This window comes from Erythrolamprus reginae, chromosome 1, assembly GCF_031021105.1.
Source record: "Erythrolamprus reginae isolate rEryReg1 chromosome 1, rEryReg1.hap1, whole genome shotgun sequence".
NCBI lineage: Eukaryota > Metazoa > Chordata > Lepidosauria > Squamata > Dipsadidae > Erythrolamprus > Erythrolamprus reginae.
Window position 1 is genome coordinate 191,127,419 of NC_091950.1, and position 288,358 is coordinate 191,415,776.

The 288,358-nt window shown below is 40.0% G+C and overlaps 3 protein-coding genes across 4 annotated transcripts; all 3 read left to right on the forward strand.

Annotated features, from left to right (window-relative positions):
* Positions 1 to 992: 992 nt before the first annotated feature.
* Positions 993 to 96,579, forward strand: RAPGEF4 (Rap guanine nucleotide exchange factor 4). The gene is made up of 26 exons (XM_070731767.1): positions 993 to 1,042; positions 2,004 to 2,068; positions 21,853 to 21,959; positions 27,239 to 27,360; positions 28,796 to 28,982; positions 34,248 to 34,332; positions 36,555 to 36,615; positions 38,598 to 38,674; positions 40,680 to 40,826; positions 42,495 to 42,613; positions 45,953 to 46,041; positions 49,304 to 49,382; positions 56,313 to 56,463; positions 57,864 to 57,952; positions 60,052 to 60,082; positions 60,627 to 60,705; positions 62,916 to 63,062; positions 67,240 to 67,337; positions 76,816 to 76,941; positions 78,217 to 78,395; positions 82,850 to 82,940; positions 86,731 to 86,781; positions 87,446 to 87,533; positions 88,160 to 88,224; positions 94,456 to 94,510; positions 95,307 to 96,579. Exons 2-26 carry the CDS (start codon positions 2,024 to 2,026, stop codon positions 95,432 to 95,434), a joined length of 2,496 nt encoding a protein of 831 aa, XP_070587868.1. The 5' UTR covers positions 993 to 1,042; positions 2,004 to 2,023; the 3' UTR covers positions 95,435 to 96,579.
* A 16,335-nt stretch (positions 96,580 to 112,914) lies between these two features.
* MAP3K20 (mitogen-activated protein kinase kinase kinase 20) lies at positions 112,915 to 241,743 on the forward strand. 2 transcript variants are annotated; one of them, XM_070731768.1, is made up of 20 exons: positions 112,938 to 113,208; positions 125,120 to 125,309; positions 148,660 to 148,747; positions 153,493 to 153,594; positions 156,258 to 156,323; positions 157,613 to 157,641; positions 157,735 to 157,872; positions 162,818 to 162,904; positions 168,566 to 168,640; positions 175,185 to 175,291; positions 180,610 to 180,745; positions 195,318 to 195,362; positions 197,768 to 197,798; positions 198,678 to 198,817; positions 200,575 to 200,637; positions 206,769 to 206,861; positions 222,211 to 222,327; positions 228,165 to 228,239; positions 235,887 to 236,037; positions 240,171 to 241,743. In XM_070731768.1, the coding sequence occupies exons 2-20, from the start codon at positions 125,151 to 125,153 to the stop codon at positions 240,857 to 240,859; spliced, it is 2,391 nt and encodes a 796-aa protein (XP_070587869.1). In that variant the 5' UTR covers positions 112,938 to 113,208; positions 125,120 to 125,150; the 3' UTR covers positions 240,860 to 241,743. The 2 variants fall into 2 exon arrangements, with proteins under 2 accessions (XP_070587870.1, XP_070587869.1); XM_070731769.1 differs by lacking the exons at positions 195,318 to 195,362; positions 197,768 to 197,798; positions 198,678 to 198,817; ... (4 more) ...; positions 235,887 to 236,037; positions 240,171 to 241,743 and adding an exon at positions 188,168 to 192,494 and having other exon boundaries at positions 112,915 to 113,208.
* Positions 241,744 to 254,534: 12,791 nt separating this feature from the next.
* CDCA7 (cell division cycle associated 7) lies at positions 254,535 to 272,801 on the forward strand. Its single transcript, XM_070731770.1, has 10 exons — positions 254,535 to 254,998; positions 259,460 to 259,582; positions 260,002 to 260,112; positions 262,251 to 262,493; positions 263,014 to 263,091; positions 263,896 to 264,084; positions 264,560 to 264,703; positions 268,512 to 268,661; positions 270,585 to 270,721; positions 270,890 to 272,801. The coding sequence occupies exons 1-10, from the start codon at positions 254,978 to 254,980 to the stop codon at positions 270,918 to 270,920; spliced, it is 1,227 nt and encodes a 408-aa protein (XP_070587871.1). The 5' UTR covers positions 254,535 to 254,977; the 3' UTR covers positions 270,921 to 272,801.
* Positions 272,802 to 288,358: the final 15,557 nt, after the last annotated feature.

The window sequence follows — 288,358 nt, forward strand, 5'->3', positions numbered from 1 at the left end:
AAAAATGTTTTTTTCTGGTCCCACTTACTTCCATTTTTTTTTAAAAAAAATTCTGAAGTCTATATCAATCTTATTCCATTGTTTTTTAAAAGGCTACCATCAGATATCAATCACTGTGCTCCTCAGCCAGTTGTTCACTGACCATGGGGATTTTCGGAGTATTCGGAGAGGGGCGGCATACAAGTCTAATAAATAATAATAATAATAAATAATAATTTTCAATGATTTAATAAAGCTTATTTGAAACATATCCTGCTTTTTAAGGTTTAAGGATATGCCATTTTTCAACCACTGGAGCAGATGGACAGGATCCTTAGCCTCAGTAAACAACCGGTGTCAGTGATGGCGAACCTATGGCCCATGTACCACAGGTGGCATGCGGAGCCACATCTGAGGGCACGCGATATGCTTACTCTCTGTAAACTGGTTAGAGGGCTATAAAGCACTGCGAAGCGGTATATACTGTAAGTCTAAATGCTAAAATGCTATGTCAACTCCAATGTGCATACACCTGCTGTCCAGCTGATTTTCAACCTTCTTTTTGGCTGTTTACGCTCTCCCCAAGCTTCAGGATAACCTCCTGAAGCCTGGGAACAGCCAAAAATGGCCCAACCAGAAGTTCACTTGTGTGCTCATCCCCAGCCTCTTTTTCACTGTCAGAGGTCTTCAGGAACATTTTCAGCTTTGGACAGTTGCAGCCAAACAGTGAAGGGCTACCAAAATGTTTACTACCACACTGTGGGCGTGGCTTATGCAGGACGCCCTGCATTTTCTAGCAACATCTTTCAGAGCAAAATGGCTGCTCTGAGGTGGAGCTCCATTTTCACTACCCCTTACGTTTCCTCCCCCCCATCCGGGCAGTAGCCCACCCCTGCAGCCAAGCCTCCCACATTTCAGCCTGTTTCTTCTGCAGCCTGCAAGGCTTTCCTGATAACAGAGCTCCAGATCGATCCAGAGCTCTGTTATCAGCTACAGAGGCCTTCAGGAAAGCTGCAGAAGAAATGGGCCGAGGTGTGGGAGGCCCGGATACAACTATCTGAAGGTAAGTAGTAGAAGCCAGCTCCACTGAAAGTAAGTAGTAGGGCAGTTCCACAGCTTCAGTGAGACCTGTGCACATGCAGAGGGGAGGGGGGCAGCACAGGGGTTGCTGCATGTGGGGCGAGGGCATTGCATTATGGGTGTGGGAACCCATGTACACACTATCATGCATGTGCATGCACCCTTTTTTCACCCGAGCCACAAAAGGTTCTCCATCACTGACCTATGCTATGAGGACATTGTTATGCTTAATTAAGGTTCATGGTATTAGTGAAAAGATATACTCAACAAAAGTAGGAATTGTTAATCCATAAGAAAGAAAGAAAGGCCTGGGAGAAATGGTTCAGATGGCTATCCAATTTTAAGGACAATAAAACAAAAACTAATTAAAATATCTTAATATAAATCAAAATAAAGATATACACAATAGAAATTCGGACCAAAGTCAATACAACCCCTGTCTGAGTTCAATCCATTTGATAATTATCAGAAATTTACTACTAATATCGCAACCTACAACTACTTCTCACTAACAAAAATAACAAATATAATCAAACTAAGTTGTCACAATCCAAATGCCAGCTAGTTTGCAGGTACCACCTCTTCTCTCTCTTTTTCCTTTCTTCTCCCTTCTTCTTTTCTTTCCATCCTCTTTCCTTTTCTATCCCACCTCCAATCACCACTTCTTTCCACGTTATTCTTGGACTATTAAATACTACAGCTATAAGATTATTCAAATAAGAATATTGAATACAAAATATTTACATATAGACAAATATTTGTAATGTATATACAATAATATATATAAGTCGCTGTATAAAAATACTGTTTACCCCCTCCCCCTCCCACTTTTCTTTTTTGTATTCCCATCCCCCTTTTCCCTGTTTTCCTTTTTTTATATATAATCTAATAAAGTATATTTTAAAAAATTAAAATAAAATTTAATATGTTTCCTATTTTCACAGGGTTGCCTGACAAGGAGAATATGTCTAACAGTAGCCTCTGTTCAATCTCTAAGAACAGCAGTAAGGTAAATAATTTTGTTCATTTGTCTGGGGGGAGAGGAGAAGAAACACTAGAGATTGATGTCCATCTAACTAAATTTATTTCTTGAAAAAGCAATACGGGTAACCCACAATTTACAACAGACCATTTGAAGTTACAGTGTCACTGAAAAAGAGTGATTTATGATTATTTTCCACTACTAGTGTCACATTGCAGCATTTTCATGGGCATGTGATCAAAACTCAGCTGCTTGGCAACTGACTCAGCATTGTGACTATTGCAGTGTCTCGTGATCATGTGATTACCTTTTGGCGACCTTCTGGCAAGCAAAGTCAATGGGGAAGCCAGATTCACTGACCAACCGTGTTACAGAATTAAGAACTGAAGTGATTCACTTAACAAATAAGGTTGTAAAATGGGTCAAAATTCACTTAACAAATATCTCACTTAGCAACAAAAATGTTGGGCTCAATTGTTGCCGTAAGCCGGGACTGCCTCTAATCAAAGCATAGAAATGCCTCAGTTGACATTTGTACAGATGTGTATATTTTAATAAGGCAAAGGCCTGCACATTTTCACCCCTGGCAGAACAAATACGTACAGTATACATCAAAACACAGGAACTACTAGTGCCACTATGGTTAATGTGGAGAATAAAAATAGACTTAACAGGAAAATACTCATTCCTGAGACCGAACTTGCAGAAGCATTCTCTTTATATACAATTGACTGGAAAAATACAACTAAGCTAGAGATAATTAATTTTGACAGCATAAGCAACTTCCTTACTCTTTGGTAATAAGATATTTGCAGATAGAAAATATAAATTGATTCATGTTTAGTTCAGAAGGTTCAGAAACTGATAAGCATACATTCCGCATGTCTAAATACCTAATCCCTCTTGTATTAAAAACAACAGCGACAGCGCATTTATTTAGAGATTCATCCAGCCCTATTATTAGATAGAGATCCAGCCCCATTATTAAATCCTTAGAGATGATGACCACAGGACAACCATCCATCCTGTTGCACTGTATGGCAGTGAATGCTGGGCAGCAAAAGCTATCTCCATGCCATGGAAAGGCGAATGCTCCAATGGATATCGGGCATCTCCCTTCTTGACCACATCACAAATGGCAGTGATCCAAAAAGCAAACCTTGCACTTGCAGGAATATGCTAGGAAGAAGAAGAAAGAAGAAGAAGAGGAGATGATGACCACATCAGACAGCAGAATTGATGGCAAGGACATAAAATTGATACTGGGAGAAAATTGTCCTGCTCCATTAAACTGGCCTTTTCCCTCAAGTATGGTTGTGGATACTTTTTAAAAAAACCAATATTAAAAGTAAAACTCAATTGATAGCATAGCACTCGTGTCAGAAGCAACCAGGCACTATCAAGTTGACAGGATTAGCCTGTGACATCACCATTGCCAGGCACATCCTTTCATGCCCCCTGTGAGAACAAAGTACGGGAGCTCAACCCTGCCCCACTGCAGCACTCAGGTTTGAAACACGGGCTTGCTAATTTCCTACCCAGCATCCTAGCCACATGAGCCACCATGCATCTTTACTCAATTGATATCCAATTGGCTTGTAGAACAGGGCAAAGAGCCCAATATGCCCTTCAGGTCAGGTAATGGAATATTTCCAATTATGTTTAAACTTTAACATTCAATTTATATTATTTGGACTAATTCACCTAATGAGACTTGTTCCGTATTGCTCCACTGATAATGTATCCACATTGTTCAGAATCTTTCTGGCCTTATATCTCCGACAAATGTTCAAACAAACAGAATGCCATGTATAAACACAGTGGGTACTGCAACTGCATGGATAAATATTGTAAATGTTGGTGGAAGCAGAGCAGAGCTGGGAGTTTGAAACTTGTTGCAATTGTGGAAACTTTAGTTTCAAAAAATCCTGGAAACTCTGATCGTCTGGCCAAGCTCTAGTGATAGAAAAACACAGATTCTCATGGAATCCTAGAGTTCCATTGAACACCATTTGAAAAACCCTGATGTAAGGATGATAATAAACTGCTAGGTCATTCCAGAAAATATCTAAATGGGATTTAAAGAGGGAAACACCACAAACATATAACCAAACATATGGAAAAAAAATTCTGGAGTAATTTCACTTTTTAAAAAACAAGCAAACATGGAGTTCTAAATTAATAACGGCTATTGAAGTATAGTATCGAGGGGTAGGTTCCCAGTGGTGTGGTCTATATTCCGGTAGTGACCTGCTGAGGATGTAATTTTGGCATGATGGCTCCGGTACAGTATGTGCCAGTTCGTGTGCACCATCATATTATTTTAGTAATTTTTGGTGATTTTTCAGGTTTGGATGGCTTCTCCGCATCCTGTGTTTTATAACAATTTTTTTTTTCAAATATAAATATAAAAAATATTTTAAAATACAGTATAATATTTCATCCCTTGGGAATATTACTTGATTATTAGACCTGCTCCTTTCCATAGAAAGACATGGGCTTTTATTAAAACTGAAATTAGAAAACAGTCCAATAAAACTAGGTTTATTTTTATTTATACCTAATGATACTGTATTGTAGCAGGGTTTTTTTAGTGTATCTATTTTTATTTCCTAAGATTAAAGAATTAACAGGTCTCAAGAAGTTTAGGTACAAGATAATCAAGAGACAATAACTGTTCCATTCAATATAAATAAACACACACAAAAAAACTTTTTTCTTCATATTCAAATCCACCGTTTCCTGTCTCTTCTGTTTCCTTAAACCGACTGATCGTTTTAAAACATCTTTTAAATCTTTAATATCTTTGCTAAAATTGTTGCACCTCCTTGCTTTTCCTTCTGTCTTAGAATGTACTTCCCGCCTTACTCTCATCCTGCATGAAAGTAAACACTTTGGGTGGAATGAACATCTGACACTTTGATAGAGATTTCCATTGTTATAACAGAGGAAAAAAGATCAGGGCCCCAAATATTTCTTTAAATCCAGGAAGGGAGGTTCCTTAGGAAAATTATAGCATCCTAAACTTATTAGGGGGAAAGTAAAGTAAATTTACTTTAGAATAAATTCTACTGGAATTGTTTCCTAAGCTTATATGCGTAAAATTGCATTGTAAGTATATTTTTATTACATCCTTTGAGAAAAGGACATCAGCGAACTGCATCAATTACTATTCAATATGAAAAGAAACAGGGAAGTTTGTGAAATATTATTAAATAATTCTAATAAAAAATTCAATAGAATAGGAAACATAAGATAATAGCAATAAGAAATTTAAACAAACTGACCTAGATGGGGCTGTTGAAAAAATGAAAGGTGATGAAGCTAGGAATGCATTGGAAGCAGAAATTTGAGCAATGGTGCCATATAAAACAAACAAACAAACAAACATGATGGTTTTAAGATGCAGAATGCACGGTAGAGAAAGCTTTGCTGTGCTGACGGAATGGAATTGGGGTACATCCCCGGCCATATTCCATGTCAAGGTTAACATTGGAGGTATTTAGCTATCACTGATTGTGCTTCACTGCTGGTTAGAGTTGCAATGATATGTTAAAAGGACAAAATAATTTTCTTTTCAGTTTTTAGATTCTTGGTATTCTGCGATAGCATTGCAAATAGTTAGAATTTGGGGCTATGTTTCTAGTAAAGCAGATAAAATATACTTAGTATATTCTCTGGTTTATGGCTCACAAAGTGTAGGTACGGTGCATAGGTTCTCTTTTCAAGCTGGACCAAGTTGGTAGAACAAACTATTCTTTCTACTCAGGATGAAGATTAACTGTAAGGTGTGAAACATAGGGATCTAATTGTATCCAAAGCAGGTTTCCCTTCCCACTCTTAACCAGGTTTTAGGTATTTATATGATATGATGGATCTAAGTTCAAAGTTAACTCAATGAAACAGTATTTCAGTGAATTCTGTTGAGGTATTTTAAATGGGACTAAACATAGAACTAACCATGATGGGTTTTTAGAAAAATGTTTGCCCTCTTCTCATTCTCCACCATTCAGTCTGAACTGAGGAAGCTTCTTAAATGAGAAGTGAAATGTCTTCAAGGGGAAAAAAAACAAAGAAAGGACAGTTACCTTTTTAAAAAGTACCTTTGGGAATTAGATACTTCATTGAATTTTGCAGCGCTTCGTTTTGGGATTGCTTTAAAAAGTTGTTCTTCTTTTCTCCCTAGTCATTTTCACCTTATTGTTTTTTAGCCCATTCTACCCTGATCCAGCAGGGTAATTGTGTGTTTGTGTATGTATTTTTGTGTACACTGTGTATGTGTGTATATTGAGGGGATTACAACTTCTATCAACTACAGCTAACAAAGCTAGATGGAAATGATCAAAATTGTGATATACCAGATCTGGAATTGTGAAATCTGGAACTACTTAATTTATAATATACAGCATAACCATAGTAGTAAGAAAGGGATTTGATGCTAGCACTTTACTAGCCCCGAGTCGCATGGGATTGGGTGGCATAGAAGTCGAATCAAATAAATAAAATAGTAAATACTAGTATAAATATCTATTTATTATTTATTTATTTATTTATTTATTTGTCATACAAATATAGTATTGTATTGTATGTTTAACATAATATTAGTATAAAGTAGAGATAGAAAAGATAAAAAAAGACATTAGGACAGGAACGGTAGGCACAAATGTGCACTTATGCACACCCCTTACAGACCTCTTAGAAAAGGGGAGAGATCTATTGTAGATAATGTAAGGTTGAAGATTTTGGGATTGGGGGAAGAAACAACAGAGTCCGGTAGTGAATTCCAGGCATTGACCATTCTATTGCTGAAATCATATTTTCTGCAGTCTAATTTGAAGTGATTTACATTTAATTTGTATCTATTGCATGCTCTTGTGTTGTTGTTGTTAAAGGTGAAGTAGACGCTAACAGGGAGCACATTGATGTATGATTTTATGAACAATCTATATTAGAGTTTAGTTTAGTTTAGTTCCATTCCGTTCCGTTCTGTTTCGTTTCATTGCAACCTCATACAATGAAATTAAAGAGAATAGTAGGAAAAAAACAATGTAAAATTTGGCTATAGCTGGTGGAGACAAAATTTTGGGTTTGGTGATATAGAATGTTTCTTTCTAAATAAACATCAAAAAGCATTTCATAATTTTTCAAAATTGATGTTTTTGGCAGCCTATCTTATCATTTTGTATCAGGATGCACTTGCAGATAAGTATTTAAAAAATACCGTAAGTGGAAAAAAGATCCAGCATACTGACTCTCAGGAATGCAGGAAACAGAATGTTACAAATATTTTTAGATTAGACTGCATCACTTTTTTGACCAAGCAATTTTTCTTGTATATCAGAAGAAGCTATTTTTGGATTTCTTTTCCTTAATTCCAGTGTTTTCAGAGGAAAGGATGTGATAGTGTTTTTTTTCCAAAGCCCACAATGGGTTACTGATCTTTACTCTAATTATTGGTAGGCCACTAAATAGGAAGATCTGGCCAAATTTGAGTTCTGAATTTTTCCAATGACTCAAGAAATCTTCCAACTGAATGTAAGGAAACTAACAATACTCAACATCCTGATACCATTCAGTTTCATGCATAGGTAATGTTGTTAATAGATATTCTTTGTCAGCTTTTCAAGGAAGAGAAATGGAAAGAGATGAGTAATTCTCAGATTGTATCACTTTATAAATGCATTTTCATGGAAGAGGACTCTGCTATTGTGCATTTTTCTTTGGCTTCTATTTAGCTCTTCCATTTGGCTAGACAAATCACAAATTGTATAAAGAATCTTCCAAATCCTGAACCTTGATTTGTTCCTTTCCAACAAACCAAATTTTGGAAACCAGTGGTTGATCTTGGGTTACAGCAATTGACTTGCTCAAGAGTTTAACAGCCAAATGGCAGGATTCACAAATTACTGAAAACACACCTATGCCGCCAGGCTTGGGGGACATAACTGACCCTTAGCTGTTTCATGTTAGGTATGGTGTAATTGGATGGTATGGCTGTTTTATAATGGGTTTTTATAATTGTTTTTAATATCAGATTTGTGCTTGTTGTGAGCCGCTCCGCGTCTTTGGAGAGGGGCGGCATACAAGTTCAATTAATGATGATGATGATGATGATGATGATGATTATTATTATTATTATTATTATTATTATTATTATTATTATTAAGATGGTGTGATTAGCAAATGAGTTCTGCTTTGCTTAGTCAAAGAAGTCAAGCAAGAGAGAAAAGATTGTGTGCTACAGTGAGCCAAGGTTCACCAGATCCTAATTTTCTGTTTCAAGGGAGTATTATTTGGTTCTAAGGCAGCGGTGGGTTTCTCACTGTTCAGACCAGATCTCCTGAACAGGTAGTGACCCACTGGTGATGTCATGGATCTGATTTAGTTGGTGCTGGTCTGTGGGCACCACCACCTTTCTCTTTTGCACATTTTTCTGAATTTTTCCCTGTTTGGATGGCTTCAGCTCTTTCACTGCTTGGAAAAGGGGCCTCCCAGGTTAATATTGACCTTTATTTCTTCGCCCGAAGCACAGCTTCAGGTCGATTCCTGCTACTGAGCATGCGTGGAAGCGAAATTGTATGGGGGGGCGTGCAAATGAGTGGAGGAGGTGCCTCGAGGCTGTTGGGGCCTGGATGGGGGTCAACAAACTCAAACTCAACCCAGGCAAGATGGAGTGGCTGTGGGTCTTACCTCCCAAAGACAATTCCATCTGTCCGTCCATTACCCTGGTGGGGGCACTACTGACCCCCTCAGAGAGGGTTCGCAACTTGGGCGTCCTCCTCGATCCACAGCTGACATTGGAACATCATCTTTCAGCTGTGGCGAGGAGGGCGTTTGCCCAGGTTCGACTGGTGCACCAGTTGCGGCCCTATTTGGACAGGGAGTCATTGCTCACAGTCACTCATGCCCTCATCACCTCGAGGTTCGATTACTGCAATGCTCTCTACATGGGGCTACCTTTGAAAAGTGTTCAGAAACTTCAGATCGTGCAGAACGCAGCCGCAAGAGCCGTCGTGGGGCTTCCAAACTTCGCCTATGTTTCTTCAACACTCCGTGGCTTGCATTGGCTGCCGATCAGTTTCCGGTCACAATTCAAAGTGTTGGTCATGATCTTTAAAGCCCTACATGGCATTGGACCAGATTACCTCCAGAACCGCCTGCTACCGCACGAATCCCAGCGACCGATAAGGTCCCACAGAGTTGGCCTTCTCCGGGTCCCGTCAACTAAACAATGTTGTTTGGCGGCCCCGGCCCTCTGGAACTAACTCCCCCCGGAGATTAGAACTGCCCCCACCCTCCCTGTCTTTCGTAAACTACTCAAGACTCACTTATGCCACCAGGCATGGGGAGTTAAGATATTCCTTCCCCCTAGGCCATTACAAGTTATGCATGGTATGTTTGTGTGTATATTTGGTTTTATAATAAGGGTTTTTAGTTATTTTATTAACTGGATTGTTACATGCTGTTGTTTCTTTTTATCATTGTTGTTAGCCGCCCCGAGTCTACGGAGAGGGGCGGCATACAAATTCAATAAATAATAAAATAATAATGCACACATGTGAGGGGAGTGTGCATGCACATGCAAAATGTCATGATGCGAACTGGTGATGAAGGTAAGTGGAACCCACCCCTACCCTAAGGGTCTGAAGGAGTTGTACCATGTGCTTTGATGATCTTTTTTTGCTGCATATTGCTGAGCGTTGGCAGTCACAAGAAGCTACTGCAAGTTCCACCCTTTCTGTAGGTGGGTGTGATATCATGACACAAGTACAGAAAAGGTGGGCCTTGTGTTGCAATGGCCCAATATTGTTTCTTTCACTCTGTTGTGGTTGGCTCTGGCCCAGCTCCTGCCCCAAGGAATGTGGAGGTGGATGCAGGGGAAACATCAACATGCCATAGGCCTGTTTTATTGCCGACAGAGTCAGGTGGTGCAGTTTCCTTGGATGAAGAAGAAGGTGGGGGTGCCTTGGAAGAGGGGGGCTTGGCACACAGCCCAGGAAGCCAATCTCCATTATCTTCGGTCGATTCAGATGAGGAAGTGTTAGACCCACGCATGTGCAGAATTATGCATCAAAGAGACCAATTGAAGAAATATTACAGGAGAGGCCACCTGTGTTTGGGTGGGGCTCCAGTAATTAGAGCTACTGATATAAATAGCAGCGTGCTGGCTTGACCGTTGTGGAAGATTATCTGATCGTTGTTCTTCAGGATCATGCCTTGCTGTTTCCGGACTTTGTTTGTTGATTTTTCACGACTTTGAAACCAAAGCAGAGCAAAGTGTGTGTGTCTCACTTTGTGGAAGAAGGAGGGCTGTGATGTTTCTTCACAGCTGCTAGCTAAGTACTTAAGGACTGATTAAGGGGATTGTACAGACTACCAGGTTGTTTTGGGACGAGTGCTCTTTGCAATACAAAAAGGGTGCTTTGTTTCTTTTGAATTTTTGTGATAAAGAACATTGTTTTTGAACTTTCAAGTGTGTATGTGTCTGAAATTTGTACCCTTGAATTTTCGGGAGACTCATACCATAGAGCCCGACAGAACACACTCTGTCCTTTGTTTCCCATGGAGGTCATTGAATTGGGCATTGAATTGGGAATGAACAGGAATTGAGTCCTGTTTTTTTCTCTCTGCCTATCATATCAAATAGATGTTTTGCATCCCTCCTTATGAAGAGACTTTTGATGTTTTCCAATTTTATTTTTGTATGATTTTCTACATTTAATTTATGTATCTACTGATTACATATATTTCATGTATAACTTGGTTTGGCCTTGTTTAAAATTCTTGGGATTTGATTTCTTTTTGTGTGTGTCTTTTGCTGCCACCAGAGTGAATATGTATAGGTGGCAAACACTGAACAATCATTTGTTTGGTGACTGCTCAAAATCACAGTGGCATTGAAAAAGTGACTTATAATTTGCCCTTGTGCTTAAGACTGTCCCAGCCTCCTGATGGGCACATAATCAAAATTAGGACACTTGGCAACTGACATGTATTTATGATGGTTTTATGTCTTGTGGTCATGTGATCACCATTTGGGACTTTCCTAACCAGCTCCTACAAGGAAGTCAAAGGAGGAAGCCAAATTCACTTAATAACCACTTGATTATCACTGAACAACTATGGTGATATGCTTAACAACCGTAACAAAAAGATTGTAAAATTGGATGCAAATCACTTAACAACTTACTTAACAACAGAAATTCCGGTCCTAATTGTGATTGCAAGTCAAAGGCTACGTATTATCACAAAAATGTGTCTGCCTTAAAATATTAGAAATATCTTGATTGGGACTGAATCATATTATATAAGGAAGAATAAAAGAGCATGTCACCCTGAGGAGCAGTGAGTGGAAGAGTATGTGCCATACAGCTTTGTGATCACTTTATCTTGACATTATGTTCAGATCATCAGTTCATCAGTTCACTTATATAAGTTGAAGTGCTGAAACATGTTGGTTGTGTACAAGCTGTTATACAACCTGAGTTTGTGAGATGCATCGCATTGCCATTTGTATCATTCCTTCATTAACATATCCAATATAGTTTTTTATTTTTATTATCATACAGATGTTTTCACATATGTATCATCTCATTTCTCATTTCATTCTTTTGCAAAATCTTTGTACATATATTCTATATTATTGTTAATTCAGGGTGGCTTTTTTTTTACCATCCTCCCTTCCCATCTCATACAGCCCTTCCTTCTTTCTTCTTCCCTTTGTCTTTCTCTTTCTAAACTTACTTTCCCTCCCTTTCTCCTTCTCTTCTTCCCTACTTCCCTCCCTGCCCTCCCTACTCACTCTCTTCTCCCCTTTTCTGTTCTTTTCTCCTCTTTTTTCTTTCTTCCTTTTTCTTACTCCTCTCTTCCCTTCCTTCTTCCTTTGCTGTACATATCCAGTATGTCCAAATTTATCATTTAATATGGAGGTTCGATATAAGGGCACATTGATGCAAAGCAACTTAATTTGTTTAGGCATATATTAATTGAGATCTTGAGCAGATTCAAGTTGATATTCTTATTTTCTCCAGCAATGCACATATAAAAATACTGTACTGAAATTACTTTCATCCGAAAGCCAAAATAACACACAGAATCCAATTAGGCTATAGTATTTAAATAACTTCTGACTTCTGCTTGCATTAGAAATATGATTGCTGATCTTTTGGAGTGCTACATTTGTCACTGAATGGGTTTTTCCCCCTATAATACTTTTTTTCCTTCAGAATATTTAACTAATCACACACACACAGCCAAATGGATGGAGAACAACACGGTTTGATTCAACATTAGTAAGACTTGGTGATGCCTACCTGTCCTATGAGATCAAGTAGGAAGTGCTTCATGGCCCATCAACGAAAGAATGCCAACTAGAGAGGAGTATATTTTCTACTGTTGTCCCTTCCCCTTGGAACATTCCTCCCTCTCCCCCAAAGGGAATCAGACTTGGGCCAACCTGCTGACCTTTCACAAAATATTAAAATTTCACTTTGGAATCAAGCATGGAGCCTTGATAGTGTGAGTCAGTCCATTTCATTTGGTTATATTGACCGTGATGTGTTCTGTTATACTTGGTTACTATTTTATGCTATATAATGTTTATGTTTTTAATAATTGGTTGTGCTTTTATTCAGATTTTATTTTGTTTGTATTGCGAGCTATCCAGAATTATGGATAACAGATGGACAGCCGTATAAATGTATTAAGTAACTAATAAAAAATGGTACCCTATGATTTAGGGACAACGATAGTTCTCAGTATCTTCATTTGAGAATTACGATTAGTTTAACAAGAAAAATCACAATCTGACCCGATTCTGGGGTTTAGATGGATTTTGATGGATGGATCCCTGTTCCACCTGTCAATTATGCAGTAGCAGTAGTACCCAATACAGAATTGTTGTAATATATTGGAGAAAAATGCTTAACACCAGAAAACAATTGACCTGAAGCTAGTGGTTGCTCCAAAATTCTGGATGCTGTATTTCCCCTTAAATATTGTACATAGTATGGATGTTTTCGCCATTTTAAGTTTTGAAACAAGTTTTGTAGCATTCCAAAAACCTACCAAACATATTTGACCAGAGACCTCATCTGGGCAATTAAATATCTTAGATACTAAAAAATGAAATTGTTCACAAAGCATTTCCAGATCTTTCAGAAATAATGTTCTGTCTCAGGACACTTTTTTGGGGGAATTACTACTGTCTGATTAGAGAAGTTGTAGGCTTGATTGCTGTCTTAAACATTGGAAGATATGAGTTTATACTGCTCCATGGGATGGTATGTTTTCTATATATGGTCCTTTGAGCCTGGAATGATTTTATCCGCAGATTGCTGAACCAAAATGTAGGTGTCTAGACAGCATTGTAATAATTACAAACCCAGGGTTTTTTTGCTTCTACTTGTGAATGTTCCCTGTGTTTCTTTGGCTCTTCAGCTATTAATCTGGCATGGTGGGAAAAGCTTTACCTGCTGTTGAATATGGGAGCCTTACTTGTGAATTTGATTGAAAGGAGACAACTGAGCATTTGTACAGCATCTGAGGAATTTCTTCAATTTTTACTTAGGGATGTTAAAGACAAGAGGAAAGTTGAACGTGCTAGTAAATGATGATTTGTTTTTTAGCTTTTGCACAGCAATATACAGTATATACAGTACAGTGATACCTCGTTTTACAAACTTAATTCGTTCCGTGACCAGATTCGTAAGATGAAAAGTTCGTAAGACGTAGCTATTTTCCCCATAGGAATCAATGTAAAAGCAAATAATGCGTGCAACCACATCCCAAAAGTCACCCCTTTTGCCTTGCGCCACTGGGAATCCCCGCCTTCAGACTTCCGTTGCCAGCCGAAGTGCTGGGATCCCCCTGAGGCTCCCCTCAGGATTCCCTTCATTTTTGCCAGCACTGCTTTGAATCCCAGCGAGCGGAGCCTCAGGGGAATCCCCACGCTTTGGCTGACAACGGAAGTCCGGAGGCGGGGCATCCTGGCGCTGGCGGCTCGGGTTCATAAAGTGAAAATAGTTTGGAAGAAGAGGCAAAAAAATCTTAAGCACCGGGTTCGTATCACGAAAAGTTTGAATGAAGAGGGGTTCGTAAGACAAGGTATCACTGTATATATATTGTCATAGATTTATCTATTTATAGGGTGGCGTACAACAATATAAAATAATACAATAATAGAAAAAGTAATCATAATAATAATAATAATAATAATAATAATAATAGATTCTCAACAAGCCAGATTCTCTGCTCTAACCTCTAGAAAATTGGCAAGGGTTTGTTTATTCTAGGAAAAGCTAAAGAAATAGAGAAAGCTGATGTAAATTCAGGGATTCATTTGTTCTAAAAATTTGTATCCTTCTATAAGTCTCAATATTAATTAGCATCTGATTTGCATTTTTCTTCTGCTTAAAATCTTTAATCCCGTCTATTGTCCAGTTTCTAAAATCATCATTTATCTTTTGTTTTGATTTACAATTATAAGGATGACCAAATTAACCTGCTTCCTACAAAGTTGTTTTTATAGTTAATTCCAAAATCTTATAATAAAAGTCAATACAGTATTCCAAATTTATCTGGACTCTTAATCTATTTATATCCTTCTTAGACAAAAACTTACTTAGTTTTTTGCTGCTTATTTCAAATTCTATAAGTTCTGAAGTTTGTAATTATTTCTTTAAAATTCAAGTTGAACATAAATTGAAGAGTTTTCAAATCTGTCTTAAGGTTTCTAACAGATTTAGAATAATCAATGTCCCAAAGTGATTAGAAAGTGAGTTTTGCAAACTATTCATTATCTCCTACATCTCAAATCCATGAGAAAATGTTACCTGTAGTCTCCTCACGAGGAGCAGCCATCCAAAGCACAAGTGAGAGACTTTCTATCCAATCCCTACCAAAGAGATTCCAAGGAACTGGTCTACTCCTGTTCCTTAGTCTTTGTCATAGTCATCAATTTGCCATACTTGCGCCGGAAGGCTTTATTACTCATTATTGGAATACATGGCATAGGACCAGACTATCTCCGAGACCGCCTTCTGCTGCACGAATCCCAGTGACCGGTGAGGTCCCACAGAGTTGGTCTCCTTAGGGTCCAATCGACCAAACGATGTCAACTGGTGGGACCTAGAGGGGCCGGCCCTCTGGAATCAGCTCCCCCTGGAGATTTGCACTGCCCCCACCCTCCTTGCCTTCCGAAAGAGTCTAAAAACACATATTTGCCGTCAGGCCTGGGAACATTAGACCTTACCGTGTCTAACAAAATGTTGTTAGCATGATTATTGCGTGAATGCGAATGAATGTTTTAAAATTAGAATTTTAAGAATTCTTTTTTTAGCATATTAATTGGATAAACTATTGTTATGTATTTTGGTATATGTTGTGAGCCGCCCCGAGTCCACGGAGAGGGGCGTCATACAAGTCCAATTAAATAAATAAATAAATAAATAAATAAAATTTAAGTGTGACATACTAGTTTTAAAGAAATCTGATTTGCAGAACAAGAGATATCAAAATGGGAATGGCAATTGTATGTATGGTGGGGGGTTTTTGAGATCACCAGAATGGTTATTGTGCAGCGCAGTGGTGAAATCCAAAAATGTTTACTACCAGTTCTGGGGGCGTGGCTTGGTGGGCATGGCTTGGTGGGCATGGTGTGGATTGGTGGGCATGTCAGTGAAAGGATACTACAAAATCTCCATTCCCACCCCACTCCAGGGTTCTCCAAGCTACTCAAAATTTCCGCTACTGGTTCTCCAGAACTTGTTAAATTTCACCCTGTTGCAGCAATTTCTACTAATAAACAAGAGACAGAATACAAAACCCACAAAAAAAGATCCCATAAGATGGGTTAAGCAGGGGTGGTAAACTCAAGGCTTGCAGGTAAGATCTGGCCCAGGGGTGCTTAGATCTGGCCTATAAACAGTGAAGGACTGGCCCAGGGTGCCTCTGCCTGCGAAAACCGAGCTTGGGAGGTCCATGTGCAGCCCTCTCAGACTCCAATTTTGGCCGCAACAACCTCCTGCAGCCCTCTGCCAGTGAAAACAAAATTGGGTGGGGGGGGGGACAAAAACTAAAAACAAAACTGTAATGACCATAGCAACAACAGGGGGCGCCATTTGGCAGGAAGAATATAATGTTCTCATTGGTTGTCATTAAAGTATAAATAACCTGTCACTTTTGTTGTTAACCAGTTCTGAAGTACTGTAAGCATTAAAGTTGTGTTGTACCTGCCGTTCTGGTATTGTGAGTTACTACAAAAACAAAAGGAGAAATATTTCCCCTTTTGCTTTTGAGCATCAAGAAGGGACAGGAAAGGAGAAAGGGAAAAAAGAAAGACAAAGAAAAAGAAGGAAAGATGGGAAGAGAGCAAGGAAGGAAAAAGAAGGAAGGAGGGGAAGGAAGAAGAAAGGACAATGGAAGAGGGAGGGAAGGAAGGAAGGAACCAAGGAAGGAAGGAAGGAAGGAAGATTATAATGAGAGGGAGGGAGGGTCTGGGGGAAGTCCTGCTTTAGCATTTAGCCACCACAATAGCCCCCGACACAAGTGTTGTTGAGCTCGCCATGCCCCCTAGCCCCCCCCCCCCGAGGTCAAACACAACCCTGATGCAGCCCTTAATGAAACCAAGTTTGATACCTCTGGGTTACGGGATCACATTAAGTATAATAAAGAAATGATCCTGTTCTCTTGTTCTCATATAATTTGTTCTTTGTAATTATGTGGGTTCGTGTTCTCTTCGTTTTTAAAATTGGATGTTTTCAGGATAGGAAAATAATAACAGTAAAATGTAATATTGCTTTTTTCAATAAACAGCACTTCATGCAATCAATGCATTTGGCATCTGTATTTGAATCATGCTTCTGAATCTTACAATGATTCAGTTTTGAAAGACTTTTGTTAAATGTAAATTTGTATTAAATGAATTGTGACTACCTGTCTTTCAAGCAATTCTAATCATTAGTGCCATAATATGAAAACATAACATGAAGCTAATGGAATAATCAGTAAAAGGATAGAACAGCTCCGGAAGCCCTTTTTTTATGTAGAAAAGACAACGATGGTGCCAGTGCTATTAGAATTTAAAGAGAAAGGAATCAATATAGATAAAATGATTTACTGTCCACCTGGTAATCTATTTGGAACAGACGTTTGATATTGTTGTAATTTAGTTTACTCATTTTCCACTTTGGAAAGATTTTCCAGTCAAGAACAATTTAGAATTGGTATTCCTGAACTGTAAAAATTACATTTCCAAGCCTCCTGTAGAGAATGATCCCATTAATTGTAGTATAAAAATACTGAACAATTTTATAAAAACGCATAGCTTATTGTTTTTTAAAAATCAGAAGCAAGTTCCATGGAGTTCAGGAAAATGTACTCCAGTACACATTAAGTTCTTAATGTCTGTTTGGATCTAAAGTCCATGGGTTTAGGACTGGAGGTTCAATTTTCTTTTACACTTCTGGATTGAGTGAGTCAGATTGCTCATTATTTTATCAGGTTACTAATTTAAACATAAAGAAAGTCTATATAACCTTCTTAGGACAAGGTGTTTGCCACTTGTTCTATTTATCCATGCAAAGATTTACAACTTAACAATTTTGGTGGAAAGCCACCTGAGACTTTAGCTTATTTAGATATTCTCTGAAATTCTCCCAAATATCCCTTTAACTATTTTTAACTGGCTCTGTTGCATGATGGTCTCTTGGGGAATAAATTAAAAAAGACCTACCATGCTTTCTTTCTCTCCTATAAAATTCAATAGAGTGGCAACTTGCCAATCAAATGCACCTTCCAAATACTGGTACAGTGTTCCCTCGATTTTCGCGGGTCCAAACTTCGCGAAAAGTCTATACCACAGTTTTTCAAAAATATTAATTAAAAAATACTTCACGGATTTTTCCCCTATACCACGGTTTTTCCCGTCCGATGACATCATATGTCATCGCCAAACTTTCATACACCTTTAATAAATATTTTTAATAAACTTTAATAAATAAACATGGTGAATAATAATCTAAATGGTTGCTAAGGGAATGGGAAATTGTAATTTAGGGGTTTAAATTGTTAAGGGAAGGCTTGTGATACTGTTCATAGCCAAAAATAGTGTATTTACTTCCGCATCTCTACTTCGTGGAAATTCAATTTTCACGGGCAGTCTCGGAACGTATCCCCCGCAAAAATTGAGGGAACAGTGTACCTTTATTTCTGAGAGCGAGGGAGGGTGAGAGAGAGAAAGAGAAAGAGAGAGAGACTGCTGAGTCATCTTAGGAAATCTGTTGCACAAGATGAGCAAATAGCACTCTGAGCCAAGCTGATTTTCTTACATCAAAATTATTTAAATAGGGATGTTTTATTCCAGCTAAAGAGGTTGCCAATTTACCTCTCCTCCTTAGATTAAAACATTTATGGCAAGCAATTTCTTTCTTACAACCAAGAATGACCATGGCAATGGCAGGCTTAGATTGAACTACACACACAGCTAGTTTTGCCTTTTGAAGCAATTTATTCAATTCATGCAAAGCAGTTAAAGCACCTGTTCGTGGTAGTTGAAAGAGCACAAAAATGACAAGAAAATGAGGCCTCATTAGTTGCGTTCTGGTTGTTCAGCGTGTGTTTGTGTACAGACCCTTTTCTGGTTCACATTCCTATTCTTTTTCTTGGCAAAGAATTACTACTGACATTGGCAGTAATGTGTCATTTTCGTAATGGCTTGGTCATTTTGCGGCAAGGCGATGTGTATGTTTCTGGAAAGATGCTTGCAGTTTAAAGCAGCCCACTGCAAAATGCTAAATATTGTAAATCTGATGTTCTACTACATTGGCTTTAACTATTTCACTATATAAAATGTTAACAATGCATTTTTTTCAATAGCAACCTGAATTAAAATAGAAATTTGTTTAATCTGTTGTTCTTAAATGAACGCAGTGTGCTATTTTTTGCCTGAGTTCCTAAAGAATTTAATTTAATTTATTTCTAAGTGACCCAATTCCTAGTGGACTCTGGGTGGCATACAGTCATAGGCAATATAAAACAATAAAATGTATAACATTAAATAACACAAGAAATATAAACCAGTAAAAAAAAAAAAACACTCCTCTTTCTGGGGCCAGGTAGTTGTTCTATGGCCCCCAAGCCTGTTGGCAGAGCCATGTTTTCACAGCCTTTCGGATTCCTGAGTATTGCATTAAATTGTCATCAATGTTTGTTCTACATCCTGTTATTTTGCTAAGCATCATATGACATACAGAGAATAGAACAGAACAGAATAGAATTCTTTATTGGCCAATTGTGATTGGACACACAAGGAATTTGTCTTTGGTGCATATGCTCTCAGTGTACATAAAAGAAAATATACATATGCCAAGAATCATATGTATGATTGTCATAGGGGTCAAACAAGCAAACAGGAAATAATCAATATTAATAAAAATCTTAAGGATACAAGCAATATGTTACAGTCATGCAGTCATAAGTAGGAGGAGATGGGTGATAGGAACAATGAGAAAACATATCAATGCAGCCGTTGAATAGTTTGATAGTCGTGAGGAAACTTTTTTTTAGCAGAATGATGGCATTTGGGGAAAAATGTTCTTTTGTCTAGTTGTCTTGGTGTGCAGTTCTCTATAAATAAAATTATTAAATGTGCTTGCATAGGAAGTTTTTATAATTCAAATGCCCCAATCTCCTTCATGATGTCATAGCTGTTTTATTAAACTTATATTATCAACTATCAGAGTGTTTTGATGGCTTGTAAAAAACAATTATGAACTCTGGCCAGTTCTCTGTGTATAACTCCCCATGTTTTCTATTCTGTTGTCAATACCTCATTTTTTTTTTACCTCAATAAAATTTCCATTAAGAAAAAAACCCCTGGAATTACTGCAATGGATTTTAGGCAGTTAGCATTAGGTGACCTCTAGCGCTAAACATTCAAATTATAATTAGGACATAAAATCCTATTTTAAAAATCCCTTACAAATTCAACAGATTTAATATTAGGCACCAAGTCAATCAATGCTGAAAGGTTGTCTGAATAAAAATATATTTGCCTTCAAAGGAAGGGCATCCAAGATGGAGTCCCCAAAACATGGGAAAAGCTTGCTAAATGTGACTCATTACAGAAAAGACACCCCCACTCCACCCCTTTGTGCATCTTAAATATGGTATTTTAAATACGGTAGAGTGAGACCATATTGTACAAGACTGCAAAAGGGAAGCCAATAACCAAGGAAGTTGCTGGAATAAGGTAGCCTTGTTTTTTTCTGCATTAGTTGAAGCCAATTGATTACAGCATTATACTATCTTAAATTTCCCAATGTTTCTGAAAGTGAGAGCTCTATAGTGCACATTGTATTAAATTAAATGGAACGAAGGTAACACATATATCCCCATGACCAGTTTCATATCTCCTGGCAAAGGGATGGTACAGAGAGCTGAGTAAATAATCTTTACATTAAGCAGGATGTTCAGTCAATATTTATCGATACAGGCATTCCACATTCTTTGGCAATGATTGATAACAACCTACAAGCCAGGTTAAATTTCTAATATGAAGGAGAAGCTTCAAACTGTGTTTAAAACAGACATTCCAAATATTATGTCATTCAGCATGTGTTTGAGTAGAGTTTATTTATTTATTTATTTATTTATTTATTACTTAGATTTGTATGCCGCCCCTCTCCGAAGACTCGGGGCGGCATACAAATGTTGTTGTTGTTGTTGTTATTATTATTATTATTACTATTATTATTATTATTATGTCAATACAACACAGCAAACGAGATCATTATGCTGGATTTCGTATTTCATCACCAGTTGGGCACTTCCCAAGCACCTAGGACTGTGTGATGTAGTGGCGAATTATGTTTGCCAATCCCAGTAAAGCAGCCTTTTGCAATTGACAGATGGAGATTTTGTCAATTCCCATGGTTTTCAAATGTCCGCTGAGATCCTTTGGCACTGCGCCCAGCGTGCCAAGTACCACTGGGACCACTTTCACTAGCTTATGCCAGAGTTGTCGCAGCTCGATGATGATGATGATGATGATGATGATTAATTGGACTTATATGCCGCCCCTCTCCGTGGACTCGGGGCTGCTCAAGTTACCTCTGAACTTTCTGTAAAGCGACATTGTTGGTGAAAGTGGGGGGAAAGGTCACTGTTTCAGCATTTTGTTCCAGAATTGCCATCCAGAATGGCTTCATTAACTTGAATATTTATGCTCTTGATGGAAACTGGGAAGTGTAATTATTTTATGGAAATGCCAGCCTGCAGACAAATATCTAGAACAGTACAGGACCATGCACCCTGGTTTCAAGCAAATTTCTAGGTGTGGATTTATTTGTGCTCCATATTAAAACTTACACTTTTATGATAATGAAGCTTACATTTCTTACGTTTCTTGGTTTTGTTACATATTTATTTATTTATTTATTTATTTTTATTTATTGGATTTGTATGCCGCCCCTCTCCGGAGACTCGGGGAGGCTAACAGCAATAATAAGACAGCGTACAATAATAATCCAATACTAAAAACGATTAAAAACCCATTAATATAAAAACCAAATATACATACAGACATACCATGCATAAAATTGTAGAGGCCTAGGGGGAAAGAGTATCTCAATTCCCCCATGCCTGGCGGCAGAGGTGGGTTTTAAGTAGCTTACGAAAGGCAAGGAGGGTGGGGGCAATTCTAATTTCGGGGGGGAGTTGGTTTCTCCTGTATAAGAATGAAAGGGCTGTTAATGTTTTTCACAGATATGCAAAATAGTTTTACTGACTTCTCTCTTCTTCATTTTTTTCAGGTACCATCAGAAAAAATCCTCCGAGCTGGAAAGGTATTACGGAATACAATCCTGTCCCGTGCTCCTCACATGATAAGAGACCGGAAGTACCACCTGAAGACCTATAGGTATCATGAGGGAAATATGATATTCATTTTTTACTTGAGTAAAAATCTTGTGATTTTTAATAATAATTTTGGGTTCTTTCATGTTTCCCAAGTATTGGATTATTGGCAATATTGTAGATCATAAGCATGCTTTAGCCATTTTAACCTGTGGCCTTCAGCACATTGAATTTGGGGCTGTTTGAAGAATTTAATGCTACAAACATCATTCAGGCATCTTGAGTCAAAGAAGACTGACTCTGAAGTGCCACCTTAAACCAAGTAGACTATCTTTAAATTGGGCCTTTCTCTTCAGACTTAGCCTCAAATGACAATCCTAATTACCAAGGCAGGATGTTCAGCCAGGATTGCTAATGGCTGGAGATAACGGGAACCAGTATCTAACAATATCTGGAAGGACACCTGTTCTGGTACAAATCAACTTTTCCCAGTCAGATAACTCAGCACAATAAGGTATCACAGATCATTTTATTACAGGCATTCTCACAATAACTCACAGTTATGATGCGATTCTTCTGTAGTATAATCTTTCCCATTGTGCAGGTAAAAAGAGGTTGAATTGACCCAGGCTCTAGGTGTAGCATATACATGCTGGCTGGCTTAGTGAGAGAAGACAAAGACCCTCTGGAATGTTCTCTCCAATTACCCCTCATCCCGAGTCAGAGCCAATAGGAATACACAAATGTGGTCACATGTAGAACTACATTACCCAGAGTGCAATTTCACTACATTTCCCCTAATGCAATATCTTAAAGAGACATGCCTAAATACAGTCCAACTATCTCTGTCTCTGGGGACAGCACACCAGTTCTCGAGTTGTTATTGGGAGAGTCATTTTAACTTGGTGAGCTTACTTTTGAAAAGACACAATGTAGAGTTGCATTGTCAGTATTCTGTGCATGGTTCCTTATAGATTGCTATGTAAGATGCGTGCATTGTACATAATTAGACATGCAACAGGCAATATTTTGTTGTGCATTTGAGCAACTATGCATATGTAACATTATTATTTTATGGATCCTGCTGGTGGCAGCAGTGCCTTGCTAAAACAAGTTTATTTTTGGCAAAATAAGAATTAAATACAGATTTCTATCCTTTCTCCTACTAAGACTAGTGATTTCTAGCTTTCTCAGAGCATTGAAGAACTGAATTAAATATTATTGGGTTCCTTTTTCTACTTTGGAGAGTAAATATATTTTAGGAGTTATTCATTGTCAGGGTTTTTTAAAAAAAATTAGAATCAAGGGACACAATCTGGATTTTGTTTAATCAACCTAATGGAACATGTGAACCATTCTCAGAATAGCAGACTGGAAATGACTGGTCATCAAGCATTGTGTGTTGTATTCTCTATGCCTGCATTTTTTAAAAAAATAAGCTCATGAAATATATTATCAGTCATATTCTTTCTCTAAAATATTTTCCAAATTTAAAAGTAAGTATTAGTATTTTTCAGAGTATAAGACGCATCTTAGTTTTGGAGTAGGAAAATAGGGGGGCAAATCTGCCTATCAGGTATTCATCTGGCTAGCATTCTTAGTCTGGTCAGCTTTAGCACATTATTTTATTCCCTGCTTAGGGCTTTAAAAAACCTTATTCGACATGAGTAGCAATGAAAAAAAAAGTCTGCAAAGACTTAGGGCTGGAAAAAGTATTTTCAGCGGAATGGAAAAAAAAAACCCCTGCAAGCTGGTAAGAGCCGGGAAGATCGTTAGTGCCTCTTTAAGGCTGAAATTTTTTTTTTAAAAAAGCTACATTCAGAGTATAAGATGCACCCAAATTTTCAGCCTCTTTTTGGGGGGGAGGGTCTTATACTCCAAAAAATACGGTAACCATCACCTTTTTTTGCTAATTAATGACTGCAACAAAGCTGCTGAACAAATATCTTTCAATATCCATCCAGAGGGTTACAGATAATCCTTGATTTACAATAATCCTTTTTTAATTTATTGGCTGTTCAAAGTTACAATGTGGCACTGGGGAAAAAAAGAGACTGGTTATCATACTTACAAGCATCACAGTGTCCCTGCAGTCATGTGATCAAGATTTGCAACCTTCCCAGGAGGCTTTCAACAAAGTCAGTGGCAGAAGCTAGATTTGCTAAACAGCCACGGCAAGAATGATGATAAAATCGGGCAAGATTGTGTGATTATTCACTTAACAATTGCATTGCTTAGTAACGAAAGTTTCAGTTCCAATGTGGTCAGAAGTTCAGGTTTACCTTTTATTGAAGCTTGCAGAAAGCATTCAGTCTTATTTTAATTCTAGGGTACGTTTTCATAAATTGAAATACAGGCTTCGGTTGCCATGTCATTTCAACAATGTCAACATATTCCTATTTTCTTTGTCTCTCTCACTGAAATGGTAGATTACATGTGATGAGGCTATTGTCTAAGAAACAAGATGATTATATTTGCATTGTTAAATAAGCTTGCTTTCCCTATACATAGCAATGAATCATGATCATTTTGAAACAGTGTCAGGTTTGGATTAAGTAAACAAAACCTCTAGTTTCCTGGGACAAAGCGTGTTTATAAATAGAAAAGTTGTTATTCCTTAGAAGTTATATGAACCATATTTTTGTGTTTTTCTGAGAACACTTTTTTTTCCTGAAAAGAGCCTAGAACAGGAGTAGGCAAAGTTGGCTCTTCTCTGACTTGTGGACTTCAATTCCCAGAATTCCTGAGCCAATCATGCTAGCTCAGGAATTCTGGGAGTTGAAGTTGAAGTTCATGTTTGTTTGTTTGTTTGTTTGTTTGCTTGCTTGCTTGCTTGCCTGCCTGCCTGCCTGCCTGCCTGCCTGCCTGCCTGCCTGCCTGCCTGCCTGCCTTTCTTTCTTTCTTTCTATCTATCTATCTATCTATCTATCTATCTATCTATCTATCTATCTATCTATCTATTATCTATCTATCTATCTATCTATCTATCTATCTATCTATCTATCTATCTATCTATTTATTAGATTTGTATGCCACCCCTCTCCGTCGACTCGGGGCGACTCACAACAATAATAAAACAATTCATGACAAATCTAATAATTTAAAAACATTTTTAAAAACCCGTTATTAAAACAGACATACACACAAACACACCATACATAAATTGTATAGGCCCGGGGGAGATGTCTCAATTCCTCCATGCCTGACAGCAGAGGTGGGTTTTAAGGAGTTTACGAAAGGCAAGGAGGGTGGAGGCAGATCTAATCTCCGGGGGGAGCTGGTTCCAGAGAATCGGGGCCGCCACAGAGAAGGCTCTTCCCTGGTACCCGCCAAATGACATTGTTTAGTCGAAGGGACTCAGAGAAGGCCTAATTGGTTGCTGGGATTCGTGCGGCAGAAGGCGGTCCTGGAGATATTCTGGTCCGATGCCATGAAGGGCTTTATAGGTCATAAACAACACTTTGAATTGTTACCGGAAATTGATCGGCAACCAATGCAGACTGCGGAGTGTTGGTGTAACATGGGCATACCGAGGGAAGCCCATGATTGCTCTCGCAGCTGCATTCTGCATGATCTGAAGTTTCCGAACACTTTTCAAAAGTAGCCCCATGTAGAGAGCAGAGAACATGTCATAGAAGAGCCAACTTTGCCAACCCCAGGCCTAGAATATTAACAAGACATTTTAATGTATGATGGTGAACTTATGGCACGCGTGCCATGTTGGAGGGCACATGAGACGTTGCCCTAGGTCAGCTCCTGTAAACATGTGCATGCTAGCCAGCCATTTTGCCCTGGGAAGCTTCCCTGAAGCCCCAGAGTGCAAAAAACAGCACAGCGAGTAAAGTGGAAGTCCATTTTTATGAACTTCCGGTTTGCCCGTTTGGCCATTTTTTTCACCTTCCCAGATTTCAGTGAGGCCTGTGCACATACGTGCAAATGGAATAATTGGAATCAGCTCCCCTCAGAGATCCGCACTGCCTCCACCTTCTTCACCTTTCGCAAGAGTCTAAAGACTCATTTATGAGGCCAATAGACTCTAGCCCCCTGGCTGACGAAATGTAATGTATGTTTGTTGTGTGAATGGGAATGATTGATTTTTAATGCTATGGGGGGGGGGAAGTTAGATTAATTAGTTTAAATTAATTGGATTAGAATGTTTACATTGTTCTTTTATACGTTGTAAGCCGCCACAAGTCTCCGGAGAGGGGCGGAATATAAATCTAATAAATAAATAAATAAACAAAATTTCCCCTAAAAGTTTACTTTTGGTTTTTGACAAAAACACCCCCTTAGCGAACAATGAGTTTACTTTGTGATCATTGCGTTCACTCAAAATAACGCTGCAAAAAAGTCATAAATGTTCGTTACCTGACAGCCTGTTTTATAACCATCACAATATATGATTTATGATTGTGACTCCATTATAGTTCTCAATAGAGACTTTATATATATGAATTATTATTATTATTATTATTATTATTATTATTATTATTATTAATTAGATTTGTATGCTGCCCTTCTCCAAAGACTCGGGGTGGCTCACAGAATAGATACAAAACAAGCATATAACACAAATCTAATATATTAAAAAGTATGACTAAAAATCCTATGTAATACACAATCATACAATCCAATCACACCATGCATCAAATTTATTGGTCAGAGGGGCAAGGTCTAATTGCCCCAAGCCTGGCGACAGAGGTGAGTCTTGAGGCTCTTGCGGAAGGCAAGGAGGGTGGGGGCATACGAATCTCTGGGGGGACCTGATTCCAGCGGGCCAGCATCCCCACAGAGAAGTCTCTTCCCCTAGGCCCATTGTCTGGTTGACGGGACCTGGAGAAGGCCAACTCTGTGGGACCTAACCGGCCACAGGGATTTATGCAGCAGAAGGCGGTCCCATAAGTAATCTGGTCCGATGCCATGTAGGGTTTTGTAGATCATCACCAACACTTTGAATTGTGCCCAGCAACCAGTGCAGTCTGCGGAGTCTTGGAGAAACATGGGCGTGTCTGGGGAGACCCATGACCACTTGCGCAGCTGCATTCTGCACGATTTGAAGTTTCCGAACACTCTTCAAAGGTAGCCTCTTAAATGTGGGCTGGTTGCTTAGCGTCCCAAATGCAGTCATATCACCGGGAGGGGGACAGCTGTCAGAAGTTTGGGGGGGTCTGTGATAGCTTTTGAACATTCATTGAGTTGGGGACTACCGTTAGTAGGCTTCATCCATTTATGAATGGAAATAGCTGTATGGTACTTTTGAAAAAAGGTTGATCTATAAATCTATCAACAACAGCAGTAACAACAAAGTTAACTAAATATTTTATGATTGAAACTATCTTTCAGACAATGCTGTGTAGGAACAGAACTGGTAGACTGGATAATGCAGCAGAGTTCCTGCGTTCATTTACGGACACAAGCTGTGGGCATGTGGCAGGTATTGCTGGAGGAAGGTGTTCTCAATCATGGTAAGAGGAACTTAGAATTGGGAAATCCAGACCATAGGCTCCCTGGTACAGTAATTCTAACAGGAGGCAATGGAAATCTATTGAGGTTCATAAGCTATACAGTGTTCCCTCGATTTTCGCGGCTTCGAACGGTTTTTCAAAAAATATTAATTAAAAAATACTTCGCGTTGTTTTTCCTATACCACAGTTTTTCCCACCCAATGACATCATACGTCATCGCCAAACTAATAATTTTTGCAAATAAATAACAAAAAAAAATTTATTGTTAATAAATAATAAATATCAGGGTCACTAAGTGTCTTATTCCATGGTGAGTACCAGTAATAATGGTGAGTAAATGGTTGTAAAGGGAATGGGAAATGGTAATTTAGGGGTTTAAAGTGTTAAGGGAAGGCATGTGATACTGTCCATAGCCAAAAATGGTGTATTTACTTCCGCATCTCTACTTCACGGAAATTCGACTTTCGCGGGCGGTCTCGGAACGCATCCCCAGTGGAAAATGAGGGAACACTGTACTTTAAATTATGATGCTTGAGATAATTATTCCAGTGTCCAGAAATACAGTCTGTCCCTAGGAGAATCACTATCAATAGAGGTAAGCATGTTGAAGAGGGACCAGTAGTCAGATTTAAGATGTTTTCTCCTCTAAATGGACAATTTGGAACGTCTTTTTACTCCCTCTAGCAGGGCCTCCTTTTCATTTGGTGGTTCCACCACAGAGCCACTTCTACATCAGGTCATATTCTTAGAGAGCCTTCAGATACCCAAACTGGATTTTTAAAAAATACTGAACGGGGCTAGATCCAGTCAGAGCTGAAGAAGCTTCTTGGATGAGAAGTGAAATGACTTCAAATAAAAACAAGAAAGTCCAGTTAGTTGCCCCTTGAAAAAGCACTTTTGGGTGAACAGAGTGCTAGATTGCAAAAATGGCTCTTACTAAGCCACACACTTGTTTGTAAATCCTACTTGAAATGTGAAAACGTTTTATAAAAATTTGGTTGGTGTGGATACTGAATTTTAAATTTGGATTAAACTAAAAACGGATCTTTCATGCAAATTAGCATGTCAGTAATCTAGTCATTCCTGAAAAATCTTGCAGCAGAAGAGAGATACTTAAAAGCTCACATAGTGGAGATGTGGTGGAGTCAGATACAAGGAATAGTCATAGATATTTCATGATTGACATCCAACACGAAATAATGAGCATGTTGTCTGTTAATGTATTAAATCACCAACACTGACATTCTCTTCCGGCGCGGGCGAGCCATTGTTGGCATAGATCTATGAGAAGTCCAGCAGTCTTCTGGCAACTGGCTCGACTTCCATAAAAAGCCCTGCCTTGCTTGCTGAGAACTGCAGGTCTGTATCATTTAATGGTGCTGAAGATAATAAAGCCTTCTACCATCAATCTTTTATATCCTATTGCTGCTTTCAGTGGACCAAGAGCAGTACTTCCAGGACAAGTATTTATTTTATCGATTTTTGGACGATGAGCATGAAGATGCCCCTGTGGTGCCCACTGAGGAAGAAAAGAAGGAATGTGATGAAGAGCTACAAGACACCATCCTCCTGCTTGCTCAGATTGGACCCGATGCTCATATGAGGATGATTCTTAGGAAGCCGTAAGATGGTTAATAGATTATTGTTTTTGAGACCCTGATTTAAATATTTCACCTGTATGTATATATGCTTGGCAGGGCATGTTCAGTTTTGATATTTACCTATAAGAACCAGGGCACAAAAACCTGATTGAAATGATAACTCAGATATGTTTTCTTTGATAGAATAAAGCAAAAGGCCTAAACTAAATCGGGTATTTTCATGGGCTTGGTTTCCAAGAATTTATAATTACACTGTACCTTTTAACATGCCCTACTATAATGTGATGGAAATTTCTGCTGTACAAAGTATTCTCTGGGTGAAATTTTATTTTTTAGGCTTAAAGGGTAGGTTAATTGTCATTGAATATTAACTTTCCAGATGCAAAAAGTTTTTCACCAAGTTAGCAGTGATTTTCAGTCTGTGGAGTAGTCCAGATACATATTTATTATCCCACTTATCATGATCCTATTATTAAAGTTCACAGGAAGTGTGGGATATTGGCTCTCGGCTGATTTGAAAAATATCATCTGCTTTTAAATTACCACAGCTGCTGCCTTTGACTTGCAATTCTTCAAGAGGTTGCAAAATTCATATAATTACCAAGAAAGAAATAATGTTTTCTTTATTTTTTTAAAAAAATGCTGAATAGATTACTTTGAGCATTTGATTGTATAATGGCACTGCTGCTTTAAAAGGTGCTTTCTATTGTTTTGAATTTGAAACTCACTTGCAAAATGTGTCACTTGTTTTGACAGGGAACTTTAAAAATTCTTTATTTATTACACTGCAACATTTTAACTGTCAAATGATGAAAGAATGTCTGCAGTGTTAAAAAAAATAGAATAAAACGGCAAGGAGAAAATTGGCAGACTCTGGGTTGCTATTGGTAGGGGTGCCCCCCCCCTTTTATTAAAAAAAGCATACATTGCTCTAAATATAAAATTAGCTTTTAAAAAAATGTACTACAAACAAAGCTGCCTGGTTCTAATGATGTATGTATTAAGAAATACAAATCTGTTACATGCACTGAAAAATTGTTTGGAAGATGTGACTTCTATTTTAAAAATTACGGTGCGATTCAGAAGTGACAACCAAAATGGATATATTTTATTTTTTAATATGTATTCGATTTAGATGTTTAGCAAAAATGTTGGCTCACTGGAACCTGTTAGACGTATACATCAAATAAAGCATTTAATTTGAAAGTGTTATTGAAACAGGCAGTTGTATGATGATGGCTTCTACCTCCCTTGCTACCCGTTTGATTTTCTAAGAGCCAAGCTAGAATGTCACGGTATCTGTAGTGGCTTGTTTGTTCTTAAATTACGAATAGTCATTCTGAGCATTGGCATTCATGCCAAAACACAGTACGCCAGAATAACAACACACACGTGATAATGTCATCACACATATGTTGCCATTTTGTACTAACATCTCAGCCGCCTGATGCAAACGCATAACTCATGGCCTTTGCATGATGATATCTTGACAGCATGTCTTCATCTCCCCTTCCTATTGACACACACTGATGTGGGAGTCATGGATTGTTTTAGATTATTTGGGGGACAGAATGTCCATTGTATGGCTAGCAAAATGGCTACCCCAAGAGAAATGTGTGGAGGGATAGATGCACATGCAACAAACAACTCCTGGATTTTAGAAAGAAGCCCTACTTTCTCCAAACATTATCATCTGTGATTTTCAAATAAATAAATCTCTGGCAAGCAGCGTATGAAAGAAGGAACTTTTTAAATTCTGTGTCCAGGAAAAGCTGCTTGGCTCAGAGAACCCTGTTGTGAAAAAACAGTATCACCATATTTATAAGCTTTGTCTGATGTGAAGCCTGATTGTGTATGGGCATGTTACATCCTTTGAGTCAACCCTGATTCCTAGTGACTGCATACACAGCTCTGTGCTGTTTTGCGCCGGAAGCGGAGTGAAAACACAGACACAGAGCTGGATTTAAAATTGGGTCACTTTTATTAAATAAATATAACTTTATTTAATTAAACAACAAATTGGGACCTGCAGAGGTCAACTAAGAACTTTGGGGCGGAAATGATGTCATCTACTTCCTGGGCAACTATTTGCATAGCTCCTTGCTGATCCAGGTGAAGGGGACCTCGCCCTCACCTGGATCCAAGCCATGCCATGCATGTGGGAGGTCTCGCCGTCCAATCCCAAACAGGCAATTGGGTGGGGCGAGACCCAGAGGCAACCTCTCCCCAATCACCCAGGCCGGTTTATGACACCATGAGCTCTTGGAGAGAGTCTGCCACTCATCTCCAAAGGTGCCCAAAGGAGAACACAAGTTGCTAACCACCTCCCAATTTCCGCCCCTAACCTGCCAACCCAGTGACCAAAAGTAAGCCAGTTAACCAAATCAAAAACTATATCCGAAGCACCCCCTAACCATCCATCCCACAACGCAATGTGGAATAGGTGAAAAACTGTCAGAACTAAGACGTCGTGCCCGCCAAAAATTCCTATTTGGCCCCCTAAGGGTGACCCCAAAGGCACACCGTAAGATAGGGAGGGCGGGCGGGTGTTCGCTCATCGGCTGCCATGGCGAAAAGGAGGGCCCCAGGCAGGCACAGACCCTTATAAAGGGCTGGCCTGGCTTGCCCCGGCAGCATCATAGGCCGGCGACGCTGCCAGGCCCATCCGAGATCTCACGAGAACTCGTGAGATCTCAGCAGAATCCAAGATGCCAGCTGCGCCAAGGGCTGTGTTTCCTGGCCCCAGAGCAAAACTGGCTGGCAGGTGAGTCCGCCAGCATGGCATTCTTAGCAACATTTTTCAGAAATGGTTTGGCCGTGGCCTTCTTCCTAAGATTGTCAAGGCAAGCAACCAGATCCACATGTGTATAGTCCAAGCTAACTACTTTAGTGTATATTCTGTCTATAATATAGGAATTTCCCTAGGACTGCTAACCTTTTCTTGGGAAAGATATGTAAGGTTCCAGGGGCTGGGGTGTCAGTCCTGGATCTCTTGTAGCTGCACAACAATTCAAGGCTCATTCCCTACTTGATTCTTCCTTTCTGCCTGGCTGGACGTTTCCCAGCAAAGACTGAAATGAGTAGGCCAAAATTATTGAAATGGCTTCATGTCTAAGGGATTATTTCTCCCTTGAATGTCACATCATCAAGTGAGATATGCCTCACATGTATATTGTGTATATATTGTGTATAATTAACTTTTTTTTAGCCCGGAACTTACAGTAAGTTAGAATTGGTAGTTTGGAAGGCAAATCTATTTTCACAAATTTATTTTGTGATTGCACAAAAGACAGTGTTGCTTATTACTGGATTGAATTGGAATTTAATTTAGCAGATGAACATTTTTAGTCTCCTGGAAGAGGTTTGTCCCTGTTTTTTTTAAATTTCCAGTTTAGCATACAGTCTTGGCATTCCTTGGAGATATTTTTCTGTCTTAGCAGGTTGCTGGGCCTGGAAGATCTTATTTGGATATGGATGTGAAGCAAGATTTGGTCTGGTTCATATTAGGCTGAAGATTTTTTCTAGATTTTTTCTCTCTCTAGAAAAGACCTTCTTTTCCTATGTCCATGGGATGAATGCACTCCTGCATCTCTTTCAAAATTGGAAGATGTAAGACTATTTTATGAGTGAAGACTGTCAGAATAGCTTAGAGAACTATAGTAATAGTGAGAAGTATTTTTCTTGGCTAACTCAAGTCTGATAGATGTTCAGTCTGCTACTATAGGGTCATGAAAATAATGCTTTACTTATTGTTAAGGTTGCTACCTTGTCAGATGAAGTATTATTGATCAGTTCCATACACTGAAATAAATTAATGAATTTCAAATAAATTCAATTTAATTAAAAACAGTTATTCACAACAGATGTCATAAAATGTCTATAGAAAAGGGGGGAAATGGCAGCAAAACACATTAACTTGTTATTTTACTGTATTCTGAGGTTAAATGTACAAATAGGGAAATGTTAAGTGGAATCCATTTAGTTTTCCTGCAGCTGGAATTGCTTCCATTAACTCCTGGAATTTACTTTGAAAAGTTAGGGTTCTCTCAGATCCAGTTAAAAGGATAGGAAACTTCAGGGAAGAACAAAGGAGGGAAACCACATGTTCTATCTTCATTGTTTGTGCCTGTTTCTACTGTTCACCATATGACTGTGCTGCATCTGTCCTAATAGTAAATGAAGCATATACAGTGATACCTCGTCTTACGAACTTATTTGGTTCCAGGACAAGGTTTGTAAGGTGAAAGGTTTTTAAGACAAAACAATGTTTCCCATAGGAATCAATGGAAAAGCAATTAATGCATGCAAGGCCAAAACTCACCCCTTTTGCCAGCCGAAGCCCCCGTTTTTGCACTGCTGGGATTCCACTGAGGCTCCCCTCCATGGGAAACCCCACCTCTGGACTTCCATGTTTTTGTGATGCTGCGATTTTGCTGAGGCTCCCCTCGCTGGGAAACCCCACCTCCGGACTTCCGTTGCCAGTGAAGTGCCTGTTTTTGCGCTGTTGGGATTGCTCTGCAGCATCGCAAAAACACGGAAGTCCGTAGGTGGGGTTTCCCATGGAGGGGAGCCTCAGGGGAATCCCAGCAGCGCAAAAACAGGGGTTTCGCTGGCAACAGAAGTCCGGAGGCAAGGCATACCAGTGGCGGCGGCTTGGGTTTGTAAGGTGAAAATAGTTTGGAAGAAGAGGCAAAAAAATCTTAAACCCCAGGTTTGTATCTCGAAACGTTTGTATGACGATGGTTTTGTAAGACGAGGTATCACTGTACGTGCAGGAGGCAAGTATAGAAATCAGGTGTGCCGTGAAACCCTGAATAATCACACTTGCAGACTTTAGGTATTTATTTATGAAATTCCTAGGCAGCCCAGCTCCAAAAGGACTCTGTGCAGCTTCATAAAATTAAAAGGAATAGTTGTCTGAGGGAACAACATTCAACATACTTGGGACCAATGAAAAGGGGTTAATCAGAAACATCCTGTCCCAAGGCCTGGGGGAAAAAAGGTTTTTCGAAATTGTTTGAAGCTGGGCATGTGGGGGGCCTACAGCACTGGGAGGGGGAAGGTGGAGGATTTTCTAAAGGGATTGGACAGTGACAGAGACCTCCTGGGTCTCTGTTAATTGACAAGACCTAAAGCCCCCTTTTAGTACTACAGTAGATTGCAGGATATTGTCTATGGTAGCACTTTGAGATGAGATCATTTATATAATTTCTTGAACCAACAAGATGATTGAAAATCAAACCATTTGTAATGTAATGATGGGTGTGTATGTATCTTTTATAACAGACCTGGCCAGAGAACTGTGGACGATCTCGAAATTATTTATGAAGAACTTTTGCACATTAAAGCTTTATCTCATCTTTCAACAACAGTGAGTTTTTAAAATATTTTATTAACTTAAGATAGGCAGGCAGGCAGGCAGCCTAAGGCTGATTAGTGCTAACTATTTATAAATACGGGCTGCATATAGTAACATCCCAATCTTTCCTCTGCCTTCTACCTCTTTAAGATGGCTATAGAAGTGTAAACACCATACAGATGCATAGAGATGAAGATTTGGAATGGGTTATTGTTTATTATATTGAAATCTCTGGGGGGAAATGCTAACCATTAAAGCTGCAGGCTTGCTCCTTCTCTGGTCCAGTTCCAGGCTGTTGAAGGCTCTTCTTTCAGATGGATTTAATTGTTAGGATTGCTGCTTAGAGTCAGCAGTTCTGCTTATAGAAAACCTCCTCCCACTCCCTCCCTCTCTCCTCCTCCTCATACTCATACACACAGAGCAAATGTGAGGAAGAGGCAAGAAGCAGCCAGGTTGAATGCTAGAAGACTTGGCTAAACTTTTCTGTTGGTTCTGTGGGTGGGGTGTGGCTTGACCAAGCCACGCACATAGGATAGGTAGGGGGGAAATTTGAATGTCACCCCTGATCAAGATGTTCATCTTGTTCTGCCCAATGTTATTGGCCAATGCATAGAGGTATTCCATGGCTGTTTTGAACCTATCTTATATATTCTCTCCCTTTCATATATCCTCTCCTCTAAGTTCACTTTCACCCTCATTTATATTACCACATGTCTATTTTTCTTCCTATGTATTTGTGTATTGGACAAATGAATAGATAGATAGATAGATAGATAGATAGATAGATAGATAGATAGATAGATAGATAGATAGATAGATAGATGATAGATAGATAGATAGATAGATAGATAGATGGATAAATAATAGGCTCAATTGTCCCTCTGCTTTCTCATGTGGAAGAGAAGACTGTGAGAACACAGACGTTGATAATACTCATTGAATGTGAATATATTTTGTACCCTTATATTATTCATTAACGCAAGTGATCATGTGAATACATGATGGTACCAATCCATTGCCATAGATCAAATAGTCAGTTTGGGATTTTTCTCAAACTCTTGTGCATTCTGTATACTTTTCTTTTTCAGTCCACAATAAAAATGGTGAAGTGTCAGAGCCCTGTTAGTAGCAGGTATACTCCAGTCTGACTTGTGGGAAACACTAGACAGGATAGCAGGAATGCAGAGAATGTAAAACAGAGAATGGCTTGTCTTAGGAGGCAGCATTGTAAAAAAAATATGAATTATTTAAAATATACGGTAACTGGATATAGATTTTGTTCTCTCTCTTGTTCAAAGCTTGTCAACTTGTCAACTATGATATGGCTGCCACAACCTCTAAAGAATAAAGAAAGATTATCTAGCACATAGGTGTCAAACTCAAGGCCCAGAGGCTGAGTCCCTGAAAACAGGGAGGGACTGGCTGGAAGTGTCTTTGCCAGTGAAAATGGAGTTTTCACGGGCTGAGGGTTGCAGGAGGCCATCACAGCCAAAAACGGGGCTTGGGAGCCATTTTTTTTTCTGGCAGAGTGCTTGGGCTGCCACAGGCGCCTCAAAATGAGTGACATCAAGCTGGCCAAGCCCACCCTAGCAACGCCCACTCCGGCCACCCAAGGTCAAACGCAACCCTGATGCGGCCCTCAATGAAATTGAGTTTGACACCCCTGGTCTAGCATGTGAATACAATGACACATATTACAGATTATATGAATGAATGTCCTTGTCATGCAATTCTAGCCTTGTCTGTGAGACATCATGAATTTATGCCTTCAAGACCCTCTTTTGCTGATTTCAGGAAACAAGATTTTTGCCTAACATCTTTTGAAATATTTGTGCTTCTTCCCTCCCTCTCTTTCTTTCTTTCTTTCTTTCTTTCTTTCTTTCTTTCTTTCTTTCTTTCTTTCTTTCTTTCTTCCTTCCTTCTTCTTTCTTTCTTTCTATCTATCCTTCTTTCTTCTTTCTTTCTTTCTTTCTATCTTTCTTCTTTCTTTCTTTCTATCTATCTATCTATCTTCTTTCTTTCTTTCTTTCTCCTTTCTTTCTTCTTTCTTTCTTTCTATCTTTCTTTCTATCTTTCTTTCTTCTTTCTTTCTATCTATCTTTCTTTTTTCTTTCTTTCTATCTATCTTTCTTTCTTTCTTTCTTTCCTCCCTTCCCCTCCCTTCTGCATCTGAGTTTATAGATAGCCATGTAGTTCAAGGATATCAATGTAATGCTTATGTGATTTTCTTCAAGGTAAAACGAGAACTAGCAGGTGTTCTGGTGTTTGAATCACATCCCAAAGCAGGGACGGTTTGTAAGTAAAGCTTTTTTTAAATGGTGGTTTTAGACTTATCTGCAATTGAGCAAATTGTATTTTCTGTGCAATTTGAAATGCACAAAACGTAAATGCACACAGAATGTAAATACACAAAATGTACTGGGCTATTTTTATTAGGAGGAAATTGGAGAAACTGAAACTTGGATTTTAGTTTGGGCAGTGATTAACCTTAAGGGGATTGGAGTGTAATATATAATTTTCATAACTTTATGCATTTTGTAACTCTTACATATTTGGCTGTAAGTTCCAACGATCTCTCAAATAAATTTGACAGATAATTGAGTGAAATAAATTTGTTATAGCAGAATATTGTTGTAGAAGCCAGAGTCAGTTGAATTGATTATGTGAAACCAAACTTGATTACTGTTAATGACAGTGATGATGTCAGAATATGGCAAATGAATATACAGAAATAATTCATTGTGCTGCCTCATAGAACATGTGCTACATACAAAGCCATCAAGGCAAAAATAAACAAAACAAAACCATTTTGGCCAGAGAATGTCAGCGATCCTGAAATAAAAATGAGAAAAGAATCTGACAGATTACCATAGGAAGGCATGATCAAATATATATTTTCATTTATTTCGTCATATTTAAGAACTACCCATCTTCATCCCATATTACATTGGGAGGGATGAAAAAGTACAGATTGTAAAAAAAAAACCTATTAGTAAAAATGTAAAATTGCAGATAAAATTATTGAAAATGACAAAGCAAAACTTTAATGAGATCTGAAATTCTGACAGCACAATGACCACCAGACACACCATTGCAAAGAACTGTGTTTGGTTTATTATTGTATCCATTCCAAGAGATAGTAACATAGAGGATGAGGAATTAGAAAAAATTGCAAAACACGGTGATTTACAAATAGAGATTGAAAAAACATGGAAGAAGTAGTCAAAGGGGTACCATTCATTCATTTGAGCCTTAAATGCCATTTCACAAGGATTGCCTAAATTTTGAACACATTGGTTCAGCTACAAACAACATCACTGCTGGGCACATCATGAACAATTAGACAATCAGATTTCCAAGTCCTTGGGTAAAGCTTGAATCATGAAGAAGAAAACCAGCCCAAATTAGCTCTGACGACTGTTAATGGATAAGAATAATAATTCTTATGAGACAAAAAAAGGCTAGTTGCTATAATGCTACAGTTATAATGTTGCTAACGAAACACTGCTGGTTTTCTTGCAATAAATTTTGCCATGTGTAAAACATTAAAATGTGATTTTACTCATAGTCAAATAGATTTGACTGCCTTCAGTCTCAGAACTCTGCAATCTCATTTTGCTACTTATTAAGTTGAATTTTAGATGGGATTTTTAGTTCTAGCATAATTGTTAAAAACAACAATAGAAGCTTTCCTTCGTATCCTTCACATACAAGATTTTTGATTCTAAATTTTTAAATGAAATGGTTGTCTTTTCCAAGATAGCTGCATTAAAAAGGCCAAAGCCAGGGCATTGCAGAAAGAGATCATTGCTTCAAGCCAGATGATTCTGGAGGTCATGGAGAGGCAAAAAAAAATTGTCATTTATTTGATTTAGTTCCATTGCATGTTTGCTAATGAGAGAAAAAAGGTAGCTGTAGATTTACCACCAATAGCAAAATAGCATGACTGATCTTGGACACCCTATATCATTCCCAGATTTTATTAATCCAATAGATTTTAATGCAGCATTTGCAAGGTCTTGGACAATACATGGTATGTTTGTGTGTATGTTTGCTTTTTAATAATGGCGTTTTTAGTGTTTTTTAAATTATTAGATTTGTTTTTACATTGTCTTTATTATTACTGTGAGCCACCCCGAGTCTACGGAGAGGGGCGGCATACAAATCTAATGAATGAATGAATGAATGAATAAATGAATGAATGAATGAATGAATGAATAAATAAATAAATAAATAAAGAGTAGCTTTGCTCTAACTATTTTTTATTTCTTTTGCAGTATTTAATCAGGGAGAAGAGGGGACATCTTGGTATATTATTCTGAAGGGGTCAGTCAATGTAGTAATTTATGGAAAGGTATTTCTTAATATTATTTGACTTCCTACATGTCTGTATCCCTGTGTTTTTCATAGGAGCTCTTTCCTTTCTATTGTAAATAGAATACCTAGTAAGTCCATTGGTGGCACTAATGAAAAAAACAATTTGGCTTGTACAAAATAAGTCGCAGCTTTTTCACCAATTCCTCCCCCAGTGTCCTATATTGTTCTTGTGGATCCCGCAAGGCTATAGTGAATATGAAGAAGCCAGTGAAAATTGCAACCTAAAATGAACTTCTAGTGTCATGTAGATTCATTACCATTGGGTACAACCTATGGTGTCTTTATAGGTCCTGATTCCAGAAAAAAAGAGAGTTTCTAAATTTTACTGAAAATTGCCATTTAAACTACATACAAAGAAAAGTAGATGAACCAATATATAATTTGCTATGAAAACAAAGCCTGTGTTTGCAGCTGCTCTCTCTTTCACAATACCCATGATTCTTCCATTTTTGCACAAGTAAGACCCTGCTAACTCAGTCTCCCATAGCCTGTCCCATAAATGGCCCCTGGATATAGACATGAGAAGTTTACTTGAATTGATAGAGCACATGCATACATTTGAATCACCTTCTGGCATCCCCAGCTAAAATAATGAGTATCAGATTATGTAACCCCTTTGGAGTAAATGTAAATGACACTTGGGAGCCCATGCCATTCAGAAGAAAGAGCACTGATTTGGGTCAGGGAATGGCAAACAGGTGTATTTTAGATGTATTCAGCTTCAAATCCCATCCCATCTGCATGACCTATTATTTCCTATGTTCGATGGAGATAATATTCTATTTCCATTTACAAAAATAAAATATTTTGTAATTACATCATACAATTGTATACTATTGCCTGTCGGTTATAAACCATTCTGATTGCAAGTCTTTTCAAATGGGCCAGAAGAACTGAAAGCAAAAATATTGATTGATCAATTGGGCTTTGAGTTTCTACTCAAGTCTCAAAATGGGTGAGCAGTGTGGTCGGGCGGTAGGAAAAGCAAGTAGGATGCTTGGCTGCATAGCTAGAGGTATAACAAGCAGGAAGAGTAAGATTGTGGTCCCCTTATATAGAGCGCTGGTGAGACCACATTTGGAATACTGTGTTCAGTTCTGGAGACCTCACCTACAAAAAGATATTGACAAAATTGAACGGGTCCAAAGACGGGCTACAAGAATGGTGGAAGGTCTTTAAGCATAAAACGTATCAGGAAAGACTTAATGAACTCAATCTGTATAGTCTGGAAGACAGAAGGAAAAGGGGGAATGTGATCGAAACATTTAAATATGTTAAAGGGTTAAATAAGGTTCAGGAGGGAAGTGTTTTTAATAGGAAAGTGAACACAAGAAGAAGGGGACACAATCTGAAGTTAGTTGGGGGAAAGATCAAAAGCAACATGAGAAAATATTATTTTACTGAAAGAGTAGTAGATCCTTGGAACAAACTTCCAGCAGACGTGGTTGGTAAATCCACAGTAACTGAATTTAAACATGCCTGGGATAAACATATATTCATTGTAAGATAAAATACAGGAAATAGTATAAGGGCAGACTAGATGGACCATGAGGTCTTTTTCTGCCGTCAGTCTTCTATGTTTCTATGTTTCTAAGCTTGAGGATAACTAGAAGATCTTCAAGGTCCCTTCACCTCTGTTATTCTATTCGATAAGGACAGAGAGTCAAACTTTACAAAAAAAGGCAAAATGCAAACTTGGCTTCATTTTATGGAGCTAGAAGTCTGTCTATTTCTGTACCCAGTCTCAGAGAATAAACTAAACTTTTGCCCTTTTCTTTCCAGTGTTCATAATGACTTAGCTGCCATGCTTTGTTCCCTGCTGGTGTATAGGCTGTTGATTTTATGCCAGATGCATTTTTGTTAAGAGTATTTGGGGTAGAAATCCATTGTATGTATATGAAGTGTCAATAGAACAAGATGAAAATTATGGTAATTTTTCCTTGTGAATGTATTTACGTTGCTATTTCCGTTGCCTTCTTTAGGGTGTGGTGTGTACTCTACATGAAGGTGATGATTTTGGCAAGTTAGCATTAGTGAATGATGCTCCCAGAGCAGCTTCCATCGTTTTACGGGAAGAGAACTGCCACTTCTTGAGAGTAGATAAAGAAGACTTTAATAGGATACTCCGGGTGAGTGTGCAGAAAATAACCTTGAGTCATTTATCCTGAATAAGGGATTGGTTTTGAATGCTAAACATATTAAATATCATTTCTCCCAAGCATGTTGAGGTTTCTTGCATTTATTTATGCATGGCAGAAACTAGAAGATTTTGGTATCATCTTTCTGAGTGAGAAGGTCTACTGAACGTTGCAATGACATCATGTTTATGTTTGATCATGAGTAGTGACGGGCGAACCGAACTTGTGCGCGCAGTGGGGGGGGGTTGGTGCGGAGGCTGGGGGAGTGGGGGGGATTCCACTCAGCCTGCTACCGTACCCCTCCCTTTGACGTCGGAAGGTGGATGGGCGCACGCGGTGTGTGTGGGGAGCATTTCTCCATTGGGAAAATAAGATGGTGGCAGGTTTCTCGGCGGGGACCACCTCGGCGGCGGCTTTAACGCGCCAAGAAACTTGCCACTGTCTTACTTTCCCATGGAATCCAGGAAGTGATCACCTTGGCATCCTTAGCAACCTGCCGGTGATGTCAAAGCTCCACCCCCGGACGCGTCACGCAGGATTCGGGGTTTGGGTTCGGTTCGGGTTCAGCCGAATTTTGCGTAAAGTTCGTCTGAACTTACCGAACCCGAACACCGTTGGGTTCGCCCATCACTAATCATGAGTGAATTGATCATGAGATCAAACTACTTCAGGTAGTCCTTGACATACAACAGCTCATTTAGTGACCATTAAAACTTAACAACAGCATTGAAAAAAGTGACACGATCGTTTTTTCACATTTATGATCTTAGCAGCATCCCCATAGTCACATGATCAAAATTTAGACACTTGACAATTGACTCATATTTATGACGGTCGTATTGTCCCAAAATCATGCGGTCACCTTTTGCGACCTTCTGACATGCAAAGTCAATGGGGAAGCTAGATTCATTTAACAACCGTTTTACTAAGTTAACAATTGCAGTGCTTCGCTTAACAACTGTAGTAGTCCTAAAATGGAGAAAAATTCACTTAGCAGCTGCCTCGCTTAACAACAGAAATTTGGGGCTCAATTGTGATCGTAAGTTGAGGACTCCCTATGCTACAACTAACATAAAACATAAACTTACTCCTAAATTTTATGTGAGCTTCAGCCACCCAGCTTTATTTGGCAATAGATTTCTATTTTCTTCCCCCCAGAATGGTTTTTTAATTTCCCAGTTTAGCTAAGAGTCCTAAATGTAATGACTTACCCCCTGGTTAGCTTCAGAAATCAGCCAGGTCACCTAGAGGCTGTTGAGGTGTTACTTCTTACAAGCCAAGAGAATCTGAATTTTAAAATAGTTATCAGGAATGCTTCAGGCATAGGAATTTTCATCTGTCTATCTTTCCCTTTCTAGGTCTATTCAGGTATGAAAATCTGGGGGTTTTACTGTGGAAAGTGGAGGCAATGTATTCATTGATTCAATTTTATTAGTTTAATGAAGGGACTGCCCAACTCGAAATTGACTGGGCAGCTCACAATAGAATGGTGAAGAGGGAAAAATTGGAATGAGTTGAACGTTACCTCCTTCCTCTTTTCTTCCTATAAAATCACTGCTGGATCTGCCTATAGAGAATTGGTATATTAGGAGCCAAGCTACTCTTTTGGCATTTAGCACCAACCATGTTGAGAATTCAATTTTTATTTTTTTTTTGCAGGATGTTGAAGCAAACACAGTAAGATTGAAGGAACACGACCAAGACGTCCTGGTGTTAGAGAAGGTCCCAGCAGGAAATAGGCCATTTAATCAAGGAAACACACAGCCTCTTCAGCACAAGTATGTTTTCATTCATGATTGTCAACATCACATTACGTTTCATAATTCCAACTCTTATGACGGAATGAGTTCTGTCAGATTTCAAAAGAAATAATCAACTGTTCCCTTGCCAAATAGGAATCATGATTTATCATTGCCCAAGCATGCCAGTTGAGGCCCTTAATTTTCCAAAACTGTTCTATGCAGTTCTTGGTGTGAATATTCATAAAGCAATGCAACTTAAAAAAAAAAAATTACAAACTATAAGGAAAGTTATTAAAAAATTTAGTTGCTGGATTTTTATTTCTAATTTTATTTTATATGTCTTTATTTCTTTCCAAATTGTGATGTCGTTATTATTCTTGTTTGTGCTTACTACTTCTATTAGGGTCACAAATGTATATTAATCCTCCCCCTTGCTCTATGTTCTATATTCTTTTCCTTGTGACTTAGATTATAAGTGTGACACCATTCAGCTACTGCTTTATTTTCCCTGTAGTTCAACTTTTCTCCTGCCCAGTTTCCTGTCAAGTGCAGGAAGTCCAGGTAGTTTAAAATGAATATAAAGGTTTATTGGAAGCTCATGTTCCTACAACAATCTGAACTACTAACAATCAAACCAAATTGGTGGCAGATAAGAGTCAATGGAACTCAAGGTGGGCTAGATTGAGATCTCTCGTAGACATGAAGCGACTCGAGATTAATGCTGCATTTGACCCCTTCCTCAGGTTCACCCTGGTCATCTCCTACATTTTCCTTGCCATGTCAGATAGGGTTCTGAAGATAGGTTATCTTTCAATATTGTATGCCACTCTGAGTCCTCGGAGAGGGACGGCATACAAATCTAATAAATAAATTAAATTAAATAAATAAATATGCTCTTTTTCTCCCCTTCTGGTCTTTTTGATTGGAATTTAACACTTACTTAAAATTCTTTTCTAGGGTAGATCCTGGGACAAAAATATGAAAGTAGGATATGTTCCCATTAGCTCCTGTGCCATTTCTCTATAGAATCAAGAAAACAAATTTATAATACAGTATATGATTTCAATGTTTAATATGAGTTACAGCTTTTTATGCATAATTCATTCACCTATATAATTTCCTCTCTTAAGTATTAATGGCCATTTATATATGTGGTTATCAGTGATTACTGAATTTTCTTTTTATTTGATATCTTAATGTTATAATCTACCATGGTTAAGAGCCGGGATGGCACAGTGGTTAGAGTCCCGCACTGCAGGCTACCTCAGCTAACTGCTAGCTGTAGTTCAGCAGTTCAAATCTTACCACTGGCTCAAAGTTGACTCAATTACTCCTTGAAATCATAAAAGGACATATCTTTAATCCTTGGTGAAATGAATGAAGTTTCCCCCACATATCAATAAAACTATTTTATCAAAAGAAATATCATGAATTCTCCCCACAAATCTCAGTCTATTATGTTATTACTGATATTATTTTTTCTCTTCCATGTTTACAGATACATTCTACATAGAGAGTGAAAACTTAGTACTCTTCACTTTATAAAACTCATAGACATGTGCTGGACTTCTGACTCCTTGTTATCCAAGCTTATAGACATGGAAGCCACCGCTTCTAGTTATACAGCTCATAATGCAATAATTGTAAAATTAAATAGAGGAAGTTATTGATCAAAATGGTAGAGATTCAATGAACTTTTATTATTACAAGAGGATATTAAACTGCAATGTTATCAGGAACTGAAAGCTTTTGCCAAATCAATTTAGCCTTTATCTCTTTGTCTGCAAGATTTCTGAGAGGCTTGTTTATCTCTCTGGCATTAAACACAAAGAAAACCTTGCAAAATCAGAAGTTTATATGGTCGATTGATATCAAACAACTAGAATCAAGGCATAAACAGTTTTGGATTTGGGAAACACATAAAATCAATATGAAACTAACTAGATTTAATTGAAATAAGCAAGACTTACAATAAGTTGAATTTTATTAAACATAAAAACTATTTAAAAGGGCAGTAAATCAGGTAAATTACTGGTCTATCAGTAAGGAAGACTGGAGTGGGAATAAACATACAAGGAAACAGATGATTGAACAATTTCTTAAATATTATTCCAGATTATGTGTCTAACAGAATCTCATCTGGAAGAAATGGGAGAATAAAACATTCCTTATAAAATTTACAGATCAACAAAAATAAGTCCTTAACCGTAACTGATGATGACATTTAAGCAGTAATTTTTAAAACCCTAAAACTGAATAAAGCTAAAATCATTTGTAAGAACAATCATAAGGAGCAGGAGGAAGAATTCCAAATGAGACAGTAATCAGACAAAATATATTTGAGTTCAAGGAAGTTCTCAACAGTTCTGGAAAATAATTCTATAATGAAACCATCTGAAAAGTTGAATTTTCACAGAAAAGGGATGTTGTATTCCTTCTTATCCGAAGTAACACTTGAATCTGCTCTTTACATCACAATCACTCACACCTTAGCCAGTTCTCTTTTGAACCCATTGCATCACACTCTTTGTGTACCTGCCCTTGAGCATTCAGAAGCTTGAATAAAAGAGTGCTGAATTTAATATGCTTAGAAGAATAAGTGTTTCATATCCCAATTGACCCATGAGTTACATTGCCTAGTGTAGTGTTGTTAATAGAAAACTTCTTTTTAGAAATTTGATGACAGATGCTTATTTGTTGTATCTCATCAATCTTACTTTCCTCAGCACCACTTTGAAATTATGACAGCTCTGTTTTTTCCCCTCCCTTTCACTTTATCTCTTTTGTAACAATCTGGATTCAGTGCCTTTTTGTCTCTGAATGTATTTGTGCTGTATCTGAAAAAGAGCTAATAAAATTAAACAATGCAGTAGTGCAAGAAATGGCTCCTGGGGAAAATGTGTTCTTGGTAGAGTTATTCCCCCTTCGTCATCTATGGAATATCACCTGTCGGAGTTGACCAGGCTGAGCCCGAGGAAGGGGTCAAACGCTTCATAAATCATGTCCCTGCATGCCCACAAGAGATATAAATGCAGCCCACCTTGAATGCCTTTCTTATCTCCCACTCATTTCTATTGACCGCTAGTTGGTCTGATTCTTGTAGGGAGATTAGGTTTGCAATAGATCTTTATGCTCATTTGAACCATCTGAATCTCCGAATTTCCCCAGTACTTGACATCACCTATCTAGTGAGTTCACTCTACATGTGAAAATATCAGGCTAAGTCCTTTTCCATCATGTGATTTTTAAATTGCTTTAGTTCTGACTTTTTAACATTATTGTATTGCAGTGATTATGTTAATGACTACATTTATAAAGAGTTCCAAGGGCATTTTGTGCAGAGACAAAATTGTTTCTTTTTTTTTTCTTGCTCAGATATATTGTAATGTCCGGAACTCCAGAAAAAATTTTAGAGCACTTTCTAGAAACGATGCGACTAGAATCAATGCTAAATGAAGGAATGGGTAGGCTCGTTTAATAAAACTCTATTTGTACCTTTAATTTGTCTCAGAAATAAAACCTGTAGTCCTGCATGCCTAAATTTCTAAATTAAGTTCTTACATTTATTTCTTAAATTCCACTTTATTCAAGTAGAATTCACTTTATTCAGGTTCTGTATAGACCTTTGACTAACATTGACATCTATACTGTATATAATTGTTGTATTTATACTTGTGCTATAAAAGCTGGGCAAAGGGAGTGCTTGGAATTATTTGATAGAAAGTCTCAAATATCTTTTTGATATATTTGGAGTTTATTTTACATTTTAAACAACTTTCCAATGGATTACTTTTGAAATTGTTTGGAATAGTCGCTCCCCCCACCCCCAAGTCAGAGTGATATTTCATTTATGATAAAATTATTTGAAATTTCAATCATAAGTTTTCTTTCTTGTGTAAGGACATAAGAAAGTTAAAACAATTCCTCTTTTTGTAATAATGTAACTTTAAAAAAAGAAAGGAAAGCAATCTAAAAGAATGCATTACAATAAAGGAACAGTGCTTTGTCTAAGAATTTAGCATACATTCTATAAAATACGGGTAGTCCTTGACTTACGACCACAACTGAGCCCATTTCTAATTTATATTGTTATGTGAGACATTTATTAAGTGAGTTTTGCCCCATTTAACTATCTTTGTTGCCTCAGTTGTTAGGCTATTGACTTTGTCAGAAGGTCACAAAAGATGATCACATGACCTTGGAACACAGCAATGGTGATATATTATTTTCTTGATCAGGAGAGCTAGAATTTATCATCTCAGTATCTGTGTGTGTTTTGGTAGGGCCAAATTCCAAATCTTTTGTTTAAGTTTCATTAAGTTTTATCTGGACCAGATGGCAATTTTACCAAGAGTGTACAATGTGCCACATCAATTCTTAGGGATGAGAAAAACCTGTCCAGTATGGTGAAGTGAATTAGAGACTCCCCCCTCCAGTAGATTTGCTACAACCAAAATGTAAGGTAGAAAAATCTCAGATGGGACCCCTGAAAAATCTCACTCCATTATTCCAGTGTTAGGAGAGTTATCTCCTGATATATGTTTGCTGTCCTGGAACACCACAGAATGAGGCTCTAACATGAAAATTTCTATGTTCTGTGTTCACCACTAACTTTTCAGTCTAATGACCCAGTCTCCAAAATTAACAATGATTTTTAAAAGCAATAGAAGTACTCAGTTTTATAATGATTTTCCCTTTCACTTATTTAAAACAGGAGTACAAAAAGCTTTTGAGGGGGAAAAGCAAAGTTAATCACTAGTGAATTGGCAAAGCTCTAACAAGCGGCAAGGTAAAAGGTCTTCCCTGTCCAATGGAAGCCCCAGATAAAGATAAGATCTTGCCCAAATTATTAAAAATGCTTCATGGCTGATGGGACCCTTGTGTTCACTGCCATTAATAACTTCATTGGCCTGACAAGTGTGACTTACCTCTACCACTCTCTCAATATAAAAGACAATAGGTAAAATCCTGCAAATTCCATGCCCAATTGTATCTTAAACTTTTAGATTGGAAGTATTGAGAGAATATTCTGGCTTCCGAACAAACAGGTTTTTAGATCAGAATGTTCCACCTTGGATCGATGTGCAATTTTATTCCATTTAGCTGAGCAATATTCTAGCCTTACCAAAGATGTCCTTTATGTTGCCTTTATTGATTGAAAGGGAACCTTCAGCTCAATTATCTGTAACAGCCTATGGAGGAAATTAGCTGCAACATCCATTCATTGTTGTGATCTCAAGATGATAATGTTGTGGCATCAGAACACCATGTTCACCGAAAATAAGACCCTGTCTTATATTTTTTTGAACCCTAAAATAAGCGCTTTGCCTAAATACCATGCATTCAAAAGCGTGATTGGTCTTATTATCAGGAGACATCTTATTTGGGGGGAAACAGAGTACTACAATGCTGGTTAAAGGCAATTTTAATAGGGTTCTAACCACTCATCCCTCTGCTCAAATGAGTCAAACCGGGCTGCATTCTTGCCTTTTAAATATTCGGTGGTTGTGGCCCTTTCAAACCACAAATTTTGCTCCCTAACTCTTGTCCTTCCTCTTGTATGCAGATTTACACATACACAGCCCCTTTATCTGTATTCAAGTGGACCTTTGCAATGGCTTAGCTGCTTTTCTATAAATTCTGGGGAATTTCTTAACATTAATTATTCAAAAACCAAGGCTTTAGTTTTCTCTAGAAAGCATTTTAATCCCCTATTTAATGGGAAATAGCTTGTACATTTAAGAAAGTGAGTTTCTTTCACAGTAACCCAGTTGTACCTTGCATGTTGTAATCTGTGTAAATTATGCTAATTAAATACCCTTTCATGGCTTAAATTTTCATAACTTGTCCCTTTTGCTGCTACACAAGTCGGCAAATAAAGATTTTGCAGGACTTTGGGTTCCAACCTGCCACAATCAGACTTGTTATTCCGGCACTGCCCACACATTTACAATCCTATCACATTTGCAAATTCTGAATCATCAAAAGGATTAGAAAATTGTTCTGAAAACATAAAAAGAAGGCTGAGATCCTCAAGGAAGTGATACTGTGAGCAATGGCACACTTCAAATTTTGGTCTTGCTATGGAAATTAATTTCCATTCCAGTGCATGGAATGAAGCCTCGTTGTGTTCAGAGTAATGCATTCCTTAACCACAGATAAACAAGATTTCAGTGGGGGGGGGGGGTGTTAAATCACTTAAAGTAACTTAGATACATTTATAACTTTTAATGTGAAGGGCACACAGTGCTTTCAGGTAATGTCAATAGAAATTGATAATTAAAATCTACTGCTTCAGTTAGCCAGACCTTGCATGTACAACCTGTATGATAAAATTTTACAAAGTGCAATTAAAACACTTCCATTTCACGACTTACATTTTCATAATTTGTCCCTTTTGCCGCTACGCAAGTCAGTAAATAAAATTTTTGCAGGACGTTGGGTTCCAACCTGCGACAATCAGACTTGTCTGAAAACCTGGGTTTCCCCTAGTTCTCCTTCCGTCTTTTCAGCTTTGATGACTATTCCTGTGCTGGCTTGATTACCAGCAGAGGCATTCTGACACAGGGACACTAGGGTGTCCAGGCAAAGTTAAAGGCCCCAGGTCCTATCTTTATAGTGTCAAATTTTGATATTATATGATAATATCCAATTATCGAAAAATATGACTGTTGTTTTGTGCTGTTTTAATTTGTTTTGCTTCTGCTCCTGATTTTATTTTCACAGATGCAGGTGTGAATGATTTTGTTACAATGCATTGTGTATTCATGCCAAATAATCAACTTTGTCCAGCTTTGATGGCTCAATATCCTTTTTTAAAGTCATATACACCACAGTCACTGTTCTGATCCAAACTTAGTGCTTAGTGCTTTTCTCAGTTAGAAAAACTCCACACATGTTTTACTCTGGGTAAAAAATTTATTGTCTGGTTTCTCCAAATCGTAGTTACTAAGATATAAAATTGCTCAGGTCTTATGTCCATAATCTGTCCCATTACAGGTAGGTAAAAAGATATTCATTTCTCTTATCTGCAGGCTGTTGCACGGTCCTTTGTAAGACTTTAAAATGGCTGTTGGAGAGCACGGCAGAATTACCTGGCTGCCTAGGTATAGCTCAATGGCCAATAAGAACACACAGATGAGGTCACATATCATGAACTACATTGCCCAGAGTGCAGTCTGCTACTACATCCCCTAATGCAATCTTAAAGAAACAGCTCTTAAACTGAGCTAAATATCCCTTTGGACCAGTAATCATCAACCTTTCTAATGCCACGACCCCTTAATACAGTTCCTCGTGTTGTGGTGACCCCCAACCATAAATCTGGCACCAATTCTTCCAACAGTGCTTTATGCTGATTGGCAGAAAGGTCAGAGGGACACCCCCACTGTAAATGCCTGATTGCACAAATATGTTTTGTTCCACCAGAATAGAAGCTTTAGTTCCTAGCACCATAGAAAATTTGTCTTTCTCCATGGTCTTAGGTGACTCCTGTGAAACGTCCGTTCAACCCCCAAAGGAGTCCCGACCCCCAGGGTCGGAAAATTTCTTTAGACTATCAGCACAGATACACTAAGTCATTTTTTTCAGCACCATCCTACCTTTGAATGGGATCCAGTCTGGGTCAGCCACTAGGACTAGAGGTTTAGTCTTCTGAGATTTTGGACTCATGATGAAGCCCATCCTCAGGGAACTTCTCTCTCACCTCACCAGAATGTGTGAGGGAGAGAATGTGCCCTCTTACCAGGACACACATTCTAGTGAGAGATAAATTCCCTCAGGGTGGGCTTCATCATGAGTCTGAAAGCTCAGAAGACTAAACCTCTTGTCCTGGTGACCGACTCAGATTGGATCCCACAACATTACCCTGGGACACATTTATTTGCCTTCATCTGTAATTTTGAATGGTTGTTAAACAAATGGCTGTAATCAAGGATTATCTGTAGCTTATAAACCCAAGGATTCTTCAAACCATTTTGCAGTGTCTTGTAATTCTTTGCTTCTTCTCCAACTCTAACTCTACTCCAGTGTATTCATTTTTTTCTACTGGAAAGTCAATTTCTTTATCATTTAAAATAATACAAGTATATTCTTTTCCTACCTGTCATCACATTTTTATTTCAGCGTATATAATCATAAGTGAGCTTGGATTGGGTACTGTTCTGCTACCATAATAAGCAAATAATATATTTTTTTAAATTGATAAATTTTAATAACCAAAATGAGGGATCCTATTTAAGTGCATTCCAACTCACTTTATACAGTAAAGTGTATTCCAGTGTAGACTGAATAAAATCCTTTTTCTGCCAAAACGTAAAGATCTGCTATTTTAACTTCATTTTTATTAGTTTTCCCCAACTGAGTTTACAATTAAAATGATAGGTAATATTGACCCTATTTACAGAGTCATTAATAGGGATCAGAACATCCAGATATCTGTGAAGCTTTGCATACTTTCACATAAGTGCTGAGTATTATTATCAGTGCTGTATTATTAACATTTTTCATGAATCTCTGTGTTTCCCTTCTCCCAAAATGAACAATGAGGTTGGGTTTAAGCATCTGAAAGGAAATAAATCAGTGATTATAAAGGGGGGCAGAACAGACTGCATAGTTAGTAACAGTTCTTAAAGCTCAAAATATGAAATCAGTATTCAGTCACAACATCATTGTTGATTAATACCTTAGAAATTATAGCCTCTCTAGAATATTATTTATACATAACACTATTATTCTGATAGATATGCAGCATGGGATTTAGGAAGGGAGGGCTCCACCTTTTCCTACCATAGAATTTTGCATGGGAGGAATTATTAGCAGAATTACAAATAAGTAGATGAGCAATGGAAAAATGGAAAAGAAATTGCCAGTGCCTGTGGTGAGTCACCTAATCAGCAGGTAAAAGGATATTGAATAATTACAAGGCTTGCTAAGAAGAAGCGGCATGGGAAGGCAGGAGAAACTCAGTAAAATCTTATTTGATTTTGAAAGGCTATCAGGACCAATGCCTGCACTGTCAAACTTCTTCCCTGGTTTCTCTTACTAAAAACAAAACAAAACTTGTTAAGTTCTGATCTTGATTCAGTATTTTTCAGATTACATTAAGTGCTCCAAATCTCAGCTGTCAAACTTCAGTAGCCCTTTCCAATGCTTCATTTTAACTGCAAGGAAATGGTCCAAGGTCCCTTCCAACTGTTATTCTCTTATTCTGCCGTTCCTTCCTTCCTTCCTTCCTTCCTCCCTTCCTTCCTTCTTTCCCCTTCCCATTCTTCCTTCATTTCTTTCGCTTTCCTTTCTTTCCTTTCCTTCCTCCTCTCCTTTCTTTCTCTCTCTCCCTCTGTCTTCCTTCCTTCCCTTCCTGTTTTTCCTTCCTTTCTGGTTACTTCCCTCCCCTCCTTTCTTTCTTTCTCTCCCTCTGTCTTCCTTCCTTCCATCCTTCATTCATTTTAACTGCAAGGAAATGGTGGCTGAGGATTTAATCAATGTTTTCATAAAACACCCCCTTAATTATTCCGTGTACACAAGGCTGTATCTTGAAGAAGAAAATAATAATAATATTTCCTGGTGAGGAACTTTAAGTTTTTGACTTATATTGGAGACTGTACTATAAAGGCCTTCAGGTTTTGATGTAAAGAAAACAATTTATTTTAAGAATTGCTTTCACCATGTCTTCTTGCTTGACAGAACTGTCATTTGCGGAGGATAATCTAGGCTATTAGTTTCACCTTGTAGTCTTGTTCTGTGAATATCTGTTGCTGTCTAACTGCCTGACTGTCAAATCTAACTATCCTTATGTATCCTAACAAGGTAGGACAGTGTTTTTCAAACTTTTTTCTTCAGAGGAACCCTTTGGTGTCATCAGATTTCTGGCGGAACCCTGGTTGAAAAACACTGCATTAAGCTGTACATCCTGAAGCTGCAATATAATTCTTTATTGGCCAAGTGTGATTGGACACACAAGGAATTTGCCTTTGGTGCATATGCTCTCAGTGTACATAAAAAAAGATACATTTGTCAAGAATCATGAAGTACAACACTTAATGATTGTCATTGGGGTCAAATAAGCAATCAAGAAACAATCAATATGAATCATAAGGATACAAGCAACAAGTTACAGTCATAGTCATAAGTGATCGGTGATAGGAATGATAAGAAGACTAATAGTAATAGTAATGCAGCCTTAGAGGGTGGAGGCAGAATCAGGAAGTGCTGCTACCGCGTGGGGGTCCGTGGCTGTTGAGTAGCTGAGAGAGAGAGCGAGAGAGAGAGAGAGAGACTGTGCCATGTACCCTCGCCGGGAGTGCTGGGACTGAGCAGGGCAATAGGCGGAGGCTGTTCGCTGCATTCCACCCGCTTTCCCTCCCCATTTTTTGGCAGCTGTGGGGGCCGGTGGGAGGGTCAGAGTGAAGGCAAAGTGGAGCAGATGCCTTCTGTTCCGCCTTCCCCTCCTCCTGCCCTCTCAGGCCCCGACCGTGAGGGGAGTAGTAGGACACGCTCTCTTACTGTGCCCTGCGCAGGAAAAAGGGACATAACGAGTTAGCCGCTTGGCCGAGCGCAGCAGCGTATATGCATGCATGGGAAGGAGGTGTGCGGAGGAGCAGGAGATAACCTTCAGCCGCCTGGCGCGCCTTGGCCCTGGACTGGGAAGCTCCGCATCGGAGATGTTGGAGAGGCAACCGCTCCTGCCTCCTCCTCTTCCTCCTCCTCCTCCTGCCACTGCAGCCCGTGCTTTGGCCCCGCTGCTGCAGCGAGGGGCTAGAGGGCGCTGCTGCTGCTGTCGGCACCAACGCTGCCTCCACTGCCACTCCTCCTGCTTGGTGGCTGCTGCTGCTGAGCATGATTGATCTGCCAGAAACGAGATGGAGAAAGAGGCTGCCCCGCTGCAGAAGCAGGAGGGATTGAAGGTGGGACCTGGCCTTATTAAGTCGTGGAACCCCTGGCTGCCCCTTGTGGAATCCTTGGGTTCTGCAGAACCCTGGTTGAAAAACACTGAGGTAGGACTAAGCAGATTTTTAGTATTCAAGCTAATTGAATCCTGGCTTATTACTTAGTCTTCCATTTGATTATGCCTGATGCTTGGTTGATGATTTGATAATGAAACAGAAGTAAAGATTTCATGAAGAGAGGATTGAGGCAGGCATGAGTCTTTGTGTAGAGATGCACTAGCTGGTTTTCTGTAAGGAAGAGAGCTACATAGAACAAAATGGTTCATATTCTGTTAATTGAAAAGAATACTGCTTGCCTGTCTTAGGTAGATTTTCTTCTGTGAGAGGAAGCAGCACAAAATCGAGCAGTATTTAAAGTTCCACTCTACTATCACCAGATCAGGCCTTTGGCTGCTTCGCTCTTCATAATATCTAAGAACAGTTCTGATTTACCTTACCCACAAAAACGTAAGTGCCTTCACATACTGCTATCTTTCATGAGATGGCGGGAAGCAAATCACAAAACTGGTTCGTTGAGACAAACTACACTCTTCACAAAGTTATCGAAGCGTGGAACTCATTACCAGATTCAATTGTGTCAATCCCTAACCCCCAACATTTCTCCCTTAGACTCTCCACAATTGACCTCTCCAGGTTCCTAAGGGGCGTACATAAGTGTACTGGAGTGCCTTTCGTCCCCTGTCCAATTGTCTTTCCTCTCTTTTACCTATCATATATATTCTCCTCCTTTCATATATCCTCTCCTCTAAGTTCACTTTTACCCTTATATATATTACCGCATGTCCTTTTTTCTTCCTATGTATTTGTGTATTGGACAAAATGAATAAAATAAAATAAATAAAAAATCCTTTTATTGTTGTGGAAATACAGAGTGAAACACCAAATAAACTCTCTCAGCAATATACACTGTCTATAATATAGTTTTAAAAACAAATAAATTGAAATTATAAGATGCAAAAGAAAAAAAAAGTAAGCACAATTTAAATAAAGCATTGGTTCAATTTAGGAAGAGAGAGAGAAGAGAAAGAGGATGAAAATGAAATGCTAAAACAAACAATAACTCTTAAAAGAAGTGGGATTAGAGTGATTTGTTGTGGTAAAAGCATATGGAATTGAGTGAATAGATTGGAAATGAATCAATGCACCTAATCTTAGTAGTGCGGTACTTCCTTTGCTAAACTGGCTAATGGATCTAAGAAGGTCCATTGGTCCATTATGGTGACATTTGTGATAGGGAAAAAAAATCTTCCATGGGATTGATCTGCTGGATCAATCTGTTTTCTTTGCTGATTCAGAAACTTTATATTGGGTTGTGCAAATAGTGCAAATCGCAAGCACTACTACTGTTAAAATGGGACTTTAGAAATGTATGGTATAATTATACAGAGCAAAAGAAATAATGTAGTATCTTAACCTGTTTTCTTCTTACGTCTTTATCATTGTTTGTTTGTTTGACTTCTATGCCACCCAATCCTAAAGGACTCAGGGCAGCTTACAACAAAGTATAAAAACTCAATTTTTGCCTTGAGATAAAAGCACAGCTATTATTCCCATCCCCTAGTGTTTCACTTTCTGAGAATTTAACCAAGGCTTAGTGTATGGGAAAACTACATGCTCCATTACTTTTATGGTGCAAAGAAAAATCCACTCTGTTCACATTTAATGCAAGCCATCCTGTTTTATTGGGAAATCATTTGGGTTCACTTGTGCTTTCTTTTCCTGCTATTCATGTCAAATGATCAAGTGTCACGATAATCTTTTAAATTGGAAACTCATGAAATACGATTTTGAACTTTTTTTGGGTATTTTTTTCACTCTCCACATATATACATCAATACATATACCATAACATCTTATCTTTATACAAATATCAAATAAACAAACATAATAACATAATAATCAAAGCAAACAAATACACACACAAATAAATAACATAATATACCTCACAATCAGGAGGCTGTGAGTTTGACCCTAGGTAGAGGCAAATGTAGAGTCTCCTGCTGGGCAGGGAGTTAGACTAGATTTATTTATTTTTATTTTTTTATTTTTAAATTTATTTATTTAGTCAAAAAATTATAGAGTGGTAATTTGTACAAATAAAACATTAGACAAGTAATGATAAAAAGTAACAAAAAAAGACAATAGGACAGGGATGGTAGGCATAGTGGTGCACTTATGTACGCCCCTTACAGACCTCTTAGAAAGGGGGAGAGGTCAATTGTAGATAGTCTAAGGTTAAAGGTTTTGCGGTTAGGAGTAGAAACCACAGAATCAGGTAGTGCATTCCAGGCGTTGATTACTCTGTTGCTGAAGTTGTATTTTTTACAGTCTAGTTTAGAGCGGTTGACATTTAGTTTAAATGCTTGTGTGTTGTTGCAGTTGAAGGTGAAATAGTCGTTAACAGGTAGGACATTTTGGTATATGATTTTATGAACTATAATTAAATCGGAATGGAGACGGCGGAGTTGTAAGTTGTCTAAACCAAGAATTTCAAGTCTGGCAGAGTAAGGTATTTTGTTGTGAGAAGAGGAGTGAAGGACTCTTCTTGTGAAATATTTCTGGACTCTCTCAATTGTGTTGATGTCAGATAACATGTAAGATCCCTTTCCAACTCTATTAATCTGTTTTTTAAAAAATCTGAACCTGAAAGCCTTGCTGGACTGGCCGCTGGACTGCCTAAAAAAGTCAATTTCCAGGAAGTCCACAGTGATGAGGAAGGGATAGGGAATTCAGAGGAGTGATAGTGATGGAGAATGTCGAAATGACTGTTTGCCTTGACATCCCAGCACTTACCATGCCCAGCCTTCTCAAGGCACAGAGCAAGAAAAACTGGATTATGCGCTGAATAATAAAAGGCGTGCTGTCCGTTTAGTTCTACTGTGGGCTGCTTTTTATGGTGATGCTTTGCCGGAAGAGGAAGCAGCAGTGGCGTTTCTGGAGGTAAGGCCCATTATTTACAACAACCGTTGTCTCTCTGAATATTATTATTGTAACATGGCAAAGCCTGTTTTCAGTCTTACGAAAAGGACCCATGGTGATATTTCAGGCTTTCGTGAAAAAAATGTCATCTATGGGTGTCCCCTCCACATAATTTTGGGGGATGGTCCATTAATAATAAAACTTTGTAAAAATAATGGGATTCACTTTTTATAATCCCTGAGTTGGTCGCTGTGCTACTTGGCATGGCTAATCTCAATGTTCCTTTTGAACATCAAATGATGAAAACATTGAAAAGCTATTTTATTACTGTTGGTAATAACATTATTTTTCTTTTGTTTAATAAAACTGAATTGAAACACTGCGTTTCTTTGAAGGAAAAACAAGCAGTTGAGATACTGTATTTTTCGGAGTATAAATGCATCTTAGTTTTTTGGGAGGAAAATAGGGAAAAGAATCTGCTTACCAGATATTCATCTGGCTAGAGACCTTAGTTTGGTCAGTTTAAGTACATTATTTTATTTCGTGGTTAGGGCTTTTAAAAGAAACCTTATTCAGAGAGAGTAACAATGAAAGAGCTTGCAAGCCAGTAAGAGCTAGGAACATCATTAGCACCTGGAAAGAAACATTTGTCGCAAGTAGAGCAATGAAAAAAAAACCTGCAAAGACTTAGGGCTTGGATAACATTCTTTGCAGAGAGTAACAATGAAAGAGCTTGCAAGCCAGTAAGAGCTAGGAACATCATTAGCACCTGGAAAGAAACATTTGTCGCAAGTAGAGCAATGAAAAAAAAACCTGCAAAGACTTAGGGCTTGGAACACATTCTTAGCAGAGAGTAACAATGAAAGAGCTTGCAAGCCGGTGAGAGCTGGGAACATTGTTAGCACCTGGTTAGGGTTGGAAAGAAACTTATTGGGAGCAAATTAAACCAATGGGGGGAAAAACCTGCAAAGACGTAGGGCTTGGAACACATTCTTAGCAGAGAGTAACAAGGAAAGAGCTTGCAAGGTAAGAGCTGAGAAGATCGTTAGCACCTAGTTAGGGCTGAAAAAAAAGCTACATTCAGAGTACAAGGCGCATCCAAATTATCAGCCTCTTTTGGGGGAGAAAGGTGCATCTTATACTCTGAAAAATACGGTTGATAGCAAAAGATGAAAGGAACCTAAAATAAATAAATTAAAATATAATCAGAAACACACCACAATTTTCAGTATGGTAATGAGAGAGAGATATTAATCTTTTAGAGCATCCACATCTAAATATTTGGAGTAAAATATTACAACTAATACTATTTATTATGTATATAAGTATCCTTATTTGAAATCAACATAGCTCCGGTACAGATTTTGACAAATCAGCTAGACTTTTTATGCCATTTGAAGAGTGTTTTTATCATTTAACAGGAATTTTATGTATCCGTAACGGATGATGCAAGGGTAATTACAGTACTCAAAGAGCAACTCCCAGAGCTAGAGAAGACTATGAAACAAATGTAAGTATCAGATGAAGCTCATTGCTCCAAACTGATGTCTGTCAATGTCTAGCATTAGATCTAAACCAGCAGTGAGTTGCTCACGGTTCAGACTGATTCTTAGAACTGGTAGTGCCAGCAACAGAAGGCTCCACCCACCCACCCAGGACACTTCTGTGTATGCACGTGAACTGATACCGGTAGTAAAGAGGTTTAGAACTGATCTAAATCATTATCATTGTTAGACCAGTCTTCAGCAAAAAATTCTGGTAGTATATGTGGCATATGCCACAGTTGAAGTTTTTAGGTTGTTTTCAAGAGCCGCTTCATGTAGAGTGCAGTGCAATAGTCTAACTGTGAGTGGAGGAGGGCAGAGTTCCTGCTGTTGGGGTGAGGGGACACACAAAAATGGATGCATCAGCTAAAGTAAAAGGTACTCCAGCCATGGACTTTAACTGTTTGTGGCATTTGCTTCTTCAGGTGAGCGTGCTTCTCAGTCTTGGAATCAGAATCAAGCAAAAGAGCAAGTTCATTGTGCAAGGATCTAACCTGAGCTTGTTTTGATCCATCCAATCCCTCATAGACTCTAGGCACCGGGTCAACCCATTCTCCAAAACAGCTGAAGGCAGGACAAGAAGCAGTGGATGGAAACTAGTTGAGTTCCCTAGAACTAAGGATAGATTTCTTGACAGTGAGAACAATAAACCACTGGAATGGCTTTCTTCCATCTCTCCATCTCTTGAGGCTCTTTTAAGAAGAGTTTGTACAGCCATTTGTTCAGAATGACATAAGGTCTGCCTGCACAGAGGGGTTAGAGTAGAAGGCCTCCAAGGTCCCTTCCAATTCTGCTATTCTGTTATTCAACAGGCCCAGCCAGGACAGTTATTATTATTATTATTATTATTATTATTATTATTTATTATTATTATTATTTTTTATTTATTTTTTATTCATTCATTCATTCATTCATTCATTCATTTATTTATTTATTTATTTATTTATTTATTTATTTATTTATTTATTAGATTTGTATGCCACCCCTCCCCGTAGACTCGAGGCGGCTCACAGCAATAATAAAAACAATGTACAATAACAAATCTAATAACAAATCTAATACTTAAAAAAATCTAAAAACCTCTTATTTAAAAACAAGACATACACACAAACATACCATACATAAAATATAAAGGCCAGGGGGAGACATCTCAATGTGGGTTTTAAGGAGTTTATGAAAGGCAAGGAGGGTGGGGGCAATCCTAATCTCCGGGGGAAGCTAGTTCCAGAGGGTCGGGGCCACCACAGAGAAGGCTCTTCCCCTGGGTCCCGCCAGATGACATTGTTTAGTCGACGGGACCCGGAGAAGGCCGACTCTGTGGGACCTAATCGGTCGCTGGGATTTGTGCGGCAGAAGGCGGTCCCGGAGATATTCTGGTCCTATGCCATGAAGGGCTTTATAGGTCATAACCAACACTTTGAATTGTGTCCGGAAACTGATCGGCAACCAATGCAGACTGCGGAGTGTTGGTGTGACATGGGCATACCTAGGGAAGCCCATGATAGCTCTCGCAGCTGCATTCTGCACAATCTGAAGTTTCCGAACACTCTTCAAAGGTAGCCCCATGTAGAGAGTGTTACAGTAGTCGAACCTCGAGGTGGTCATGTAAAGCAAAGCATGGTCCCAATAGCTTTGGGTGTTGTAAATGTTGAGTGATATGCACTTTGTTTCAAAAAGCCTATGGTTCATGCCTTCTACTGAATATTTCCTGGATATTCACCATTACAAATAATGGAACAGCATATATCATACACTTTTGTTTTTAGTAGACATTGTATTTATAGGAGGAATAGGGTTAATTTGCCATATTTGTTAACGTATTGCTTTAAATATGGAAACAGCTCGATGTACTCATAAACAAACAAGCTGGGTTGGAATAATAAAATCTAAGTCTAACAAATATGGTTACCAGACTAGGATTAAAAGCTCAATTGCTTAAGAGTCTAAAAGTATTTATGATAACATCTCTAAAATATCAATTTATTTTAAAAACTCTTCATTTGCATTTGTACTTTTGTTAATTAACTTAGCATACAGTACATATTGTTTCGTTTGCATTTGATAGATCAGAAGAAGCTAAAGGACCTCAGAAAAAGGTAAATATATTGGATATGTATATCACAAAAATAAATTATTTACAAATATTCTGTATTACATACTACCAGCAATGAGTTGCTCCCTGTTCTGCCCTGTTCTTATAATTAGTAGCACTGATGGTAGGAAGCTCTGCCAAACTGCCCGGAACGCTTTTGTGCATGCGCAGTTTATGCACATGTGTGTCCGAACCGGTAGTGAAGGGTTTTAGAACCCACTACTGCATACTACCATGTTTCCCTTATTAATTCTCGGCCATATACCAATATACGTTTCAGGTAAGACATTTGCCTGCAGTCAAAAACTGGCTTTATATTCAGATGTTAAGATGCTATCTGTTAAAAATTTAGAAAAGGTAGTGCTTGCAGATTCAGGTCTCCCAAATCATAATATCAGGTGGATACTGTGAAATATTTTCAAAATACATAATTAACTTTGCAGTTTTTGACTCTTTTTAATTCGACTGCCTTAATAGTAGATCATAAATTACTTTTCTCTTGTATCTGTGATTATGAAGTGTTTTTTTTTTTTTTTGCCGTCCTGCAGCACAAAGTCCTTTTGCAGCACTTTAACATGAGTGATGAAAGAACACAAAAACGCCAGCCCATCAGAGGAAGTGATGAAAGTAAGTCAGTGCACTGGATCACCCGAGTTTCACCACCACCACCCCAAAAAAAAGCTCCATTGCTCCACACACTGAAATAATTACCATATTTTTCCGCCTCTTAAATTACTCCACTCCAGGTTTTCCTTGCGAGGAGGGGTGGGGCAATCTCCTCTTGTGTAGCCTTGCGGCCTTTCTCTGGGTTTGCCTACACTCTTGCCCTCCGTGATGTTGGATCAAGTGGGGGAGGCAGCTGTTCCCAGCATCACTGAATTACGCTCAGGGTTCTCAGAGAGGGGCGGCATACAAGTCTAATAAATTGAATTGAATAAATTGAATGTCAACAACCAATCCTTTCCTGTTTCTGTGAGGACAGGCAGCTCTCTGTCCGGTCCACCCCCCCCCCCCCCATGCCAGCATTGTCCTCAGCCTCTGGCCTCTCCAAACGGAGATGTGCCATGCCCATCAGACTATCCCAGTTCCAACTTCTCCTCTTCCAAACTGGTCTCCAATGGGGCCATGACACATTAATAGTCATAGAAATAGGAAGGCACTTAAAAACAATACAGTGGTATTTTGTGATATGAACCCCTCGTGATACGAACCCAGGGTTCGGAAATTTTTTGCCTCTTACGAACTTTTTTCGGTTTACAAACCCACCACAGATCGCAAAATGTCGCTCCGCTGGGCGCCACCGCCCGGCTGTCACCTTTTAAAACAGCCGGGGGGCTTCTCGGCGTTCTCCTGAACCCGAACCTGAACTTTTCGGCTTCGGGTTCAGTAGGCCACCGAGAAGCGCTGCCGTCCGGCTGTCACCTTCTGAAACAGCCGGGGGGCTTCTCGGTGTTCTCCCGAATGCCGAACCTGGAAGTTCGGGTTCGAGTTCCGGAGGCCGCTGAGAAGCGCCCAGCTGTTTCAGAAGGTGACAGCTGGGTGGCGCCGCTCGGTGGAGTGCCATTTTTGCGATTGGCGGTGGCGTTTTCAGCCGATCTGGAGGCTGGAAAGGAGGTGGGGAATCCCAATAGGAAATTCCATGGGCGGAGCTTTGACGTCACGAAGACGTCCTTCCTGGAGGCCACGTTTCGGCCGAGAATCGAGACCTAAACATTTCATGTCCCAGTTCTCAGTGATTTCAATCCCTGTTAACAGTCCAGAAATGTAAGCTCGGATTGTTTTAAGTTTCAAAGTTTGTATCTTCATTTCTTATCCACTCTCTTAAGAACTCAGGAGCATTAAGGCAGCCTACAGTAGATGTCACATTACACATGCTTGAATTAGGTCAATTGCATAATTTATGTCACTTGCATGATGATATCATGACTCAGTTAATAATTACCAACCTTTTCTGTGGACACCCTTTTATGCATACAAAGACAGAAATAAATTAATCATGTGAAGGGGGGAAGAAGAAATAATGAGTAAACCCAAGGAGAGCATTTTGGCCTACTATCTATCATTCTAAATTAACCTGTCACCGCTAGGTTGGCTATAATACCTAAAGATATTAGAACTAAGATATTAATTCTAATTTAGGTATTAGACCTAGATTTAGAATTAGTCATAGAACTAATGAGTAATTAGTAAAAAGTTAGAATAATTAATTGGTGGAATGACTTGCCTCCAGAAATTGTGGGCGCTTCAATGCTGGAAATTGTTTAGAAAAGTTTGGACAACCACTTGTATAAAATGGTGCAGTTTGCTACCCGAGCATAGGATTGGGCCAGAAGACCTCCAAGGTCCCTTACAACTCTGTTATTATTAATGAGAGAGCCATTATTATACAATGATACTCAGTAGTGGGTTCCAACTTACCTCGCCACCAGTTCGCTTCTTCCCATGCCGCATGGCTGCATCTCATGGGTGCATACGTACTTTATAACACATATGCAATGCCGAAAATTCCAAAAATATTTTTTAAGCAAAAAACAAGATGGCCAAGCATCAACAGTGCCACAAATATAGCTTCTGCGCATGCGCAGAAGAAAAAAAATCAGAAAAAATTGAAAAAAATATATTTAAAAAATAATTTTTAAAAAGATGGCCGCTTCCACAGATCAGCGCCAACCCAATCAGCTCCATGACATCACCAGCGGTTAGCTTCTGGCTTGGGTGAACTGGTCCGAACCGGAAGGAACCTGCCTCTGATGCTACTGCATCATAACAGTATCTTGTTCCACAGAATGAGCCAGGATTTTAGGGGCTCTTTCATAATGTGTTATTTTTGTCTCAAGTTTTATTCAAGGTATACTGTGTGGATCACACCTACACCACCATCCGCATTCCGGTTTTGTCATCTGTTAAAGAAGTTCTCTCTGCAATAGCCGACAAACTGGGCTCTGGAGATGGCTTGATATTGGTCAAGATGAGTTCAGCAGGAGGTAAGGCATCTGAATAACTCGCCTGAAGATATCCTGAGGTGGCAAATCATGCTGGACTGAATATACTGATTTCCCCAGCATTTGTCAAATTGAAAATAACTGAAATTGTGGCCCATTATCTCTCTGAAGGCACCAGGGAAAGGCTGAACTTAGCAGCTGATCTATTAGCAAAAGTGTGACCAAGTATACATTTGTTCTTTTTAAGGCCTATATGGCATCTACTGCGTTGTTCTAGTTAAAATAGGTATAGAAAATATGAAAGAAGCTTTAGCAACCTTAAGTGATATTCGTTAAATAAAAGACAAAGTCTTTGTTGAGGAGCCAACTTCTTCTGTGAGAAAAGATTTTATATCAATACAACTTGGGAAGAGGTGTGTGTGTGTGCGCGCGCGCGCACGCAACATATTAACAGAATTTGATACATTTTTTTCTTTTTGTTTTATGCCTTCAAATCATTGTTGACTCTTGACAACTGCCTGGCCCTAGGCCCTGTAGTTTTCTTGGTAAGATTTTCAGAAGTAGTTTATTTCTGCCTTCTAGGGTTGATAGTGAAGGACTGTCCCAAAATCAGATAGCTGACTTCATGACTAAGATAATACAGTGGTACCTCTACTTACGAACTTAATTCATTCCGTGCCAGATTCTTAAGTAGAAGCGTTTGTAAGAAGAAGCCATTTTTCCCATAGGAATCAATGTAAAAGCAAATAATGTGTGCCATTGGGGAAACCAGAGGGAGGGTGGAGGCCCTGTTTCTTCCCAGGAGATTCCTAGAGAGGCCCCACAGAGGTTTCTCCACACCTTTTCCGGCCCTTTTTACTCCCAGGAGATTCCCAGAGAGACCCCACAGAGGCTTCTCACCTTTTCTGGCCTGTTTCCTCCCAGGAAATTCCTAGAGAGGCCCCACAGGAGCTTCTCCCTGCCTTTTCCGGTTACAGTTTCGGAGGCTCGGGTTTGTAAGTGGAAAATGGTTCCTGAAAAGAGGCAAAAAAAAAATCTTGAACACCGGATTCTTTTCTAGAAAAGTTCGTAAGTAGAGGTGTTTGTAGGTAGAGGTACCACTGTACTAGAACTCCCTGTCACCTGGTTTTTAACCTGGTGCCTTAACCACTGCACCAAACTGGTTCTTTGGTGCAAGCATAAAGTATGCTGTATCAGGGACTTGTTATACACTCTTTTTTTTGGCTAGGATAGATCTTCTATATATAACAAGCACCACTGGTATGTCTATAAAGTAATATTGAGCATTATCAGACAGAAAACGGGTGCACATTTAACAAATAAATAAGTAATCAGATGTATTCCCAATGCCGTTATGTGACCTGGAAAATTATTTAAAACTGTTGTCAGGGACAAATTCATTTGGAAATATGTTGATTTCAGAGGCATAGGGTTTTTTTGTCATTTCATTCTCAATAGGTCCTTTCATTCTCAACTGAGTCCTTCGGGATTGGGCGGCATAGAAATCAATCAATCAAGCAAACAAACAAACAAACAACTGACAACCACAATTGAGCACCAAATTTAAGTTTTTAAAGGAAACATTTGTTAAATTTTGCCCCATTTTGCAATCTTTCTTATCACAGTTGTTAATTGAATCACTGCAGTTGATAAGTTCGTGTTAGTACATGTTACCTACCGATATTGGGGATTGCCATTTTTGTCAAACTACCTATTGTAGTTTGCATTTGTAGCAGTTGTAAAATCTCTTTAAGGGCTTTGGCTCGCTAGCCATAAGAGGGCGCCAGCACTCTCTCCTGTTGATGATGCTGGATAGCTCATTCACCTTTTTGCCTTTTTCCTTGTGGGGGAAGTATTTTTCTGCTTCGTGCTGCTATGTGCGGTTTGTTGATTATTTCTGCTTTGTGCTTGTAGATATGTAGATATGTAAATAATACTTGTTTAGCATACTAAGTCTGTATTGTTACTGGCTGTATCACACATCCACACTCTTCCTTAAACTCTGCTCAGCGTATGTCGAAGGTCTCGTAGCCTAGCTGCACCGAGACATACGAACAGTTAGTAACCCAGTTGTTAAATGAATTTGGCTTCCCCATTGACTTTGCTTGTCAGAAGGGTTACAAAAGGTTACACCTGACCTCCAGACACAATGGTCATAAATATGATCCAGTTGCCAAGTGTCTGAATTTTGATCATGTGATCATGGGTATGCTGCAAAGATCATAACTGTGAAAGATGGTTAAAAGTCTGTTTTTTTCACTGCCTCTGTAACTTTGAATGGTCACTAAATGAACAGTTGTAAGTCAAGGGCTATCTGTATTTGCTCAGGGTAACAGGATAGAAGGCCGCAACCATGCAATTGAAGGCCTGGCATTTATGTGTGCATTGCTGGAAACAGAGAAAAGGGGCAGGGTTTCAAGTGCATGGTTGAGGCTGCCATCTTGACTTTCTTTGAGCATCTCTGCTCAAAATCACTGCTATACTACTTTCTGACTTGAAAGCTTTAGGATAACCTAATCAAACTCTTTCATATGGCACTGCCCCATGTAAGCTCCAGCGCACATGCGAGTGCTAGTCAGCTGATTTTTGACCGCCTTTTGGACCATTTTTTCTCTTCTCAAGCTTCAGGAAATCCTCGAAGTAAAAGTTCAGAAAGTAACTTCCGATTGGCTTGTTGGGGTGTTTTTTGCCATCCCCAGGCTTCAGGAAGCTTTCCAGAAACTTTAAAGAGAGCAAAAAATAGCCCAACAGGCCTACCGGAGGGGTGTGTTTGCGCATGCACAGGGGGCAGCGTGGGGGTTTTGCACATGTGTGGGGGCAAGGCATTGCATTATGGGTGGGGGCATGCTCACTATCGCGCATGTGTGCTCCCTTTTGGCACCCGAGGCAAAAAAGGTTTGCGGGTTATTACATCATTTAATAAATGTTAAACAATAGTTTCCTGCCTTATAAATTGTAACGTTTTAGATGTTATTTTTACTTTTAGGGAGAAAATGTGAAAAGTTCAGCGAAGGCTTTGATGGTGCTTGCTTCAGATGTTTTATGGAATCAAATGGGGGCTTGCCTGCATCTTAATTAAAAATAAAAACTTGAAATGCAGGATATCTGAGGATTAGATTTCCTCCAGAATAATGGCTAGAGCAGTGTTTCCCAACCTTGGCTACTTGAAGGTATCTGGACTTCAACTCCCAGAATTCCCCAGCCAGCATTGTGGCTAAGATTGGGAAACACTGGGCTAGAGTTCACCAAGCAATTCTGGGTCCTCCTTGAAGACATACTAGATCAGGGGTGTCAAACTCACATTGTCGTGGTGGCATCACATGACGTAATGGGATATTTTTCTCCTTTGCTAAACCGGGCATGGGCAGGGGTGGGCCAGACGGGTGATGGGGAACGCAGTGAGATAGCAAAAATGGAGCTCCACCCCAGAGCGCCCAATTTGCACTGAAAGATGTTGAAAGAAAATGCAAAAGCCACGCCCACAGTGTGGTAGTAAAATGATGTCAATCAAAGAGACAGGAGGCAAGAATGCATGTTGTTGGGCAAGGCACATCTTGTCCTGGACAAAACCTTTCACCCCTTTTTATTGTCATCCATTATCCATCAAGTTACATCTCATTGGGTATTAGAGAATACAGAATCTTACTGGCTAGTTCAATGCATGGGTGGGCCCCATGATCGCCTCATGGGTGATTCATGTTATTCACTGCCTGCGTGCAGTTTTTGGGGTAACTCTTCTCTCCAGGGTTGATCTTTTTAGAAAAGGTGGTTTTGTGAATTGTCACGTCTGGTGCCTACAGAATATCACGTCCTTGTCTTATCGTGGTTTGCCAGCAATAAACTTGACAGTATTCTGTCTCCACATAAAAATTTTGGTAGCCCTTCCTGGGCATGGGTGTAGTCAGAATGTGATGCATCTGACCCACAGGCTAGGAGTTTGACAGCTCTATTCTGGACTATGATGAGCAGACAGAAATAAAACTAGAATGACTTATATATTTTTCTCAAGTAAAAACTTTTGATTAATTGGGTTTCATGAATATAAACAACAAACGTGTTCTGCATCTGAGATTCTGAACGTACTGCTAAGAGTCATATCATGTCAGTCAGTGCGTTGTATACTTCTTTATCCAAAGAGTTGGTTTCAGTGGAGAGAAATCCATTCTGTAATGTTCTGATAACATACCTGCTAGTTTCATTCTGCTTTTCATTTTTACAGAGAAGGTGGTTCTCAAACCTCATGATGTTTCAGTGTTTACGTCACTTAGTGTTAATGGACGCCTCTTCGCTTGTCCTCGTGACCAATTTGACTCCCTGGTATGTATCTTTGCTCAGTTCCAATCACTTCTCAGATGAGAGACAATTCTTTCAAATTACTGAATTTTTCAGAGTATAAGACGTACCTTTTTATTCCCCCAAAGAGGATGAAAACTTGGGTGCATCTTGTATACTGAATGTAGCTCCACCCAGCCTCCCCGCCCCTTTGGTCTCTGCCTCCCAGCAATTTAACTCCTTGCAGCAAACAATGCAGAGCCTGATTAGCAAAAGCAAGTGGTTATCAGCCTCCTCACCTACGGCTGATTTTAGCACAGACAAGCTACCTGCTAGAATTGAAAGTGAAACTAGGTACAAAGAGGTGGACTGCTGGCAATGTTGTACTGCTGAATCTGCAAGACAGTAAGTCAATAATATTCATATCTATAGAATATTCAAATTATTAGACTTATTTTTTAAAGACTGCTTTAATATTGTTCTAGACAACTTAACAAAATGAAGAAGCTTTTTAAAACAAATGCTTGATCCGAAGAGGCCCGGTGCTCTTGTATCTTCTTTTAAATAACAGAGAAAGCCACATCAATTTTAAAGATATGTAAAAGTATAATCTGAAATGTAAGTGTCCTGTTTTAGTATTAAGATAAGGCAGCTGAGTTAAATCCTGACTTAGTCATGTTTGGAGTAGATGTATTTAAATAATTGGGAGGATTTAGTCTGGCTACATTGAAGAAAACTTGCTGGCATTACTGCCATAATGTACATTTCTCCAATTCTTTGCTATTTCTATGGGTCAGACACACATGCACAGAAATACACAGCAAACAGTATATCATCTGTACTGCTTTCTGTTTGCTGGGAGGCAAATTGCTGAAAGGCAGAGGCCTTTTTTCCTTGTATTCCTCCAGCATAAGGTATGTCTTATACTCCGAAAGATATGGTACCTTTGTGCTAAGTAAGATAAGCATCTCCGATTCTGCAAGTTCTGCTATAGCGTTTCTATAAAATGTCATTTGATGCTTCAAAGAAACTGTATCTATGCAAAAGGAGAGCAGATTTTTTTAAAAATTAAGTGGATTATAACTATTTACTGATTCATACTAGCTATCCAAACCTATTTTCTATGAATACATGGGAACAGAATACAACCAGTTAGCGACCCACACTAAAGATTGACTTGATTTGGTAAAGGCAGAAAATATGACAGTGTGATATAATTTTACATTTATTATACAAAAATTTGTAATTTTGTCCTATAATAATTGTAAAAATCGTATGGTCATTATGACTTATGTAGTACCATTTAGGCTAGATTCTAATAAACCGTAGGAATACAATAAATATTTCAAAATAATACCACAGGATTTATTACTAAAGTTGACCACATTTGAGATATCATTTTTAAATACTAAAAATGTTTACGAGAACCTACCAGTAAATTAATTCCACCATCTTCCACTGGGCTCCACTTTTGTAGACATGGATTTTTAAAATGTTATTTGTGGTTCTTATAGTTCATTAAAAACACTTTTCATTGCCAATCTGTTTGCAGAAATTTTATGACTGCAAGTTTTAACACTAGTTCCTGTTTTATTTTTAATGAATCTCATTCAACCTTACTCACTCCCACCTAGTCACATGACCTTCCCCCAGCCAAGCCTACCCAGGTGTTATGGCTCCAGGTATTTTCTTTTAAACAGATATCTCTCACTCGCTCTTTCTCATTCTCTTTCTCCCTCTCTCATCTCTTTCTCCCTCTCCCTCTTTTTCTCATCTTTCTCTCTCTCTCCTCTCTCTCCCTCCCTCTCTCTGGTCTTCTTCTTTCCCTCCTCTCTTTCTCATCTCTTGTCTCTCATCTCTCTACCTCTGTCTCCCCCCCCCCCACTCTCGTATGTGTGATGTATGTGTGATGCTGATTCCCCCTTGAACCATTTCCAAAAACAGGAGAGGATTAGGGTGGTTTTGTTTTGTTTTTTGCTGATGTTTCTTTTTTCTTCTTTGGGTGCTTTTTGATATGATTTAATTAAACATAAAAATCCAATAAATAATAATACATAAATCTAGAGTCATTTCAGTTTCCCAGATAAATGAAACTCTTTGTGGATTGTATCCTTTCAATTTATACTGACTGGTTCTTAATATGATTTGATTGTTTATTTGTACCCGGACTATCATTAAGTGTTGTATATTATGATTCTAGAAGATGAATGTATTTTTTCCCTTTTATGTACACTGAGAGCATATGGAACAAGACAAATTCCTTGTGTTTCCAATCACACTTGGCCAATAAAGAATTCTTTTCTATTTTGTCCCCCTGCTGTGGATCCCTGTTGGCTGGCTTCCCTTCCCCCACGCCCCTTGTCCTCCCCTCCTCACTCCTTGTCTGCGCTGAGAACAGAAGGGCAACAGCAGCAGATGGAGATTTGCTCTGTATTTCAGAGTGGAAGCAAAGCGCTCCTCCACTTGCCTCTTTTTCTGGCCCTTGTTGGGAGACGCATAACTTTTTTCTGCACCGAGACACAGGCTGGGCCACCCCAGCTAATGCTCTGCAGGAGTCCCCATTGTGCAATGTGCCAACTCAAGTGCAAGGCCAGCATAAGAAGAGCCATGCTGAATCACGCCAAAGCCCATTGAGTCCAGCATTCTATGTCACCCAGTGGCCCACCAATTGTCCATGGGGATCTTGAGCAGACAGAGAAGGCAAGACCCTCCCTTTCCCCTGACCCCCAACAAATGGTACTCAAGGGAATCCTGCCTGCCTCAACCAACCTAGAGGCGGCAAATGGACATCCGTTTCAATAACCACCGATACACTTGGCATCCATGAATCTGTCTAATCCTGCCTTGAGGCTATCAAGGCTGACAGCTATCACAACCTCTTCTGGAAATGAATTCCATAAACCAACGACCCTCTGGGTGAAGAAATATTTCCCTTGATTTGTCCTCACCTTCTTACCTATGAGCTTTAGGGAGTGCCCCCTTGTCCTAGTATTGTGTGATAGAAAAAATAATTTTTCTCTATCACACAATACTAGGGCAAGGGGGCACTCCCTTTCAGCCTTGAAAGACGGTGTTTAAGGGGTGACTTGATCGAAGTGTATAAAATCATGCATGGGATAGAAAAGGTGGATTTTTCTCTATCCACCTTTTCTATCCCATGCATGATTTTATACACTTCGATCAAGTCACCCCTTAAATACCGTCTTTCAAGGCTGAAGAAACCAAGGTGTCGCAACCTGGTATCATAAGGGAGATACTCCATTTCCTTTATCATTCTTGGTGCCCTTTTTTGCACCTTTTCCAGTTCCAGCCATAAAGGTGGCGAGAGGAATATGGGAAGCCACATGACTTGCTCCACCCTGATACACCGTCTGGGGCGCACCATATTCCTCTCGCCACCTCCATGGCTGCTTCCTGGTCTTGCACTTAAGCTTAGCGCACAGCACAGTGGAGGAGACAGCATGCCCTCCTCCTCCTGAAGCCTATTACCACACGGAGCATTGACTGCAGTGAAGGGGCCCAGCCAGTGTCTCTGTGCAGAGAAAAACCACGCATCTCCCCCCAGTGGCCAAGTTGCGCACAGCACCAACAAGAGCCAGAAAAAGAGGCAAGTAGAGAGGCGCTTCACTCCTGTTCTGGAATAAGGAGCGAGTCTCCATCCGGCCTTCTCTTCTCAGGGCAGACTAGTAGTGAAAGGGTGGGGCAGGCCATCCAATGGTGGGGCTCGTCCAACAAGGAGCCACAGAAGAATGCCAGAAGAGCCACATGCAGCTCTAGAGCCACACGTTGCTGACTCCTACTCTAGTCTATCAGCACAAAATAATGTAAATGTTATATATTGTTATTTTATATTGTTGTGAGCCGCCCCAAGTCTACGGAGTGGAGCGGCATACAAATCTAATTAATAATAATAATAATAATAATAATAATAATAATAATAATAATAATAATATGTTGTAAGCTGTCTGAGTCCTCGGAGAGGGGCGGCATAAAAGTCCAATCAATCAATCAATCAATCAATCAATCAATAAAATGACCAGCCATCTTCAAGGAGTGTAAATCCTTGCAAATTCCCCACTGTCCAGTCAGAGCTGAAGAAGCTTCTTGGATGAAAAACAAAACATCTTCAAAGAAAAAACAAGAAAGTCCAGTTGCCTCTTAAAAACGTGACTGAGAATCTCCATAGATACAAAGAAGAAGTGTCCCATGTTTTCTCTAGGAAAAGAGAGGAGAGAAGAAATGCAGCCTGCTCTTATCTATCGCTCAGTTCCATTCCTCCAAATATATTCTAAGATTGTTTCTATTGAGCGGCTGGCTAGTAACAGCCCATTTTTCAATACTAGTTTAAAGTAACATCATGAAGAGGAAGAAAACAAATGCGAATGGATTGCACTGCCCTCTGGTGGAATAAAAAGAAACTAGCTTCATGTAGCTTCCGGTAGAATTGAGGAACTCTAAGTGAAACTATTGAAACAAAATGAAAATCATAAGAGTACAAAACAATTTTTACATTCAGTTCCAAAAGGAAAGTCATTCCGTAAGAAATATATTCCCAGAAAAGTAAAACTTCTTGTAAGTCTTCACATTTTAAAACTAAAGTTTCAGGAATAAATTAATGTTAAAGACTTGTCTAATGTTATATTCATGGTAGTCACAGAGACATGAAAAACTCCAAAATACCAACTGTTCCATCTTAGAAACATAGAAACATAGAAGTCTGACGGCAGAAAAAGACCTCATGGTCCATCTAGTCTGCCCTTATACTATTTCCTGTATTTTATCTTACAATGGATATATGTTTATCCCAGGCATGTTTAAATTCAGTTACTGTGGATTTACCAACCACGTCTGCTGGAAGTTTGTTCCAAGGATCTACTACTCTTTCAGTGAAATAATATTTTCTCATGTTGCTTTTGATCTTTCCCCCAACTAACTTCAGATTGTGTCCCCTTGTTCTTGTGTTCACTTTCCTATTAAAAACACTTCCCTCCTGAACCTTATTTAACCCTTTAACATATTTAAATGTTTCAATCATGTCCCCCCTTTTCCTTCTGTCCTCCAGACTATACAGATTGAGTTCATTAAGTTCATTCTTCCTTCCTTTCCCCTCAGAAATCCCTTATAAATACAGTGACCGTATGTCTTTTATTATAAAAGAAGGTCCTTTATTTCAGAAAGCTGTCCTTGTTTTTTATCCTTATGAAGCTTGTCCAGATTTCAGGTTGTCCTTTATTTTTCCAAGAAAATATGGTCACTGTACTTATATGTAAATTACTGTCATGTGACTGGGTGCAATTCACAAACCAGAAAGAGTAAGAAATGCTGCTTCTTGCCAGCTGTTGCTATTGTAAGCAAAAGCAATATCAAGGAAAAGGAAAAAAACATATTCCAACAAAAGCAACTTTATCAAAACATCCCTAACCACTCAACCTAATACAGCACAACCAACATAAACCCTAAAAAGAACTACATTGCCATACATCAAGAATATCTCAGAAATCACCAACCCACTACTGGAACCACAGCATAGTACACAAGCCAATTAAAGGTCTATGGGGATCCTCAGTCATCCAGGTTCATGGTGGTCCCAAAGGTGCTTTTTCAAGAGGCAGCTGGAATTTCTGGATTTTCTTTGAAGATGTTCTGCTTCTCATCCAAGAAGCTTCTTGGATGAGAAGTGAAGTCTTTAAAAACAACCTCCCCCATCCCCCTGGAGGCTCTCTGGAAGCCAAAAACACCCTCCCAGAGCCTCTGTGCAAGCCAAAAATCAGCTGGCTGGCACAAACATGCATGCTGGAGCTGAGCTAGGGCTAACTGTCGCGGTTTGTGAGTGATTAAAATCCGTTAGGACCTTAATCCCGCAGAGCCGATGGATAAAAGCCTTAGTCATTTGTTCAAACAAGATATTTTTATTGTAAAAATAGAAAATAAAACATGTCTCGAGGAACAACTCAAAAATAGGTCTTTACATAATAGAAGATAGAAAGAAGAGAGTATGGAGAATGAAGAAGGAGGAAGTGAGCTGGTAGGATATTGCATCATAATAGGAGGATCTACTAAGGCACACACAGTTAACTCTTTCACTACTGAATGTCTCTGAGAGGCTGTCAATTTTTCAGCGTGACACTAACGGCTCGCGTGCTAGCAGATATGGCTCTGCGTGCCACCCGTGGCACCCATGTCATAGGTTCGCCACCACTGTACTAGAATATAAACTGAGAGCACATTCCTTACTAGCACTGATGATATTACCTTGGTTGGGTAATGAAATGTCTGCAAGAAAGCACCAAGGACCTCTCAATAAGTATTTTTTGTATGCGAGCAGTCTTTTATAGACTAAAAAGGCTTGCAGACCACAATGGCAAAGATTTTATGTGCATTTCTTGTTTTCTAACATTTGCCAAGAAATTGCAAATGTTTTTTTTCCCCAACGGGTAGAATCATTTTTCTAAATATCTTCAAGGGCGAGATGTTGATTCTTACATTTGGCTTAATTACAAAGAAGCTGAGAATCCATGTGTTGTGCCACCTTTTTTCATTCTATAATCATCTTCCTCCAGCAGTCCTGGGCTTCCTATGTTTCTGTTTAAACCTCAAAGGAATCTTTTCAAATTAAGAATCAGAAGCAGCCAGAAAGGTAGCAGAGCAATAGAGAAATAAAAAAGAGAGAAGTGTGGTGGCGGGGGCTTCAAGCCATCAATAAAAGAAAATGTTTCAACAAGTGCTGAGAATGACATAGAAAAACAGACGCCTTATTTGCAGCGGAGGAAGATGTTGGGGGAAATTAAAGACAGATTTTAGCACATTTTAAATTTTTCATGCATTGAGCTCCGTAATCTTTGCAACAGCAGCGTGCAATATTTTTCCTGTATTAAAGAGAGTATTGAGGCTGAAGTGGTATTCCTCAATCAGTCTAATGGTTTAAAAACTGAGCAGAAGATATTGATTTATGTTCATTCCCATGAGAATTGGCAATGCTTTCTACAGTGCTTCCATTAGGTAATTGTTTTAAATCTAGTTTTAAACTTAGAAATATATTTCTTTCTTAATTCTGTATGAAAATGTTGTATACCTAAAAGTATGTGTATGCTTATGTTGTACTGCATATAAATATATATACCCCTAAATATATGTTATGTTGTGTATGTGAATATACAGTGATCCCCCGGTTATTGCGTTCCCGACCATTGCGAACAGGCTAATTTGCGATTTTTCAACCCGGAAGTCAAAACACCATCTGCGCATGCGCGCCCTTTTTTCCTATGGCCACGCATGCGTAGATGGCGCCGGGCAGATCAGCTGCTGGGCGGCTTCCCTGGGTCTTCCCCCTCTTGCTGGCGGGAGGGCGAGAAGCCCCCCCCAGCACCCGCTTGCCCGCCGTTCGCCGCTCGCCCGCCCTTCGCCCGGCCACCCGCCGTTCGCTCGCTGCTCGCCCGGCCACCCGGGTTCGTTTGGCTTGAGGGCTCAGTTGGGAAGGCGCGCGGGTGTTTTAAAACGTTGCCGCCGACATGGGGGGCTCGCTAGCACCCCCCCAAACCCGGGTTGGGGGTTCAGGGGGGTGCTAGCGAGCCCCCCATGTCGGCGGTGACATTTTAAAACACCCGCGCGCCTTCCCAACTGAGCCCTCAAGCCAAGCGCAGAAGTTCGCCTTTGGCGCTTGGCTTGAGGGCTCAGTTGGGAAGGCGCGCGGGTGTTTTAAAACGTCGCCGCCGACATGGGGGGCTTGCTAGCACCCCCCCAAACCCGGGTTGGGGGTTCGGGGGGGTGCTAGCGAGCCCCCCATGTCGGCGGCGACGTTTTAAAACACCCGCGCACCTTCCCAACTGAGCCCTCAAGCCAAGCGCAGAAGTTCGCCTTTGGCGCTTGGCTTGAGGGCTCAGTTGGGAAGGCGCGTGGGTGTTTTAAAACGTCGCCGCCGACATGGGGGGCTCGCTAGCACCCCCCCAAACCCGGGTTGGGGGTTCGGGGGGGTGCTAGCGAGCCCCCCATGTCGGCGGCGACGTTTTAAAACACCCGCGCGCCTTCCCAACTGAGCCCTCAAGCCAAGCGCAGAAGTTCGCCTTTGGCGCTTGGCTTGAGGGCTCAGTTGGGAAGGCGCGCGGGTGTTTTAAAACGTCGCCGCCGACATGGGGGGCTCGCTAGCACCCCCCCAAACCCGGGTTGGGGGTTCGGGGGGGTGCTAGCAAGCCCCCCATGTCGGCAGCGACGTTTTAAAACACCGGCGCGGCTTTCCAATGAGTCCCGAAGACAAACGCGGAAGTTTGACGTTTGTCTTCGGGACTCATTGGAAAGCCGCGCGGCTGTTTTAAAACGTCGCCGCCGGCATGGGCGGCTTCCTAGCAGCCCCCCAAACCCGGGTTGGGGGTCCGGGGGGTGCTGGCAAGCCCCCCATGCCGGCGGCGACGTTTTAAAACAGCCGCGCCGCCCCCAATCTTCGGCTCCTCGCTAGCGCTGCGGAAGTAAAAACACCATCTGCACATGCGCAGATGGTGTTTTTACTTCCGCAGCGCTACTTCGCGAAAACCCGCTCGTTGCGGGGGGTCCTGGAACGGAACCCTCGCAATGATCGGGGGATCACTGTACTATATACTAGTAGTATAATATATAATATACTAGTCTCCCTTCATTTTCATTACCAGCAAAAATATGTTACACATATAGAATATAGTTTGTCGGCTATAAAATTAACTGCCTGGAGGCAAAAAGGAAGCAGTATGCTCCCTCCCATATTTTGGTATTCCAGGGTGATTCAATAGAGGGAAAACACATATAAAACTCTTCCCTGGTACAAGCTGAGACAGGAGGAGAACCTGTGGCCTAGAGGTTAAAAGCTGCTGCCTTATAGGCAGACTGCCCAGGTTCAAATCTCAGTAAGGGTATGGCTAGCTGATGAGAGCTAAATAGCTTGAGATAGACCTATACTACTCTCCATTCATTTTCATTATTAGAAAAAATATGTTATACACACACACACACACACACACACACCCCTATGACATAAATCAGGTTTACCAAATTTGGTAATGCAGCAAAATGAGTTGCGCATTTCTGTATTGTGGTATAGTCATGCTTTTTTTTGCCATGTTTGAAGAAATTATTTCTTCTGAAGCAAGTCTTGCATTTCAGTTCTTTGGTGTTATGACTAATGGTCACATGTTAAACTGGGAATCTCAAAAGGAGCATCAATTCCGATGAACAGCAAAGTTCTCTAGTTCTTAGGATTACATTCTTTTTTTAAAATATTTTTTTAATTATTTTTCATTAGACATACAAAAACAAACAACATTCAACATTCAAGGAGCTACCATTGCTCCGCTTGTCGTAGAAGTCTAACTAGTACAGAAAAAAAAACACATAACTATAATCAGATCAATACAGAAATATAACACACGCACTCTATGTTCTTATTAAATTTAACTCTGTATTCTTTATATTAATTAATTTTCTTATCTATAAAATATCAAATAGTTAATCTAAAAATAAAATATAAAAAATAACACTGCCACATTCTTACTTGTCCTAGGTACCACTACAAGAACAAGAAGGCCCGTCAACGGGGACAATGGGAACTTTTGAACTCATGAGCTCTAAAGATCTAGCATATCAAATGACCATTTTTGAGTGGGAACTCTTCAACTGTGTCCATGAGGTAAAAACAATGTCCATAAGCTTTTAAACTGTCTACATTTATAGTGGTACGATAGATTGAAGATATGTACATTTCCTGCCAATTATTACGCTGGGGGGGGGGGGGAGGCGTGCAAATCTATGAAAAAAAACCCAAAAGTGAAATGATTATGCAAATCATTTATCTTCAAATTTAATTGACTTCGTGCTTTTTTAACCATAAAAATCATGTACAGAGAAGAAGCTAATCTCATATTATGCTGCAAGTTTTTGAATATAGGAATTTTACTTTATTTAAAAGACAACCACTCATTTATCTTGTGTTATGGGGGGAAATTAGTCTTATTAATTTTATAAGTTATGAAATTTTATAATTTATGAAGTATCCAACTTGATTGAGAATGTGAGAGTGAGGGAAGAAAGACAAAACTACAAGCAATCCCATATTTTATAGCAGAAGCTTCACTTTGCAACTCACACAGTAGGAAATAACTATAGTTTGTTTTTTAACCTCCATATCAGTAGTTAATGTAAACCAAAATGCAGTTCACAACTTAATTTGACAATGGCTTTGAAGTCGTGGCTTCAAATCATGGTTTGAATACAATTCTGGACTTTTACTATCAAATTCAAATCAAGAAGGAAGGAATCAAAACCTTCCAAAGGGAAGACGAACCAAAAGATGTTCAATTCAGGCATTTTCAGCTAAAACACAGCATTTTACCTCCAGATTACCTCTGGAACTGCCTGCTACCGCACGAATCCCAGCGACCGATAAGGTCCCACAGTGTTGGCCTTCTCCGGGTCCCGTCGACTAAACAATGTCGTTTGGCAGGCCCCAAGGGAAGAGCCTTCTCTGTGGCGGCCCCGGCCCTCTGGAACCAACTCCCCCCGGAGATTAGAACTGCCCTCACCCTCCCTGTCTTTCGTAAACTACTCAAGACTCATTTATACCGCCAGGCATGTGGGAGTTGAGATAGCTCTTCCCGCTAGGCCATTACAAGTTATGCATGGTATGTTTGTGTGTATGTTTGGTTTTATAATAGGGGTTTTTAGTTGTTTTTTATTATTGGATTGTACATGTTGTGTTTATTATTGGTGTTAGCCGCCCCGAGTCTACGGAGAGGGGCAGCATACAAATCCAATAAATTATTATTATTATTATTATTATTGTTGTTGTTATTATTATTATTATTGTTGTTATTATTATTATTATTATTATTATTATTATTATTATTTTGAAAAGTTGCATTTTGTTTATTTTTAATGACTTCCATTTTTCCCTTCTGTTTTCTAGCTGGAACTGATTTACCATACATTTGGGCGTCACAATTTAAAGAAAACAACTGCCAATCTGGATTTATTTTTACGAAGATTTAATGAAATCCAGTTCTGGGTTGTGACAGAGATTTGTCTCTGCTCCCAGCTCAGCAAGCGGGTTCAACTCCTGAAGAAATTTATTAAAATAGCAGCCCAGTGAGTATACATACTCCCAGCCTAATAGATTGCAGTAGGCCTGGTAATTGTCTCCCACTGGTGACAGTAGAACTTCACGATCAAAGCGCAATAAATTTGGCAAGCATGGATTTTTTTGCACGAAGCTATTTAACTAAATCTACTTGAGGGAAAATGTCTTCCTGTATCTATGTTAACCTATGAACTGGTTTGAGCTTAGGATGGATTTGCCCAGAACTTTAATGATTACACTAATGTTTTACACAACTCAGTGCTTCAATTTTACATATCTAAGTGTTCTAGAACACTGTTCTCAACCTTATATCTTCTAGATCAGGGTTGTCAAACTCATGGCTCAGTGGCTGGATGTGTCACATGCTGACCACTCCCATCCCCAGTTTAGCAAAAGGGGAAATGTAGTACGGTGAGTTTGACACTCCTGTGTCAAATCTCATTATTCATAGCTAACAATTCAAGGGACTTGGCTTGATGATCTGTGGGAGAACACATCTGGAGATATTAGGATGAAGGAGATTGCAGTGGTACAGTGTTTCTGAACCTTTGCGATTTTTAGATGTGTTGACCAACTTCTAAATTTGTCAGGGGATATACATAAAAATGGAAGTCTGGGAGTTGAAGTCCACATATCTTAAAGTTGGAAAGTTGAGAAATACTGCCCTAGTCATTAGCTTGGCCTTAATTATTCTTAATTTGGGATGGAATGTCTATAGTGACACATGTCCTTTTAAGTTTGAATTAATAGTGGTTTAAGTCAATCACGAAAGGCAAGTTTCTAAATTCTCATTTGGACATGAGCTTCATGGGTTCATGGATTGCTAATGATCGCAACTGGGGCAAGCTGGCTTTCATACATATTCATTACGTATAGATTTAGTCCTTCTCAACATGGGGAGTTAGCACAATAGAAACAAATACAGTGGTACCTCTACCTAATAATGCCTCTACTTATGAACCTTTCTAGATAAGAACCGGGTGTTCAAGATTTTTTTGCCTCTTCTCAAGAACCATTTTCCACTTACATACCTGAGCCTCCAAAACTGTAATCAGAAACAGCAGGGAGAAGCCTCCCTGGGGCCTCTCTAAGAATCTCCTGGGAGGAAAGAGGGATGGAAAACTGGGGAGAAGCCTCTATGGGGCCTCTCTAGGAATCTCCTGGGAGGAAAGAGGGATGGAAAAGTGGGGAGAAGCCTCCCTGGGGCCTCTCTAAGAATCTCCCGGGAGGAAAGAGGGATGGAAAAGTGGGGAGAAGCCTCCATGGGGCCTCTCTAGGAATCTCCTGGGAGGAAAGAGGGATGGAAAAGTGGGGAGAAGCCTCCATGGGGCCTCTCTAGGAATCTCCTGGGAGGAAAGAGGGATGGAAAAGTGGGGAGAAGCCTCCATGGGGCCTCTCTAGGAATCTCCTGGGAGGAAAGAGGGATGGAAAAGTGGGGAGAAGCCTCCCTGGGGCCTCTCTAAGAATCTCCTGGGAGGAAAGAGGGATGGAAAAGTGGGGAGAAGCCTCCATGGGGCCTCTCTAGGAATCTCCTGGGAGGAAACAGGGCCTCCCTGTGGTTTCCCCAATCGCACACATTATTTGCTTTTACATTGATTCCTATGGGAAAAATTGCTTCTTACAAACTTTTCTACTTAAGAACCTGCTCACGGAACGAATTAATTTCTTAAGTAGAGGTACCATTGTATATATATTTACTGTATACGTCTTGATCTTTTTATATTTTCTATTATATCCAGTAGAGGGCAATAGCGTATGCAGAAAAAGAGAAAAATTCCTTTTCTTAATAATTAGAGCAAAAAGGGAGAAAATGTTATACAACAGAACCATTTGTACAATTTTCCTCTGCCAATATATCCATGAGTTTTTAATAAGAAAAAAAATAGCATAAAATACATTATTATTGAGACAATCAGCTATAGTTAGTCTATTAGTGTTGGTATCTTGGAATTCAACTTTCTCTTTGCTTCTATGTTTTTAAAATATTTTTGCCTTGGTAAATTGAGTAGCTCAGATACTGTGCCCTCCCCAGACGTTCCTACCCTCACAAATGCATGCCTAGAGTTCTGGGTCAGCTACTAGGTTTCTTTCACTGGATGGGATGAAGGGAAAGACAAGGCCAAAGTTGGTTGGCTGCCATTTCGGGCCCCCTCCCACCTAAATGTGAGGAGAAATAGCCATAAGCAGTGGTGGGTTGCTACTGGTTTCCCCCAGACCAGTGAACCCTTAGCGGCGGTAGGAGGCTCCGCCCACCTACCTGGAGGTCATCGTAGACAATCTGTGCATGCGCAGAAGTGCCATGAGTGAGCGAAGCAAGCACGCACGCGCCTTCACAGTTGCGAAAGGGTTGCGAAGGCAAGTGAAAACCACTACTGGCCATAGGTTCTTCTTCACCTCCATTCCAGCTTCTCCAGTCTCAGCTTGTTCCACACAGGCAAGCCGTTGCGGCTAAATGGGATTCATGCCTTCTGCCGCATGAATCCCAGTGGCCGGTTAGGTCCCACAGAGTCGGCCTTCTCCAGGTCCCGTCAACCAGACAATGTCATTTGGCAGGGCCCAGGGGAAGAGCCTTCTCTGTGGCGGCCCCGGCCCTCTGGAATCAGCTCCCTCCAGAGATTCGCACTGCCCCCATCCTCCTCGCAAGAGTCTCAAGACTGACTTATGTTGCCACGCCTGGAGCAATTAGATCTAGACCCCCTGACCACTAAACGTGATGTATGGTTGTGATTGAACTGGTTGATTGATTTTAATATATTGGGTTTTTAACTTGTATTGTTTAACAACGAGTCTACGGAGAGGGGTGGCATACAAATCTAATAAATAATAAATAATAATAACAACAACAACTAATTAGATTTATTTGTACGCATTGTTTTATATTGTATCTTGTGAGCCGCCCTGAGTCTTCGGAGAAGAGTGGCATACAAATCTGATAAATAAAAATAATAATAATAAATCTAGGTGTCTAGATACCCTGGTCGGACTGCTCCTTCGTAAATTGCACAGCTGTAAGGTGGTCTTGTTTCATAAAGCATGGTAATATATTCAAGACCCTCATCATATGCTCATTAAGTTGACGAGGTACACTGGCAACCCCCTTCTCTTTTCTCATTTAGGCCTGTATTGTTCATATTCAAATTGTAAAGGTTATTTTTATGACACGTTTAACGTAGTAAATGTAATCTCTTAAGCTTAGAGGAGCAGTGGTGTCCTATATTTGCGGTAGGGAGCAAGTAAAATACAGGCTTGTGCACTTTGGCATGTTAAGAAGAGCCCTGCAGGATTAGACTCGAAACCCATGGAATCTAGCATCTAATCTGCGAACAAGATGCCCCAGGGAAGTGCCATCCTGACCTATTGTGCTAAATGCACTCCAACAATGCTAAGGCGGCTGCAGTGAAGAGAACAGGAAATCCACTCTGGGAACCTGTTTGCTCTCTGCCTAGGCGCTTAAACATTGAGAGAAAGGAGCTTGGGAGGTGAGGCTTATCTTTGGAGTCACCTGGCACAAACTCGAAGAGGTTGCAGGGAAATGATACTATGAGTCTGCAGGTGATTGAAGAAGAAAGAGGGCAACATCCTAAGGTTGAATATTTTTTGTCAGTCCATTATTGGATTTTGGGATCTGGATTTTTTGTGGATGAAAATAGTAGTGGGACACACACACACCCTCTGGAGGCAGACTATTTTTATTTCCATACATAAACATTTTCCAAACTTGTCCAGATTTGGCAGCTCAAATGTTCAAATGTTTGGGGAGGGTGGAGATTGGTTTTAAGCCAGAAAGGCTCCTAAATCATCCTACATCCATTTCTACCTTTATTAAGATGAAACAAAACAAAACAAAAATTGTGCAATTTGTACAACAAATTGCCCATCCCAGTTCTGATGCAAGCAGGGGGGAATGAACTCCATACCTAAAAAGTAAAGGTTCATATCAGGCCATTGTCTAAAATATCCTTAATTGAAAACAGAACTTTTTTTTTCCAAATGAGAATCTGTGTGATTGTAGGTTTAATACGATAACAGAATGATCATTATTGACTGAAACAGAGTGACTAAATCATTAGAATACAAATGAAAAAAAATGTGTCTGCATTGCTAGAATCTTTCTTAGTTCAGGATTTCTGGTTGTTTAATTTGAAGAACTCGCTGAAACCAAGAGATCTAATTTAAATAGTTATTTCCTGGCAATTCCAAATGACCTTTGCTTCTGTATAAATATGCTTGGAATTTTAACCTAATTTAATAAACTGCAATGACAACTATTTATTGCTGCAATAACAACAGTGTTTTATATTCTCAGACTGAGTTCAAGTATGCTTACCTATGTGCATTAATAAGATTGATACAGAAGAACACAATCCCAAATCAAACACATTTGCAGAACAGGAGTAAGGCTTCCTATTTTTTCCCCATGTCAAATTCTTTCTTTTCTAATTGTATTCTTCTTTTCTTCCAGCTGTAAGGAATATAAAAACTTGAATTCTTTTTTTGCTTTGATTATGGGACTAAGCAACGTTGCAGTGAGTCGCCTCACAATGACCTGGGAGGTAAGTGCAGTTCTTCAAGGATTTGATTTTGATTTCTTCGTCTGACTTGTCTGTTACTGTTGCTTTAGAGTAGCAACGGAGACTAGGCTGGCAGGACCCAATGGGAACTTATACTTATGGTGTTAGAGAGAAGAAACAGCAGGATTAAGTCTGCTCGTGGATCTCTGGGTATTTCCAGTGGATCATTCAAGAGATCTAATTTTCAGTTGCAAGCGGCAACAAAATGATTCTTCTCTTCCCACATACCTAAATTTGTCATCATTGAGAGTGATTTTTCTGGAGATGCTCTTTGTATAAGGATCTTAACTGTGAGTCCTGATGTTCCAGTAGGAGAAAATCAAAATCACTTCAGCCTATTCAGATCTCAAATCCAGTGTTCAGGACTTTTTTCTGTGTTGGATGTGGGACTTTTCCTCCCACAGAATTGGCAACCGTTGCTAAGCCCCTCAGTATCAAAAATAAATTTCTGTGAGGCCAGGCAGAGGACTGCCCCTTATAAAAATAAATCTAAACTCCTTTTTAGGTGGGGTTGTTCCTGTTTTCTGCCTATCTCTCTAGAAGTTAGTTCTATTCCTCTCAAGGAGCTTAATTACAGCAAGTTTGAGCATTTATTTATAGCATGGCCAACTTGCATGCTTCTGCTAACCTAGAAGTTTGAAAGTATGTAAATGCAAGTAGGTAAATAGGTACCACTTCGGTGGGAAGGTAACAGCATACTGCAGTGATGGTGAACCTATGGCACGGGTGCCACAGGTGGTACGCGGAGCTATATCTGCTGGCACGTGAGCCGTTGCCCTAGCTCAGCTCCAACATGCATGTATGTGCCGGCCAGCTGACTTGGCTCACACAGAAGCTTTGGGAGGGCGTTTTTGGCTTCCAGAGAGCCTCTAGGAGGATGTGGTAGGGCGTTTTTACCCTCCCCCAGCTCCAGGGAAGCCTTTATAGCCTGGGGAGGGCAAAACATGAGCCTACTGGGTCCAACAGAAGTTGGGAAACAGGCCGTTTCTGGCCTCCAGAGGGCGGGTGAAGCTTTTTTCACCCTCCCCATGCATTGAATTATGGGTGTGGGCACTCATGCATGCGCACTAGCGCGTGTGTGTACAGTCTTTCGGCATCCAAGGAAAAAAAGGTTCAACATCACTGGTATACTATATTTCTCTATATACTATGCACTGTGGTGTGATCTCATGCTGGCCACATGATGACCATGGGAATGTTTTCAGACAGCATTGGCTCAATGGCTTAAAGAAACAGAAATGAATAATGCCCCCTAAAGTCAGCTATGACTAGTCAAGCAATACCTGCATGGATTCTGTTATGTATTAAAGTTTGAATGAGTGTAAACTTTTTACTCCAAGGTTTACTCTCTGAAGCTGATTGGTTCAGCTAGCCAACAGCCTCTATTTAAAGCAGTGGTTCTCAACCTGGAGGTCAGGACCCCTTTGGGGATCAAATGACTGTTTCACAGGGGTTGCCTAAGACCATGGGAAAAGACAAATTTTCCATTGTGTTAGGAACTAAAGCTTCTATTCTGGCGCCTTGGAACATATTTTTACAATCTGACCAATCAGGCCGTTTACAGTGAGGGTGACCTTCCTGCCAATCAGCTTAAAGCTCTGTTGGGAGAATTGGCACTAGACTTATGGTTGGGGGTCACCACAACATGAGGTACTGCATTAAGGGGTCGCGGCATTAGAAAGATTGAGAACCACTGATTTTAAGAGAGAGCTTCCCGGCTGGTTCCTTTGCTGGATCTATGTGACATACAGTAAAGAGCTGTTAGCTACTACTGTCCCCAAGTCTCTTCAGTACTAGAACTTAACAGATTCCTTTATCTACCTCAGTGTTTCCCAACCTTGTCAACTTGAAGATATCTGGACTTCAACTCCCAGAATTCCCCAGCTAACATTCGCTGGCTGGGGAATTCTGGGAGTTGAAGTCCAGATATCTTCAAGTTGACAAGATTGGGAAACACTGATCTACCTTTCCTTAACCCTTCACCCCTCCTTAAGGATTATATCTGGCAAGCATGAAAGTGTCAATGCCATTTAGTGGTAACCTGTCTTGTTTTTCTACTACTTCTTCCAACCTGTTTTCTTAATCGCAAATAATCAGCCAACAAGAGAAACAGCTGGAAAGCTGTTCAGTATCATTCTGTCAGGATGGGGTGTGAGCGTTATATGGTTGCTGTTGTTTTTTATTGCGTTTTGAGTCAGTCTTGATTTCTGGTGACTGTCAGGACATGTCCGTGCATTTTTCTTGGTAGCATTCTCCTGATTAAGAAATGTATTGCCCTTCCTAGGGCTGAAAGAGGATTCTAGGCCCAAAGTAAGCCTTCTGATTTAAGGCAGGATTAGCATTCATACTCTCTTGAAAGAAAGAAAGAACGAAAGAAAGAAAGAAAGAAAGAAAGAAAGAAAGAAAGAAAGAAAGAAAGAAAGAAAGAAAGAACAGATATTGGTCAAATTAGTCCTCTACACACTACTGTAGAATAGAATAGAATAGAATTTTATTGGCCAAGTGTGATTGGATACACAAGGAATTTGTCTTGGTGCATATGCTGTCAGCATACATAAAAGAAAAAGATACATTTGTCAAGAATCGTGTGGTACAAAACTTAATGATTGTCATAGGGGTCAAATAAGCAATGAAGAAACAATCAATATTAATAAAAATCTTAGGATACAAGCAACAAGTTACAGTCATACAGTCCTAAGTGGGAGGAAAAGGATAAGAATGATGAGAAAAACTAGTAGAAATAGAAGTGCAGATTTAGTAAAAAGTGTTGAGGGAATTATTTGTTTAGTAGAGTGATGGCGTTCGGGATAACTTATTGTGTATAACTTATTATTGGAAAGTGAGACCACATTTAGGTAGTAACATAAATCTGAGTACAGTAGTACCTCTAGATACGAGTATAATTCGTTCCAGAAGGGAGCTTGTATGTCGAGCAGCTCGTATCTGGAACAAATAACTTTTAGACGTTGTTTTTCCCCTCCGAGATAACCAGAAGCAAGGATTCTTGCACCACCTAGTAGATGCCCGGCTCGTATCCCAAATTTGAGCTCGGGTCTGGAACAGAAATTTCTCTCCCCTTGTGGCTCGTATCTTGGAATACTCGCATGTGGAGCAGCTCGTGTCTAGAGGTACTACTGTATTATGTGATAGGCTTGCACTCTGCAGTATCTCAAGGGTAGGAACCAGCCATGTGCAACCATGTGGTAAACAGCAGGCCTGTAAATGTTACAAAGATCTGTGAATGATATTGCTAGATTATTGTACATGGGGATGTGGTTAAAAATGGGAGCAACAGGAACACGGAAAGAGGCTCTTTCCTCAGAAACCTGATGGGAAATCCAGATCGGAATGTAATTTTCTTTGCGGCTGTTTAACTTCTGTGAACTAAGGAGCAAAGCGCTTTCTATTTCCCAGGATATTTTGGGGTCTGCAACTAAATCTGCTGCGAGCTTTAGAGTTCTCTATTTATAATCTGGTTGCTAGGAAACTTGCTGTATTTTTCACTGCTGCTTTGTTGTAAATGAGCGGTGGAAGAACACGATTTTTCTGCCCTCTCAGACCTGTTAGAGAACTAGGAACAAGGGACTTTCTCCCTTCATGTGAAGATGGGCAAAGTCACTCCACTCACCTACAAAAAGGCCCGGTGGAGGGCATGCTGCCTGTTGGCATAGACAATATGAACCAGCAACTGAACTGTCCTTGTGCTTTCAGAAAAATCATGCAATCTATATTTGATACAGGATCCCATGTTTTCTTCGTTTTTACTTGGCAGAAACTTCCAAGCAAGTTCAAGAAGATCTATGCAGAGTTTGAAAGCTTAATGGTAAATGGCAATACAGATTTTATTCTATGCATGGCACATTCTGCATACATTTTATTTCCGAACTCCCTCTACTTTCTACATTTTATGTGTCCTTGTGTGACTTTAAAGAATTTATGATCCCATTACAGTGTGATAAAACAAGCATATATGACTAATAAATTACGCTCTCAGGGAACCTCTTCTGAGAAAATGTCTGTCCTACTTACAGTCGATCTGGGAAATCTAAAAAATGTTAGATATTTCCTTAGATATCCCTACTTTAAATTTATTCATGCACTATTTTTACAGAATCCTAGTTTTATAGTTTTTAGAGATGAATCAGCAAATGCACAAAGAAGGAGAAAATTAAGCACATTACATTATAACCACAGGGCCACTTTCGCTGCAGATAGATGGTTAGCCTTTTTTTAAATTAAAAAAATATTCTTCAGACACTAATCCTCCTTTCTAAAAAGATGGCTGTAATTTACATATCTTTGAATTTGACCAATATCTCTTCTTTCTTTCTTTCTTTCTTTCTTTCTTTCTTTCTTTCTTTCTTTCTTTCTTTCTTTCTCTCTCTCTCTCTCTCTTTCTTTTTCTTTCTTTCTTTCTTTCTTTCTTTTTCTTCCTCCCTCCCTTCCTCCCTCCCTCCCCTTTCTTTCCTTTCCTTTCCTTCTTTTAGGATCCTTCAAGAAACCATAGGGCCTACAGACTCACAGTTGCTAAACTGGAACCGCCTATTATTCCCTTTATGCCTTTACTCATCAAAGGTAACAAGCTAAAGGACGGGGGGGGGGGGAGAGATGAATTAAAAAATGAGATCTTTTAAATTAGACATGTGATCTTGTCTCTGTAGTTTCTCAACTCACAGAGATGGAAAAATATACAGTATTCCTATATATCTAAACATTAACTTATCTAGCAAGCAGAGGCTTATGAAAATATGTTAAATATTACTGTTTTTAATAAGAAAATACTTCAAGTAGATGTATTAGGACCATACATACATACATACTTACATACATACATACATACATACATACATACATATATGCACTGCTCAAAAACATAAAGTGAACACTTAAACAACACAATATAACTCCAAGTAAATCAAACTTCTGTGAAATCAAATTGTCCACTTAGGAAGCAACACTGATCGACAATCAATTTCACATGCTGTTGTGCACATTCGATTTTGTACAGAACAAAGTATTCAATGAGAATATGTCATTCATTCAGATCTAGGATGTGTTATTTGAGTGTTCCCTTTATTTTTTTTGAGCAATAGGTCTTGGCATATCCGGGTTTCTTTCTATATACTGTATACTGTATTTCTTTCTATATATATTCCCTAAATGATATTTCTGCTGTTTATATGGATTTATTTATATTGCAGACATGACGTTTACATACGAAGGTAACAAGACCTTTATTGACAATCTGGTGAACTTTGAAAAAATGGTAAGTAATGCGTATCCCCAAAGCAAATGTTTTGATGAGTGACAAATCAATGGAAAAATAATAGCTTTCATTTTGGAATGTGGGTTTCTATTGCTGGACAAAAAAGAGCCTTAGTGGGCAGGCATTGGAGCAAAAAGCTATCAGATGTTAAATTAATTCAAAGTTGCAAAAGATCCCATTGCCAAGAAAACTTATTTGTTATCAGTCAATCAGTAATTTTAGTTCAATGGATCCAGAAGTAATGTCTTTTTGACACGTCATTTCTTCTTGCTTTATTCATTGAATGAACGAAACCAAGGCAATTTCCCTTCCATGATTATGCATCACCCTTAATTTTTTCCCTGTCACCAATTTGTGTCCAAGATTTAACCAGAGTGTTGTAGGTTCCATCTTTTTCCAAAAGCAGCAAATATTCAAGTCTGTACCGCTTCATAATGCTGATGACTAATTTTTTTCCTATTACTATTTTTATTTTAAATTAAAGACATAAAACACATCCTCGTCCTCACTAGATGTTGATGACATAATTTTTGAAACTAGCCCATATGAAAAATTATGTGGGTAGAATGTGTCGCATAAAATAATTTTCATCTTCACCATTATAGTTGGGAAAGATTTGGGTACAGGTTTATTGCGTTGCTATTGTTGATTATGGTTAGATTTTATGCAATGTACAGTGATACCACGTCTTACAAACGCCTCGTCATACAAACTTTTCGAGATACAAACCCCGGGTTTAAGATTTTTTTGCCTCTTCTTATAAACTATTTTCACCTTACAAACCCACCGCTGCCACTGGTATGCCCCGCCTCCGGACTTCCATTGCCAGCGAAACACCTGTTTTGGCGCTGCTGGGATTTCCCTGAGGCTCCCCTCCATGGGAAACCTCACCTCTGGACCTCCGTGTTTTTGCGATGCTGCGATTTCACTGATGCTCCCTTCGCTGGGAAACCCCACCTCCGTACTTCCGTTGCCAGCGAAGCACCCGTTTTTGCGATGCTGGGATTCCCCTGCAGCATCGCAAAAACACAGAAGTCCGGAGGTGGGGTTTCCAATGGAAGGGAGCCTCAGGGGAATCCCAGCAGCACAAAAACGGACGCTTCGGCTGACAAAAGGGGTGAATTTGGGGCTTGCACGCATTAATTGCTTTTCCATTGATTCCTATGGGAAACATTGTTTCGTCTTACAAACTTTTCACCTTAAGAACCTCATCCCGGAACCAATTAAGTTTGTAAGACAAGGTATCACTCTATTGTGGTATTTCTTATGTCAAAACCTAATGTCCTCTATTGTAGCGTGTCTTGTATCAAAGCCCTGTACATTGTGTTACATCTGTGGTCTGCTTGTTATTTGGGAGACTCTGCCCACTTAAATCTTAAGGTTGTTTTCCATTGATCAAATGATTATATTCTGTGAGCTTTCTTTGACTTAAGACCATACCGGTCAAAGGCAGACACGGCAGGAGGAATGATGCCATTTCAAGGCAGAGGAGAAGAGTTCTCTGTGTTGTTATTCTTGACCGATGTGCAAAAGGACACCAACAAACAGCAATCTTTTTGACCCAGTGGGAAAATAAATGCAGTTCAAATTTGTGCCACTTCCATGGACTGAGTAATCGTAGGCAGCAGCATAGATGAAAGGAGAGATGATGTGTCTAGAAATGGATGGAACAATGATGGACATCTTGAAACGACAGAAAAGGGGCACAGATGTTCCCCAAATTGCTCCTCAGCTGACAGGGTTTTTCTCAGTTCAGGGTTTCCCCCAAAACTGTGCCATACTCCTTTGCAAACCCCCCCCCCCCCCAGCCACAAACAGTGAAGGGCTACCAAATTTTTTACTACCACACTATGGGCACTGCATTTTCTTTCAATATCTTTCAGTGCAAATTGGGTGCTCTGGGGTGGAGCTCCATTTTTGCTACCCCACTGCGTTGCCACAAACCATCCCAGGGCATTCTTAAAGCAGAAATTCCTCCAACTGGCAATTCAGAACGGTGCCATCAAACTGCTGGTTCTCCTATTTACTGGGGCCCTTCACCCTTGAGGTGTGAAATGAGGATTAGCGAATGTGCGCATATTACTGTTCAGGCTTTATGGGTCTGAACAAAAGGAACCCACACACTGATCCTTATAGGGGGAAAAAGAAGGGGCAAGCATGCTTTCATTTTTGAAACATAGAGATTATGCAAAAAGTGTGACTTAAACAGCAGTTTTTGTATGATATGTATGAATATTTATTAAAAAAATATTGAAGCCTGGTCCAGAAACGGATTAGCAGGTAATGTGGCTGGCCTGTTGCCATGATTCTAAGCTGTAGATTTAGACTGGAACTGTGGGTGGAGGGCTAGATGTAGGAGGTGATTGGATAGGGAAGCCAACCCAGAGTTGCCGTGACTTTATCTATCTGTTCTGTTTCGGAGGGATCCAGATCTTCAGTTTTCCCTCATACCATTTTCAAAACACACTGCGTAAAAGTAAATGAATGTTCAGTGGGTACACAGTGTTGTACTTGGCTGCTCTTTCAGAAATGCCTCCATTGTTATTATCTTGTCCCTTATATGACATACCATAAGACCCACTATCATTTCAGTATAAATCAATATCAAGAACTACCCCTGCATCATCAAATTACTGTTTCAGAAACAGCCTTATAATTAAAATAGAGTTGAGAGCCGCCGTTATATTTGTTATGGTGTGCAACAGATATGTGAATTCAGCTTTCTTCAAGTTAACATTTGCTTGAGTTGCTTTCCTGATAGGAAGGAATTAATAATAATAATTATTATTATTATTATTATTATTATTATTTATTTATTTATTTATTTATATTTGTATGCCGCCCCTCTCCGCAGACTCGGGGCGGCTAACAACAACGATAAAAACAGCATGTGACAATCCAATAATAAAACAACTAAAAACCCTTATTATAAAACCAAACATACACACAGACATACCATGCATAACTTGTAATGGCCTAGGGGGAAGGAATATCTCAACTCCCCCATGCCTGGTGGTATAAATGAGTCTTGAGTAGTTTACGAAAGACAGAGAAGGTGGGGGCAATTCTAATCTCCGGGGGGAGTTGGTTCCAGAGGGCCGGGGCCGCCACAGAGAAGGCTCTTCCCCTGGGGCCCACCAAACGACATTGTTTAGTCGACGGGACCCGGAGAAGGCCAACTCTGTGGGACCTTATCGGTCGCTGGGATTCGTGCAGTAGCAGGCGGTTCCGGAGGTAGTCTGGTCCAAAGCCATTCTTCCTTGATATTTAGAATAACTCGGCTGAACAGGAAGGCAAGTGAAATGACAATAAATTAAAATTCCATTGATTTAAATCAATTTACCGCAAGGATGACAGAAGTTTGAAAAAATGGACTACTATTTTGCCCATTGGGCCATTTTTTCACACTTCAGAGGCTTTAGGGAAGCCTCCCGAAGCCTGGAGACGGTGAAAAATGGGCTTCCGCAAGGCCCAAAATTTGCTGGCCAATGCACACATGCGCACTGGAGTTGACATAGGGCAATGCCTTGAGTGCCCTCAGATATGACTTTGTATGCCAAGTGTGGCCCGTGTGCCATAGGTTCACCATCATGGCTGTAGGATAATGCTGTATAAAATAAACTTGCTCTGGTCCATCCAAAGGATTTTTTTTTTATAAACTTTATTGAAATTTTCATAAAAAGACAAAACCAACAAACATACATTTAACATAGATTTGGGGTTGCAATACCCCTACTTATTTTAGAAGTTAAATTTCCATACCAAAAAAGAATACCTTTTGAATACTTTAAATCAACTTAATACTTTAAATGAAAAGAAGAAACTATATTTAATCTTGTATACAAAAAAAAACCCTTTCGTTTATAACCTAGGTAAAACACAAAATATAAGTCATTCATTCTTCTTTTTCTTATTTATCCATATGTACACTTTATTCCATACTACATAAAATTCTGATTCTACTTGGTCTTTTAACCGTCTTGTCATCATATCCATTTCAGCGCAATCTAGTATTTTCTTGATAACCTCTTCTTTGGGGATATTTCCCCATCCAAAGGATTTTTAAAATGTTCCTAGAAATAGATTTTTACCAGCATTCTGCATGCTAATTTGAATTTAGAATGAAATGAATGAGGAAGAAGAGGATATTACATACAGTACATGGGTGGGCTACTGCCCGGATCGGGGGGAAATGCACTGGGGCAGCGAAAATGGAGCTCCACTCCAGGACACCCAATTTGCACCCAAACATGTTGAAAGAAAATAATAATAATAATAATAATAATAATTAATAATTTATTGGATTTGTATGCCGTCCCTCTCCGTAGACTGCAGTGTGTCTTCTTTGGGCAGCCTCTGTGTTCTTCTCAAAAGCATTTAAAAACCCCAAAGCCGGCAATTCTGCTACAGACAAAAGTGTGTAGGAAAAGTATAAGGAGATAAGATGTAGAATTCATTCCACGTGATCTGGGTTTCTGCCTCCTCCTCCTTTCCGAATGGCTATAGCATTCTCAAGAACAGAGGTCTTCATAGCTGGCTGGAGAATTCTGGGAGTTGAAATCCACAGGTCTTAAAGTTGCCAAGTTTGAGGAGCCCTGCTTTAGAAAAATAAAATGTATACAGTGATCCCTCGAGTTTCGCAATCTCGATCTTCGCGAAACGCTATATCGCGATTTTTAAAAAAATTAATTAAAAAAAAAACCACTTCCGGGTTTGGCTTCGGGAGTCAGCTGGGAAGCGGCGCGGCTGTTTTAAAAGGTCGCAGCCGGCCTGGGGGGCTTCCCAGCACCCCCCCGAACCCCCAACCCGGGTTCGGGGGGGGTGCTGGGAAGCCCCCCAGGCCGGCTGCGACCTTTTAAAACAGCCGCGCCGCTTCCCAGCTGAGTCCTAAAGCCAAACGCGGAAGTTCGGTGGCTGGACAAGCGGCGGCCGGACAAGCGGCGGCCGGACAAGCGGCGGCCGGACAAGCGGCGGGCGCGGCAGCAGCGAGGAGCCGAAATCGGGGTTTCCCCTTTGCGGTGCTGCCGAGCAGATCAGCTGCTGGGCGGCGGAAGGAACCTTCCCTGGGCCAGGTGCGGAAGTAAAAAGACCATCTGCGCATGCGCGGCCATGGAAAAAAAGGGCGCGCATGCGCAGATGGTGTTTTTACTTCCGCACCACTATATTGCGAAAAATCGAGTATCGCGAGGGGTCTTGGAACGTAACCCTCGCGATACTCGAGGGATCACTGTAATACTTGAAACCTAAGGTTTTGCCAGAAACCTTGATTTTGTTTGGTAGTCTGCAGGAAGGAGGTTAAGACTGCTATGTGGAATGGAGCATTTTGGGATATTCACTTAAGCTTTGAAAGTAGCAAGGAACACTTTAGATTGTTGCCTTTGATTGTGGAAGTGATTATTTTGTGAGTGGCCATTTTAATCATGAAGGCACCTTTATGACAATACTCAAAATGTGCTTTCAAAATTCTAAGTGACATGTTTCTGTCATTTGACTGTTCTACAGCTGCTCACTTCTAGGATGTGGATGAATTCGATGATCTGCTTGTTTTGAGTCCATTGATATGGGCATTGTTTTGAGGTTCTTGGAAAATCCTTGGTCAAGTCACATGAGTGTCAAGCCACTCCCACCTGGTCACATGGCCGGCCAGCCACTCCTACCCAGTCACATGATCATCAAGCCACACCCACAAAATAAGCCACGCCCACAGTATGGTAGTGAAAAAATTGGGTAGCCCTTCACTAATACAGTATATACACATTCAAGAATGATGGACTCATTAAGAGAATTGCACATAAAGAACTAAACCAATTAGAGAAACCTTAGGTTAATTATATCTGCCCTGAATAATGTCTTTCTTATCAAACAAAGTTCCCTGACATTTGGAACTTTGTTGGTGTTGGGTATATGGACTTTGGAAAAGGTGTAGTATGTGCTTTTAAAAATAGTAATTTGGGAAATTGGACTATTTACAAAATTGTTATATCAGAAGATAAGATATGAAATGGCTTTGTGCATGTTTATTATCCCCAAAATTTATTATCGATTATCCCTAGTTTAATCTTTGGGATTTTTCTTCTGGGTAGGTATCAAGTAGAGCAAAGAGATAGATAACAATGGAAATGTCCAGAGACACATTGATGCCAATAAGCTCCAGTTTAGAAATCCAGGATGTAATAGAATTGATGCTTAAATTTTCTTTCTTTGGTGATTTCCTCCCCCCTCTATTTTCAGCGCATGATTTCAAATACTATTAAGACAGTGAGATTTTGTCGGAGCCTGCCTTTCAGTAAGTATTGCAATACTTCTGTTGTCATAATGACATTTTTTCATCACTTTCACCAGTGTATAGTGTCATAGATTGGAAACAGACGATGTGTAAAAACTAAAAGTAGAATGAAATGCTATTGAGATCAGCTTTCCTAGGTTTTTGGAAGAGAAGGGAAGATAGCTTTGAAATTATAGAGGCCATTTTTGACAGATCAAAAATATTATCTCTGCTAATAAAATGATAATGCGTAATTCTCCAGTATCAGTCAAAATAATGTTAATGTTAATGTAATTTTAAGGTAAAGTAACTCACTGCCTTGAGCCTCAGTGGAAATATAAGTCTGATTAATAGTAACTTATAGGTAATCCTTAATTTACAATTGTCCAAAATTTCCATTCTTAAGTGAGACATTTGTTAAGGGAGTTTTGCCCTAATTTACGAGCTTTCTTGCCACAGTTGTTAGGTGAATCACAGCAGTTGATAAGTTAGTAACTCCATTGTTAAGTGAGCCTGTCTTCCACATTGACTTTGCTTGTCAGAAGATCACAAAAAGTGATCTTCACACAACCTCGTGACATAGCAATGGTGTTAAATATGAACCAGTTGCCAAGCATCTGAATTTTGATCGCATGACCATGGGGATGCTGCAAAGGTCGTAAGTGTGAAAATCGGTCATAAGTCACACTTTTCAGAGCCGTTGTAACTTTGATCAGTCACTAGCTGAACAGTTGGAAGTCGAGAACCACGTGTAACAAATGGCTTATGTTTCATTTTGACTAAGCATACCATTAGCTCTTCATTCCTGTTTCATCAGGTCCTGATGCATCTCAAGCAAATAAGAACCATCAAGATCTCCGGGGTTATGTCCGTCAATTAAATGTGATTGATAATCAGAGGACTTTATCACAGATGTCACACCGTCTTGAGCCAAGGCGTACCTAAGCATCAGGGATTATATCCTCCCTCTTTCTCCAATACAAGGTCGTTCCTAAGAACAATCCCTCTCTTTTTGCTACTGCACTGCCACTGCAGAGAGAAGCCACAACAAATTCTACCGTAAGATCTTTGGTCATTAATGCACAATGTTCCTACCACCCAGGAAACAGCAGTTTGGCTGATGGAGAGGACATGATCTGTAGTCGAGAGGTTGCCAAGATTGTACACTCTACATTCGTGTAAAAAGTTTTGTACATAATAGAAGTCTTTATTCAAAAATGGAGAGGATTCCAAGAGCTGTTGAGATGAATATTTAAGAAAAAAAGTAATGGGCAGATTCCTTGGCTAATAGAAGAAGCTAAATGTCTGATCCACTACAAAATTAAATGCCCTATGGATTTGCATGTTCAGCTTACATGGTTTTAGTAGCAAAAATCATTAGTAGCAGGAAAAAAAATACATACAGTAACATCCTATACCATGTTTTTCATATTCAGAGCATAGTTTTAAAGCCTTTTTTTTCCCTGCAAGAGAAATATATTTTTTAAAAGTCAACTCTAACCACATTTGCCTTACAGCAGTTGAGCATTGTGGCCACCTCAGAAGTCCTAAGACTGGCCCAGTCCTTAATACTTTAGTATCTATCATGTAGATTTCACTATGAGAGGAGGTTTTTTTGGTGTTCTTTTTAATTGCCAATCAAGATTTTACCCATTGTTAGAACAAAGTGATGTGGTTTTGAAAAACAGAATTGAAAGCAGGTGGGAAAATACAAATTCGAAAAGAGCACAATCTGCACAATTGTCCAAGGAAATATTTTTCCTGGAATCTTTTAACTCAGCTGCCCAGTTGGCTAATTTAAGTGGTATTTCTAGACTAAACTTTACAAAATATCTTCTAATTTTCAGGAATCATTTTGCACTTTTTAACAGGCAGTATATGCAAGTGTTAATTTATTTCTTCGTGTGTTAGGCATTGTCCCATAAAAAAATATTTTATCTATTTTACTTAGCATGTAATTGAATTACAGGTTTCTGTTAATATTTGGTCTGCATTTCATGCTAAAAGGAGATGGTTTATGATTTATGTAAATAAAGTGCACTAATTAAATGTAATTGCCAAATAAAATACCTTCCTTGTTTATTTAAAAAGGGGGCATGTGCCACTTTTATCTTAATCTTTTTTAATTTGTTGTCATAGGTACTATCTTTTGCCATTGGACTTTGCTACTAGTAGTAAGTACTTTCACTGATCCCAAAATTCAGGCTTCAGCTGTTACTGTAGAAAATAACTGGATTTGATTTAGTTTATGTCCGGATATACAGAGCCACGCAGTAGGACTTGACAAGATACCAGGATTTATAATGTGGCAATTTAGGAACCAATGCAGAAAAATAACGAAGACACGTTTTTAGAAAACAGTAGTAAACAGTTTTTACTCTTCAGTGCATTCAAAGTATCTTCTGTCTTAGTCTTCTATTTACAAGAACAAACTGTATACAGTAAAGCTTACTTACATCTAGATACTAAACCAATCCAGATTTCTCCGTATGAACATTACAGCTCTTACTCAATAATTAACTCACGCTCAAAACTGCTCCAGCCAGCCAACTAACAATATTACCAAGAAGAACAGCTAGAAACTAACAACAGCTAACAATCATTGTAAAAGTTGCTTTGCATTTTATAACGCTTTGGCCCAATCAGGTTGCAGTTAACACCCTATGTCTCAGCATTCATTACTGTTTAACATGCTTCTTTTCTTATATGATAACATAATGGAATATCAGGATTGAACTAATCCTTGACATTTTATATCATAGGCTGCCCAATTTACTTAAAATACAAATCTAAAGGGAGATTCAAGGTTCTCAACTTGTGGCACAATTGACCAGGCTCAAATTATTCTATTATTCAGACCACATGATTTAATGTGGACAAGATCTCTCTGGAGTAAACTCTGAGAAAGGTAGTAGGAAAGAGAAGACAACCAGGAGCAAGGTGGATGGAGCAAGGTGAATGGACCTTTGGAAAGACCAAGTTAGGAAGAGATCATAATGGAGAAAATCTATATGGTTGCTAGGAACTGACATTGATCTGGTGGCACATAATCAATAAAAAAATTAAGTAGAAAACTAGAAAAGGATGTTATTTTTTTTTTTAAAAAATGGAACAAAATCCCATAAGCAAGAATAGTAGGGCTAAACAAAGTTTGATTTCAGATAAACTGGTGCATGGTATTTTTTAGACTATATATTTTTTAAATTAATGGTGTTCTTAAAGGAAAGGGGCAGACAACTTTCTTTTTTTCATGTCCAATTAAGATTCCATTTGCAGACAACACCCTCCAGTTGGAATAAAATGTCAAGTTTTGTAGAGGTTTCACCATGCAAGCAGCATATTTAGCAAATAGTTGAGAAGACAGCTGGTGCATAACTTCCACCTATGGCAAGTCAGAATTGTGGCTGAATAGACTCAGGTCATCTGTGGTTGCCCTTCGCAAGACAAAACGCTCCTTTTGCATTTTACTCTGAGAAAAAGAACTTGGGTTAAGAAAAATGTCACTTCACATTTCCCGGCAATCTCTGAGAATGCCTGCGTTCCTTCCTTAATGGTATTAATTGCCTTTGCATGAATAATCTAGGCGCACAGCTGGTGTACAGGAATTTATACATTATCAAACTAATACTGCTTTTGAAGCAGAGTATTTTCCGCCATGCTACTTAAGCTACCCCCCATTGTCTCAAGGGAGGTAGATGTTGATGATAAAATAAACAGCTCAAATTAACACTTATGACAATTGATATCCTCATTAGGTTTCATGTCAACATTCACTATTGAAGATGGGGACAATTTTCATCTCTTAAAGCAGGTTTTAAGTGTGCTGCCTGGCTTTTTTTTTTTCTCTAAAGAAGAGTGACATCAAGATCTTATTCCACGTTAAAGACATTTTGGCTAACAATAGAAGGTGGAGCAAATGACACCGTATGCAAACAAGTGGAAATAAGGCAGTAAAGAATAATCAATCTGCACGAGAAATTTAAGGATGCAATTAAAGGTTGGATTTAGGGGTCAATGCAGACAAAATTTTCTGTTGAGCCCTGATATTTGCATCCTGACTCAGGACCACCGTTAGTTATTCAGGCGGATGCTAGTGACGCTGTTGTGGGAGCTGTCCCGTCAAATGCAGGCCTGTGCATACACCTCCCGCAAGCTCACAAAGATGGAACATGGGTGGGCATGACAATACATCCAGAGCCAAAGAGCATTGAGCATAGTTACTCAGGTTCTTGTAATCTCAAAGTAGAGCTACTGCAATTCGCTGTGTGAAGCTGCTCTGAAGTTAAAACTGATGAGGCAAGAAGCAGATAAGAACTCCAGTTTTTCCCATCATAACATTCACTTGAGCTTGAAAGTGCAATTACATAAGAACATAAGTAGAGCCATGCTAAATCAGGCCAAAGCCCATTGAGTCCAGCATTCTGTGTCACACAGTGGCCCACCAATTGTACATGTGGATCTTGACCAGAAAGAGAAGGCAAGACCCTCCGTTTCCCCTGACCCCCAACAAATGGTACTCAAGGGAATCCTGCCTGCCTCAACCAACATAGAGGCAGCACTTGGATATCCGTTTCAATAACCACCAATACACTTGGGATCCATGAATCTGTCTAAGCCTGCCTTGAAGCTATCAAGGCTGACAGCTGTCACGACCTCTTCTGGAAGTAAATTCCATAAACCAAGGACCCTCTGGGTGAAGAAATATTTCCCTTTGTTTGTCCTCGCTTTCTTACCTATGAGCTTTAGGGAGTGCCCCCTCGCCCTAGTATTGTGTGATAGAGAAAAAAGAATGTTTCTCTATCCACCTTTTCTATCCCATGCATGATTTTATACACTTAAGATCAAGTCACCTCTTAAATGCCGTCTTTCAAGGCTGAGGAGACCAAGGTGTTGCAATCTGATTTCATAAGGGAGATGCTCCATTTCCTTGATCATACTTGTTGCCCTTTTTTGCACCTTTCAAGGTCCACAATTCAAGGTCCTGACTATCAACATACAGCCTTGTTATTTCCAAGACTCAAAAGTGAATCTATCTATCTCATAAGATTTGGAAGAGAAGTGTTACTTCCACTTACCTTCACCACCAGTTTGCATCACAATGTGTCACACATGCGCTCACATCCCCTTGTGCGATTTTGCTCCTGTGTATGCTCAATAGCAGGATTCAGCCCGAAACACAGCTGAGCAGCTGAGCAGCCATGCTTTGGGAGAAGAAATAAAGGTCAGTATTAACCCAGGAGCAGACAGGCCTCTCTACATGGGGATACCTTTGAAGAGTGTTCGGAAACTTCAAATCGTCCAAAATGCAGCCGTGCGAGCGGTTATGGGCCTTCCAAGACATGACCATATCTCACCATCACTGTGCGGACTTCATTGGCTGCAGATTGGTTTCTGGACACAATCCAAAGAGTTGGTTATGACCTATAAAGCCCTACATGGCATAGGATCAAATTATCTCTGAGACCGCCTTCTGCCGCATCAATCCCAGTGTCCGGTGAGGTTCCACAGATTTGGTCTCCTGAGGATCCCATCAGCCAGACAATGTCGGCTGGCAGGACCTAGGGGAAGAGCCTTCTCTGTGGGGGGCCTGGCCCTCTGGAATCAGCTCCCCCTGGAGATTCGCACTGCCCCCACCCTCCTTGCCTTCCGAAAGAGTTTAAAGACTCATCTTTAAAGACGGGAGGCCTGGGGTCATTAGATCTTTCCCCCTGACTAACAAGTGTTTCTTAGTGTGTTTTATAGAGTGAATGATAATGAATGTTTTAAATTATTTTAGGATTTTTAGGGTTTTTTAATTATATTAATTGTATTAGATGTACTACTATGTTTTTATATATGTTGTGAGCCGCTGCGTGTCCTCGGAGAGGGGTGGCATACAAATCCAATCAATCAATCAATAAATATTCACCAAAAAAGATGGCAACACCCATGGTCCGGCACGGACTAAACCGGATCCAGGACACCATCCTTGTGTCACCAGTGGGTCGCTATCAATTCAGGCTATCTACTCCAAACTGGGAGGAACCCACCCCTGAAGTGTTACCATTTACATGGCAATGGACATGCTAAGTAGGGGTTTGCTCTGAGAATTCAAAGCCAACAAAGCTTTAGCCCCAGGGATGGGAGTGATAGGACAAAACTATCTATTGTCAGTTCTTTGTTTGGCAATCTTATGTAACTAAATGCCAGTTTTTCTGATGGGTTTAGTAGATTTGACTTTGTTCCCGTTGACTCAGTACAAACGTCATTCTCAATAGGAGCCTAATATAAATTTTGCTCCAGTTGTCTTGCTCCAGAGTTTGAATGCTCATTAGGTTGAAGGCAGTGACTGACATCGGCATGTCAAATGTCACCTTACAAAAGTGGGCAGGACTGAAAGGTAAAGTTTGTTTCATTTTACCAAAAAAGATTGCAGCAGGCTCTGTGCTACACGTTTTCGCTCCGTGCAGTAGGAAATGGTCTTGAATGTCACCATGACATTTAGGAGAGCCAAGATTTACCCTACCCTATTGTTCTACAGCATTTCTGAAAGACCTCAAAATCAATCAAGGTGGGCTCCAACTGTTGAAAAATGCTTGGATGGCATTACAGGGCCACCCATATTTAACTAGAACAAAGAATTGCTAAAGGGCAGGAGTATTGCCTATGGCAGTGGTGGCGAACCATTGGCACGGGTGCCACAGGTGGCATGCAGAGCCATATCTGCTGGCACGTGAACCATTGCCCTAGCTCAGCTCCATCGTGCATGTATGTGCTGGCCAGCTCATTTTTGGCTTGCACAGAGACTCTGGGAAGGCGTTTTTTGTTTCCAAAGAGCCTCCAGGGGGATAGGGGAGGGCGTTTTTACTCTCCCCCGGCTCCAGGGAAGCCTTTGGAGCCTGGGGAGAGCAAAACATGAGTCTACTGGGCCCATCAGAAGTTGGGAAACAGGCCATTTCTGGCCTCCAGAGGGCCTCCAAGGTTTGAGGGAAGCTGTTTTTGCCCTCCCCAGGCATTGATAATGGGTTTGGGCACTTGCACATGTGTGATAACGTGCCTGCATACACTTTCAGCACCTGAAGCAAAAAAGATTGGCCTCACTGGTCTATGGAAATACTGTCTCCATTATGCTTCTCAATCCCAAAGGTGCTTTTTCAAGCGGCAACTGGACTTTCTGATTTTTCTTTGAAGGCATTTCACTTCTCATCCAAGAAACTTATAGATGGAATATAAAATGTTTTCAAATAAAAACCAGAAAGTCCAGTTGTCGCTTGAAAAAGCATCTGTGGGATAGAGAAGTATTACATTCTTCCTGAACTAGCCAATCAGACATTCTTACTATGAGTGCTGATCATAGTACTGAGTACTATGAGTACCAGGGGTGGGCAGCAGGCAGGAGGGGTGGAACGCAGTTACACCAGCGGAAATGAAGATGAGTATTTATTTATTTATTTATTATTTAGATTTGTATGCCGCCCCTCTCCGCGAAGTCGGGGCGGCTCACAACAAGGCATAAACAAATCGTACAAATCCAAATAGATTCAAATAAATTTAAATATTTAAAAAAGTTTAAAAAGAACCCCAATATACTAACAAGCACACACACAAACATACCATACATAAATTGTACATGCCCGGGGGAGATGTTTCAGTTCCCCCATGCCTGACGGCAAAGGTGGGTTTTTAGAACTTTACGGAAGGCAGGGAGGGTAGGGGCAGTTCTAATCTCCGGGGGGAGTTGGTTCCAGAGAGTCGGGGCCACCACAGAGAAGGCTCTTCCCCTGGGGCCCGCCAACCGACATTGTTTAGTTGACGGGACCCGGAGAAGGCCCACTCTGTGGGACCTAATGGGTCGCTGGGATTTGTGCGGCAGGAGGCGGTCTCGGAGGTATTCTGGTCCAATGCCATGAAGGGCTTTAAAGGTCATAACCCACACTTTGAATTGTGACCGGAAATTGATCGGCAACCAATGCAGACTGCGGAGTGATGGCAAAACATGGGCATACCTAGGTAAGCCCATGACTGCTCTCGCAGCTGCATTCTGCACGATCTGAAGTTTCCGAACACTTTTCAAAGGTAGCCCCATGTAGAGAGCATTACAGTAGTCGAACCTCGAGGTGATGAGGGCATGAGTGACTGTGAGCAATGAGTCCCGGTCCAGATAGGGCCGCAACTGGTGCACCAGGCGAACCTGGGCAAACGCCCCCCTCGCCACAGCTGAGAGATGGTTTTCTAATGTGAGCTGTGGATCGAGGAGGACGCCCAAGTTGCGGATCCTCTCTGAGGGGGTCAATAATTCCCCCCCCCCAGGGTAATGGACGGACAGATGGAATTGTCCTTGGGAGGCAGGACCCACAGCCACTCTGTCTTATCCGGGTTGAGTTTGAGTCTGTTGACACCCATCCAGGCCCCAACAGCCTCCAGACACCGGCACATCACTTCCACTGCTTCGTTGACTGGACATGGGGTGGAGATGTAAAGCTGGGTATCATCAGCGTACTGATGATACCTCACCCCATGCCCTGGAGTATGCAGCTCCAGCTGATTGGCGGCTTTCACTTCCTGGATTACTGGTCTCAGCTCAGCTCTCCTTTTTTCCCCTGATGCTGCTGCTGCATCTGCACTCCTTGCTTTTTTCCTCTTACTCCTTCCTGACCTCAGACGAGCTTCCCTCTCTCCCGCCCGGCTCCCCTCCAGCCTCACGTGGCCACCTCCCACCTGAGGTGCAAGCAGAAGGCGTGGGTGGAAGTGGTTCTGGAGGCATTTATGCTTTGGGCAGTACCCATTCGCCTAACTACCCAGCCTGAGGTGGGGGAGGGTGACCCAGGAAGGGGAGTGTGGGAAACATGAAGCAAATTGTTACCCCAGTGAGCAACATTGGTAAGATTGTAAGTCGAGGACTTAACAGTTCACTTGAACGGTGATGATCATTCAAGCCACTCCCACCTGGTCACATGACTGGCAAGCTACTCCTACCCAGTGTTGTGGTTGGCTCTGGCCCAGCTCCTGCTCCAGGGAATGGGGAGGTGGATGCAGGGGGAAATTCAACATGTCACAGGCCTGTGTTATTGCCGACAGAATCAGTTCAGAGTTTAGTTTCCTCGGATGAAGAAGAAGATGGGAGTGACTCGGCAGAGGAGGGCTTGGCACACAGCCCAGGCAGTCACTCTCCCTTATCTTCCGTTGATTCAGACGATGACATTTTTGACCCATTCAAGCGCAGAATTATGCGTAGAAGAGACCAAATAAGAACATATTACAGGAAATAAGGGAGGGCACCTGTGTTTGGGTGGGGCTCCAGTAATTAGGGCTGCTGCTATAAATAGCAGCATGTGGTTTTGGCCATTGTGGAAGAATATCTGATCGGAGTTCGTCAGGAATCTTGTGTTGCTGGACTTGCTTTTTCATGCCTTTGAAACCAAAGCAGAGCAGTGTGTGTGTGTGTCCCTTCGTTGGAAGAAGAAGGGGTGTGAAGTTTCTCCCCAGCTGAGGGATGAGTACTTAATGACTGCTTAAGGGAAATTGTACAGACTACCTGGTTGTTTTGGGAAGAGTGCTCTTTGCAATACAAAAAGAGTGCTTAGTTTATTTTGAATTTTGTGATAAGGAACATTGTTTTGAATTTTCAAACGTGTGTGTGTCTGAAATTTGTACCCTTGAATTTTCGGGAGGCTCCTATCAGAGAGCCCGGCAGAACACCCAGTGACATGAGCATTAAGCCACACCCACAAAATAAGCCACACCCACAGTGTGGCAATAAAAGTTTTGGCTGCCCATTACTGATGAATACCATGAGTATTCAACTTTGGCATGATAGCCCAAGCATATCCACTAATCAAAACTCATCCTTCAGTACAGAATCACAGTGGCATTTAAAGGTTTGTGAATCCCTTTGAAATGTTCAATTAAAAAAGAAATTCAATTCCAATCCAACTGCAGTGTGGAAGAAAATACACATTTGGAGATTCCACCACTTCCTCAGATAAAGTTTGGAATGCAACCCTCTCCATCACAATCCAAACAAGCTTTTCCAGATGATAATGAGAAGCACAGCTCATTTGCCAAAAGGAAATTCTAAAAAGTTGTTTTAAAGGTGTTGAGTCATAGAGCCAGTTTCTACCAGGTGCTTTCCCATATAGATCAGCAGAATAGAGGAACCTATTTAAATGTTGCATGGAATCTGCATACCGGTTATTCAGTAGAGGAAGTTGGATTAATGGGGTTTCTGCAGATCAGTAAGAGTTTAGAAACACCATAAAGCATTTTTTAAAACCACGAAATACAGTAGTAGCACAATAGTGTTCTGCCGGGCTCTCTGGTAGGAGCCTCCCAAAAATTCAAGGGTACAAATTTCAGACACACACACATTTGAAAATTCAAAACAATGTTCTTTATCACAAAATTCAAAATAAACTAAGCACTCTTTTTGTATTGCAAAGAGCATTCGTCCCAAAACAACCGGGTAGTCTGTACAATTTCCCTTAAGCAGTCATTAAGTACTTAGCTAGCAGCTGTGAAGAAACTTCACCCCCCTTCTTCTTCCAACGAAGTAAGACACACACACACACACACACGTTGCTCTGCTTTAGTTTCAAAGGCGTGAAAAATCAACAAAGTCCAGAAAACAGCAACACACGATTCTTGAAGAACTGCGATCAGATACTCTTTCACAACGGCCAAACCCACACGCTGCTATTTATAGCAGCAGCCCTAATTATTGGAGCCCCACCCAACCACAGGTGGCCTCATTTTCTCTTGTAATAATCCTTCAGTTGTTGTCTCCAATGCATCACTCTACACATGCGTGGATGTGTCATTAATTCTTGTTCAGAATCCAAGGATGATACAGATGATTGATCTCCTCCTGGGCTGTCTGCCAAACTCCCCTCTTCCCTGTCACTCATGCTTCCTTGGTCAGAGGAGGCTTCATCGGCAGATTCCATCGGGAGCAAAACAGGTCTGCGGCATATGGATGTCTCCCCCACATCCATCTGCACATTCCTTGGGGCAGGAGTTGGGCCAGAGCTAACCACAACGAATAGTAATGGCCGAAGAGAGAAAACTGCCAATTGATGTACAAGAAGAATTCATTTTCTTCCTTATCAATCTACACATAGTATCAAAAAAATACTAATTGCTGTAAAATGTGTCTTGGTCGTATCTATTGTCTTGCTGTTTTCTCAAAGAAAGTGCCCACATTAAGATGAATGGCCCCACCTTTGATTGTTCTAAGAAGGTTATAATTTTTTTAGTTGAGACCGGGAGATTATTTCTTTTTTAAGGAAGCCTGAAAAGAAAGAAGAAGAAAAAAACATTTCAATATAACAGGATTTGCTCTGCGACTATCTTCTCGCAATAAAAATATATAAAAAGACAAAACAAAGTAATTCTCTTGACTGGAGGTGGAAAGGCCAGAGCAATTCTGTACAAGTCGGATAACTTTTAATATAATTTTTAATGCCATTTAAAAATCTAAGCAAACAAGTTAAGTGAAATCAAAGCATTTAACCTGCAGGGGTACCTAGAGCAGATAATGAGTTTTGCTATTAAAAAGAAAAAAGAAAAGAAGAAGAAGAAGGGGGGGGGGGGAGAGAAATGTTTTAACAAAAAGTAACTGGAGAAAATTATAAGCCTAAATTGTTAACGTAGCTTCTTAGTAAGGTCAACTGCATAATATACGGTACCTTAACCTCTTCCGGCAATTTTTAAACACCATGCAGCTTAAATAGCCTTCTTCTGAATTCAGACTTATTTCTTCTGGGAGATACCGGAATGCAAATCAAGAGGTAATAGTGGAAGGAAATTAAAAAGATGTGCTTTTCTCATTTCATTTTTTCCCCTACTGATAATAAAAAAAGCAGCATAGAGTGGGGTATAGTAAAGTGAACCTCGGGCTCTCTGAATAGCTTTTTCTTCTACTCTTAATCTGAAATGCATTACACCCTGCTTTTTCAAATAACCACCGTGGTCTGTACTGTGATCAGCATTAAGGTTCAGCAGGCGCCAGCCGCAGAGGTCACCAAAGGCCATCACATTAGCTATCAAAAGAAATAATAGCCAGATTTTAAAAGTGTTATTTAAATATATATGTATCAGAAACTTTCTCAGCGCCCAGATTCAACTTTGAGAAGGTAAACATTCCAGCTACAGATTTCAAAGTCGGAAGCTCAAATGAACTCCTCCTATGGAAACCCTGCTTCAGTGTAGCTACATTTCTATGTAAGAGCAACCTTCCCATGCATTCACAGCTAGGCAGGATCCACAGGCATCCTTCTAACCCCGAACCTTCTGAGCATTTTAGCATTCTCCTTTTTTCCTTCCAGCAATATTATCCTGGAGGGAGGCGATTTAGCCTCTTTCTTCTCTCACTGTCTCTTTCTCCCAGGTAATGAGATGCCTCTGAAGACAGTTCTGCATCCAGAGCAGAAGACATAAGGACATACATCTAGGGCAGTGATGGCAAATCTTTTTTCCCTTGTGTGTGTGCTATCACGCATGTATGAGTGTCCACACCCGTAATTCAATGCCTGGGGAGGGCGAAAACCGCTTCCCCCGCAACCCAGAGGCCCTCTGGAGGCCAGAAATGACCTGTTTTCCAACTTCTGTTGAGCCCAGTAGGCTGGTGTTTCACCCTCCCCAAGCTCAAAGGCTTCCCTGGAGCCAGGGGAGGGTAAAATGCCCTCCCCCATCCCCCTAAAGGCTCTCTGGAGGCCTCTGGGCAAGCCACAAATAATCTGGCTGGCACACACATGCACATTGGAGCTGAGCTAGAGCAACGGCTCACATGCCAGCAGATATGGCTCCACGTGCCACCTCTGGTACCCATGCCATAGGTTCACCATCACTGCTCTAGGGATTCACTCAGGAATGGGAATAAGTGAGACGGGGCTCCTAGATTCACATCTGTCTTACTGGATTCCAAAGTTCACAAACAATGTATGTTCCCATCTCTTTCCTAACTGAACACATCGTTGCTGAATCTCCAGTTGAGAGCCACTTTGGTGCAATAGTTAAAAGCATCAGGCTAGAACTCAGGAACTTGCATTTCTCTCTGTTAAATACCATTCTGTTAGTTTCAGCCCATTGTTCAAGCTTGTCTAATCTTTTTGAATCCTATCTCTATCTTGTATAGTATTAGCAACACCACCTAGCTTTGTGTCATCAGCAAATTTGATAAGTTTTCCTTCAATTCATTCCTCTAGATCTTTTATAAATATGTTAAATAGCACTGGGCATAGGACAGATCCTTGTGGTACTCCACTTGAAACATTCTTCCAATTGGATGTGCAACCATGTATTGCCACTCTTTGAGTACGATCACTAAGCTGAATCTATCTAATTGTTCTTTTGTCAATCCCATACTTGACCATTTTTTCAATAAAGGTGGAATGAGATCCAAACCAACCAAACTGCAAATCTCAACTGAAACTAATTTTAACTAGATTTTGCCTTCACACATCCACATTGCTGAGCTACTTTTTCATCTCACAAATGGTAAAAATTATTAAGCACATGGCCATAGGAAAGAGACACAAGAGTAGACTGTAAGTGGGATCAAGCATCATAATCTCTGATGATGCCCTTGATGTTGGGAGTTGGTGATCCTTTAGTTACTGAGGGTTTACAACCCTCAGGGTAAGGAACAAAATGTTACTCCTAATTATTATATCATAATTTAGAGCACAACAAACCGAAAGTGTCCATGTGAACTAATTATTCCTGATACTACCTACCGTATATCTGGATGCCATGAGAGTCTGCCAGCTTTCGTAATTTTTCTAAAACCATCCAGTTTGTAATATAACATGAGGGTTACATGCAAACAATGAACTTGTATCACATATCCTGAAATGGTTTCAATTCCTCTGATTCGTATGCTGCGATATATACGCTTTCACCTTTCAGTGGGTCACAAGCGCAAATGGTGGGGATTGTGTTGCGATGTGATGCATGGCCATTTCTTCATCATCACGTTTGGCAGCCGATGACAACAATGTGACATTTTGAGGTTCATAGGATACTACTGGGTGGATCCGATTATGGAATTCTCCCCAGTTACAAAGTCTTAGAAAGATAAGATAAGGAACACTGAAACAGACACAGTTAGTTAGAAGTTAGAATGTTCTATTTAGACATCTCTCCAAGTAATTTGAATAATTCAGAGACAGTGAGATAATCAAATTAGTCATTCACATAGCATCTTCTATCTGCAGGAGTATGCATACCATGAGAGATGCTCAGGTGAGTCAAGGGGATACAACTCACACTAAAATTAGCACCATTCAAATATATCCAGCAGTGGGGTGGAATGGAGGCAACACATCATAGAAAGTCTCTGAATGCTATACTATGCTTTTTTTAACCTTCTCAAAATCCAAGTATGAGCCCCCAGCGATATCCCTCAAGACATAGAAGGATCCCACACCTGATTACATTCCAGATGTTTGATCTTCATCTCCAAAAATTCCCCAGCTAAAATGACCACTACTGAGAACTGCAAGAACTGCCCCCGCCCACGTAACTGAAGGACACTGACATTAGACAGATCTGCTTTAAAGAGCATGGTCAACTCCATCAAGGACAAATGAGAAGTTACAAACAACAAGATATTTATGTCAGGCATTCCTTTTTCTTGAGATAGATTGGAATGAGAGTGTGCTGGAAGAGATTTCTGTGGGATAACTACCATTGTCCTTCCAAATCTGATAAAACAATGCTAAAAGCAAAACAAAATAACATTTTTTAAAAATTATAAAGTCCCCTCCCCCAATTTTTTTTTAAAGAAACTGAAATGGTTTTAAAGAGGCCATTCTGGAATATTTCTGCAATTCTCCAATCTAATCTGCAATCCTGAGATTTCTGGTAATCTCCAAGTACTAAATAGATTTGACTTGCTTGACAATCTAGATCGGAGGTGTCAATCTCGATTTCATTGAGGGCCACCTCAGGGTTGTGTTTGACCTTCGGGGGCCGTGGATAGCGTGACCAGGATGGGCGTGGCCAGCTTGACGTCCCTTGTGTCGGGGGACCTGTAGTGGCCCGAACACTGTCAGTGGAAATGGGCTCCCAAGCTCTATTTTTTGCTGCAGTGGCCTCCTGCAAACTTCTGCCAGAGAAAACAAATCTCAGCAGGGCCACCTGCAGCCCTCCCGAGCTCCATTTTTGCTGGCAGAGGCATCGCGAACCAATGCTTCACTGTTTTCAGGATGGCCCCTTGGGCCAAATCTAAGCACACAATAGGCCAGATCTGGCCCCTAGGCCTTGAGTTTTACATCCCTAATTTAGATTATTTAAATTTAGCTAATAAAACTTTCCTCAAAATTAAAAATATATATTAAAATGCACACCATACATCTGTTTGTAAATGCCAAACATTTTGATGGAGTCTCATGAAGAGAGATCGAGGTAGCAATTTTGAGGGTTCAACTCTTTATTTGCACCAGCCATGAAGAACCTTGAAGATCAAACCATCGTTCTAGCTTTGGAACCAATAAAAATAACCAGGTCTGTTCATACAACCCAGTCCCAGTGAATAATGTTTTCATCCTAAACTGGTCCAGTTTCTAGAGAAGTATGAGACTGACCCACATGCAAGGCATTGCAGGAATCTTCGGGATCGTCTTCTGCCTCATGTATCCCAGCGGCCAGTTAGGTCCCACAGTCGGCCTTCTCCAGGTCCCGTCGGCCAGACAATGTTGACTGGCGGGGCTTAGGTGAAGAGCCTTCTCGGTGGCGACCCCGGCTCTCTGGAACGAACTCCCTCCAGAGATACGTACCATCCCCTCCCTCCTGGTCTTTCGCAAAGCTTTAATAACCTATCTTTGCCGGTGGGCAGGGGGGTCATGAGTGATGAGACTGTCTCCGGCCGATATGAGATATTATTAGATTGGATGAATGTGTGCGAGTGTACATGGGATCTTTTAAAATGTTTGAGTAAATTTTCATATTTTAGAGATATTAGATTTCTTATATATTGTTATATTTAACGTTGTATGCCGCCCCAAGTCACCTCGAAAAGGGCAGCATAGAAATCTAATAAATAAATAAATAAATCCGAATGTGTGAATGTGTACCTCTGAAACGAGACACGCCTGTTCAGGCAGGTAAGCTTGTAACTGGCAGACAGGATGCATCAATTAAGCACACAGACTCTCATCTTTAGGATAAACATTTAGTAAACCAATGAGTTTAAATTAAATTAAATTTGGTGGTGGGGGGAATCAGAGATTGTTTATAACTTCTGGGGTTTTCTGCCAGGTTGTGATTCAGGTTTTGTGGGTTACACCCCAACCTACATAAAGATTATATGGTGTGGGAGAAAAAGACAGACGCAGCAGCAGCTGCCTTTTTGCCTCTCATAGCAGGAGGCATCCAAAGGAGATGGCCTGCAGAGGAACCTCTCTTGTGTTTCCCAGGCTGGACCCAGACGGCATTCCTGATGGTGCCTTTTCTTCCTCCTTCCTATTTTCTTCCAAATAAAAATGTTAATGCTCTTAAAAATGTAGATAAATAATTACTTATGGTATTCATTTGTTAGATGTCCCATTCTGTCTTTCCTCCAGGGGCGCAAGATGGTGCACATGGCATCAACATCCATTCTATCCATGACACGTGGTGGTGCAGTGGCTAGAATGCAGTATTGCAGGCTATTTCTGCTGACTGCCGGGTGCCTGAAGTTTGAGTCTCACCGGTTCAACGTTGACTCAGCTTTTCATTCTTCCGAGCTCCGTAATATGAGAACCCAGATTGTTGGGAGGCAATATGCTGACTCTGTAAACTAATTAGAGAAGGCTGTAAAAGCATTGTGAAATGGCATATGTCTAAGTGCTATTGTTATTGCTATCTTCCACCCAAGCAGGCCTGAAAGGAAGGCTGGACTGAGTGGGAGTGACTGACCCAGTCACTCAGTGACTTCCTGAGACTGAACACGACTTCCGAGAGTCAATTAACAGGAATAAAAAGACAAGGCAATTCAACACTTCTTGATATTTATTTATAGATAGATAATTCAATTTTTAAAATGCTTACGCTTAGGTGAGTCTGCAGCAATATTGTTTGAAACCAGATATTTTCTAGCGTCATGCAAGGAAAAAATAAAACACCATGGGACAATATGCCAGCTTTTTTTTGGTCAAAATGCTAAGTTTATTAACAATCTAACAAAAATATTGTGCTGTTCTATGATTTTTTAAAAAAAAATTCTTGTATTTTGCTTGTTTTTATATCATTTTAATTGTTGTGACTGGTCTTGAGTCATACATTTGAGACGTGCAGTTATATAATTGTTGAGGGGAGTCTTTTAAAAGTCAAACACATATAAACACAACTAAAATGACCTTTTTAGGCATGCGGAATTGCTCTTTTTGAAATAATTACTGGTAAAGTATATCAAGTTTAGGGTGGGATGCATCACAATTTTATCAGGAAGATAGATTATACACACTTACGTATCTATGTACATATACACACAAAGATATACCTGCATACATGCAGAATTTTAGAATTAAATTAAGAATTTTAGGAATTTAAGTTATACATAAATAAAGATTAAATATACAGTACCTAAAAATAACAGTGCAATCTTGTGATTATGTGTGAATTTGGATTTATGTTGTTATGGGATGTAAAGCTATCTTAAACAATTAAAAACATACCAAAACACCTGGTAGTTTCACAAATTAATATGCACAGAATTTTAGCTGTGGCGTTTGTGCATTTACAATAAATCTGCTACCTTTTGATGCCTAACTTTTGTAAACATGTCTTGAATGGAAGCGCTATAAAGCATTTTTTAGTCAGACCCTCTTAACAAAAGTAATATTGAATCTCTTTATTATGATCATTATTCCTATAATTTAAATGTACTAAACAGATTCAATATTTGATTGATTGTGATTTATATGTATATGTCCCATATTTTTGCTGAATTTAAAATTAAGGAAAATTGGGATAGATCTATTTTGGCCTTATTCTGGCCTCATCAGCTAGCCATACCCTCTCACTGGGATTTGATATAGATCTATCTATCTATCTATCTATCTATCTATCTATCTATCTATCTATCTATCTATCTATCTATCTATCTATCTATCTTTCTTTCTTTCTTTTTCTTTCTTTTTAGACCGTGCATCAGAATTTCATTTTTTAATGTATTCATAGAATATGTATTCATAAGTGATGGTGATACATCCAAAGTCCCTAAAAACACTCTTCGATTCGATTCCGATCGCCAGATCTTAGCCGAAGGAAGAGAAAAGCAAAGGGTCGGCCCGGGTTACCCACCGCAAGCACCCCCCCTCCCCCGAACTATCGGGAGAGAGTTTCCGAAGAGAGACTGAGCTCCCGAGCGGCTCCCCTGGCCAGGCAAAGCGCCGGGTCGCCCTCGGGGATTTCCCACAACCGCCTAAAACAGCCAGCCAAGTGGGCGGGTCAGGACTCGTCCCTCCGTTCCCGGCTGGGACTGTACGCGGGGTGGTGCTCTCCCTTCCCAGCTCCGGAGGCACCGCGAGGTTGCTTGGCTCGGCTTCTTTTGACATTCGCCGGAAACGTGGGAGACTCCGGGAGGCCGGGAGACTTCGCCAGTCAGCCAAGGCGGCGAGCAAAAACCTTCGCTTCTCCAAAGGACGCATCTGAGGCAAGCTCACTTTTGTGGACAGCGGACTTGAGGGCGCCGGCGGAGGTGGAGGAGGGGGTGCTTCTCGGTCGGCGGGCGCCGCCAATTGGGTGTCCCCCATAGGAAGGTAAGGACTCTGGCTGAGGGAAGCTTTTAGTGGGTGGAGATTAGCCGGGGACAATTGGCGGGAATCGGGGGGGGGGAGGGGGGAGTGGAAACGACGCGATGAGGAGACCCGAGAGACGCCTGGCACGGCGGGCGCGCGCGTCCTCCCTTATTTTGGGGGGTGGGGTAGAGCTGGCGTATTCGACCCTTCCATTGACTCGGTCCCAAGGCTCGCTAAGGTTATAGCGGGACATAATAAAACCATCATTTTTTTTATAAAAAAATAATAATTTTATTGTATTTTTATTTTGCGCGCGAGAGGAAGGGCTTTGCGCAACTGGTTTGGAGAAGCTTCGGCGACGGCGGGTTGCGTGTGTGTGTCAAAGTGAGCTTCTTGTGGGAGAAGGCCCCTTGAAACGGGACGTTTCAATCCCGGACCTGTTTGCTTGTCCCGTGCAACTATTACATAAGTTATATTTCTTGTTGTCGTCGTTGTTCGGCGTTGAAAGGATCGTTTTTCTCTCTTGCTCGCTTTCGACGCAATCGCGCTTTTTTTTTTTGCGCCGTGCCTCCCTCGCCCTCTCCCCCCCCCCCCCTTAAAACATTGTAACAGCCAGCCATAATGCTCTTGCAAAATTGGGCACGGATTATACTTGAGTAACCTCACCCTTGTAGTGAACCTCGGGGGTGATTAAGTGCATCTGTCATATCCTGTGGTTTAGGCATTTCCTATCCTCCTGACAAAGTTTCACTGGAAGCCCTTTGAGGTGCTACTGTTTTATCACTCCCCCTGGGAAATGCAGCCAAGTTTAAAATAATAACAATAACAACATTTTTTTAAAATTTGGGTTCGAAAGAGGAAAAAAAAAATCCAATGCTTTTCTCCCCCGCCCCCCAATCTCTCCTTTTCTTAGTTGTACAGTACTGTAAATGTAAAAACGATATCATGTGGTCTTTTTACGCAACCTTTTGGAATGCCTTTGGAATAACTGGAAGGAGTAGCTGTGAACCTGACAGTCAGATGGCTGTTGTGCTTACTCAGGAGTAAGGTTGGTTAAGCTGTGGCACGAGGACTAGTGACACTGCCCTAGGAAAGTGGCAAGGTTCAAATGCAAGCATTCCAACCCAGAGAAGCATGCTTTGATGTGGAAAATTAAAAGATCAGTTGTTTGTTGTGTGTGTGGCTGCTGCCCTTAAGTGCAGGGAACCTGGGTATTGATGCCAGTGTGACTTTAAATGCCTTGTCTGGATCGCAGTTTATAGCAACTTTGTGCAATAATAATAATGGCATGGTTATTATTGGCTAAGAATTTATCTATTTATCTATTTTTAGAGCTCATGTAGAAAGGTTGTAGTAAGGCCCAGACTGACTGTTGTCATTTGTGACCTTCTATCAAAATGCATAATCAATGTAGTTGTACATTGCAGTAATTCAATTACTGCTGGGTAGTATTTTTAGAGGACAATATGGTTTTATGGGGATAAAGTTAAATATAGGATCTATGTGTCTGTTCTTTATCTTTGAGTTATAGGATAGAACATGCAATTATTTTGAAATGCAAGTGCTTTTAACATTTTCTTCAGTGTTCATTTTGAGGCTGAGTGCTCACGAGGTTCAGAAGTTAACAATGTGAGAACTTTTTTACTGCTTGGGTTGGAGACAGAGTTGTAGACTACATTGGGGAAAAAAACATCCCTGAAAAGACAGTTACAACTCATGATTTTCATATTGCTGTCAAGAAAATAACATGTCCATGTTCTGAAAGTCATCCCAAATCAAACTTGATTAGAACAAGATTTTAATGTTTTAAGCAATTCTTAGGGTGTAGCCAAGCAAAGGGGAGCTATAAATAGTGCAATTGGATGGTTCTGCATGTTTTAATTTTCTATTTTAGTGCTTTTCTACTTTTCCTTTCTTTGAAGGAAGGAAACCAAAATGTCATAACCTAATGCCTATCCAATTAAGTAAATTAGGGAGAGAAATAGTGAATTTCTTAACATCACCCAGCAGACTTTCTACAATTTCTGTGCTCAAAGTCTAGTATTCTTATAACAATTAATATGCATGGCCATCTATAGGTTATTCTAAGATTGTTGTGGAGATTCTCTGGTCTTCCGCTAATTCCCCTGATACAAATTACCAGCAGTTTGTCTTGTACGCAAATAACTTGAACTGCTACCAACCTGTCTTCCATTGAGGACCTGTATACTGCACGAGTCAAAAAGAGGGCTGTGAAAATATCTACAGACCTCTCACATCCTGGACACAAACTGTTTAAACTCCTATTCACAAAATGACGCTATAGGGCACTGCACACCAGAACAACTAGACACAAGGACAGCTTTTTCCCAAATGTCATCATTATGCTAAAATACTAATTCCCACAACAAACTACGGTATTTACTAAGACATCCTTCTCATCCTTCCTAGTACCTATCCCCTCCCGCTTACAACTTTAACAATGTTGCTTGTATTTTAACGATTTATATTGTTTTATTTGTTTCCTAGTACAATTTGATTGCTTATTAGTAACCTATCATCACTAAGCGTTGTATCTTATGGTTCTTGATTAATGTATTTTATTTTTTCTTTATGTACACTGAGAGCATATGCACCAAAGACAAATTCCTTGTGTGATCCATCACACTTGGCCAATAAAGAATAAAGAAAGAACCAAAGAAAAGACACTTCTGCACATGGCAGGATTAGCCACAACAGTGATATAACAACAGCTTTGGGAGATTAATTTCTTTTTAAAAAAAATTAAGTAGCAATCCTGTAAAATGCAGTAATGTGAAATGACCAAAGGGAAGACCTCTGATATCCTCTTCCTTCTTGCACTTTCTCCTCCTCCATACAAGGCTGGTCCTGGCAGGCTCCCAAACAGACTTTTGCTCCTGTCAAACGATTGCATAAAAATCATATGGCACATCCAGAAACTTTGGTATTAAGGAGGCTATCATACTATTACAGATTTCCCTTCAACAGGCAGAAAGATTTGGTCCTATTGCTCCATACAAGTAGTCCTCGCTTAATGACCACAATTCTTCAGAGTTCTTCAAATGGTCTAAGTATTTCTTTTAGTGACTGCCAAAAATAAGGGAACAGAGTACAAAAACCATGGGAACTGAGATTGGAATCCTCCAACCTTTTTTTACAGGTAGTCCTTGAACACAATTGAGCCCAAAATTTATGTTAATAAATGAGATATTTGTTAAATGAGTTTTGCCCCATTTTTTGACCTTTCTGGCCACAGTTGTTAAGGGAATCACTGCAGTTGTTAAGTTAGTAACCTCGTTGTTAATTGAATCTGGTTTCCACATTGACTTTGCTTGTCAGAAGGTCACAAAAGGGGACCACATGACCCCTGGGACACTGCAACTGTCATGAATATGAACCAATTGCCAAGCATCTGAATTTCAATCATGTGGCCACAGGGATGCTGCAAAGATCATAATTGTGAAAAATGGTCCTATGTCACTTTTTTCGGTACCATTGTAACTTTGAAGAGTACCTAAATGAACTGTTGTAAGTTGAGGACTACTTGTATTAACAGAGTGCGCTTAAAACTACTTTTGAGCAATGCTTTAGGGAGACTATCCAGCACACAGCTGGACATGCTGCAATACTTTGGAAGAATAAACTGATGAGAGATCCAGAGATTATGAGGTCATTTCCAGCTACTGTACATGCAGAGAGTCTATAAGCCTCTTCTTAATTAGAATTTCTCTTGCCTGGGCATAACCTGTTCTTATCAGTCTTTGGGGAGGAAGTTTCTGTAGTAAGTCAGTCAGTCTGTCTGTTGGTCTCTGTCGGTGTCTGTCTGTCTGTCTGTCCGTCCGTCCGTCCGTCCGTCCATCCATCCATCCATCCATCCATCTGTCTATCTCTCTATCTGTCTATCTGCATATTCAGATATACCGGTATGTATCAAAGGTATGATGTATATTGATACATCAAAGGATGTATCAAAGGTATCTTCAACATAAAAACGCTGAAAAATTATTTCCCCCCCAAAAGTTAGGTATCCTATCCACGCTCTAGCCCTGCCTCTAAATGAAATGCAGCGTAGGGGTTGCAACACATCCCTTGAAAACTTGGTTTGAAATAGAGGTTTCTCCTTTCTAAAGCCAGATTCCTCTCCATGGATTCCTCTCCATGTGGCTAAGCCTCCATGAGGCTTAGCCACAAAAACATGATAATAATTATACTCACCTTGTGTCGGAAAATTTTTAAAAAGACAAAGTAACTACAAGTGCTTGTTTGAGCCTTCTGGATGTTGCAGATCATCAAGATGTTACCAGAAGAGAAAACTACATATCCATATGTTGTGCCAAAAGATTTCTCTCTCTTCCTTCTCTGAAAGCTCTCAAGCCCAGGAGCTTTTGTAAGTTAATTCAACAGCTAGGTAGGAAAGATGCTTGAATCTCAAAAGAGAGAATATTCCCTGTGAGTCAGAGGTGGATCATGGTGCAATGCTTTATCGCAAAACCAGTTCTCATGGCTGAAATACTGTTCTGTGAAATTTAGTTCTTCATAAAGCAAGACATCAAAGTAACAATTCCACAACCAGTTCCCAGTTGAAAAAGATAATTTCTGTTGACTTGGCATGATAAGATGTCTCAGGTGACTCAGTGGGTTGGTTTTAGATTCTGGATTTGGAGCTGCTAATTCTTGTCTTGAGCACCTCTGAAGAAAGTTGATGGAGCTTTCGGGCACAGACTTAGGGAAGGAAAAACTTTATTTGATTCTATCTATTGTTCAGCAATTGTTGAAGAGACTGAAGGAAAAGGGGGGAGAAAGGAAAGAGAATATGTCACTACTACAATCTCAATGCCTGCATCCTATGTTTTCAATGTTATTGTCACTACTATGACAGTAATGACTAACTCTGTCATTACTACATTTGTGAATAATGTTTTCTTATGCTGAAACCATACAAAGGACCAAGTTATAAAATGCTGTATATCCTTTTCTTATTTAATACTTGGGAAGCATTATCAATTTATTTGGTTTCATGTTATTTGAAAGAGGACGATTCGGAAGCCAAGTGCAATATGTATACATAGTTGTCACTCCAAAAATGGTTGGTCAAATTCCTTGAAAGCCATAGAACTATATTTTTTTCCTAATAAGGAAACTTGGCACATTCCACTGTGTTTTAAGCTAGTACAAATGTAGTGCTTACTTTATTGGCAATACATTGGCCTGCTGCCTTTGCATAGAAGTGCTGAAACCTATTTCATCTCTTCCTTTTTATTTATATTTATTTTAAAGTCCAAGTTCAAAGAGATTAATAAAGAACAATTTAGTTCTAGGATATGTTACAAATTTACTGCAAATAATTTGTTATAGGTGTGTAGGTTTGCTGCTTTGTATAGCTTGTGAAACGTTTTGGAAACATTCTTTGCTCATTTTAGGCTAAATCCTTTTACCTATTTTAAGCAATAAAAACTTTTTAAGAACAAGCTTTTCATAATAGGAAGAATTAAGGCTTAGTTTGTGTCATACTGAATCTGGAAATTTTAAATTTTGAATGATTAATATTACTGATACTATTTGACAAGTGGCAAATTCTGTACAGTCTAAGGTTTGAGCAGACATAACAAAATAACACAACTTAAAACATAGGAGGAACATACTGAACTTCTCAGTGATTGACAATAATTTATGATTTCTAACCTCTTTTCTCAAAAAAAGAGCGAGGAAAATTTGTTGGAATCCTTCATTAAACAATCAATGCTGGAATTATTAGTATTTAAAAGTGACATTGAGTTTTACACATATCTTGAGGCCATTTTTAAAAGCATCAATCTAGTTGTTTTCAAACACGTTGGAATCAATACGTCAATTAAAAAAATGACAGCATGGGGTAGGTCTCTATTTATGTACATCCATTTGTATGCTGCCTATTATGATTCCAGTTTATTAAACAAAAAGCAACCAAACAAAATTGATAAAAGCAAGAAACAATTTTTGTTCCTTGGAGAATGATTTTTATCAGCCTCAGAATAAACCCTTAGGGGTTTGGGGGTTTTTTGGGGGAAAAACTGTTTTAATAGAACAAAAGGGAAGTATTAAAAGAAGGGGACTGGGAAGAATGCTCCTTTGGGTAGGAATTAAGATCAATGTATGGGAGGGGGTATTCTTGAATTTATGCCTCTGATCCTTAACTTTTAAAGGGGGAGCCCAGCTTTGCAAATAAGCACTCAGTATTTTGGGGTTTATGACCTTATGTTTTAATTACCGTAATTAAAGTCCTTTAAAAAATATTTTTATGAAAGATTAAATATTTTTATGAAAAAAAATTAAAAGATAAAGCCTAAAAGTGAGAAAAAAGGCTTTAAAAAGGTGGTGAAAATGATAGAGCATACAGAAAGAAAGAAAGAAAGAAAGAAAGAAAGACATTCCCAATGTTCTTTAGAGCTCTTATAGACCTACTTGAAAGCATTGCTCCCTTCAAAATTACAAAGCAGAGTCCCTTTCTGTCCATCTCCCACCCATATTAATTGATAAATGCAGATAACATTATTTTTATTTTTACCCATTTTCAGCAAAAAAAAAGTCCATAAAGGATTTCCAGTCTTTTATAAATAGTATTGTCTCTGCCTAATCGAACAAACCAACTGGGCCATTTGTAAAAATTCTTCCTTATGAGCAAACTTTAAGCTATTTATAGCACACAGATAGTCTTAAAGTGAAGAGAAAACCAGTCCCCTTAGTATTAAATTTCCTAAATAGTTTATCTAATCACAATTCTTGCTTTCAAAAGGATTTAATCTAATCCAGGGCCATCCATTCAAGTCAATCAATAAAAATACTTTTTTATCTTTTTGCTTCCTTTTTGTTTCATGAAAGGAAAAGGAGAGCAAAGTTTTTACAAAGCTCTTAATTTTTAGGGAACAAAGGACCTGCTCCAAGGCAGTTACAGCTATATAACCATCCACAAACCAGTACTTTCTTTGTCTGGAAATGCTAAATTTCTAAACTCTAGGTAGCCAGGAGTTAAGCTGTAGTTTTTCTACAAGAGGAAGAAAAGGAATTCCATAGGCATTTTTTTCACACCTGACAGTCATGTGCAAAAGGTGATTTCTTTTTCCTGAGTTGTCTTAACACTCACTTTGGAACAAGCAAAGTCTTTTGCTAATGATGACCAAAAAGGCAAGCTGCCAAATAACAAGAACTCAGCGAGTATCTATTTAACTATATTGAACTGAACACATTGTTGCTAAAGAGGTAGATACCCAAAGCACAAACCACAATAGACAGAAATACTGTACAAAACACAACAAAGTGTCTTAGATTTTGTTCTCCTTGGTGTTGAAGATGACACTTTTGGGAGCTATAAAAATAATTGCCAGCCAGTGAAGAACTCCCTTTTCAATTTCAACAAATCTATAAAATATAAGTCAGTTCTTTGTTGTTGTTGGGTTTTTCTTTCTTTTAGTAAACTCTCAAGGCACATTAACTTATTTAGATCAAAACCGAAGTTCAGTCCATCCTGCAGAGCCATTTCTATAGTAACTTTCACCTTATGAAAACAAAGTACTTCCTTTTCATAAGGTAAGCGTTACTTTAGAATTGTCCCTATTTGATGGATAATGACCAAGTGATTCCTACACGTGCACATCATGTGTTACTAATATGCTTGCACACAACAAAGCCAATCATCCTAACCTTCCCCATGGCTATCCTACAATAGTAGCAGGAGCTCCTGATGGTGTTTCTGTAAATGATATGACCAGGGAGTTGAGGAATTACTTCTCGTGTTCCCTTGAAGCAGCAGTTTATATCCAATGAAACTTAAACATTCAGTTCTTAGGAAAGGATGAGAGAAATTCTTGGCTTGCAAAGGGAAAGCAATACTTTTAGTTTGATCTTTCTTGAAAATACCTTTTCTTGGTTACATAGTTTAGAATCACAAAAGTTAATCTTGTGTAACATCTACAGGGGGTATGTTAACATTCAATATATATTTGTAGAAAATAAGACCCTGTCTTATATTTTTTTGACCTCTGAAATAAGTGCTTGGCCTTATTGCTATGCACTCAAAAGGCTGATTGGGCTTATTATCAGGGGATGTCTTATTTTGGGAGAAACAGGATAGATATGTATACTGTATATATGCATATTAAATCTGTCTATCTTTATATCTGTCTGTCTGTCTGTCTGTCTGTCTGTCTGTCTGTCTGTCTGTTCTGTCTGGGTGCCCCCAGACTTCAACACCAACTGGAAAAAGCAGCCAGACACGCTGGTAAAAGCAAAAGCACTTTATAGTTTGAAAAAAAAACACAGAGAAAAACCTGTTCTTCCCAACAGGCAGGCTATCAGACTTCACAGCAGAGTCCTGATGGCCAGACAATACAGCAGACTTCTTGCTGGCACACCCACCACTGTAGAGAATAAGACCCACACCTTTCCCCCCCAAGGTTTCAGTATTCAAAGTCACAAACCAGAATTCCAAGACACCAAAGATCACAGCCAGGTCCCAGGACTCCCAAAGATAATACTCCACAAGCCAGGAAGGGTGGGTCTGCCTTTTCAGCCTTTCCAGAGAGCACCACACCCAAACCCAGCTGTTGCCTCTTTAGTGCTGAAAGTACCTGGCTAATTGTCCCCTTCCTTGTGTTGCTCTTCTCTGCCGGAGATCGATTATTGCTTGTGCATTTTCATCTAAGGAATCCAGGCTGCTTGCTGGGGAGAGCTCCCTCTCGGGGGACTCTGGCTGTCCTCCCTCTCCCTCAGCCTGAGATTCCTCCTCCCCGTCTGCCTGAACCTCCTGTTCCTCATCCCCCCCTCTGAGCAGGAAGCCGGCAGAGGATCAGCCGTTCCCTGAGGGGCCTCAGACGGAATCACAACACTATCTATCTATCTATCTATCTATCTATCTATCTATCTATCTATCTATCTATCTATCCATACCTACCTACCTACCTACCTACCTACCTACCTATGCATTGACATATAACATTTATATTCTGGATCTTGAAAAGATTTGCCAATATAAATTGTATGACCTCCCTCCAGGATGCTCGTTGATTTAGGTAAATTATGTTTTAAATCATTTACTATATGTCTTGGCTTATAATCGTTTTTTACACTTAGGACTGTTGCAGTATCCCTGTAGTTATGGAATCAAACCTCAGGTACTTGCTTGGCAGCTTGTTCATATTTAAGATGGTTGCTGTGTCCCGAGGTCATGTGATCACCTTTTGACACTTTCTGACAAGCAAAGTCAATGGGGAAGCCAGATTCACTTAACAACCATGGCTACTAACTTAACAATGATTCACTTAACAATTGTGGCCAGAAAGGTCATAAAATGGGGCAAAACTCATTTAACAAATGTCTCATTAACATACATTTTGGATTCAATTGTGTTCATAACTCAAGGACTACCTGTAAAAGAGAACTGGAGAATTCCAGTCTCAGTTCCCATGGTTTTATATTCTGTTCCCTTAATTTTGGCAGTCACTAAAAGAAATACTCTGAATTTAGGCCCTTTGAAGATCTCTGAAGAACTCTTGAGGAGATGGGAAGATCACCAAAAATGGAGGATGATTATGTTTTAATGGATCTTGTGTTCCCAATCAGAAAGGATCCAAAGAAGATCTAAGAAGATAGTTGTTTTGCTAGTTGTGCAAAATTAACAACTAAGCAAAATTAAATTAACTGTAGGGAGGAGTTAGTAATGCATAACTAACTGTAAACATTTAGATACAGTATATATTAGGCACGCACTAATATACCGTAGTAGCAGTAGTGATACTTTACATAAAACAGATTAATCATTGGAGGATAGAAGGAAGTAAATCATAAACTAATTCCTTTACTGCATGCCAAGCTTCTTCAAAATAAAATAAAGGAGGAGATGACTGGAATATTATCTGCTTTTCTATTTAAATTAAATGCGGTTTAATGATTAATCTTTAGATCTGAAAGAGAAACTATGACTTTACTATCTCTTGAATTATGCCACAAATAAAGACAATTTTTTTTGTTTATAAGAATCTCTTTTTCATGCTGGAATTTTTCTGCTTGCATTCTGAGGGTCTCCCCCCTCCCAATTATGGTGGCTTAAATATTCATATGGCAAAATGAGCCAGGTGTATGAATAAGTGCAACACAATGTGTTCCACCGCCTCACAAATGATGTTACTTTTCATTTGGTGAATGAATGTGGAATCATCTCTCTCTCCTTTCCTCCCCCCCCCCCCCCCAGTTAGTTCTACATTAATATGTAGATAAGGCCAAGCAAAGGTGCATAAAACTTCATTTGGTTATCTGTTCCTGCCTCTTTCCTCTAGCGCAGGTCTGGGTGGTTTCCCAAAAATGCTGTTGAGGGATTTCATAGGATATGCTTGCAAGTGAATTGGATGTGCTCAGGCAACAAAGAACCAAAGAGAATTTATCAGAACAGTTTTATCAATGTGCTTTGCTACTTGAACAAGATATTTGTACATCCAACCCACTGTGCATTGCTTTCTAATATCACATAGCCTTTGTTAAGACTGTAGCAGCGCAAGGGATATAGTATTGGTGTATTTTCTTATAGGTAAATAGCAATTATATTGCACCATTTATAAAAATTCTAAGGCAATGTAAAGCAATCATCAAAAAACCTTAATTAAAAAAGCCATGGAAGGCAGAAAAGAAAACAACCAGAAAGGTACACCTAAAGTATACCATGCATTTCATAGAAGTTACAAATAATTTATACATACTGGCAGAATAGTAGGCTTTAGGTTGGTGCATTTGTTCAGGTTACCAATTCCATATTTAGAACTCTTGTGACCATTACATATAATTTCTACAATGGGTTTTTTGTTCTCCAAAATTAAGAATGCAGGTATATTATCAGGAATGAGTCAGGTATGCCATTTAATTCTCCAAACCTTTGCATTATTTATTTTAACCATCCTGGCTTCTGATATTTTTTCCTTAAGTTCATTTGGCATAGTGTCCTTTTTTGGTTCTGCTTGATAACAGCACTCAGTTCTGTCCACAACTGTACAGAAATGCATTTAGAAAATAAGGTACTTTATTATCTATATTAATTTAATGGCTGTTGTGAAAAGGGTTTTAAGATCTTATTTTGAGGAAGGATCACATTTATTGAGTGATCCAGACCCAAACTATGTTATACTGTAATTATTATTTTTAAAAATTAGCAGCTGATTTTGTAATTCATGATTTTAGTGAATAATGTTATGTCCTATTGGTGAACAACATGTTATGATACAGTTTAAGTATAAAATCAAACTAAACTTTGACACAGTATTCATGGCAGGCAGGAGGGTGGGATGGTGGGAAGGAGAGAGAAGAGAGAGAGAAAGAGAAAGAAAGGAAGGAAGAATCATTGCTCTGTTTTTCTGCAACTGTAATTAAGCCATGAATGAAGGGGAAAATATTTTTGCCAGTTATACTTAAAACTCCAAATGGAGTATTTATTCTTTACCAAAGATTTGAAGGCAGGGTGCTTGGTCTGGAAAAATGAGTGTTGTGCCAGATTATTCAGGGACTTGGGTTGCGTATGTTTCTTCAAGTGATTCAACAAAGATTCATGGCATAGCCTAGATTCCAAAGCTCCTAGGCAAGCTGACAGTTGCAAATATCCTTTCCTTTTGACAGCAGCCTATGTCACTGTAGGGGAATTGGTCTCTCTTTCAATATGTGTAGGCAAACAAACAGGAACCTTTTCCAGTAGTGCTGTAAGATCTGAACATAGGAAGAAATGTGCTTTATGTTCGAGTTGCTCCCCTACAAAAAAAAATAGTTTGGGGACTTTGGACTGAAGGTATGAGTGTCGCAGCTTTTTGTGTCAATAAGAACTTACCGTATTTGCATTATGGGATAAAGGAACATTAAGAATTCAATGATTTGTGAGATCAGAAATCTAATGCATTTTTTTCCTGCCACCTTTTTCTTACAGATTTTTTGGTGGCATATATTGTCATTATGAGATGTCGTCTCTCAGTGCTTCATTTGTGCAAATTAAATTCGATGACCTGCAATTCTTTGAAAATTGTGGTGGCGGAAGTTTCGGGAGTGTATATCGAGCCAGATGGGTATCTCAGGACAAGGAGGTGGCTGTGAAGAAGCTGCTAAAAATAGAAAAAGAGGTAAGGACCTGAGCATTACATTTACGCTTTGAACTGGAAGTTATAGTACCAGCTCTTTGTTTTTGGTGTTCCTGAGTTCTGAGATATGTTTTGTCCTTCAATTCTCAAGAATATAATACTGGGAAACTCTACTATTAACAAAAACTAGAAAACCATTTTACAGCACAATACTTTGGACAGAATAAATTTATTAAAACTCAAACTTAATATAGTGAGAATGTATTAAACTGTAAATATAGAAAACAAGATGTTGAAGAGTAGAGTAGAATCAAATCATTTTCATTTCTTGATTTTTAAGGAGGTGTGCCATGTAAATAAGATGTTCTATCTTTTGCTAAAATAGATGCTGCTCCAGGATTGGCTTTTGGTACCTGGATTATCATGTCATGTTGTCATGTTGGTTTTCTGGGAATCAGATGCTTTTTATTGGGACATGGTTGCAGGCTTGGTGTGCAACATTGTATTCCAGCCAGACTTGTATTTTTGGAAATGTGTTGTAATACTACTAGGCATTCTCAATAAGAATCTATCCTTCCATTCTAAACCAAGGCAGTGCTGTTAATGGTCCTGAATTTGACTGTCCTGAAGGAGTAGGAAATTGTAGTAGTGAATATTTCTTGACTTGGATGGAGCGGTGATGGGGATCTATGCATTTGTGTGGAAAGGGATATCAAAGTTTCTCCTTAGCAATAATATATGTGGGGCTAGTTCCTGATGCAGAGATAATATTTTCACACTATGAAGAAAGTGACTTTAGTAGGAAGAATATGAACATACAATAGCAATAGCAGTAGCAATAGCGCTTAGACTTATATACTGCTTCACAGTGCTTTACAACCCTCTCTAAGCGGTTTACAGAGTCAGCATATCGCCCCCAAAAATCTGGGTCCTCATTTTACTCACCTCGGAAGGATGGTTGTGAGCCGCTCCGAGTCCTCGGAGAGGGGCGGCATACATATCTAATTAATAATAACAATAATAAGAATAAGAATAACAACAACAACAATAATAATAATATTTAATACTGTCCATAATATTAAAATATTTTCTGACAAGACTACTATTACTACTACTACTACGATACTATTTCTCTGCCATGAACTAAATATAGAAAGATTGAGATGTTAAAAGTATTGTTGGTTGACTCAGCCTTCCATATGATGATGATGATGATGATGATGATGATGATGATGATGTAAGGCTGAGTCAACCAACAATACTTTTAACATCTCAATCTTTCTATATTTATTTCATGGCAGAGTAATAGTAGTAATAGTAGTAATAGTAGTAGTAGTAATAGTAGTTTTGTCAGAAAATATTTTAATATTATGGACAGTATTAAATCCTCATTTCCAATGATTAGCCAGAGTAGTAGGCCCCAATTTGATATGGATTAACCAGAGAGTAAACCAAATTGATTCGTTTGAAGTGAGTTAACCTTTTATTTAGTTCGTAGTTACAACAGCCCTTGAAAAAGTGACTTAGGACTGTTTTTGTATCATTTTTCACAATTATTGCAGCTTCCTCATGGTCATGTGGCCCCCATCACATGGTCATGTGATTAGAATTTAGGTGCTTGGCAACTGGCAAGTTCTTATGATAGTTGCACTGTTCCAGGTTACAAATGTGATCACCATTTGTAGCCTTGTCAGTCAACTTCCAACAAGCAAACTGAATGGGGGAAGCCAGGTTTATTTAATGACCACATGATTCACTTAATAACTGCCTTGATTTCCTTAGCAACTCTAGGAAAAAGTTTGTAAAATGTGGCAAAACTCAGTTAACAACTGTCTTGCTTAGCAACAGAAATTTTGGCCTTGATCGTGTCTGTAAATCAAACACTGCCTGTTGCAAACCAAATTGCAACGTTCTTGTGAAATGTTCTCATTAAATCAACATTCCCTTGGTTGTCTTGGAGAATTTAAAGAAAAAAACAACAGTGGTAAACACAGAAAATCAGATAAAATACAACAAAATCTAGTTCTAAGTAGTCTTATAGTCTGTTTTGCAACTTTGTACAACAGCCAGTGCAAGACTCGTCTTCTTTATTTCTTCTTTATTTATAATTTATTTCTTTATTGAAAAAAATTGATGTTTGAAACTGAGAATTGAATGAGTATTTGTAATGTGAACTGTATGCTGAAGAAAATTCCTTTGAAGTTTATATCACCAATCTATTTCAGTTTTTATGAAACAGTTGTATAAATAGTTACTATAGTAATCATCATCATAATTTTTATTATGATGATTATTTGTATTTCGCAGGATCAAAAGACCACTTTGCTTCATACTTTGTTTTTATTATTTATTCATTGTTAATTTATCTCCTGACTTTATATGGCATTGAGTGCAACTTAAATAATTACAAATGCAAATTCCAAAGAGTAAGAATAAAAACAGTTCAGTTAAATTCAAAGCGGTATTAGTAAATCTAAATCAACAGTCTACTGTCAACTCTCCTGCTTCTATAGAGGTCTACTCCAGAGTAGATTTAACTGAATTCAGTGGAGCTTTCTAACTGAGCGGAATAGAACTGCACCCAAAGTAATTAAAGGACCTTTATTTGATAGTCCAGATTTCCCCCCCCTTTTAATGACCATGTAATCTCTTGCATTGAGCTGCCTAGGATTGAACTCACAAACTCCTGATTATGAGGTGATAGCTCTGCCTCTAGGTCACCATGCTGCTCATCTTATATTTTTGTATTAGTTAAACCAAAATTTCTGTGCTCTATTGCAGCGATCTCCAACTTTTTAAGTTTGGCAGCCTGGTGCAGCGCGGAGGAACTCGTGTGAGTGGCAGATACACATGCATAGCATTTGTGTGAGCAGTGCATGCATGTGCCCTCCGCTCGCACAAATGGACCTTCACGCTCACTTTCCTGCTCATTTCTCCCACAGCCCAGTTTGGAACAGGCCATGGCCTGGGGCAAGGATAGGCAAAATTGGCTCTTCTGTGACATGTGGACTTCAACTCCCAGAATTCCTCAGCTAGCATGATTGCCTCAGGAATTCTGGGAGTTGAAGTCCACAAGTCATAGAAGAGCCATCTTTGCCTACCTCTGGCCTGAGGGCTTGGGGACCCCCTGCTCCATTATGTGTTATGCAAGTAGACATCTGCTTGCACATTGTGGCTTGTTTTTACTTTGCTTTATCCTCTCCTTCCAAAATCTGCTTTAAGATGGTCCCGCATTAAGTTGAAGGAGTCACACGGCCTAGCACAAAGACATCTATTTTACACTTTTAAGCGTCTTTCTAAAAATATCTCTAAATGAAATAGAATTATAATTTTCTTTTTTCTAAAAATGATCTTTATTAAATATATACTTTAAAAAAAACAAGACATAACAAAGGTATATATAATGCTTAGTATCACGGTCATATGTATCATATTAAAACAGAGACAGAAGAAAAGAAAGAGGAAAGAAATAAAAAGAGATGTAGTGAAAAGACATAATAGAGAAAGAAAGAAAGAAAGAAAGAAAGAAAGAAAGAAAGAAAGAAAGAAAGAAAGGGGTTATGCCGGCTATTTAGCTGTCAATTCAGTAATATACGACCTCTGATTTAAATGTGTAGTTGGAATAAGAATTATAATTTTCATTGCCATGTTTTTCGCCTCTAATTCATAAATTAAAGGGCTTCATATAGCCTCTTCTTGCTAATTTCAATAGAGCTGAAGAGTCATATTTAGATAGAAGACCACCAGGAAATCTGAAGATTGTAAATTAGACAATCATTAGACAATTAGATGGGGAAACTGGAAAAAAAAATATATAAAAAGAAGTAGTAACAAATTGTGTCTGTGTTGCTGCTAAGAAATGTATATCAATATGCCCATTAGGCAGCGGTGAAATCTACCTACCTTCCCTACTGGTTTGGAAAAGCATGCTTTTTCATTTTCTGTGCACATGTAGAAGGCGTTGCGCATGCGCAGAGGGTTAAAAAATTGTGATGTCTGGGCAGGGGGCAGAGCCTCATGCTGTCACTGCTACCGCTGCTACTTTTTCTCCAAACCATTGGCAGCTGTCGCTACTGGTACACCCAAACCGGGACGAACCAGTAGGATTTCACCCCTGCCATTAGGTATCAAGATTAACCCAAGGAAATTCTTAGCATTCCCATTTTAATTTAATTCACATTACAAATGTCTTTGTCCTTTGCAGACCTAATCATCCTCAAATTATTTGTGAAATTCAGCCTTAATATAACTCTGTTATTAGTTGAAGGTTAATAATTTTGTTATGATTGGTTGTAACTTTTTATTTTAAAACCATTGAGATACCATTGCAGTTCCCTTCCATAATTATACTTTTGGCACTCAGTTTGGAGCCAGTTTCATTCTTGGAAAATTTTAATTAGAAAACACTCTGCTTGTTGTTTGTATCAGCAAATGTAAGATTTATATGGGTTATGGGAATTTCATGTGCTAATAGATTTTTTTTTTTTTTTAGATAAATTGAGCAGTTTTATAATTCGGCAGTAGGATAGTTGTATATATTGCCTGGGTTCTTGGAAGTGTTAGAATTATGTGTGTGTGGCATGTTTAATTTAATTTATAGCATATTGTCAAAAAATTCACACTAGCCATTTATTCTGTTTATACAGTAGATTTGCAACAAGAAATTACAAACTCAGTATCCCACTTTGGGAGAAAAGCTGTCTTAGTCTATGGTGACATAAAAATCAGGAATCTGGCAGCATTTTTTCCAAGTAACTGATGGAAAGGGTATATACTTTCGTGAGTTTATTTATTATTTATTTTATTTATTATTTAGATTTATTTATTTATTTATTTATTTATTATTTGGATTTGTATGCCGCCCCTCTCCGCAGACTCGGGGCGGCATGCAACTAACTTCATCACATATACTGAGTGATTAGACTGATGTAGGATTTAAACTGAAGAGAGAGGGTGGTCAAGAAAAAGCAAGAAAAAAAAGGTGTGGAAGAAAGATCAGGGAAGAGGGATTGACTATATGTGACCCATATTACAAACACCTGGTTGGTTAACAATTTTAATATTTATTTATTTCTGATTTGATTTGAGTTTTATGCCGCCCTTCTCCTTAGACTCAGGCGGCTTACAACATGTTAGCAATAGCGCTTTTTAATAGAGCCAGCTTATTGCCCCCACAATCCGGGTCCTCATTTTACCCACCTCGGAAGGATGGAAGTCTGAGTCAACCTTGAGCTGGTGATGGATTTGAACCACTGACCTACAGATCTACTGTCAGCTTCAGTGGCCTGCAGTTCAGCACTCTACCTGCTGCACCACCCCGGCTCTTATGTAATATGTTAAAAACCTATTGTATTTGTTGAGACTTTCTGAGATTGCCTGAAACCATTATGTATGGCAGTTCAGCAACTACTTACTTAATGGTGCTGTTAAAACAGTAAATTCTAAGTGTTCTGGGAGGTTAAAAATGCTTTGATATTACTTCAGTCTTGCTCTATTACTGATGTCAGACTTCTGTCCATTCTGTTCAAAGTTTGTTCTGTTTTTCCGACATAGAGTCCATATGGGCAGATGATGATTTATATCACAGTGGAGGAAGAGCTTCTAAACTTGTGGGTGAACTAATTGTAGTTTGTTGTGGGAACTGTTTGGTGTAGATGTAAGTTTGTTGTAGAGGGAAAGGAGATCTTAGGGTGAGAAATATCTGAGTTAATTTTTAACTAGATAACCTGAGACAGGGCTGTCAAGCTTGTGGCCAATGGAACAGATGCATCAGCTGCTGGCGACGCCTTCCCCCGATTGCCACGGTTCTCTGCGATGGAGGTGTTGGTGTGCCGTGACTCTCGGGCACTCGCTGCTTGTACCTCTGCAGTTGCTGACATTGCAAAGCCCTGCAGTCAACTACAGAGCACCGGGCTGCCTCCTGCCCCCTCCTCCCTTGCTCGCTCTCCTCCTTTCATCCTCCACCTGTCCTCCCTATGTCCTTCAGATGGGGGATGCAGGCAAGAGTGGTGTATGGGAATCCCCTGCAGGAACAGCCACCTGTTCCTCGGTGTTGCATCCACTGTCCCGCCTCCAGCTCTCGAGCAAAGCACAAGGGGGAAGAAACTCTTGCAGGCTGCCTGAGGCAAAGCACCTGCCCTTCCTCCTTTCTTCCTTCCTCCACTCTATCACTCTCGGAGGAACCTTTTGGCTGCATGCTGCAGGCAAGAAATCTTTCTATTTTCCAAACTCCATCAGACATCAGTTTTCGTGACTCATTGTGCCTGTGCAGACTCTTGGAGCAAAAGGGGACAAAGATTTCTTGCTTCTGCCGCAGAGTCTGGCTAGAAGTTTGATTGTCAGCTTGTCTTCCTCTGGCAGCCTGTGAAAGTTTCTTTCCCCTCCTGTTTCTCTCGAGAGCTGGAGGCTGGGGAGGATCAGTGGACACACCACCAAGGAATGTGATGGAGCTACAAGTCCCATGTAGGACGTGCATCTCATGGCCCATCCTACCCTGTCTCACCTGACTGGCCACCCCCAAATTGCGGCCCACTGTGAGATGCGCATCCTAGCTGATACTTGTAGCTCCTTCACATTTCATTGCCCATTGCAAAAGAAAACTTCTCATGAGTTTGAGAAGTTTGACTGAACTCACAAGAAGTTTTATCGTGGCGCAACACGTCCCACCTGCCAGAAATGAGTCTCTGTGAGACTTGTCATGCCACTGCCGATTTGTGGAGCAGGACTCTGCAAGGTTTGTGCTGTTGCATGCACGAACGGCAGCAGGACCCCAGCTATGCTGTATGATGAAGCTCGTGGCAGTCCTGCAGTTCGTGCATTCAACAGCACAACAAGCCTTACAGAGTCTTGCTCCACAAGGTAGTTGTGGTGGGCCAGCTGCTCAGCCGGTGCCAAGAACAGGGAGGAGAGGCGGTGGCGATGGGACATCCAGTCCCATGCTCGCTGCCTACTGCACCCCCAAAATAATAAGCTCTCCCCCCGATAATAAAGTTAAGGCCATATTTCAGGGTCAAAAATATAAAAGGCCCTGTCCAGGGGTGAAATGCTCCTGGTTCACTTGTGCCTGTGGGTCGCCGGAGAGCCAGTTGCGAAGGGAGCGCGAGGATGAGGGAGAGAAGGGGAGAGGAGAGGATGATCGTAACTACTCATTAATTTTCAAGATGTAAGTGTCGATTTATCAAGCCCGATCACATAGTTTCATAGTGAAGCACAGATGTTCAGCTACTAGATTTATATAACTATATAGCTTAAAAAGGTTATTGGATGAGAAGCAAACATCGTCAAAGAAAAACCAGAAACAGTTGCCACTTGAAAAAACACCTTTGGGACTATCTAGCTTTGGTTTCTTAGTCTTGGTCTACCTTGTTGGTATGACAATAATTCAGATCCAGAAACCAAATCTCCTATGGTTACTTCTAATCAGCGTTGGGCTACAAGCTGGAACGCTAAATTGTGCTCACCACCGCGGCTTGTAAGTTCTTGCGGGACCAGCGCGATTTTGCTGCTGCACTTGTGGAGGAAGCAAAACTGCGCACGGAACCACAGGTGCGCCTGTGTTTCGTCGAGGTTTTTTGCTTCCGCGCATGCTGAAACACAGGTGCACCTGCAGCTCCCTGCGTGATTTTGCTTCCTCCACCGGTGCAGCAGCAAAATCGCGCAAGAAGTTACGAGCCGCGGCAGCGAGCGCAATTTAGCATTCCGACTCATAGCCCACCGCTGCTTCTAATTCATAAAATTTAAATTGTATTCTTACTGTCCAAAAGAAATATAGATATTAAAGCAAATATAAGCTGGAACAATTTGTCTCTTAACACAATAAAAAAAATTAGATGAAGATCCTATACTTTCAAAGGTAGATGCTGGTTACACAGAGAGATAAAGTCTTCAAATAATGGATAGCTTGTAAGAAATGTAAAAAAAAAAGAGAAGGTAAAAAGGATTTGCAGTTTAGCTTGATACCTGAAGAACTCTTCACAATAGTAGAGATTCCGGTAATGTCTCGTATAAGTAGAAATTTCTGAGGTCTTGGTGGGTCAGAGAGCAATCAGGTTTGGCTAAACTCCAGAGGATTTTAGGATTTAAGTGGCTGAGAAATAAGTGCTTATAACAGACTGAGTGAAATGCAGTCTAATAGTCATTTGGGGGAGAACAGAGGTTATGCCAAATGTGCGCTTGCTTTTTCCTTTCCAAAGGACAATAAGCTGCCAGATAAATTGACTTAGTCACAAAACATCTGTTTACAATGTCTACGGCTGAGGAATATAGCTATGTGAATACATGGTTGAAGTTGCTGAAGTTTTCTCCACCACCCCTTCTTCCAAAAGTTACTGAAGGCTAGATCAACTGATAGTACGTATTCTGATTTAAAAATCACACTTAATTGCCCTCTGCTTCTTGTCCAAAGCACTTTAGAATATTAGCTAGTACCAAAAAGTAATTCTAAAAATTCTGTTCACCCTTTTAATGAACAGAGTCCGTAAATCAGATTAAAACATTTTACATAGGCTGTAATTTTACGGCAGCAGATAACCCTGTTAATAACTTTTGGCATGTTTTTGTCTGATGTACTCATAAAATAATGCAGTGTTCTGTATTACATATTTATATGACAGAATGTTTTAGACTGTCCATGAGGCTTGCTGGAACGTGTAGTAGAGTGAGAACAGTTAATCAGTGGAACACTTTGCCTCCCATTCTGGGGGTTTTCAAGAAAACATTGAACAATCATTTGTCCAGAAGGCAATCTCTCCTGCCTTGGACAGGGGATTGGAACAGAAGACCTCCAAGGTCCTCTCCAGCCCTATGATTCTAACTTTAATATATTTAACTAAAGGGAAGAGACAGAAAAAAATCCTAATAATCACAAAATAAACTCAAAAAGCAAGTCATACACCTGTGGCTAATTTATAGGTTTGTTGTGGCTAATTGAAATCCCTTTGGGTTTCCTCTAAAGATGAAACATATCAAAAACACTGGATTATCTGAGCATTGTGTGTATTTGTGTGCATGTACTGTGTATACATACATACAAACATACATACATACATACATATTCACACATCTTTGTATGCAGTGTGTAAAGAGCCACTATGGCATAGTAGTTAAGACATCAGGTTAGGAATCATGACTTCTAATCCCACTTTAGACACAAAACCAACTAGCTGGCTGATCAAAACCAGCCATGGTAAACCACTTCTGAAATCTTGCCCCCAAAATTTGTTAGGATTAATCCTAGCAGGAGTCAGTATAGATTTGAAGACACACAACAAAGTGCAGTATGTAAGGCCATTTAGCTCCATTCCCCCGACTGCCATACCACCAGGTGCTTTGCTTTAGGGAACAAATGTGATGATCAAGTTCTGTTTATCTTCTTATTAAGAACTTAGGTCAGGCGTGTCCAGCCTGTGGCCTGCAGGCCAAATGAGGCCCTGGACAGCTAGTAATGCGGCCTGCAAGATCGTAAAAAAGAAAAAAAAAATAAAGTATATATTAACAGCCATTCTTTGTAAATGTTTATAAAGTGATTATTCCTTGCTGATAAAAGCTAGGAACTAGACAAAATATTTATTATCTTGAGCAAAATGTGTAGGGGATAAAATAAACAGAATAATAAAGCAATGCAGTTGTGGACTCATGAAGCTCCTCTCTGGCTATACAGTTTCTGACATTTAAGATGTGTCTGAAGAAAGTTTCCCTTTTAAGAGAGCAGCATAAACAGTTGTAGGGGAACATTGAGCACCTGTTTATGTTAACTGGGCAGTGAACATATGCAGAAAAAGGCTACCGCTTCAGTCACTTTTGTATAAATATACAATTGCAGGAATTGCTTCACAGGAACATGAATTTTTAGGAATGATATTCTGCATTGGCATCCTTTGGTCTCAAAAGACCATGGTATCATGCTCTGTATTTCCCAGAGCAGGAAGCCTGGGTAGGTTTGTATGGAGGATAGACTGTTACCTAAGCAGCAACACCTCTCCACATCTCTGAAATAATCCAATGGAATGGCAAAGCTACATCGCAGGAGTTATCAGAATGTACACAATCACAAACTGCTTCTGGGACTCCGGCTCCTGATTTTGCCTCAAGGTTTACTCCTGAAGCCTTTTCCAATTATGGATATAGCCACAAGGCAATGGAGGTTTGAAGTCAGAGTTTCCCTTCTCCTAGTGGTTGACCAGGGCCACTGTTCACTGTAAGCTGCGTGCGTGCGCACGCACTCGCCCCAAGATACCCCACACACACCCTTTTCCAAGGGCGGGTGCTCCCCATCCCCCTGCCAGCCCACGGGGGGCGGGGGTGGGGAGGCGCCGGCAGTAGACATGGGTGGAAGGAAAGGGAGCCGCGGCCGTCCCTGCCTCCCCACAGTGCCTCTGGCCCCCTCATGCCCCTGGCCTCAGCGCTGCTCCCCGCCCGCCCACCCGATCCGCCCCCTCTCCGGCTTTCTCCTCCCCACCTCCTGCCTTGGGACGCGACTTCTCCCGCGGTTGTTGAATTCAATTTGAGATGGATTCTGGAGCAGCAAAAGTTTAGCAAAACATATTGCTAAATAACTATGATAGATGTGTACGTTAATACAATAGTGTAAGAAAGAGCAATGGACAGGAAAATGGGAAGCAAACAAAAGCCTCAGAAATTAGTAAAGTCCATTTATTTTCCTAAAGCATATGCTTTTCATTTTAAAAAATATATCAAAGCAGTGCATTGTATAGCAATAGAGTATGAATTATGGTGCAGATTATGCTACTGTCTTGAATTAAGTTCAGCAGCATATGAACAAAATATTCAAGCATGAATAACTACATTTGCTACATCAGATAACGTATGATATTTAATTGTTACTTTTTATTACTTTTATTAATGTGATTGACAATGTAATCTAAATTATTTAAATGTACGCATTCAATTGTTGTCATTATATCGCCATTATATTAATTTTTAACTTTAATTGACCTTACATATAACCGTATCAAACTGCTACATCTTCTTACAGATACATTTTCACCCATCATTCTCGGTTAGATAAAATGGGAAGGGTATAGAAACATATAGTATTTCTTTATTAGGTTTAGAACTTGCCAAGTTACTAATGTTTCACATTATGTACAGGTGGTCTTCATTTAATAATCGGTGGGACACTTTGATCATTGCATGATTCACCTTGTACCTGCTTAGAGGCAAAGAAAAACTAAGCAATGACTGAGGAGGCAGAGTTAAAGCTACAGGTTTGCTTTGACAATTACTACCAACCTGTCCTCCATTTAGGACCTGTATACTGCACGAGTCAAAAAGAGGGCGGTGAAAATATTTACTGACCCCTTGCATCCTGGACATAAACTGTTTCAACTCCTATCCTTAAAACAATGCTATAGAGCACTGCACACAGAACAACTAGACACAAGAACAGTTTTTCCCCCGAACACCATCACTCTGCTAAACAAATAATTCTCTCAAGACTGTCAAACTATTTACTAAGTCTGCGCTACTATTAATCTTCTCATCCTTCCCATCACCCATCTCCTCCAACTAATGACTGTATGACTGTAACTTTGTTGCTTGTATTTATATTGAGTAATATGATTTGATTCCTAATATGATTTGATTCCTTATTTGTATCCGGACTGTTATTAAGTGTTGTACTTTATTATTCTTGATAAAAATATTTTTTCTTTTATGTATACTGAAAGCATATGCACTAATACAAATTCCTTGTGTATCCAATCACACTTGGCCAATAAAAAAAATCTATTCTGTTCTGTTCTATTCCCACTGTTCAAACTTACAATGGTGTTAAATGAGTGGTAGTTACAACCAGCCTTGACACTTACATCCGTTTGATCACGATTTGTGCCCTTTCTCATAAGTTTCTGGCAAGAAAAGTCAATGGGGAAGCTGGTCATAGGATTGCCCAGTAGTCCCAGGGCTATATTTGGTGCTACCTTGGTTCATATTTGAAGGAAACACAACAGCAACAGTTGTCAAAAACATTTGTTCTCTGTGCCAAAACGATAGAATCCAAGCAAAAGTTTAAATCAGTTTCGGGATAATTGCTTGCTTTACCTGATTCCCTCCAGCATGGCAAGAGTGTATAGTCCCAACACACATGGGAGAGGTAATGGGCTGGGGAAGCCAAGTGAGTTTACCTTGGATGATAGCCAAGGAGGAGGAAAGCTGCCTGAGAGCTTAAATTGTTTTACACATTACGTGGATGGTCTGTGCGATCATTTTTATTTTTAATTGTAAGAGAGATGCTATGGAAAGAGGATCTGCTTTACAGATGAGAGTGGCTGATTGGAGGGAAAAAGTCTTTTGGAATAAATGGCACTTCATCTGACCACAGCTTAAACTCTCATTTTTAAACACCATTACTTTTCCCCCTTGGTTAATTAATCTCCCCTTAAAAAAAAAAAGACAGAGAGGGCGGGAGAGGGAGAGAGTTACTGATAGCTATTTTCAAAGGCAAGGCTAATATTATCCTTTATCATCTTTTACAGATCTGGATTTTTCTTCTTTTTCAGCTCAATCCATGTTTAGAACTGCTAAAAGACGTCAGGGGGGGAGAGGGCACCGCATTGCCGTTTCTGCCCCTTTCCAATTATACATTCATCCCACCAAAGTACAAAGCAAAAATACAATTCCATTCTTTATGAATCATAAAGTAGGTTTCTTTTGCCCTTAAATTGGCATTTTGAACTCTGTTCATTCGTGGTGCAAAAGAGACATTGTGGGTAAAGGAATGAGCCAAAGAATCGGTGGGGGAAAGGAAAGGTAGCTCTCAAAGGAGTGATCTTTTGACTAGCCCAAGTTCAATCTTTAAAACAAAAAAAACCACACACACACACACACACACACATATCTCACTAATGTGCTCCCACAGCCACTTACTTCTTATCCTGGGAAACTTGAAAGAGGAAGTAAAAAGTGGTGACCCAAATCACATTTCTTTCGATAGAAGAAATTCAGCTGTTTTGAACACTTACAATCAAAGGAAGTGGTTTCCCTAATTATATGAACTATGTGAAAGCTCTCAGAATAGCTTTTCCGCCCCAGGATTCTTTGCACTTTAGAAGTTTGCATAAAAGCTCACATGGAGACTTGGATGCAAAGTGTTTGATTCAATTTTATTAGGCAGAAGTGTACCTACATTCTTAATGCTCGGCTTAACAGTTGGTTAGATTTGGACCACAATCGGATTTAGGTGATATATTTCTGTCCCCTGCCTTTTAAATGTTTCAGCACTCTTTGAAATGAGCTGTAGAAAGAAGGGGCTTAAGCTTTTTTTGTCATCTTTTCAGTAAAGTTGCCATCCTTTTGGCTGGATTTGATAATAGGGAATTCTGTGAAATAAAATTTGGTATTGCCACTGCTTCTTGAAATGAAATCTTAATTATTTTTTCAAGGTAAAAAAGAAGTAACGGCCTGTGATAACTATACATTGTAAATTATGTAGGTTACTATGTGTATATAGATATATACCCGCTAAAACCACCATTGTGTATTGGACAAAATAAATAAATAAAAAATAAATAAATAAAATGTATAGGATTTGAACACAGCAATTTCAAAATGTTGAGATTCGTTTCAGAAAGACACTACTTATTTGGGATTTTTGTTCTTTTTAATTCATAGACATTCTTTTTTCTTTTGTACATGAAAAATACTTTGGAAAAGTATTTCAAAACAGTTTTGAAAATCATACTCTAAAGTAAAACAATAAAAACTATCATCCTGATTAAAACTGATGTATTCATTGTATCTTTATGTCTTTATTTGCTCCATTTCTATTCTATCCATTTATTCGAATTTCACACTAGCTGATTACACTGTCAGCTACATTTTTTTTGAAGCTTCAGTAAGAATGGTCAGTAAAAACACTTTTTTCTTATTAAAACAATACTGATATGAGGCTGTAGGAATCTTATTTATTCTACAATCCTCTTTCCATTTACCTGGATTTAATGGGATTTACCAATGATCATGTAAAGGATTTCATTCTTCAAGTTTGACATTTCTGCACAATGACCTCATAGAGAACTTATGTATGGAAATAGAATTTGAACCTATATGATATTCTATTGTAATCCTCATGTTGCAATTTGATTATTCACATGGATTAAATCAGTCTAAAGATACACACTGTGGTTTTGATATATTTGAACATGTTACCAGAATCATATGCAGGGTATAGAACAGAATGTGTTATGTCTCTACATAGCTATCTGTAAAATATGACCATTTACTTGGATTGACTTAAGATAAATTAATATACAGTATATACACTGCTCAAAAAAAATAAAGGGAACACTTAAATAACACATCCTAGATCTGAATGAATGAAATATTGTCATTGGATACTTTGTTCTGTACAAAGTTGAATGTGCTGACAACAAAATGAAATTGATTGTCAACCAGTGTTGCTTCCTAAGTGGACAGTTTGATTTCACAGAAGTTTGATTTACTTGGAGTTATATTCTGTTGTTTAAATATTCCCTTAATTTTTTTGAGCCGTATATTTACAGTTGAACTCTGCACGAGGGGAAAGTAAGGAAAACACTTCTACCTCTTCTCTCATCTCTCTTCCGGATGGTTGTCACTGGATTCGACATTTGACGTTTAGTAGTAGTGGGTGTGCATGTAATGGTGCATAGGAATGACCCTAGGGGACGGGGCAATGGGATACAATCAAAGGATCAGTCAGATAAAAAGCTGCTTAGCCCACAGCAGAAATATTGGTAGGGCAAGAGGCTCAGCAGACCTTCCCTAGTTTTTTGGCTGTAAATGGGAGAGGAGAACTAATTTGAGACTTGCATGATTCATGCCAGCCTTACAAGGTAAACCGGACAGGAAATGCAAACGGATGAGCTAATTCTACTTTATTGTAAGGTTACATTAACCTCACAGGTCTGATAGTATTATCTCCAGCAAGCCCTGTGATCATAAACCCTAGTATGTGTAACTACAAACAGATCTTGATTTGCTTTAGAATATTTTGAGCAGTTTAGACAATTTAAACCCCTACTACTTGAGTCAGCATTGCTTCTTAAAATTCCTTGCTAGTGAGATTTTATTGTCAGGAATGATTGATTGTCCCTTTATGCATGGGTTGTCAAAAATAATCATTGTAAAATGTTTGACAGGTAACTCCTCACCTGATTTACAGCCATGTTTCTTGATAGTTGCTGTTTGGAAAAAAAAGAAAAGACTTCGGAGTTTCTTTGTGATACATACTTCAAGAAATATTCACAGTTTTCTCATATTTTACATGAATTATTTATACTTTTAATTCAAAGGTGATTGTGAATATTGCATTGCACTAAATATGTATTTAGTAATTATATTTTCCCATTATTATATTGCTACAAATATTTTGATGAAATAAAAATATCAGATATAAAAATGTTGTAATGAATTGCTCTAACCCTTGCTAATGAAGCCTGCAAATATTTTGCATATGATCATGTCTAAAGTCATGAATACATTGCTTTGTGTCAAAGATTGAGAGGAAGGTACACTCACAGAATTAAGATAAATTATACATGCACCAATGCTATTGGTAAAAGTTTTACTGGTAAGGTAGCCCTTATAGCAGATAAAATCTGAAAGAAGGCCAAATGCTTGTCAATAGTATTTTATTAATAGAGAAGATTCTGACAATAACTGTAGCTAAAACCCACATACCTTAAGTCTCTACGATAAATATAAATCTCCGACCAAGATGTGTAGAATAGATCTAAATCATTGCACCATCTGTTTTCCATAGATCATGCAAAAGCTGTAATAAGCTGAATCAGTTGCATAATCAAACCTTGATTTTTCAACATCTTAATTCCATTTTTATAATCCTTCTGGGTGATACATTTCCTACGGGTGCAAGATCCCACTGTGTACCCTGGCTATACAATACAGGTAAAATCTATATATAGTTAACAAACCCTTCCTCCCAAATGTTCTGTCAAGCTCTCTGATAGAATCCTCCCAAAAATGCAGAGATACAATTTCAGACACATACACGTTTGAAAATTCAAAACAATGTTCTTTATCATGAAAATTCACTTGAACCAAGCCCTCGTTTGGTATAGCAAAGAGCACTTATCTCCAAAGAAACTGTACTTGTAATTTGTACAAGTCCCTTATCAGTTCTGTGATACTTAGCTTGCAGATGTGAGGCAATTCACAGTCCTTCTTTTTTCACAAAGTGAAACACACTTTGCCCTGGTTTAGTTTCAAAGCGGGAAAAAATCAGCACACAAAAGGTCCAAGTCAGTAAAGCAGTCATGAAACACAACAATCAGTTAATCCTCCACAATGGCCAAACCCACAGGCTGCTCTTTATAGCAGCCTCACTAATTACCACAGCCCCACCCAACCACAGGTGGCCTCATTTTCATTGATAATAATCTCTCAGTTGTTGCTGCCTATGCATCGCTCTCCACATGCGTGGCTGTATCATTAACTCTTGTTCTGAATCCAAGGAGGAGCTAGATAATTGATCTCCTTCTGAGCTGTCTGCCACACTCTCCTCCTCCCTGTCACTCATGTCTTCTTGGTCAGAGGAGCCTTCATCAGCAGATTCCACTGGGGGCAAAACAGGCCTGCAGCATGTGGATGTCTCCCCCACATCCACAGTCCTTGGGGCAGGAGCGGGGCCAGAGCTAACCACAACACCAAATAGAATGTATTAGTGCTCTATGTATTTTTTTAAAGAACAAACTAATAGATTCGACAGTTGCAGATTAGATTGGGATTTTTTAAAAAAACCTTAAATATTGACACATTGCTTTCAAATTATTGCCAAATAAGTTCCTTGGTCATGTCTGCAAAATCACTTTGCTTCAGCAGATAGCTAATCTTGGTAAACCACCTCCAAACTAAAATGGGATGGGCCTGCTTGATACTTGAATAGGAGACCATTTGAAAATACCAGGGCTCTAGTTTAGTTTGGGAACATGAAACCATCATGGAATAAAGAATGAGCAAGCCCTTTCATTAACTGTTGTCAGAAAACAACATGAGTTTGTCCGCTAAGTCACGCTGAAGCATGAATTGGAGAAAACATCTTTTTAGATACAAAAGGTTTGTTTGTAGAATGGCTGGGTGCTACGATGATGTGACTATTGGACATAAACTAACAATTACTGTATAAGAATTACAATGTTCCTTTGTTAGCATGTTGATCTGTATTATGCAATAAAAACTAAAGGGAGAAGTGCTTTTGTAGAACATCATGGGAGAACAGCTGTTGTGAGACAACTTTACTGGGATTTTACTTCAGTAGAATTTTAAAATACTGTAGAACACTTGCGTGATATTTCTTTATCGGCCGGCAGTAATTTCTAAACAATATTTCTATTCCTATAATACTGAGGAGTCCTTGGTGCTCTTGGAGCTTAGTTATTTCCTTCCTGACGCTCCATTACCCGATTAGGTAAGATTTTCAGCGCTGGTGGTGGGTGTGGGGTTTGCTCTCTGTTTATACTGTACACAATGGCTTGCCCTGTTAATGTTAGTGAAGTGTGGTTTTTCTCCTTGCTAATCTTTGATGGGTATTGTTTTCTGAGTGATTGTTTGTCAGCTTGATTATGCATGTCCTTGGTAGTTGTTTGTTTATAATGTTTTCCCCCTCCCTCCCTTGGTTGTTTGTCTGCTATTAATCCCTGCTTCTCTGAATATAGGCTACTGAAGAGGATGTGTTCTGGGGTGGTTGTTGTTTTCTTCTTAATTTTTTTTATTGTCTCTTTTGAATAGTATATAAGTGTGGTTTATTTCTACATGTCTATTGAGGGCTGATGTGTCTTGTGTGCCAGATTTCCAGGAATTTTCTAGTGTTTTTGGATTTAGCTTGGCCTAGGATGCTCACAGTTGCCCAGTTTAAACTATGGTTAAGTCTGTCCATGTGTTGTGAGATTAAGTTGTTTTTTTCATTGTGCCTTCTTATTGTGTTCATGGATGTGCTGTACTAGTGTTCTGCTTGATGATCCTTCATAGTAGCTGTTACAGTCCTTATACTGTATGTTGTATTTATTTTTATTTATGAAGGTTAATGAGATTAACCATGTAGAATATATATCAAAGAAAAGAAAGAAAGAAAGGATAGGAGTGAAGATATAAAAATAAAATGCAATACATCAATGGAGGATAGAGGAAGAGATACATATGTATATGTACATGGAAGAAAAGAAATATGAGATATAGGAGAGACAATTGGACAGGGGATGGAAGGCACCGTGGTGCACTTATGCACACCCCTTACTGACCTCTTAGAAATCTGGAGAGGTCAATCGTGGATAGTCTAATGTTGAGGGTTACGGATTGCTACTATGGAGTCTGGTAGTGAGTTCCACACTTTGACAACTCGATTGCTAAAGTCATATTTTTTACAGTCCAGTTTGGAGTGATTAATATTAAGTTTGTATCTGTTGCGTGCTCTTGTGTTGTTGTGGTTGAAGCTAAAGTAGTCATTGACAGGCAGGATGTTGCAGCGTATGATGTTGTAGGCAATACTTAGATCATGTTTAAGACGTCATAGTTCTAAGCTTTCTAGACCCATGATTGTAAGTTTAGTTTCGTAGGGTATTCTGTTTCAAGTGGAGGAGTGAAGGGCTCTTCTGCTGAAGTATTTTTGGACATTTTCGAGGGTGTTGATGTCCAAGATGTGATATGGGTTCCAGACAGATGAGCCGTATTTGAGGGTGGGTCTGGCGAAAGTCTTGTAAGCTCTGGTAAGTAGATTGAGATTGCCGGAGTAGAAGCTACGTAAGATTAGGTTAATAACTCTTGAAGACTTTTTGGCAATATTGTTGCAGTGGGCTTTGGCACTTAAGTCATTTGATATTAGTATTCCAAGGTCTTTTACTGAGCGAGGGGTTGTCTGTGAGATTTTGTTTATTCGGTTTATGACGTTTGGATTTTTTTTGCCGATGTGGAGGACAGAGCATTTGTTGGTTGATATTTGAAGTTGCCAGTGTTAGACCAATCAAAGACAACGTCAGGGTCTTTTTGGAGAATAGCTGAATTGTCTGTGGTGTTGAAGAGTTTTACATCGTCGGCGAAAAGAACACAGGTGCTAGTGATATGATCGCAGAGGTCATTGATGTAGAGGATGAAAAGAGTAGGTCCAAGTACGCTGCCTTGGGGAATGTTGGAGATGACTGATGGTTTTTTACGCTTAGCCTATTAGGCATTTTGATTTACTTTGGATGTTTTGTAGGATTTAGTTGGTTTGCATGCTATATGTTTCTGGTTGTGATATGGTTTTCATTTTTGTGATGTTTCTGATGCATGGTAGCACTACCGTTTTCATAGTTTGTCTTGGCTGTGCTGTAGTGCATTGAATGGTCAGACTCTTGATAAAGTTGGGAGGATATCCATTTTGTTGGAAGATGTTGTGTAGGCAGTCTGTTGCCTTCTTTTAAAATGTTCTGGGTTGCTATAATGCATTTGTGCTTGTCTGAGTAATGTTCTTACACAGTTCCTCTTGTGGGAGGTTGGGTTGTTACTTTGGTAATGGAGCACTTGATTAATGTGGCTTTTATTTTCCCTATAATAAGTCATGGTAAATATTCTTGCCATGATAACACTAATGAACTCTCATGAAATGGTGATAAATATTAGTAATCATTTAGCGATATTCTGCAGCGCAGAATGCTACAGTAGTTAAGCACATCTAACCCTATAATTTTGTTTCATGAAAGAGTACCTCATGCTGGGAAATTTAGCTGATTTCTTAAATATGGTGTGAATTAGTTGATCTGATAAAAATTGGAATGCATTTTCTAGATATGATCTTGAGAATTATTCTCAACCTGAAGAAAATGCACCCGTGTTGTGACAAATAGATAAGCAAACAATAATAATAATAATAAATTCTCAATATGTTGATCTTTAAGAAAAAAAATCCATAACTGGTCATATCTTTATTGGGGCCAAAAAGTGAAGCTTTTATTTCATTGTTGGCCCCAGTGCAATTTTTATTCAGCTACGGATTTGGGATTTAAATTAAATCTCAAATTTTCTTTGACTGTTCTTGAAATGGGGTTAGAACAAACTGTTCTTTTACCCTTGGATGTCCTGGAGGCAATAAATTTACTTCCAACTCTTGATGGCCAACTCTAGAAATGGTGTATGATGATATATGATTGATGATTGTGACTGCCTTTTAAAATAACTTTTTTATGGGGTTTTAGTTTTAGATAATGTTCGACTTCTTTTTTTATTGCGTTGTATCTATTTATATTGTATTTTTATTATTGTTGTAAGCTGTCCTGAGTTCTTCGGGAGTGGGTGGCATAGAAGTCTCTTTTGTCACTCCTCAAAAATTAGTTCACTTGTGACCGGCATAGGGACCTTTGGACCCTTAGCTAAATATTTCTAACAAAGTTTTCTCCAAAACATTCTAGGATTAGCCATTTGCTGTAAAACTCTTCCTAATCATATCACTTTTCCTTTTTTCCTCCTGTCCTCAGGCTTTACTTCACATTAAAGCCATTCCATCTACAATGGATTCCTCCAGCTTTATTGACAGTGATAATGAGCAACAAAAGATAAACATTTCTCTGTGTTAGAGAACCAGAAAGATATAGCAAAACATGAGGCAGCAAAGTAGCTATGTAAAATAGCCTGCCCTCTCCTTGTTTGATTGTAGCCAGTGATGGGAGTTATATTTATGATTAACATAAGGGTAAAAGCAGGGGTAGGCTACTGCCCAGACAGGAGGGAACGCAGCAGGGTAGCGAAAATGAAGCTCCACCCCAGAGCTCCCAGTTTGCATTGAAAGATATTGAAAGAAAATGCAGGGCATCCTGCATAAGCCACGCCCACAGTGCGGTAGTAAAAAATTTGATTGCCCTTCACTGGGTAAGAGAGTTATCTTAATATGTAGGACAACGTTAGGGTGAACACCTGTTCTGTGAATGGACTTCCTATTGTTGTTTTTTCTGTTTAAAAAGGCATGTGAAAACATCCATTGGAAGAAAAATTGAGAAATCTTAGGAATCTAAAACTGTGATAAGCCTTATTTTCTTATTTGACTGCAATTGCAGGCCGTTCCATTAACTGTTCTGGGATGAATGAGGAATTTATTATTTGCTTTTTCAACCATAATTATAAAAGACGGAAGAATGCAACCAAAATTATACCAATCATTCAATGGGCTCTACCCTTCCATGGGCTCTCCAGACCTTGCTGACTAGTTTTGCGGGCATTCCAGAACTACCAACAGGGCTGGGGCCAACCTCATCTCTAATGTTTAATTGATAAAATGGAACCTATGCCTCTGATAGTTATAAAGTTAACAATTTCTAAATTTGGGGTGCAACTAGAACTGATAAATTAGAAAGCCACCGGTTTGTGACATTCCTATCCTTTCTCAAAGGTGACTCCTCACAGATACCTTTGAAAGATTGAAGACAATCTCTAATAAGCAGAGCTTCTACCTCATATCTTGATTGTCTTCAGGTACAAAAGGAAGCAAATAGTATGGGTTTGTGAACTTGCTTTGTGTAGTTTCATTTTCATTGGTTGTGACAATGTTATCACAAGCTAGAAGCATTGCATTTATTATTGCATTTATCTGTGATTTCTTTGCCTGAATGTAGTTCAACATAAAAGCTGTTCTCTGTGTCTTAATTGGCTGTCTTATCAACATTTTATTGGTAGCGAGGAGCACATTTGAAAATATTATATTTAATCCTACATCTACATGTCTTCATTATTTATTACCTAATTATTTTTTAAATTTATAGCCTAGCATTCCTCTAGGAAATTTGTGGCTTATATGGGAATTCCCTTCTGCTATTATTAGCAGTGGTAAAAGATTCTGAGTTTGTCAGCTGGAAAGCTGAAAGTCTGGGTTTGAGACCTGAGCTTCTCATGACAGGGTGAGGTCCCAATCCTGCCCCAGTTCCTGCCCAACAACAGTGGGTCAAAAGATTGCAAATGCAAGTAGGTTAATAGCAGGGGTGGGGTGGGTTCCAATTTACCTTGTGGCCAGTTTGCTCCTCCCATGGGGTAGTGGCTATGCCTCATGGGCGTGTACGTCCATGCACACTGCCAAAAATTCCACTCCCCCCCCAAAAAAGCCAAACACAAGATGGCAATGCATGTGCAGTGCTGGAAACACATTTTCTGTGCTTGCGCAGAAGAAAAAATCAGAAAAAAATCCCCCCCCCCAAATTTTTTATTTAAAAAATGCAGTGTCCATGGACTGGCACTGACAGAACCGCTTCTGTGATGTCACTGTGACATCACCAGCAGTTTGCTACCGGTTCTATAGAATCAGTGTGAATTGGAAGGAACCCACTTCTGATTAATAGGTACCACTTTGGTGGGAAGGTAACATTCCATGCCTCTTTGCCATATAGCCATACTGGCCACATGACAATAGAAAATGTCTTCAAACAATACTGGCTCCATTGGCCAAGAAACAGAGTTGAGCACCGTGCCCTAGAATCGGACATGGCTGGACAGGGGAAACATTTACCTTTAATAATTTATATATGCTGATAATTTATATATGCTGATGCCTTAGGAGGAACCCAGGTTTCTGTGGTTAAGCTAGTTCAGGACATTTATCACCCAGGTCTCCATTTCAACTTTTTATTAATATTTTATACTTGGCCAGTCTTGGAAGTATGTTCAGAAACTTCAGTTAATCCAGGATGCCACAGGAAAAGTTCCAGAGAGCACATGTTCTCCATTTTAAACAACTTAATATAGCATGTTGCTTTAAGCTTGTATACGGAGAGGGTGGCATACAAATCTAATAAATAGACAGATAGACAGACAGACAGACAGACAGACAGACAGACAGACAGACAGACAGACAGACAGACAGACAGACAGATAGATAGATTTCAATCTAGGCTATTTTTAAAAAAAATCTCATTCTGCCATATAAACCTTCCCAAACTTTGAGATCTTCACAAATTAATCTTTCAGTACTGATCCCATCACTACTGGAAACAACTTTTTAGTAGCTGCTTTTGCAAGTGCCAAGGAATGTTGAGTACTTTCCAAATAATAATAATAATAGTTATCATTGTGTCAGCAAATATAAACATGTTTATTTTAGCAGGGTTTTGATAAGGAAGCTCTAAACTAGTTTTTCTGTCAAGGTGAGTTTTGATTAATTGTTAAATGTTAGTTGTTTCCTTGTCTTAACATTTGTTTTTAAGCTCTTTTTTGTGTATTTGTTTTTAAACATGTTTTAATTGCTTTAATTAGACAAATGTTAATATGTATAATCTGTAGGTTTAATGGTGATTTCAGAATTTCTGTTCTTGCTAGCTACCTTGAGCACAACTATGATACAGATAATGATTCAGAGGTTTTGTGTTAATTATAGAATTATGGTTTTTTGTATTCACATCTGGTGTTTTTGTTACATTTTGAACAGGCAGAAATACTCAGCGTGTTGAGCCACAGAAATATTATTCAGTTTTATGGTGCCGTTATTGAACCTCCAAACTATGGCATAGTTACAGGTAAACTACAGATCTTCCTGCTTTTGTGATTATGTGGGTAATGTTTCCAAAGCACTGGATTTTTTTCAATATGTGTCTATTTTACTTGTGGTTCTTTTAAAACAACCTTCCTTCTTTTTTAAGTTGAACGATATGTTAATATAATTTGGAAAAAAAGAATTCCTTTACTCCTTCAAATATTATTTAATTGTAAGATCTGGAGTGTTTTTTCTGGAACCCAAATGGGCATAGTAGAATTTGCTTTGGTTAATTGGTACAGGCATTTTTGCAAATGGACAGAGAACAATATGTAATGTTTAGAGAAAATAAGAGTAATTTAAGAAACAGCAATTTTGCCATTATATTGGACTGACAGAAAGACAACTTGGGGGCATATCCTACATGTTACTCTTCAATTGGCTTCCAGAGCCAAGATAGATCTTCTATAACCCCGCCTCTTTTGCAGGGAGGGTACATCTCTATAAAAATCTTGAGCCAGTGTTACGAAAATCTAGGCCTATTAGAAATAAGGCCAAATGAGCTACATGAACTGAAAACATACTTCAATCTTACTTCTTCTGTCAACAAACTAGACTTACAAATTGACCTGAGCCTGGCAGGATCTATCATCTTGCCCACTGTAGGAACCACTAAAAAAACAAGCTCTCCCAACCTCCATATTCTTTAGCCTTTATGAAGCAGCTAAAACAGTGGTTCTCAATCTGGGGGTCAGGCCCCCTTTGGGGTCAAACATCTGTTTCACCGGGGTCGCCTAAGACCATGGGAAAAGACAAATTTCCCATGTATTAGGAACTAAAGCTTCTACTCTGGCGCCCTGGAACATATTTTTTCAATCTGACCAATCAGGTGTTTAAAGTGGGGATATCCCTCTGACCTTCCTGCCAATCAGCTTAAAGCTCTGTTGGGAGAATTGATGCTAGACTTATGATTGGGGGTCACCACAACATGAGGAACTGTATTAAGGGGATGCGGCATTAGAAAGTTTGAGAACCACTGAGCTAGAAACTCAGTTTTTGATTACCATAAGCAGAAATGCTGGTGGGAGACAAAAATACTTCTCTTCTTTTTCTTCTTCTGACATGCCTCCTCCAGTTCCTGATTCTTCTAGTCTTCTCTGATTAGAAAATACCAGTGATTGATATTGCTTGGACCCAACAATGCAAAATATACTGTATATTCTATATAAGATTCTGTTTCTCTCTCTGTTTTGAGATATCAATATGAATATATTTCACATATTTAAAGGTTGTATTGTAAACGTAAAACGTAAATAGAATTTCTGTTTCCAAGTGAGCTAGGTGGCATAACAGCTGATTTGCTATAGTGGCTAAGGCACCAGGCTAGAAACCAGGAAAGTGGGAGTTCTAGTCTTGCCTTTGGCATGAACTTAGCTGGAGCACCTTGCCTTTCTTAGACCTGATGTCTCTGAAATTTTTGCTAAGGCAGTTGACAAGAGTCAAGATTGATTTGAAGACTCTCTGTCTATCTTGAAGAAACATAGCATTTCCAAGGCGTCCTTCTTATTTATGGGGCTATCCCTGAAGAGTGTTTGGAGACTATAGTTGGTCCAAAATGCAGCCGCACGAACTGTTGTGGGTGCACCTAGGTACACCCACGTTACACCAATCATCCACAGACTGCACTGGCTCCCGATTGGTCTTGGGTGCAATTCAAGGTGCTGGTTATTACCTTTAAAGCCATACATGCCTTAGGGCCAGACTATCTTCGAGACTGCCTCTTACCATATAGCTTCCAGTGACCAATAAGGGCCCACAGCGTTAGTCTTCTCCAGGTCCCGTCAGCTAAACAGTGGCGGGTGGCGGGTCCACAGGTGAAGGACTTCTCTGTAGCTACGCTGACTCTTTGAAACCAGCTACCTCCTGAGATCTGGACTATCCCCACCCTACTGGCCTTCCAGAAAGCTGTAAAGTCCTGGCTTTTTCGGCAGGCTTGGGGTCGTTGATCTGATGGTGTACCATCGGAATTCAGCCATAAATGCCATGTATGGTTTTTAACTATGGGATTTAAATTGTTTTTAATTTGGTTTTTTTAGAGATTTTAATATTATTTATATGTTTTAATTTTTGTTGTGAGCCGCCCAGAGTCCCTAGGGAGATGGGCGGCATACAAATGGGATGGATGGATGGATGGATGGATGGATGGATGGATGGATGGATGGATGGATGGATAGATAGATAGATAGATAGATAGAGATAGATAGATAGATAGATAGATAGATAGATAGATAGATAGATAGATAGATAGATAGATTTGCCAACTGAAGGATTTGCTAAGGTCAGTAAATTTAAAGTAGATGCAAATTTCTTCTAGCTAAAGGTTCTCTCCCTTGCTCCGCCAAATGGTTGAGTTAAAATGAAATGAAATGAACGGTAGTTAATATGGGTTAATGTTCAGGAATGTGCTTCGTGCCATCCTTTGGCCACATTGAAAAGATTTTGTCTTTGTTCATTTCAATAAATTTTAGTTCTAAGAAATTAACTACTATATAGGTTAATATATACTTGCGGGATCACCTACTGAATCCCAGCAACCAATTACGTCCCACAGAATCGGCCTTCTTCAGGTCCCGTCAACTAGACAATGTTGTTTGGTGGGACCTAAGGAAAGAGCCTTCTCTGCGGGGGGCCCGGCCCTCTGGAATCAGCTCCCCCCGGAGATTCATACTGCTCTCCCTCCTCACCTTTCATAAGAGTCTTAAGACTCATTTATGTCATCAGGCTCGGGCGGAATAAATCTTAGCCCCTAGTCAATTAATGATTGTATGATTGCTGTAGGAATGGGTGTGATTGATTCTTAATTTAATTAGGGATTTTAGATTGCTTTGTAATAAATAAACAAAAAAATTAACAAACAAATAAAGCTAATACAGTAGTACCTTGTGATATGGACCCCTCGTCTCATGAACTTTTCGAGATACGAACCCGGGGTTCAGAAAACTTTTGTCTCTTCTTATGAACTTTTTTCGCCTTATGAACCCGCCGCCCGAAAGCCGAACCTGGAAGTTCGGCAAAAGTTCGGGTTCGGGTTCGGGAGGCTGCCGAGAAGCACTGCCGCCCGGCTGTCACCTTGCCAGAAGAGCCGCGGAGCTGTTGGCCGGTCGGGAAGCTCAAACGGAGTTGGAGAATCCCAATAGGGAATTCCATGTGCGAAGATTTGACGTCACGAAGACGTCCTTCCTGGCCGGCCGAAACGTGGACTCCAGGAAGGACGTCTCCGTGATGTCAAAGCTCCGCACATGGAATTCCCTATTGGGATTCCCCACCTCCGTTTGAGCCTCCCAACCGGCTGACAGCTCCGTGGCTCTTCTGGCAAGCTGACAGGTGGGCGGTGGAGCTTCTCAGTGGCCTCCCGAACCCGAACTTTTGCCAAACCTCCAGATTCAGCATTCGGGAGAACACTGAGAAGCACCTGGCTGTTTTTGCAATTTTTTTTTTGCTTGCACACATTAATTGATTTTACATTGTTTCCTATGGGAAACATTGTTTCGTCTTACAAACTTTTCGCCTTACGAACCTCATCCCGGAACCAATTAAGTTCGTAAGAACATTTTGTTCTACTAAAAGTACCCCACCTTTATTATTTCTATAAATAACTCCTTCCTATTCCTATTTTCCCCACAACAGCAACCTTGTGAGGTGATTTGGCTGAAAGAGAGCCTGGCCCAAAGTCACCCACCTGGCTTTCATGCTTGAACTCACTGTCAACCCCTTTTCTAGCCTGGTGCCTTAACCACTAGACCAAACTAGTACATGCATGCAAATGAGGATGATGTAATCTCTGGTTGTTCCCAGAGTTATCAAGAATAGTGTCTATGTGTATGATTAATGATTCGTGCCACCCTTCTTTTAATAACATGCAAGGGCAAAACTATTGGCTGCATAATTATGATTTAGATTAGTTTCATCAAATTTATTTATGAATTTCTTCACACTTAATGGGAGTGGTATTATTTTCATGGTACACACAATCTGACCCCAAGACTGATTATTTGCATTTTGTAACCCATGAGAAACATGTGTAAGTTATCTTTATGTCAATTTAATAATGTTAGGGAGAGATTATGCAGTCTCTTAATTTTTGCTGGCTAGTTCTTTTGCTGTTTAATGAGGTATATGTATCAATATGTTTATTTAATATATATTTAAATATTATTTCATTTATATTTAAATATATTATTTTAATTTTTTTCATATCAATCCCATCAAAATAAAAATTATTATTATTTTGTATTTTTTATTCTCAATGCTTATTATCTCTGTATTAAAATAATTTCCCTAATATTTGAGAACCAATATAGTGCAATAGTTAGGTGCTGGGCTAGAAGTGGGTAGAACAAGGTTTCTAGACTTCCTTCAGACACTGAAGGCAGGTGGATGACTTTGAGTCTGTCACTTTCTCTAAGGTTAGACTGGAAAGAAAACAACAACAATTCAGAAGTTGTTAGTGGCAAATCCCTTCTACAAGGTGACCAATGAAAGAGACACACCAAGAATCAATATTGACTCAAAAACATAAAACAATCCTCACAAACTTTCATTCATCAATCATATTGTACCTTCATAAAGTTAATGTGTTTGGATGATACATTGTTCAGTCTAATTGTTATTGCAACTGGATATTGTAGGTAATATCAAATTTGCTATTTGGTTAAAAATCAAAGATGGCTAATTATCGTGCATCCATTTATGTGCCAATTCAAGTGTATTTTTGCTCTTTTGTAACAGAATATGCTTCTGCTGGGTCATTGTACGACTATATTAATAGCAACAGAAGTGAAGAAATGGATATGGATCATATAATGACTTGGTCAATGGATATAGCTAAAGGTAAGTGAGATTTACTGACAAGTTAAGGGCAATAATTCATAAAGGATCAGAACCCTGTGCTAGTTCCATTTCCTATTCAGCCCATATTTATTCTTAATTATTAATCTGAATTAGTCATAATGTCTAAAGATAGTTCCTTAATTATCTGTCCTATGAACTCTTCCAAAACCTATTTGACTTACTAAATAGTTATCATGAGCTTTCTGAAGGTGCATTCTTTGAAAAGGCAACTGGAATTTCTTGTTTGGCTTGAAGACATTTGGCTTCAGTTCAGTGAACATGAAGAAGCTTCTTGGATGAGAAGTGAAATGTCTTCAATCAAAGCAAGAAAGTCCAGTTGCCTTTGGAAAGAAAGCACCTTTGGGACAACCATGACCTGGATGACTGAGAATATCCATAGACACCACATGAGCTTCCTTCAGGAATATAACTTTAGAGAGAATTTGAGAATACTTGGCATCTGTATTAGTTTGTTTTGTGATAACAGGAGGCAGGAGGAGCAAGGGGCAACTAAAATAAGAGGAACATTTTTATTTCTGTTTAGAAATAAGATTCTATTCCAGTGACTATACAGTGATACCTCATCTTACAAACGCCTCATCATACAAACTTTTTGAGATACAAACCCGGGGTTTAAGATTTTTTTGCCTCTTCTTACAAACTATTTTCATCTTACAAACCCACCACCGCTGCTGGGATGCCCCGCCTCCGGACTTCCGTTGCCAGCGAAGCACCCATTTTTGCACTGCTGGGATTTCCCTGAGGCTCCCTTCACTGGGAAACCCCACCTCTGGACTTCCGTTGCCAGTGAAGCGTCCGTTTTTTAGGGGAGCCTCAGGGGAATCCCAGCAGCACAAAAACGGGTGCGTCGGCTGGCAAAAGGGGTGAATTTTGGGCTTGCACGCATTAATCGCTTTTCCATTGATTCCTATGGGAAACATTGTTTCGTCTTACAAACGTTTCACCTTAAGAACCTCATCCCGGAACCAATTAAGTTTGTAAGACAAGGTATCACTGTATATTTCATGAATTAATAATATACCTAATATATGGGATTATTCTGTTTAATAGCAATTTCCTTATTTAGAGAATAAATAAATAAACAAACATGAATTTTCACATCTCCTCTGTTGTTTTAAAAATCAGTAATAATATTACACAGATGGGAAATATATGAAATGTATGCAGATTTTTTACTTTGTTTTGGTGTAAGAATTGACCATACAAGGTATATCCACGTGGAAAAGGATTTCCTGATATTTTGATACTGATTGCAAAGACGTTGCTTAGTATTTAGATGGGGATGTTGTCATGCAAAGGAAATTAGGTTCCCCCCCTCCACACACATTTCTCTAGCTGCTAATGCCCTGAAGCTGCCTTTTTAATCCATGTTTGTATGTATGTACCTGTATGATTTTCCTTAGTCCTGGCATTCTTGTGTTTAGCGATCTCTTAACAACAGCTTTCCTCACTGTCATGCTTTCTAGGTATTTGAGCTTATCATTCCAGGAATGTCCCTGTTAGCAAAGAGAAACCACCAAGAAACTTGAGTATGCGCACAGACTTCCTTAAGAAAATCTAGGGTTGAAATTTTGTGCTTGCAAAACTTTTTAAACTTTTTAAAAATTTAAAATAATTTGTATCCATACTGTTCTGTCTGGGTCACTCCGGAAGCTATGACCAACCCAAAAAGATAAGCCAGACACACCGGTAAAATTCCAATACAGTTTTATAATATTCAAGAGAAACGAAGCTAACAGAAAATGTCCTTACAAAGCAGGAAAACACTGGAACTCCAAATATATACACGAAGGCAATTGTCCATGCATCAATATAGGATTCTTGCTGCCAAGACGAGGCTGTAGATAACAGACATACACCTCCCACGATTCTTCAAGACTGCTGGGCCACGAGCCAGGAACAGAAACGCTGAGAAAACAATGCAGGTTACAGCAACTCCAAACTGATAACACTCCACATGGCTTCAAGAGCTTGCCTGCCTTATAAACCCTTCCCTGCTAATGAGGACCACACCCAAGCCCTGGTGTTCCTTATTCAATGCTGATAATATTTCTTCAATTGATCCTTCCTTTGATCTAAACGTCTGTGTCGCATGTCAGTGACAGCTTGTGCTTCGTCACCTAATGACTCCAAGCTACTGGCTGGGGAGAACCCCTCCCCGGGGCTCCCATGCTGTTCTTCCTCGTCACATTCCTGACTGTACTCTCCCCCGTCCGACTGCCCAGCCCCCTCCTCTTCGCTGTCAGCCTCCTCCGGGCATGGAGCCAGCAGAGACGCAGCCGGTCTTTGATCTGCCTCAGGCTGAACCACAACACATACCGGGGAGAATGCATTTCAAATACGGTGGATGTTATTTATTTTTTATGAGTTTGTGGAAACAACAACGCCACACACACACCATGATATATGCCTATGGAGTTTAACATTACTAGTAATGTACATTCAGACACAGAAACTATGCCACACAATGGGAAGTCAACCTGGCGATATATCAGTGAGAACCACACTTCAGCACTTCAGCAGCCTGGTCATTGATAAAACAGTATTGAATAAGCCTATGCTTATACCCACAGATGTCAATTGTTTGCTAGCCCAATGTAGCAAAATAATTTTATAAACTTGTTTTCCATTTTCCTCTTTAGGAATGCATTATTTGCACATGGAGGCTCCAGTCAAAGTAATCCATAGAGATCTGAAGTCCCGAAATGGTAATTCAGCATCAATTTACAATTTTGTTTATTTTTCCTGCAAATATAATGTTCTAAGGTTGGTCCTCAAAAGAGAGGAATTCAGTGCACACGCCACTTTGATAGGTATAATATGGAAATATAAAGGTGCTGCCCAGAATTTTAAAGAACATATCCTGCCTAAAATATCAAGACCAGAGTACATGGCATTACTGAAGCTGCTGTATCAAATGAGTATGCATTGGATATTGCTGATTGAGAGTTGATTCCAATGTTTTCCTTTCGGCATTCTCATTTTTAAAAATTAAAAATCTATTCATCTGAGGTTTTGCAGGATGATATTCCAATTGCTTGATTACTTCTGATTAAGTTCAGCTATTTCTCTTATAACCTTGCGATTGGAGATAGGATTAGAAAGCTAGATAAAAATGATACCTTTCTTCATTTCCTTTTCCCTATTAGAAAAATAAAAAATAATTTTGAAATATTTTCTATTAATTTTACTCTTTAAATGGCATTTAAAGTGGTTAATACTGAAATAAATTGCCCCAAATTTAGAAGTGTACAGAATCAAAAAATAAGTAGTGAGAATTTCAGTATCTGTTTGATATGGTGATGGTAGGCAAAGTCTAGAATATAATTTGGAATGTTTCTTCTCTTTTCAGAGTCATGTTTGACCTGCTTGTTTAATCTAAGTAGGAAAAAATAAATAAAGAGATGTATTGTTCCTTAGCCATTGGCACTTTTTAATTTCATCTTCAGAAAAGATTTTTAAATGTTTTAAAGTAATATTTAATTAAATTGAAAATTATTACTTGGATGCATAATATTTTTGTTAGTATACACCAAATATACTTCTATCGAGAAATCAGGAAATAATACCATATTTTTTATATCTATCTATCTATCTATCTATCTATCTATCTATCTATCTATCTATCTATCTATCTATCTATCTATCTATCTATCTCTCTCCATCCATCCATCCATCCATCCATCCATCCACAAAGACACACATACACCATATCATATCATATCATCTTTATACTGGCTAAATGTGCCAAAAATAACTATTGCATAAATGTCAGTTTTTCCTGAAACCTTTATTTTCATATTTATTTATTACATATATATGCCCCCATTCTCACTGATAAGGGAACTTCATTTTGGTTTTTGATTCATGTCAGCTGGAGAATTTAAGTTGTCTTGCCAGTACATATATACCTATGGAGTGATTTTTTTTCTAAATAAATGTCTGTGGTTTCTTCACAGTATTAATATACTTTTCTCTTTTTCAAAAAAAAATTCAGTTGTTATAGCTGGTGATGGAGTATTGAAGGTAGGAATATTTCAGACTTTTAATAAAAATATTTGTTGTGCTCAATTGTGCGTGCTGTTTTACAAAAAGCTCTCTTTTTTTCCTCTCTCCTAGATTTGTGATTTTGGGGCTTCAAGATTTCATTCCCATACAACACACATGTCTTTGGTTGGCACTTTTCCTTGGATGGCTCCAGAAGTAATACAGAGTCTCCCAGTATCAGAAACATGTGATACATATTCATATGGTGTGGTGAGTAAACATATTTGTTTCCATGCCTCTGAATACGTTATATAAATCTGCTTTTAGACAACTGAATATATTTCATGTTCATGGTCCATACACATATGAAGGCACAAAAACCAAGTTCTATTTCTAATGTACTTGTGGGGTTTTGTACACACAGTTTCAAAGCCTGTAATATCCTTCTTTTCCCCAGCTTGGTGTTCTGCATCTTAAATAGTGAAAAGAGCTTGAAACATTTAGGGAGAGAATGAAATTTGGAAATAATTGCAGTTTGGCTCAGAGTTAAATGTTTATAGATAAATAATAATCTAATGAAGTTGTTCCCGTGCTTCTCTCAATGGGACAGAAAAGAGTGAATTCCCAGGCCTTTGTGCGATCTCAAAATCTGTTTCTTCTAAAGCAAAATTTTTAGAAGGGGAGGGTAGATTCGGAGGAAAGTACTGTCAGGCGTGCGTTTTTACTTCTGCACATTTTAAATTCTACTCTAGAAATCTCTTCGAGTAAACTTAAGCGCATTACTATTGATTCTGCTCAATGTTGATTCCTATCGAGATTTTTATTCCTGTACGCTTTCAACTTCTAAACAAGCAGACTAACAATGTGCTCCAGAGATAATGAACCCATGAAAAATGTGGCATTTTTTGATTTAAAACAATCTCATCCGTAAACAAAAGTTTTGAATGGTCAAGTTACTAACACAATCTAGATCACTAACAAATGGCTTTTGTGCTGCACAGACATCTGCTTTTCATCATTTGAAACACAGCTGAAATTGTGATAACAAAGAGCAGAATCCTTTTCAAATGTAAACTACTAAGATGTTGAGAAATATTGTTTGGTTGACAGAATCCGCAGCATTTCTTTCATTTATTATTTTCTCTGCTAAAATCGATTGTATTCATTAAACTATTACATTGTTTACAATGTATAATGAAGCATTTTCCCACTTCAGTATGCTGTCCACCTAAAACTTGACTTTTGTGAAGAAGTCACAAGAACATGAGGAAAGGCGATTGTTGTACCCATTTATAATTTTCTGACCTTTACAAATTATTTCATGAAGCTGGAATAGTGTCTCAGGTTCCATATTCCTTTATTTGGAAGTAAGCCACAGGCTCCTGAAATAAATCAAGTTTTAAAAAGTAAATATGCTTTCATTTAGAATCTTCTGTTATACGAAAATGACCCAAAACTGAATTCAGATTTAAGATTTATAATCTTTCTAATTATAAATATCTGTTGCCTCCCAAAGTAATGTTTAATATAAACTAATTTACTGTTTTATTGTCCTGGACATGGGACTTTATAGTAGGAGGAAGCTAACATGGTCTTTTAATGATCTGAGAGTTATACAGTTCAAATGTAAACTCAGTAAAATTTCCACCAACACATATACCTGTTCCAAAGTCCATTGGAATTGGGCAACCAATAAATTTAAATAAATAAATACAGTATAATGTGTACAGCATATGTTTAATATAGTAGGCTTCAAGTCTGGAAATAACAATCATTTGAAAATGTATTATGACACTGAGTAATAATGTATAAATATCACCTTGGGTATAATGAAAACTTATTTAATGTGGTGCACTTCTTTTAAACCCAAGTGTTAGGTTTGATGTTTAGTTGTGCAAAATGTTTATATTTTTTAATGAATTATAGTTAGCAGCTGTGATTGAGAGTGACAGCAAGGTTTGGGACATTCCAGCTGTGCTGAGAAACATATTCTTCTGAACCATATAGAGATTTTTTTTTTAATGACTTTACTGGGGCTGAATTTGAAGCAAGTTCATAACTAGATACTTGTTCTGTCTGGGTGCCCCCAGACTTCAACACCAACTGGAAAAAGCAGCCAGACACGCTGGTAAAAGCAAAAGCACTTTATAGTTTGAAAAATAAACACAGAGAAAAACCTGTTCTTCCCAACAGGCAGGCTATGAGACTTCATAGCAGAGTCCTGATGGCCAGACAATACAGCAGACTTCTTGCTGGCACACCCACCACTGTAGAGAATAAGACCCCCACCTTTTCCCCCCAAGGTTTCAGTATTCAAAGTCACAAACCAGAATTCCAAGACGCCAAAGATCACAGCCAGGTCCCAGGACTCCCAAAGATAATACTCCACAAGCCAGGAAGGGTGGGTCTGCCTTTTCAGCCTTTCCAGAGAGCACCACACCCAAACCCAGCTGTTGCCTCTTTAGTGCTGAAAGTACCTGGCTAATTGTCCCCTTCGTTGTGTTGCTCTTCTCTGCCGGAGATCGATTATTGCTTGTGCATTTTCATCTAAGGAATCCAGGCTGCTTGCTGGGGAGAGCTCCCTCTCGGGGGACTCTGGCTGTTCCCCCTCTTCCTCAGCCTGGGATTCCTCCTCCCAGTCTGCCTGAACCTCCTGTTCCTCATCCTCCCCCTCTGAGCAGGAAGCCGGCAGAGGATCAGCCGTTCCCTGAGGGGCCTCAGACGGAATCACAACAGATACCTATAGTTTTCTTTATTTGATCTGTCATAGCTGTCCCTTTCAGAAATGATTTAATTATACTACTGCAATTGCATCCCATATTATTATTTATGTTATTGTAAAAGTGCTCCCTCCGCCCCATAACAGCAAAATAGGTAGCCGTGAGTTAGCTGTATAACATCAAGGTGGGATGTATATTTAAACCTAATAAATATAGTTACATTTACCCACTTGGTAAATGTGGGCATTTTTATATGTGTGTCACAGAAGGAAAAAGCTAAGATGATGAAGAGAAATATCCTTCCAGGGCCTGGCCAGATGTTTACAACAGAGAAGAATGTTTCTGTTTCCTTTTACTTCACACAACAATACTTTAAAACAGGATAAAATAGTTCCTCTCTCCATTGTTATATCTTCAGCATAATGTTTTTTTTAGGTAATAAACTATTACCTAAACTAAATTATTTTAATTATATTATTAAAATGAAAATATAGAACTGGATGTTATATTTTAGTAGTATATTGAGAAATTTTATGGAAAAATTATTAGTATATTAGCACTGACTCCAATTACGCAAATTACAATGTCAAAATGGAAACATTGAAGTAGATGTTATAATATAGTAGTATATCATGAATTGATTTTTCTGTATTGATCTAGATCATAGTTAGACTTTTTCTTTTGTATTAGTAAGACTTCTATGCTTAGCGGAGCAATGGCAGCTCCTTTAAATGTTAAATGTTGTTTGGATTGTTTGTCTTAAAGAAAAATTAATAAAAATATTTTTTAAAAAAGAAAGTATTAATAGGTTATCAATCAATATCAGATAGGAAATATAAATATTGACTTTAGCTAAATAATGTATTTTCCAACACAGATTAATAGAAATATGTCTATTTCTATTTCTATTTCTAAGTCAATATGTCTATTTCTATTTCTAAGTCAAGAGATGCAGTTACTTTGTAAATATGACTGCTTGCCTGCAAAAAGAGATTATTGCTCTCTTCGACATAACCAGTTATGTTATCCTTTAATATAATGATGGAATTAACAGTACAAATAAAATTAGCTGGGGTCATACTGCACTGTAAAGTAAATTTGTATTCTGTTATTTTGGCTAAGTACAAAATATAAGTAAATATAAAATATTTATAGAAAGTTAGTAGTGTTGTGGTTTCCTAGCGGCCTGCGGCTCTGGCAGCAAAGTTGGACAGTGAGGAGGCTTGGGGGGAACATAGGCCAGGCCTGGAGTTTGGGGAAGGCTCGGTGGCAGAGGCAGAGATCCAATCCGGACCATCTGGGAGGTCTGTGATGACTCCAGAGTCTCCAGAGGATGACATGACCAAGGCAGAGGAACGGGGGAGGCGTGCACAGAGCTGCCAGAAGGAAACAACATTTACAGAGGCAAAGGACTGCTTGGGAGTAAGGCTTGGAGATGATGGGCCCCTCCCATAGGCTATAAAAGTGGGGCAAATGGATGTGCTTGTTGTAGGAAGCAACTTGATTTACTTTACTTCTGATCAGCATTTCAGACTCCCTGTTTCTGTTTGGTTTTACAAAGCTTCTTGCCAATTAGGTCTTTGGCAGTGTGTCAAGAGAGATAAAGGTTGGTGATATCAGCCTTCTTCCGAAAGACTTCTGTCAGACTAATTAACATTGTTTGGGACTTATTACAGCTGGGAATGAACATAAATCACAGCCGTTAAAATAAAAAAGAGATTTCTGGGGCTCCATTTGTGCTTTATTATTTATCGGGAAGCCTAGGTTAGAAAAAGAGCCTTGGTGGCGCAGTGGTTAAAGTGCAGTATTGCAAGCTGCTACTGCTGATCACCGGCTGCCAGCAGTTTGGCAGATCGAGTCTCAGTAGGCTCAAGGTTTGCTCAGCCTTCCATCCTTCCAAGGTCAGTAAAATGAGGACCCAGATTGTTGGGGGCAATATGCTTACTCTCTCTAAACCGCTTAGAGAGGGCTGTAAAGCACTGTGAAGTGGTATATAAATCTAAATGCTATTGCTATAAAGTATTAACACTGAAATATTTGAAAGACGGAAGCTATTTTGTTGCTTACAAATCTCTTTTCTATAATAACTATTTTTAAATTTTAAACTTAAAACAAGAACAAACCCGAATCTCTAGTTTAAAGTACAAGTCAGAATACATTCCAGAAACATTTTCTAGTATTTGTAGTTGAAAATAAGAACTTGACGACCTCAACTATCAAACAGTGGAGGTACAAAAAGGTGACTACAGTACAACAAAATCTAGTCCCTGTCTCTTTCTCAGTATATGTTAAATAAGGGTTCATTATTAAAAATAAGAAATATACAATGTCGAGTTTGTATAACTCTGTTAACCACAAACATATATCTAGGTTTTAGCTAATGGGCTTTGATTGCCTAATAATTGGATACAGATCACAGTGCATCAAGGTTTAATAATATTTTTAAAATACGAAATACAGTAATAAAAAATCCTTTATCTTTTTTTCCATTCCAGGTTCTCTGGGAGATGCTAACAAGGGAAGTCCCCTTTAAAGGCTTGGAAGGATTACAAGTAGCTTGGCTTGTAGTGGAAAAAAATGAGGTAAGCCTACGTTTCTACATTCAGGTACATAGATCAGAAAACAGTGTTGGGTTTTGCAAAAGACTTTTTCATCTTCCTCAAATTGAAAGTAAGTTCACGCGTATGGAAAGATTAGCAGTAGGAGCTAACACAAAGGGTCAAAGTGATGTTATTCCTCATGAATGGACCCTTTACATCTAATTGTTGCAGCTTCACGTCGTGATGCTGTAGATCAAAAATTATACAAGTACTGTACTAGCTTCTCAGTCTCAATTGTAAAACCTGGGGGTTTGTTCTTAGGGATGAAACAAGCCATTGCGTCCAAGGTAGGAGAACAGTTTAACTCCATCTCCTGCATTTAGGACATCTTTATACTGGCCGGGAGTTGATCTATCTGTAAGAGACCTTCAGCTACTTCAACTTAACTCTCCCAGCAGGAGTCACTATAATACAAGAAACTGCCACTTAGATGAGGATTTCAAAAATAAAAGAAGATAAAAATAGTTTAAAAAGAAGAAAATTACAGTTTTGCCACCCACGTTCCTCAGTCCATTGAAGATGAGCTCCTCACTGAAACTGGTAAGGCTATGCCATAGTTGCAAGCCTCCTCATGCAGTGTCGTTCCACTTCAAAAGGACTTCAGTGGCGTAAACACCCTTTGTACGTGTCCCCAGTGTTGCTTTTCTTCTGGCTACAAATTGGGGCTTTTAGATAGTTGAACATGGGAGTGCATATTTGAACACACGGTTTCTTTAGCATCAAAGACAGGAAGTGTCGTTTTAAAGAAGTAATGTAGCGTGGCGGCTTTATTGCATGCAGACAACATTTAGGATTCCTCCTCTATCTAAGTTGGCTGGAACGTTGGGTACCATTATAAAATAACTTAGGCAATTTATGTAGTATAACTTCTTGGTTTCTTTGTTTTATTGCTGGCTTCCTGTTTTATTGCTGGCACTAAGATATTGTTAGTGTCTTTACATATAATAGATTTAAACATCGGGTTTTTAAAAAGCAGGAAGTAATTAATGTAAAACGTGACATTCTCACTTTCAAATATTCTTTCTGAAGTATGAAAGGCCTGTAATATCTCTGAATCAATGTGGAATAACCAATTTAGTTTGGATGTTCTGTCACTCATTCTAAATTTATATCGGTGATTCTTACATATTTAATCTTGAAATAATAAGATGCAGCAAGTACGGTATCATCCTTATTTTTTAAGCATGAAGGAAGTTTTATTTGATTTAATCAAAATAGCCTCATCCCCTAAAATAGACAAGCATTAAGCAAGAAACTTCTCCATCTAGATTAATGCCCTGATCTTATAGTTGGATACAAGATTTTGGTATGTAACAAATGTATAAATACTAGGTCAGTTTTGCCAGTTCATGTTAGTTTCCTTAAACTGGGTATAAACCAACCCAAATTAAGCACATTAGTTTGTCATCAATACTTTGGAAAAGGCAAAAACATTAATAGGAATAGTAGTGGCTACAACTGAAGTGCTCATAGGTTCAGTAGAATAATACAGTAAATATAGAAATAGTTTCATAGCAAAAAATATTATACCGTGTATGCTTTTTAAAAAATGGGTTTCAATTGTTCCTGTTACAAAACACTTGAAATATCTACAGTATATATTCTTTGTGACCTTAAAATAACCCCTAATAAAGTGGTTGAATGTCTGAGGCACTAGCCTCCCAATGAATTGTCATTCTGCAATTCCAAGTAAGTTAGTTATGCTTTAGTCGCATGGAAATCAATGGGACGGAAATTCACTATAATTAACTTGTCCCACTGATTTTAATGGGCCTAAAACATGACTTAGTTATGACATGACATATTGACTCCACGGCCTCATAATTTACACTGTAAAGAAAAACTATGAATCTTATATTTCGTCCTTTGGAAAACACTATTCTTTGGAAACATAGAGCAGATGTAACCTAAGACACCTAAAGGCAATGGAAAAGGCCCACTCGTATTCCAAAAAAGTGCAGAAGAATCTGAAAGATACATAGGATTGTCTATAGAAATTTCTGTTCTGTCAAAGACTTACTTAGAGTCCAGATGAAATTCATAGTCAGAGATTTGAACAAAGTGTTTTTGGTTCAATATGTGTCCATTTAAATTATACTAGCTTTTAAATGAGGGGAATAGCGAAAGACTCATTAAGTCTGCAGGTGCTACTCATATATAAGTCACACAGTATAGTACTGAGTAAGAATTATTCCTCGGTAGAGAATTACATCTCATATGCCACGCCCATGTCTTTTATTATTGATAATCTCAGGTTCTTTATTAGAGATGTAAACTTTGTTAAAATATATTTTATTTGATATCAAATAAAATTAATATTAAGACATGCCACTTTTATTAGAATATGACTGTCTTGAGGGTCTACCCGATGAATAACATTCTATTCCAGCAAGATATTTTCCATCCCTGGAAATGTGAGGGTGAGAGACAAATGCCATGGCTAGATTGTCAGCTGTATTTTTAGGGAAATGACCTACTTGAATATCAAGTGTCAATGCTACTTTGTTTATGCCAAAGGTTTGGACTTCTGATATCTATATTCTTTCCAGTTATGATATTAATGATTTATGGATTTCTAATCAGATTACATGACTACTATGTACATTTCTTCTTTCCTATTTTCCATTTTCTTAGCATATCTTCTTAATTTTGTTTTTTAAAATAACACCTTTTTGGAGCACAACAGCTATAAGCTTTTGCAAGTCCTAGTATGTATACCAGTGATGGCGAACCTATGGCGCGGGTGCCACAGGTGGCACATTGAACCGTATCTGCTGGCACGCAAGCCGTTGCCCTCGCTCAGCTCCAATTTGCATGTGTGTGTTGGCTAGCTGCTTTTGGTTCTCACACAGGCTCTGGGAAGGTGTTTTTGCTTCCAGGAAGCCTCCAGGGGGATGGGGAAGGTGTTTTTACTCTCCCCTGGCTTCAGGAAAACCTTTGGAGCCTGGGGAGGGCAAAACACGAGCCTACTGGGCCCACCAATAGTTGGGAAACAGGCCTTTTCTGGCCTCCAGAGGGGTTCCAGGGGGCAGAAGCAGCTCTCCCCAGACATTGAATTATGGGTGTGGGCACTCACACATGCACGATAGCACAGGTCCACGCTCTTTCGGCACCCAAGGAAAAAAAGGTTCACCATCACTGATGCATACTCATACAGTGATATATTTTACTTAACTTAGTCTATATGTCTCCTTGAAAAATGTCATTTTAACCACTAAGCAGAGTTGCGAGAAACTCAGATATAACTGTTTTTTATAATTATATCTTTCTGTTAATCCACAGAATTAGCTGTAATTTTTCCTGTCTTGCTATAGATGATATTATCAGTTATCTTTTTCTACCAGCAACAGCGATACCATTATTCTTTTTATTGTGGCATTTCCTTTCTTATCAATAGCATAGTAACAAACTTGCAGACATTCTGGTTATAAGAAAACTGTAATTAACACACTAATAAATTCTTGTTAAGGTTTAGTTTTAAATAACAAGTTGCGTCTCTCCTTACTTCAACAGAAATCGAGTAAATAGATAAGTACTATTAAATATTTTAGATTTAAATGTTTACTTTTAATAGAATGTCTAGCATCTTCAAAATGTTTAAAGTTTGTCTGAATATTTTTCAATAATGAATGATGAAAATATGTCACTTAAAAATACTTTTTTGCAGCAGGATGGATAGGATTCTGATAGGGACTTGTGGTTTTATCTCCAATAAACAGATTGTTATTTTGTTATTTACTATATACAGTGTATCTTCGGTTAGTACTTGCCTTTTTTCCCATCACGGTCTTTCCTAATCTTGTACTCTTTTGGCCAGTATAAACTGGATTTTTATGACATTAATTCGTCATTAAAATTGGATTTTTATGACATTAATTCATCATTAAAATACTAGAATGGTTTATGGTTAACTTGACATAATAATTACTATACATATTTAAATTTGAATGATTGTTTTAAGTAGTATGTAGAAGACCATAAGACCTCTTAACATAATTTAACACTTGTTTTAAATAACTAATAGGGCTACACATTCTTTGAAAATGATTCAGAGAAGCTCTTTAGAACTTAAGTGAGCATGGCATCTTACTAGTCTTCATTAAAGCAAGCTGCTGTTTTCAGTCTTCTGTGGAAACCAGAAAAAAAATGGCTGCTACTTTAAGGAGCTGACTCATTGCACTCTCAAAGTATTTGCATCTTTTTTCAGGTTTATGAGGAGGCATGACAAACGGTAGGTTGTTATTTTGAATAGCGGAGACACACTTTGGCTTGTACGGTATACTCTAAAGCAGTGTTTCCCAACCTTGGCAACTTGAAGATATTTGGACTTCAACTCCCAGAATTCCCCAGCCAGCTTTTGCTGGCTGGGGAATTCTGGGAGTTGAAGTCCAAATATCTTCAAGTTGCCAAGGTTGGGAAACACTGCTCTATAGCACACCATCTCATTTATTTACAAAGCAGTGTGGAAAATAACCAATGAAAAAGTATGTTTAAGTATTTAATGTGCTCCGACAAAAGACAGATGGATTTAATGTAAACCAAAGTAAACAAGAATATTTCAAGAATGGGGAAATAGTTACTTCATGCTATATTGGGTATATATAGAAAACTACTGTATATTGGGTATGAAAGCAAGATAAATGTAATGTAATTTTTAAAGATTTGTAGACATTACAGGGATATAGTTCCAAAAACCTTTCCCTCCAAAAAAAGTTATACTGTACAGTATTATTTTTCCCACAATGGTAAGAGATTTAGGAAGGTTTTCCCCATAATATAACCCCGTAATATATAGTGCTCAAAAAAATAAAGGGAACACTTTTATAACTCCAAGTAAATCAAACGTCTGTGAAATCAAACTGTCCAGTTAGGAAGCAACATTGATTGACAATCAATTTCACATGTTGTTGTGCACATTCAACTTTGTACAGAACAAAGTATTCAATGAGAATATTTCATTCATTCAGATCTAGGGTGTGTTCTTTGAGTGTTCCCTTTAATTTTTTGAGCAGTATATATTAAAAAAAACCCAATAGGATAAAAAAAAATTGAGTGCATCCATATTTTCAGCATTTAAAAACTGAGTCTTACAAAGACTGAACTTATATATATATAACTTATATATCTAGAAGAAATACTTTGCACTAATAGTGCAGTTAAACTAGGCTATCTAGTTGTGGTTCATTTCACACAAAACCCAAAGTATGCAATGCAGCATGTGTAGTATTTATCTCAGCAGCAATGATGTTTTGCAGTGATCTTTTGATCTTCTCAATTTCTTAGGAAAATAATAGCTTGGCTTACTGTCACCATCTCCTTCTAGGTATTGGCATTTTGGTATGATATCCTCTGTTCTCTTCTGTTTTTATGGCAAGCTCTGATCTATTTTTAGTTCTATTGCAAACTGGTAAAATACAAATATCTTCATATTTTAGATTTTCTAAAATTTGAAAATCTATGGATTGATGATAGGTTATTCATTTATGTCATGGGTGCATCATGTTGCCGTCATGTGCTGTTTCGTGATGTTTTTCCCATTTGCGGAACTGGACTGGGCATGGCCTGCACATGATGCAGCTGGTCCATGGACTGCCAATTTGACACCCTTGATTTATGTTCACTACTTTCTCCCTTCTGTTTCAGAGACTGACCATTCCAAGTAGCTGTCCTGCAAGCTTTGCAGAATTGATGCTTCAATGTTGGGAAGCAGACCCAAAGGTATTTCTTTAAACTGATATACTGTTATATTAATTTTATCATTGAATTTATCAAGAGCCGTGGTTAGAATGCAGTACTGCAGGCTAATTCACTGCTCATTGCCAACAGTTCAATCCTGACTGGCTCAAGGTTGACTCAGCCTTCCATTGATAAGATTCAGATTGTTGGGGGCAATATGCTGACTCTGTAAACTTCTTAAAGAGGGTTATAAAGCACTGTGAAGGAGCATATAGGTTTAAGTGCTATTGCTATCATTTATTTATTTATTTTTATTTATTTATTGCATTTGTATGCCGCCCCTCTCTGCAGACTCGGGGCGGCTAACAACAGCAATAAAACAGCATATAATAATAATCCAATACTAAAACAGTTAAAAACCCTTATTATAAAACCAAACATACATACAGGCATACCATGCATAAAATTGTAAAGGTCTAGGGGGAAAGAGTATCTCAGTTCCCCCATGCCTGGCGGCAGAGGTGGGTTTTAAGCAGCTTACGAAAGGCAAGGAGGGTGGGGGCAATTCTAATCTCTGGGGGGAGTTGGTTCCAAAGGGCTGGGGCCGCCACAGAGAAGGCTCTTCTCTGTGGCGACATTGTTTAGTTGACGGGACCTGGAGAAGACCCACTCTGTGGGACCTAACTGGTCGCTGGGATTCGTGCAGCAGAAGGCGGTCCCTGAGATAATCTGGTCCGGTGCCATGAAGGGCTTTATAGGTCATAACCAACACTTTGAATTGTGACCGGAAACTGATCGGCAACCAATGCAGACTGCGGAGTGTTGGAGTAACATGGGCATATTTGGGAAAGCCCATGATTGCTCTCGCAGCTGCATTCTGCACGATCTGAAGTTTCCGAACACTTTTCAAAGGTAGCCCCATGTAGAGAGCGTTACAGTAGTCGAGCCTCGAGGTGATGAGGGCATGAGTGACTGTGAGCAGTGACTCCCGATCCAGATAGGGCCGCAACTGGTGCACCAGGCGAACCTGGGCAAATGCCCCCCTCGCCACAGCTGAAAGATGTTTCTCTAATGTGAGCTGTGTTTACTGTTTTAACTGCACTTTCAGGAAATAGGCTGGTGCTGAACATTGGCGGCTTAGAAACCCCTAGTTTAATGTGCCAAACATTACATCCAAAGTTGGGCTGGGCAATGACATTTTTGTGAAGGAAATTTTGAGAATTCTTTAGCTATTATAAAAGAAGAAGAAGAATTTATTAAATTTGTATGACCTCTCCTCTCTTCCCCAACCTGTCCCAAAATCTGAAAATTTGGTCCCTGCCAATTGTGGCTGGCTGTTCTGAACTCTAACACTCTTGCTATGACCAGTCGTTACCCATGTCTGATTGGAAGGAAGACATAATGCAGAATGAAGAAACACACTCTTCAGTGTGTGTGTCTGCATCTTGATCAGTGATGGCCACCCTATGGCATGGGTGCTACAGGTGGCACGCGAAGTCATATCTGCTGGCACACGAGCCATTGCCCTAGCTCAATTCCAATGTGCATGTGTGCTAGTCAGCTGATTTTTGGCTCACACAGAGGCTCTGGGAGGGTGTTTTTGACTTCCAGAGAGCCTCCTGGGAGATGGGGAAGGGAGTTTTTACTCTCCCTGGGCTCCAGGGAAGCATTTGGAGCCTGGAGAGGCCACTTCCAGCCCCCAGAGGGCCTCCGGGGGGCAGGGAAAGCTGTTTTCGCCCTCCGCAGGCATTGAATTATGGTTGTGGGCACTCGTGTATCCGCGATAGACCACATGCACGTTCTTTTGGCACCAGAGGAAAAAAAGGTTCACCATCACTGATCTAGATTATGCTTCTACTACTCCTAAAAGCATTATACACTAAAGTAGTCTTCCCCAATCTTTCTTCTCCCATGCAACTTGACTGGCAAAAACTAGGTAGCTACATTTAGATCCTGCTTCAAAGGTTTGGGTAAAATATTGTGTGTGAACCTGTCATAAAATTAATAAAACAGCAACTGTTTAGTTTTAAAAGTAGCTGGGTTATAATCCAATGCAGATGGACCAAAAATGACAAGGCAGTACAGAAAAACAGAAAAAGAAATATCTTCACTTAATAGGCAATTCTTACACAGAAGAACAGTTGTCTCTTTTTGTTACACACACACACAGACACACACACACACACACACGAGAATGAATATATATATATATAATGATGTTTGACATTTGAAATGAAGAAATTGTCTCTCTTTTATAATGTGAAAATCACTTGGATCTGTCTGGGAGAGACACCTCAGCATTGTTCCTAATTGTTTTTGTGCACCCAAATTAAAATGCACGTTTTAATTGCCGCATCTGTAATTTTAGCAGAAATGGTATAATTACAGGCGTGATGCAGAGAGAGTGTGTCTCATCCCTTTATTATGTATCCACGTTTTGGTTTCCACCTTTTGTCTTAACCTTGTCTGGGGTCTGTCAAACAGACTAGCGAAGGCAATGCACTTTTGAGAAGCATTTTGCTAAGACTTTTGCAGTTTTCAACAATTATCCCACTTTTTGCACTGTAACAAAAGAAGCTTTAAATTCAGAAGAGAATGCGGGCAAATTATGACTGCTTTGTCTGAGTCCATTCAGATTGGCTTGGGCTGTGCATATCCCCATCTTCCTCTGCTTTGTTACTGGACTTTAGGATGACCTGATTTCCCATATACAAAATTCTGTTGAAAAAGTAAAGAAAATTAATATATTAGCATTGTTAAGTAATTCATGCGATTACACCAGATTCTCCCAGATGTTTAGAAGAGTTAATGTTATATTGCATTTTACTATCAAATTATAAGTGTAAAGTCCACACACTTTTGGAAAATGTTTGTACAGACTAATATGTTGTGCTTGGAGATCAGAAATCTCACAGAAATAAAATATGGGCATTTATATCATGTTCAAAATGTCATGATGCTGTATGAAAAAGGTAGGAATTGCTAAATCTTCCCAAATTTTATCATTTAATTGAGTTAGATTCAGACCTTAGGAAAATTTTCTTCCTCCTTCTTTTTAATTGCAGGTTTCAATATTTTTATATATATTTTCCCTTTAATGGCTTTTTTTTTTAAAGAAAAGAAGAGTTTTGCTTTTTCAAGTTGATCCAATATTTTTAGTCTGGCCTCTGTATTAGAAAAATGGAGTAGTAGTTACTAATAGAACAGGCATATAAACCTCCACTTGTGCGAGTGAATCAAAATTGACTAACAGTTTATAAAACACCAACAAAGGGTTTCTAATATTTTAAATTCATATTAAGTCCAAAGCCAGACTGGCCAAAAACACTTTATTAAAAATTGAAGCATTAAAGCTTGGGACTATATATGAAAAATTGCCAAAATAGTAATTTCTGGTAAAAGTTACCCCAAATGGAAATTACAAGAATATTTCATCAACTTGGGAAATTCCTACTACTAGTTGTTTTTCCATTATAAGATGCAGAGGAAATTATAATTTGCTTTTTGGAGTATAAATTCTGTGAAGCTATATCCAACTTCCTGAATTGATGTAGCTGTGCAGTCGGAACAAGCATTATTCTTTCTTCTCGTTATCCAAAAATTGGAATTACCAGTATTAGCTGTGTTTTAGATTCTTTTCACTCCACCATGCCTTAACCAGTAGTCATTTAGCTTTGCAATTTATGTTGCAGGTTTAAAACTGTTTTTAAAAAACCCAACACAAAATAACAGCAGATTTCTAATAAAAATATAGAGAAATTGTAAGGAAAACACTAGCATGTGTTGCTTACTTTAACAGCAACGGAGAATTAACCTGCCTTCCACTTCACTAAGTGGAAATTAGGATGCTGCTATGCATTGAATAGAGAGTGCTCACTTCTGAACCTCTTCTTTCTGTGGGGAATGAATTTCTTAATTTATTTTGCAGGATGGTTCTTTTATTTACCTGCTGACTCCAACATCAAAGTGAATTTGATTTTTTAAAAAAACTGTAATTTAAAAGAGATTTGGATTCAAGGAGATTTTAGTAGTTTATTGGTACAGCAGTTTCAGGAAAAGGCTTCAGTCTTTTCAGATGCCTCCAGCAATATACTTAATCTATCTGAAAAACATCCTAAAACCAATTTCTTAAAACCAGTGACTCACATTCACCCAATCATATATACAGTGGTGCCTCTACTTACGAACTTAATTCATTCCATGACCAGGTTGTTAAGTAGAAAGGTTTGTAAGTAGAAGCAATTTTCCCCATAGGAATCAATGTAAAAGCAAATAATGCGTGCGATTGGGGAAACCACAGGGAGGGTGGAGGCTTCTCTCAGCCTTTTCCGGCCCCGTTTCCTCCCAAGGATTCCTAGAGAGGCCCCACAGAGGCTTCTCCCTGCCCTTTCCGGTTACACTTTCGGAGGCTCGGGTTTGTAAGTGGAAAATGGTTCTTGAGAAGAGGCAAAAAAATCTTGAACAACCCAGTTCTTATCTAGAAAAGTTTGTAAGTGGAGACGTTTGTAGGTAGAGGTACCATTGTATATGATTCATATATAAGTTCATTCATTGATAGTGAAAAGAAAGCTGAGCCCCATATGGTCTTTCATTTTGTACAGTTCTTGCATAATTGTTTTATCTGAGTTGCGCTACTAAAAGTCTACTAGAAAATAAATACAACAGCAAAACACGCATTAAATTCAATGGCTGAACATTATTGTAGGAGGATACATTCCAGTGGGGAACTAATAATGGAAGAAATTGAGTTGCTTGTAATATCATTTCAGCGATTCAGGAGGAAATCTTATCTATTGAATGTGTATTAAAAAGATTAAAGTACTAAGGTTAAAATCAAAGGGTACAGAACAAAAAAATCAAAAGAGCTAGCAACACAGAAATTACCATTACTTTCAACCTTCCATTTTCATTCACTAAGTCAAGTGCTTCTCAAACCTGGGGAAATTGCCTCGAATTTGATAAAAGTGTTCTTTCTTTGGGTATCAATACCCAATCATAACAGGAACATTTAAATTGACGTAAATTGTTTTGACCAGACTGGGTGAAAAGGATTTTCCGATAAACAGTTTTGGGTAATGAAGGCAAAAGTTTAGAAAGCCTGGAGTAGAATTAATTTAGTAACTAACAATCCTAGACATCTTGAACCAAGATATCCTTCTGTTTATATTTGTGTTGCATCCCTGGGTACAAAAACAGAATATTGTCTACAGGTCCCTTTCCTCAGTGAAGGGCTACCAAAATCTTTACTACCACAGTGGGCGTGGCTTATGCAGGATGCCCTGCATTTTCTTTCAACATCTTTCTGGGCAAATTGGGTGCTCTGGGGTGGAGCTCCATTTTCGCTACCCCACTGCGTCCCCCACCCCAATCCGGACAGCATCCCACCCTTGCCTTTCCTGCATGTGCAGTACATAACTGTTAGATATGCTGCCCAGTTACCTGCCCAGCTACAGGGTAAAAAGTAAAAAGTTCAGATTTGTTTATTGCATGTTGATTGGTTAGCCGCTTTTTGGCACTAAAATTGTAGCAATGTAAAAGCTGCCTGTTGCTGGGGCTAGTTTATATAAATACTGAGAACTGTCATTGTATTGCACTCTCAATACACAGTTACTAATTGACTGAGTTAGGCTACCTTGTTCCTGTCAGAAAAATAAACTTGCTTTTGATCCAACTTATATTGAGAGTTATTACATTGGCGACGAGGAGGTCGACCCTCCGTGTGCTACCATGGCTACTCCTTCTGTAGTCCAACCACCAGAATTTTTCGACCCAGAAAAAACGACCTGGACAGCCTACATGGCTAAATTTGAAATATTTTTGGAGGCAACCGGAATGAAAGACGCCAACAGCGGCTGCAAGCGTGCCCTTTTCCTAAATTACTGCGGCACCCAGATTTTTGATCTAGCGGAAACCCTCACAGACCCAGAACCAGCAAACTCTGTTTCGTGGGACACTCTTTCTACAAAGCTAGCCACTCACTTCAAGCCAACGAAGCCAGCCAGAGTGTTTCGCCATCAATTCTCCCGAATGGCGCAAGCCGAGGGGGAATCAATCAATTAGTTCGCAACCCGCCTGCAGACTGTACTCTCAAAATGCCAATTTAAGTTCAAGCAGTTATGCGGTGTATTTCCACTGCACATCTGTCTGAAAGATTACAACCTTTCCAGAGCCATCACTGAGAATAGGAAACAAGGATAGATTTTTTTTATTGTATCCAGTTGATAAAAATTACAAAGTAGATTAAGGATACTGTAACTCTTTTATTGTATTATTTTACATGAGTAATCTGGAAGGTCCATTCAGGTCAGCGTCTTGTTATATTACAATTTTAAGATATTTTTCTATTGAAATTTAAAAGCAGCAAGTTCTGCATTTATAGCTATAATAATTTACAGCTCTGTGTTGTTTACCTAATAATTATCTAGTCAGCATCCCAGTATGAGTTCCATTGCAGTTTTAGACTTGCTGCTTTCATTGGAAAATGTTATTAATTCCGCAAATGGTGTGATATTAAAATGTAGGTTTACAAAACGTATGTGCGTGATAATGTGCATAATGATGTATGTATTGCTTTGTGTGTCTTCAGAAGAGACCCTCTTTCAAGCAGATCATTTCGATTTTGGACTCCATGTCAAATGACAGCAACCTTCCAGACCAATGCAATTCATTCCTGCATAACAAGGCAGAATGGCGGTGAGTCCTTGTAATTCCCACCAATAATTATGACATTACCTGTGGGGAGAAATATTTTTCCAAAAAAACCACACAGCCAAAATTAAACATCCAGTATTTGAATTTTCAAAATTGTGCTACCACCACCTATAGCCACCATTGTTTCACTGTGTTTCCCATTGTTTGTTCCATGTTGGTACTTATTCTGCATAATGATGATCAGAAACAAGTTTGCAAATTGTGTTTGGTATATTTAGAAGCAATGAGTTGATTTAAATCAGATGTATAGCAAAATGGCCCAGTCAGCTCCCAAAATTAAATTTGTAAGCATTAAGAATGATAGTAACAGCTATGAAACAAGGGACAAGAACTAAGTTGCAAAATTTGGGAAGAAAATGTTCTTGTCATAATAATTTATTAGTCATCTAGAGCCAGAAAAGCAGGATAATCAGCATGGAGTAAGCAGATGTCATATTTACCATCTTAAAAATTTGTAGTCATTATTTGGTCATTTTCATAGATACTTTATTGCAAAACTCTCTTCTGTTTTTTTACTGAAAAAGTTCCCCAGAGAATTTTCTAGGCTAGATTTATGAAGCATTATGTATCCCGGCTACCTGTTTTTGGTATCTCTTGTTCTTGTTGTTCTTTCCCAGGTTACACAGCTATAAAATTATGAGTGCAAGTGGTTACCAAATTGAAAGAGATTGGGTGGGATCCAGTTTTAATCATTTCTACTTAAATTAGTCTTGACTTTATTATTTCCATTGATCTAAGTGAGTCTTCTCTAAGTATGTCAGACTTGCCATCCACTATTAACATCCTTCGTTTGTGGTGCCTTCTGTACTAAAAATCTTTTTTTCCAGACATAAACCTTGTGATATTTAGCTGGGATTATTCCACAGAAATACTTTTATGTCCAATCTTTAAACCACTTCAGTCAGATGTGTGCATAAATTTAGAAATAAAATATATTGATACATTTACAACAACTCTGCTTAAAGATGAAAAAGGATCTATACAAGAAGAGGATAATAGCAACGAATTTTGCTGTAGTCTAAATTAAGAAACATTGGCCATTCTCCAGGTAATGCAGAGCACAATTTAGTAGTCTACTTGATGGTTATATGCCTGCCTCATTTGGAGACTGGCAAAGATAGTCCTTGCAAGAAAGATTAGCATCTAAGCATGTAAATAATATTTAAAATCCCAGGATGAATAATAACATCCTAAACTTTAAGGGGGGAAATAGTGGTGAACTGATAACAAGCGAGAGAATTTCACTTGCAGGGATGGAAAATGTGAGCACAGATGGGAGGTTTGAGCCAAGTCACATGATGCAAGTATAAATAGCCTGTTTTAGAACTGACATTCTTCTTGCACTGACTCAGCAGAGTGGCAATAATCCACACTTGCACAGCCCTCTGAAGACCAGGATTTATTGTGCCATCTACTGGTGCAAACTGCAAAACACAATGGAGATAGTTTCAAGTTTCCTATAATTCTTCGTGATGAATTCTTCCACATAATCAAGAGCAGGTCCCACTTATTTTATACAAAGTGACTTAAGATTACCGAATTTCCAGACATGTTTAGATTTTCCAATTGAATCCAGGCAATCTGTATGGGTTTTTACAGGTTGCTAAACTGGGAAATTGTTTCTAATGTTATTAAAAACTTGAAGTACCTACCTAGCTAGGGTAGGGACTGCCTTTTGTTTTTAAAAAAGGATGATTGTTTAGATTTGTAAGGGAGCAATACAATATAATGGTGTTACATAGGTCAATGCAAGTATTTAAGTATATTTTTAAAAGTACAATCTTGGTAACAATTTTTGAGATTTCTAGGAGCCACACCCAAGGATTTCTGGAGGACATATGTACTTCAGGATCTCAATTTGTACATAATTAAATCTTATTGTATTTAGAAACTTAGATGAAAATAATAAAGAGGAGGAGACATAAAATAAAACTTGGGAAAAACAGGAATTGTGCCACGTTTTATTAGTGATGTTTGAACAACCTGTCCTCTTTCATAAAATAGTTTACCTACCAAAAACTGGTACTTTGTAATGAGCTTTTTAATCTTGGAAGTAACACATTAAAAACCAAGGTCCAAGTTGCTTTAATGGATATTGTTAAAAACCACGTATTGACCACAGATATAATACATGTAATATATTTAGCCTTTTCTCCTAATTTATTGTTTGGTTGAAAATGTTACTGAGATAGCTCCAGTAATTATAGGAAGCCTCTAGAACATTATAAAATGTAGCATAGGGATAATTGGTGAAATTCCCTCTCAGCATGACTGGCTGGGGAATTCTGGGAGTTTAAAAGTTGTGAGAGTTGGACACTTCCTGGTATAATAAATAATTTCCTGGAAATTATTAATGAAGCTATTATTACACTTTATTTCAGTGTAGACAGCAGGAAATGCTAATTTGTAGGAGTACTAAAATAGAACATACATAATCACCAATGCTCAATATAAATTAATAAACTTGTAGAATAAGATACGTTAATTGAGTGATGTATAGAAGCTTTCTGTTCAATTACATTTTTATTATGTATATTTTAAAGAATACAGCCTTTTAGAGAATCTAACCTTTCTCTACAAAGTACTTTCTTGTCTAATGAAGAGAGATAATTACAACACATATACAATATAATTTTTGACATTTAGAAAATGTTATTAAGGACAAAGACTTTAAAGTTGGATAACAGTTTGATACGTTTTAAAATAAACAAATAAGCAGTGCAAGTATTTTTTTTAATTTAAGATTCTCTCTATGCCAATGCATCTGGTGTCCTTCAGGCTTGAATCAAAACTAACATGGTTTAGTGTGATGTCTGATTCAAATGAACAGTAAGATAGCATCTTTAGATTCTACAGGGTTTCAATGGCACTGTGGTTTTAGAAGTTTCCCATACATCATACCAAAAAGTGGCAAAACATCATTTTTACTGTATGTTTCTCATTGTGTTTGGTTAAGCCTGCAAAACTGGATTTGGATCAAGGCTGCACCACCAACCATTAAATAAAGTATATTAAAACTGAGCGTTGGGACTTAATCTGTGATGATTATTTGCCTTAGGCCACACCAGTTGACAGTTGGGGTCATTTTGGGGTTAGGCATGCAATTTAGGCAAAAGAATTTATAGTAAGATTCACAGGGATCCTTGGATCACAATTCTAAGGATCTTTTCTAACCAGACAATAGCAAGTGCAAAAAAAAAAAGGTGCCTTGAACCCTGAAGAGTTTTATTAAAGAGGAAAACCATGCTTCAAATCAGGAATGGAAACCATTTTGGTTAATTTAAGGAAAACCTAGCAAAAGGACTTCGCTACTGAACAGTAAATCTGAAAGATGAAAATAATATGATATTTCCATTCCATCCTTCATATTTTAGAGAAAATCAACGATTTCCCCAAATAGAATTTTCTTTTTTACCTTCAAGTTTATTCCTCTCAATAAAACAATTTTACAGTGCAAGTCTACATTTATTTATTTAGTTAGTTTTTAAGGTCACCCAATCAAAACAGCTCTGAGCAACCTTAAAAAAAACAACACCATGATCAGTAAGGTTTACTTGTACTGGTGATGAGTCAGTAAGTTTGGGGCTGACTTCTGAATATACAACTATGCTGTAAAACTCCTTCCTCCATTCAACTTAAAAGTTACCTTGATCATTATGCATCTACTGTTCTGGGATGTTGACACGTTATGCATAATTAAAATGTTAATTACTATTATTTCAAATGCATTAGGAATTCTGTTTCTTTAAAATTAAAATGGTAATAGCTGATCTATTAAACTAGGTTTGAGCCACTATACCAACTATACCCTGTGGAATCTAAGGATGCTATCTAACTAAGTGACTAGGTTTAAAAGAGCCATTAATAGATAGTATTAATAGATTAATACTATTATTAGTATTATGAATGATATATTAAACAAGGCAGAACTATTGTAATTAATTAATTAATTGATTGATTGATTGATTGATTGATTTATATACTGCTCATTCCAAAACGGACTCATTAGCATACTTCCAAGGTCTCTGCCAACTCTATTATTGTGTTCTATGTTCTATGATCTGCTACCTAAAGTATTTTAAGTCAGCTTATACTCCATAGTCCTGTAAAAGCTTTGCCACTCTTGAAGCAAAATATAGTGGGATTGAGATGGTTACACTTCCAAGCTTTGAAAACGGATCATTACGCTTCAGACTTCAAGGGTGGGGGAGTATTTTTCCTAATGAAAGAAAGAAAAGCAGCCCAGTAGGAAAAAAGCTAGGAATGAAACATTTTCCTCATATGCTACTGATTTTATATACAAGCAAAAAATATTGTTAGTGAGACTCATTAGAAAATGTATTTCAAAGGAGTAGAAAAGACTAGAATTCACTTTCAGCTCATCTTCACATCTGGAGATTAATTATTTTTAAAGGACATGTCTACATGATTCATAAATACTTGTAAATAAATTGCATAATTTTTAAAAAAACAGCATTGCTTCACTCCTATAGGAAAGTATCTTAAATCATATTTTTCTGCTTCAGTTTTAAAGTAGAATTTCCCCTCCTTTTCCAACAAAAAGTCTTGCTATGGACATGGTCGGTGGCCAGTAGTAGGTTCTAAATACCATCGCTGCCGACTCACTTGTGTGCATGCACAACGCTTCTGCACATGCGCAGAAGTGTCCCGGGTGGTGGGCGGAGCCTCCCACTGCCACCACTACTACTGGTTCACAGAACCAGGCCAAACTGTGAGCAACCAATCGTTGTCTGTGACACTTTATTGGACTGGATGAAGATTTCTAATCATATCGCGGCATTTCCAGATATTGTTCTCAAATGGCACACTTAATTGTACTTATATATATATCAACCTCATTGTTTCATACTAAAATATGAAGAGAACAAATGACAAATTGAAGAACTTAACTGTTCAGAATAAAGCTCCTCGTATGTTTGAAAAATGGACCCTCTTGGTTCACTCTCAGAAACACTTAATGTTTGACCCTTTCTTTGATGGGCTGATGCTGGGAGATAGTGAGTGGAAAGGGGTCTTGAAAAAGTGTCCGAGCTGGATGATTGAAGTAGCAACACATGGAGCCTGGCAAGCCTCAACTTGCATCAAGCTTCAAAAAGAGGACTTCAGTCTTTTTGTTTAGGGTTTAAACAAATGTCTACTCTGCTAATTACATGTCCTAGTTGAAACAGCACTATACTTTTCACTCTTTCACATTTCATTAACATTTGTATGGAAAATATTTGTGGACAATTTATTCCTGCCAAGGGAAGGTACAATTTAACAGATTTTTCTCTATTTAGATGTGAAATCGAGGCCACCTTAGAAAGGCTGAAGAGATTGGAACGCGATCTGAGCTTTAAAGAACAGGAATTAAAGGAAAGGGAAAAACGCTTGAGAATGTGGGAGCAGAAGCTAACTGAACAATCCAACACACCGGTAAGTACCGTTATATAGTTTTTGTTTAAAAATGGAATCATAAAATCCAACAAAAACGTGAACCTAAGAAATGTCTTAAGCTACACTTGCACTCCTATGGTAGGACTGTCACATTTTCCTGCTTTTGATTTCATTTAAAACTGTTGGGAAGTAGAGGTGAAGACTTTGAGAAATAAAGCAACCTTATTATAATACTTTATTAAAGTCCAAATAAATTACTCTTACATTTGCATTGAAAATAAGGTATCATCCCTCTAAATTAATTTGGCATATGGTAAATTTCAATGCAATTCTCAGATAAATTGATGTCGGATCGCAATCTACAGTAAATGCCATTATTCCCTGGGTCTTGTAGTTAGACGTATATATTTTAAATTGTGTGGAACTATTCACAAAGTAAAGGGCAATTCATATTTAATTTGAAAAGATTCAAATATTTTTCCTTTTGAATCTGGATTGCTGCACATATTGATAGAAGTTTAGCATAGTTGTTTATATCTTGGCTAACCAACTGGGGGGGGGGGAGACTTAAATGAATCATAGATGAAATCTACAAAATTCAAAGGACTTAATTAAAGATGTACTACTGTAGGCCTTAGATCCAATTTAATTTCCCAAAACATCAAAATACAATTGGAGCTCTTGCCAAAATTAAAAAGAAAAATCCCTTGCAACCCCATAGAAAGAAATAGCATGACGTAGTCAGTTTCATCTACATTGATGCCTCTGTTCTGGAGGCATATCAGATCTCTGAACCCTAGAGCTTAATTCTGAACCACTGTATTGTGAAACTGTCATAATATTAAGAACTTGGGTCAGTTGGGATGGGTTTTTTTAAAAAAAATACCAATAGTTATTACACTCATGTCCCACTTTTCCTTCGAGAAGTACAGAGCATCTGATTGGGGGAGAATCTGGGATCTCCACGTAAGAAACTCAACAGACTGTGATCTGCTTTGCTTTAACAATGGTGCCTTCAGGCTGCTACATGCATTGCACATTTTCAGAAGCAAATAAATACGTTTCAGGCATTCTGTTACGGAAATGACAAATCTTGTTGCTGTAAGATATATTGAGATTAGCGCATGGCTGTATAATTAGTGCAGCACAGGAAGTTGGTTCAAGATTTTTCTTCCCATTAATATACAGTAATGCAATCCATAAAAGTAGTGATTTTAGAAGGAACCAGGTGGGAGAGGCATAGAAATTGCACTGCGAACTATTTGCATTCATGTCTAAATGACTGTTTTGCTTTCTAAAGGGCAAAACATAAGTAACATTTTCTATCTAAATCTCAATCTTGCTTCCTAAAGCAAGATTCACCACTTAACTTCATATGCGGTGAAATGATATATTAATCATCACTTAATTTCATATGCAGTGAAAAGATATATATGCTCAAGTAATGGCTGCATTAAAAAACGGTATCTTTAAAAGTAGCTTTCAAGTAGAACACGATTACCTTAACATCTTATGGCATCTGTTGGTAGCAAACAGCTAAGCTTCTATTTGCATTATTTAATTACTGTATGTTGCATTTTACTTCTGCTCAAACTGACGAGCTAATAGTCTTCATCCACCACTGCCTCTTGATCCAGCATTCGTTTGCAATGTTTATAAAACTTGCAGATGTTGTCCTTCTGTGCTTCACTCTGCAGAATGCATTGTACTTGCCATTTAATCTAAGTTGGGATTTTGGCCTGTTCGCTCTTCCTGCACCTTCTTTCTGCGGCACAGCTTAATGGCATCCGTATGAATGACACTGCATGTGTATTCCAGCTGTGAACATGGAGTAGCCTATAATGATGAAGCATGAGTGTTTCCTAGAAGCAAGGTGTTCTCTGTTCTCTCTGGGTAGCCCGTAGGCTTCCTTTGATGTCTGCAAAGATTGAGTAGCTAAGATATAGGCCATCACCTATGTGGTTCACAGCATGAAACATAGCCATAATGAGCTGATCTTTTCCCTGAGTTGAGGCTAAGGGATTTTTATCCTGCACTATTGCTTTTTGCTGCGACTTTTTACTGACTGGCTTTGCTGAGAGAAAGTGTTGTGCTCACGTCTATTGTGCTCAGCGTAAACTTCTTTTCTATAGGATGTTAATACAACCCTTCTATGGCAAGCAAATGCCGTTTCCGGCTAAAATGATATTGAAAGTGTAGTACTTTTAAGCCCTGGGACCTATAGCTGAAAGGACTTCTGTATAATGAAAAGCCTTTGCCGCTTCCAAACCACCTTTCCCTCCCCTTTCCCTCCGCTTCTTAAGAAATTAACTTCAGAATTCATCTACATATAAAAACAAATTGCAGATGTCTTGTCAAGTAGTGGCCTGTATTTGAGAGAATACAGAAAGCAGGAGCAAATACATATCTGGATAAAAGAGGAAAAAAGAGCTGAGCTGATATGCATATTTTTTTCTTCTTTTTCCAGAATTCAAATCCCAGTGAATCAAGGCTCATGATTTGGTTTCATAAAGGACATTTGAAAAGGATATTATATTGCTGGCCCATCTTTAAAATGCTTCTGTTGCCTAAAAGGGAAAAAAAAGAGTTGACCTGTGGGAGTCATTAGCATCTTCAGCCTTTGGCCTCTTCAGGAGGTTTGAAGAAGCAAAAATGAGACTTTGGCCCCATAGTTACACACTGAGGCAATAGATCCCATAAAGGCAGCACCTTCCTAGATTGCAGGCAAAGCTCATCTTTGCAGCTTTTAAAAATACATTTCTTACATGTAAAGTGGCATGAATAATAAAAGGCCAACAATAGGATCAGGTGGCATGAATAATAAAAGGCCAACGATAGGATCAGGTGCACCTTAGATTAGCACCATGTTTAGCATGCTGTATATGAGGTCTTGCTCTCTCTTGATCAAGAAACAGAGCTCAGCACCTATGAAGATCGAAAGCCACAGATTGGTGCAGTGCGTTGTATAAGCCAGAGCAAAACCAGCTGTCATCCAAGATGGATAACACACACACACACACACACACACACAAATCCAAATTCTGTTTTTCAGGTGACAAATAAGAGTAGTGCATTTATAAAAATAAAAAATACTCTATTGTTTGGGCTTGCTTCACGTCATTGGTTTGAAATGATTTCTCCTGCAGGAGTTTTATCTAAACTAAACCCCATTGCTAGAGAAATTAACTGAAAGATGTGGTGATAGTATGGGTTTTGCGGAGTTATTTTGAAGCATGCTCCAGCTTTATAGCAGGGAGTTAGGCTACAATCAAGGTCAAAACAGGCAAGAGGTTAGCTGCTTCCGTCAAGTTGATGTGGCCATTTTGTTATGTAGATAGCTGCTCGACTCCTTCTTCCCCCTTACTAGCTCCTGACAAGAGATGCCCTTTCAGAAGCTGCTATTTTCATCTCAAGACAAGCTTCAAGCTCCACAGAGTGAAGGATTGCCTTGATATACAAATAACAACTTGCAACAGGCAGGGCAAGGGAGTTCTCTGCCCTCAGTAGTCTTGAGGCAGCTCTGGGTTTTACATAATCAAAATGTATTTTTGTTTTGCTTTGTTTATGCCTCCAAGGCAGAATTTTAATCTGGGATTACTGCTTTTGAAAATTCACTTCAGATGGGGCATAGGTGAACAAACACTGAAGTACAGTTCCTTTAATAACCAGGTTCGGTCCTTGTCGCTCCAAGAAATTGGGACAAAAGTAGGGAATACTTTAAAAACAAGATTAAGCTGCTTGCCTTTCCCTCCCTTTTTAAAAAGTAAACATTCTTTGTTCATGTCAAGGCTGCTGTTTCTAATAGTTCAGGTTTAACATGAGATGGTAAAAACACATATAGGTAAAAAGCCCGTTTTGTGAGCTTGTTTTTTCACGGTTCCAGTAAGAAATATTTATAGTCCTTCCACAGGGACATCCTTTACTGCAAAAGTGATTCAATCTTTTTAAGCTGGGAAGCTCAGCTCATTGTCAGTTTGGGGAAGAAATTCTCGTTTTTATTTATTTATTTTTTAAAAAGAAAAGCTTAATTAATATGCAAGAATTAGCGTATAGAACTTATGTCAGGAATTGGAAGCAGATGGAGACACATGCTAAGCAGAGAGTTTTCAAGTTTAGGGACTAAGCAGCAGCTGCTCAGCACCTGCTCCGTCATTGTCAAACATCGTGGTGACATTGACATGGAATTGAAAGGAGGACAAATTGAGCAGTTTTGTGGATATATTATGGAAACTCATCCCTCTTAGTCCTGATTTACGCATCCAAATACTGGCTACTTGTAATGTAACTCAAGAGTGTTCCGTGTAGCAAGCCATCAGTATGAAGCAGCCTTATTATTTATTTGGGGTATTTTTTTAATGCACTGATGCAAATACACACAGATCCCACAATATGCAATTTGGAGCTGTAGAGACAAGTGATAATAAACCTGAATGGAACAGGAAGGTGTTTCAAACAAATGGCCAGTTGCAGGGATGAAGCCACATCTGCTGCAGCGGGAGGCAGTTTTCTGCTGCTCTTTGTAAAAATCAACTAGGATTAGAATTTTAATCTTCATTCAAGAACATTTATACTAAAATCAGCACAGTAGGATTATTCTGGGTTTAGTGTGCTTAGCTTTCCGGGTGTCCTAAAGCGCCATAATATATCAAGCTATTCATTTTCCATATGGTGTGAACAACCATAGTTTTCCCTCCACTGGGCTTTGCTTCTTGATCCCATCTCCTTTGGGAATCACAGCAAAGCCTGTGTCAGACTTTCAATTTGTGGCTGCACAGAATCAGAAGGGCAACATCGCCGGTGTTTCTTAAGTGACCTTGGCTGCTCTCCAAGTCTCTAGATCAGTAGCCCCCAAACCTTTGGGACCAGTTCCGTGGAGAGAGGTTTTTCCACGGACTGGAGGGGCTGTGGTTTCAAGTGTTCCCTGCATCCCTTTGATGGGGCTTTGCTTGTTTGCATGGCCCAATTTCTGGCATGCTGTGGTCCAGTGTCGGTCCACAGACCAGGGCTTGGGGACCCTTCTGTAGACGAAAGACCCAACATATAAACTTTGTCTCATTTTGGACTTTTCTAAAGAACTTGCACATTTTGAAATAGTTTATATACTTTTAATGGCTTATCTAAAATATCCCAAGAGAAGGCAATCATTTTTATATTTCCTTAGTAAACTACATGGATGTGTCTATAAAGCAGAGGTGGGGAAATATGGCCCCTTTTTAACTTGTGGACTTCAATTTCCAGAATTCCTGAGCTGGCCACGAATTCCTTGAGCCAGTCAAGAATTCTGGCTCGAGAATTCTGGGAGTTGAAGTCCACAAGTTATAAAAAGGCCATAGCTTTCCAGCCCTGCTGTAAAGGAATCAGGCAATGAATTAAAGCCGAAGTAGATTATTATTTTATTTTATCTAAAATAAGTTATGTCTGGCAAATGGCAAAGCCAAACATTTATTCATTCAGAGGTATGTCCTCTTTGTATAGCTCACTCAACCTTTTCCTTATCCCACATGGATTGGAACACCCTCGCATTGATTCTCCACCAATTGTTTGTTTGGGGGTTTATTGCAAAAAAAATTAATAGGCTACTGAGCCAGAGTGAATAACTCAAGAGTACTACAGCTGGTGTTTTGAAATTTGGATCCTGTGATTCTACTCCAACTTCCTACAGCTCTGTCATGCTACCTTTCAAAACTACAAAATATATTTAAGCGTTGTTCTGGCCTGAGTTTGAACATGCATTTCTTTGTATGATTAGGCTGAGAAGAAATAAATTGTATGAAGAAAGAAACAGCTTAGCCCAATCACTGGGAATGGCTGCAATTTTAAGCTTCACATCAAATACATTATCAGGAACCTTAAAAAGCCAGAAAGCTCTATCAGAATGGCCATGTAATATCTGCCCTATTAGTTGTTGCAAAAACACAGCTGGTGGGTGCAGTATCCGTGCATTAATGCAGAGTGTCTCACTTTTCCCCCCCAGGAACTAGGTTGTCAAGGGGACAGCCAAAAAGTCTCATTCAGGCAATAGCTAATAGTTTATATAGACAAAAGAAATGTCCAGCAATTGCCAATGAAGTGGAAAGGAATAAAATATGACACAATACTTTTTTTTTACCCCCACAAATGCCTCTGCTTGGATAGGTCACAACTTGCACATTTTCCTTTATTCATAGACATATAAGAATGCATACACTTCTGTTTGCATAGAAAGAAAGTCTCCCATCCTCCTTATCTCCAGGCAGATCCCCCAAATTCTTGAACAAGCAAGTATAAGAAGATAACAGAGAGTAGGAATATATAAAATCATTTTGCCTATTAGCAAAATTGAATGCCACCCACAATATGACACTGTGGGGAGTTCCTTAGGATTCTCTCAGAATAAGTATTTACCTTGTCTTCTGGAATCTTTTCCAGTAGCGTAGCCTGAGTGTGGAGATGGATTTATGTAATACAGCTGTAACTTGTGCAGACTGATTTATTTTTTAAAAATCTATTTTTTTTAAAAAAAATAAGCCACTTCTACCTATTCTTGGCAGCCACTGTCCAGGAGATGGAGACTCTTGTGTCCATCGTAATTTGTGGCATGCAATATTATCCTGTAGGAAATAATGGAAATTTATTTTTGTGCTAAGGAGCTGTCATAAAGTATCACAGCCTACTGAGGTGATATCATTTATCTATTAATTATTATTTTCCAGTTTTTTAAAAAAGTATGAATTGTTTATTAATTCTGACAAGTCAGAATTTTATTTATTTCTCCAGAATTAATTCGATTGTCAACCAGTGGTGGCTTTTGATTCTAATTTAAAAATGGACACATAAAGCAGACATAAGACACACACACACACACACACACACAAATCAATTTTGAAAAAAAAATCATTTATCTATTAATTATTATTTTCCAGTTTTAAAAAAAGTATGAATTGTTTATTCTGACAAGTCAGAATTTTATTTATTTCTCCAGAATTAATTCAATTGTCAACCAGTGGTGGCTTTTGATTCTAATTTAAAAATGGACACATAAAGCAGACATAAAACACACACACACACACACACACACACACACACACACACACACACACACAAACAAATTAATTTTGAAAACAAAATATGTTTTGATTATTTTTTTCCTTTTGCTTTGTTAAATTTCTCAGACTAGATTGTACTACCAAAAAGAAACAAAAACCCCAGTCTTCTAATGATACACAAAAGTTATATCTTGCGATGCCTGATATATATACAGTACAGTATATGCCTTAGGTTTCTGATATTTTTATGGAGTTACAATAACCAAGCCTTTAAAAGAAATAAATGCTGACTTGGCATTTTGTATTGAAATTCACTAATCATTTTACTTTCTGTTTACTGCTAACTAATCTGGTGGTGTCTTTTGCTGGGATTTTAATTGGTTTCTAATTTTCCTTTCCCCCTCCCCCTCTGTCCTTCCTTTCCTTTTTTCATTAGTTTTGCTTCCCTTTTGCTGCCAGAATGTCTGAGGCATCTTACTTTGAATCTAAAACAGAGGAATCAAACAGTGCAGAGATGTCATGTCAGATTACCTCCGCGAGTAATGGGGAGGTAGCTGGCATGAACCAGAGTCTGAAGGCCTTGATGATGCAAGGTTTTGGGGATGTCTTCTCTATGAAGGAAGCAGGATCCACCCTGCATTCTGGAATGCAGATCAATATGCAAGCCAAAAAGAATTCTTCCAAAACCACCTCTATGAGAAAAGGGAAGAAGGTCAACCTGGCGCTGGGGTTCCCTGAATTCGACTTATCTGATGAGGATGATGAGGATGATGATACCGATGAGGAGATCGATTTTGAGGATGACAGTGATTAGCGGTAAAGGAAAGCTGTAAGAACTCTAGTCTGGCATCTGTTACAAAAGGGAGAGAAAGAAGGACATTGAGAAAAAAATATCCTATGTTTTTCGTTTCTGATTAAGAACAGAGCACCGTTTTGTTGCACAAAACCATTTTGTTTTCTTATTTGTGAGAAATCGTGTTCCTTATGTTTATACCCTCTATGTGGTTTCATTTTTTTTCCTTTCAGATTTAAAATTAATTTAAACAATTTTGGGTTGGTTGTTTATTTAATTTTTTTTATGTTGACCTATTGTTGACATCATTATGGCTTGACACTATATTAATGCTGAAACTGCTGGAGTTTTAAGTATACATCTATCATTGTTCCTTCCTTCTGTAGGTCTCTTGAGCAGGTTTACAGATAAAATTATAATTCCATTGGGGGTTTCCTTGCATGTTTTATAGCTGTACCGTGTTCCCTCAATTTTCGTGGGGGATGCGTTCCGAGACCGCCTGCGAAAGTCGAATTTCCGCGAAGTAGAGATGTGGAAGTAAATACACTATTTTTGGCTATGAACAGTATCACAAGCCTTCCCTTAACACTTTAAACCCCTAAATTACAATTTCCCATTCCCTGAGCAACCATTTAGATTACTTACCATGTTTATTTTTTTTATTAAAGATGGACGAAAGTTTGGCGATGACATATGATGTCATCGGGCCGGAAAAACCGTGGTATAGTGGGGGAAACCGCAAAGTATTTTTAAATTAATATTTTTGAAAAACCGTGGTATAGACTTTTCGCGAAGTTCGAACCCGCGAAAATCGAGGGAACACTGTAATTCCAAAGATTCATACATATACCCGTAAGCTGTATCTAGAGTCAGTTTGGTATAGTGGTTAAGACATCAGGCTAGAAACTAGAAGATTATGAGTTCTAGTCACATCTTGGCCACAAAACAGCTTGAGTAACCTTGAGCCAGTCACTTTCCCTCAGCCCTAGGAAGGATGCAATGGCAAATCACTTCTGAAAAACCTTGCTAAGTAAACTGCAGGGACTTGTCCAGAGGATTACCAGGAATCAACACTAATTAGAAGGCATGCACAAATGTGTCTGTATATATACAGTATTAAGATTTATAGGAAACAAATACTGCATTTTCAAATGTTCATTTTATCTGGCAGTACAGCTCATCTATTTGGGCAAAGAGAGAGAATGGAATTGCTTTTACCGATTCTAATAGAGATTTCCTGGCCTACAAGTAAATATCCTTAGCATTATTGTAAAATAAGTTTTCAAAAAATTTAATCTTGAATACCTGGATTGCTCTTGTGTGATAAATATATATTTCCCACACTGTTGCTTATTTATTCTCATTTCTGTCTCTTTCCTGTTGATAAAAATCTGAGTAAAAATGAGGAACACAATGTAGTGATAGTTAAATCCACAATCTTCTTGTGTCAAAGCAAACATAAAATTCAGATTTCCTCAAAGTATGATTATATTTCAAACATAATTTTATAGAAACAACCTAGGATCCTGGTTAGGGCTAGAACATGTAGCTGAGTGCTTTAGTTAATTTAAACAAAACTTTTGATTGAATGTTTCTAAGAATGTTCATTTTTTAAGAATTTAGGAATCTATAAAATGATAAAAGAGTTTCTTCTTGCACACTTTTTTTCTTCTTCCCTGGAGTTACTTCTTTTTATTTTACATGTTTTAGCATCCTGAAATAATTGAAAGGGAATCCATTGTGTTGATTCTCAAACCCTTCCAACACACTCCTTGTCTAGTTTGCTTTCTAAGGTGGAGTTCTCAGACAGAAGAAAAGCTGCAAAAAAGTTTCTACAGTGATTTGGAAGGCATATCAAATTCAAATCATTATATCCTAAAAAATTGATAGTTTGATTAATTCTATAGCCTCTGGTATATTCCTATTATAGTCTTAAATTGCAATCCTTTAAGAATATAACTGATGGTAAAGTTAATTTCATGAAGCTTACTTTTTAGTGAACAATTTTGCCTTGTAAATTATCTTGATTGATAGTTTTCTATGTGCATTGGGCTACAAACACACAGATATTTGGAAAATACGGATTGCTTATAGAAACAGGCTTTGAAAGTAGCTCCTTCACACATTTAACTTCCCAAGTTTTACTGTAGTACTGAGTATTCTGGATTAACTATTAGGACATTACTAAAACTTTATTTTGGATGCTGTGTTACAGAATGCATTTGTGCTACTGCATATTGCAATCAGATCTTAACATTTCTAAGTTTGAGTATACAAGCGGTATTATTTTGATAACAGTGAAAGTCCTAATCTTGTGTATACAGTATAATAGTTTATTGTTTTATGAGAAAGCATGGCAGTTACGCTTTAAAATAGTTAAACAGAACTTAGTAAGTTTTGAACAACTATTAAAAGCCTATTGCATTTGAAATCATACTATATAGCCAATGTGAATTTTGGAAGCTAAAGCCATAATGCATCTGGAGAGGAAATGTATGGAAATTGTGTCATATAGAAGTTCCATAGATACATTCTAAGAGAAATATGAACCTAATATGAGTACTGAGTACATATAGTAAAGGCAATCTACTGAAGAGAAGAGTCTATCTCACATGGAAAGTTGCCACTTGGTCCCGTGTTCTCCTCCTTTCCACGGAATCAAAATATGGATTTTGCAGAAGACCAAGGATGAATCCAGGTAGACCAGTAGCTCTCAACCTATAGTCCCTGGGGGGCGGCACAGTGTCATCAGAGAGGATATGTGAACGCTTGAAGAAAAGTTATTATTTAAATCTTGAGTTAAGTCCTTGGCCACAAAAGGTTTTTATAAGGAGTCCGTGATGAAGAAAAGGTTGAGGACCACTGAAGTAGACTATTATCTACTTTAGCATAATGTATTCAGAAATCTCTTCGGAGCTATTCTATTTCTCCCCTCTTTCATAAGATTTTTTTTCCCCTGAAAGAAAAGATCAGTGGTGTCATATAAATTAGTAATAGAATACAGTGTCTTTGTCGCCTTGTGTAATATCCATTGATAACCTAAGGTTATAAAGATGTTCTCCCCTAGTGTACTAAGTTGTGACAGATCAGAGGAATAATGGATTAAAAGGGACAGTGAAATTTACTATTTTAGCATCACAATATCTTCTGTACAGTTTAATAAATCTGTTGGTTTGGTAATTCCGCTGAAATCATTTCATCTTTCCCATTTTTTTGTTTTAATAAAATAGCATGAGAAGCAGTAACGGCTTCCACTCCTAAATATCTGCTCTATTTTTAGAAATAAGTAAAAAAAAAACATCTTAATTTTCTTTTCAAAACTTGAATCCAATCTATTCTTATTGAAAAGCTTGCCTAAAGCTTACTTGATAGGTACAGGATAATTCCAGAAGCAATACAGAGGCAAATTAACATAAACATTTTCACGCTATTTCAGAAATTTGTAAAGCCTCTGTCGAAATATGATCAAGAATGTTACCATTTGGGGAGGGGTATTGTTGTTGTTTTGCTTTTTACACTTTTGAAATGTTTTATATTGATTAATAAGGAGATAATGTTATTTGTATTCCAAATTTTTATGAAAATGTAAATGGAAAGTATTTCAACCATGTTTAGAAAAGCTGAGACTTATTTTCTGCTGTGCTGTGCTAACTCTGTGCCCAAACTACTATACAGTGTGTGAACAGAATATAAAATTTGTATGGAATGTGAAATGTTCTACTTCTGCATGGCGAGACATTTTTGTTATAGTATTTACTTTTTTCATTATATTATTTAATTATGTGATGTCTTGCTTCATTCATTTAATGGTTTGCATTTTTAATTATTCACAGGACACCAAAATGTAATTAGCTTTTTTTTTTTTTACAATTTGGTGTCATAAATCCTAATTTGCTGTGAACTGTTTTTCTTTGCTTCTCTTTGTTTCCATTTTTTGACTTTACAATAAACGTGATGACACTAAAAAAAATTATACAAAAAAGCTTGTGGCCCTGATTAAAAACATGATGTTTACATGGGGTACATAATGATATATCTGCACCAACTTTTAATCTGAGTTATGTCACCAAATGCATCACAAATGTCCTTTATTACAGTTATTTTCCTTCAGTGTTAATTCATGCATAAAAAGGATGTCATAGTCATTCCTACATTAAAACAGTTTAGAAACAATTCCAATAAATATATACCTGTACTGACATATGCATGGCACAAAAAGCTGAAAAAACTGAAACAATATATACTGTTCAAAAAAAATAAAGGGAACACTTAAACAACACAATATAACTCCAAGTAAATCAAACTTCTGTGAAATCAAACTGTCCACTTAGGAAGCAACACTGATTGACAATCAATTTCACATGCTGTTGTGCACATTCATCTTTGTACAGAACAAAGTATTCAATGAGAATATTTCATTCATTCAGATCTAGGATATGTTCTTGGAGTGTTCCCTTTACTTTTTTGAGCAATGTAAATTCATCATGGGGAGATACTATGGTTATATGGGCAATTCATTTATAACCATTCAGTGTTACAATGAACTTCACTTAATTACTATGTGACTTGCTTAACAACCACATGATTTGCTTTACAACTGACTGTTGTAAAAATGGACGTGAAGTCAAGTCTGTTTGTATGGTTCCTTCCTTGACTTATGACCACAACAATTTTGATTAAAATTCCAGTCCCAATTATGATCTTATATATACCCTATATTGAAAATAATTCTCAACAATATCATCTAGTATAGCCAATAGTGAAAGATGCCAGGAATTATAGCTCTGCAACATGTAGAGGGCAATAGATATCTTATCCCTGAGTACTCTGAAGTAACAACATTGAATTTGTAAGGAATATATAGGCTGAGCAATGTATTTTTGTAACCACTCTACATTGCACACCTAGTCACTAATCAATCAACTAAAGGCATATGAATCATGATTGGTCCTACTATTTGTTATTGGCAACTGCTGCTACATTTCAGACTGAAAGACAGCACATCTTCTAAACATGTTATAGATTGTTTTTACATACAGGAATGGTTGAAGAAGGCTATAATGTAGAGCAGAGATCTCCAACCTTGTCAACTTTAAGGTTGGCAGACTTCAACTCCCAGAATTTCCAGGAAAGCTGGCTGGGGAATTCTGAGAGTTGAAGTCCTCCAGGCTTAAAGTTACCAAGACTGGTGACCCCTGATATAGAGGCTATGTCAGCCTAAAGAAAGGTTTAGGACCCCACCTCCTTTTTAAAGTGATTGTTTTGAGTGAAGAGAATTTGCAGGCAAGGTCTTCTAGAAATCTTAAGGAAGTTTAAACTTCAACTTGGAACTTACAAATGTATGGTAGATATATTCTCCAATGACTTTTCCATGATATACAGGCCATATGATGTGGTGCTTAAGATATTGGAGCTGTTTAAGTCACCACTTGATTCTATGAAAATGATTTGGATAATTTTGGACCTTTCCCCCAATTTTTAAATCTTTGTATACCTTACTCATTATACTTTTAAATGCCAAATCAATTAACAATGAAGAAATCACTATGTTAATACGTCCATTTTATTCAAGCTAATAAACAGGAGTAATTCATGGTTTCTTTCAGAATAATCTGTTGGATTGCTATCCCATGGCTTCCTGCTCTTCTTCACCATATATTTCTGTTGAATATATTAAATATTAACTGACTAATTTCAGTTTAGTTCATCCCTTCTCGAGTTTGTTTCTGTAATTCTGCAGACTATTTCTCCTACACCCTATCAAATGAATTCACTCTGGAATACAGAAGTCTGGGCAAATTTGAATACCACACTAAACTATAAAGGTTTGGCACTAATACAGGTATTCCTCAATTTTCAACCACAACTGAGCGCAACATAAGTGCTGTTGTAACTTTCAGTAGTCACTAAATGAACTGTTGTTGGGGACTACCTGTATTGCATTTTACCATGGATGAGTTCACAACCAGGCAACCAGTAAAATCAGTAAAAGCCAACTTTTTTTCCCCACAATCTTACTCAGTTACTGGTGATCTTACTTCATTTCCCCTATTGATTGAATCTCAGCTTATTTAACAATCTGTTGTAAACTGCATGGACTTAAACTTAGGTGAGATGGGCAGTGTAGACCTTTAATAAATAAAAATAAATTACACTTTCTTTCTGTTACACTTTCTTTCTGTTCTCTACCATATCTCTAGTGTGCAGTAGTTTTCAGAACCGAGTCTTAAGTGTTCATTTCCTTTGAATGACATTCTCCATCATTGCAGGATATTTAACAGGCAATCAACTAACCATTCATTACAATTTACATAACTCACACAAAATTGAAAAGCAAATCTCAAACAGCCTCCTCAATACTAAGTTTGCAAACCTAAATTAAAATTTGTCTTAAGTTTAAAGTTCAAATTAGAACTTGACACATTAATTAAAAGCTAACTTAAGATAATTTGGTTGATTCCACTTTGAGGTTCTTATACACACAACGTGGCATCCATTAAAGTTCTGATCTGGCAAATAAAGGTAAAAAAAATAAAACAAACAAAGCTGTGGACTTGTTAATATCATAAGTCACCCAAAATGAGTTAGAATATTAATCACTTGGCTGAATGGGGAAGGGTTTTGTTTCAGAAAAGGGTACGTGTCATCTTTTTATCGGTAACATATCAGTTCAATCTTCAAAATTTGCAAAGAACCTGCTAAATAAAAACCATTACTAAAAGAATATGAAGAAATAGAGACCAAAAAAGGGGGAAAAAGAAACTGCACTTTTAAATGCATATTTCTTACACAGTTGCTGCCATCATTTGATATCGGTGCATGGACTGAAGAAGACGTGGTAAGCAGCCTTCATTAATTAAATCAATATTTTTTTCATTTTAGCTAAGACATCATTAGTTAAGCAGGCCTAAGGCCTAAGCCATGGTGGGAAATATGTGACTCCCTAATACCGATTCACTACAACTCTGTTTATTTCTTATCAAGAATGTTGGCTATGCGTAACAGGAGTTGCAGTCTAACCACAGTCTCCCCATCCTTGTGCTAAAACTTCACTTCTGTTGTGTGCAACATTGGTGGCACCTTCTTTCCTGCAGTTTAATTTACTTTAAATGTTTACAATGATGTTCACAAGTCTACTAGTTACATGGAAGTTCAGAGCACAATAGTACCTCTAGATACGAGCTGCTCCACATGCAAATATTCCACGTTACGAGCCGCGACGCGAGCGAAATTTCTGTTCGACACCCGAGCTCAAATTCTGGATACGAGCCGAGCTTCCGCTAGGTGGCGCAAGAATCTCCTTGCTTCTGGTTATCTCGGCGTGAAAAACAAAGTCTAAAGGCATTCGTTCGAGATGCGAGTTGATCAACTTAGAAGCTCGGGTCTGGAACAAATTAAACTCGTATGTCGAGGTACCACTGTACTGGCAAGGAGAAAACAATGTAAAGAGAGATTTAGAAGAAAAGAAAGTGGCCCAGAAAAAGTGTTTTCTATATGCCATCTATGTGGTTGGTTATAGACTTTAGGTGGCTTACAATCTGTAGAATAAAGTACAAATTCTGATAGAATATTTGTAGCTCAGGGTTGAAGTGTGGTGTTCTATGTGCTCTCTGAGCTTGGTTGTGTTTTTGCAGATGTTTCATTACCAAGCTAGGTAACAACGTCAGGGCTAGAAGGGATTGGTCTTTGATTGTTTGTTTACTGTCAGCTGTTACGAACTCAGACAAACAAGCTAATACTAAATAACCCAATAAAGGAAACATCAAGACCACTCCCACCAACATTGACAGGGCAAGCCACTGGTATATAAAATAAGAACAAATCCCATCTTCTGTTAGCACTAATGATGTTACCTAGTTTGGGAATGAAACATTTGCAATAAAATAACCAAGTGCGGAGAGCACCACAAAAGCCCCTGCAAAGTACAAATTAAAATGATAAATATCGTTTCAACTCTGGACAATTGGATCCCTTCAGGGTAGGTGACATGTCCTGTATCAAAATTCTTTGTAATGGCATAGCTGTAATATATTCCCATAATGAAAATTGGAAGGAGTCAGCTTGAACTTAGGGACAGGGGTATTCCAGACTGATGGAGCTACAATCAAGGAGACCTGTCATGTCCATGTCATATTCTGAATGGGGGGGGGGGGTGTGATCTGCATGCTGGGCTCCCACTTGGAATTTATTTATTTATTATTTATTTATTAGATTTCTATGCCGCCCCTCTCCGAGGACTCGGAGCGGCTCCCAATACAGTAGATGGGAAGAGTTTAGCTAGACCAGATACTCCTGAAGTTAACAAAGGTCCAAGCCATCAAATAGGCCATAACCAACACCTTGGGTTAGATCTGGAAGACTACAGGCAGCCACTGCAACTCTATTAGAAATGGTGTTACTCTAGTAAAGTGGTTCTACCCCATCAGCATACAGTCTGCAGCATTTGGTGTTGGCTGATGCTTCTAAATCAGCCTCATATACAGCAAATTGCATTCATCTAAAATAACTTTGCAAGACAACTAAGGATCTCAGTAATATGTGCATCAGTAATAATTTAGAAATTAGCATTTTAGTTTTTCTTATATTTATGGTGCTACATGCTGGGACTGTTTTGTCCTCAGGCCTACCATTAACATCTCAATGCAGTTTTAAGCATATGCTTCATAAACATCTTTGCACAGGAATCATTACTCTTAAATTACAAATGATTGTGCAAAACAATGTACGTATGTGTTTCAAAGAAGAAATATATGTTTGGTCGTTTCTTCCTTACATTATAAGTCCTAGAAATGTTCTTGATTTTTTTAATTAAATAAATGACAATGAGGGCTGCAAACCTCAAGCATATTAAAATGGAGATATTCTATGGAGAGTGTAAGCAGTGGTTGTCTTACTGTGTTCTGGCCAACCTTTACTCAAGGATCATTTCGGAGACAGAATGTGGACTCAAGGGCAAGATCTGATCCATCTCTCATGTTAGATTGCCAATTCATCTTTCTACTTTAGTCTACATCTTCCTTTGAATTGGCAACCGATGAGAGGAGCTGGATTTGGCCCTGGTTGCAAAATTTAATGTCAGATGTAAGATTAAAGTATGTTATTGTGTTTTTTTTTACACAATCCCTATTCATTTAAACAGCTTTCAGAACCACGTTTTTTCCCTCTCAACATGTTTTCTGATTAGATGTTCCATACAAAGCTTTTCATGCCTCAGATCATAAAATCAATGTCCTTTCTTCACAGTATTTTTGGATGCAACAGCTCGTTAGAAAAGGTAAGACTCTACATATGTCTAGCTCACAAAAGCTGAATGAATAAATGTATTGTGGCGATAGACTAAGCAAGGTTAAAAGCTCTAATACAACTAGGAAAAGCATATAAAAACTCTTTGAGTTGCCTTAAGTTGTCTTAAGATTCAAAGGAACTTAGCTAACTTTCTCAGTAAAGTGAAAAGAATGTAAGAATACTAAGAAACCTTTCTCTGATAGATATTACTCAATTTACATCCTCCCTGAGTTGACAGCATGTAATAGAGGAAGCCAATAAAAGTTTCTGTTAATATTTTCAATGTTAACTTTTAGAGAAGCAAAGGGTCCAATGAAATTTGTGTGTAAAATGGCTTCCGCTTTCCAAAATCAGGAAGGAAAACATTGTTCATTTAGTGGGATTTTGTTGTAGCAGCAGGTTGGCAAAGCACGGGCACCAAATTAAAACAAGAATAACATTTTACACATATATATATGCTGCTTCAGAGTCTACAGGTTTGCAGGCTCAGCATATTGCCCCAACAATTTGGGTCCTCATTTTACTGACTTTACTTATGGCTGTTACCTAACAAGGGTTGCCTCTTGCTGTTCTCCTGTTGGAAATATAAATCACTTGGTCACAAAGAATGGAGTCTTTTTTAGGCTACAGCAAGACCCTAAGTTAAAAAAGGAGAATATTTGTAGATCAGGGTTGAAATGAGGTGTGTGTGTATGTGTTTCATGTTGCTCTCTGAGCTTGGTTGTTTCCTTGAAGATTGTTTTCTTTAACCAAATTGGATAATATAATCAGTGCTAGTACAACCCAAAGCCCCTTGAAAGAGAAATGCAGCTCACAAAACTTGATCTTTCTATGTCCAGATTTCTGAACAATGTCTTATGATCTTAAGGTGATACATCTGGCGATATGAGTATGTATGCCAGCTTGTTTAAAGAGCATCACATCACTGGAAAACGTTTACTTCTTCTGGAAGAAGATGATTTGAAGGACATGGGAATTGTTTCTAAAGGACACATCATTCATTTGAAGGTACTTAAACTGCAAAGTTGGGGTGATCATCAAGCTATGAAAAAGAACTTGTTTGTTTCTAGTATTAAAAGTCTAATGCTGACAATCTACAACAAATATATTCCAGATTTATTAAAATAAAAATAAAAATGATTACATACAAAAATATTTCATGAGATGCTGAGATTTCAAGCATGTATTTTCTTGTATTGTTTTGCACAACACATAAGCAACTTGTCGTCACAAACTTCTAGTTGTGAGCATTGATGTGCTGAGCATAGACTTCATGAATAGGTAGTGAGGATGAGGGAGAATGGGAAATTGACCCTTTCACAGGGGTCGCTTAAGACCATCAGAAAACATATTTCTGATGGTCTTAGGAACCAAGAGACTACTCCTCTATCTCTCTCCAGGTGGATCCACCTACATGCAAATAGACTACTGCAATATATATAGTCTCCCTTAATTTTCAAATTCAGCAAAAAACAACATGTGACACACACACACACACACACACACACACATATATATATATTCATAGATTTTCATGGGTACAGGTATGACGGTCTTGGCATATTTGGGTTTCTCCCCTTGTAGAATTCAGAAATTTCTGGCAACGTTTCGACGAGGTCTCACTCGTCATCTTCAGGCTCGTGCTTCTGTCCTTGTTCTAGGGCGACACAGCGAGGTCTGAGCTGCCTTCCCTCTATAAATACTGGTGGGTGGATGTCGCTTGATGGCTCAGTAGCTGCATGCTGTGTTGAAACTTCCCGTGTTGAAACACATATTTTTGCTGAATATTTAAAATTAAGGAAGACTAGGATAGCGCTATTTTGGCCTTGCTCTGGCCTCAATCAGCTAGCCATACCCTTACTGGAATTTGATCCTGGGGCTTCTGCCTTGTAAGGCAGAGAATTAACCTCTAGGCCACCAGATCTGACCCCTTCAGCTTTGTACTAGGGAGGGGCTATATGTTTTTTCTGTTGGATCACCCTGGTATATTGAAGGAACGTCACAGCTCCTTTTTGCCTTTAGGCCCAACCCAGAAATATATAAATATATATATTTCTACCATGGGAACTTCTAGACATGTGCAGAAGCTGTATTTGAAGCACTGCACATGTGTCACTATCTTCTTTTCGGCAATTTTTTTTGCACTTAAAAAAAATAGGCACTGCGTATGCACACATGTGCAAAGTGCACGCATGCCCATGAGGCACAGCCATGCAGCGCAGGAAGAAGTGAACTGGCAGTGAAGTAAGTTAGAAACCACCCCTGAATTTCCTAATAATTTGGTTGGGGGGTCATCACAACATGAGGAACTATATTAAAGGGTCGCAACATTAGGAAGGTTGATAGATAATGCCTGTTTTCAGCATCATCCATCTTATGTAACCAGGAGATTTACCATTTTATAATCTACCTGTAAAACTGCTTTCACTCAGATCAGTACCACTCTGATCCAGTTTGGCCATTTCTAAGATATTTGCACCTTGATAAAACCCAACCAGGTTTTGATGCTTGGCTCTGATAGCTAGTCTACGTTTCAGTCACCATCGCAAAACGTCACCCACCACTTAAAGCTGATCACCTCCAACAACAGCAAGTAAGATTCCTGAGCAGCAGAAAGAATAAAATGGTGGTCCAGGAAAAGACTGTCCAGAAAGTGCTTTGTTGCCCTCCACCTAAAAAAAGTTGAATATTTTATGAGATCTCTACGTGAAGAATTGTTTGCAGCCATATCCTGTGTTTAACTTTCTATGTTCTTTCCTTCTTAGACTGCCATTGAGAAGCTATGCCAGGATTTCTTCAATATGTTTCATTTTCCACCCCTGATTAAGGTAAGTTTGGTTGTGTGTCTAATCACACTTGGCCAAATAAAGCATTTCGATTAAACAGGAAATATATGTACAATCAGGCCAGAAATGTATTAACAAGGGAGATCAGAGCATCAAAAGGAAGCTACTCTGAAAAGCTAAGGAATCAGTTCTCAACAAATGAACCAGCAAACATGTGAAGAACACTTTAAAATATCACTGGTTATGGCAAACCACCTTCCCAGACTGAAGGTAATAAACAATTGGAGGATGATCTGAACGTGTTTTATTGCAGGTTTGAAAGGAAACTTTAGCCACCCAACTCTACAACTCCCATCTCAGACACGCCAATAACAACCGAGCCTCCTGTAACTGACCCTATACCATTGGGGTCACAACCCCTAATGATCACAAAAAATGAAGTACAAGACCTATTTCACAGACAAAAGCCAGGAAAAGCTCCTGGCCCAGACAAGATAGCTCCTTCTTGCTTAAAAGGCTATGCTGACCAGTTGGCCCCCATCTTCACCTGAATCTTTAATAAATTGCTAGAGATGTGCTATGCTACTTCTCCCTTCAAACGCCCTACTATCATCCCAGTGCCAAAGAAGCCCACCATCAAGGAACAGATCAGTTGCTCTAACATCTGTAATTGTTTTTAAATGATTTTTTAAATTTTAAAATCCATATTCATACATATATCAATTCGTATACCTTGAAAACATAATATCAATAGCATATATATTCACGTAATTCTATCTGATCTTTTTTATTTTCATATCAGCACTTCTATCATATTAATAGGTTATCAGTCTGTGTTCATGCTTCCCTTTCTCATCCTCCCCCCAACTCTCTCCATCTCCCCCATCTACCTTTCTTCCCTTCTCTCCTTCCTCCCTCCCTTCCTCTCTCCACCCCACCTCTTCCTTTCTCCAACTACTTCCCCTCTCTCCCTTCTAAGCCTTCCCTTGAGTGATTTCAGTTCTAATAAATCTTATATTACACAGAATGATAGTATATTACTAAATAATTATGTTTTTGCTGTATCTTCACTTTTATAATATTTTTATAATATTTATAGCCATTATGCTTTAATTGTTGATATACAGTTTAAAGCTAATGTTATCATTTCCTTACATTCTAGTTTTGTCATCTGGGTTACATAATTTCTTTATTCCTAGTCTTTTAATTTTGTGCTCACTTTACTTCAATTTCTAACTATAGTCATTTTCTACCCAATTATAAAACTTCATCCAAACATTGTAAGATTCAGATTCTTCTCTATTTTTAAGATTCATTGTTATTTTGTTCATCTCGGCGCAATCCATTTTTTAAAGTATATCTTCTTCAAATGGGATCTTAGATCCTTTCATTTTTGTGCGAATGCAATTCTTGCTACTGTTATCACTTGTACAATTAAATATATACAATATCTTCTTTGCCAAAGTTATTTGGCAAAATGCCTAACAAAAAGACCTCTGCTTTTAATTCTAACTTTTGTTTTAACATTTTTTCAATCCATGTCTGTATTCGAGTCAAAAATATTTTTGCTTCTGCACAAGTCCACCACATATGATAACAAGATCCTAGTATTTGCTGGCATTTCCAACATTTCATAGTCTTGTCCTTAAACATTCTTTCTGGTGACATGTGCCATCTGTAAAATGTTTTATATAGATTTTATTTGTAGGCTGTTGCCATAATCAGTTTATAATTCCTTTCCCAAAGTTGTTTCCATTTATCCAATTCTATTATGTACCCAACGTTTTGTGCCCATTTAACCATAGTATATTTTACTTGTTCAAATTTTAACTTGACATGTAGTAGGTAATTATATAGTTTCTTGATCAAATTTTCATCTACACCTATTAATATTTCATCTAATTCAGTCTTTTGCAACATATTCTCTGCCTTACTATCTTTTTCATATCGTGTAGATTTTGTAGTCACATAAACCAGTCCATTATAATTCCTTGTTCCCTTAATTGTTGAATCGATTTCAACTTCCCTTCGCCTGTCAAAATGTCCTTACATCGTGGTATATTCTGCCAATTCACCGTGTTTGAAAGAGTTAATACTTCTATTATTGATATCCAACTAGGTATGCTCATATAGCATTTCCCTTTTATTTTTTTCCCATACTAAACATAATGAATTCCTAATATAATATCTCTGGAAATAACTGTATTTTGTTTTTCCCGTACCATATAAATGCATGCCAGCCTATCTGCAAATCATGTCCTTCCAATGTCAAAAGTCTTTGATTTCTTTAAAAAATCCCTTCTCATCCATGTCAATACCTCTGAAAACAGCTGATGGCTGGGAAGCTGGGCTGTGACTGCCTTGGGGGTCTATGACAACCCCCTACGGCTCACCATAATGTCCTTCCCTTCTTCACTGCTCACCTGAGCAGCTCTGATCCTAATTAGTGTCTCCAATCAGCTATGGTTGGGTGCTTCCCGCAGTGCCTCCGTGGGAAGCGACCATCCCGTCCCAGGGTTGGTTCCACCCCCCTGTAGTTATGAAAACCTTTGAAAGGCTAGTGGTGCCCCACTTGAAAACCATCATGGATCCATTTGCATGCCGAGCAAACAGATCAACAGAAGATGCTGTTAATATGGCTCTGCACTACATCACTACATCATCTTGAATCTTTAAAGACCTACGCAAGGGTCTCCTTTGTAGACTTTAGTTCAGCATTCAATACCATCATTCCAGACACTCTTCTAACTAAGCTGAACCAGCTAGCAGTACCTGAACACACTTCTAAGTGGAACATAAGCTTCCTAAGAAGCTGGTGAAGCTAAGCAGAATCACATCAGATTCCTGTAGAATTAGCACAGGGACCCTCCAAGGCTGTGTGCTCTCGCCACTTCTCTCTATATACTAATGACTGCATCTCTAACGATCCATCTGTTAAACTACTGAAGTTCACAGCTGATATGACAGTGATTGATCTCATTCGAGACAATAATGAATCCACATAAAGATGGGAGGTTGAACAACTAACCTTGTGGTTCGACTGGAACAATCTGGAACTGAACACACTCAAAACAGTTGAAATGGTGATAGACTAGGAGAAACCCACCCATACTTCCACCTTATACAATACTAGACAACACAGTATCAACAAAAGAGACCTTCAAATTTCTAGGTTCTACCACAGCGCAAGATCTAAAATGGATACCTAACATTGAAAATGTCATCAAAAAAGCACGACAAAGAATGTTATTTCTGCACCAACTCAGGAAGCTCAAACTGCCCAAGAAGCTGCTGATACAGTTCCACAGAGGAATCATTGAGTCTATCATCTGCACCTCTATAACTGTCTGGTTCGGTTCTGCAACCCAACAAGGCAAACACAGACTTCAGAGGATAATTAGAACTGCAGAAAAAGCAATTGCTACCAAACTGCCTTCCATTAAGGACCTTACAGACACCTCACATTCTGGACACAAACTGTTTCAACTCCTACCCTCAAAACAGTGCTATAGAGCAGAGGTCCCCAACCGCCGGTCCGCGGACCGGGACCGGGCCGTTGGGGCTTTTCAGCCGGTCCGCGGCGCCAGGGCCCCCTCGGCCTTTCCGTACCACCAGCGGCGCTCCCCCCGCCAGCCAGCCAAGCCCCGCGCCCGCCGGAACCGGCTCCTCGCTCTCCCCCCCGCCGCCCGCCGCGTTTGCAGGAGGTGGGGAGGGTTGGGCGGCCCGCCAAGGCCAGGAGGGACGCCGCTGCCCCCCCTTCCCTCTCTCCGCCCGCCGCTGCGCCTCCTTGACGCTGGGAGGAAATGCCGGCAAAGGCTTTCCTCAGCGGAGGCCGGCGAAGGTGATATTGAATGTCGGGGGAGAACGGGCGTTTGCACGCGCTCCCTATCTCCCTGCTAGCCCACTCGGAATATTCAAAATAAGAAAAACCTTTGCCGGCGAAGGCTTTTCTTATTTTGAATATTCCGAGTGGGCTAGCAGGGAGATAGGGAGCGCGTGCAAACGCCCGTTCTCCCCCGACATTCAATATCACCTTCGCCGGCCCCGCCTCTCCTGCAAACCCCCTTGCTGAGAGCCCGGGGCGAAAGTGCTCTCGCAAAGGTGAGGCGGGCAGGGCGTGCGCGCGTCATCGCTGAGAAGAACGGAGAGAGAACGAGAGTGAGTGAGAGTAACAGACAGCAAGATAGAGAGAAAGTGAGAAAGAGAGAGTGAGAAAGGGGGGAGAGAAAGAGATAGCAAGAGAGAGAACAAGAGAGAGAAAGAGCGTGAGAAAGAAAACAAGAAAGAGTGAGAGAGAGAAAGCAAAAGAGACAGAAAGAAAACAAGAGAGAGAAAGTGAGAAGAAGAGAGAGAAAGAGGGGGAGAGAGAGAGAAAGAGAGAGGGGGGAGAGAGAGAAAGAGAGGGAGAGGGAGAAAGAGAGAGGGAGAGGGGGGAGAGATAGCAAGAGAGGGAGAGAGGGAAAGGGGGAGAGAGGGGGGAGAGAAAGAGAGAGGGAGAGAGAGAGGAGATAAAGGAAGAGGAGAGAGAGAAAGGAAGAGAAAGAAAGAAAGAGGGATAGAAAGAGAGAGAGTGAGAGATGCTCAGTGAGCCTTTCTTTGAAGTTGCCTTTCTTTCTTTCTCTTTCTTGCTTTCTTTCTTGCTCTTTTTCTTTCTCTCTTTTACCTTCCCTTCCTCTATTTCTTCTTTTCTTTCTCCTTCCTACCTTCTTCCCTTACTCTCCCCTTTCATAAGTTTCCTTGCTTCCTTCCTCTGTTCCTGTCCCTTCCCCCTTTCTTTCTTTCTTTCTTTCTTTCTTTCCTTCCTTTCCTCCCTCCATTTCTTGCTTTCCTTTTCCTTCCTCCCTTCTTTCCTCCCTCATTCCCTTCTTTCACTCCTTCCTCTCTTACTCTCCCCTTTCACACCTTTCCTTGCTTCCTTTGCACCCTTCTTTTGTTCCTGTCCCTTCCCTCTTTCCTTCCTTCCTTCCTTCCCACCCTCCGTCCATTCATTCACCCATTCCTCTCTTGATCGCCCCTTTTACGGCGCCGCTGACAGCTAGCTCCCCCCCCCCCCCACCGGGGCAAGGAAAACTGGTCTAGCTTAAAGCCGGTCCCTGGTGCAAAAAAGGTTGGGGACCTCTGCTATAGAGCACTGCACGCTAGAACAACTAGACACAAGAACAGTTTTTCCCCGAACACCATCACTCTGCTAAACAAATAATTTTTTCAACACTGTCAAACTATTTACAAAGTCTGCACTACTATTAATCTTCTCATCGTTCCTATCACCTATCTCCTCCCACACTGTATGATTGTAACTTTGTTGTTTGTATCCTTACAATTTATATTGACTGGTTCCTAATATGATTTGATTGCTTATTTAGATCCGGTGTATCATTAAGTGTTGTACCTTTATGATTCTTGATGAACATATCTTTTCTTTTATGTACACTGAGTGCATATGCACCAAGACAAATTCCTTGTGTATTCAATCACACTTGACAAATATTCTCTTCTCTTCCATTCCATTTCATTCCATTCTGGAAAATGTATATTAATATTTCCTAATATTATCAGCCAAATGTAAATGCATATCCAAGCTTAACTACCTTGAAAAGGTAGTTTAATTGAGAAGAGTTTGCATTTGGTTGTATCTATTGGAGTACTTTATGAATTATGATGTACTGACTTTAGAGAGGAATTGCTTGAATCAGGTGAGGGAAACTTGCATTGCTAGCTTATAGTTCCAGGTTTTGACAATTTGCTTTAATGCTACCTACTGATATGGTTGCAAATGCAGTACACAATGTTTTGTACAACTTCTCAACTTTTTAAGACTTTTCATGGAGGCACACAAAAAATTCCCTACGAGAAAAGGGGAAGATCAAGATTTAATGCCTGAGATTGCCTTCCAGGAGCACAATTCTGGATTTCCCCATTGGGATTCCTGATCACTTTTGATCCAGCTACATAGGGAAGATCTGACACCTCCCTTAGAGATTTACAGGCTTTATTTTAAAGCCTGGATAACACGACATTTTTTCTTACGCTCAGGATTTAAATTGAGCCAGGCTGCTTCAATCATGTGCAAAATGATGAAATATTCCACTCAAATAATAGCATTGTCTTGAATTTAAAATAACAATGGACATTTGAGGTGAACCAGAATGACTAATTGTTCTTTCTTGTGGCAGGATTCTGCCAGTGAAAATGAAGCCAGTGAGGTGAAATTGCTGAATCTGGAGCTTGTTTTTGGCTACCATTTAAAACCTGGAAATGGTCCTGAGGTAAATAAATGAATATTTCCTTTTGCTTATTTCCTTCTGAAGCAGAATTAATCTGTCCTTAAAATCTTCAAACTCCTCTCTGTTCATTTCATGGTAAAAATGTAATCACAATGAAGCAAGGTACAAAATTTCTTCTGTCAGACTGACCCAGAGCTTTTCCTGTGCACATTATAGGTCAGTGATTGTGAACATATGGCCTATGTGCCACAGGTGGCACATGGAGCCATATCTGAGGGCACGTGAGGTGTTGCCCCATGTCAGCTTCAGTGTGCATGACCACACTGGGCAACTGATTCTCTGCCTTCTTTTCGGCCATTTTCGCTCTCCCTAAGGCAGTGATGGTGAAACTTTTTTTCCTCAGATGCCGAAAGAGCATGCACATGCGCTATTGCACATGTGAGTGCTCACACCCATAATTCAATACCTTGGGAGGGCGAAAACAGCTTCCCCTATCCCCCGGAGCCCTCTGGAGGCCAGAAATGTCCTGTTTTCCAACTTCTGGTGGGCCCAGTAGGCTCATGTTTCACCCTCATGCTTCCCTGGAGCCAGGGGAGGGTAAAAATGCCCTCCGCCATTCCCCCGGATGCTTTCTGGAAGCCAAAAATGCCCTCCCAGAGCCTCTGTGCAAGCCAAAAATCAGTTGGCTGGCACACACGTGCATGTTGGAGCTGCACTAAGACAATAGGTTGCGAGCCAGCAGATATGGCTCCACGTGCCACTTGTGGCATCCGTGCCATAGGTTCGCCATCACTGCCCTACAGTTTTGGAAAGTCTCCTAAAGCCTGGAGACGGCGAAAAATAGCCTAATGGGCCAACCAGAAGTTTAGAAATGAACTTCTGGTTGGGCCGTTGGGCCGTTTTTCTCTATCCCCACGCTTCAGGACCCTGGCGAAAGCAAAAAACAGCCCAACGGGCTGACTGGAAGTCTGGAGGCTTCAATGAGGCTTGTGCCCATACACAGGGAGGGCAGCATGAGGGTGTGCGTGGTTTGCATATGCGTGGGTGGCAGCACAGGGGTTGTGTGCATGCACAGGGGGAGGACACTGCATTATGGGTGTGGGTATGCACATGCATGCTATCACATGCTCATGCACCTTTATGGCACCTGAGCCAAAAAAGGTTTGCCATCACTGGTATAGGTATTTTGGTACAAAACCAAAAATCCTCAGCATGCAGACCTGCCTAATTTCATAGTGATGTCAATAAGTTGAAATTTGAAATGGTAACTCATTCTATTGTTTCTGCCTCCCTTTCTCAGAGCTTATCTGTGACTTTTTAAAATTGGAAATACAGTAGTATTTATATATAAAGTGAAGAAATGTGATTTAATGTCAGTTTATTAGCCAGAATGATAAAATAATGTCAAGCTATGGTTAAGATTTTGATTAAAAACCTTGATATATAAGCTGATTTTAGAATGTACTTCTCCATTAAAGACATAACGTTTAACTGGACTATGTAAGAAAAATAATTTTGTTTTCACATTGTGATACTGATCATGTTTGTGGGATATGGTTGCGTTTTCTGGAAGTACAGCACATGCCATAAGATTTAGCATTTAAACTTAGACTTATATAATATGATATAAGATGAATCCACATCCCTGATTGATTGATTGGCGGAATGGTTGGATTTATATGCTGCTCATTTCTGAGGACTTGGGGCGGTGGATATATCTTTGAGGTACTATATTCTCCAAAAAATACATATATATTATACACAACTGCCATGAAATCTATAAGGAACTCTCTTTTGTCATGCTTATAAAGAGATTTCAACTTATATATGGGGGGGGGGGGGAGAGAGAGAGAGAGATTGCAGTTCACCTTGCTTATACAATCAGTTAATCTTTATAATGCAACTTTAGCACTACAGATAAACCTGTTTACAGGTAAACCCTTGTTTAACAGCTATCTTGTTTAGCAACCATGCACAGTTAGGACAGCAATGAAAAAGCAATTTGGTGACAAGTCCTGGCATGTATTACCTTTATATGTCAGTGAAGCAAAGCAAAGCAAAGCAGCCATGGCTTGCTTGCTTGCTTGCTTGCTTGCTTGCTTGCTTGCTTGCTTGCTTGCTTTGCTTGCTTGCTTGCTTGCTTGCTTGCTTGCTTGCTTGCTTGCTTGCTTGCTTGCTTGCTTGCTTGCTTGCTTGCTTGCTTGCTTGCTTGCTTGCTTGCTTGCTTGCTTGCTTTGCTTGCTTGCTTGCTTGCTTGCTTGCTTGCTTGATTTATTGATTTGATTTGATTTGATTTGATTTGTATGCCGCCCCTCTCCGTAGACTTGGGGCGGCTCACAACAACAATAAAAGAATGTATAACAAATCTAATAATTTAAAATCACTAAAAAACCCTTATTAAAAAGCAAAGAACATACACACAGACATACCATGCATAAACTGTATAGGCCCGGGGGAGGCGTCTCAATTCCCTCAAGCCTGACGGCAGAGGTGGGTTTTAAGAAGTTTACGAAAGGCAAGGAGGGTGGGGGCAATTCTAATCTCCTGGGGGAGCTGGTTCCAGAGGGTCGGGGCTGCCACAGAGAAGGCTCTTCCCCTGGGTCCCGCCAAACGACATTGTTTAGTCGACGGGACCCGGAGAAGGCCAACTCTGCGGGACCTAACCGGTCGCTGGGATTTGTGCGGCAGAAGGCGGTCCCGAAGATATTCTGGTCCGATGCAATTGCCTCGCTTAGGAACCATAATTGTTGGTCCCAATTGTGGTTGTTAAATTAGGACTGCCTATTCTGGAATTCTGAACTGCAAGAATGTATTTTGGCATATTTGCTCACAGAGCTTGAACATGTTTGGTTACCTAATTATTTGAATAATAAACCCCCAATGAGGCCAATTTTACTATTTCTGATTGTTTTGTGATGAAGAATTTGAGCTCAAATCTACCAAAATAGATAGACCTCAGCTAAGATATTTGCACCAAGAAACCTGGAGTACATTCAATATATGCTGATCTGTGATTAAAATACTATATGGATGGATGTTGAAAACTTAATCCAGGTAGGGGCACACTTTAAGCTAAAACAAAACTAACTTGAGTTAATTTTGAAAGTTCAGATTTGCTGTCTGGGTTATTTCTGGAATAAGCCTTAAATCTGAATATTTAAGTTTTAGTGATGATAAGAAAAATGTCTGCAAAAGGAAGAGTACCATGCAAGCTCTATCTATTCCCGAGTATATCAGATTTGGTCATAGTGATAAATCCCAAAGTATATTTTATGTATGACAAACTTATTTCATGAAAACTCAGTTCATCCACTTAATGAAAAAAGCAGGCTTTATGAGACTGGTGTATGTGACTCCCTTTTTAGTGCATTTCCACTCATGGCTATTTGTACTTCTAGGTAAAATTCAAGGAATGAAAGTGAATTTGGTGTAGTGACTAAGTTGTTGGCCTTGAATTTGGGAAAGAACATAAGGGTGAATATAGATCTATAAATCAATGAATTAAAAAATGATGAAGCAGAGACAGTAATTAAGGCTGCTTGAGACCAATCTGTTTGAAAGACTGCAGGATTTAGTTCAAATGTGTGTGTGTGTGTGTAGAAGCAGAAACACAACAACTCTTTGCAATTTTTAAAGCCATTGCATCTTTTTCAAGCATCACGTAGATACTAGGAAAAGACATGGCTTCTTTAAAGTGTCACAGGCAATGTTTAAAGTGTTGCTAGGTTTTCACATAGACGTCTTTTTGGAATTGAATTTGAAGAATTGCACAGTTCTATCTTTTATGATAGATTTTAATTACTCTATATTCAATTATGAACCTGTAGATTATATTTTGCGTCACCAATGTTTGTTAGGCTCATTTTATGCTGCTTTGGAGAGAGATGCACAAAATAAATCCAATAAACTGTTCCTGGATTTATTCCCCTGGCTTCACTTCAATTCTGTAAAGGATCATAGGTTCATTCCTGAGTTCTGCTATACAAACAATATATAACATAATCAGATCACTTTGGAACTAGGTTCTTTAAATAATAACTTCTGAATTATGATTTATTGCTTCAGTTCCTAGATTTATGGAGAGAAGGGTAGGGGTAGAGAGGGAGAGGGAATGAGAGAGGGAGAGGGAGGGGAAGGAGAGAGAGAGAGAGACAGAGATGAACTTACATTTCAGCTTCCTTCCTATATAATCAGGCCATCTTCTACAAGAGAGAAAACAATGTAAAATGGTACTAGCTTAAACATTACCCAAGGTTCTGTTTATTCAGTACTACATCAAACCCTAACTGGAGAACATTTTGGGAAAACACCACTGCTAGTAATTTTAGTCCAATTCCCAATAAAATATGAACATTTAGATTGAGGACTAAAACATGTTTACTTAGCGCAATATATATACACTGCTTCAAAAAATAAAGGGAACATTTAAACAACACCGTTGTTTAAGTACAACTCCAAGTGAACAACTCCAAGTAAATCAAACTTCCATGAAATCAAACTGTCCACTTAGGAAGCAACACTGGTTGACAATCATGCTGTTGTGCACATTCAACTTTGTACAGAACAAAGTATTCAATGAGAATATTTCATTCATTCAGATCTAGGATGTGTTCTTGGAGTGTTCCCTTTATTTGTTTGAGCAGTATATACAGTATATATACAGTACATACAGTATATAAATAATACTGTACACTGACCTTTTTTCTACTGAAAGAGAAATAATTGTTCTTTTCAGCCAATTATTGGGAATTCTGAGATAGGAGTCCAGTGTTGTTCACCAGAAACTTTTCATTTGTAAGGGGGAATTGATATTTGAGAAGCTTTCTGCTTGGGGTGAATGGAGGTGGGGCTTGAGGCAATAATTCGCATACATTCTTCCCACTCCATGCAACTTCTCTTGCTCAACAGTATTTTGTGTTCAGTTAGAGAAACTTTTTGCAGCAGAGAAACGAGAAGGAATCAATGAAAATTTCTATTATATAACCTTCAGCTAGTTCCAATGGAAGTCCCTTGAGAATACATGTAATGGAACATATGGGACCCCACTCAACTCATTCTAACTGAAAAATCTACTCCAGTGTAGGAAGAACCTGCCTAGAGGAACATTACAAAAATGACAGATTTACAAAGGAAGAAGTATAGCTTCAGAAGAGCATATTCTTCAGCAAGTAGTTGAAACTGTATTACAGTGGTACCTCTACCTACCGTAAGAACACCTCTACTTAAGAACTTTTCTAGATAAGAACTGGATGTTCAAGATTTTTTTGCCTCTACTTAAGAACCATTTTCTACTTAAGAACCTGAGCCCAGAAAAATTTCCCAGGAAATTTGAGAGCGGCATGAAGGCCCGGCCAGTTTCCTGCCATTCCCCCTTTAATCCTGGCCATCTTGGGCTGTTCTAGGCTGCCAGAGGAGCCTTTTGGTGGCACTTAAGGAGGCTTTGGCAGTCCAGAGCGAACAAAGCATTCTCCTTTCTCTGGGCTCTTCGAGAGGGAATAAACCTCTGCCAGCGCCCAGAGAAAAGATACGCTCCCTTCACTCTGGGCAGCCAAGGAGTCACCAGAGCGAAGGAAAGGCGCCAGCTACAAAGCGAGGGAGAGGAGAGGGGAGCCCTTCAGCATGGAAAGGAAAAGGTAGCAGATAGCAGCAGCAGCAGCAGCAGCCAGTGTATGGGAGGCAGTGTATGGGAGGCAGCCTCACGCCGGGTGCATTGGAGGCCCATGCTCCTCCTCGCCAACTCAGCGTCCCTCTTTTTTTTTTTAAGCTTAAAGTTTTGGATTTTTTGATTCCCCTCCCCTCCCCTTCTTCCTTTGGCAGCAACTCTCGTCCTCCTCTTCTTTCTCCTCCTCCTCCTCCCACCCAAATTCCGATCTTTTATTTCTTTCGTAATGGATTTGCATGCATTATTTGCTTTTACATTGATTCCTTTGGGAAAAATTGCTTCTTCTTCAGAAAGTTTCTACTTAAGAACCTGGTCATGGAATGAATTAAGTTCTTAAATAGAGATACCACCGTATTTCTAAATAGTTCACAATGGAGAGTTTTAGGAGGAGGGCTAAGAGAAATAGTAATGAAAAAATAAGCGAAATTGTTGTTAAAAATAAACAATATTTATTTAGAACATTCTATAATCTGCATGATGAATTTTTAGTGATCTCTACAAGTATAAAAACAAAACCTTGGCAACTTGAAAAATGCATCTTTTAAACCCTTGAGATAGTATCTCATATATCTTAGAAAAATAAAGCAGGACCCTATAAAAATGATCATCTTGAATTAGGCACTCAAATTGTAAGCCCGTCATGACAACATCGCTATGCAGTATAGCATCATCCCAGCCTTCTAATTTTTGCTGTTCTTCACAGAAGCTTCATCCATGCAAGCATTAAGATTTTTAAATATACATCTTCTTTGCAGTCACTAAGGCAATGGAAAATCCTGGAAATCATGGGTGTTTCTCTTTAAACAATAATTTTTCTTCGTAGAATTTCTCCATCTAACCTACTGAAACCTGCTGTTTTAAAAGGGCTTGGGACACTCAGCTATTCCTAGCACCTAAACAAGTCTTTATTATGCATAAATTCCACCTTACAATACTGAAAATAAAGAGAACAGCAAGCAAAGCATTTTTCTTTTATTTAAAAAAATACAGCCTGTTTTAATTACATTCAAGGGCTTAATTCTGCCATTCTCAGCCAAAATTGCATTAGATTTGGGGTGCTTTCCGACACCTGGTAAAAGTCTCTGCAGTACAGAAACCCCACAACTTAAATATACTGATGCTTCACTCTATTTGTTTATTACTTTTAATGAAAATTCCCCCCCCCCTAATATTATTAAAAATGGGAATCATCATCAACAACAACAACCTGCTATTCAGCAACCTTCTCCTGTATTGGTGAATACTTGGCAGCAGTCTCCCTCAACCCAAGACAGGGGCCATTGTTAAGGCTATAACACATTTACATATTTTGCAATAAAACATCAGTTATTTGCATTACTGTGTCAAGTTTTATTTGATTCTTTCACCTAAAAATGACTCATTTTCCTTTCTTGTATTTTTTAAAAAAGCCAAACTACTCTAAGCTTGTTTGAGAATAATCAAAAATTGCCCATTTAGCTAGAAGTCATTTTCTTTTCAAAAGGCAAATGTTATTTAATCTTTCAGCTGCTCATTGTGCCATCATAAATACTTTCTTTTCAGCACAGTTGTGGGGACTGAAATGAGCCCACTAATTGCCTCCCATTTCGACTGACATGTGGTGGTTTAGTGGAAAGGGAGCACAGCAGGGGGAAGGAAATAGGAGCCTGAGAAAATGAGAGCTAATTATTTTCCCTGCCTCGTGTCAGGCTCTGTGTCAGCCTTGTTTTTACAAACTGGAAGGTTTAGCACTAAATAAAACAAACTGGCGTCATGTTTTTATGTACTGGCAGTGTCATGGAAGCAGCTGCACATCTCAAAAGACAATATAATGCCTGCGTTCGCATGGACACCATCTGACAGCCACCGTGAGCCACGGCTAATGAGGATATCGCAGTGGTGCCAAGTGAAAGGTGCTGAATTATGTATGATTCTTCATCAGGACGGCAAGCGTCCTGTACATCATTACGAGACATTGTTTTGCTGAAAGAGATTAAAACATTCTTAGTGCCAGACCCTGCAACCTAAACAGGCACTGAGAGGTTATTAATGGAATTTTGAGGGAGAGTTTCTTACAGATTTCTTTTGAGTTGTGGTGGTGGGTTTTTTTTTAATCTGTTCTCTCTTCTCTCCCTGCCTCCTCACACCCCCCCTCTCGTGGGACAAAGCAGTGGTGGGTCGTGACACTATATATAAAGAAGAGAAGCAAATTAACCATACTTGTGTTCTCCCTTTTTAAAAATCTGGCATATAAAATGTAGTGTAGAAGCGTTCGCTTTAATGATAAATAACCCAGGTGCTAAGACTATAGATGCTCTTGTTCTTATCGCCTTTAAAACAGCAGGTTTCCGCAACTGAGATGGCTCATCACAAAGAATGCAAGGAACAACTGGGGGGGGGGGGGGGGTTCAAATTATTAACGTGCTACTACTTTTACACCAACATGATCAGGTCTCCTTGTTTAGGGACACATGCCTCTGAGGTTGCAATGCCCCTTTGCCAACAGTTCAATTCCTCCCCACAATACCCCCATGTATTTTTTTTATTTACCACAATATAAATATAAACTATACTATCATACTTTCTAAATAAAATCTTCTGAACTCATTTCTCTTTCACATTATAAATGTTTTATAGCAGAATGCTGTGAACCTAACTACATGCATAGTAGAGTTAAACATCTGGACCAATGTTGTAGATGGCTAACATTATGACCTATAAAGCCGTTCATGGCATCGGACCAGAATACCTCCGGGACCGCCTTCTGCCACACGAATCCCAGCGACCAGTTAGGTCCCACAGAGTTGGCCTTCTCCGGGTCCCGTCGACTAAACAATGCCGTTTGGCAGGACCCAGGGGAAGAGCCTTCTCTGTGGCGGCCCCAGCCCTCTAGAACCAACTCCCCCTAGATATCAGAGTTGCCCCCACCCTGCTTGCCTTTCGTAAGCTCCTTAAAACCCACCTCTGTCATCAGGCATGGGGGAATTGAGATATTCCCTTCCCCTAGGCTTATAAAAAATTTATGCATGGTATGTCTGTATGGATGATTGGTCTCTTAAATTGGGGTTTCTTTTTAAAATTAACTTAAATATCAGATTTGTTTATATTGTTTTATTACTGTTGTTAGCCGCCCCAAGTCTGCAGAGAGGGGCGGCATACAAATTTGATTAATAAATAAATAAATACATACATTAAAAAACAGCTGCCTTTTTTTTAAAGTGCTGTCATTATTTGACAGAGGCAAAATTAGCCCAGTGGCTACCCACAATCACCTGAGTAACAATGAAAAAATCCATGGATTCCACTCAAAGGTCACCATACTCATGGCTGGTTGGTCATTTCGGGAGCCAGAAAGAGAACTTCTCTCAGAAAATGTTCTTCCTCTGGCAATAGGATCATTGCAGTTATGATAATACTAATCCAAATAACTAATAATTTTCTGGCCTTTCTTGCCTCCACAATTAGCTGCTGGAGTTGGGCACCTCACTCTGCTTCAAGATCAGGTTTGCCTTGCCTTGGCTTGAAGCTTTGTTTCCTTCTTGCGCCATCCTTCAATAGCCATTTGCAAAATCTGCAGAATTATTGGATTCGCTTCATGTGATTCAAAGCTTTGTTTTGCTTTTCAGTGGGAGTGCTCTTGTCTCAGTTCTATAGGATGTATCCAGTTCTTTTGTATTCTAAAGAGCATCATTCTTGCCCCCAGTGCTATGAGCTGCTCTTCAGAGCAATAAATCACAGGATGAGTATTGGTGGTTACAATTAGAGTAGCGCACCCTTCCAAAAGGAATTCAGAAGTACTTCCGATCAAGAATGAGCTATTCATTAAAGCAGCTTTGTCTTCTTCTGAGTGAGCCCAATAATAGATGCCTCTGCTTTAAGTACCGCTCAAATGAGTTGATTCTCAGCAGAGAAATCCATGCTCATGTAAGATCCAAGGCACTTCTTCCTAACTTTTGCAAAGCATGTACAATACTACTTATACTAAATTCCTGAAATACAATTTATAGTAAATTCCTAAATATTAAGGTATTTTCTCAGTAATGTTTAATATATGGTATCACTGTCATCTTCATCAGGTTACTTTGCCTTTTCTATCTTGTGACTCACAGATGACAAAACCATGATGGATCAAAGATTGTTTAAAATGGGACGATGGAATAGTCTCAGGGCAGTAGACAAGTTCTGTGTTCCCAGAAGAAAACTGTATTTCTTTCAGGGCAATATTAATAGGATATGGTTACCATCAATGGCCATAATGATCAGAGTCACCAAATTCAGTGAATGAAGACTAGAACTCCCTGGAATGCAATATAGTTATCAACATGTTAGTAATAAAATGTTATTTGTAGTTGTTTTTGTTAACCTAAATTAGTAAACAATGGGGGGAGAGGGAGGAGAGGAAGAAAGAGAGAGAAAGAAAGAAAGAAAGAAAGAAAGAAAGAAAGAAAGAGAAATGAAAACTTATGATTCACCTTGAGTTATTGTTAAAAATAATAAAGGCAGGATACAAACATATAAAAATAATTAAATTAGGGATATGGAATCTTTATAAGCCACTTTCCATTTATATATAGTAGCTGTGTTTCCTATAGGATCATTATGTTTCAACTACCAGAAGCTATTGCTGGGGTGTTTTTTTTTAAGTAAATGAACTTATCTACATTTACCATCATATGTTTGCATTCTTTCAATCTCTGACAATATGCAAAAATGAATACTTGGAATTGATCTCCTTTGGCCTATTATCGACCGGTATAATGAGAAAAGCAAGAAAATGCATTGAAATCCAATCTTGTACATACTTAAATGGAAGTAACTTTAAGTGAAATCAAAAGACTTGGCTTTTGAAATTTCACTGCAATGCCTCAACAGTCCATTGCTTTGCTTTGACTTGTGAAGACTTGCCATTTTCTCTTGTCGCATATTCAAAAAATCCTGTTAAACATTCATTCCCCCCCTCCCAATATTTTAACTTATCTTCAGTAGTTCCGTGGAAAAGATTTCCTTTCTTCCTATGCTAAGAAGATTGTCGTGGTGATGCCATTTAATCCCTCAATAAAACTTCATCTGTACCTTTGGTACAACATCCATCACCTGCTAGCAATAGGTGTGGAGAGTAAAGTTACATTTACCATTTAAAACGTGCTTTTTTCCCCACTGTATTCTATAGACCCCCTTTTAAGATTATACCACTGAGTCATAGCCTTTCATTTTTATACACGAAGAGAATGAACAAGAAACGTTTCTGAATTCATAAGTTAAAAATAGACAGCAAGTCTAAAATGCATATACTTAAATCTAATAAATGTTGATCCTATTCGGCAACATATCAAGCCATCGCCACTGAAATGCCCTGCTTTGTACTGGCAGGATATTTTCATCTCGTATCCCTGGAATATTTGTCCTTGGACTGACTCCATAAGAAGTAATGGGGCATTGCTAACTGGGGTCTAAGAGCTTTCTTTTGAGGGAAATGGAGTACCAAATCCCTCGGGTTGGGATTTTTTTCTTCAGGCAGCTCTGCAGCAATGCCTGATTAATTATCCTGACTATAGCAATCCGTGTTAAGATGGAATGCAGGAGGGAGGCAGGAACATAAAATGGCCGGGGGTGGGCAGCAGGCTGTATGTGTGTGTTTGTGAAATTTTATATAATTAGCCTAATTCAGTTGCGAACCAAAAATGTGAATCTGTGGTAAACAGGGATGGGTTGCTACTGGTGTGGTAGGCAACTGCACACCAATAGCGGCCACCAGATTGCGGGCGACCACTCCAATGCCAGTCCTTCGAGCACCGCCATCATTTTTCTGTAATTCTTGTATCTTTTGCTATCTGCGCATGTGCAGAAGCAAAATCTCATGAGAGGACGCTCCCACATGTGAGATTTCGGTGATTTTTTTGCTTCTGTGTATGCGCAGAAGCAAAAAAATGCCAAAATCTCTCTCACACACGCGTCCTCTCATGAAATTTTGGCACATTTTTGTTTACTGCTTGTGGTGGTTGGCTCTGGGCCAGCTCCTGCAATGGGGAATTTGGATGTTGGTTTAGGAGAATCCTCAGGTTCCCAGAGACTTGTCTTACTGACATTAGTTTATGACAGTGAAGAAGATTCATTGCCAAGGTCAGACGCTGGGGGAGAAGAAGAATCAGATAGAGAGATGGATGCAGCCAGCCCATTAGTTAATGACCCCATTATTGGGTTATCAGACTTAGAGGAGGATCGGTGGATAGATGCCAGAATGTGCAGGCTAATGGCTAGAAGGGACCAACTGTACAGGTATCATCGGAGATAAGGGAGAACACCTGTGGCTGAGGCAATTAGGCTAATGGGGTTGCTGATAAATTACCAGTGTTGTAGAAAGCGCATGTATCTGTTTGGAGAAGGATATGTCGTGTTTGCATTGTTCCTAGACTTTCACAGACTTTTGGGGATATTTCACAGCTAAGTAAATCTTGTGGACTCACTTGAAGAGGTTTGGCTGTGACGCTCTCACAGCTGCTCTTATCTGCTCTGTTTGTTTTTGTTTCTCACAGCTTTCAATCTGTGCGTGAGCAAATTTGCTCAGTTTAAAGTGTGTGTGCACAGCTTTATTTTGGATAAACTGCGTTTCTGTTTACTTTGCAACAGCGTGTATGTTTGAATTTACATTCCTGCCTTAATTGGGGCTTGTAACATGAAGCCCGGCATAACACTGTGCATGCGCAGAAGCAAAATCACACTGGGAATGCACACACAAGAGACTCTCCATGCTGCACGCGCAATGTACCGATAGCAGCAGGTAGGAGCAATCTGCCCCTGCTCCTACCTTGGGAAGAATTTATTGGCCAAGTGTGATTGGGGACGCAAGGAATTTGTCTTGGAAGCACATGCTCTCAGTGGAGTGGGAGAAAGAGTGTGTCAAAACAAATCAGACGTGGTTACATCATATCTCTGGTCACAATATTATTTGGAACTGAGTGGGAGAAGAAACGTAACAGTATCTTGAATGCAGTGGGAACCGGAGCACTTTCAAAACGTGGGGAGCAAAGAAGGAACAAGTTCTTAAAAAATGCCCGTTTAAAGAATAGCATTGCTTATTGACCGTGGCATTTTCTTAACTACAATGATTTGTTTAACAACCATGAAAAATCTAAAATAAATAAATAAATAGAAAAGCGATCATATGAGTGTCTCAACTTAGAACCACACAATTTATGACAAGATTTTTATTCCAATTGTGGTCATTTGATGAGGACTATTTCTCTATATTTGCTTTTCCAATCTTATCCTAAACCTTCATTTCTTTGGCTTGCCTCTTCCTATTCTTTTCTTCTTCTTCTTTTGGCACTTTATATAACATGGCTTACCTTAAAAGTGAAAGTAATTTTGTTGTTGTTGTTGTTTTGCTTTGTTTTGCTTTATATGGATTTCTAGGCCGCCCTTCTCCAGGCGACTCAGGACAGCTTAGGGCATAAAAAGAATACAAAATAGACAGTTATAAACTCCAAACGTAAAAGCTACGTTTGAAAATCCAGACATTTAAAACCTAATCTTAAAAATCTCAAAACATTTTAAACCATTTGACTGACTTCATCCCATCACAGTTATACCATTCGGCCTGAGCAGAGTGTCAGCACTCAAAGGCCTCAGGCCTGAGGGTAAAGGTGTGTTTTTAAAGCCTTTCAAAAGGCTGGGAGGGTGGGGGCAGTGCGAATCTCTGGGGGGAATTGGTTCCAAAGAACCAGAGCTGCCACCAGCTGTTGGGATACATGAGGCAGGAGATGGTCCTGTAAGTAGTCTGATCCTAAGCCATGTAGGGCTATATAGGTAATAACCTACACTTTAAATTGTGTTTGGAGACCTATCGGTAGCCAATGCAGTTCACAGAGTGATGGTGATACATGGGTATACCTTGGTAGGCCCATAATTGCTCATGCGGCTGCATTTTGGACTAGCTGCGTCTCTGAACCTTCTTTAAAGGTAGCCCCATGTAGAGAGCATTGCAGTAATCAAGCCACAAGGTGATGAGGGCGTGAGTGACTCTAAGAAGAGACTCCCTGTCCAGACAGGGCCGCAACTGATGCACCAGGCAGACCTGTGCATATGTCCCCTCACCACAGCCGAGTGATGTTATTCTAGCCTCAGCTGTGGGTCAAGGACTCCCAAGTTGCAGACCCTCTCTGAGCAGGTCAAAAGTCCCCCCCCCCCAGGTTGATGGAACGACAAATGGAATTGTCCCTCAGAGGCAAAACCCACAGCCACTCCATCTTGTCGGGATTGAGCTTGAGTCTGTTGACACCCATCCAAACCGACAGCCTCCAGGCACTGGCACATCACCTCCACTGTTTCATTGAATATATGTATGCAAAAAAGAGTAATATATATGTCCCCAGGCATGGGGGAGTTAAGTTATCCTTTCCCCCTAGGCTATTACAAGTTATGCATGGTATGTTTGTGTGTATGTTTGGTTTTTTATAATAAGGGTTTTTTAGTTGTTTTTATTAATTGGATTGTTCATGTTGTTTTACCACTGTTGTTAGCCGCCCCGCGTCTGCGGAGAGGGGTGGCATACAAATCCAATAAATAATAATAATAGTATGCAAAAAAGTAATTGAATACTGATTATTTTAGAACTACCCAGACCTAGATTGTTCTTGCACATTTCGAGTATAAAGATTTTAATTTGGTGCTTAAAATTTATTTTTCAGAGACTTGCTTCTTCCATTTTTCTTCCTGCCCCACAGCACCGGGATATTAGAAGAGAGTCCAAATTTAACCCTCAGTTATTTATGCATCAAATTTGTATAGCCTTCTACCTCACAAAAAAACCCCTACTAAGGGTGACACAGAACAAGTAATAAAATTTAAAAAATAACGATTTTTAAAATATTAAAAAGAAGAGAGTGAATGTTAACTACAATAATGGAGTATCTTGGGATGTTACCAGTCCACTGGGACTCCCAGACCTGATAGCATTTCGGGTTTTGTATCTTTCATTGGAAGAGAAACACACTTGGGAATTGGTGTTGTAGTCATTTGTGCTACTCAGCCAACAATAATTCAGCTTAAAACATACATCGAATTAGCAAAGTAAATTGCTTCTTCACATATGACTCAAACAACATTTGTTTTTTTATTGTTTCATCATCATCAAAGTTCAAAACATACATAATTACTAGTATAGGGGTGGTGGCTGTAGAGGCAGGAGAACCTTTCTATTTATAGCAGAATTCAAAGTGTTGGTAATGACCTTTAAAGCCCTACATGGCATTGGACCAGAATACATCCGGAACCCCCTTCTACCGCACGAATCCCAGCAGCCAATAAGGTCCCACAGAGTAGGCCTTCTCCGGGTCCAGTTGACCAAACAATTTCGTTTGGCAGGCCCCAGGGGAAGAGCCTTCTCTGTGGCGGCCCCGGCCCTCTGGAATCAACTCCCCCCAGAGATTAGAACGGCCCCCACCCCCCTGTCTTTCGCAAATTACTCAAGACCCACCTTTATCGCCAGGCATGGGGGAACTGAGACAACTCCCCCAGGCTTTTATATTTTATGTTTGGTATGTATGTGTTGTATGGTTATAAATTGTTGGGGTTTTAGATATGTTTTATTTTAATATTAGATTTGTTTCACTGTTATATTGTTTCTATTACTGTTGTGAGCTGCCCCGAGTCTTCGGAGAGGGGCGGCATACAAATCTAATAAATAATATTAATAATAATAATAATAATAATAATAATAATAATAATTTTATATTTTCTTTCCAAAACTAGGATTGCAAGTGGAAAATGTACATGGAAATGGATGGAGATGAAATTGCAATAACATATATAAAAGATGTGACTTTTAACACTAATCTACCTGATGTCGAGATTTTAAAAATGACAAAGGTAAGTTTTTAGATATGGTAATGTTTATGGAGATTCTCAGTCATCCAGGTCTCAAAAGTGCCTTTTCAAGAGAAAACTGGACTTTCTAGGACTGATTCTGTCGAGAGAGGTTTTTGCAGAGGGCGTGGATTCGCATGCTGCATGCATCCTGTGGATGGGTCTTTGCTTGTTTGTGCGGACTTGATGCTGGCATTCTGTCGACTGGTTTCGGTCCACAGACCAGGGGTTGGGGGATCCCTGCTTTAAAGTACATTCTTCAGGGAGTCCAATACACCGAAAATTATTATTATTATTATTATTATTATTATTATTATTATTATTATTTATTAATTAGATTTGTATGCCGCCCCTCTCCGTAGACACGGGGTGGCTCACAACACAATAAAACAGTTCATAACAAATCTAATAATTTATAATTTAAAATATTTTTAAAAAACCCATTATTAAGCAGACATACATACCATACATAAATTGTATAGGCCCGGGGGAGATATCTCAGTTCCCCCATGCCTGACGACAAAGGTGGGTTCTGAGGAGTTTATGAAAGGCAAGGAGGGTAGGGGCAGTTCTAATCTCTGTGGGGAGCTGGTTCCAGAGAGTCGGGGCCGCCACAGAGAAGGCTCTTCCCCCGGGGCCCGCCAACCAACATTGTTTAGTTGACGGGACCCGGAGAAGGCCCACTCTGTGGGACCTCATCGGTCGCTGGGATTCGTGCAGCAGAAGGCGGTCTCGGAGAAAATACAAAGTTTTGAACTATTGACTTCAACCTCGAGTCTGAGATTGATCCATGAATACATTTTAACATTTTAAAATTGATCACCTGGAGAAGCAGAGCTATGCAACATTCAGTGCCTTGTCCTTGGAGAAAACTCTTATTGCAAACCCCAGAAACTGAAGCGGTATGAATCTGAGATCAGTGCAGGGGTGGGTTGCTACTGGTACGCCTGGAACTGTTCCAGTAGCAGCCTGCAGATTGCGCAATTTGTGTGCAATGGCTCCAGTGCAGTCTTCACCAGTGTGGATGTCACATGGCACTATATTTTTTTTTTTAAAAATTGCTTTATTTTGCATAGAAGCAAAATCTTGTGATGGTGTGCGCATGTGCATGTTATTTCAGCAATTTTATGCTTCCATACATGCATAGAAGTAAAAAACCACCAAAATCGAATGTACATTCCCTTGTGATATTGCAGCATTTTTTTAACTTCCTGAGCATGCAAATCGTCATGATGCGTGTGCAGCACACTGGTATTCAGGTAAGAGCAACCTGCCCCTGGATCAGCAATAGATGTGAATTAGATCAGGGTTCCCCAACATCTGGGCCATGGCCCACTACCAAGCGAGCCAAGGCCTATTTGGAATTGGACATGCAAACAGCTGGCTGGAATGATCATGTGCGCAGCTCATTTTTTGCGGGTGGGCCTGCAAGCAATCGCACATGTGCGGGCCAACATGCTGCTTATGCAGGTGTTGCATGCATGCGCGGCCCACTTCTCCTCTCCCTTCCCCCAGCCGGGCCACCAAGTCACAAAGGTTGGGGACTGCTGTATTAGATTAATATGCACAGACTGGATTTCATTCTTCTGTGTGATCCCAACATTCTCTCTGTTCTGGTTTCTGGTAGAAGTTTAGTAATTACAAATAACTCATTAAATGCATCATTTCATGAATAAAGCAACTCCATTTATTTCTCTGCTCTCCTGTATTTTCAACACATTCCAGACATCACTCGGTCCGTTATCTCTCTCTTAGCCGCATTTCTCACATTCCTTTTCCTGCTTCACTTAGATAAGATTTATTTCCTAACTACATAGCTTTAAAAAAGACAGCAGCACTGACTAAATACAATACAAAATATTTGGCTTACTTTAGTGTGGGGAAAACACCTCCATATTTCTTTTCAGCAACGTTGAAACTCCACCCTTCTTCTCCACTAGCCCGCTGACGTGCCAAATACCTCACTACAATATTTAACCCATTCCTCTCCTTAATATCTTCTTCCAGACCTTTGCTCTCTACCTTTCTGAATCCTTCTGAATTTAGGATTAACCCAGCACGCATCTGATTCTCCCTCACTAGATCCTGAACTCATAGCCCCATCCTGTGGCTGGCCTCCCACCTGTTCTACTACCTGTAACCCTGGCCCCCCCACTACTTCATAAACACTATCTGAATCTGAATCCTCAATATCTTCATCATCCTCCAACTGATCAAGAGTATCTACAACACTCTCCTTGTTTAGTAACCTCATTCTGCTCCAACAACTTGATCGTTAAATGAAATGGCCTCTAAGTGAATACATGTCACAGAGAGACAGAGACAGACAGACAGACTGTGAAAATCACTGGTTGTGGCCATCTTATAAAGTTCTCTAGCACAGTGTCTGGCATCCAGCCAATTTTTCTCCTTTTGTTGCTCCCTCACAGAGCTGAGAGGTTGCCCAAACAAGCGATCTCTTCCCGAGTTGCTTTTCTCTGCAGCGCAGCACATCCCTAAAAAGTGCTAACCACAAGCTCAGCACTGTGGCCTTAATTAGTTCATTAGAACCCTCTGGCCAGCTGGCGCTGCTGCCTGACTAGACCTTAATCAGTTTCACACTGAGAACTTTTGTTTTCATGTGCAAGAAATTTGATCATAAATGCACTTACTGATCAAAAAAAGAAATACGATTTATTACTGTGATATTTGGGAATGGTGGCTAACCAAGGTGGTCTCTAAAAGGGAAGTAGCTGAATTGTGCCGTTACTGGAATGTTCTGGAAGCCGGTGACCATAGAGATACATATCTGCCAAGCCTGTGGAGTAGGAAAGTAGAATTTGGCTGTATGTTCTCTGGTGATGGTTGATGTGACTGCAACGGAAGAAGCTAATTATTCATATGTAATTTGATTGGACAATTTGTTTATTTTTTAAAATTAAAATCAGTCAGCTTAAATAAAAGGCAGTTACAGCCATAATTTTAATATGAATGCCATTATAAAACAGTGTAGCTTTTAAAATAAAATAAAATGTTAATGATAAATGTCCCTCAGATTAAAATCCTAGTTCCTGAAGGAAACTGTGGCTTCAGAAAAATTCCATCAGTTATTAGCTGTAAGTTATAACAGAGGAAAATATCTTACAAAAATTAGCCCCAGAAAAAAATGTACAAATTACAAGGGCCATATACAACACACACACACACACTGTAACCAATTTGATGAAGCTACCAAGAAAATATTTCACACTCTATCCCAATATTTTGTTTTTAGAAGGTAAGAAGAATGTTGTGTGGTTCTAGTTGGAATAGCATTTAGTTATTCAGCTAATTATAATACAATTTTTTCCCAATAAATCCCGGCTAGGTTCTAGATATGAGATAAACTGTATTCATACACTGGGTCTCTCCTGGTTTTTCATTGAGACCCCCACTGCAGCTCCGCATTCCCTCCTAAAAATTGTACCTGAAAATCCAAATGTTTCCCCTAAATGACACAGGCTATCTTACATGCAAGTTATACCTGACCCAGGCCTTCGTATTATCTGGAATCATCAGGAAGTGTCATGATTTTTATGACATCAGGTATGTAGGGATTCAAAACTTGTCACAATCTTCCTGACATATCTGTGTCAATATATAAGGGTTCATGAATTGGCATAGCTCAGTGTTTCCCAACCTTGACAACTTGAAGATATTTGGACTTCAACTCCCAGAATTCCACAGCCAGCATTCGCTGGCTGGGGAATTCTGGGAGTTGAAGTCCAAATATCTTCAAGTTGCCAAGGTTGGGAAACACTGGCATAGATGATAATAGGTCAGCCAATGGGGATTGTTTGGTGACCCAGACACCTTGGAGCCTGAGTATGGCTTAGGTCAGTGATGGTGAACATACGGCACGGGCAAAACCTCGCACACACAAACATCCTCGCATGAGATTTCGCTTCCTGTGCATGTGCAGAAGCTGAATCTTACAGGGGTGCATGCGTTTGCGCATCTCCTTTTTTCCAACTGGACCTGTGTACCAGACCGCCATGCAGCAGCCCACTGCTGCTTACATCGCTTTGAGACAAGGGCATTGTGTATGTCCACATTCATGTAAATTCAGGAGTGTGGCTGCGTATATGAGAGAGAGTGACACTGTATTTATCAAACGTGTCTCCAGGATTAAGGATGAGCAACCAAGCCATTCAAAATTATCTTCAGAGTTCCTATTGATTTCAGGTTCCCACTGCATAGATTACTTGCTTCAGGTCTGGGCACCGTTTGGTTCCAACAGGATTCCTTTAAGGATAATTACTCCTTGAGAATAATAATAATTAATAATAATAATTTATTGGATTTGTATACCGCCCCTCTCCGTAGACTCGGGGCGGCTAACAACAATAATAAACACAACATGTACAATCCAATAATAAAAAACAACTAAAAACCCCTATTATAAAACCAAACATACACACAAACATACCATGCATAACTTGTAATGGCCTAGGGGGAAGAGCTATCTCAACTCCCCCATGCCTGGCGGTATAAATGAGTCTTGAGTAGTTTACGAAAGACAGGGAGGGTGGGGGCAGTTCTAATCTCCGGGGGGAGTTGATTCCAGAGGGCCGGGGCCGCCACAGAGAAGACTCTTCCCCTGGGGCCCGCCAAACGACATTGTTTAGTCGACAGGACCCGGAGAAGGCCAACTCTGTGGGACCTTATCGGTCGCTGGGATTCGTGCAGTAGCAGATGGTTCTGGAGGTAATCTGGTCCATTGCCATGTAGGGCTTTAAAGGTCATGACCAACATTTTGAATTGTGACCGGAAACTGATCGGCAGCCAATGCAAGCCACGGAGCGTTGAAGAAACGTGGGCGAATCTTGGAAGCCCCACGAAGGCTCTCGCAGCTGCGTTCTGCATGATCTGAAGTTTCCCAACACTTTTCAAAGGTAGCCCCATGTAGAGAGTGTTGCAGTAATAGAACCTCGAGAGCACGAGTGACTGTGAGCAATGACTCCCTGTCCAAATAGGGCCGCAAATAGGGGTGTCTGACTGCGGGCTGGATGTGTCACACGCTGGTTACCCATGCTTGGTTTAGCGAAGGGAGAAAAAGCTGCGATGACTCTGTGACAACGTGAGTTTGACACCCCTGCTCTAGAATTAAAAGGTTCCCCATTCCAGCTTTGTCTGATCCTGTCCATAGGTTTTCGTGGTGTACTGCAGTGATGCTGAGAGAGATCTATGATCTAAAGCCAAAGCAAGGATACCTGACACATCCTAAAGAATAGGATGGTCAGGAGTACCTGACACACCCTCAAAAATGAACTGCAAGACATGTTTCATATACTGGGATATGAGCACAGCATCCCTTTAAAGCAGCTACATCTTTTTTAAAAAAGACTTCTGTAGGATATGGCCAGAGTTGATTCTTCTTTTTTAAAAAAAATATATATATATGGCTGCTTCAAAGAGGTGAAACGCTTGTTCTCTTGCCATGTTTGGGAACCATCTCCTCCAGATCATTTTTGAAGCATGCAAAGCTTTCCTAATTAGTAGAATTTCCCTTCTGAATATTCATAACTCTTCAGAATGAGGAATTGGGAGCGGATTCTGCTTGGCCAAATTTAGATTCAATCAGAAAATTAGAGCCCATTTCTTTTATATGCTAAAATTACAGCTGAACAGCGATGATAAATTAGATCATAACCTTTGTAGAATTTTCCACTTTTTAAATGTATATATTTAAAATGTATATGTTTTAACAAAGGTCAGACATGTAAAAGTCCTCAGGTAAATAAAACAACAGCCCCTCCAATGTGGGAGGAGCAAGGCAAAGGATACCTATAGATGTTGTGTTGTTGTTGTTTTTCTTGCAGCCTCCATTTGTGATGGAGAAGTGGATTGTGGGTATAGGAACAGATCAGACCGTCGAGTGCATAGTGACGTATGAGGTTAGTGTTTGAAGAAAAATAAAAGCAAATCACTCATTCCGCCAAACTGATTGCACAATGAGAAACCTGCATTTCTAAATTTTAGGGCTCACTTTTGTAAAGGTCTAATTACTTTTAAATGATCAATTCCCTATAAACCTGAATGCCATAAACCGCGTTCAGACTGCTCCCTGGGAAAACCTGATCAGGTAAGTTTTAAAAAGTTTATTTTCTCTTTTTTCCTTTGAGTAACAGTTGGGGTAGGTAACATTCATTGAAGGGATCACCTTTCTTATCTTTCTGACACATCACTAATTAGCAGACCAGGGATACAACAGGCGAAGAGAAGGGGAAAGAAGGAAAATATATTTTTTTAAAAAAATGGAACCAATTTAGCAATATATAACAGGGAGGGGGTTAGTCTTTGTATGAGTAGGGTTTTGGATATTTACAAAAAAAGAGTGATGTTTCATAAAGACCAATGGGATACTTCACACTGAGGTTAATCATTGAAATCTCAGCTCTATCTGTCACAAGGATTCAAGCAGTGAGGGAGGCTGACAGAGAAATTCAGGCCTTGCGTGCATCAGAAGTGGAGAAAAGCTGCTGTCTGTGAACTGGGAAAACCCCGGGCTCCTTTCAGACTGCAGTCTCCTGATAGGAATTAGAGACTGACAGCAAGTTTAAAGGGACATTGCCACAAGCAGAGCCCAGCAACCAGAAATCCTTAGTGACTTCTTCCTCTCGCAGAAAACATTACTGACATTATTATCATTATTATTATTATTATTATTATTATTATTATTATTATTATTATTATTATTTATTACATAGAAACATAGAAGTCTGACGGCAGAAAAAGACCTCATGGTCCATCTAGTCTGCCCTTATACTATTTTCTGTATTTTATCTTAGGATGGATATATGTTTATCCCAGGCATGTTTAAATTCAGTTACTGTGGATTTATCTACCACGTCTGCTGGAAGTTTGTTCCAAGGATCAACTACTCTTTCAGTAAAATAATATTTTCTCATGTTGCTTTTGGTCTTTCCCCCAACTAACTTCAGATTGTGTCCCCTTGTTCTTGTGTTCACTTTCCTATTAAAAACACTTCCCTCCTGGACCTTATTTAACCCTTTGATATATTTAAATGTATGCCGCCCCTCTCCGTAGACTCGAAGTGCCATAACTACTAAATGATTCTATTAAAACCCAATAGTTAAAAGAACGTCCATCAAGGCTGAGGTGGAAGGGCGCAAAGGAAAAAAAAATTGTTACAGTGATCCCTCGAGTTTCGCGATCTCGAGCTTCGCGAAACGCTATATCGCGAGTTTTCTACCCGGAAGTAACACCACCATCTGCACGCATGCGTAGATGGTGGAGTTTGCATTACCGCCGGGCAGATCAGCTGCTAGGCGGCCAAAGGAACCTTCCCTGGGTCTTCCCGCCGGCATGGGAGGCTTCCTAGCACCCCCCCGAACCCCCAACCCGGGTTTGGGGGGGTGCTAGGAAGCCCCCCATGCCGGGGGAGACCTTTTAAAACACCCGTGCCGCTTCCCAGCTGAGTCCTGAAGCCAAGCGCAGAAGTTCCAAAGGCGCTTGGCTTCAGGACTCAGCTGGGAAGGGCGCGGCTGTTTGAAAAGGTGGCAGTCGGCCTGGGGGGCTTCCCAGTACCCCCCCCCCAACCCTGTCTCCTGCCGCCGGTTTAGCCAGGAGAGGAGCGGCAAAGTGACTTGGAGGAATGGGAAACTCAAACCGCCCAGTTTCAGCTTTCCATTCCTCCACGTCACTTCGCCGCTCCTTCTGGCTGGTGGGGGGGGGGAGTTAGGAAGGTTCTACTTCTCCCCCCCAGCCAAAAACTCAAAGCCTGTCTCCTGCCACACAGTTTAGCCAGGAGAGCAGCGGCGAAGTGACTTGAAGGAATGGGAAACTCAAACCGCCCGGTTTCAGCTTTCCATTCCTCCACGTCACTTTGCCGGGGGAGTCTGGGAGGGAAGATGACGCGCCGGCAGCACAGGGGCGAGGGGTGGGAGGCAAAGCTCTGCGGGTACAGCCCCTTTCGGCCAAGCCTCCCCCCCCCCCCGCCAAGCAGCCAGGGAAGCCGAGCCGGGCGTGACGGCGGCGGCGCTGCTGCTCCGGTCGCCCGATCGTGTCCTGCCTCCTGCGCCGATGTTCCACGCCCGGCTCGGCTTCCCTGGCTCCGTGGCCGGGGAGGCTTGGCTGAAAGTGGCTGGAGCCGCAGAGCTTTGCCTCCCCCCCCCCCCTGTGCCGCCCGCGCGTCATCTTCCCTCCCAGACAAAAAGGCCACCCTTCGGCTCTGCAGTTCCAGCCCCTTTCGGCCGAGCCCACCCGGCCAAGGAGCCAGGGAAGCCGAGCCGGGCGTGGCGGCGGCGGCTTCCTTCGGGGGCAACGCCAGCAAGAGGGTCTTCGCCCTCTTGCTGGCGTGCGTGGGCGGTGGGGAAGACCCTCAGCTGCTAGGCGGCCCAAGGAATCTCCCATGGGTCTTCCCCACCGCCCACGCACGCCAGCAAGAGGGGGAAGACCCTCTTGCTGGCGTTGCCCCCAAGGAAGCCGCCGCCACCACCGCTTCTTCTTCCTTGCGCCCCCGCTGCCTCTCCGCTCTCTTGGGTGGCGGAGCGAAGGAAAACAAAAAGTTTCCCTTTCTGCAGCTCCTGCCTCCCGCCCACCCAAGACAATAAGAGCGGAAGAAGACCCTCTTCTCCAACACGCCCGGAGGAAAGCGGGGGGAAGGGAGGAGAGAGAAGGAAGCCAGGCACGAAGAGTGTCCCTCTTGCTGGCGTGCGTGGGCGGTGGGGAAGACCCTCAGCTGCTAGGCGGCCCAAGGAATCTCCCATGGGTCTTCCCCACCGCCCACGCACGCCAGCAAGAGGGGGAAGACCTCTCCTCCCTTCCCCCCGCTTTCCTCCGGGCGTGTTGGAGAAGAGGGTCTTCTTCCGCTCTTATTGTCTTGGGTGGGCGGGAGGCAGGAGCTGCAGAAAGGGAAACTTTTTGTTTTCCTTCGCTCCGCCACCCAAGAGAGCGGAGAGGCAGCGGGGGCGCAAGGAAGAAGAAGCGGTGGTGGCGGCGGCTTCCTTCGGGGGCAACGCCAGCAAGAGGGAAGATGACGCGCGGGCGGCACAGGGGGGGGGGGAGGCAAAGCTCTGCGGCTCCAGCCACTTTCAGCCAAGCCTCCCCGGCCACGCAGCCAGGGAAGCCGAGCCGGGCGTGACGGCGGCGGCGCTGCTGCTCCGGTCGCCCGATCGTGTCCTGCCTCCTGCGCCGATGTTCCACGCCCGGCTCGGCTTCCCTGGCTCCGTGGCCGGGGAGGCTTGGCTGAAAGTGGCTGGAGCCGCAGAGCTTTGCCTCCCCCCCCCCTGTGCCGCCCGCGCGTCATCTTCCCTCTTGCTGGCGTTGCCCCCGAAGGAAGCCGCCGCCACCACCGCTTCTTCTTCCTTGCGCCCCCGCTGCCTCTCCGCTCTCTTGGGTGGCGGAGCGAAGGAAAACAAAAAGTTTCCCTTTCTGCAGCTCCTGCCTCCCGCCCACCCAAGACAATAAGAGCGGAAGAAGACCCTCTTCTCCAACACGCCCCGAGGAAAGCGGGGGGAAGGGAGGAGAGAGAAGGAAGCCAGGCACGAAGAGTGTCCCTCTTGCTGGCGTGCGTGGGCGGTGGGGAAGACCCTCAGCTGCTAGGCGGCCCAAGGAATCTCCCATGGGTCTTCCCCACCGCCCACGCACGCCAGCAAGAGGGGGAAGACCTCTCCTCCCTTCCCCCCGCTTTCCTCCGGGCGTGTTGGAGAAGAGGGTCTTCTTCCGCTCTTATTGTCTTGGGTGGGCGGGAGGCAGGAGCTGCAGAAAGGGAAACTTTTTGTTTTCCTTCGCTCCGCCACCCAAGAGAGCGGAGAGGCAGCGGGGGCGCAAGGAAGAAGAAGCGGTGGTGGCGGCGGCTTCCTTCGGGGGCAACGCCAGCAAGAGGGAAGATGACGCGCGGGCGGCACAGGGGGGGGGGGGAGGCAAAGCTCTGCGGCTCCAGCCACTTTCAGCCAAGCCTCCCCGGCCACGCAGCCAGGGAAGCCGAGCCGGGCGTGACGGCGGCGGCGCTGCTGCTCCGGTCGCCCGATCGTGTCCTGCCTCCTGCGCCGATGTTCCACGCCCGGCTCGGCTTCCCTGGCTCCGTGGCCGGGGAGGCTTGGCTGAAAGTGGCTGGAGCCGCAGAGCTTTGCCTCCCCCCCCCCCTGTGCCGCCCGCGCGTCATCTTCCCTCTTGCTGGCGTTGCCCCCGAAGGAAGCCGCCGCCACCACCGCTTCTTCTTCCTTGCGCCCCCGCTGCCTCTCCGCTCTCTTGGGTGGCGGAGCGAAGGAAAACAAAAAGTTTCCCTTTCTGCAGCTCCTGCCTCCCGCCCACCCAAGACAATAAGAGCGGAAGAAGACCCTCTTCTCCAACACGCCCCGAGGAAAGCGGGGGGAAGGGAGGAGAGAGAAGGAAGCCAGGCACGAAGAGTGTCCCTCTTGCTGGCGTGCGTGGGCGGTGGGGAAGACCCTCAGCTGCTAGGCGGCCCAAGGAATCTCCCATGGGTCTTCCCCACCGCCCACGCACGCCAGCAAGAGGGGGAAGACCTCTCCTCCCTTCCCCCCGCTTTCCTCCGGGCGTGTTGGAGAAGAGGGTCTTCTTCCGCTCTTATTGTCTTGGGTGGGCGGGAGGCAGGAGCTGCAGAAAGGGAAACTTTTTGTTTTCCTTCGCTCCGCCACCCAAGAGAGCGGAGAGGCAGCGGGGGCGCAAGGAAGAAGAAGCGGTGGTGGCGGCGGCTTCCTTCGGGGGCAACGCCAGCAAGAGGGAAGATGACGCGCGGGCGGCACAGGGGGGGGGAGGCAAAGCTCTGCGGCTCCAGCCACTTTCAGCCAAGCCTCCCCGGCCACGCAGCCAGGGAAGCCGAGCCGGGCGTGACGGCGGCGGCGCTGCTGCTCCGGTCGCCCGATCGTGTCCTGCCTCCTGCGCCGATGTTCCACGCCCGGCTCGGCTTCCCTGGCTCCGTGGCCGGGGAGGCTTGGCTGAAAGTGGCTGGAGCCGCAGAGCTTTGCCTCCCCCCCCCTGTGCCGCCCGCGCGTCATCTTCCCTCTTGCTGGCGTTGCCCCCGAAGGAAGCCGCCGCCACCACCGCTTCTTCTTCCTTGCGCCCCCGCTGCCTCTCCGCTCTCTTGGGTGGCGGAGCGAAGGAAAACAAAAAAGTTTCCCTTTCTGCAGCTCCTGCCTCCCGCCCACCCAAGACAATAAGAGCGGAAGAAGACCCTCTTCTCCAACACGCCCGGAGGAAAGCGGGGGGAAGGGAGGAGAGAGAAGGAAGCCAGGCACGAAGAGTGTCCATGAGGGGGAAGAGACCCCCGCGCCGGGCAGGCCCACCGAAGCGGGAAGAGGGGGCGTGCGCCCGGGCCTGGCTAGAGCGCTTGATCTGCGGGCGCCTTAAAAGGGGGTGTGGACTCCTGGGAGACCTTGGCGGTGGAAGGGGACACACTCGAAGCCTCAGCCGCCTGTCATAAGCGTCCTCTGAGGGAAAAAGAAAGAGTCCGAGCTTGCCGTCCGGAAACGTTGAAGCGCCCTCACAAGCAAGAGGGGGAAGACCCATGGAAGGTTCCTTGGGCCGCCTAGCAGCTGATCTGCTCGGCAGCGCAGGCTGCTGCTGCGCTGCCGAGCAGATCAGCTGCTAGGCGGCCCAAGGAATCTTTCATGGGTCTTCCCCTCTTGCTGGCGAGGTGAGCGGGCGGGCAGCGGACAAGTGGCGGGCAGCGGGCTGGCGGTGCGGAAGTAAAAACACCATGGAAAAGTGGCACGCATGCGCAGATGGTGTTTTTACTTCCGCACCGCTATATCGCGAAATTTCGATTATCGCAAGGGGTCCTGGAACGGAACCCTCGCGATAATCGAGGGACTACTGTATTGGGTTCCTTGTATAAAGAAACAAACATTTTTCAGGAGGAGGGTTGATACCAGTGATGGGCTCCTACGGGTACGGTCAGGTTCGCAGAACCGGTAGAAAATTTTTGAATTTTTTTGAATTTTTTCCCTTCTGAACTCTGGGTATGTTTTTTCCTGTCACAGTAAATGAGGTTGAATGCATATAATTTTAGAAGAGCTGTATGTGCGTGCGTTTGTGTGCATACACATACAGTTTATAAAGTAGATAATGTATATTTTTGTGTGCCTGTGTGTAATATGTATGTACATGTATGGTATGTATACATAGAATTAAATAGTATATTTTGGATGTTCAGTAATAGTAATAGATGGGAAATTGTATCTCTGTGAGGAGAGGCCAGGAACCCTAACCCAAATCCTTGACATGAGTGACATCAGGTTGGCCACCTTTAAGTCAGTCACATGACTTTTAAGCCTCCCCGTTCACATGTTCGTCAAGCCACTCCCACAAACCACATGCACAAAACAAGCCACGCCCACAGTGTGGTAGTAAATTTTTTTGCAGCCCTTCACTGGCTGATACTACAGGTAATCTTCAACTTACAACAGTTCATTTACTTCATTCAAAGTTACAAATGCACTGTATTGGCAGTTCTGTGTTAGCAAAAACTTCAGAAGAGAAGGATTTAGGGGTAGTGATTTCTAACAGTCTCAAAATGGGTGAACAGTGCAGTCAGGCGGTAGGAAAAGCAAGTAGGATGCTTGGCTGCATAGCTAGAGGTATAACAAGCAGGAAGAGGGAGATTATGATCCCACTATATAGAGCACTGGTGAGACCACATTTGGAATACTGTGTTCAGTTCTGGAGACCTCACCTACAAAAAGATATTGACAAAATTGAACGGGTCCAAAGACGGACTACAAGAATGGTGGAAAGTCTTAAGCATAAAACACAGCAGGAAAGACTTAATGAACTCAATCTGTATAGTCTGGAGGACAAAAGGAAAAGGGGGGACATGATCGAAACATTTAAATATGTTAAAGGGTTAAGTAAGGTTCAGGAGGGAAGTGTTTTTAATAGGAAAGTGAACAAAAGAACAAGGGGACACAATCTGAAGTTAGTTGGGGGAAAGATCAAAAGCAACATGAGAAAATATTATTTTACTGGAAAAGTAGTAGATCCTTGGAACAAACTTCCAGCAGACGTAGTTGATAAATCCACAGTAACTGGATTTAAACATGCCTGGGATAAACATATATCCATTGTAAGATAAAATACAGAAAATAGTATAAGGGCAGACTAGAAGGATCATGAGGTCTTTTTCTGCTGTCAGTCTTCTATGTTTCTATGTAAAAGTGATTTGTGGCTATTTTTCACACAATCTTTGTGGCATCCCCATGATCATGTGATCAGAATTCAGATGCTTGGCAACTAGTACACATTCTGACCATTGCTCTGTCCCAAGATCACGTGATCTCCTTTTGCGACTTTCTGACAGTCAGTGGGAAAGCCAGATTCACTTAACAACCCCCCTACTAACTTATCAACTGCAGTGATTCACTTAACAATCATAACAAGAAAGGTTGTAAAACTCACTTAACAAATGTCTCACTTAACAAGATAAATTTTGGGCTCAATTGTGGCTGTAAGTCAGAGACTACCTGTACTATCTGTTTCAGAACCAGACACATTAAAAATCCAACTGATCTTTGTGTTCTTGTGGGGTTCTGAAAAAGAGCTTGTTTTTATCTCTTGGACAGGCAGACGTCCACACTCCCAAATCTACCAAACACATCCAGCAAGTGCAATGGAGTCAGGTGAAACTGCAGGATGAAGTAAAATCAGTACAGTTGAAAATACAGACATCTCTCCCAAACGTGGAAAGCAACCCTCGGAGCAGATCCAATTCCAGTAAGTCAACTGAGGCAATGTTTGGAGAAAGAGCAAATGTTGAACAAAGAAAACATTTTCAAAAACCGGCACATCCCCCAAATCCAGAATTGCTAAGAGGGAAAAGGCCTCTCTAAATCAGCGTTTCTGAACCTCAGCAACTTTAAGTTGCTGGCTGGGGAATTCTGGGAGTTGAAGTCCATGCTTCTTAAAGTTGCTGAGGTTGAAAAACCATGATCTCTAAAGTAACCCACTAGCCTCTAGGTGGGGACTGGAAGGTCTAAGTAAAAACCTAGGACTTCACTCTAATGTTGAATACTACTTTAAATCAGAAAGCTACATTTCTGAATGTAAAAGGTTAGCCTGGAATCTCCATCCGATTTACTTACTTACTTACTTACTTACTTACTTACTTACTTACTTACTTACTTACTTACTTACTTGCTTGCTTACTGTTCTGTCGGGCTCTCTGGTAGACTCCTCCCAAAAATTCACAGGTACAAATTTCAGACACACACACCTTTGAAAATTCAAAACAATGTTCTTTATAATGAAAATTCACTTAAACCAAGCCCTCTTTTGGTATAGCAAAGAGCACTCGTCTCCAAACAAACTGGTAATTTGTACAAATCCCTTATCAGTTCTGTGATACTTAGCTTGCAGCTGTGAGGCAATTCACAGTCCTTCTTCTTTCACAAAGTGAAACACACTTTGCTCTGGTTTAGTTTCAAAGCCGGGAAAAATCAGCACACAAAAGGTCAAAGTCAGTAAAGCAGTCACGAAACACAAAGATCAGATAATCCTCCACAATGGCCAAACCCATAGGCTGCTATTTATAGCAGCCTCACTAATTACCACAGCCCCACCCAACCACAGGTGGCCTCATTTTCTTTGATAATAACCTCTCAGTTGTTGTTGCCTATGCATCGCTCTCCGCATGCGTGGCTGTATCATTAACTCTTGTTCCAAATCCAAGGAGGAGCTAGATAATTGATCTCCTTCTGAGCTGTCTGCCCCACTCTCCTCCTCCCTGTCACTCATGTCTTCTTGGTCAGAGGAGCCTTCATCAGCAGATTCCACTGGGGGCAAAACAGGCCTGCAGCATGTGGATGTCTCCCCCACATCCACAGTCCTTGGGGCAGGAGCTGGGCCAGAGCTAACCACAACACTTACTAAACTAATTTATATGCCGCTCAACTCCTCAAGGACTCCTGGCAGCTTACAACAAATAAAAACTATACTTAAAAGAACAATTTAAAAAATAATTACAAAACCTAGTAAAAGCCATACAAAACTCTCAATATCTTTCATGGCCGGATCGGTATCTCATTCGGTCAACGACCCCCTCAATTTTGTTCCCTCAAACTATGTAGAAGTAAAATTTGGGTCTCTTTGTTAGGAGATAAAGAACCAGTAGGTATAGATAATTAAGAAACTCATTTTACCTCTTATAATTCCCGAGTACTCCTCTCCCACGCCTGGGCCAGGCCAAGCTGACTTTTGAAGTGAGCATCTTTTCATGCGGCACATAGCCATGAACAGGCCTTGAGCAAAAGACGAATTTGCCCATTGTTCTTCTAGAATCCCTGGCTGAGGTATATTCACACCTACATCTAAAACTCTCTCTCTCTTTTGTCTTTAATCATCCATACTTTACTCTTATCCATACTTTAGATCTTAAATTGGATTATAGTATATTTTTATTAATTTCCTGAAATTGCATTTTGTTGTGCGCCTAAAACCCTCTTCTTCCAATCTGCTGCACTCCTTACTGTTTGAAATAAGAATAACCAATACAACTAATAGAGTTGTAGCAACCAAATTTTGGGAGTCTAATGCAGTAACCTTTTCATCTTATGCCCCACCTATCACTCATCCAAAGGGGCTGCAGTTCATCAGGAGAGAAACTAAAGCCTTGCTTTTGCAGAGAGTCTTTAATATTTATTATATTTATTTGTCACTTTCATTTTTTTACAACTCCAGGAGACGTACCTAATATTCCTTCCCCGTCCTATTTCCCCCACAACAGCAACCCTGTGAGATGGGTTGAGAGAGAGGGACTGGTCCAAAGTCACCCAGACAATTTTCATGCCTAACAGAGACCCAGAAATCATAGCCTTCTTGTTTATAACACCTTAACCGTTCCGGCTCTCATTTATACAGAAAGAGACGTTCTGTTAATTATGCCTTATTATTTTCAGTAAGTTTTAAAGACGTAATTAAAGTTGTAATGGCTTGTGTCCCACTTGGAGTACTTCTGAATTGCACCTGTATCATCAGTTTTGAACCAAAGGACACTGATGAAAGACGTCAGCTCTAAAGACCTGTGATGTGCTGTTTGCTTGGGGGAGGGGGTTTGTGTTGGGAGTATGTGCAGTTAACAGGAATTCTATCTAATCAGTGAGGTGGTTAAAGTTACATTGCAAATCTCTGCAATTAAAATCATCATAACACTGTCTGAAGAACAGAGTTCAACTGTAGAAACATTACACCTGAAGATGCACTTTCATACAGTGTTTTTTGTGTGTACGCGCACATGCGTGCTTTCCAGTCAGTCTTGACTCTCAGCAATTGCTTGGACAAGTCCCTGCGAATGTATTTGGCAAGATTTTTTGGAAGTGGTTTGCCTCTGCGTTCTTGTTAGTTCAGAGAGAGAGAGAGAGAGAGAGAGAGTAACTGACTCAGAGTCACCCAAGTGGCTTGATGCCTAAACTGGGACTGGAACTCACCATCTCTCCATTTCTAGCCTTGGTACTTTGGTGATACCTCTACCTAGGAACGCCTCTACTTATGAACTTTTCTAGATAAGAACCAGGTGTTCAAGATTTTTTTGCCTCTTCTCAAAAACCATTTTCCACTTACAAACCGGAGCCTCCAAAACTGTAACTGGAAAAGGCAGGGAGAAGCCTCCATGGGGCCTCTCTGGGAATCTCCTGGGAGGAAACAGGGCTGGAAAAGGTGGGGAGAAGCCTCTGTGGGACCTCTCTAGGAATCTCCTGGGAGGAAACGGGCAGAAAAAGCAGGGAGAAGCCTCTGTGGGGCTTCTCTAGGAATCTCCTGGGAGGAATCAGGGTTGGAAAAGGCAGGTAGAAACCTTCCTGGGGCCTCTCTAGGAATCTCCTGGGAGGAAACAGCCTCCACCCTCCCTGAGGTTTCCCCAATCGCACGCATTATTTGCTTTTACATTGATTCCTATGGGAAAAAATGCTGCTTCTTACAAACCTTTCTACTTAAGAACCTGGTCAGTGTTCTGCCAGGCTCTCTGATAGGAGCCTCCCGAAAATTCAAGAGTACAAATTTCAGACACACACACGTTTGAAAATTCAAAACAATGTTCTTTATCACAAAATTCAAAATAAACAAAGCACTCTTTTTGTATTGCAAAGAGCACTCTTCCCAAAACAGTAGTCTGTACAATTTCCCTTAAGCAGTCATTAAGTACTTAGCTAGCAGCTGTGAAGAAACTTCACATCCCTTCTTCTTCCAACGAAGTTGTTCTGCTTTGGTTTCAAAGGCGTGAAAAAGCAACAAAGTCCAGCAACACAAGATTCCTGACGAACTCTCATCAGATATTCTTCCACAACGGCCAAACCCACATGCTGCTATTTATAGCAGCAGCCCTAATTACTGGAGCCCCACCCAAACACAGGTGGCCTTCCTTATTTCCTGTAATATGTTCTTATTTGGTCTCTTCTATGCATAATTCTGCGCTTGAATGGGTCCAAAATGTCATCGTCTGAATCAACGGAAAATAAGGGAGAGTGACTGCCTGGGCTGTGTGCCAAGCCCTCCTCTGCCGAGTCACTCCCATCTTCTTCTTCATCTGAGGAAACTAAACTCTGAACTGATTCTGTCAGCAATAACACAGGCCTGTGACATGTTGAATTTTCCCCTGCATCCACCTCCCCATTCCCTGGGACAGGAGCTGGGCCAGAGCCAACCACAACAGTCACGGAACAAATTAAGTTCGTAAGTAGAGGTACCACTGTAGTACACTCCGCTGGAGATTGCAAGGAACAGTCAATCCATTATGGCTCCCAGAGCAAATTAATGATTCCAGTAGCTACAGCTATCAAAGGGGTAATATCAGGATCTTATCAGATATCTCTTGTGTTTTAGGATTAAAGCTGATGGTACTTTTTGTTTCATTCCAGGTATTGACTGCCAATGGATGAACGCATTGAAAAGGCACCATGTGACAAGCAGCCCTTCTCTGCAACATTCCCGTCCCCACAGTCCCAACAACCTGACCCATTTTTTACCCTACCTTCACAATCAAGACACTTACGCGGCTGCTGTGAGGCGGACGTCGGTGCCCACTACCTATCATATTACCCCACTCATTCAGTCCAGAAGCTCATCGCCGACAACCTATTTATCATCTTTACATCTGAATTCCAAGGGAAGCAGCAGCTCCAGTGCGACTTCGGATAGCCCATCGGAAAGGGGCAGCTCCAAAACCAGAAACAGAAATTACTATCATAGCAGCGTCTCTCCTGGAGGGGCGGCCGCAGCTGGAAAGCGTTTGGTAAGACACCCAACTGCTCCAGGGACACTGAGAAATGCTTGGAAATATTCTAGAGCTTCCCAGTCAACCTTCAATCAATACCAACATCTGCCAAGGACGCATGAGAGAAAACACCCTCATTACCCGCAGCAGCACAAATCAATACCAGGGATGCCCTTGAAAACTGAAACGGAAGAAGAGGAGGAAGAAGGCAAAGTCAGCGAAGGTGGATGGGTGAAAGTCAATTATTCAAAGAAATCTCACCGGCATACTGTCGGCAAACAAAACAAAGAGAAATCGAAAGGCATCGGAACACTTCAGAGAAAATCCCGTTGATGCTTTTTCGGCAATGGGTTTTAATTTTTTATTGCACAGAACACTGACTTTCCACGGAGAAGGTTTAAAATTGTTCTTAAAATAACTGACGACGAATGTGACAATGGGGAGCCTGCAGTAGAAATCGCCTGGGAGGAATGACATTGGCGGAGCCTTGGGTTCTGTTGGAGGCTTTTGCACATTATAAGCCTGGTATAGTCTTCTCCTTGAATCAAAGCACAAGATGTCAATTCTCCCTTTCCTATGAAACAACACTGCCAAAGCATCTGAGAGTAGCTGGATAGCGTTCTTGGGCCTGAAGCAGGGACCTCTTAGGAGCCAAGAAGGTCTAAGGGCCTCTGATGTCTGAGACTCCACTAAAATGGTAGAGCTAATAATATGCAAAGGGTTCTGGTTTTTTTTAGTGTGTCTACCTTTAATCAGGTACATTTTCCTTAAGTCTAGTATTTCCATTAGCATGATATTCTAAGTTCACTGTTCTTTGTTATTTCTGATAATCTGATCCAGTATTGACACAGGGACCAAAACAAAAAGTGCTGCTTAACCCTATGAATGGAAAAAGAAATGACTGCAAAAGTTATCGTTTCCATATTTTGAGTGCTTGAGGTTGTCTAATGAATTTTTTTCTCCTTGGCTTGATTTTGTAGCAGCACCTTCAAGCTACTACATCAACTCTCCATTTAGCCCCAATCTACTTCCATTGGCATTATTCTTATGGGTAAGGGAAAGAGCGACAGCTTCCACAAAGAAGCAAAATAATGTAAGAAAAAAGGCCTAATTATTTTTGGTACAACTATTTATTAATATAAGGTAAAAATCTTATTTGTAGTATTTAACTATACTCTGTGTTTTGTCTTTAAATAATAAAAAGAAACATACTGTAATACTTATTTGTATGCTGTATTTTGCAATTCAAATGAAATTGAATATTTGTTTTCTTGGACATATCTGCAAGAAAGCAAATTCCAGTGGGGTTTTCTTTGAAATAAAGAATTGGGTGATATAAAATTAGCTCATTTCTCCCATTGTAATTTTCAGAAAGATAATAACATTATATTATATTCTATTTAGATAAAAAGAACCTAACTCCTAACTTAACCTTCCCCTTTTGAATTAGAAGGAAAGGAAAAGGTTTTTAAAAGTGTGGTTGAAAGTAATTTGATACTTAGCTGAGGAAATAAGGAATAAATGTATCTTATTTAACATATCTTTTCCACTTCTTCATGTAGTAGCAGGTTTTTAACAATAGCAAAGTAAACCATTTTAGCCTGCTGTAAAACCAGAGGACTTTTCTCATTCAAGGAGCTATTTCTTTGATTGGCTCAGGCCTCTCCTATTTCTAGGAAGAGTGGTTTCCTAGGGCTAGTGCAGGTGCTCCCTATTTGCTCAGCAAATTATTGGAGGAGAGCTTTATGGATGCATTTATTTACTTACTAGATGTTTATGACAGTTCCCTCACATGGGCAACTCTAGGCAGCTAACACAATAAAACATCAATACAATAAGGGTAAATAAATTACACAAAGCAAAAGATGAATGTCCATGATGTGCAAAGCAGTCAATAACAAAGAGATTACACTGACAGGCTCAAACCCCTCCCAACCCCCACACTTGAGAGACAAGCTGTATCTTAAAGGTTTTATGAAAGGCTAGCGGGGTTGGGGACAATCTAATCAACACTATATAGGAGTAAAAGGCCTCCCGGCTATGGCTGCCATTTGTTCCTTAAACAGAAGTTGTGAGATTAGGGAGACCCCAAAACTGTACACTGATTTTGACAGAGTTAGTACAACTCCATCCAGAACTAAAGATGGAAAAATCACCAGATCCAGCAGGCCCTAAAAACATGGATAGATTTGAAACCTACTCTTCCTATCCAGTCGTCCAAAGCCTCCAGTTACAAAGACAGAACCTTCACAGCAGTTCTTGGGCAGCCCAAGATGTACAATTGGGTATCACCAACCTTCTGGTGTTATTTCACCCCATATCTCTGATGTTATTTCACCTCATATCTCTGAATGACCTGATCCAGAATCTTTATGTAAATGTTAAAGAAATGCAGGGAGAAAGTCAAGCCCTGAAGAACCCTGCAAAAAGGGGACATGGACTTGACCTCTCCCCAACCCATTCATACTGATTGGAATTTATTCCAGAGGAAGGGAGTAGAACCTGGAAGGCCATGTCCCTTGAAGGATACCATGACCATGATACTAAAAGCTGCAGAGAGAACAAGGAGAGTCAGTTTAGATACACTGACCCCACTTATTATTTATCACATTTCTACTCTGACCATCTCACCTGATTGACTCTTAGCCCTTGCAAGTTCTTTGTGGTCTTTGAATTCATAAAGCTCTAAGCTCAAGAAAAAACATATTTAGGGTTGAAAAAACCCCAGCAAGAGTAACAATTATAAATAATTGAAATATAACTGAGAGATGTTGTGTGTCAGGCCGAAGTCTTCATGTGGAGTTAGAGAGTTCAGCCTGACACAACACAAGGGAGGGATGGGAGGGGTAGTGAGTAGTCAGAGGGGAAAGTTACTAGACACAACCAAAGATTCCTTTCTCCATGCCAAGGCCACCGTATGTTCTGCCTCAACTGAAGAGAAGAAGAAGTTGATAAGCCCCTGCACACAGACTGGCTCTCATGATGAACTTGTGGGTGTGGGGGATGTAAGATGAACCTTAACCTAGGTGGGATTCTGGGAAGTATTCAGAATCGGAATGACAATGGCGTAGCTAATATGGTTCTGTTAATAAATCAAGCTCTGATTGAAAGAATTGGACTGGGACTTGGTTTATTTCTCAGATGCTATTTGAACGCTGACATTGTGTTTATGTTTTGGAGCAGTTACCTTCAGAATTTATAAACTCATTAAGGTTGATTAGCAAAATGTCCAAACCTACTCCAGGCCACAAAGAACACATTTCTCTCCCTGTGGGTTAAGCTCACATTCCTGTTCTTCAGAGGTATAACAAGCAGAAAGAGGGAGATTATGATCCCGCTATATAGAGCGCTGGTGAGTACTGTGGAGCGCTGGTGAGTACTGTGGAGTACACATTTGGAGTACTGTGTTCAGTTTTGGAGACCTCACCTACAAAAAGATATTGACAAAATTGAACGGGTCCAAAGACGGGCTACAAGAATGGTGGAAGGTCTTAAGCATAAAACCTATCAGGAAAGATTTAATGAACTCAATCTGTATAGTCTGGAGGACAGAAGGAAAAGGGGGGACATGATCGAAACATTTAAATATGTTAAAGGGATAAATAAGGTTCAGGAGGGAAGTGTTTTTAATAGGAAAGTGAACACAATAACAAGGGGGCACAATCTGAAGTTAGTTGGGGGAAAGATCAAAAGCAACGTGAGAAAATATTATTTTACTGAAAGAGTAGTAGATCCTTGGAACAAACTTCCAGCAGACGTGGTTGGTAAATCCACAGTAACTGAATTTAAACATGCCTGGGGTAAACATATATCCATCCTAAGATAAAATACAGAAAATAGTATAAGGGCAGACTAGATCAGTGTTTCCCAACCTTTTTTGAGCCGCGGCACATTATTCATATTTTCAAAATCCTGGGGAACATTGAAAGGGGGGGGGCGGACTAAAGAAAAGTTTGGACAAAAACCCCTCTCTCTTCCTCCCTTTCGCTCTATTTCTCCCTCTCTCTCTTTTCCTTCCTTCCCTTCTTTCTCTCTCTCCATCCCTCTTTCTTTCTTCCTCTCTTTTTTGCTCTTCCTCTCTCCCTCCTTCCCTTCCTCTATGTCTTTCTCCCTCTCTCTGTGTGTCTCTCTTGCTATCTCTTTCTTGCTTTTTTCTCTCTTTCTTGCTCTCTCTCTCTCTTTCACTGTCTCTTGCTATATGTCTCTTTCTCTTTGCCTCTCTTGCTATCTCTCTCTCTTTCTCTCTCTTTCTCTCTCTCTGTCTCTCTTGCTATGTCTCTCTTTCTTTTTCTCTCTCTCTGCCTCTCTTGCTATGTCTATTTCTCTCTCTCTTCCTCTCTCTCTCTTTCTCTGCCTCTCTTTCTCTCTCTCTCTCTGCCTCTCTTATATGTCTCTCTTTCTTTCTCTCTCTCTCTCTCTCAGCTGACTGCAAGCGGGAGCCCTGACGGTGGCAGCTGGACGTGCTGCTGGACGCCGTATATGCCAGGCCTGCAGCACCACCATGTACGGCGTCCAGCAGTCAGCTGAGAGAGAGAGAGCTCCCTCTCGCCACCGCCTGGAGCTCCCTCTCGCCACCGCCTGGAGCTCCCTCTCGCCACCGCCATCTCCCCGCGACTGCCTGCGGCCGCTGCAGCCACCACACCCCCCCCCCGCTCCCACCGCCAGTGCCCTCCCGCCGGCCCCAAAGGACACTTGCCGCTGACGCCAGAGAAGCTCCAGCTGGGCGGGGCGCTGCCGGTGCCTCCGATCTGGGGCTCCCACTTGCAGCTGTCCCTCGGCTCCTGCCTGATGCCGCGGTTTCTGGCGCTCTCCTGCTGGGCCCCAAAGAAGGAAGGCGAGAAAAAGGCGCGAAGAATGAAGTTCTCCTTCTTCCTGCCTTCCTTCTTTGGGGCCCAGCCGGAGAGCGCTGAAAACTGCGGCATCGAGCAGGAGCCGGGGGACAGCTGCGAGCGGGAGCTCCAGGTCGGCACCAGCAGTGCCCTGCCCAGCTGGAGCTTCCCTAGGAGCTTCGTGGCACACCTGGCCATGTCTCACGGCACACTAGTGTGCCGCGGCACACCGGTTGGGAAACGCTGGACTAGATGGACCATGAGGTCTTTTTCTGCCGTCAGACTTCTATGTTTCTATGTTTACTACACTCACTACTTCAAGTCCAGCAAAATGGTGGTGCTTGACTCAAGCAATTGGCCATCACAAAGAGAGATCCCTCTCAAAGCTCTAGTAAATGTGTTTGTATCAAGGGATGAAAATAAGGCAAGATTTTGGCAACCTTCATTTGCAGCCTCCTCCTCACCTACACAAAATCTAGGCTGCAATCAACGCTAAAAGAAAGAGGAACAGTGGAACTAATGTATGCTGCAGTGGGTTAAGTGGGCGGATGTTTGCAGCATCTTAATTAGTGAACAGGCACGTGTTACTTGGCTGCTTTCACTCAGGAATCTAAATATGGATAAAGGGGCAGAAAGAACATGTCTAGCTTAACACAAATGTGAAGTCTCTCCATCACTGCATTGCTAAAATGATCAGCACTGCTCCTGGCTGGCTGTTACCTTAAGCACTGCAACATTCTATAACCAAAGATCAAGCCAGTTTACATTTCATACCAAATATAAATGGTTGTGGTTGCATTTAATCTACAGCAAAAAGATCACAATTCCTGATATAGTGGTACCTCTACTTAAGAACGCCTCTACTTAACTTTTCTAGACAAGAACCAGGTGTTCAAGATTTTTTTTGCCTCTTCTTAAGAACCATTTTCTACTTAAGAACCGGAGCCCGGAAAAATTTCCCAGGAAATTTGAGAGCGGCACGAAGGCCTGGCCAGTTTCCTGCCATTCCCCCTTTCATCCCGGCCATCTTGGGCTTTTCTGGGCTGCCAGAGGAGCCTTTCGGTGGTGCTTAAGGAGGCTTTGGCAGTCCAGAGTGAACAAAGCATTTTCCTTTCTCTGGGCGCTTGGAGAGGGAATAAACCTCTGCCAGCGCCCAGAGAAAACAAACGCTCCCTTCCCTCTGGGTAGTGACTTCCTCCTCCTCCCCTCATCCAAATTCCGAGCTTTTATTTCTTTCCTAGTGGGTTTGCACGCATTATTTGCTTTTACATTGATTCCTATGGGAAAAATTGCTTCTACTCACAAACTTTTCTATTTAACAACCTGGTCACAGAATGAATTAAGTTGTTAAGTAGAGGTACCACTGTATCTGTAATCCATCTTCTTTTATGGTTTGGTGTGATACAAAGGTGGGCTGCTAAGGGCTCACCTGCCTGTCTGTGCGCAATTTCCCTACCTGCCCAGGTGTAGTAGTATAATTGTGCTGGACTCCGCTAGCACTCAAGAGCCACGGGGGCGAGCACACTTCACCATTCCACCTTAGCAGCCCACCTCTGGTGTGATAGCATTATTTGCACCTTTGTATTTTAAGAAATCCCTCTGTATTTCATTATTTTTTGTTCTTTTCTTTTACTGGCACAGCCTAAAATAGCAGCCTCATACTGCCTTGGCATTGATGCCTTGGTCAAGCTACTTTATATGCAGACCATTATGTCAATAAATCCACTTTCTTCTTCCCTGCAAGAGAATGGTTGTGTGAATTTTCATCACCAGCAACTTCCTCCAATATCCCTGATCATATTTGGTGATCAGGAGTATGATCAGGTAGCCTGCTTGGGCAAGAGATCAAAACCTCCATCCAATGACCATTATCTGGCAACTTGCTGAGCTGATTTAATGAGGCGAAGTTGCTCAGAAAGACTTTGTTCTTCCATTTCCTCTTGTGAGAAATCACTCAAAACAATGACCTCTACAGGTTGCTCTTCTTGAAACAATTATTCTTTCTAAATCCACAGAGGCTGCAGGGAATGAAATTACGTCTCCTCATCTCTATGTGCTCTATAAATTTCACTCCTAAGGAATACTGAATTTAGATTTAAGAAGATACAGGGATTTTTTTTTTTTTAAATCTCCATGTAATATGGCCCTCAAAGTAATTATTTTTTAGATAATATGTACAGTACTTAGTTTTATAATTATGAGAATGGGGGTAAATAATTCCAGCATTTTATAAGAATGGTCTTTTTTTGAAACCTGATTTACTTTTCTATGCAAGTGTATTGTTTTCTTTTTCGTTTCTTGATGATCTCTTTAAAATAATCTAAGAAACAAATAACTCAAATCAATTTGTTATGAGACATTGACAAGTTATATTATGGAAATAAAGTTATGTGGTGAGCATACATAAGTGCACTAGTATGCCTTTTGTCCCCTGTCCAATTGTCTTTCCTTTATCTCATATATTATATATATTTTCTTCCTTTCATATATCTTCTCTTCTATCTTCACTTTTATCCTTATATATATTACTTCATGTTATTTTCTTCCTATGTATTTGTGTATTGGACAAATGAATGAATAAATAAATAAATAAATTATTAGAAAAAGCCCTCTCACACTTGGGAGAGTGAATATGAGGGAGAAACTACTTGGTTATTTAAGACTTAATTCTTCCTGCATATAACTTGCCACTGAAAACCTTAAGGATGACATGACTCTGTTTAGTAGCCAAGCACTTCTTCCAACAGCTTCAACCATAGTTGTAATTTGCAGTGACTTTATGCCTGAGATGGAGAAAAAGAATAAAGGTGTTGTAGATTCAGATTAAAGAAAGAGCACAACACTGAGGAGGAGAATCATATCTCTTGCAAATTTCTTGGGTGCCTGCTTTATGAGAAAGTGGGACTCAATGGAAGAACAAAGACTTTTATAGAAGTTGAGGCCTACAAGGTAGGAAATCCTAGGAATCTGATTGGCTGGCCAGTTTGGAAAAACCAGGAGGGTCCTTGTCCTTGTAGCTGGGGTGAGCTCTGATGTTAGACTGAACAGCCCTTTCAGGAGCTGGAAAAAATCCATTGTGAAGGAAAATGGACTTTGTTCTTCCATTTCCTCCTGTGAGAAATCACTCAATGACCTCTACAGGTTGCTCTTCTTGAAACAATTATTCTTTCTAACTCCACAGAGGCTGCAGGGAATGAAATTACGCTTCCTCATCTCTATGTGCTCTACAAATTCACTCCTAGGGAATACTGAATTTAGATTTAAGAAGATACAGAGATTTATTTTTTTTTAAAAACCTTCCATGTAATATGGCCCTCGAAAATGGAGGTAAAGGAAAATGGAGGCCATCTTGAGGCCTCCATGGAAGATGGAAGGTTAAATTTCACAGCTTTTTACTCCGGTGCAGTTCCATAAGAGGGCTGCCTCAGCCAGGAGTCTGAGCTGGTGAGGAGACTTCTATGCTTTGGTTGAGATGGGATTGAAACAGGGGTGGCTGTTGTCTTACCTTCCTGCTTGTGTGCTGCGTGTACATTGTGATCTTTCACACACGCACGTGCTCACTCTACTCGTGCACACACGACCACCCCGTAGCGTGATTTTGCTTCTGTGCATGCGCAGAGGATGATTTTTCTTCTGCGTATGCTTAGAGAGCCAAAAAAAATTGCTGAGAAATAAGAAAAAAAGAGGGCGGCATGCACAGACCGGCAAAGACAGCACTGGAGCCTTCGCACCCAAGGGTGGGCTACTGCCCAGACGGTGGGGGGGAGACGCAGTGTGGGAGCAAAAATGGAGCTCCACCCCGAGCACCCAATTTGCACTGAAAGATGTTGAAAGAAAATGCAGGGCGTCCTGTATAAGCCACACCCACAGTGTGGTAGTAAAATTTTTGGTAGCCCTTCACTGGTCACACCCAAATCACGCAACTGGCGGGCCACTACTGGAGCTGCACATCGGACTGCACACAGTGCCAGCTCTGGATTGAAGGGCAAGGGAAGTCAATTTAGGTCTGATAGGACTAGACAAAGAAAGAAACTGGGTTTGACCCTGATCATGTCTAAAAGTTGAGGGGGCTGAAAAGGGTGCAGCTCCGAGTCTTCGGACAGGGGCAGCATACAAATCTAATAAATAAAATAAATTAAATAAATTCCATTTTGTTTCTAATATTTGTTTTCTCGATTACAATGGTTCACCTGAGCCCAGAGGCTGGGAAATGAGAAATGACAAAGCTTTTATGACTTGATAAGATATACTGTTCCAGACAGGTGAGTTGTATTCAAGAATTGGCCTAGCAAATGTTTTGTATGCTCTGGAATGAACGCCTTTGTGTACAGTATTTCTCTGTTAATATTTTAAAGTGGTAATTGAAGATAAGCTATTGAGTTTTGGAGAAACCAATCAAGTTGTCACTGTCTAAAAACTGAATTTAAAAAATTGGAAAAATAATTACTGTATATCATGTTGCAACTTGTAAAAATGCTCTGGGTAAAGCTTTTAGCTCCTTGAATGTAAGCATAATCAAGGCACCAACTATATTTCTGAAATTAAACCTGGAACTATAAAGCTTCATAAAACTCTAAATAAAAATGACCTTTAAACACACAAATTGAATGTTATCTGCACCAAGACTTCATAACATGGTTTTCTTATTTGTTTAGTTGCTGTAAGCTTTGGTTTTTCTCTTCACTAGTCAACCCTGGAAGTGGAGCCAAAATGGCAGCATATTAGCAGCTTGTGGAATAACTTTCTGGCTTGCAACAGGCCTTATCACTTCTAGCTGAACCCAATGTCCCCAAAATGCCACCCAAGTGGAAGAAAAGAGCCTGGGCCAGTCCCAGCAATATTACTGGAACCCAATGGACTTCACCAGCTCTGTGCTAGTATATATGCTCTTGGTTTATCAAACCTGTATCTTCCACTTCCTCCATTTAATGGAAGGTTATTACTTTGGTTACAGATATTAACAAGCAGGATAACAGTCAGGAAGTGAGAATCTATGTTAATCTTTAGTCACTGTCACTGCCTGATTCATTCTCTACTACTAAGCCATAATGTGACTTATTTAGAAAGATGTATAAATCCATTCATCAATTTAGGGCAGGATACAATATTTGAAGGGACGTGGTCACTCAGTGGTTAAGACGCTGAGCTTGTTGATCAGAAAGATCGGCAGTTTAACAGTTTGAATCCCTAGTGCCGCGTAATGGAGTGAGCTCCCATTACTTGTCCCAGTTTCTGTTAATGTAGCAGTTCGAAAGTATGTAAAAATGCAAGTAGAAAAATAGAGACCACCTTTGGTGGGAAGGTAAGTGTTTTGTGTGCCTTCGGCATTTAGTTATGCTGGCCATATGATCATGGAGACATCTTCGGACAGCACTGGCTCTTCGACTTCGACACCCCCTAGAGTTGAGAATGACTAGCACATATGTTTGAGTGTTTGAAACTCCCAGCTGTTCACTGTTGTGCTGCCCAAATTCAGCTACATACAGTAGTCCCTCACCTATCGCTGGTGTTACGTTCCAGACCCGGCCGCGATAGGTGAAATCCACGATGGGGAATTTATCGACTGATAGTACTTATTTAAGTATTTATATTGTAATTGTTTGGTAAGTTTTCATTGTTTTAAGTGTTTATAAACCCTTCCCACACAGTATTTATTTTAGATACAGTATTTAAATACAGTATTTACAATTTTAGATTTTTTTTTTTTTGAAAAACCTGCTGATCGAGTTCAGTGGGCTGTTTAAATCTGCCGATCGACTTCCTCAGAAACCCGCAAACCAACGAAGATCCGCGAATGATTTTTCTCATTAATATTTCTTGAAAACCTGCAATGAAGTGAAGCCGCAGTAGGTGAAGCGCGGTATAGCGAGGGACTACTGTAATTGACTTTTTAAAAAAATCAAGGGTATAACTGCAAAAACAGAATGACATGGGGAAGGGGGGCAGATTACTTCCGTTTTACCCTTACCTCCACTAAAATGTCTGAATCACTACACATATTTATAGTTCAATGGGTTGCATAAGAAAATCATTAACCTTCTTTTGTAGGGCAATTGTGAAATTCATATTTCTTGTTTATTTAAAGGTTTATGTCAATGTCAATAAATCTGCTGAACTTTAACTAATAGTTTGGCATAATATGTTAATGTTTTTGCACAATATGTCTTTCTGGCATATTACAGTTATGATCAACCCAATATGCTTAGAATTCGAGAAGTACAATAACAGAACGAAAGTCATCACTACTAGTTATCCGAAGTTTTCTTCATTTCAGCTATACATTTAAGAAATAGGGAGAAGTAATTATTCTATTGCTACTAAAATACTGGGATCACTATGTTATTAGTATAAAGTGACCAGATTTTTACATTGGCAAAGAGGGACACCATTGACGGGGGGGGGGGATTATTTTTCTTTTTCTCTCTCTCTTCCTCCCTCCCTTTCTCTCCCCCTCCCTCTTTCTTTCTCTCTTTTCCTTCCGCATACATTAAATGAAATTTCATTACATACTGCTTTCAAAAGGCAACTCCACTTTTACCCTCCCTGTCCCCCCACTTTTTTTCAACTTTCCACCCTTCCAAGGTGGGTAAAATGAGGACCCAAATTTCCTGATGAGATACCATTTAGCCACGGTATCTGGACTGCAAAAATTTAAACCAACATTGGATGGTAGCAAAATACTTTCTGCATCTTTTTTGCTGCTGTTGTGATCATTCAGATTTTTGCAGCCCAGTAGTGCTCAACCTGATCACGCAGCCCATGATCCATTCCACAGTCTGTTTCTGAACTGCTATTTCTCACTGTATATTCTATTTGTACAGCACCATCTTTGATGGTCATTAGGGATTGGTTCTTCCTGATTTGGACTGGTTCGCCCAAAGCGCTAGTGACCCGCTAGTGACATCATGATGACATCACCAAACCAGATTGGTCGTGCCAGTCCATGGGCGCTATCTTTTTTTAAATTTTCACCACATTTTACTCAATCTATGACATTTCCTGGCTCTAACAATGATGTGCAAGCTAGGGAAGAACATCTGAAGGCAAATGTAATTTTCCAATGTATAGAAATTACAGTTAAATGTGTGGCAGAAAGTGGACTCTGTGGGTGTTTTTCCAAATGCAGTAAGTGAGGTTAAATATGTAGTTTTAGAAGACGTGTGTGTGTGTACACATACACATATAGTATATATAGTAGATAAGGTATCTTTTTGTGTGCCTGTAATATGTATGTATACATATGGCATATATAGTATTATCTAGTTGAGGCCTTCGAGGCGAGGGGAGGCCAGGCCCCCTAACCCTTGACCTGAATGACATTAAGTTGGCCAAGCCCACTCAGCCACATGACTGCCAAACCACTCCCATGACCACAAAGCCATGCCAACTGTCACATGACCATCAAGCCAACCCACAAAACAAGCCACGCCCACAGAACGGCAGTAAAAAAAATTGGAACCCAGCGTTGACCAGTGGTGGGTTGCTCCCGGTTCAGACTGGTCCTTAGATCCAGTAGTGGTTGTGGTGGGGGAGTCTCCACCCACCTGCCCGGGACGCTTCTGTGCAGAAGCATTGTGTGCGAGAGAGAACCGGTTGCAATCTAATTTAGAAACCACCATGGTACCAGCTGAGTAGAAAGGAACCTGTATGCAGTTCATATCTGGTCTGGCCCCAAAATCTTTATTTTAATGGCTCTGTAGGACATACCTGATATATTTTAATTCCATTCTGATAAGACATAGACAGAGTTCATTGTCGGTTCCAGCAATTATTTGCACTTGGTTATATATTTCTGCAAACAATTTTGATAGGATTCCTGCAAGAGAAATTGTCTGGAAAAATCTAGAGGTATAGTTGCTTGTATGCAGTGATGGGCTATCAAAATTTTTACTATCACACTGTGGGCGTGGCTTATGCATTCTGTTTCAACATCTTTCAGTGCAAATTGGGGTGGAGCTCCAAATTTTGCTATCGGAACTGTGTTCCTGGCCGTTCCCGTAGGAGCCCATCACTGCTTGTATGTGCGTACAAATAGGGGAATCCCTTTCTCTGCTGGTTGAAAAGCACTGGTGAACTAAAGCTGATTTAAAAGACTCAAGTGTGGTCTAGTCTCCAGAGAACAGATTGTTTGCTTTTGTGTGCACTGTGAGAAGCCAATGGTGCAGGTAAGTATGTAATTAAGGGCTTATTTAAAATTGAGATTCTTTTACACCGGTCTACTGCATGCTCACGAGGAATAATAACCTACAGTTTACACACCCCTTATACTGTGTTTTGGCCTCTGTAAATACTCTACTTTCCAGATTATTCTTGGTTCATATTACCAATTATCTGGGTGCCACACGCGTGGAGTTTGGTCCTAGGGAACATGGAACACATACATCAATATGCTCGGCAGCAATTTACATTGAAATCCGTTTTCTGACTCTGAAAATACCTCAGTACAAAAACATAGGTGAAAGCATTGCTACATTCTTTATGCTGTAAACTGAGAAGTATAGTGTCTGGTTTGACATCTCTGAAGCCTGTCACATTAAAAAAAAGCCTATAAAAACAAATACACATTTCCACACACCAGATACAAATACTGTACTTAATATTAGGTGGCTCAATAGTGATAGTCAACAATATGTTTGACAAAATATGTCTTTTATATAACGTGTATATAGTGAAAGAAAATATTAATTGATAATAAGCAAATAACTATCTATGTGCATATATCGAACACCACTGAAACTGAACGCTTTATAAGTTCTATAAGTTTATATGCCGATTTGTCTGTCTACTTTATTTCATTTTTATTTCATTTTTTCTTTGTATGTTTTTGTTCGTTTAGATTGTTTTTCATATGTAGAAACTTAATAAAGATTATTTTTTTAAAAATCTGTGGTAAAGGTTTTTTGAAGCACTCTCAGTTGTTTTTCTTTAGAAAACTACATTTGCCCCTTATTTATTTTAATGGAGAAAAACAAATCACAAGCCTTCGCTCATTTCATAATGACGTGGAAAGTTAATTGAAATGCAATCGGCTCTTTCTGGAAAAGAATAAAGAAAATTACTTCATTAAAAGTAGACATTCCCATATAATTGTCAAAAAATTGCTTTCATGGTTTTTTTGTAATCGTGCAAAGGACACCTGGCATGTGTTTTGGGGCAAACTTTAACTTGTTTTTAACGAAAGGAACGTAGGGTAAGCACACTACTTCCTTCCAAGGCAAGTTAAGACGGGATGTCCCCCCTCCCTTTCCTTCTATGCAAATGCTTCATTACTATTTCGCGCCACAGATGCAGGTCCTGGAAGAACGGTAGACGCCGACGCTAAACTTTGGGGAAAAAACAAACCTGGCCAGCTTTCACAATATTTGCTACTTCGGCTACTCATCAACTTCTTCGAAAACCGCCTCTTCGAAAAACGACGCGGCGTCAATTAAAAGCGACGTCCGCAGAAAAAAAGCAAAGCTCGTTACCTTACAGGACCCCAGCACTTTTCGCGGGGAAAGAAAACCGTATCTAATCCCCGCCTCCGGCGAATTCTAAGTTAGCTTTTGGCGCGAGTCTGAGTCTTGCGGTCGACCCGGGAGAAGCTTCGGGAGCTCCACGCGTGGCAAATCCGCAACTTAGTATGGACCCCTTCGGCTTGCAGGTGAGCGCCTCAGTGGCAGCGTAGACATTTACCTTTTTTCACTCTCGAGTAAGTGCTGGGCAACTCGCGAGATTAGGTTTGGCCGGGGAAGGCGGGCGGGTTGCAAAACTCTCCAAAGAATTTACAAAGACCCGAGGTTGGAGCTATTATGGGCTGGCCGAGAAAAGCCTGGCGGATATTGCAAGGGGGGCCGGATTTCAATGGGGGGGGTGGGGAGTGGAGGAATAAATGCAAACTTTGCAATAGGTTATCCTTGGCTTTTCGCGTTCCTCGGGCTTCAGCCAGTATATCATTGAAGAAATGCATTGAATTTGCAAATGCGTTGAAGAATTGTTGCCCCGCACTGTGTGTGTGTGTGTTTATTTGCTTGCTCCGCGTGTTTCCATATTGCCTGGCCAAACGCCATTCGGAAGCCACCTTGTCGTTTTAAAAGCGGGCACATGGCTCGCCGCCTTAAAACTGCGACGCGACGTTGTTTGGGTTTAAAAGGCTGAAAAAAAAAATAAGCCACTTTTGGAAACGGCTGCTCGGTTAAAAACTTGAGCTCCCCTTCCTCCCCACGTGGCAGGTTTTGGGTGTTTTTTTTTTTACCTTTTACGTAAGTAAGCTTGATTTTTTTTTTGTGACCCCGTACGTAAGTTTGATTTTTCTTTTCTTGCATAAAGGGTGGGTTGGGGAGCGCTGCTTGAAGTCGACGAGGAACTGGGTTAAAAAGTAACTTAGCTTAGTTCCAAAGCGATGACTTTTCCACCATTCCGGATTGTTGGAGACTCTGGAAATCCGTAAAGCAAGCGGCGAACCTTTTAGCTTTCATATACCGTAGTTAAAGAGAGTCAGGTCAGGCTCAACTTGGGGCCATTTACACACCCTCTTCCCCCCCATCCCCCCTTTTTTTGTTCCCCAGATCGGCGTGCAATCAGGCAATAATCCTTTGTTTCAACGCCAGAGTTGAAACCTTGGGGGTGTGGGAGGAGGAAATAAAAACCCAAGGCAAATAAACTTCATTGCAAATAAACTTTTGTATCTTGGGGCATTTCTCTCCTCTCAACAAGAGAGAAAGGAGCCGGAGGGGAGGGAAACGAGGAGTCCTTGCTTCTCCCGCGCTTATTGATCTATTCAAATTTGGTGTGCCCCCCCCTCCGCCGAATCCACCTCCCACTGTTCTGTGGTTTAAGGGCGGAGCTACGTTCATTTGGGGGGGGGGGGGGGGGGGCTTCAGAGCCGAAGCTGAATATAAGGGGATGTGTGTGGGGGGTGGGGGTGGGGGGGTGTCAGAAACCCGAAGATTCCACCTTCCTGCCGGTTTTCTTTGAGCATGCCGCGAAAAAGAGGATGGAGGAAACCGAAGCGGGCATGGTAGACTCGCCTGTTTCCTCCGACCTGGAGGATTTGCCAGTTCCTACATGAAAAGCTGGCATAGGAGAGGGGGGGAAATCATTGGTCTGATAAATAATCGGAACAGTGGTTGGCTGATGTTCAAATATTGGAATGTTCCTTTCAGAAAGGCCTTGAAAAAGTTGCTTTTAGATTCTGGTCCCTTCTTTAATCCCAGATTTATGTTTATGGGACATAATTTTGCCAGTAGTGAGAAAAATTATTATTATTATTATTATTATTATTATTATTATTATTATTATTATTATTTCTGAAGCAAAAAAAGAAGACAAGGTTGAGAAAGAAGGAGAATTGCCCCAGGCCTCAGATTCAGTATTGAGAGATAAGTAGAAATGTTGTATAGTAAATTAACACCTTAATGACAGGATTCCCAGTCCAAACACTGTAGTCACAAGTTGTGGTTACACCTCTTAATGCCACTTGCCTATTTTTACATGCAGATAGGTCAATTGAATATTGACTCAGATAAACCCTTAACAAGAGATCCTTTGCCAGTTTTGAATGAAAAATTATGTTAAACCATTTTAGATTAGCTTTTTTCTTAGCCCATTTAAGCCTGATGAACAGTTTCGGTTTCCCTTCTGTGTTCTCAGGGCTGTGTAAATGGTGACCTCCCAGTGGTTTCATTCTCAAAACCTTGTGAGGTGGGCTAGCCTAGTTCAAAGACACCTATGAAACATGGTTTAGTGACACATTGGCACTTTTAAAATATGATTATCCTGAATGTAGTTGTCAGTTTACTTATTCACTGGCCCCAGAGAATGAGATAGACTTTCAGGGAGGTGTGCTATGGTGACAGGATTATACCACAATTTAGTTGCCACATTATCTTTTTGGCATTAATGCTACTTTAAAAGTATGTGTTGTGAATTCTGCCAATCCCGGAAATTTGTCAGTTGCCACATTTTTTGGTTGACGATTTCCTCTAGCCCTCATTGTTTTCAAATATTAGTATATTGCCTAGTGACTGGGTACAATATCTGTAACATTTACTCATTTTAAAAATCCTCCATTTTGGAAAACAGTTCTGTTTTTATAAAGCCTTTTGATTTGAAACAGTTTTCTAATCCAGGCATTTTCAGTTAATTTTTATTTGTTCTTTACAGCAGTGGTCCCCAACCTTTTTTCCACCAGGGACCAGTTTCACCAAGACAATGTTTCTATGGCCGGGTGTGTCTGAGCTGCAGTCCCTTTGGGACTGGGCGGCACAGAAATAAAAATATATATAAATAAATAAATAAAATATTTCTCTTTTTTCTCCAATTTTTGCTTTCATTTCTTTCTCTCCCTTCCTCTCCTTTTCTCTCCCTCCCGTTTTTTTCTCACTCTTTCTCTTGCTATGTCTCTCTCTCTCCTCCCTCTTGCTGTCTCTTTCTCCCTCTTTTTCTCACTCTTTCTCTCTTGTTCTCTTTCTCTCTTCCTTTCTTCTCTCCCTCCTTTTCTCTCTCACTCTTGCTTTCTTTCACACTCTGTATCGTGCTCTGTTGCTTTCTTTCTCTTTCTCTCTTGCTTTCTTTCTCTCTCCCCTACTTTCTTCTCTCTCTCTCTCTTTCTCTCATACACCACACCGGCAATAGAGAGAGAAAGAGAGCGGAGGGCGGCTTGCCGGCCCGTGGGCCCCTGGATGAGCGGCCCCGCATGGCCCCAGCGCTGGACTCCGCCATCGCCTCTGCCCTGGCTCTCCAGCTAAGAGGCAGCAGTCACGTCCACCCCTTCGCCCTCCACGGCACCCAGCGCCCGTGCCACCTCTGCCTCCCAGTAGCGCGCCTGACCTCTACCTGCAGGAAGGGGTGGTGGGGTTCCGCGAAGGGCTGCGCTTGAAGGCCACCACGGCGCCGTTGTTGTCGTCATGGTGCAAACCACGCAATCCCGGATCGCTTGCTTCTCCGGCCAGCAAAGCCGGCTGCCCGGGGAAAGCGGCATGCTTTTAAAACGCACGCTTTTCAAACACGCCGCTTTCCTGGGCAGCTGGCTTTGCTGGCCGGCGCAGGGTACTGTTCACCTTAGCGATCTTAGGCAAGAAAAAGCGAGTGATCCAGGACTGCATGGCTTTACGCCACTTCAAAAGTTTCTAAGTGGGGGGTTCCTTGGGTGAGGGGGAAAAAAGGGAGGGGGGCAGGTGTGGAAGTGCTGACTCCGCGGACCGGTGCAACATGTCCCGTGGCCCGGTACTGGTCCGCGGACCGGCGGTTGGGAACCCCTGCTTTATAGCACATATTTTTTCAGAAGCAAGATCCACTGGGACTTACTGCTTCTTGGGGAGGATAAATCAATATAATTACAGTTGGAATAGTGTGATAAAATGGCTTTTATATGGGTGAAAATGTATTGGGGCAGAAGATGTATATGAATATTTTGCAGAAAGGTTTTGACATATCTAGTTTTATCTGCATGGTCTCCAACCTTGGCAACGTTAAGGCTGGCGGACTTCAACTTCTAGAAATCCCCAGCTGGCTGGGAATTCTGGGAGTTGAGGTCTGCCAAGGTTGGAGACCTCTGACCTATGCAATGGGGCATCTTTTATTTCATTTTAGTGGTATTTTACTTCTTTCTGATAAACTTTTAGTTTGCTACCCTAATCAATATGTTTTTGGGAGATCATGGCTAAATCTGAATTATTTATGCTTGTGGTAATGTGCCCACATGAATGATTGAATTGAGCTGATGAAGAATGAATGGCTGCTCTTCACTGAAACCACCATACAAATTGGCCATAGGCAAAAGAGGGGTAACAATTTGCTTTGCTGCCTTAATTGTAAACTGGTGGTATAAGAGAATGTTAAATTCTAGTTAAATGTTAACTAAAACTATTTCATTACTATATGTTGTAGATGAATTTAAGTCCATAAAAGTGCAAGAGTTGTATTGCCTCCAAAATATGTATAATATATTTAGTGAAATTTTCGCCTGCTTAATAGATTGTGCTTGTTTTACCATAGTGGCACAAAATGATAGAAAACATTTTTTTTTAGATTAATGTTTACTTCTGTCTAGCGTAGATTAGGCCAGCCTGCATAAAACACATTACATTAATTAATTAATTGACTGTCATTGTCCATTTTACAGGGCAACCTTTCAGGGAACAGAAAACCCACAGCATTCCGTAATACTAGGCTAATCCCTATGGAAACGTCTTCATCCTCTGATGATAGCTGTGACAGTTTTGGCTCTGATAATTTTGCAAACACGGTAAGTAAAAAGTGCAAGAATAAACACAAATTGAATGTGTGGTGTTCAGAAATACCCCATTTGTGATTAAAATGCTTTGCTTACATTTCTGTACAGCAGTTATATGAATATACAGTATGAACTCTAATTTCATTTCACTTCTTCCCTTGTGCTCCTAGGTAGTAATTGTTGGAGGTAGATTAGCCACTTACTCTATCCTTTTGAAATGTCGCCTAACCTAACATGCCTGATGATTTGCCATAAAAGCTCTGAAACCATTTGTAAACCTCCTGAACCATTTTTCTTTGTTACAAAAGCTATTCTCTTGTAGTGCACTTGTACAATGTGATTTGCTCTCAGAACAGTTTATGGAAAATAGCTTCTCATTAAAAAAGAGAGAGAGAAAGAAAGAAACACATAGTGTACTTATTCTCTTTAAGAAACCAACCTTCAAGCCAGAAGTTGCAGAAGAAATGGCTAAAATATTTTACGAGGATTCAGATGAAGAATCTTTCTGTGGCTTTTCAGAAAGTGAGATTCAAGACGTGCTGGTGAGTTGAGCATTTAAAGTCCATAATTAATATCGTCCTTATTTTGCACACCAAAATAGACAATGTTCCTTCAACTTCCATAGTCTGAAAAATAGTAATTTTGATTGAGAAGTCAGCAAGGGAACTCAAAATTATCAACCATCTTGTACATGAGGATTGAATCTTAGTCTTCTTGTGTAAGATTAGAGCTTTTCCATATTGTGGTAAATTGTGTGATCAAAAAGCAATAATATTCTTGACAGTGATGAAGTAGCTCTTTAGCCCATGTGTAAGCTGGCAAATGAAGCTCCAATAATGTAAACTTATATATAAGCTATATCTTCTCCATTGAAAAAATGCTATGCAAAACAAAGCTACAGAAGAAAGCTCGTTAAAAATAAAATGGTAGGGTAACATCATTGGTAGCACATACTTTCTGAAGTAATTATTACCTTAGGGGAAAATACATATTTTAATAAGCTCTCCAAATGTGAACAGTGAGGTGACTTCCTGGCTTTTAACAGAAGAAAGCTGGAAAAGTGAGAAGGAAGGTTGAAGAAGGCCCAGTTTCTAATGTCTGCTAAAAATATCTATAAAGAAAAGCTCTTCTGAGATTAACTTACCCTCACTTTGCCCTTCCCAGGATCTATGCCTGGAAACTATGCCTCAAACTTCTGATTTGAAAAGCTGAAAGGCAGACAGATACTTAAATGTCCTTCAGTGACTAGGGCCAGATGTGAACGGTTGCTATAAGTATTCTTTGGTCTACTTGGTATCCTTCAGCTGTCATTTTCCTTCTCCTTGTTTCCCCTCTTTTCAGTGTTTATAGGCTTCCCCTTCTCCATCTTTTTAGACAAGGACTTAGCAGGCACCGGCACATTTAGTAGAACTGTGAAGACACTTCTTAATGCTTTTCTTGGGCATGTCAAAGCTTTGAAGGGCTTGGCAACTTGGTAGACCTTGTAAGAAGCTTCTGCTTGATGTATTTAGCCCCATATAAAGCGGGAAACTCCTTTCTATATTGTTTTAGAAAAATAGTGCTATTTTATGTGCTGGTAGTTAAGTGTTCCAGTAGGGCCTGCAGCAGGGGAACAGCATATAATCTGACATTACAGCAGTATCTTTCGGTGTAATTTTTATTTTTAATTCTTCCAAGTCCAGAGCAAAAGTCAGCAACTGAATATAAAAGGAAGAGGAAGTGGTTTAATTAAGATAATCTATAATATCTGTGGTGGCTCTAAAATCAGGGGTCACCAACTGGTAGTCTGTGAGAAAATTTTGGTGGTCCGCAGAAAAATTATTTGCATTTTTTATATTGCACTAAATCAGGGGTCTTCAAACTACAGCCCCTGGGCCGGATACGTACAGTGAACTGTGTTGCTGCAGAGAGTTTTTCCCTTTGGGGTCTTTTTGTGTGGGTTGGAAGGGGGCAGAAATTCCAATTTGGGGTTTGCTTAAGCCTCCTGGAGTGGGGCTTTGGGGAAGGCTGGAGGAAAGGGCCACTGGTGGCAAAGAGCTGGAGGGCTTCATTCCATCAGGGACTGGAACTGGCTGACCATCTCAGCCCGCTGAGCCTCCAGGCACTGGTACCTGGCATTGCACTCCCAAGGTCCTCCCTCTGTTTGGAAAGCCTGTGCTCATAGTCCTCAATGAGGTGCTTCTGCTGAGTCTCCTTCTGGTTCAGAACCAATTTGAACTGAGCCAGCTGTTTTGCCAAACTCGTTCTCATTGTAGTTGCTTAGTTCCAACAACTGCTTCCTATTGGGGCCCTAAGGAGCCCAGGCTAGGTGATGTGAGTAACATCAATTTGGCCACGCCCACACAGTCACATGACCACCCAGCCGCACCCAGCCAGTCATTAGGCAGATCATATTAATGGTCTGTGGGATTTAAAATAATGAATTTAGTGGTCCCTGAGAACCTAAAGGTTGGGATCCCCTGCTCTAAATAGTGATACAGAACCTGTGACCCTAGATGTTGTTAAGCTTTACCTTTCAACAGTTTCTGGTTAGCAAGAACAGTGATAAAAACTTGTAGTTTAAGAATGTTGAATTAGCCACAGGATTTTCCACTCTTTGAGCTATAGGTCCATGAGATTGCCAGTCTAACTATACAAGTGGCTTACTATGTTTTTTTTATTATTTCAATATTTTTAATAGAAACTCGAGACAGATTCTGAAGAAGAAACAGAGAAATCTTCACATAAATGGCCTAAGAAAAGTGCTGCTCCCCTTAAAGTGGCTCTGAAGTTCCCCCCACGAAGGTCTAAGAGGGGAAAGAGTAGCACAGGTCCAGCTCCACAACCTTCCTGTAAATTGGACTCTGAGGCAGAATCTGATGAAGAAAGTGGACCTAAATTCTTGGAGAGGAGAGCTTTAAATATAAAGGAGAACAAAGCCATGGTAAACATAAAAGGAAGTCCTCAAGAATTTGTGGTTGTTGTTTTTTTTCTTGAATGGTGAATTAGTTTTGTGGCTTGTGTTTCATTGTAAAAACACATTCAACTTCTTGATGCTGCTTCGTTAAATATTTTAATGCTACTTAATTGATTGTCAACCTCAGACATCTTAAACACCATTCAAAATTATAATTATTCAGGCATTTTTAATCTCATTCCTTCAATATTGTCCCATCTTTGCCATTTGAATAGGTCTAGAATATGTTTAAAAATTCTGAAACAATTGGAAAAATGGGTCTAGTAGATTAAGAATAATGATCTGTTCATTACTGTGTACTTGCCTTCATATTCATGGAGATGACCAAAGGTTTTCATCACTATAGGTTTTTTGTATGCTTCTGTAGTAATCTGCTCTGTTCTATAAATAATCTTTGTATTGTATTTCTGAATAAATGTCTATACAGCTCCTTTTAGATACATTTCTGTCTGAGATTTCACTACTTATTTCCCGTCCTTCATTACAGCTTGCAAAGCTAATGGAAGAATTAAAAAATGTCTCTGGAATTTTTACTAAAAGAGGCCCATTCGCAACTCCTACTCCGGTAAATCACACTTACGTACTTTATTAATTTCTTGATTTACTTCATAATTATCCAACAATTATTATTACTATTTTCTCAAGCCTGTTTATCGATGAACCTAGAGAAACTAAATTAAAGTCCATTGTCTTACTATATTGTACAATAATTGCCACTTGTAATTATTTTTTTATTTGTCCATCTATAAAATTTCAGTGCTCAGCTAGACATACCAAGAAGTTTTTAAACCTAAAACTAATATATTTTACAGTCTTTCTTAAATAAACACGTGCACTTCTAAATCTCAGAGTTAGATCTGGATCTTGCTTAACCACGTCCATGATTAGCAAACCATGCCAAACCAGGTGCCGGTGGATGCTTGACAGCTAACCTACATATGAGAAAAAAATTCCAGCAGAATCTGAGCAGCATCAGTTCTATCATGTTTTTCATTTCCTGCAAAGTCATACTATGATTTAGTATTTCAATGGTCTCATTGGGCCATACTAAAGAAGTTTTTGTAGTGTGTAAATGGATAACCAATAAATACAATTGCAGAATTCTAGAGGAAGAGGCATCAAAAGGATATTGAATAGATGAAAACAGTTTTACACTGTACTTCCCTTCAGTTAATTTGGCTAGCTTATATTTGAGTGGTATTCATTAGAGCTGCAGGTGACCATCCTATGGACCTTTATCTGAGAGTAAGCTTGCTGTAGTTTAAAATTGGAGGAGAGTAAATGCTAAATTTGAGGAAACGTACTGTAGCTTATAAATGATTTAAGATTACTGTCTGACATAGCCATGTTATCTTTATCCTCATCCAAGAAAGCCCAGCGTAGTCCAAGGAAATCATTTCCCAGAAGTGCTCCAAGGCGGAATCCAGAAAGAAGTTCTAGGCCTCAAACTAGATCCAGATCCCTAATTGAAGGTCGTCCAAGCCCCATGTCTATGGAGGAAGAGGAGGATGATCCCTATGTGTTAGTGAGAAGGCAAATGTCTGATGATTTTTCTGAGGTATGTTGGTGACAGCAACCAAGTAAATTGATCCTTAAGTAGTCTAGGTAATTTAGATAATGGTTTTCATATAAAACAACCATATCTAGTCATAATTAAGCTATGCCAGTGGGCTCTTTTCATCTTCATAGCATGCTTGATTGCCAAGATAATTCAGTAGCAAAGTTTGCCATTGTTCCTGGCCATATGTATTTTTAGAGCCCTTCAAATATATGAGGCTGAATGCAGCCCTGGTCCAGAATCTGGCTTTGTCCTGATTGAAATGAAAACCTTTAAATTCTATTTCAGGGGGGGGAAATCTTCAGAATTGGAAATGAAGGAGAAACCTTCATTTTGAGCTAACACCAACAAGCTACCATAAAGCAGCATTTTGGTTAAGAAACGCAGTGACGTTGCTGCATAAATATGACAGTACTTTATGGAATTCTTCAATGGCTTGACTTAACCCAACGGTACCGTTTTCTTCTGGATTCAGGATGAAAGGGACACTCCCAGAAGAAGAAGGCGCTCTAGTGCTGTGACCCTTCCCCATGTCATCCGTTCAGTGGAAGAAATAACCGAAGAAGAATTGGATAATATTTGTGAAACTGCGAAAGATAAAGTCTACAACCGTGTAACGGTAGGATGACTCATATTCTACATTCAGGCCGTTGGTTTGCTTTGTCCAAATTATGTTATAGATAGTGCACCCTTCTTGCTTTGATCGTCTCCTCTTTACTAGAGCATGATCATCGTTCCTATCCATTTATTATTTATTTATTTATTTATTGGATTTGTATGCCGCCCCTCTCCGGAGACTCGGGGCGGCTAACAGCAATAATAAGACAGTGTATAATAATAATCCAATACTAAAAACGATTAAAAACCCATTAATATAAAAACCAAACATTCATACAGATATACCATGCATAAAATTGTAAAGGCCTAGGGGGAAAGAGTATCTCAATTCCCCCATGCCTGGCGGCAGATGTGGGTTTTAAGTAGCTTAAGAAAGGCAAGGAGGGTGGGGGCAATTCTAATTTCTGGGGGGAGTTGGTTCCAGAGGCCGGGGCCGCCACAGAGAAGGCTCTTCCCCTGGGTCCCGCCAAGCGGCATTGTTTAGTTGACGGGACCTGGAGAAGACCCACTCTGGGACCTAACTGGTCGCTGGGATTTGTGCAGCAGCCAACTCCTCCCACTTATGACTGTAACTTTTTGCTAATCAGTATTAATATTGTTTGTTTCCTGATTGCTTATTTGACCCCTATGACATTCATTAAGTATTGTACCTCATGCTTCTTGACAAATGTATCTTTTATTTTTTGTACACACTTTATGCACCAAAGACAAAATTCCCTGTGTGTCCAATCACACTTGGCCAATAAATAATTATATTCTATTTTATCCTACATGTATTTCCTGTGATTCCCAGTGTTAGAGCCAGCGGAATCTACATCTTAACTACATAATTGCGGAAACCCCCAATACCTGGAAGTCTCTTAAGTTGATTTTTTGCATTTAAGATATTTAGAAACATAGAAGATTGACGGCAGAAAAATACCTCATGGTCCATCTAGTCTGCCATTATACTATTTCTTGTATTTTATCTTAGGATGGATATATGTTTATCCCAGGCATGTTTAAATTCAGTTACTGTGGATTTACCAACCACGTCTGCTGGAAGTTTGTTCCAAGCATCTACTACTCTTTCAGTAAAATAATATTTTCTCACGTTGCTTCTGATCTTTCCCCCAACTAACCTCAGATTGTGCCCCTTTGTTCTTGTGTTCACTTTCCTATTAAAAACACTTCTCTCCTGAACCTTATTTAGCCCTTTAACATATTAAAATGTTTCAATCATGTCCCCCCTTTTCCTTCTGAGATTAGAACTGCCCCTACTCTTCCTGCCTTCCGAAAACTCCTTAAAACCCACCTTTGCCGTCAGGCATGGGGGAACTGAAACATCTCCCCCTGGGCATGTTTAATTTATACATGGTATGCTTGTGTGTGTGTCTGTTAGTACAGTGGTCCCTCGATCATCGCGAGGGTTCCGTTCCAGGACCCCAAGCGATGATCGATTTTTCGCGAAGTAGCGGTGCGGAAGTAAAAACACCATCTGCGCATGCGCAGATGGTGTTTTTACTTCCACCGCCGCCCGCCCTTCGCCCGCCCACCCCGTTGCTCGCGCCTGGGGTTTCCCCGCGCGCGTGCCGCCCGCCCGCCCACGCCGTTGCTGGGGCCGCTTCCCAGCTGGGAAGCGGAGCTGGGATGTCCCCAAGCGCGCGCGCGTTGCTGGGGCCGCTTCCCAGCTGGGAAGCGGAGCTGGGGTTTCCCCAAGCGCGCGCGCGTTGCTGGGGCCGCTTCCCAGCTGGGAAGCGGAGCTGGGGTTTCCCCAAGCGCGCGCGCACCGCCCGCCCGCCCACGCCGTTGCTGGGGCCGCTTCCCAGCTGGGAAGCGGACCTGGGGTGTCCCCGCGCGTGCCGCCCGCCCGCCCACGCCGTTGCTCGCGCCGCCGCTGGGGTCTTACCCGGGGCAAGAGGGGGAAGACCCAGGGAAGCCGCCCAGCAGCTTATCTGCCCGGCGGGAAACTTCACCATCTACGCATGCGTGGCCATAGAAAAAAGGCACGCATGCGCAGATGGTGGAGTTTACTTCCGGGTTGAAAACTCGCGATATAGCCCTTTCGCGATGCTCGAGGACGCGAAACTCGAGGGATCACTGTATATGGGTTTTTTAAAAAAAAAAATCTTCAAATATTTTAAATTTAGTTGGATTATTTATGATTTGTTCCACTTGTTGTGAGCCGCCCCGAGTCTTCGGAGAGGGGCGGCATACAAATCCAAATAATAAATAAATAAATACATAAATAAATAAATAAATAAATAAATAAATAAGGTTTATGCTTAAGACCTTCCACCATTTTTGTAGCCCATCTTTGGACCCGTTCAATTTATTTACGGGACTGTCTCTTGCCGCATACCTCTCAGAGCACCGAGTTGGTGTCCTCCAGGTCCCGTCAACTAAGCAATGCAGGGTTTGTGGGGGAAGGGCCTTCTCTGTTGCCGCTCCGGCTCTATGGAATCAACTCCTCCCCCGACCCCCATGTCCATACTGCTCTCACCCTACTGGCCTTCCGTCAGGCCGCAAAGACCTGGCTTTGCCAGCAGAGCTAGGGACCATGAATATAACAATTATCATGGCCAAATTGTATGAATGGTATGCATGTATGCTGACTGGACAGTTTAACTATAGGTTTTAATTAGGGTTTTATAGTTTAGATTGCGATTTAACTTCTTTTTATTGTTCTTGTATTTTATATTGTTGTAAGCCGCCCTGAATCCTTCGGGATTGGGCTGCATAGAAGTTGAATTAATAATAAACAAACAAACAAACAAACAATATCAAACAGAGCAGGTAGAGTACCTAGCCAATGCGTGCTTTAAATCTTCCTCATTTCACGTAGACTTCAATGAAATATTTGATACATGACAAATATAGTTGAAGGTTTGGATTGGGAGATTCAACTACAAGTTCCCATTTGATCAGGCAGTTCACTGGGTAACTTTAGGCTAATAACATTCTCAGTTCTTAAGATTGTTGGTATGAAAATAAAAAGGCCTGTTTAAAGCAGTAAAGTAACTTTCAAAGAGGGAAAAAAGATGGAGTAAGGAAGTCTTGGGTCTAATGCTTTTCATTTGCTACCATTACCTGTACATGTTGGTAAGAATTTTAAATGTAACACATCTCTGTTCCCTCTTCCACATTAAATGTGATGGTTCATATCCAGTGATAAAATGGAGGTTCATATGTAGCGGCTTCATTGATAAATTGTAAAAATAGTATTAGTTTATCTAGTTCGGATATAATGGCATCTTTTTGCTTGCTGCTATTTAAATTTGATTTAAAAATAAAGGGATGAAACAATTGGCACTTAGATAAACTTCAAGTACATAAAATCTGTTGTCCCTCTCCTCTCCCCCTCCCCTCTCAGGTATTCAATAACCATAATTCTAAGCTATAAGGGTTGGTTTGGTTTGCTTTGCTTTGGCTTAGTGCAATGTATATATAGAGAGTTTGGTCTAGTGGTTAAGGCAGTCAGGCTGGAAACCAATGGGCAGTTTTGGTCCTACCTTAGGCATGAAAGCTAGCTGTCGATTTTAGATCTGTCCTTCTCTCTCAGCCCAATTCACTTCAAAGGATTGTTGTAGGGAAAATAAGAGGAAAGAGTATTAAGAGTATTGTTCTCTTCCTTGAATTATTTATAAAAATAAAAGTGGGGGGAGGAAGCTTAAAACATTTGAAAAGGTATAAACATATGCACTGTAACTAACAGCATGTGTAAACTAAACCACTGGCTTCATGTGATAAACAGATGTGACGAGGGTGAGATGTTTTTTCAAAGCAACAATCAACCTGGTATCCTTTGCCTTTGCTGCTCTTTTTAACAGGGTTCTACCTGTCACCAGTGTCGTCAGAAAACAACAGACACTAAGACAAGTTGCCGAAACCCAGAGTGTTTTGGAGTACGTGGCCAATTCTGTGGGCCTTGTCTTCGTAATCGTTATGGAGAAGAAGTCAGGGCTGCCTTGTTGGATCCAGTAATTATTTTATTTTATTTTCATTTTTGCTTGAATGCATGCTAACTGTTCTGTCGGGCTCTCTGGTAGACTCCTCCCAAAAATTCACAGGTACAAATTTCAGACACACACATGTTTCAAAATTCAAAACAATGTTCTTTATAATGAAAATTCACTTAAACTAAGTCCTCTTTTGGTACAGCAAAGGGCACTGGTCTACAAACAAACTGGTAATTTGTACAAGTCCCTTATCAGTTCTGTGATACTTATCTTGCAGCTGTGAGGCAATTCACAGTCCTTCTTCTTTCACAAAGTGAAACACACTTTGCTCTGGTTTAGTTTCAAAGCGGGGAAAAATCAGCACACAAAAAGTCCAAGTCAGTAAAGCAGTCACGAAACACAATGATCAGATAATCCTCCACAATGGCCAAACCCACAGGCTGCTATTTATAGCAGCCTCACTAATCACCACAGCCCCACCCAACCACAAGTGGCCTCATTTTCTTTGATAATAATCTCTCAGTTGTTGTTGCCTATGCGTCGCTCTCCGCATGCGTGGCTGTATCATTAATTCTTGTTCCGAATCCAAGGAGGAGCTAGATAATTGATCTCCTTCTGAGCTGTCTGCCACACCCTCCTCCTCCCTGTCACTCATGTCTTCTTGGTCAGAGGAGCCTTGATCAGCAGATTCCACCGGGGGGCAAAACAGGCCTGCAGCATGTGGATGTCTCCCCCACATGCACAGTCCTTGGGGCAGGAGCTGGGCCAGAGCTAACCACAACACTAACGTTCATAAAAAAGTAAAAATGCAAGTAATCCTCATTTAGCAACCACAATTGGGACTCCTAATTCTATAACTAAGCGATTACTAAATGGGAAATCAAATGACCATTAGGTTTTTCTTTTTCCCCCATTCTCCTGTCCTTTGGGACACTCATCCTGCTATTGGGATAATTCTGCAAGAATGGAATTAATGTTTATATTCATTGGAGAGGCAGGGATTATAAGAGAGTAAGTGAGCACATAGGCGCTGGCACTAGCTGATTCTTTTCAGTGGGTATTCTTCCTTGTGTGCCTGCTTACTCTTGTATTCTTTTCCCAATATTCCTGGTTTATGAAGGGAGGGAATGGTATAGGGCAGAGCTGTCGAAACACCCGGCCTTCAGGCCACTGCTCACGCCCAATTTAACAAGGGGGGGGGAGGAGTCCCGGTACATCACGTGACACTGCCATGATGATGTGAGTTTGACACCCCTGGTATTGGGCAACATGTACAACTGACTATAATAGCAGATGTGGAGAGAGATAATAAATGCACATCTTGTTCTTGATAATGTTTTTCAGCACTGTCACAACTGAATGGTTAACTGCATGGGACATTTGGCAAATGCATTTGGTCTACTTATATTTTTTCAATTTCCTATTTAAAATGTGTAATATGTTTATGATCTAGCTCAGCTGTCAAACTCATGTCACAGCGTCATATGAGGTATCCAGATTCTCCCCCTCCCCCTTTCTGCTAAACTCGGGGTAGGCGTGGCCAGCACGTGATGCATTGTGTCAACAGGTCGTTGAGTTTGACAGCCCTGTTCTAGCTGAATCGTGATGCTGTCATGATATTCTAGCTCAGTGGTTCTCAACCTTTCTAATGCCGCAACCCTTTAATTGCAGTTTCTCATGTTGTGGTAACCCCCAGCCATAAGCCTAGCACCAATTCTCCCAACAGAGCTTTAAGCTGATTGGCAGGAAGGTCAGAGGGACACCCCCACTGTAAACGCCTGATTGGTCAGATTGTTAAAATATGTTCCAAGGCGCCAGAATAGAAGCTTTAGTTCCTGACACCATGGGAAATTTGTCTTCTAGCTGTATCATAGTCTAATAGCAACAAGAATTAAGTTGAATCTACTTATTGTTCATTCTTACTCTCTTTTTCCCCCCCTTTAGAACTGGTACTGCCCACCTTGCCGTGGGATCTGCAATTGTAGCTTCTGCCGGCAGCGGGAAGGAAGGTGTGCTACTGGTGTCTTGGTTTACTTAGCCAAGTTCCATGGATATGATAATGTCCATGCTTACTTGAAAAGGTAAATTTCATTTTTCTTCATGAATTGGGACATAGATACAAAATACTGGCAAGAATGCATAATGCATAAAGATCCAGGTTCAAAGACGCATTTTAATGTTTTGAACAATATGAAGTTACTTGTTGATTGACTTAGTTTCACTTTATGTTTTTTTTCCACCTCTTACAGTCTGAAACAAGAACTTGAAATGCAAGAATGAACTTCTGAAGCAATTCCAGAATAATCTTCAGTGCATATGCTTGGATTTGTCTGATTTGAGAATTCACTTTTATTAATGGTTGACATCTTTTAAATAGGGGAACAAAAATTGTGACTTTTCACTGATGTTCAAAGTTGCAGGATAGTGGCTCGTCATATTGTTAAATCAAAGCTCTCTTAGTCCTGTTTCATGATGAATGCTACTGGATCTTAATTAACATCCCGCAGAGCAGGTAGAGGTCTCATTCAACCCATTGGGTAGCAGCGGCTTCATACAAAGGCTATAACCAACCAAAAGCAGTACTTGCCATTATACTTCTCCTGCATCTCACTGTGTGAGATTTTCTGGTGGCAGTTTGCATAGGTATGCAACTCTGAGTTTATGTTCATGTTGGAACTGCCGCTGTCACATTGTCCCTAACTATTGTTAATGTTAGCTGAGTCCAATTTTTGTTTCCGCTTTGTTGGAAAGAAAGTCTTTGGGGGGCATTAATTGTATCTACATTTGCAGTTATCGTGTATAGTAGATTCAGCAATGAATCAAGCGCTAGCTTTTAAAGCTATTGTAAATAGCAGCCGTGATTATCGAATTGCAAAGCAACTTAAATTCTTGACAACTTTTTTTTTTGAAAGAAGCAATGATAAAGAACTTAATACTTAGGTTAAAAATTTGGATAGTAATTGAAATGGTTTAAATCAATAAGTGTAAAGTGTACTTGATCTGTCACGCTTACGACCATGTTTTGTTGTGTTTATAATACTATTTAACAATGAAAGTGTGACTAAAGATTCAGACTTATGAAAAATTAGTATATGGTTTGATCCTGAAGCTTATTGTCCCTGAGATCTTGGTAAGGGATACTTAAAAGGAACCATTAGTGTTTGGGAAGGTAGTTTCATTAGGTCTGCAAAAATCCAAAAATAATTAGCTGGAAGCAAGATGTCTCTTTGCTGTTATGCTGTTAATCTAGATTTTTGCAGACCAGTTCAAGTAATTCTAAATTGTGTTACTGACCAAATAATTTCACTCGCCTTAATACATAAAGCATCATGCCTTGCATCTTCTCAAAAACTGTGTATTGTAGATAGGGATTCACAAATCTTCCATCATAGTTTATGCTGGAGCCAATCTTGCATGATCTGCGTATTGGATTGTAAATGCAAGGTTTCAGATGGCTATTTGATAACGTCTGTGCTTATCTAAAGAAGTGACCATGAACAATACAGTTTCATGAGTTGAAATGTAGATAGGATCCTAATTGGTGATGTTTCAAACTGTGTTAGTTAATAAGGCATGGAGCTTGTGCATCTTGCTTCACAGGTGGAGGTTGTGGTTTTCATTTACTAACTGGTAGTGTATCTGTTTAAATGCTGTGCTAACTGGATAAAAGGCCACCCATCCAAAGTGCATTTGATATAAAATACATCAATGTTGAATGGACTGCAAGAGGGAGAGTGAACAGAACCCTTGAGTTGCTGAGACCCTTTAAGAAGGAATCACTTTTGCTACTTTCCCATACATTAATACTCCGTACCATTTGTAAGCAGTTCTATAAAATCTAAATGGAATTAAGAATATCCTCCCGCCAAAAGTTTAGGTTTAATTTACACAGTGCACGGGTTTTTGGGGGAGGGGGAATCATTTGCTGTTTTGCTTTGCCTCTAAAATCGTGGTTCTGTTTTTCTTTATTTTGTGAACCTCTGCTTGGACATATATGTAGCTGTTATTTTCTGCAGATTTGTTTTAAATACATCAAAAGACAGTAAAACTACTCAAGTCTTTTCCCTAGAGTAGTTTGAACAATACTGTAACCTGATACTTTTTATGTATGAGATGTAATTTTGATCCATTAAAGTTTGCTTTGCAGAGGGCTGAAAAGGCCATTGATTCTTGTGCTTCTGTATGTGCGGGGGTCCCATGTTCACTTCAGCACTGATATTTTTTTTGTACAGGATAAAACATACATGACTCTGATCCTGTATGAAAACTGCTTGCAGTGCGTATGTGGGTTTTCCATATTTAATTGTAACCACATCAGAATATTAACAGCAAGGGGGGGGGGGAACACAATTGTAGCAGAGAAATAAATATAAATATTCTCTCCCTCCATCTCCTCATCCTTCTAAGCAGCAAAGTTGTTTTTAATAACCCCAGCTTTGATTTTTATCTTGTAATATTCTGCAGGCGATCTTCCCCATCCACAGAATGGCCACAGTTAACCTGATGGCATCATACGCAGATACCTGTATTACATGGATAAAGGTTAAATAAGGTCCAGGAGGGGAAGTGTTTTTAATAGGAAAGTGAACACAAGAACAAGGGGACACAATCGGAAGTTAGTTGGGGGAAAGATCAAAAGCAACATGAGAAAATATTTTACTGAAAGAGTAGTAGATCCTTGGAACAAACTTCCAGCAGACGTGGTAGATAAATCCACAGTAACTGAATTTAAACATGCCTGGGATAAACATATATCCATCTTAAGATAAAATACAGAAAATAGTATAAGGGCAGACTAGATGGACCATGAGGTCTTTTTCTGCCGTCAGACTTCTATGTTTCTATGTTATAAACTGTTCTTCAACTACCAAAAGGGGGAGAGAGTTATGGTATCAACTGTTTGGATTAAAACATTTTACGAAAAGACATACGCTTTTCCAAGCAACAGCATATAGGGCATGCTTAGCAGTGAAGCTAATTGGCACGGACAAGATTTTATACCAGGGGGAAGAAAATCCAGATTAGAATGGAAAGCTATACTATGTACCTTTCACCTAGGCAAGATATTTTTTAGTTAAAGTGAGCCTGTAGTTTTCCTATTCTGAATTGAAGAACCTAGTTGGATCTTCACTTTTGAAAGCAGGCTCTGTTGAATGAGTTACGTTTTATATCCTGCGCTTGGGATAATCCCTAAATTGAAAACTCATACTGATTAGAGATACCAGGAAATCCACCAGCCTATCTGAAGGCTGTACTGTTTTGCATCACAAAGCAAACTCAGCCCTTGTGAAAGAGTCTTGCTTTAATCCAGAGAGATCTATATTCACAACTTTACCCCATTTCCTAGGAACATGTAATTAATCATTTGTACTTTACTTTTTATAGCAGCTTTCAATCCAAACCAATAATATATATATTGGAAGTGACCTTTATTATAAAATATTAACATTATAAAGTATTGCACTGCTGAAAGGGAGAGGGGAATTAAATTTGCTGATCAGCATGTTCAAATACTCAGGCTGAACCAAGGTACTTTTTTAGTTCTCTGCCTATATAAGCAACATCAAAATCCATTTTCCCCGTTGTACTAAACATACTTTGCTACTATGGTTATTCATGGTTTTACAGTTTCCCCCCCAATTTATTATCTTTTATCTTTACATCAAGGGATATAGATGGCTCTGTAACCCTTGATACCCGACATTAAACCCTGAAATAAAATTAAAAAAGCAGTAGTAGCTGGCACTGTGTATGGAAGAAAATAATTGTTTATGGCACACAGCTTAAGCTGTGCTGGTAATCACACTGAAAATACAATATTTATTCATTAGATCAAATTTAATGAAGCCTCCTGGCAGTAATTATAAAAATTACTGTAGCAGTAAATTACTAATGAGTTGTGATGTGCTTCCTACCTGCGAGGAAGGACTGGCTGTTGAAAAAGCCTGATGATCCAAACAGCTCTCTGGAGGATTTGCTCTTGGGTGTAGGAATCAACTTCATGGCTGTCCTGGAAAGGACATGAGTGTAAATGCAAAAGGGCCGAAAGATGGACTGGGATAGGGTTTGGAACTGATAGAACTTCGGTGAAAATACTGGAGGTAAATACTGCTTATATCTTTTAATGATTGGGATAGGTGTTTTGGAGAAAGCCTCAGTAAAAATAAAGCTAAGATAATCCTTGTTGGAATTCTACTTAGGTAAATGTAAAGGTTCTCACACATACGGCATGTGCTAGTCATTTCCAACTCTAGGGAGTGGTGCCCATCTGTTTCAAAGCTGAAGAGCCAGCGCTGTCCGAAGACATCTCTGATCATGTGACTGGCATGACTAAACAAAGGCATGCGGCTTCAATCGCAACAACACAAGAGCACGCAACAGATTCAAACTTAATATTAACCGCTCCAAACTTGACTAAAAAATATGACTTCAGCAACCGAGTTGTCGAAGCGTGGAACTCATTACCTGACTCAGTAGTGTCAACCCCTAACCCCCAACATTTTTTCCCTTAGACTATCCACGATTGACCTCTCCAGGTTCCTTAGAGGTCAGTAAGGGGCGTGCATAAGTGCACCAGTGTGCCTTCCGTCCCCTGTCCAATTGTCTCTCATCTCATTTATCTTTTCTTCCTTTTAAATATGTTCACCTATATTTTTATATCTTTTCTTCTATTCTTTTCTTTACTTATATTATTACATATCTTTCTCTTCAATGTGTATTATGTATTGGACAAAATAAATAAATAAAAATAAATAAATAAGGGTATTTTCCCACCAAAGGTGGTCCCTATTTTTCTACTTGCATTTTTACATGCTGTTGAAGTGCTAGGTTGGCAAAAGCTGGGAAAAATAACGAGCTCACTCCATTACGCAATGCTAGAGATTCAAACTGCTTGAACTGCCAACCTTTCTGATCGACAAGCTCAGTGTCTTAGCCACTGAGCCACCGCATTCCCTAGAATTCTGCTTAGTAATCCTCCAAGACAAATTTTTCAGTATTCAGAATACTGCTTAGGTACTCTATAACTGCATTGCACAGCTTTTGAATTTGAAACTGATAACCCCCGCCCCATTTGCACACTGCATTGCGATGGCCCTGCATCCAACCTAACAATCCTACAGGTGAAACTCAAAAAATTAGAAAATTGTGGAAAAGTTCATTTATTTCAGTAATGCAGTTTAAAAGGTGAAACGTTTTACATGCAAGGCAAGATAGCGCAAGCCGTGATTTGTCATAATTGTGATGATTATGGGGTACAGCTCATAAAAAAATTCAAATTCACAATCTCAGAAAATTAGAATATTATGCAATCAATAAAACAAGGATTGTACATAGAACAATATTGGACCTCTGAAAAGTATAAGCATGCATATAGTACTTGGTTTGGGCCCCTTATGCAGCAATTACTGCCTCAATGCGGCATAGCATGGAAGCTATCAGGCTGTGGTGAGGTGTTATGGAAGACTGGGATACTTCAATAGGGCTCTTCTGCATTGTTTGGTCTCACGTTTCATCTTTATCTTGGCAATGCCCCATAGATTCAGATCAGGCGGATTTGCTGGCCAATCAAGCACAGTAATCCCACGGTCATTGAACCAGGTTTTGGTGCTTTGGGCAGTGTGAGCAGGTGCCAAGTCCTGCTGGAAAATGAAGTCTTGTCTGCAGAAGGAAGCATGAAGTGCTCCAAAATCTGGTAGATGGCTGTGCTGACCCCAAACTTAATGAAGCACAGTGGACCAACACCAGCAGATGACATGGCTCCCCAAATCAACTGTGGAAACCTCACACTGGACTTTAAGCATCTTGCGGTGTGTGCCTCTCCATTCTTTCTCCGTACTCTGGATCCTTGGTTTCCAAATGAGATGCAAAGGTTTCCACAGTGTTGATTTGGGGAGCCATGTCACCTGTTGGCGTTGGTCCACTGTGCTTCATTAAGTCCAGGGTCAATGCAGCCACCTCTCCAGCTCTGCCGCCGCCTCTTAAGCTCTCTGTCCTGCTGCCGCCGCTTCCTTTGCTCACCTCCCATTGCCCCTTCAGCTCTGCCTCCTATCACCGCCGCTTCCCTCCCTTCCCTCCCACCGGCCCTTCAGCTTTGCCTGTCGCCACTGCCACCTTCACTCATTCACTCGCCTGCTGCAGAAAGAGCTTATAGCCAGGAGAGTGATAGCAAGCAAGAAGCAGGTGCATGCACACACCATGGGATTAGCTCAGCTCCACTGGGCTCTGCCTATGGAAATTTAAAACACGCTTCTGCCCACAGATGTATATTCACCATTGCACATAAATGGCGAGGAGGTGGAGAGGGTTGGTAGTTTCAAATTTCTGGACACTTATATCTCAGAAGACCTCTCATGGACTATGAATGTTAATATGCTTGTGAAGAAGGCACAAAAGAGGCTGTACTTCCTGAGATTGCTCAGGAAGATAAATTTATCTCAGCATCTACTGTTGTCCTACTATCACAGCACCATTGAGAGTGTCTTGACATACGACATTCTAGCTTGGTATGGGAGCAGCTCTGTAGCGAACAAAAAAGCTCTACAGAGAATTATTAAAACTGCCCAGAACATCATTGGGCTCCAGCTACCCGCCCTGGATGACATCTTCACATCTCGCTGTTCTAGGAAGGTGCATACCATTCTCAAAGACTCTTCTCATCCTGCTTACAATCTCTTTGAACTGTTGCCTTCTGGCAGAAGATACAGAACAACTAGAACTCGGACCACACGTTTCCTGAATAGTTTTTATCCCAGGGCTGTACTCGCACTTAACAACGAACTAAAGGGTCACCATCAGTGAACTGTTGGACAATATTACTTGGTTTGTCATGTTGAGTGGTTCAGGGTGGGGAATTTGTAGTGGGTGGGACATTTATTCTATTTTTTATTCTATTTTTTATTTTATTTTTAAATTTACCTATTCTGATTTTATGTATGGTGGGACTGGTCTCTGGGTGTCACACGACTTTCGTTGCCAATGACAATTCATTGTTTTTGACAACGAAAATAAAATTATTATTATTGTTGTTGTTATTATTATTATTATTATTATTATTATTATTATTATTATTATTATTACAAGGAAGAGAAGGTGAGCATAGATCCCTGCCTCCATGCAAGCAAGAGCATGTTTTAACATGCTCCCACAGGCAGCCCAGAGCAGCTGAGCCAATCTTGCAAGGTGCATGTAGCCACCTCTCAATTGCTCTCTCATGCACACACATCAAGGGGGACAATGGGGGCAGGTAGAAGCTGCCAGGTAGCAACCAGATTCGAGGAAATCCTCTCCTGCAACAGCCAAAGTTTGGAGGAAAGAAAGAAAGACTTCTGCTGCTTCTGCTCTGCATGGACTTCTTCCTTTGCCCCAAATCCAGCTAAGGCAGCGGCCGCTCTGGACAAGCACTCTTTACTCGACGGCTTCGGCCTGTACCAATTCTCTCCCTTGCCACGACGGCCGTTTTGCAGTGCGGAGGGCCATGAAACATGTGTCTCACCTGGGATCTGTAGTTCTATTGGGTTGCTCAGCATTGTGTACACGGAAGGAAGCCCATTGTAGCAGTAAAAGAAAAACTTCTCGTGAATTCCAGAAATTTGATTCAACTTGCAAGAAGTTTTTTTTACTGGTACAATGGGCTTTCTTCCCTGGACACAATGCTGAGGAATGCGACAGAGCTACAAGTCCCAGGTAATACACGCATCTTGGGTGGGGGTGTAATTTGGAGGTGGGAATGAAGGCACCTCCTGCACCCTCCCAAAATAAGCCATCCCCAATAATAAGGCCAGGGGCATTTGGGGGGGGGCTGTCAAAAAAATATAGGCTCCTGTCTTACTTTTGTGGAAACATAGGTAGCACCTAGACCTATATACTGCTTTACAGTGCTTTACAGCTCTATAAGCCAGTGTTTTTCAACCAGTGTGCCACGGCACACTAGTGTGCGGTGAGACATGGTCAGGTATGCCATGGGGAAATTAAACATGGGTTCCCAAACTACCATTCCTGCCAGGATATCCCTTTGTGTTCATCGAAACAGGCCCAGTTTCACACTAAGTGAGTATAAATACATTTAGAAACTATATTATTAACTATATGTATAATATGTACTGTGTTAGAGTGTCATTTTGCGTCATTTTCATTGGTGGTGTGCCCCAGGATTTTGTAAATGTAAAAAATGTGCCACGGCTCAAAAAAGGTTGAACATTATTGTTCTAAGTGGTTTACAGAATCGGCATATTGCCCCCAACAATTTGGGTCCTTATTTTACCTCAGAAGGATGGAAGGCTGAGTCAACCTCGAGTTGGTGAGAATCAAACTGCCGAACTGCTGGCAGCCAGCAGTCAGCAGAAGTAGCCTGCAGTACTGCATTCTAACCCCTGCACTATCATTGCTCTTTGTTGTGGTGCAGTGCCAAGAAATTGTACTCGTGCATTTGTGAATGGCTTAACCCAGGGATAGGCAAAGTTGGCTTTTCTATGACTTGTGGACTTCAACTCCCAGAATTCCTGAGCCAATCATGCTTGCTCAGGAATTCTGGGAGTTGAAGTCCGCATGTCATAGAAGAGTCAACTTTGCCTACCCCTGGCTTAACCAATATCATCTCTACATCCTGTCTCTGCAATTAGCCTATTATTCTGGAGTCTGCAAACATCAAAGTGGGAGAAAAGAGAAATGGGAGAGGAACATGATAATTTTTAACTGGCTCAATCTATCCATGAACTAGCCATTATCATTAACAAAATATTTTAATGAGGAGCATACATACCCTCCCTCCCTCCATCCCATACAGTACAGTACTTATTGATTGCCTTTCTACCCCAAAGCACTACTTCAAGTACTTTGTAGCATAGAAATGTACATGACATAAACATGAACCCATTTAACAACATAAAAAGTGTCACGCTGAAAAATTGCCAGCCCCAGAGACATTTAGTAATGAAAGAGTTAACTGTGTGTGCCTTACTAAGATCCTCCTATTATGATATAATATCCTGCCAAATCTAACATCACTTCCTCCTCCTTCTTCATCATTCTCCATTCTCTTTTTCTATCTCCATCATGTGAAGATGTATTTTATGTTGTCCCTCGAGACATGTTTTATTTTCTGTTTTTATAATAAAGAAATCTTATTTTTGAACAAATGACTAGGCTTCTATCTATTGCCTCCGCGGGGTTAAGGTCTTAACGGACTTTAATCACTCACAAACCACGACAAAAAGAACAGTTGAAACTTTGATCATTTAAGTCAGTGCTGTCAAACTTGTGGCCCGTGGGCCGGATGCATCATGCTCTGGCCACACCCATGCACGGTTTAGCAAAGGGGAGGGAAGTCCCGATACATCACGTGTTGCTGCCGTGACGATGTGAATTTGACACCCCTGGTTTAAGTCGTTTCAGGCAGGACTTTCACAGGGGGCAACAGATGTCGGTCAGCTTGCTAGAGAACCTGGTTTTCTATGCTAATGGCAAATTTAAAAACCATGATGATCAGTTATGCTGCTCTGACATGATTCTGCCACAAAGGACTTACATTTTCAATTAGAGACCTTCATTTTAAGCAAAGTGTTGGTTATGACCTATAAAGCCCTTCATGGCATTGGACCAGAATATCTCCGGGACCGTCTCCTGCCGCACGAATCCCAGCGACCAGTTAGGTCCCACAGAGTTGGCTTTCTCCGGGTCCCGTCAACTAAACAATGTTGTTTGGCGGGACCCAGGGGAAGAGCCTTCTCTGTGGCGGCCCCGACCCTCTGGAACCAACTCCCTCCAGATATCAGAGTTGCCCCCACCCTCCTTGCCTTTCGTAAACTCCTTAAAACCTAACTCTGTCGTCAGGCATGGGGGAATTGAGATATTCCCTTCCCCCTAGGCTTATAAAATTTATGCATGGTATGTCTGTATGTATGATTGGTTTCTTAAATTGGGTTTTTTTACATTATTTTTAATATTAGATTTGTTCATATTGTCTTTTTACTGTTGTTAGCCACCCCGAGTCTGCGGAGAGGGGCGGCATACAAATCTAATAAATAAATAAATAATAAATAATAAGGAGAGATGTATTCTACAGTCAAGAATCCTCAGCTGCCTGGTTCTTGTTCAGCCACGTTTTATTAGTGTGTAAGATTTCTGCAGGTACGGTAAGCTTCTTTTCAATTATTAGCACTTCCTGCCAAGGAAAGCTTTTAGTAATATATAATCCTATCTAACCACAGACTGGTATTCAAGGATTGTTTTAGCAGGTTGTACAAATGGCACCGTTATATAGGCCCTTTTCTAAAATGTTCCTCCATAACGTGGTCTCTCCTAAGGTACAATCCTGCTCAGCAGAAGGATAGTGGATTGAAGAAAGCTGTAGTTGAAAGCCCAAGAGAGAAAAGCTTTGCTTTTGTTTTGAAGCACAATATCCTCTTTCAGCAAAGGATCCTATCTCCTGGCAAACCTGCATTGGATTTCTGAAAATATGTTCCTTGCAGGCACAGGTGGGGTGGGGGTGGGGATCAGCTGTACTACTAAACGACAGAGCAGAGCTGCTTCAAAGAGTATCAGAAAAGTATCCTCCATTCTCCTGTCTTGGAAGCAGGTACCGATGCTAAGCTGCACTTAGTTGAGCTGCAGTGAGTGAATGCTAGCTAGCTTCTAAAATATGCCTTGAACATACTTATTTAAGGTGATCGGTTCTGTTGTGGTTAGCTCTGGCCCAGCTCCTGCCCCAAGGACTGTGGATATGGGGGAGACATCCACATGCTGCAGGCCTGTTTTGCTCCCGGTGGAATCTGCTGATGAAGGCTCCTCTGACCAAGAAGACATGAGTGACAGGGAGGAGGAGAGTGTGGCAGACAGCTCAGAAGGAGATCAATTATCTAGCTCCTCCTTGGATTCGGAACAAGAGTTAATGATACAGCCACGCATGCGGAGAGCGATGCATAGGCAGCAACAACTGTGATATTATTATCAAAGAAAATGAGGCCACCTGTGGTTGGGTGGGGCTGTCGTAATTAGTGAGGCTGCTATAAATAGCAGCCTGTGGGTTTGCCCATTGTGGAGGATTATCTGATCGTTGTGTTTCGTGTCTGCTTTGCTGACTTTGACCTTTTGTGTGCTGATTTCCCCCCGCTTTGAAACTAAACCAGAGCAAAGTGTGTTTCACTTTGTGAAAGAAGAAGGACTGTGAATTGACTCACAGCTGCAAGCTAAGTATCACAGAACTGATAAGGGACTTGTACAAATTACCAGTTTGTTTGGAGACAAGTGCTCCTTGCTATACAAAAAGAGTGCTTAGTTTATTTGCATTTTCGGTATAAAGAACATTGTTTTGAATTTTCAAATGTGTGTGTGTCTGAAATTGTATCTGTGCATTTTCGGGAGGATTCTACCAGAGAGCTCGACAGAACAGGTTCCCTGGAATTTCTTTTTAAAAGATAAAACAACAATTTGGTTAAAATGCATTTGATTACATTTTTTCTCTCCCTCATTTATACAGTTTCTGTTTAACGTGGATATCCCAGCCCAGATTTTGAAGGGTTCCATCCAGGGGTGGGTTCCTCCCAATTCGGGCCAGATCGCCCAAACAGGAAGTGACCTGCTAGTGACGTTATGATAGAGTCACGGATCCGATTTGGTCAGTGTCAGTCTGTGGGTGCCGCCATCTTTTTTGGAGATTTTTTTTGGGGGGGGGGGAATGTTTTACTGTTTGGAAATTTTTTCCTCTGCCGATGCTTGAAAAAGAGCCCTCCTGCCCGCCCCTGGATTTATACTTACCTTTATTCCTTCGCCCGAAGCACAGCTGATAAGCTCCTCAGCTATGTTTTGGGCTGATTATAGCTACTAAGAATGCGCGGAGGCAGAATTGCACGAGGGGCTGTCGCGCAAAACGTCATGATGCGAACCAGTGACAAAGTTAAGCAAACCATCCTTGGTTCCATCCTGTTGGTATTTCAAAAGGCTCTGAAAACCTGGCTCTCTGCCTCAGTCAGGGGTCTCCAACTTTGGTAACTTTAAGCCTGGAGGACTTCAACTCCCAGAATTCCCCAACCAGCCTTGCTGGGGAATTCTGGGAGTTGAAGTCCACCAGGCTTAAAGTTGCCAAGGTTGGAGACCCCTTGCTAGATCGTTCCTTCCTTTCTCTTGTTCCTATCTGAGGTTTTTTTTCTGTCTGCCAACTCTGTACCTCTGTTTTGTGTTGCTTTTGGGTTTTCGTGTTTTGTATTTCTTGTTTTGAAATGTTTTTAACCATTTAAACCAATCTGAGAAGGCTTGTATGTTCTTTCTTAAACATTTGTTAACCTTATTCTGAAGCTCAGAATAAGATTTTCCTTAGCTACACTACCCCACTTCTGTTGTCTAAATCCCTTTGAAAGATCTGAGGGGTTAATGGACAGCGGATGATATTAAGCGATTAAGGAAGAATAATGCTTGTTTTTTTGTGATGGAGCAAGTGACTATGGTATATAGAAGACATGCCTAAAGGCAGAGTTTTAGCATTTCATTCATGTACTAAAATTTCAAGAGAAGACTCCCTTAAGATAGGGTACTCTCTCTCTCTCTCTCTCTCTCTCTCTCTCTCTCTCTATATATATATATATATATATATATATATATATATATATATATATATATGTTAAATGTTTATAGCTTGTCGGCTATAAATATATTACTGCCTTGCAGTGGCCCTAAGTTGGGCCTATAGGCAAAAAAGGAGCTGTGACGTTCCTTAAAAATATACCAGGGTGATTCGACATAAGAAAAAAACATATATATATATATATATATATATATATATATATATATATATATATATCAAAGGTTGCAGGTTCAAGTCCCAGTGGGGGTATGGCTAGCTGATGAGGCCAAAATAAGGTCGAAATAGATCTATCCTAGTCTCCCTTAATATTCAAATTCAGTTCCCTCTAAGCTGAGCAGTGAGCAATCGCTCACTTAAAAATCATCATCAACTCAGAGTTTTCCAAACCTGCCCAGAAGCCGAGAGGGAAAGAGTGAGAGGGAAGGAGAGAGAGAGGAAGAGAGGAAGAGAGAGAAACAGATAGAAAAAAGAGAGGAAGGAAAAGAGAAAGAGAAAGAATGGGAGTAAGGAAGAGAGAAAGAAAATCAAAATCTAGTTTGAAACTAGCTCAACAATTTAAGTGGCATTTTGATATTGATAGAGTTGCCCTATTATGAGCTCACTGTTATAGACACACAGTACAGTATTTTATTTTGAAATTCTCTGAGGCAAAACAGGGTGGGTTTTTTATTTATTTATTTGTTTGTTTGTTTGTTTATTTATTTAATATTTCTGTGCCGCCCAGTCCTGAAGGGACTGCCGCTCAGACACTATACTTTTCCGCCCACCCCCAAAGTAAATTTTCACGGGTATATGTTTGTAGATTGTTCTGAGTTCGGGTTTTGCCCTGTGTAATATTTTGCATGTCTATGCGACGTTTCGGTGAAATCACATTCACCGAATGTGACACGTCCCGCCTACCAGAGATTTGGAAACCAGCCTTAAACAAAAAAAACGCTTCATAAAAATCACCATGTCAATCCTTCTAATAATTATGATTCCACCAACCAATCAGATCACTAAAACATAATCACCCAATTTATTTGCTACATTCAAACCAAATATCCACCCCCACACTATATACTAGGAAGAAATGACAGTTGCAAACATTCCATTTTTACAACAGCACGAAGCTTGAAACTTCAGCCTGATGATGGGGAATGTGATTTCACCGAAACGTCGCATAGACATGCAAAATATTACACAGGCAGACAGAGAGCTATCTAACTATTAAAAGTCAGGCACAAGAGGAAAGAAGTCACAGGATTAAGAGACCATCTAGTCTGCAGCCTACATTGAATGGGTCCAAAGACGGGCTACAAGAATGGTGGAAGGTCTTAAGCATAAAACGTATCAGAAAAGACTTAATGAACTCAATCTGTATAGTCTGGAGGACAGAAGGGAAAGGGGAGACATGATCGAAACATTTAAATATGTTAAAGGGTTAAATAAGGTTCAGGAGGGAAGTGTTTTAAAGTGAACACAAGAACAAGGGGACACAATCTGAAGTTAGTTGGGGAAAAAGATCAAAAGCAACATGAGAAAATATTATTTTACTGAAAGAGTAGTAGATCCTTGGAACAAACTTCCAGCAGACGTGGTTGGTAAATCCACAGTAACAGAATTTAAACATGCCTGGGATAAACATATATCCATCCTAAGATAAAAATACAGGAAATGTTATAAGGGCAGACTAGATGGACCATGAGGTCTTTTTCTGCCGTCAGTCTTCTATGTTTCTATGTTTCAGCCTAGGTCAGCTATGCCAGCCTTCTGGTCCAGCAGCAGTTTACAGATGCATCTGAGAAATCCCCATATGTACAATAATTCCTTTCAATGATACCCTGTTACAATTGGCCTGCTGCTTCAATTATAGGGAATACATAACCATCACCAACCTCCATGCTATCTATTTCAGAAGGAAGGAGAAATGTAATTTGAGGTAATCAGGGGAAGGACCCCTGGGTTCCATTAAAGATTTCCTATTTTTCTCAGCAACTGAAATATCAATCCCCCAACAGTCAGAGGAACGGATTCTCTGACTCCCACCAATTCCCAGTGAGGAACTCCTCACAGGGTCTCTCATTCCCATCAAATCTGTTCCCGTTGAGGGATGAGGATGGTGATGGGGAAGGCTTAACAACAATTCTCTTCCTCCATGGGAAGTACCTCATGAAGAGAATTCTGTTTCCATAAATTAAACTATAGAAATGATCCAGTCCTATTCTGGATCTTAGAATATTTTTATGGTATATCAGCGAAGTGGAGCTCTGTTTTTTTTTAGCATGTTATGAATCTATTTTTATTTATTTTTATTTTATTCATTTGTCCAATACACAATACATATGGAAGAGAATAGACATGAAGTAATATATATAAAGATAATATGTGAAAAAAGAGGAGAAGAAATATGAAAGGAAGAATATAGATATGATATATGAGATAAGGAGAGACAATTGGACAGGGGACGAAAGGCATACTAGTGCACTTATGTACGCCCCTTACTGACCTCTTAGAAACCTGGAGAGGTCAATCGTGGATAGTCTAAGGGAGAAATGTTGGGGGCTAGGGTTTGACACTATTGAGTCCGGTAATGAGTTCCACGCTTTGACAACTCGATTGTTAAAGTCATATTTTTTACAGTCAAGTTTGGAGTGGTTAATATTAAGTTTGAATCTGTTGCGTGCTCTTGTGTTGTTGCGGTTGAAGCTGAAGTAGTCATTGACCGGTAGGACGTTGCAGCATATGATCTTGTGGGCAATGCTCAAATCGTATTTTAGGTGCCGTAGTTCTAGGCTTTCTAGGCCCAGGATTGTTAGTCTATTTTCGTAGGGTATTCTGTTTCGAGTGGAGGAGTGAAGGGCTCTTCTGGTGAAATATCTTTGGACATTTTCAAGGGTGTTGATGTCCGATATGTGGTATGGGTTCCAGACAGATGAGCTGTATTCAAGGATGGGTCTGGCAAAAGTTTTGTAGAATCTCAGGAGTTATGAAATTCTACCTTATTTCACTGGACTTTATTTATTGGACAAATATTGTTTTTGCAGAGTTCAGACTTCTCTCTTATCTATTGCTTTTCACGAAGAAGGAAGAGGTTGAATTAATCTTTGGCTAGTGGACGTATCTCTGGGAAAAGATGAATGCTATGGACAAGACTTGGTTCAACTTTACTTTTGCCACTGGTTTGTACCATGATGTCTTCTCACATGATTTCACTTCCGCACATGCAGCCCGAAACACAGCTGAGGACCTGATCAGCTGTGCTTTGGGTGAAGAAATATAGGCCAATATTAATCCATGGGTGGGTGGGAGGCCGAAAATCGACCAAAAAAAAAAAAAAAGATGGCGGTGAGCACAGACCGGCACAGACAGAACCAGATCTGTGATGCGAAAATTACATTACCAGCGGGTTGCTAACTGTTCGGTCTGAACCAGGAGGAACTCTACCCCTGCTATGGACAAGTTAGTTCCATCTAATTGTCAGGAAGTTTATATTAAAAAAAAAGAGAGATGGTCGTGCCATCTCAGCAGAGAATGACAACTGATTCCAACAATGCAACACATTAATGCACTTCTAAAGTCTGACTAAAAAATTGGGATGCCCTTTTTTTTTCTACAGTAAAAATGCACAAGGTATTTGTACAAAGGACATGTTGCCTCTTAAAACTAGGGTGATGCTATTATTAATAAGGGTAAAATGATCAGGCAAGCAGGACCACCAGTTTAAACTCCCTCACTATTTCTTACACTTATTGCCAGATCTAAAAAGAATCCTGCTCTGTAATTATGAAATGAAATATTCAGAAGGCCAAACAATCAACATAATATTTCCTAAGTATAACTGTGAATAATTGAGTTAGCAAACAAGCCTATTAACGTGTGCTGCTTTGGCCATTTGCAAATCCCCAGTAGATTTTTGTCAATTATTAAAGTTACTAATAATGACCTTGATTGGTATCAGCAAAAGCTGATTAGTATTTGGATGAGAAACTACAGAAAATCTCAGCACTTTGAGCTAGATGGAGAAGTTGAAAATATCATCCTAGAAGATAATAATGGCAAACCACTTTTGTACTAGATATAAAGGCACAATTTCAATACCACACAGGCCTTATTAAATCAGCATCTGGATCCAACCCAAAAGATGGCAGACAGATCTGAGACTAAGAGCCAATTAAAGAATTTGGTCATTCCTTATATGACCAGGGCATAAGGGAACCTGAAACTGATTGTTAAGTCTGTATATAACCAATGTAAAATCTGTAAAAGAAAATGCCTTGTAAATACTGTTTAAACTATGAATAAACCTTGGCCGCGTCTGATTGGCTAAGACGCACGGCCGTTTCTTTTAGGCGCGAGCCTTAAACGTATAAAAAGGGCTGTTCTGACACTGACAGCTCGGATGCGTTCCTTGCTGAAGTCACTTTCGAGAGAGCTGAATAAACGGAACCATCTTGTACTCCTGTCTGAGTCTCATTCATTTCACTGGCGACGAGAGAACGAAGAATCCACGAGTCAAGCATGAATCACCTCCAGATCGGCCGGGCTCCCGACTACTTCGACCCCGAGAAGTCGTCTTGGGACGCCTACATGGTGAAATTTGAAATCTTCCTAGAAGCGGCAGGAATGGGAGAAGCTGAAGACGACAGGAAGCGGGCGATCTTCTTGAACTATTGCGGGACCGAGATTTTTGACCTCGTCCAAACGCTTACCGACCCGCTTCCAGCTAAATCCGTTCCGTGGGACGACCTCCAAGCAAGACTGGCAAACCACTTCAAACCAACGAAGCCTGCCGTAGTCTACAGACATCAATTTTCCAGGATGACCCAGCGTGAGTCTGAGACAATCAATCAATTCGCCACGAGACTTCGCACGGTGCTGTCAAAGTGCAAATTTGACAGCCCAGAAGCTCGCCTCACAGACGCTCTGATTTTTGGTATGAAGAATGCGACCGTCCGGAACAAAATCCTAACAGAGGACGACCCAACGCTTCAGTCAGTCATCAAGCTGGCTCAAACAGCCGAAGTAGCTGACGCGGCCGCCAAAGAACTCAAGGAACACGAAAAGAAAGACACCGTCTCCAAAATCTCCGTTGCTGTTTCCCGCGCCGAAACCACAGATGACCTCAGCCCAGCTGCCACGGACGACGACACCTGTCTCCTGC

Bases quoted from the DNA above. Each gene is read 5' to 3' on its own strand.
- RAPGEF4 (XM_070731767.1), top strand. From the start codon at position 2,024: ATGTCTAACAGTAGCCTCTGTTCAATCTCTAAGAACAGCAGTAAG. The intron at 40,827-42,494 runs GTGAGTGTGCAG...TTTTTTTTGCAG, and splicing joins ACTTTAATAGGATACTCCGG to GATGTTGAAGCAAACACAGT. The intron at 42,614-45,952 runs GTATGTTTTCAT...TTTCTTGCTCAG, and splicing joins ACACAGCCTCTTCAGCACAA to ATATATTGTAATGTCCGGAA.
- MAP3K20 (XM_070731768.1), top strand. From the start codon at position 125,151: ATGTCGTCTCTCAGTGCTTCATTTGTGCAAATTAAATTCGATGACCTG. The intron at 157,642-157,734 runs GTAGGAATATTT...CCTCTCTCCTAG, and splicing joins CTGGTGATGGAGTATTGAAG to ATTTGTGATTTTGGGGCTTC. The intron at 222,328-228,164 runs GTAAGTTTTTAG...TTTTTCTTGCAG, and splicing joins AGATTTTAAAAATGACAAAG to CCTCCATTTGTGATGGAGAA.
- CDCA7 (XM_070731770.1), top strand. From the start codon at position 254,978: ATGGACCCCTTCGGCTTGCAG. The intron at 260,113-262,250 runs GTGAGTTGAGCA...TATTTTTAATAG, and splicing joins GTGAGATTCAAGACGTGCTG to AAACTCGAGACAGATTCTGA. The intron at 270,722-270,889 runs GTAAATTTCATT...CACCTCTTACAG, and splicing joins GTCCATGCTTACTTGAAAAG to TCTGAAACAAGAACTTGAAA.